We start from the raw sequence: 229,803 nt of genomic DNA, 5'->3' as shown, positions 1-229,803 counted from the left end.
GTTTATTTGTCAAATGCGTTATAACGGCGCAGCAGGCCTCTTTGTCAGAGCCATCAGAAGCTCCCATTTCCATAAAGGCATCGCTAATTCAGTTTCACCGCTGCTTATTGGTTTTGTGATTTGTTTTTCTTTTCTTTGTCATTTCTCAGTGGGGAACCTTTCTTCACAGCTGTGAATATTGCCGGAATGACTGACTGGGGAAATGCAGGTACCGCATGCTATTCCTGATTATAATGGCGTCTGTGCATCCTTTCGGTTTGTTTTAGAGTGGCGCTGAAATAGAGATTTATGTTTAAAAAATGAAATAAAGGAGATTCTCAGTTAGACTCGCCGCTGTTAGGGTCCTATTGGGGACAGGGAGAGACACGCCGGTGGCGCCAGGCTTTAAGTGGGTAGAATTGGCACAGCAGCGCCGGTAATGGCGTGTGCGTGCGGCATGAAAGGCTCTTTGAAATTCCGAAGAGCCGCGTACCTCATTACCTAATTATTTTATCCAAAGTTGCTCCCAAATGCATTCGAGTAAAAACACGAACATGCAAATCAGGTAGAAATTAGATGCACAAAAAATACAATGAGATCAGGTTGATAATTCATGAAAATATTATGCAAATCATTGTAGTATACAATTTCAGTTCATACATACATAGTTCATACAGTAACACCATAGTGTGCAATTACAGCAATGCAGACCATTGAAAACACTAATATGAAAGAATCCGTACAATTAACACGTTCTTAATTTGGTTGGTCAATGGAGTGGTTACTTTGATAATAAAATAACCCAAATGCAAGTCGCATTCAAATTCGTGCGACTTCTCCGGCATTAATAGGATTTTATTTATTGTTAAAAATGCATTTGAGTGGGTAAAACTATTTCCCTGCTTCTGTTAATACTGGGTCTGCCCTCAGGGAGAGGAGCAGTGTTCTCTGTCTCTTCTCAAGATAAAGAATTGCAAACTTTCACTTTTGCAGCTGTACTCCTTCGGAATACATTTTCTACACATTTGGAAATAACAGCTTTATTGTTTATGGTTTATTCAGCTCGGGCAGTAGTAAAGCATGTTAGGTTTTGTTTAGTTTCATTTCGAAATTGTAGTCTCTTATCACTTGATCATGCATTCTTTAATCATGCAGTATTTTTGTGGATGGTAATGAGACGCCCCATTAGTCTGATCACACAGGTGAGCACAGTCTCTGCAGCGAACGCGTAAGTAGAAACATGAAAAGCGTGATGAGAATTAAAAGGTGATCTCAGGATCTGTAACTCTGACTTTGGAGGCCTGACAGGTTTGGTGGTTTTTGCTGTTATTCAGCACTTCATTGATCGGTTAAAACATTTGATTACATGGTAAAGTCAGCCCACCTAGTCCTTTGGGCCAAAATCTATTGCGAAAAATAAGGAGAAAATTAAAACCAGCAGTCAGGAACACAGAAACTCTGCTGTTTTCTGCTGCCCATGGATCTTCTGAAGCATACCTTGGCATATGGTGCAGGGGCAGGCCATATTTTTTGACATAATTTCATTTCCAACCTTTTCTGAAAATGAATTATGACAGAAGAAACTACCCATTATGAATGCCCTATAAATACATGGCTCCGTGGATTTGGAAGTTTGTTTTTGTTTTGCTTTGTTTTTTTCATTCTGGATTTGGATCACTAAGCCTGATACAAATAATTTACTTTCCTCTCGTCAAAGCAGTCACACAAATAAGATACCTCAAGAATGAGGGAATCCATGACCCCCCTTGAAAAGATCTGACAATGTGGACATTAATTATAAGAATTTGAAATGTATAAGTGACACTTCCTCAGTAACTTTTTAAATAGAACATCCATGGGGTTGTTAAGTACTGTATAATAAGCAATCAGACTGAATCTGGACTTCTATTTTTATATATAATTAGGAGCAGGAAATGGCTGGCCACACATTGTGTCTCAGGGAGACCACAGCCATTTTTCCACAGCCATTCATTTAAGCTTAGTACTTGCAGATCTTTCTACATTTGTGTGTGTGTGTGTGCGCGCGCACAGTAGTAGCTATGTCCAGTGTTAAATCTACTCTAGCAGATAGCATTTGGTCCCTCTCTGCGTGGGACTAAATGCTATCTGTTAGAGTTAAATTAACATTGTTAGAGTAGAATTAACATTGGGAATTTTACTGTGCGTGTGCGTGTGCATGCGCGTGCACATGTGTGTGTGTGTGTGTGTGTGTGTGTGTGCGCATGTGCGCACGCATGTGTGTGTGTGTGCATGTGCATGCACATGTGTGCACTTTCATGTGTGTGTGAAGTTGTGTGTGTGTGTGTATGTTTGGAGGGGGGTGCTGTGCAGAACTTTGGTCTCTCCAGGCACACACCTGAGGCTGAATGTCAGAATGTGGCATTAAGGCCTTGGGGAGGGGGGGGGGGGGGGGCTGCTGAACTGCAGCCTCAATGCAGGAGGCTGAGTGGGAAGAGCATTCTGATGCATACTGAGCCAGGTTCACATCAACACATCAACAAAGCCACACTCGTTTCCACTTTGAAGTGCCAGAGCTCTCTGTGCCCACCTACACTCTATACTGTGTGCTGAACGAGCAAGTTTGTTGCCAATCTGTTCACATGTGTTCCACCGCATAATCACTTTGTGTGTATGGCAGCACATTGGTGAGATGTGAGCCAAGCCTGTTCTTGCTGGCAAGAAAATACCATGTTAACAAGGACAATTCTAGGCTCATTTTAATCTAATTCTGATTTGAGCAGGAAACTGGCAGGACTTAACAGTGTTTCATTTCAAACTAAAGTTGTTGAGTCATACGTAATCTGGCTTCACAGAAAGCCCTCATACTCAGTTAACAAACTGCTCTCTGGAGCATATTGACTACCACCGAGCAGCTTTCAGGAACAAAAAAACAATATGTGAAAGAAACCCATAACTATTCTTCATTAGTTTTGTGAGGTGAATTAATTCACTGGGTAAGCATCGTTCGTGTGTGGCTTAGGTTGGTTTTGTAAATTCCATCTGCAGTAGAAATGAGTAGTCTCTAGGGTCTGGTATCGAATTCAGGCTATAACTTTGACAACTGCGGCCAGGACCACCGCAAGTTGACAGCCATTGGTTCTAGCATCGCTCAGGCATGGGAGAATTTCAGTCAGCCAAGATAATTGTTTCATTGTGCACCATGCATTGACCCCACTGGTCAAATTAGGTGTCCACAAGTTTGCCTGTTATGCTGCACATGAAGTGTCTTCCTCCAACTCCTGTCTGTGCAAACCTTACCTGCAAATTTATAAGATGTCATAAGAAGCCATTTCTGAATTCACATGCTTCGAATTAGAGCACATGCTTCTCTGTGCTCTCCCAAATCGATAGCAGAGTTGGTGGCAATTAGCACTTATAAATATGATACGGCCTTCCAATTTGCCAAGAAAAATATACCAGTTCACTTGGGAGCATGATTAAGCAAAATATGCACATGTGCAGCGCTGTAGCTATGCAATCAGCATTTGTCATTTCACTTCTATTTTCAGATAAATTGTTGGCTTCGATTTCAATTCAATTCAATTTGCATTATTGGCATGGCAGAGCATACACTATTAAAGAAAAAAAAATAAAGAAAAACACTTTACTTCAAAGACTAGAAACAAATTTACAGTAGCCATACATGTAAACAAGAACGTTTCCCTGACTGGAGACTGAAAAATAATAATGGAAAAAAGATAAATAAAATACATAACAGAAAATCAATAGTAATGACTAAAATAATGATAATGATGCTGAGGATAATGACAAATAAAGTCATATAATACATAATTAAGTCAATGTAAATAAACAAATAAGTAAGAAGTTTATACAATTTTTGGTGGTCCATGTGATGCATGTCAGTCACTGTCCCTAAGATTGTGGCAGGGGTCTCTGTTTAGGGTGGTTTGTGCACTGAGCCTCAGGACCAGCTGTGTGAGAAGATTCTTTCCTTTGCTCAGCTCTATTAAACTATTTTTAACGTTTCTAAGCACGTTTCGGTGAGTTCATTGAACAACAAAACCAATTTTCCTAACAGTAGTTATCAACTTGCAATTGAATCCAATTCGTAGCTTTGTTTCATGTTGGGCCTGGCAGCCTGCTACATGCAGACATCTCTCTTCCTGTAGAGCAACGCTAAATCATATCTCTTTGTATACAGTTATGATCCCAAATCCATCAGTTTGTGTCTGTGTCCCGGTGACTACCCCATCTCTCTTTTCATTTAAATGGAAATAATCCATGCATCCTTGTGAGTGACGCCTGCTTGTCAATAACAAGGGAGATGGCTAACATAAGAGGCGGAATGTGAATGCATGGGTCTTAAATCTTGATCTGATAGAACCTGATCTTGATTGTTAATGAACAGTGGGAGATCTGTGCTTGCCAGAGAAAGTGTCCGGCTTCACCTGTATCTAAGCCTTGCACCAGGTTGTGCTGCACCGTAAGTGGGAGATCCGTGTCAGGGTACTGACTGAAGTGGTAGTTGCAGTGCAGTACTCTGCCAGCCAGGCCACTTCATGATTCAGGAAACCAATGCAGGGAGTCGCTGAGCGTACTTCAGTGGTTCGGGGGGCCCGTGAGGTGCAGGGGGGGGTGGATTGCATTGTTTAGGTTTAATGCAAATTGTAGCGTAGAGTATTCTGTTACAATGATATGTTGTTCAGCAATGTTTACTATTCCTGCTGAGCGCAGTACCACACTTTGAAATTTCGCCCATTACCAGGGTGGTGAAGAACGGGTGCATTTTTGAATACAAAATGAATCTTTACCCAGGGAAGTTCAATAGTTACTCACCTGAGAAAAAGCATCGTGTGCTTAGCATAAAGCTCTGTGTGCTCCATCTCGCCTTATTTTTTTTTTCAGTTAGTCACAATCGAATTTACCCAGGTAAGGATCCCTTTCAAATTCACATATGGTTGTCCTGCCTGTTGAGCACCAATTTACACGCCTTTACAATATCTGGCGCTATTTTTATATGTTTTTTGTACTCTTGAAATATTTTTGTTCTTCTATCACGAGAACAGATGGTAGGTGGTCTGTGGTTGTTTTCTTTTCCCGCTCTTCCTAACGTCAGCTCTTCTCTGTCATCTTTTCTTCTTGTTTCATCTGGTCCTCCTCTGACTCCCTCGCCATCAGCTCGCAGCGGTCTCGTGTAATGGAGGTTGCTCTCAATTATTGTGAGTCATGGCGAGTCCACCTAATGTCGGTTCCTTTTGTTTGATCTCCCCCTGAAGTGAACGGTCACGATCCCTCTGCCCTTTCAAAGTTACGGTCTCGCATTAAGGAAATCGGCGGGGTTACGTTGCCTCCCGCACCGTAGCCGGGTTTTACCCCTCCTAGAATATGTCGACGCTAATGGTTGGTCCAGCGGGTTCCTTGAAGTTCTCCTTCAAGTTAATCAATTCCAGGCCATCTGTTTCTACTCAGCTCCTTCTCATTATCAAATACCCTTCTCTCTGGCCCTCTGTCTAATTAACCTTGCTCCCCCCACACTCTCGCACAAAGAGAACAGACTGCTTTCATGTGAAGAAGGGAGAGAGGAGTGGAGAAGAGAAGAGGAGAGAGGGAAAAAGGAGAGGGACAAGACATTGGAGGAGGCAAGGAGGTGTGATTTGTCTCTACGTCCTGGGACAGACAAGTCACTAAGCTTTAACCCTGCTCATGTCCGCAACACCCTGACATTGGCAATGACATTATTAATTTATAAGGCAAGTGTGAAAGGTACTTAACAATTAGATAAAGAGGGGACATTTGTGCAGTAAGTTTTTACACGGCCATGCTGAGTATCCACGGCACCTTCAGTTTGCGAGGAATACTAATTGCTGGGAGCTGAATTCATCAAATGGAAAATAGAACAATCGCAGATGGAGGTGTTCTTTATAAAGAGAGAGGGAGAGGAAAAATGGAAATAGCAAAAAATCTATTTCCAGCAGAAATCAATTTTGTGTTTTTGCCCACTTTTTTTTCCTAATTAATTAACTTGAAGAAGCATTGTGGAAGATCAATCCGGGAGGAATTTGTTCATCAACATCTGCCTAGGAATCAGTAAGAAAATCTAGAATATTTTTCCTGTTGAAAGCATATGCAGATGTGAGGTTTTGTATCATAAATTCACAGCGAAAGGAGATACTGCACTGTAGGACAATGAGGTACAGAGCAGAACTAAATGTATCCATTTTCTGCGGGGAGGGGGCATTGCAACTAGATTTCTTTTGAGCAGGTGGGGGGGGGGGGGGGTGGGGGTGGGCTGCTGCTACTGCTGAGATGGAAGTCGTAATAACTTAATTATGCATTACTGCATGTGTAGAAGGTCGTTCTTCAGTCAAACGCAATGCCCGGGCAGTTCCCGTGAATAGAATGCTCTGAGCGAGTCTAAGATTATATGAAGCAGACGTGAACCCTCTGCCCCCCATTCTGGATTCAGAAGCCCATGAAAAAGCCTTTTCTTTTTTTAAATGGGTATCTAAATTCCTCGCGAATTTGATTTCTGGGACAGATGGAAGGAGTTGGGGGGTTGTCGAGGCTGTCGAATGCGGGCGGGAATGTCATTAGGGTTTAAAATATATTTCTCCCTGTGTATAAATCGCAAGGATTGTCCTACAGTGCAGTATCTCCTTTCTCATTACTGGTGTTGGTGCGTGGGCGATTTGACCAGAGGGCTGTGTGATTCGGACGGGGGCGAGGGCGGAGCTTCGTGTAATCCCCCCACCCCCCCCCCCCCCCCCCCCCCCCCCCCCCCCTTCCCCACTCCCCCATCACCAGCCCGGCTCCCCCCAGCCCACACGCACGACAGAACGAAACCCTCCGACACAAACACCAGCCTGGCGACTCTGTCCGTGACTGCGGGTGTCCGGAGCCCCCCGGAGGCGGAGCGGAGAAGGACGCGCGAGCGCTGCAGCCGCCCGTGAAATGCGGGCTGGCGTCCGTGTTTACCCGCGCCAGGGCCTCTGTCCCCGGCCTTCAGGAACGTCGCTGCGAGAAACGGCTTGAGCATGAGCGCGGGGGACGGAGCCAGGGCGAAGTCGTGAGGAGAGAGATTAACGGCAGAGAAGGAGTGCCAGGCCAGAGGAGAGAGGGAACAATTTCAGAGGGTAGAGCATATGAAACAAGAAGCCAGAGGAGGGCCAGAACAGTCAAATACAGCCTTATATTCATTGTCCTTATAATGGTTGCTTTTCGTTCTGTTTAGTTGATTTTTATCTTTGAAACCAGAAGTAAGCAATAGCCGAAACAATTGAGAAATTTACCTGATGGTCGGCTGGATGAAACCTAAAAAGCTTACGGGTTCTCCGCCATTGACAAAGGAAACACGTACGTTCAGGACGAGAACAAAAAAGGAAAAGAAGTCTGAATTTGAAATAGAAATTCGATACGTCCACCCGTCTAATTATTTCAAAATCTCTCCACGCCAGCAGGTGTCTGACGGCATCGTTTAGCCACGCTCGCGTCCCTCCCCGAGGCGGGCTCCGATTCGCCGAAGCAGAGAGCGGAGAGAACCGTCGTAATGCACGCCCTGTCGGCACGCGTTCGGCGTCCGCGGCCCCCCAGTTTAAGACGCGTCGTCACCGTAATTGCGTTCCCGCGCGTTAATTGTCAAACCTGTAATGGAGAACGCGAGCTGTCAGGAAATGCATCAACCGCAATAACAATCGCGACGAAGGCGAGATCAAAAAAAAAAAACAAATAATATCTGGACGAAGAGGGAATCAGGCGTGATTGATGATCGTTAGCCCCGGCCGCGGCCTCGTCGGCAGGGATTGCTTCCGTGCGCCGGCTGCCAGAGAGCGCGCGTGGCGTCGGCCGATTCGTGTCTGCGTGTCTGCGTGTGCGTCTTTACATGGGCTGGCATTTGGGGAAATTACGGGAGCTAACGGAGTATAATGATAATCCATATATGAAGAAAACACCGTCTGAATGGCTTAACCCAATTTGTCGGCGGGCTTTCTTGCGATCACAGGAGATTACCTGTAATGACGTTACTTTGATGAATGACATCAAAATAATGAAATAGCACTTTTGTGTGGGCTTTTAATCCATTTATATTCATGTGTTTCTTATTTGTCGATGCAACTCAAGAATTCAATGAGGTTCTGAAATCATATGTCATTATCTGCACACTGCAGGAAATTACTGTTGTTTGATAAATTAGACAAAGTACATTCAAGCAAAACTGATTATGGTTCTCTTTGTGCAGGCCGGGAACAGTGAGAATTATTAAAAACTGCCTTGCTATGGGCTGTGATTGTTTCTCCCTGGGGGTTTGGGGGTGACTATTGTTAGAGGAATAAGATGGGCTTTTTATATGTATTAAATTTCCAACCTTTGTACACGATATGGGTGTGATTTAAAATAGCCAGTCCAAGTTTCTAGACTAGTCCGTTTTTATTTCATTTTTTTGGAGTATGCAACCTTCTAGGCCTCACCTTTCTGCCTGTGTGTACGTGTATGCTTTTAAGCCCCCTTAAATTCATTGGTTTTGTTATCATAAAAAAATAGCGGATGTAGGAGAACCAGCTTATTTCCTAGCTGATCTATTGCATCCCCATTTTTCTTTGCTAAAGATGTGATAACCCCAGGGTTTCTCCCACCTCGTGGAAAAATGAGTAGATGGAGTGTTAGCGAACCAGTAGGAGGTATTCTTCCCTCTGGACTAATTGAAACCAATTGTTGACCCAGAGCCCTGTTGAGGTACTGCACCGTAGAAGGTGTAGTCCTTTGGGTGAGAAATTAAACCAAGATACTGACTCACTGTGGTCATTATAGGTCCCTTGGCATGTTTTAATTTTGTAAATACCCAGTGCCCTGGTCAAATTTAAGAAAAACTATCTCGCTACACTGCCCACCTAATTGTCTACCATACAGCCTATTGGCTACACGATCCCTTGCATTATCTCTCCAATTTGTTTGTCAATTTTGTACAAATGAGAACTTGGGCTCTCATCTGACTGATTTGATTAAATGAGGATATATATGTTCTGAGCCTGGGATGGCTGTGTGACTCATAGCCTCAAACTCATAGCCAGCGTGACTCATTTACTGCTAACAAAGCGTGCGTCCTTAGCCCCGTTGCTGACTTTGGCCATTTTCTCCTCGCCCCCTCATCGCTGTCACAGAAGCCCTCCCCGCCCAATCCCTCTCATCTCCGTCCATTTCTGTGACCCCTGACGTTCACCGCTGCACCTCCCTGCCTCGCGACGGCTCGGTGACAGACAGGTCCGGCCTCTTCCTGAAGCTCAGAGCCTCGTAGCCTACCAGCAGCCAAGGCTTCCATGACATGCTATAACAGTGTGGCCGCCCTTGCCTTTGGACAACAAAATCAGGGATCGTAGAAAGTTTTCTTTTCAGGGAGAGGATAAGGATGCATGCTGTGTTTGCAGTTAATGGCTAATGACTGCTTAAAGGAAATGAGTCACACAGTGAGCCAAAGCTCAGACCAGATGTATAGTCGTTTGTTACTCCAGTAGTGCTGGCAGAGGCAATAGAGGGGGGGGAAAAAAAGTAGCTTCCCCCCACCCCTGCCAAACATGGTTGTCGTGTCCATCCAAAGGTCCCTTGCTGAATCATTTTAAGGCATCAAAGGCAGAGATGCTGTAATAAGCCGCAGTAGAACTGTAGTTTGCATTTGATGAAGGGCCTGAGCTGCTTCTGTTTGATCCTGAACTTCATTTTGGGAGTGGTCTTGAAGCTTTGGCACCAGGAACTGACCGGCGAGCCACAGGTGATTTTACTCCAATCAGACGATGGTCGAGGCGGAGTTTTAAGATAGGACATTGAGGGGAAATTATTACTGCAGTGGTGTGTTGGGAAGAGGGGGCATGGAGCGGGGCTACTGGCCAGGGGAACCTTATCTGATTGGCAGATTTCCTTCATTATCTGAGCTGGCCTCTCCCAGGACAAAATCTCATTGTTTCTCCCATCTTTATCATCCTGACAGATGGATTTCACCTCTTTCCCCTTACTCACTAACGTACACATACAGACACGCACACAAACATACACACATGTTCACACGCACACACAAACACACACACACAACTGCACACACAGACACATATATGCACACGCAAATGCACACACGCAAATGCACACACAGACACATACTATACACACACACACACACACACATGTGCGCGCACACACAACTACACACACAGAGACATACATGCACACACAAACGTGCACACGCACACACACACATGCACACAAATGAACACACAAACAGGCACACACACGCACACACACAGCAGACAACTACCCACACAACAAGCACAAATGCACATGCACACACGCGCACGCAAATACACACGCCTTCGATGCTGTGGCGGCACCAGGCGGCCGCGGAAACGTACCCGGCGTCTCAAGCTCCGCCGCCTCTTCGGCATCGGCTGCAGATATTTCGGCGGCTCACAGCCACGCCGGTGTCCGGGCGCCAAGAGCGTCGTCGGCTCCCAGCTCCTTCACTTCCTTTGCTTGCGGTTCGCGCTCGGAACGAAAAAGCCCCGCTTTATTCGATAGAAAATGTGAGAAGGAAGCAGAAACGCGCCATTAGCGAAGGGTAGAAAAAATGCTCCAGCTGTGGCGTAGGGCCTCTGGACCGAGCCTGGGCCTGACAGGTAGGTGCTGTACGGCGGCTGGTTTAACCCAACCTTCAGTGCAATCTTCTGCTCCGGCACCAGCAGACATTGCACAGGCATTACGCTTTCAATTAACGCGCAGACGGTACCAACGAGGCACAGAGCGGCCCCAGAGCATGCAATGTTTCTGCTTCGCTTTGTTACTGAATAACGAGGCCAGAGCTTCTGTTGACTTATGACACCGAAGATTAAAATTTTATAAACTCGTGTCATAAATAAATAATTCACCGATTTAAGAAACTTCTCTTTGCCTTGATGTTGACCAAAAAAAAAAACTCTCAAAGCAGATGATGCTCAGAATGTATACCAAGGTTTCTTTAATTAACCATTAATTGTTGCATTATTAAAGTCTTATTAACATTTATTGCAGTGTCTGTCCTGAAGTAAAGAGACTGTTCACCCTTTGAAAATTAGTTCAGGTCCCGAAAAAGCAGTCAAATACAGAATTGCTGTATTTATATCAGAGATCCTTGATGAACATTCACGATTTATAATTCAAGGGGTATTTAGTGCCAATGTTAGAATAGGTACACTGAAAAAAATGCTCATTGGATAAACCTAGAATTTTACTACACTTATTTGTTTTAAGTTTTTTTCTATTGAGAAAGACGAAAAATATATATATATATAGGTTTTTGGTTAAAAATGCTTTTAGTTTAAAAAGAAAATTTTTCAATAGAATTAATTAATGCTCACTACATGTACCCAGTTTAATGATATTTCATTAATATTTAGAGCCTGCACTACAACGTGTTACCAGAGTGAGGCACTGTAAAGTATTCACTGCCCACCTGCACTTAAATATATAATTACACCTGCTGAGGTCTCAGACAGTAGCCCCTAGTTAAGGCCCTTATTTTCAATAAAACAAAACAAACGAGCACAACACTAATATTGCTAAGCACGGCATAAAATGGACGGCGGGATTCCGTTCATGAGAATCAAATGGAGAAATCACAGAAGCATGGCCTGCAAGTCACTTTATGCAACCTCCACAGAGCCTCGCATCTTAGTTCTCGAGTGCAACTGCTGTAAATCCCGGACAAATTAGCCCCACGGAGGAGCCATTATTGTATGCAACAAAGCAAAGCATTATATAAAAGCACGGCAAGGCAATAACATAAAGGCCCTCTCTCACAAAAGAGCTGGGAAAGATGTTCTGCCTCCTACACTCCTCTCTCCCTCCAACCGCGCATTGACTCTCGCTTGTCCGGCCCACAATAGGAAAATTGAAATTTATAGATGCTATCAATTAATCACGTTGGCTCTAATTACAATCCAATTAACCTCTCTTTCAGAGGAGCGCTCCGCGGGGCGCCGGGATCCGGCGTCCCTCCAGGTCCCGCACCTTCCCTCCCGCTCGGTATCGACGGAGAGAGGCCCCCCGGAACCTGGCCCTGACGGGCTCTACGGAGGACGACGGGGACGCGTCGCCGCGGGTGCCCTTCAGGCGAGCGAGCGAGCAAACGTAAAGGGCGCGGCGGGAGAGAGGTGCTCGAGAAGCGATGCGGGCATTACATTATCCACCAATGCACAACCTCATCAGGCTTCCCCCCTCCACCCACCCCCACCCGCCTCCCTGCCCGTATAAGAAACGGTCCGTCACCAGAGGAAGGTTTCGCCTCCAGGTGACAGACCTCACCCCACCCCACCCAGACCCGCTCCCTGCCCCACCCCCTTGTCAGACCGACGCACACAGATGCATATATGCGGACTCCGGGGAGTCGAAGCGCCCGCAGGTTTGCAGAGCTAAGTCGCGGGGGCCGTTTAATGCAGTGTAGCTGCGGCTTTACGGCCCCCACGCAGGGGCCAGAAGAGCCTTTCAATTAGCAGGTGAGCCGCTGCCCCTGCGGTCGATCAATACGCCGTCTCTGGCAAGCTTCCAGGTCCCACAACGGTAGGGATGAGGGATTTCGAGCGGTCTACTGTTGTGAAAGGGGTGTCGGTGGGGGGGCTGACCTCCCCTGCTGTCTGTTAGGCCCCTCTCTCTCACGGAGAGTTACAGCTTCCCCGAGCCGTCTGCTGTAATCGAGACAAATCAGCCTGAGAGGTCCCGAAAGAACAAAATATTTCTGTTGGAAACTGTCATCTTAAAATGATGGGTGAATATCCGACACAGACCAATTAAGCTCAAGTGTGGGAAGTGATAGGATGTCTCCCTTCAGCTAGCTCCTCCACAATTGGTGTTGAATGTATTAGTGCATATGGCAAAGACAATCACAGACAACTGCACAGCATGCCTCGGACAGTCCCAGTTACCTTTAATTTAGCCATTCTCTTTTCAATCTCTCTCTTTCCTTTCCCCCCTTTCTCTCTCTCTCTCTGTCTCTCTCTCTTTCTCTCTCTTGCTCTCTCTCGCTGTCAAGGTGCAAAGATATAATACTTGACCCACACCGGTATCAAGGGTGACGCAATCCTGGAGTGCCACGGCAACAGTGAGCGATGACATCACAAAAGAAGCTAGGTGCATTGCGATTTTTTTTTTCGGGGTTCATTTCTGGCTCACTCCATCATTCCCAGGGGTCCAGAGCTACCGGAGGGCGAGGCAAGGCACACTGGATTCGGGCAGGGGGGGGGCAATGAAGCGTCCTGAAGAGCAGCTGTTCAGGGGCACATGGAGACGGCAATGTGGACGGCTTTGAAGGAGCTCTGGACGCGGGCTGTGGAGGGGGGTGGGGGGGTGGGGTGGGGGATGCGTCATGCTCCCAGACAGCCTGGCTGTTCCGTCCACAGATCTCCGTTCAAAGGCACCATCAAAGCGCTGGCCTGAAATGTCAGCTCTGCAGGCAGGGGAGCTCTTCCTGAATGTCACTCCGGCTCAGGTCACTGCGTTCTGAGCCAGTCGCCCAGGAGAGAGCGAGACAGAGAGAGAGAGAGAGAGAGAGAGCGGTGGAGAGAAAGAGGTTAGATTATAAAACTCCCTTTATTGGGAAGGGGTTTCATTGTACAAACACAGAAATTACAGAACTTCAAAAAAAAAACAACCTACAACAAAAGACCACCCCATGCAACTACCATAGGCAGAAAGAGAGGCATAGAGAGAGAAAGAGAGAGAGAGGCAGACAGCCAGAGAGGGAATAATGGAGAAAAAGCAATAGAGAAAGAAAGGGAGGGAGAAAGACTGAGGAGAGACTGAAGAAAGGAGAAAGGTAACCGAGACTGTCTGCGGCATGCTGTGGTTTTGCCCGAGATTGTCTTTGCCATATACGCACACATACATTCAACACCAGTTGCGGAGGAGCTAGTCAGATTATGGGGGTGTCAGTGAGGGGGGAGGAGGGGGGTAATTGAATTTGTGAGCATTATCAGGAGGGAAACAGACAACCCATATCCCTCAGCCACAGTCACCGGGAGGACAAATAAGAGTTAGGAGCTCAAGGGAAATTTAGCAAAGAAAGAGTGGGGGGGGGGGGGGGGGGGGGGAGGGAAGAGCAGCAGAAGAAGGAGGAGTCTGAGGGATGGTGGAGAATAAATCAGGCCTGGCTCTTTATCAGGAAACGAGCAGGCTAGCACAGCCCTCTTCATGTTTCCACTGAAGCACCGCAGAGAGGAAGCGGATGAATGAGGCCCACAGCCGCCAATCACCTGTGGGGTCAGAGCCACCGCGTGTCAAAGCAGACGGCCCAGAGACAGCGAGAGAAGAGCATGCTGGGAGAGAGAGAAAGACTGAGAAACCTGTAGCTATGAAAAACTGATACAAATAAACAGTGTGTGTGTGTGTGTGTGTGAGAGAGAGAAAGAGAGAGAGAGAGACAGAGGAACATATGACTATGAAAAACTGATACAGGCAGACAGATAAACAGTGTGTGAGAAAGAGAGGGAGCGGAACCTGTGGCTATGAAACAGACAGATGAAGAGAGAGGGAGGGGGAAGAAGGGGGGAGGAGAGAGGAGTGGAACAGAGAAAGTGTATTACATTAGCAGCAAATTGTGTTACAGCTTGCCATAAGCAGAGGGACAACCAGTGACCACCAAATTCAATAAAAAGATATACATACTCATGTAAAAATGAGTGCATTTTTCAGTACACTGTATGACTAGATCTGTGATTATGTTAAATTGTGTATGCCATTTTTCTGAGCTTTGGCAACATGTGATGCATCTTGTTATACCAATAATTACCAATAAAGTATTTTGGATTATATGAAATTTGAGATTGAACTGTATACATAAGGAAACAAAACACAAATAAAACATTTTATGAAAAAAGCAATGCAAAATGCAATATGAGATAGGAATGTGAAAAAAATAGTGAAATGGAATTATATGGAGAGCATCAGAGAGAGAGAGAGTGAGAGACAGTAAGACAGAGAGCCCTTTGATGTTCCTTCATTGAACATACAAAAGCCTTCACTATTATATAACAAATACTTTATAATTTACCATCGTAACTCCCCTCAGTCCCACCCCCTTCCTTCAAACCCAAAAATAAATGAATAAATAAATAGAACACACAGCCCACAGCCCACACAACCCACACAAACGCCTCTCCCAATACATCACCTCCTGTTAAGTGTTGCTGCATCGTTCTTCATTTTTTAACACGTCTCTGCCCTAAGTGCACAGAGACATTCCCCCCTAAGACCATGCTGCACGGGCATCTTTGGTCCTGTATCCCTGATGCTTATTCCTGTGTGTTGTCCAAACAGCAAATTGTGCCTGCCCTTCCAGACAGTCCTGCAAAGCCATGATGTGCCGCTGTAGAAATCCGTGCATAACCCCCAACGTACACCTCAAAAGAAACAACCACCTCCAGCCATAAACAAAACACTTTCAGCAGACAAAACACAGGGGTCACCCTTCCAGCCACAGTTCGCAAATAGATGCTGCAGTGTTTCAGGGCAATCAGAAAACAAACACCCTTCCTCCGTCTCAAACCAGAATCAATCCCAGACCAGCCATGTGTTTGTTGCCGGCCTCCCATGTAGTATCCTCTGCAGTAAGTCTCCTTTCCTCTTAGGTACTGGGAGCTTTTGGTGTCCCCCACCTGTACCCCAAACACTGGCTTTTATACCCCCATTCCTCCTGCCATTGATGTTCTCTAACATCCTGCAGCACTCCCACGAACAAGTGAAAATCACTCGCATCCTCAGAAATGATAAAAATGTCCTCACTTCTGTGTCGTACTGAAGATGTATTTCGTATCATCTGTACCAAGGTGTGCAGTATTAGTCAGGACCTCAGGTGAAATAGAAACACAGCACACAACCTAAAAACAGGGCTATAATGTAGTTTTGTATTTCCATGTTCATATTTAATTTTCACTGTCATTTTTATGTCATTTTTGCTGTTGGTTTATGTCGTGAATGCATGTCACAGGAATGTAGATCTACCACCCCAAATGACATAAAAAATGTCAAATTAACATTGACAGTTTTTATTGTGACACAAATATGGTGTGAGATACAGCTAATGACAGATCTATAGCTCTATGAAGGAAGGAAACGAGAAACATAGTAAAATGGCCATCTGCCTGACTGTCTATCAAAGTATCAGGTTTCTAGTGTGCAAGAATTTTGAATGAAAGGTACATGGGTGACAGTGTGACGTAATATTTAGAGATCAGAGCTTGCAGCTCTGGCAGTGTGGATTCGACTCTCAGGTGAGGCTCCGCTGCTGTACCCTTGAGTTAGATACTTAACCTGCATTTCTTCAGTAAATATCCACCTGTATAACTTGATTTAATGTAATCCGTGTAAGTCACTCTGGACAAGAGCTTCTGTAAAAATGGCTAAAACGTAAATGCAAAATTGATTGAAAAAAGACCCAAAATGGCAACTTTTCGTTTCTGTTTTGACGGTGTAACATCATGGATAGAGACTGATACAGAGGGTAGTCGTGGAGCCGCCGGAGGTCATCAAAAATATGATGTTGGTACGCGGCTCGGCTGCGTCTCTCAGATTAGACTTTCTGATTGATGCGGGCGGCGTGGAGACGTGGTCGTGTAGGTCAGGGGACTCTGGAGAATGCGGCTATTAAGTTTGGGGGGGGAGGGGCTGAAACGATGACACCGCGACCGTGATGAGGGTACAAGTAATGACTTTAGATCGTCTCAGACGAGATGAGAGGTAATCCAAAATAAACAAATGAAATTTGCATCGACCGCTTTTTCCCTGTCAGGGCTCCGCGCGAAACCCGGATAACTTCCGCGGTTTCCCAGAGGAAAAGGATAAACGAGCGAGGAAACAAATACAAATTACTAAAACATTGACGAAAGAGAGAGGACGGGCGTGATGAACTGGAATTGTGCGGATGATGTGAAATAGCTGAGGCTCGGCACCTCGGGAATTTTAATCACGACTTTCCCTTCCTTGAACCGTCTTTTGTTCTTATCCGCTTTGCGAGGCTGTCACTTTTGCAGAAGACGTATCATTGGAGCCATTGTTGAAAGTGCCACTTAGCAAAAATGGAATTATACAGTGTACAGATGGATCCATATATCAGCGCGAATGTGGCCGCGGGAAGCAAAAGGAAAACTCAGAGCGATAATTAAGACTTAGGGGGTAAATGACAAGCCCTTTTCATCTGCGGAATATGGCGCGTTTTCCTGGCACACTCCGAAATGAAGGAGGACAGAGAGCCTCCGTGTTTCAAAACATTACCCTCCCAGCTGTTGTGTTTATGGGCCGGGCCTCATGTGGTTTCGCCCAGGTCATTAGGCCTTGTGCTGCTCGGTTTCAGTCTGCGGCTGTTAACAAGCTGTACGTCTCTTTCTGCAGCCCTCTCCTTCAAGAGGAAGGCGGAAATGACCCTGTGCATTTTTTTTTTGGTTTCCGTAGATTCTACAGCCCCCCGTTTTAGCCCAGTGCTTGGGCCTGCTCTGAGGACACAAACATGAGCTGCCTTGTGAAGAAATTATGAATGAAAAAGGTCAACTCTTAAATCAATCGCCTCTTTCGGCGCAAGGAGTTGGACGTGCTGCCCTTAATTGTAATGGGGCTATTAGATTAGCAGTCTAGGCTGAACTTTCTATAGCCTTTTAATTTGTGACATCACTAATACATGATTAGAATGTTGTTAACTGAACGTTCTAATGCTGATGTAACAATCACTACTGGTAATGGAAATGGAGTTCTAGAATACAGGCTTTTGGACCCATACAGAAATACAGGCTTTTGGACCCATTCCAAAAAAAAAACCCACGCTTATAATCAGGGATCGTGATCTTTTTTGCAAGAGGAGGGGGCGTTCGCTGAATATGGGCATGGACGGACGCCGTGTCTTTTTTGGCTGAGACCCTTAAAGCTCAGTTAAACTGCCGACCTTTTCTGTCAGCGCTGTCTGCAGACGGCGAGGACGGGAGGCTGGAGCTGCAAGTTAAGAGAGCAGAGCTCAATAAAGCGCGTCTGATTAAACAACTCCCTTTAATTGCCCCTTTTGTGCCGGAATCAAACGGTCACAGTGATTACCGAGCTGGGGAGAAGGCGTGCCGCGGTATCCGAGGGGCCTGGTCTCTACCTTAGCCCCCTCCTTTCCTCCCAAGTCACCGGGTCGCTGTTTCTCAATCAGGTGAAATGAGCAGTTTCCTGTGCATTTTTTTAGCTCCTGTGCACACTACATGCGGTTGCTTGTGTTGAGCGTACAGATGTTTGCATTTGTATTTGTCTGTGTGCATGTATAGGGCTGTATGTGCATTGAAATATTAATTTGTGTGTGTGCTATTCTTGTTTAAGTGTGTGTAGCATGTGTGCATGGGTATTTGTTTTCGTATGTGTAGAGTATGCCTATGTGTCAATGTGTATAGAGAGTGTGGGTCTGTGCGTATGTGTGTAAATAATAAGCCTGTGTGTACACATGCTTGTGTACTTGTGTTTTTGTGAGTTGGTGGAAAACAGAGACAGCTGATGAATTATACCAGAGCTCCCCACAGTGGATCATTGGTGTGGTGCCACTGACTGGATCTCTGGATCTCCTGGATCAAGAGATCCCCACAGATCATAATCTTACTGCAGCAACTCTGTTCTCACAACAAAATGATTCAGTTCTGTATGTATCATTTATTTCTGCCTCACAGCTGAAGCATAGGGTTTTACATTTGGTTGGAAAACCAAGTAGTGGGCAGACTTCCTTATGGAGAATTAAACAAATACCCAGTTCCAGATTTCAGAAACCGGGACACTGTGCTGTAGGAGTCATTACCTTTTGACAGAGACATTAAATTTAAGTCCTCCCTGCTGCACCCATTAAAGGTACCGTGGGACTTATTATATATAGTAGGAGGCTGTCCAGTCTCCTGAAAAAAAACCTTGTAAGTTAGCTTTTTTTCACTGATTTAATAAACCTCTCCCTTTTCATTACAGCTGCGCCATGGTGAGTCATTCTTATGCAAAATGGCTGCAGAGAAACACCCTGGTGGGCAGTACACATTGATGGTGGTTAAGGTGAGTTACCTGAATTTGAGATACAGAGATGAGATGCTACATAAATACAGCTCATTATCCATGATGTTACTCTACTCTGAGAACAAGAGAGGATAATGGGAAAAAGTCTTATTGGGTGGGAAGAGTTATGTGCTCGTGAACACACAAATGCACAGGCACACACACACACTCGTGCTCACTCACGCACACAGACACACACACACACACAAACACGCACACACATACAGCAGAGACAGATTATTGAAGTCAAAATGGTGGAGGGACAGGTTTCTTTGAAGGGGCACAATAAGGTATAAACTATATAAATGAGACATTAGAAACCGTTAATATGTCATACATGCAAATACATATTTCAAATACCTGTATCTGGAATGTACTGCTATCCCTTACCATGCTACAACAGAAATGAATTAGATAGTTGGATTAGCAACAGAGGATTTAATACATACTGCATACTGCTGTTTTCCTATGGTAACTTGATTTTGTGATGTAAGTGACGGGCACTAACTTCAGTTTGAATATTTAAGGGGTTGAAATGCCTAGACCCAGAAAACTGCAACCCTGTAGGCGGTTCTGGAGGCATGCCCCAGAGACTACAGATTACTGATCAGTTCAGCTGGGTATTTGTCACAAAATGTATTGGCTGAAGTCAAGGCCAAGTTGTTGAAAATCATGCAAAACTGAAAAAAGTGGAAGAAAACTTTTTCTAACGTTCATTTATTAACGTTAATTGAGCATCCACAGCAGTGGGAAACAACAGAAAAAACCTCTGATAGCAACAACTGACAAGAACAATCTTGATCCCAGCACATTCTAGAATCTGTATACAATATTGCACTTTCTCCCAGCATTTGGCAACATGCTACTGTTAAAATGCCTAGGCCTATACAACAACAAAAAAACACCATTGGCTGCAGTAAGGTTGACAGTTACCATCCAAAACTGCCGAAAAATCACAGAGAACCCTAAAATGGAGGAAAGTCACAGAATCTGTGGCACCTGCAACTTCTGTGACAAATACCCAGGCTTATTGATCAGTAAATCCCAATCACATCATGAAATACCCCCAATAATATCTAATCACCGTGCTATATTATTGGGGGGGGCTATTTGGCCTATTTTGTAATATTGGGGAGTGCCAGGCTTGTTTCATAAAAATATACAACGAAATGTTAGCATGAGAAAGAGAAAGGTTCATAGCTTTGGGTCTTGTCACTCAGGCATTCATAGAGAAAGATGCCTTCCTCAGTCTCTGAAGCCCAAGTACAGTTTTTACCAATCAAAATAAATCAAACACGTTGGACAGATTGTATAAAATTGTGCAAAATCTTTATTTTATTTATTTATTTATTTTACTTTAACCTTCAGGATTACATTTGAATCCCGTTCATTCAAGCACAAGACTGACAGGAAAAAAGACAAGAAACCACTGTTTAACAGATACATAATTAATCGTAAAGTACAGTATTACCATTGGGAAAGCAGTGGACACTGATGGTCCAAGTGAACTATTGGGACAGGAAGGAAGTATATCAGGAAAGCAGAGATATGTTTGGGTGTCAGTGTTTCTCTTGATTCCCTGTTGTCTAAGCAATACACTGTTTTCTTGCCTTACCATCCACCAAACATTCTTCAAGGTATCCAAAACCTCTTTCATACTCTTTTTAATGCCTCTCTGAAGTTGTACCGGCCACCACAAGCAAGCTCACAAAATGGCTGCCAAGTGATGTCATTTAGTCATTCATAAGACAAGTCTCTTTGAGTGTGGAAAACTCTGCAATAGTGCAATGGAAAGTATAAAACACGCAAACATAAATACAAACCATCAATCACATTAGAGCATAACTAACTAGGTAAATTATACATGACGGTCATTCCCCAAGGTAAACAGAACTGATTTGAATTAAAGCACTTCAGAAACCTCCAGAGTTCTGTTAGGAATGAGTTTTCAATCAGAGATGCCGATAAATAGCCCCATGGTCCCTCATTTAAGGAAATACCGGCTGGATAACTATAATATACAGGTGCCTGTGGAGGAACTCGGTGTTGATTGGATAGGAATCCTTCAAACTACTTTAATGCTAATTGGTTGGGAATCCAGCAAACAGCTTCTAGTTTATCCATTTTTTTTTCATTCCTCCACAGAGGAAGAAAAGCTGTTGAGACTGGTGCCCAGTTTGACAGAGTATGTAAATTTTGCCGAAACCATCCAGAAAGATCCTTGGGGTATAAATGAAGAAACAATGGAAGTATACACGTTTTTACTGTGACATTCTGTATCTCCTATATGAGCCATTAAGAACAGGCCCCGCTCTGAAAATAACCTCGCTTTGTTCTTGTGCAGTCAGAATAAGTTTCGTCTTCGTGTCACGTGTGAGGAGCTGCTTTAAGGGACGTGATTATGCTATATGCAGAGCGAGCCCGCTCCAATTCTGTATTCAAGGAGCTCCGTGTTTATTCAAGCAGGAAAGGGAAATCAGCTTTAATTTAGGGAAAATAACTGCAAAGCGGTGCTTAGGACACGGCTGATCGCGCCTGAGATCTGCGCTCACGTTAAATGACTCGAAGGAATATGAAACGAACCAAAGGTCGCCAAAACACTCCCTCATAAAAAAGTAATGAAATGACAAACAAAGGCTTGTTCACCCCATTATCCTCAGGCCAGCAACGGCAGGCTCGTACAAGCATTCTGGATCATTCTGAATTATTTTCCAATATAGTGAATTTCAGACATCCGCCGTTTGAAATGACGAAGACAGTTTTACCGGCCACTGCCTGTAAAATGAAAGGTTGAGTAAAATGGCACAGTGGCTTGGGGGGGGGGGTGGGGGGGGGATGAGAGAGCACTGGGCAGAGTCTCGGAGGCAGGGGGTTGGCGAGTCGATAGGTCAGGTCAGGTGAACAGGACAGCAGACCAGTGTACAGACTGGATCGAGCTTAATGTTCTTATCTGTTCTTCCTTCTCAATGGGAGACCAACGTGAGTAGGCCACGGGATTTCAAATATCCTATTTAAAAGTCTCATTAGAGTCTCCCTAAACAGACAGCTTCAACGGGAGATATTTCTGCCTGTCAACCTCATTTCATCTGAAGGGAAGTCCATTATCAATCATTCACCCGGGGCCTTTTCGAAAGGCAGATGGTAAAACGTCTATTAGGGGCTGTCAAAGACGGAATGAGAAATAGAAGGGGCGAAATAAAAGAGAAGGAGAGTGAAAGGAAACAGACAGAAAGCTCCACTCGCTCTCCCCTCAAGCCAGCGAAAATCGAGCCGTTTCGTCCGCGCTATGGCTCGAACGGCCCAGCGGGCTCAGGCCACGCGCGTGCTCCCGGTGCCCCCTGGTGGACAAACGAGCGTCGTCTCCTCCGAATCCTCTCAGCTGGAGTAAATCTGGGTCCCAATGACGCGCATGATCTCCTTCTGGATCTTGGGCTCTTGGGTGTTGATGTTGGCGTCTCCCACCTGGCCGTCCTCATACCTGAACGGAAGACAAACGGACAAGCAGACGGATCAGGGGGAACGCATGCAGCTTTCTTCCAGGAAGATTTTTAGAGTGGTGTCTGGAAGCAGGAAACCAGCGGCGACGCTGTACTCACACAAAGAAGAACCGCGTGCAGACGTGGTCAGACACAGGGCACACCCAAATGTTCCCGTGCTTCTGCAGGTCCTTAGATGTTATTACTGTGGGAAAGTATAAGTGATTACACCACTCATGGCAGCCTCACATTGTTTTTTTTTGTTGTTTTTTTGGGGGGGAGGGGGGCCGAGAGCAGCATGTTCCCACCTTTTGTATTTTTTTTGCTTTATTCAGACAGGTAAAAAAACAGGGAGAGTGACAAGCAGAGAAAGGATCATAGCTCGGAAGGCACTGTGGCAGTGGATCACTATCCACACAGAGGACTTGTATAACGCTCAAGAGTTGGCCACCCTATGGATTGCTTCACGTATCTTGACGAGAATTGATCAGGATGCACTGTGTTCATTTTTCTATTTTTGTTAACTGATCTACAACATTAGACTTTTAGTTCAGATCGTTTACCTTCACACAGAGCGATGCAGTTTAAATTCCGGCTCTGAAGAAACCTGGACTGTATTGGACGGCTCTGGGAAAAGACCAAGTTGCACAGAAAGACAGATTTTAACAGAAGCTCATAAACATACTGGTACCCAGCACAGTGCACTATGGCCAAATCTGGTTTCGCAGCATTTTGTCAGAAAAAAACAGCACAATAGGTTATTTATTTATCCATTCTACCATATAAAATACCCTGGGTTACTGCGATACAAATTGTTCCCGTCCTCAAATAAATAGCACATGGATAAGGAAAGTCTGAAAATCAATGCTATATCAGTTATATTGTTGAGTGGTGCAGGAGTATGCTACAATGTGCAGTACCTGTGGAATGGTGTTCATGCGGTTATAACGCTGGACCAGCTCGTCTTTGGTTGGCATGCGATGTTGTCCCTTCCCCATCCCTAGACACACAGCACACGTTGCCATAGTGACCAGGTGAAACAAAAGCAAGGTTAATCTGTCTCCGCGGACCGGCAGTGTCACACACTGTCCACCATAACACAAACCTTCATGGACGCACAGGATCTTCCTCACAGTGCCTGTGCAGTAATACACACCATGCTTTGCGTTAGACTGCTGCTTTGCTACACACCAGTACTTACACACCAACATTGCACACACTACACACCAGCACTTACACATCTACATTGCACACAGTACACCCGTGCGGTTACACAGCACCATCGTACACACTGCACACCTGCACTTACACACCACCATTATACATACTACACGGCCACACTGATACACACTGTCTACACACTGTCATGTCAGCTGTCACCACGCTGCGTGCCTGCTGTGTGGCAGACCAGCACTGGCACACAGGTTCACAGACTATACTGCACAAGCGCCTGCTGCAGTGCCCCCCCCCCCCCCCCCCACTTCCCCCGATGCCTGACTCCAGCTCCGCTCCCCATATAAACCTCAGCAGCGGCAGCCAAGGTGCCTGGCATGCCTGGCATGCACCGCTGGGCAGGCTTTGATGCCCTCTGGCAGCGGGCCAGAGAACCCCAATGAAAGAGTCACAGACCAGTGACCAGCACCAAGAGCCAGACACAAATATGAGAAAAGACACACAGCCGACAGCATCGCACTCTCCCTCTTCAGCTGTCCGAGCTGAGCACACACACATACACACACGCACACACACTCACAGTCGGGCGTGCACACACACACACACATTCGCCCCAGCACACAAACACAGACACACACACACACACGCATGCACACACACACACACACACACATTCGCCCACACACACACATGCACACACACACATTCACCCCAGCACACAAACACAGACACACACACACACACACATACACACACATTCGCCCATACACACACACATGCACACACACACACGCATGCACACACACACACACACACACACACATACACACACGTACACACACATTCGCCCACACACACACACATGCACACACACACTTTCAGCAGCACTAAGCAGGGACAGTTACCCACGCCCGTGGCGGTGGCGTCGGCTGAGCGCATGAGCAGTGAGGGCTAGAGACCGCAAAGGGTTAACAGAGGGCGATCGGGCCGTGTCCCTACCTGAATATCCAAAGGAAATGCTGGAGATGGGGCTCAGATAGATGCCCTTCCCGTACGCTGCCCCGTGTAGCTTGCGTTCCAAAAGAGCAGGGGGGGAGGGGAGAATCACTCAGAGTGAAAGGAGACAGACTCAGACGTACACAGAGGAAGAGGCGGAGCCTGCGCGCATCAAGTATCGCCTTCCGGAACTGCAATTAGCCGTTCGTCAAAAACTACAGTGGCTCTACTAGGACACATTTCCATCTGACTCTGCCTTTGGCGCCATCAGCAGTCATATCATTGAGTCGGTTATGATGCCAGGGAACACCTTGCAATGATTATGATTTTCTGTAACAAGCATCGGACAGGCGAGTGTCTGAGGGTAATTGAATCCCGGGAAACCGATGAGCCATAAAACCAGGGGAGATGGATGAAGGGAAAGCCTGGAGAGGACAGGAAATGACCACACACAAGGATGAAGACCAAACAGAGAGCCTGTTTAAGGGGATCTTCTTGCAATAGGAACATCTTATTGTCTAAAACCGGAACCTTAAATCTAGCAAGGCACTATGGACAAGCAAAGACACTCACGGTGAACGGGGGGAGAAGTTTTAAGGAATGGGTGGAGGGTAGAAGATGGAGAGAAGATGTAGGTTAAGGTGAAAGGTAAGGTGCCATGGCCTATATTTGATCTATAGAACCATGGGGTGGAAAGGAGGGGAGGTGACCATTTTCAGATGAAAGTTGAAAGCCAAAAACAGAGAAATGAGAGTACCCGATGGTGTGAAATGCTGGTGTAGGGTGACAGGCAGGACAAGAAAACAAAGCTCTGAAATGTTTGTGTCCTAGAGCCTGACTCCAGAAGAAATGGTGCCAGAAGAAGGACCTGCCGGGGGGGGACAAATTAATAGCTTTGAAGAGTAGGTTTCTTGGATTTTTTTTTTCAGAATTCTAAGTCAGTGGTCTAGAACTCCATTGCTTTCAGTTACCAGTAGTTATTGTTACATCAGCATTAGAATGTTCAGTTAAGAACATTCTAATTGCATATTTGTGATCTTACACTTTAAAGGGTTAACAGCTTTGCCTATGAGAACAATGCAAGTTGGGGGTGTGACTTCAGTACAGTGGCGTGGGATTTAGCTCCAGTGTATTCACACGGTTATTTATCTTGGATTTAATCCAAACACTGTTGATTATGACAAGGGTAAATTAATGCTCTGCAACCCAAGGACAAAAACCGTCTCTTCTTTCATTCTCATTAACAGGATACTAAGGTTCCACTGCAATTTACACCGCATTATAGAACTTCTATAATGAAACACTGAATTTCACAATCACACAACTCTAATCAATTGTTGAGATGATCAGATCAATTACAGTGCCTTTCAAAATTATTTACACCCTTGATAAGAATGAGCAGAGAAGGCTGTATAAAAAAAAGGGATGAGCTATTTTGTATGCTCAAAAAAGGAAAGTTATATTCTTTGAAAGAAAGAAATTACTTAAAAAAAAGAACACCATGCCTGGTGAGATATGATGGTGGATCTTTGATGTTATGGGGCTGACATCTACTGAACCTAGGGGCTCTTGTTCAAGTCAATGGAATCATGAACTTCAGCAAGTAAGAAGACATTTTGGCCAAAAACCTTGGTCCAGGGAGCTCAAACTTGGCCACAAATCTTTCAGCAAGACAGTGATCCAATTATCTCAATGTTTATACAAAAATGGTGCAAATATTAGTTTTCCCAAGAAAATATCACTACATAAAATGTAGTTATGTTTGCAATTATAGAGACAGGGTAGCGAGAAGACCAAACTTTGTCAAGAGTATTGACATGAGTATTAGGGTGTGTACACGTGTCCACTCCACATAGACAAACAAAGGAAGACTCATGATTCATTGTACGAAAGAATATAAAATTAAGAAAGAGAACACAAGTACACGTATGCTAGTTTGTTTACAGACTAGTCTGGTCAGTAGTCTTCTTTTGGGAATACTGCTACCATTTGTCCAATAATAACCCCCTTGTCACTGAAAACCTAGGAACCGGGATGCTGGCAAAAGCTGAGGCCCTATTCGCTATGAGATCCTCTAAAGTCGAGACCAGAGGACGAAGCAGAAGAGGCCCTACAAACCGAGGGATTCGGGGCGCACGGTGTGTTTGCAGCTCTTAGTGGTCCACCTTTGCCGTCGGCGAGACCGACAGGTAACCCCGGCAACCCAGTGAACACCGCGGCCTCCGTCCTCCGCGGACAGGGAGAGCCGCGGCGTCCACTGCCGTCAGTGCGGGAAGGGCCAGCGCCAGACACAAGCTGGGCGGTTACCGGTGTGTCTGTCCGATTCAAAAACAAAAAAGGAAAAATAACAAACGACCCGAGGAGGAACGTGGCATCCGTTGCTGTCAAAATGGATCAGCTGGACAGCAGGCCTGAGGTAGGAAGACAGGCTCTGTCCAAGAGTGCATGCGTCTCATTTGTGCTAACTGCGAGTGCTACATACCTGCAGTTTGGTATAAGAGGCATTGACTAGTCCATTTCTCAGAATGGAGTGCCAGTTCTCTATGTGGGACCCACTAGAGCAGTGTGGAGAGAGAGAAAGAGAATAAGGAGAGCTGTGAACACAGAACAAACAGTTCCTTAACACGCGGCATCATGTGTGACCGAGACTTCGTCTGAGGCCTACAGCTGCTGTTGTACACAGGAAGGGCACAAATGTTATCTGTTTGTTTTCACAGGCCTGGATTCAATCAACGTTTTCTCATAACTGTAACTCACAATTAAATGTAATCGTCGGTTTGATTGTTTGTTTTTTTCTTCACAGACACAGTTTGGCGAGTTTAGCAACGGCCAACATTAACTCACCAAACTGTGTTTGTGTTAGTCAAATTTAAGGACAGAAGCAAATTTAGTCTAGCTCTTATTCTCATCCTTGCACAAGCAAACAACTCTATCAGCTACAAAACAGGACAAGAGCAAAGCAACCGCAAATAACCAAGGCCGCTGTTGATTTCTGGGAAATCTGGCCTTTTGTGGGAATGACCCAGCACCCTCTTTGATCAGGAATGTAACTGCCGTTTATCTGGCCAACCTGGGAGGCCCTGTGTCGGACGACGGCTGAGGCTGCTGGGTACAAAGCAACCGACCACAAGCGAACGCTGCCCAGAGTCACCTGGTTCTGCTATCTCCCAGGCTATTTAGAGAAAATAAGCAGTGGATTATATAAAAAGCCAGCCCGCTGGGACTCAAGTATACCCATCTTTTTTTTCCACTCTCTATTATTCTTAAAATAAAGAGCTGAGGTCAAAATGACTGTTTCGTTGTTATTTTTAACAGGGTCAGTATTCATAAGAATAGACACGGAGTGTAAAATAAATTCTCTGGGGAGACCATGCCAGTCTCCCTCGCTCGGAGGCAACATTTAAGCTCCTGATTAGTTCCCGGCCAATGGACGCAGACAAAAGCTGCAGCGCGCCGCCCCTGCGTTCCCGCCCTCGCGACCCCGACGACCCCCGGGCAACGGATGGAGAGCCTCAGCGTTCGGCGACGTCTGATGGCCACCCCCATTTCGCTGCGCTACCATAGCAGTGGGTGGGGCTGCATGGTGGGGGTGGGGGGGGGGGACTCACTGGAAGGCGAAGGTGCTGCCGTAGAGCTTCTTGGCGGTGCGGAAGCGGGCTTCCTTGGCTGGGGGGCTGCTGAGCAGGAGGAACTGGTGGGACGTGTGCATGAACTTCAGTTGCTGTGGAAACGGGAGGGTGGAGAGAGAGAGAGAAAGAGAAGGCAAAAGAGAGAGAGAATGAAGAGAAACCCAGTGAGACACTGAACAAAATTAAAGGGGGTGTGGGGGGGCTGCCCAGACAGAGAGGGCGACCTACAGGACCAGTGCAAACGGAAGCAGAACATTCGGGGGCGTCCGCCGAAAACCCGCGGGCCTCTGGCCTTCCTCTCTGGCCGGGGTCACAATTACTCAGCTGAACCCGCTGGCAGGACGGCAAAATTTACTCAACCAACGTTCCAGGTGTCAGCCGGAGGCTAGTTCATCTCCAACACCCTCAGATGAGATGATCGTGACAGCACTGCAGAAATCGGTCTTAACAAGCGTCTATCTTGCAATGAGACTTGAAGACTTTTTATTTTTCTCCTGGGTGCAAAATATTGGCTTGTTTTAAGTTACTTATTCTTGACAAGTGAAACTGGCAAATCTTAAAATGAGTATAACTGTCGCACCTTATAGGCACCTCATCTTTTTGTCTTATTTAGAAAAAGTAATAGAAATAAAATTTTAAGTCTAAACATAAGACTAAAATTCTTGTTGAGATCATTTTTCGAGACTCTCCTGAGTCAGACTCCATTTATGTAGCAGTAGACACGACCACGAGGGGCCTGACCTACCCTGCTCAGCGGAAGCTTGACAATGTGAGACCTGTTGCTGGAAATGATCCTGGAAGAGAGAGAGGAGAGTGAGAAGAGTCCTTCAGAGAGACACAGCCGTGTAGAAGAGCAGGCTCGGCTGAGGCACAGTCCTTTCCTCACCACTGCAGCAGGGGGTGTGCCAGAGGATCCAGCTTGTCCATCTGTTTCTTTATCTCCAAATATGACCCCTGTCAAAAATGCACACATATATTACTCACTGATTTGTCACCACGGCAAAAAAACTAAATAATTGTACAACCTCAAGAGCCAGTCAGAGGAATGATCATCATCTTTGAAGCTCTATTCATCTTAATTTTGTGTACATTCGGTATATATTATTTTCCGATATGCCTGGTTCATTGTGAGATGGGAGCTGTATTTACTGATGTACAGTGGAGTATGTGCATCCTCCTTATGTTTCTTACCTGTGTCATCTCCCGGATGGACATGACACTGTCCAAAGCTTTCTGAAGCCTCTCATAGTTCTTCTTCTGCAGCCAAAGAAGAGTGGAAGAGTTGCATGCCTCTTACTGTTAAAGGGCTTTGTGATATTTTCCTTACAGTCAATCAAATTATGAACTGATCTCAGAACACATTTGAAATTTATCTGACTTAAACATTAGAGTTGTAGTATACTTCAAAATGTTGCAGTTTAAAAAATACAATGCTGGTATAGCAAAAGGAAGGCAATGAACTCCACACCTTGGGGTTGAAGGCCAGGGTCTTGGGGTCGTTGGGGTCGACCACAGAAGGGTAGGGTTCAAAGATGATGCTTTTGCGGGGGGATTCCAGAGCTGCCCTGCACATGGCAACCAGCAGATCCACCACCTGAGAACCATCAGTAAGCAAACACATGCTCAACACAAACAGTACACTGTATATATGAAAGAAACTTGGGTGAAAGATAATAAAGTATATTATTATGCAGTGCCACTAGGCATCACAGAATGCTTGGGCCGGAATGAAGACACTTGCACTCACAGTAGCCTACACAGCCTGTCTGCTATTGCGGTGTGATCTTCAGGAAGAAATTACTTAAGGATAACTGCTTAAACTAGACTCAAGCTACAGTAAGCTACATCTAGGCCTCTTGAATCCAAAAACACTTAAGTCTGGATTGATATAACTCCCTTATCATGCCTTCAAAGGCTAAATGCTTTGATTGAATCTAGTTGTGTGTGTGTGTGTGTGTGAGAGAGAGAGAGAGAGAGAGAGAGAGAGAGATCATCACCTCTGCTCCAGTGGCCACTTCCTCGGCTGCTCCTGACATCACTCCCAGCGTGTAAAAGGAAAACACACACAGCTCCCTGGTACACACTGCCGGCTGCAAACACATGGACAGAGGGAGACACACACAGTTACACACATACATACGTACAAACACACACACACACACACACACAATACACGTACACACAAACACAAGTGGTGAAACAAGTAGTGTTTACTATCCATTTCAGGAGTGCTTCATTTTGGGTGACAATCATCCAGGTAATTAAAGTGCATTAAATTTCCTTTTTAATCCTGTTTAAAATTCCCAATAGTGGTCGTCATTCCTGCAACTTCAGTTATTAAGCCTACTGACATCCTCTCTTGCCTGGGTGATACAGTTGTCAATTATTCATAACCCTGCAGTGCTATTGGCCACAGTTGGCTCTGGAAAGGTCTGTATTCCATACCAAACCACGGGGCATAAAAATATTCATATTTCATGTATATGCAGGGCACTAACGGCTTTCAGCTCGCATCTTCTTCAGATTTCATTTTCCTCTGCTCATATTTTGTCTACGGTTTTGTACCAAATAAAAAAGGAGGCGAGATTACCATAACTTTAGGGTCTAATGTATTCAAAACCTAGCGCTCCGTGAAAGATAACACCATCGCTGAGCGCAATCGCGCTTTGATGACACGCATTCATTTCAGCTTCGCGTCTTTGCAGTCAGTGCCTCTGTATCGCGTTTCGCGCGGCGCTTTGTACCTTGAGCATGGAGCCGTTCTGAAAGACGTGCTGCTCGTCGCACACCACGCAGTATTCGTTCAGCGTGGGGATCCGCTGCTCCGAGTATTTCATTATCTGTCGGGAAGAAAAGTGACCTTTTTCCTCGCAGTCTCTCCACTTTCCCTCGGGGGAGGGGGTCCGAGCTTTGGCTTACAATGGCTGCGTTCCAGGAGGTAAAGCTTTCTGAATTCACCTTTTTCCAGATTCCTCCCCTGCTCTCATTTAAAATGGATGAAATGTGATCAGTTATGGCAAGGGATGAATTTCAAATGTTTCTTTTGTTCATGTTGTCCCCTTATGCCAGAATTGTTTATTTGTTTTATTGACCTTGTCTGCAGAACAGATTTTCCACAGGGATAGTAATGATTGAGTTGACTTGACTTGACCTTGAATGGGGAACTTTACATGAAATACAATTATAATTTTTTGTCCACCATGAACCCAACTATATATGTTTAAACACGTGATCCACTATACATTAGCTAGACAACTGTAACTGGTTCCTTTTACTGGCTGGCCAGATTTAGGTATGGAACTCAAATATTCCTTGGATAGAACTGTTAAAATTAACATTTTAATATTATATAATTTTAATTATTATTGCAATACAGTGCCCTTCTTGCACCACCTTGTGGATATAATATATATAACAGGAAGCCCTTTTTATTCTGCGCAATTGATTACTGAAGAATTTTGGTGGTTCCCGTTTACTTTCAGTTCTATTTTTTTTCACTTATGGATAAAATTAATATGATTTTGGTTCCCATTTACCAATCATTTCGTCCTTTAACTATGAGAAACGACGCAGGATTAATTAATTATGTGTGTTATCAACACAATCTGGTAAAAATAAATATATTCAGGCTTCAAAACTCTTACATACAACTTCAACAAGTAAAGACATCCATAGTAAATCCAAAGATCTTGAGAAAAATAGTCAGTGCTTGTGTCGGAGCTGGCATCAATAATTTTCTACCCCTATTCATTTCCCCCTTAGTCTGACAAGGTGATGGAATCGGAATTCCTTATTTGGGTGCAAAATTTACTTCACATTTCCATGGTCTATTATTCTGAACATTTCATGGCAATGCAATAATTCTGAAAATTCTGCAATAGGTAATATAAGTATAGTATTATATTATCAAATATAGTTACTTTTTGGAACACAATGTTGTAATACCACAAAAAATTGTACTTTTACAGTGTATTCAGTAACAATAAATATACAAGATAAATGTGCAAGACACTCTACTAAGCCATGTATGGAAATTTGATTATAATACTATCAATTATTTACAGCTCCACCATACTGTGCTTTGCCTGTAAAGACAAAGCCTATGCCACCAGGACACAAACAGTAAAAGCGCAGTCATTTGGGCATTAGGTAGGTGGATAAATTACACCGCGGAGCATGCTTGACTAACCGGGAGCTTACCTGCACTAAGAAGCCATACTCCAAGGTAGGAATATTCTTGCAGTGGCCTCCCGCCTGGGATGAAAAAAACAATTCAATCAGCTGCTTCGTGGTAATCTGCGCCGGAGGCCTGGCCGCAGGGACAGCCACAGTCTGATGGGTCAAGTGAAGACAAAGCATTATGGGAAAAGGGTGCCAGCAATGTAGCCCAGGAGGGAAGGGAAGGTTGCGGGAGATACGAGTACTGAATTGAGAAGGAGCGGCAGGCAGGCGTCTTATTGCATTTATGTTCGGTTTTGTAGATTTAATATACAATATACACAATATGTGTTTTATCAAAATTAAAAACCACTCTTGGAAACTGTAATATCCTGATGTCAGCTTTAATAATAATTATACTGCAAAAACACATGCAGAGTACAGATAGTATTTCTGAGAATAAAACTAGCCTGCAGTCTTTGCTGCCCATAAATGTGGGATGGAGAACAAAACGCTAATTCTAGTTTTTGCTCATATTTTGGGGGAGGAGCGGAGGTGGGATGGAACAGGGCAGGGCAGGGCTTACCTGGCTGTTGGGGGGGTAGCTGAAGAGCTCCCCCTTGGGGTTCTTCACGGTACAGGAGATGGAGCGGTTCATGAGCCGGGTGACCCGCAGCTCCGGCACGGCCAGCTTCCCCTTCAGACCCGGGTCCTGGATCAGGGGGAAACTGGGCGATCTGGACGAGGGCCAGAGACAGGAGACATGCATGGTCCGTATTTTAGTTTTAGGCTTTCAAACCCTTAGAAGAGTAGGTTTTTTTTTTTGGAATGTTTTCAAAAACTATATGTCAGTGTTTCTACAACTCCATTGTTTTCAACTACCAGTAGCAATTGTTACATCAGCATTAGAATGTTTGGTAAATAACATTCTAATCACATGGTTAACCCTTTAAGGTGTAATAAGTGATTAGAATGAAGCAGAAATAAGCAATTAGAATGTTCTTAACTGAACATTTTAATGCTGATGTAACAATGACCACTGATAATTAAAAGCAATGGAGTCTTAGAACAATGATTTAGAATTTTGAAAGAAAAAATAACATTCCATAAAACCTAGTCTTCAAAGGGTTAAACCATATTTTTCCAGTAGATACCACTATATCCAGGCCCATTTACTACCAGGAAAATGGGCAACAACAATTAATTATCACAGCATCAATTCTGTGACATAATACAACATGTATTGTATAAGAATTCTAGAACTGATGATGCAATGAGTACTCATTGTAGTAGCACAACAATAGGAACTACATCTTTAGAAAGTGCTTCAGATTATGACTGTTACATTGAAACCACCATCTCTACTGCTGTAGTAATGGCTAATACTGTGTACTACATTATTATACAATGCATCTAATTGTAACAGTAGTTCTGTCATATAATAAGAACAACAGATCTAGAATCTCTATTTCTTAGTAATATCTGGAAAAGATTACAGAATGTTGTAATTATATACATGTACAGTATATGATAACAGCCATTGTAGTTGTAAAGTGTGCAGTTGAGGTAATACTTTGGTATGGGGGAGAAGATGCTGAGTCCAGCACGAAACTTCTTGATGGTGCCCCCAGCCTTGAACCAGCTGTGCCTCTTCTCCTGCTGCGCCTTCAGGAACTCATTGCTCAGGTGTTTCCACTGCTGTGATGTGAACATGCTGAGGATTCTGGGAGAATGAGGCAGGATGAGACAGAGTGTTTTACAAATGTCCAAAATCCTTACCCACAGAAGTAATGAATCTGTACAATTCTTAAGGGATACATATATTCCCTAAACATATTAAATAATCTAATGTGTTATCTTCATTACAGTTTGGGTTTGCATTTTCAAAAGCAAGGAAGTGGTCAAAACAATACAAAATGAAATTATTAGCTATTCAATATACAGAAAAAACACAGTGAATACAAAAAAGAATATACAAAAATAGTTATTATCTACTCCTGCAAATTACCAGTAATTAAACTCACAATTACCATTTACAATGTATTGTATATCTAACTGAAACTTCCACTTCAGCTAGTAGCCACCACATGCTAAAATTAATTGAAAAGTTTAGCTGGATGGAGCAAATGCGCACCAAGTGTTGATGATTCAGAAAGTCATTATGGTATCCATGCTTCACTTGGCTATTAACAGTGGCATGGTGCTCAGACCTGTGTGTGGAGGGTCATTATAGGGGCTCACTTTTTGAGCTGGAGTCCCAGGCTGAAGCCCTCCTTATTGGACGGCTGGAACACTTCCACCGACGGCTCTGCAGACAAAGCAGAAGCAGACGTCAGCTGTTGACTTCGAAGCCGCGTGACTCTGAAGTGGTGAAGGAGCAGAGTTATGGCAGAGTTATGGTTTTACTGAGGGAGAACAGAAAGGCCGTTTGGCGCTCACCAGGTCCATCCAGGTACTGGGAGAGGGAGAAGCGGAGGCGAAGCACGATGGGCTCGGTGCGGATCACCTTCCAGGCGGTCGCAACCTCCTCCTGAGGGGAAGCAGATACACACAGAAGCATTTGGGATTTTACCACTAATAAGGAAAATGATGTGGATGATACAGTAGAGAGAGGTAAGGCAACTCACGTCCAAGAAACTGATGTTGATTTGCAGGTCGATGTCCACATCGTCAATCGTCCCATACTCCCTGTCAAGCAAGAATTGGAGAGAGATATGAATCAACAAAAGTCTTTTGGCATTTCACAATTTCAACTTACTGTATGTAATCAGGGTTACAAAAAATGTGTTTATTGTACAAGGTGCCATTTTAACTTCCTCTGAACTTTGATCATTTCATTGCCTGTGCTCTGGTGGAGTCATAAAGATCAGAAGGCTATAAACACAGCTAGAAATAAAGTTGTCCACGGCCTGGAGATAGGACAGTCTCACAACCCTCACCCAACACTCATTCAAACCCCCAGGGGTTAAGAAGACCACTCCTGTTTCAAACGACAAGTACCTGGACTGACCAATACCCACATTAAAAGAAAGCATCATATGTACAGTATGTGCATGTAAATAACTGGGAACGATATGATAAATGTGGTGGATTGTGAATAATATCAACCGAAATGCAGGAGATGGTGACACATAGACAGGCATGCTGAGCTGTTATTAGATGGTATAGGGAGGTTGTGATCCCAAGTATGCATGGAGGGGAAAGTAAAATGTATTTATAGATAGATATGTATTGCCTACATAAGTGTTTGGGTTATAGAAAGCCCACCACCTTGGGCCTCCATGGCAAAGTATCTAAGAAAATGACAGGTAAAATCGTAAGATTATGTCCAACGTACAAAGTATCTTATCACAGTCACTAGATTGTGATGGTTCCCCTGTGTCTACAGTATACTTCCTGGAAGAGACTAGGAGCGTGGGTCTCTTGGTGGTGGGGATTCCTGTTGAGACATTATTTGGGCATACAGAGTGAAGTGTGTAATGTGGAAGGCTTGCTCGGGATTGCATTTAAGTCTAATAAAACATTTGGGGAGAATCTGCCTAACAGTTCTCCAGGTACCATAGTCATCATTTGGGAGAATCTGCCTAACAGTTCTCCTGGTACCATAGTCATCATTTGGGAGAATCTGCCTAACAGTTCTCCAGGTACCATAGTCATCATTTGGGAGAATCTGCCTAACAGTTCACCAGGTACCATAGTCATCATTTGGGAGAATCTGCCTAACAGTTCTCCAGGTACCATAGTCATCATTTGGGAGAATCTGCCTAACAGTTCTCCAGGTACCATAGTCATCATTTGGGAGAATCTGCCTAACAGTTCTCCAGGTACCATAGTCATCATTTGGGAGAATCTGCCTTCTCCAGGTACCACATTCATGTCCACACAGAATAATTTGGTTATGTACTTTGCTGGTAAACATGTTCATGTTTATTATTAGCCAGCATGCTATCTTGTGTACAGCTATTGGTACTGAACGTGTTCATATTTGTTTTCACTTAATTTTATTAATAAACCATCATGCTTCCACCATATCTGCATCTTCCTTTCCAGTTCTGAAACATCACAAGTACCCAGGATACAGTTATAAACCCCACAAGAGCTGGTGGGTATGTTCTTAGGTGTGACGGTGTTTCAGGCGCTGTGGTATGTATGCTTGAATTTCAGATTCACACCTCACTCAGAGCTAGCTACAAGTTGCAAGAGACCTCTGAGGTTTAACGCTAGATTCCAAGTTAGAAGGGACCTCTGAGTATTGAGTAACAAATCTCAGACCTCTAAGTTTCTAGCAGTAGAATCCAAGCCATTCATAAGGGACCTCTGAGTAATGAGTAACAAGCTTCAGACTTCCAAGTTTCTAGGAATAGAATCCAAGTTATTTATACTCTGAAAACTAAGTCATCCCCATGCCTAGGCCATCTGTACCCGTAACAAGTTTTAGACCTCTGAGTTTCTCATAAGTTTAGTCCCCCATTTTCTGAGACTAAGAGGGGGTGCTGGTGCCAGGCATGGATTCTGAGATGTAAGTATACTGCCAAGAACCAAAGCATATACATCAGGTTATGTCTGGACATATCATGTTTCTATAGCAACTTTCCCCACACTTATTAACAAAATGTCCAAAACATTTCAGTTACAGATTCTGAAATGAAATGGAATCAGATAAACGTGTGTTTTCCTCCCTGCCACCAAATCTAACTTCGCACAATTGCTACAGTAATTAAAGATGACAGCCATTTACACAAAACAACCAAAAACTGAGTGGCGGAGTGGAGTTTGGGCTCATGTCTTTTGGACGCGTGTACTGTACCTGACAGAGACCGCGCTGTCAGTGTAGATGTCCTTCACTGCCTCGATGTCGGCGTCCAACTGGGGGTGTCTGTATAGGTCAGCTGCACAGCTTCCCTACAACCGTTCAACAATGTTCATCTCTCAAGCTAACGTGCTACTGCCAAAAATTCACAATGGGAGATATGCCCTAACAGAGCAATATCAAATCAAATGTCTTACTTATATATTGTAGGAGAGCATTGACTATTATTAATAAAGAAAAATGAACCTTATCAAGCACAGATTTTTAGAATTTTTGCCGGTGTCACAGAGTTAGCATTAGCTATTATTCATTAAGCGCTTATGTAGCAATCCGTGATGATCTAAGTGTGGTGTGTTAATGAAGTCAATGTTTAATAAATCTAGAGTGGGTGTAGAAGGGCAGTGGCATCTGTGAATTCTGTTATTGTGTGTGAGAGAGTGAGGCGAATATTGTGAGAGTGGTCTGATTATGTTGTTGGACTACGTGAGAGAGTGGAGTGAATATTGTGGGCCTGATTTCCTAAGACCGTAGAACGTGCAAAACTAATAACACACCAATGATTGGTGCAAAACAGATACCGTGACGACTCACTGGTCATGATACTTAGTAAATCATATGAGCAGGATGGTTACTGTAACTACGCATTGCTAGGGAATACACCTCTTTTCTTCAGGAACTCAGACTGAAAGTTTTTGAAAATAATTGAGCTTCCAATTGTTTCAATGAGCATAAATCTAATGAGAGTTGAGGTGTAACTACTGGCAGGATATTCAGCTGCACTAGGGCTCCTAGCTGCTAAGGGGCCGCCTAATGCCAGCCATTCCCTTTATCGCACACTACTGCTGAGTCAAACTACTAAAACCCCATCTTTACATTACATTGCATTGCAGGCATTCAGCAGACGCTCTTATCCAGAGCGACTTACACAACTTTTTACATAGCATTTTACATTGTATCCATTTATACAGCTGGATATATACTGAAGCAATGCAGGTTAAGTACCTTGCTCAAGGGTACAACGGCAGTGTCCTTACCCGGGAATCGAACCTGCGACCTTTCGGTTACAAGCCCAGTTCCTTACCCACTGTGCTACACCCGTCCTCTTATTATAGAACTGTAAAGACAGTCACTGGTATGTTTGTGCTGGTTTTCTATGGTTTATGAAATGAACATGAGAACATCATGTCTAGTGCCAGTGCACATAGGCAGCAAATGGCACACTGACAGGACCAGCCAGTCACACTGACTCTGTCCATAGCTGTAAGCCCTCAATTAGCAATCATGTGTTGGATCCCTGGGCACACAGCGAAGTCCCCGTAGAAATGGGTTTGTCGAGAACGTTATGGAAGAACTTGGCTGGCCTGCACAGAGCCTCATCCAACTCTTAATAATTTGAAAAGCCAACTGTGGGCCAGGCCTTGTCGCCCAATCAGCACCCGTCCTCACTAATGCTCTTCCGGCTGAATGGAAGCAAATCTCGACAGCAATGCTCAAACAGCTAGCATAAAGCCTTCCCAAAAGAGTGAAGGTTTTTATAGCAGCAAAGGGTGGGCCAAATCCATATTAATGCCAAATTTTGGATGAGATTTTGGATGTCAGGTGTCCACATATCTTTGGCCATGCGGTGTACCATTTAGGCCTGTGTGATGATGGCGGAGGGTGTGTGTCTGAGGGTGATGGGCCGGGGGTGGGGCCTCCAGCTATAATTTTGCACCAGGGCCCATGAAAATTTTGTTATGCCACTGGTTGAGAAGTCCTTGATCTAAAGCTCTCCTTCACTCTCTTCCTTCACAGAGTTCTCCATAGCTGAGAAAAACTGATTCAGCATCCTCACCTGAATCCCGTACAGGAATTCCTCCGAGTCATTGTCTCCATCAGATTCATCCTCTGCCCAGAACTGGCCCTTTATGTCCTGCAGACACATGGATTTTAAAAGGTCCTGTTTCTTCTGAATCAGTTCAACTCAACACAGTTCAGTGATGCACTATTGGTAGGACTATCACCATCAGGACTGTCAAAGCAATGCAAGCCGTGACCAATTTGAATTTATAAGATTGTTTTAAATATAAAATAACTATGCTATATTATCAAAAATTCAAACATGTATCAGTGAATATAATCATTATAACATTTAAGAGAAGACAGAAATTTAATCATTTGAAAGACATGATCCAAATGTTTGTCACCCAGAATGGTGCACTTCGTTCTGTAATAGATAGAAAACACTACTTGTTTCACCAACAAATTCAGCTCAGTTTTCTCTGTCTCTCTCTCTCTCTTGTTCTCTCAATAATCAATCCACCTGAGAATGGATAGCATAAGCGTCCAGGCTGGTTTCTATGATACATCTGGGGCAGAGACTAACTGAAACCCTTAATGCGCCCACGCCTGGTTTTTAAATAGATATAAAAGGAATCATACATCAAGTAAATCCAGAAATAGTCTGATCGACCAGTGCATGCATTTGCCAAAAACAGATTGCGCAGAGATGTCAGATTACACTTTGGATTGTGTCCCTTAGGGAATAGACACATTGCTTTATTTTTTCTTTATACTGTTATAACTTCATGCAGACACTAGCAATGACAGATTTGGCCATCCTAAAATAATTTCAATCTAGCAGTGTCAGTCAATGTTTTTTTGGAAAAAAGAATGTGAGTCTGAATTTCAACTATAATGACGCATTGGGCAATCGTATCCAAATTCAAACCCTCACTCAAAAACTGTGTGAAATGAACAGTCCAAGATATGTATATTGCTCAATTGTTAGATTGAGAATTGTATTTTATTTTATTTTTATTTCATGAGCTGTGAGCCACTATATTTTTACAGATTCTGAATGCCAGATCATTTGTGTACCTTCAAGTAGTTATTGTAAAGCAAGCAGACAATGAACAGGAGACATTGGCAACATGCCTAGTCTACATGTTTATATATACAGTATATTGTATAGTTTCCCCTCAAATCACATTATAAGCTCGTCATGGAATATTTGTCAACACTAAATTTACATGAATGGAACAATGAATACAGCAGCAGACCACATGATCGAACAGACCTACCATTGCCATCTGCAATTCATATGTGTTTCTCTGACAGAGGCCAGTGTCTCCCACCCATTCCAGCTGTGGTAGTGTGAAGGCAGGGCTAGGAACTAGGAAGCTGAATCCACGGGGGGCCTCCTTTCTCTCTTTTTTTTCCCCCTGCTGCTGTCTCCGTGGCAACCCCTGGTTCCTTGCATTCATGGAAGAAAAAAGGGAAAAAAATTTTTTTTTTTAAAGGTACAATTCACACTTCACATCACATTTCCCGGGGACAGCTGGATCAAATGAGGACAGTGAAGAATGTATTGTAATGGATGTACAACATTTCCATCTCTGATCTCATAGCTGTAGTCTTTTTTCCACCCTTTTTATGATCATCTGCACTCTATCCTGGGTATCCTAGCAACAACCAATTCTGTCTTCCGTCGCCATTTCATTAATCATTGTGGAATGTGTGTGGGAGAGATTCTGTGGGCTTTTTTAAACATGGAGGGTTATTTATTTATTTATTTATTTATTGTTTTCTAGAAATGCTTCTTTATCGTTATTTTGTTTATGCCATATCCAGAAAAATTCTCAGTGATTCTTAAATATCTGAATGAACATTGTCGTCTCACCTTCTACTTTGTATACATGCAAGTCTATAAAAAGAGTATGGCTGCGCAAATGCTTGTACAATTTGTTTTGTATGCCTGCACATAAATCATTGTTGAACCCTTTGTGGCATCATGTTTAAAAAGTAACAAATGAAATGTTGTTTATTTTTTTTCACTTCGGGGTCAAACAAGGTAATGTGAAATGCTCCGCTGGCGTTTTCATGCAGTGTGACACGATGCGATTCGCTTTTCCGCGAGGCAGACGGCCTAATCTCGCCATTTCGGCGCGTGTGTGTACCGACTGGGTGAGGGCAAATCGCGGAGGCTTTGTTTACACGGCACAGGCCTCAATCAGAGCTTCTCGAACGTCTGACATGCTTCTGAGCATCACACATCTGCAGCTCGATTCTGTTGTCTTTATTGCCCTGATTATATCAGCCTTCGAACAGCAGGATTGCTGCCACTTCTCTGACTGCTACCGGAACACAGCACAGATCTGCTCCAGGACATATCTCCTGTTGTCACGTCCGCTATTTAATTCATGCTTCAGCTGCAGCGCATTGTGAAACAGACATTCACATATTGATAGACAAGCATATCAGACATGTCCAAAGTAAACAATTTGTGAGGGAGAATAATAAATTAGACAATGTTTCTAGAATTTTTGTTGGTATTTCAGGATGTAATTTGGATTTGAAATGTAAAGAGGGCTTCTGTGATGTTTGTGAATGTCTGCATGTTTGCTGATGAAAAGGTCTCATAAATTCTTGGCCTTGTGCAAATCGTTTTCTGGGCACGGAATAATGGTGTGGGAAAAAAATCATTTGGAACAAAAATGAAATGCAGATACAGAATTTTTGTTTTCAAAATATCAGCGCTCCTTTAATGACTTGGGGGTCCTGTGTGGCAGTTCCAAAGCTCAAAAGGTCATGCATAGCTAGAGGATATTTTAAAATCAGTGTACAGATCCCTGTTTCGGACAAATAGTGAGATGGCACTAACATTAAAATAACATTCTCTGAAGATGACGATGAAAATTAAGGTAAAGATGAAAAGAATATAGAAGATGATGAAAAAGACAATGATGATGATGTTAATGGTGGTGATAGGGACTCATCATATGAAGAGGCTATTTCTGTATTAGAGCTATTGAGGAGTATCCAAATTCAAACCATAAATTAAGAAGCATAATAGCACTACTGCGCACAGTTGTATGTAGTAGGTGCACATGAAAAAAATTCACACACTTTATAGCACTGTTTGTGTGTCAAAAGCTGAAGAGCTACAGTGTTTATGACAGTGCTAAAATGACTGTATAAATTACAGGTGAATCAAAACAAGACACATTTCTTATCTTTCATAAGATACAAAGGAGAGGCTCCATAGCAGGGTATGTTTCATCTAGTGCTGTCTAACACAGTGTGTCTGGGTTTGATATGACTCAATAGAAAGATTCTTACCCTAACTCACCCATGCCCCTCCACCCCTCTCTCTCTCTCTCTGTCTGAGGTTTGTTCTCTGCATGCTTCTTATTTTCACCCAACATTTGTCAAATTGTTGTCTTTTGTTACTATTATATCAATTATTTTAACAATTTGTTTCACAATAATAAAAAAACATTCAAATTCCCGTCAGCATATTTACTCTTCCTGTTACTTTCCATCCATCATTTTAACCCCCACCTGCCCTCCAGCTTGTCCCCCTCTCTCTGCTTCCATCCTTCCTCAATGTCTTTATCCTGCCCTGGGCGCTGCCCCCCCCCCCCCCCTCACACCGACCCCCCACATCCAGCAGTCCGACAGACCCAAAGAGACCCCATCAATATAATGCGCATGAAGGTGCAATTAGAATAATTCCAGCCCCTGCGCCTCCCCTGCCACGCTTACCTTCTCAGAAGACAGAAAGGAGGTCACTGGCTTTTCCGCTTCAAGGGTGCACCTGGATGCGTATTCCTCTCCTTTCTCCTCCTACACTCATAAAAAAACAACGAATGGCTGAATTAAAAAAAACAGCTGAGGGCCGCAGCAGCCTCTCTCTCTCTCTCTCTCTCTGTTCCTGCGTCTCCCTCGCCCGGCTCTCCCTTCGTGTGCACCGCTCTGTGGAAATGCGCCGCGCCGCCGAGGCTAGGCTGTGTGTTTATCTGTTGCGGACCTCCCTTCCTTCTGCTGTCTTATTTTGCCTGACAACACAGAGCGGGCCCGAGCATGCTCAGTGGGAGCCGAGCGGCCGGTCACGTGACTCACAGCTGACTGGGCCAACGCTAGACGGGGAGGGGAGGGGAGGGAAGAGAGATGGAGAGAGAAAGGCAGATAGGGAGAGAGGTACAGAAATGAAGACGAGATCAGTGGAAAGACAAAGAGCTTCAGTTCTATTAAATGTCTCCGGAGCTGAGCTTTGTGGGCATGTGTGTACTTGTGACTTTTTTGGGGGGACAAGGAAAGGAACAGAGACAGGGAGATGGGAGGAGAGGGGGGATCAGGCCCGCCCCAGCCTATTAGCGTCACTGTGCTTTGGGCCTAATACAGTCAGACGATCCTTCAGCACAAAACAAACATGACTTAACACTTCAGTGCCACATTTTTTTCAGAAGCCCCGCCCCTCCACATACCCAATAATACACTTCACCTGCCAATCAAACAAATCCTTGGTAAGAGCAGTTGTAGAAGTGATAATGCCGCTGTATGAGGTGAACCTTCTATTTTGGGAGACGTGGCTGTCCGTCAATGGCAGCACTGTGGCCTTAATCAGTGTTTACCCTGGATAGGAGTGACCTGCCATTGGCCAGGCAGATTAGCAGCTCCCCATTCAGTCCCTGCTATGCGGCACGTCCCTGTACCATACGGATGTGTGTTTGTGTGGTGTGTGCGTGCGTGCGTGCGTGCGTGCGTGTGTGTGTGAGAGTGTGTGTTTCTGTGCGTGTGTGTAGGTGTGCGTGTGCGTGTTTTTATGTGTGGATGCACTTGAGTGTTTGTGCATATATGTGTAGATGTGCATGCACAAGCATATTTGTGACTATGTGTTTGTGCTCCCATTTTTTCAGCCTCAGGTGTTGTTTGTAATGTCAGCTTCATATAATAAACCTGCACAGCTCAAGGACCAGCTCTGTTTCTAGTTTCCGGTAAAAACTTAAATAGAAACAGTATAGTATACTTTAAAATAATCACTAAATGCTTATGATCTTTTACATGTCGTGGTCATTATTTTTTGGATTAGAAAAAGGAATACAGATTATAGCTATTAATAGAATGTGTGTATAGTTCTTGGTAAAACAGAATGTCATCCAAACAACCAAATATAGCAAGTCATATAATTGTAACTATATAGAACACTGTCAATAGGATAGAATTTGCTCAGTTTTAGAACTAACATTAATCAACTGCCAAAAAGTACAGTTGAAAGTCATATGTGAATCTCTTGGGAATACTGAACTCTGAAATATTCCAAACTTTGAAAGTGAAGGCAAAATTAACCAATTTTAATTTTAATTTTAATAACTTATTGGAATGGTTCCTTATATTCATCAACCTTGGTTTCTCAACAGACTCACTTTGTAGCTATTAATATTTTTAGAAGTTAATAACCAATAATAAAAAGCCATAATTGGTACCTCATTAGAACATTTTTTTTCCAACACTACCTTTCTGAAAGATACATCATAAAAAATGTATTGCATGTAGTTAACAACTGTTAGCAAAAATATGCTACCCTCCTACATTCTCAAAAAAAAAGAAAAAAAGAAAGAATGTACATATAGATTAGAGAGAACCTAAAAGCTATGGACCAGGAATAAGTACAAAATAGAATGAAACAGACAGGAATGTGAGTTCAAAGCAAGGTACAAGTGATTACAACTGTATCATAAAAGGCATGGCATCAGTGAGGGAACATGAAAAGGGTAGCTTCTGTCCACTCAGCTCGACTTAGAACTGGCTAAGTCATGAAGAATATAACCTGTGTGTGTCTATTAGGCTCCAGGACTAAAAGGTATTAACCTAGAAAAGTACTAGATGTACTTACATGCAGATGATGAGGCAAACTGCCCGGTCAAAGCAAGCTAGGGATGGATCTTGCCATGCCATAATAGCATAAAAGACCAGGCATCGGGGAAGGGGATATAGAAAAGTGAACAGCAGCCTCCAGCTCAATTGAAACTGCTCTTCACGCTGTCAATCAATCAGCATCTTTCAATGTATGGAGAAATGCATACAAACATGTGTTTTGTGTGTTTTATATTTTTAAAAAATACTGGCCCTGATATGGTCTAATTCGAGCCACAGCTGTGCTGATTTGCATGGGTCTCAGGGGACTGCCTCGGAGGAGCTCTGAGCAGGGATATTGGATTTCACCTGGAATCCATACGTCATCATTGAGCGAAGTGAGATTTAATGCTTTGTGACAGGAGGGGGAAGGCCTTCATAATTACATTACATTACATTATAGGCATTTAGCAGACGCTCTTATCCAGAGTGACTTACACAACTTTTACTTAGCACTTTACATTGTATCCATTTATACAGCTGGATATATACTGAAGCAATGCAGGTTAAGTACCTTGCACAAGGGTACAACGGCAGTGTCCTTACCCGGGATTCGAACCTACGACCTTTCGGTTACAAGCGCAGTTCCTTACCCACTGCGCCACACTCCGTCCTGTAATGAGGCGACACAGGGGCAGATTTCATCTTGCCACCTGCGCAGGTGTCTGGCAGCCTCTGGGATATTCGGCTGAGCGGCCAGAGCGGGCATGGCAGGAAACATCGGCTAACGGATAGCATGGGCAGTGGGAACAGCAGCAACGTTAGGTACGTTGGGAAGGGGTGAGGGGTGAAGCGGGGGTGTGTGGGGCACATTGGCTGTAAACTACAGCAGGGATACTCAAATCTGGCCACCAAGACCAGTACTACTGCTGGCTTTCTTTCCTACCCATAGTTCACTGATTGATTAGAGCCACCGTTTGGCCAGAGATTCAGCTTACCTGGTGTCCCAGGTTTAAATCAATCCTGATTGGAGAGGAAGAATGAAAAACAGAATTACCACTGGCCACAAGGGCCAGATTTCAGTGTAACTTCCATACAGGAAGTAGGGAGAACCACATGGACACAATTCCAGAAGCTGGCATGAAGACTGTGCCTGCCTCTGAACCAACAGCATCTGGGACAAGCTCTTCTGGGACACACTCTGTTGTGCCATCGTGGCTTAGAATAGATTTTCCGTTAGGTCAGAATTACTGCGTATGTATAAGTATGCATATGGGCTGGAAAGCAAAGTGAATAAAATCTGAGAGCAACATTGCCTCCGTGCAGATTATCGAAAGAGGTATGAATAAGTGAGCAGGAATATATTGGCAATTTTTTCATTAGACAAAAATTATATGAAGCATTGAATTATACTGTACACTGCACATATTATAATTACTAATTATTAATACATAAATAATTATTACTGTGCCCTCAAAGTAGCAATAAATTAGGGGCTATTAACTTATAGTAAAATATGAACCTAATCCAAAAATTAAATTAGACTTGATTACACATGGAATTGAAAGTACTCCATCCATTATCTATATCTGCTTATTCTGGGCAGGATCGCGGGGGGTGCTGGAGCCTATCCCAGAAGGCATTGGGCGGGAGGCAGGAATACACCTTGGACAGGCCGCCAATCTATCGCAGGGCGCACACACCACTCACACACTCATGCCTATGGGCAATTTAGGGTCTCCAATCGGCCTACCTGCATGTCTTTGGACTGTGGGAGGAAACCGGAGTACCTGGAGAAAAGCACTGTACTCACAAAATTTACAAAGTAACCAAATTGTCACCCAGAAAAGTTCAATAAGAATTTAAGTCCTATGCATTGTGGTGATACAGAAAAGTACAGTAAGTAATGTTATTTTATCATTTAAATTGTCACTATAACAAAGTGGAGACTGGCAAAACATATACTCTATGAGGTCCAATTATAGTGGTATGCAATGGTTTGGCCACCTCTGGTTAAATTGCATGTTTAGTTGAATCTGATGAGAAGTTAACACAACCTATGCAGGATAAAAACTTAAACATAACATATTTATGCTAATTTTATTGCACAATTACAATTTAGTTGCTGCATTTAACAGTTTGGGGGGGGAAAACAGTAAATTATCTCATTTCTGTCCTGAGCATGGCTGACCTTCAGGAATGACAGTGCTGACAAACCTAAATTATTATATCTGAACTGTGGGTTATTTTTCACGCTTATCTAATATGTAAATATAGAGCTGATACCAGTATTATAAGTACAACCGAGTCGGCTTCCTGCAACAGAGTTCAGCTTAAATGGTTCTTTGTAAGCGTCCATTTATGTGACTATGCAATTAATGATCTGTATTCAGTAAACATCTATTCGTTATTCATTCATCGCGGTTTGCCACCATTATGAGTGGCGAGCAATACCTTGCTGTCAAGTACTGTGGACACTAGAGGGCGATACTGACTCTCAAATGGTTATTTCGATGCTGCCGGTAACTTCAATATTTTGAAGAATGAACTGAAATTTTCATAATAAGAGACAATTTTATTAAACTACCTTATTGATCTAACAACACAAAGTAAATCATTATTTATAATGTACGTGCCAAAGTACTTTGTCATAGTGTAAACAGATTGCTCCTGAGAGGTTCTTTTATCCAATGAGGGATAACCTCCAGATACAACCGTTCACTCTATAATTAGAAAAGCACAGTTTAAATATGATATATAACTAATATAATCAAAAAAAACAATATGGTGGGTGATTCAATACGTAAACAGATTACAAAAATTGCCTGAAATCTACATCTTTATCTAAACCTGGATACTGCATATGGTTAAAGTTATTAACTGAGTATGTTTCTCTTCATGAAAGTCTGTTGGGTCCTCTAATCGGCACCTTAACAGCCTCCAGTTTACATTACTTGTAATAAAGTAATTGGTTAATAGAGGCAATGTTCTCTTGCATTAATCCATTGAAGGGACTTTTACATTCTGCAATAAACAAGAGTGTTTGCATTTCCCCTCTAAAATAGTTAAGAGGGCACATCGTTAAGAGGACTCCAACACAAAGACAAAGCATGATCCACTCTGTTCCTATCTCACTATCCCACTATGTGGGATTTTTAAAGGTGGGGTCACTGAGGCGTAGTGATTCCATTTTTGTCATTTTGCCATAGTATGCACCATTTAGCCTAAAATATTCATCATGACATGGTTCTTTTCCAGAAGCGCACATTTATGATGCAGCATATCATTGTATTATAAAACATCCCTTATTGGCTCTTACAGCATTAAAATAAACCAGATAGAGAAAGTCTTGAAGCCCAACTATTAGTGTAACATTCTGGTGATCTCAGACAGAACAGCAAATGAAAGTACAGTACACATTATTTCTCTTTACAATCCCCAATACGACCTAATTGTTATGGTGGTGAGTGGACACCTGGATGGGAACTACTGAACTAAAACCAGCGAATCATGTGAGATCTCTGTGGTAAAGGCCTTTCAATGTGCCATTTGAAAATTCCATTTGGTGAAGTATCACATATTAGAATTGTGAGGGTTTTGATGCATTGATGAGATTCAAGTGTAATGTTTAAAAATTAAAGTAAGCGTTGGAAACTGCAAGGTCTGTGTAGCTTGAAAGAGAGGTATTTGGATTAATAAATACCTTATATTTGGGCTGACATTGATTGACATGAATGGAATTGCATTATATTTGTTCTTTTGCTCTCATTATGCTATGTTATTGCTCTTGTTTGTTATGTTTGTAGTGTCTTGTAAGCTCTTGTGGGCTGGGCACCTCCTTGGTGCATGACACTTTGAAAAAATAAAAACCAACCAACCAACCAACCTTATAGATGTGTCTGCATTTTGGGACCTGAATCATCTGATTTACATTCTATAAATAACCTTTGTGATAAATAAACTGGGCTTCTTTGTTCAGAAATAGGAGTCGAACATTTCAATTCATAATACTATAGTCCTACTATCATTAGAGAAGATTAAAAAAAAAAAAAAAAAAACAGATTAATAATTAAACATCCTACAGGTGTGACTGGTTACACCGAGCAATGGAAAGCCCAGCATCTCCTGTCTGAATGGATAATATATCGGCTATGGATCTGGTTGACTTAAATAGGGAATTACCTAGGTTAAAACGGTCTAAAATGTACGGTTAATGTGAACATGAGAAATGAGAATTAATTTAAAAGTTCGGACACATTTTGTAGTTTAAAACGTACAATATTCTAATTTATTTGTACAAGCGTAAGTTGCCGCATTTTCATTCTGTCCAAACCAACTGTTGGCCGGAGACCACGACGGATTGTACGTGCTTCTTGCCGCGTGGCTGTTTTTTCTTCTTCTTCATACTGCGCAGACCCAGTCCAATATTGGACTGACTGACGCAACAAATAGAACAATATGAAGTCTGTATTATTACGATTAGTCAATGCGCACGGGCACTTGATTAAAATGACAAGCTCTATTTTAGTGGCGATTCATTGTCACAAACCAGGAGAGCGAAATATGGCGCAATGGTGTCCACAAGTGACTTGCAGTTGATGATTAGTGTCGGACGCAGAAAAAAACAGTGAAAAGATCGTTTTAATTGTAACTCTTTTCTGTAGCTACTACTTGTGAATAACGGCTAACGTCTGTCAACCCCGTGCAAATTGGTGGAAAATACCTCTGAAGCGTTTTGAAAACGACTTAGCGATACTATTGTGTGACCAAAAAGGAAAGATTGTTCTCCTTACAGAAATTGACCATCAATCAGTATTGGCCTCGATAGCTAGCTAAAGGAAGCCAGTTATAGCCAGTATAGAACAACACTTCCTCAGTGTATTACAACCAACGTTACAATCATTGTAACTTCTGCAAACTAGGATATACTGTAACTGTACTTGACGCCGCATCTCCCCGTCACATGCACGACCCATGCTTCCTTATTGAAGCTTTGCAATTGGTCAGTGAGGTTTCCGTAGCGCAACTTTCCTCTGCAGTGTAACCTTCCTTTATAGACCAGACATTTGCCATTTACAATGGTGAACGGGGTGGAAACATCGAATTGCACGTAAACTATACGAGTACAGAAATATATATGATTCAGACCAATTGAGCAACCGACCAATAGCCGTTACAATCGACCGAGGTTTATTTAATGCTCTACTTCCTGGGTTCTCGGAAGGATATCTAATATTCCTACTTTGAAAGTAGTGCCGGTAAGCTAAGAGATCACCTTGAGCGGGTGGATGTGCTAGCAGCGCATCAGTCCTTGCCGTCTTGCATCGAGATAAGGTGAGTCAAGAGCGAGTGGGTAGCTACTCAATGAAGGAAGGAGGAAACTGCACAAACATACGTTCTCACTGGCCTGAACTCTTTGATAGTTAGCTGTCTATTAGCCAAGTAAAAGTATTGTATTTGTTTCTCTGTCTCCTCGGAGAAAGGGGTGTGCCAGTTTATTCAGCTTCTCACACTGGCCTTGAAGCACGTTTAGGAATTTAGTTGCTAGTTATTAGGTTACAGGCGTCGTCACTCTTTACTGTTTTATTGCAAAATTAGCTCGTTAGCCATCCGATGCTGTAACCTGGCTACTTATGACTGTAGCTTACCAGGCCCGGTGAACACTGACACATTACACTATTAGGTAGCTAGCTAGCTACTATGACGGGAAATGCAGCACATTTTATGTTTTAGCTCTCTAATTAATTAGTCTGTGTAAGTCTGTGTGATTTTAATGTTTTAATGTTAATCGCTACTGCGATGAAGATACGGATTACTTTAGTTTGCTACCTGGCAAGATATATTATAGCTAATGATGTACATGAGATTAAGATGGGAAATTTTCAGCTATGGTTTGTTACGTAGCTGCGTTAGGAAACATTCGACGTGCCCTTCCGTTCAGGCGACTGAGTATCAGAGTAACTAACGTTATAGATTTATAGCTAAATAACCAGCATTGGCGAAACATTGCGTGAAAAGAGAGGACATTATGGGCTCCATTCGATTGTTGTCCAGAGAACTGCTTTTCTGACCATTTTTGGAAGGCGTGGCTGCTAGCCAAATGCCGCATTCCACTGGCCGGTTGTTATCCGTGGTCGCCCGGTTTGAGAAAATGTGACGCAGAGATGGAAACGTGACCACTGGCGCATCAGCCACGCTGGAGAGCATCTCACTTACACGTGCTTAGTACCATAAAACACTTGATGATTTTATACACACTAAGCTAGCGTAAATGTCATCTACTATGGTAATTGATGCTATGTCTAGAAGCTCGGCTGCTTGCAGTTGTTTCAGTGTACATTTGTGTGTACTTCCACAGACTTGTATAATTCCAGAATACCTCATCATCCAATGTGATGTTAATTTAGCTTGCAGAATTGCCTCTGTGGCCATATTGTATGTGGACAGTAAACATTGGTCTTGTCTGGCTGCGCAGGGGGAGAAGACGTAATAGCCTGGGATGTTATGTAACATTAAAGATGGGAATTCTGGGAGGAGGACACCAGAGTAGTTCTCTCAATGACCTTAAGAAGATGTACGCAGTTCTGTGACAAATCATGGGCTTTTTTTTTTTTTTTTTTTTTTGAACATCCGAATACAGTGTAGGCTGTTTCTACTTGACCTTGTCTGCTTCTGTGGGGGGAAAAAATGTATAGCTTCCTTTGGAAAGAAAAGAGGATGGGGGTACTGCATCGCCTCCCGTACCGGGCTTGTGTGCAGCCTCTGCATGCTGCCTGTGAGCTTGCTCGTTGTTCAGCCCTCGCCTGCCTGTCATTGGCTGAGGCCCCGCTCATCACTGGATCTCCTGACTCGGGGCCTCCTCCCTGTACCACAGGAACAGTGGAAGCTTTTGATGTGCTAATGAGCGCCATGGCGGCTGCCAGAGAGCTAACTCCAATGGAGACTGTAGTCCTTTTATTGCCCCGATGCGTATGGCTCAGTTAATACAGTGCGGCAGTGGAGAGGGAGGAAAGAGTGCAGGCTTGAAAAGGGAGATTGGAATTTGGTGATTGTTTTGATAGTAACTTAATTGCTGCAGTTCTGTTGTCAAAATGAATTCTTCACTACTGAGAAATAATTTGGGGTTGCAGGGGGGGTAGAATTCAGTACTTGGGCATGGGAAATGACATCACTGTGGGGGAGAAAAGAACAGTGATTTACGGTTTCAGTGTTCAACCAGTGTCTGGTGTGGGGGGAAAATGACACCTGTTGTGAGATTTCCCTGCTGAGCTGCATGCGGACCGTTAATCACGCCCACACCTGCAGTTAAGTAAAGTGCTGGTCTTGCCACTGATTCGTCTGGCGCGCACTGAAGCCGAGTGGGCGGAAGCCCGATCCCGTCCGGTTTAGCGGACGGGGGAAGCCGGGCAGCGTCGAGCGATGCCCGCGGAAACCTTGGCGCGTCGTCTCCATGGCGTAGGTGACTGGAGGCACGCACACAACCCCCCCCCCCCCCCCCCCCCCCCACCGTTTTCTGTAACCGTAGAGTGGAAATTTGGGGTTTCCTTTGAAATCTGAGTGATGAAATAACCGCACAGGAAGAGCTAGGCAACTCTCGAAACGTGTCTGAGGAACTGGTATGACTCGGACCATGGAAAGAGCGAGTCTTCAGACAGGGGTGCAGCAGAGACTCACGGTTACTAAACCATGCCTAAATGAGACCGGGCATTCAGGGAGGGGGTGCTCAGGGGGGGGGCTCCCCCCTCCTCTGTGAGTCAGGAGGCAGCTCTTACTCACTGCGAGTCAGAGCGACAGACGGACACTCGGATGGATGCACACAGGATCCCGTTGTGCGTGACTGGCATTTCCAACCCCCCCCGCTCCCCCCCCATTTGAGTGAACCCCAGCTGCAGACATCAGGGGCTTGCTAGGTGTGTTACACAACGTGCAGTCTGCATGAGTCACTCTCCTCCTCTGCAGCAGTCATGCTGTGCAGTGCACTGCAGTACAGGCTGTACCAAGGGCCGCCTGAAGTAATATTGATGATGCTTTTGAGCTTTGTGACTTATCGGAACGGGCTCACTCCATTTATAAGGTTTATATATATTTATGGGGACAGTGTAGTGTAATATTATGTACCCTAAAGGCTGCCGGTTCCATTGCTAGGTAGGACACTGTTCTTGTACCCTTGGGCAAGGTACTTAACCGGTATTGCTTCAGTAAATATCCAGCTGTATAAATGGATGCTGTGTGTTGAAAAAAGCAGGATTTGTGTGCACGTTGCTCTGGAAAAGAGCAGCTGCTAAATGGCAGTAATGTAATGAAGAAGCACATTCTGTTTCTGGTGCGTGAGGGTAATGTGAATGTAAAGCACAGCGTGTTCTGCTCCACACTGTCCCTGCTGGTCTGAAGCCTGTTGGAGACCCCTGCACAGCGGGTGACGTTGAGCGAGCGCAGCCATGAGCAGGCCGGTCGGTACACGCGCGCGCGCGCACAGCGAAGGGAAGGGAAGAGGATTAGGGGCTTGAGCCGCAGGAGCCGCTGTGCCGCGGCGGGTCACTGTACCGCGAGCCTCGTCCAGAGAAGGCTGCGGCTCCTCGGCCCCCCCGCACCAGGAGAGACGGCCACGCGAGCACGCGCTGGGGCTGCCGGGGAGGTGTCTGGCGGTAAAGCGGCTGCGCGTCCGCTGGCGAAGCTGGAAGGCCCCGCGGTATGTAAACCCGACTGGTCTGAATTGAGCGAGAGAGAGAGAGAGAGAGGGGGGCCGCGTGGGCTCGGCGTCCGGCCGGGTTTCGGCCTCAAACGTAACCCCCCGGGGTTGGGTTACCCCCCCCGAGCGCCGCCGCCGCCGAGAGGAATTGGGTAGGGTTGACGGGCCCGGCAACGAGCACCGACTCGGAGGGGAGGGGCGTATTCTGGTCGGGACAAAGCGTGTTCGCGCCCCTCGTTCTGCGGTCAGCCGGCGGAATGGCCGTGCGAGGGGCGTGGCCCGCGGGCGGCGCAGGTTAAAATCGAACCGCGGATCGTGACCGCAAAGCCCCTTAGCCCCCCGACCTTCAGAGAGCCCTGCAGTGGCTCAGCCCATAAGCCCTCAAGGCCACACTGCGTTTGAGTTCCTGCACAGGTGAGCTTCTGTGCTGCTCAGTGCGTCTACGCAGAGCTCTGCAGTGCTCCTAATTTAGCAGAATTTGCTCCTGAAAATCGATGTGCGCTAACTGGAAAAACACAATCTAGGAGCACACTAATTGGGATGCATTAGTGTGCTCCTGGAATTTTCAGCTTGGGAGCACATGTGCTCCATGGAAAATAATTTTAGGGTTGAGCCCTGCTATGCTGATGTACTCAGTATGTCAACATTCATAATTTAATAAAAATTATTATTACATTTCTCTTCTTTTTTTTTTTTTTAATCCAGTGCTTTCTATATTATTTTCATGGAAGATTCATTTACTTCCATGCATCCCATGAAAATAAAAATGAAATGACAAAAAATCGTATTTTCTTCTGACCATGTGTCTAAATATGAAGTTTTGAACATGGACAGATTGCTAGGAAGTGCTATGGTGTGTAGGTCTTTGTACGTATGCACTTGCGCTTACAGTACATTTACATGTAACCAATCATTTACAAATGCTTTGAATTGCGGTACAAGTTGGCTTTACATTCCCATATTTGGTTGTTAAAAATCTGAAAAACAGGCTACAGCGCTCTTGTGCTGTTTTCTAAGGCTTAGAGAAGCAATGGGAAAAGTCACGTGGGGCGCAGGCTTCATGCACAGGGCGCAGTCTGTATACGCGATATGAATTATCGTTCATGGTTTCTTCTGCGTCGGAGGCGGTGGGTTTGTTAATAGAGGGAATGGAAAGTCCAGTTTAAGATGGAGGACAGTGTGTCGCGTCTCTGGTGTTTCCCTGTGGCCCGGCGTGAACAGAAGGGTGCGCCCTGTGCGAGTACGGACTCGATGCATCGTGAAAAATTCCGCTGCTCTTCGACAGAAACTCTCTGGCCCTCAACGTTAACGTCAAAGGCTGCTCCACCTTACCCGGGAGTGTTTGGGCACACGCTGCACTTTTTTTTTTAGCTGATTAATATGCAGTTACTGTAAGGTTATAAAGAAACAAACCTGAAATAGTTGAAATCTAATATTATTCTATTTGTTGAATTGAAATATATTTTTGGTGCAGTGCACCGCGTGGTCTGTGGTGGGTCGGTGTGAATGAATCGGCTATTTTCGCCGGTGCCGCGGTTGGCGGGCGGGACCCTGAGAGCCTGCGGCGCAGGGGGTTAGCGCAGAGCCCCGTGCGGCTGGGGCCGTGAGCTCTAGCCTGAGCCGCCTCCCGCTTGCTCTCGGCGGCGGGATGTGAGCCCCCTCACGTACCACAGCGGGCCGGCCCTTTGTGATGTCACTATGCCCCTCCCTCTCCCTCTCCCCCTCCTTCTCTCTGCTGCTGCCTGAGCCGTGAGCAGCATCCTCAGCAGTAAGCCTGGCAAGGCGCGAACCTTCTCTGCATGCAGCGGGCATCGTTTGCTCCGCGGAGACGCTCTGCTTTTTTCCAGTTTGCCGAGAACAAACCGTTAAGAGGGCCATGGTGAGTGGAGGGTGTGCCACCGCCCGCCCGTGATTCGTACGGGGGTGAGAGGTAACTGTGGCACCGTATTCAGCCGAGGTCTGTTCCCCGTGCCTTCTGGAGCTCAGGTTTACACCGTTAGCTGTGTGCGCAGGGCAGGGCTAGGATGGGTCTTATCTCTCCCTGTGAAGCACTTGTGGCTCCCCCCCCCCCCCCCCCCCCCCCCCCTTCCGGTCAGGGTGCAGGACAGCCAATGGGCATTCACACTGGTTTTCATGTAGGCCAGCACAGGTGGTGATTGAAAGTGAGTCAGAGGGAAAGGAGAGGGGGGAGGGGGGGAGGGGGGAGGGGTGCTGTACAGCGCAGTCATCACCCGGCCTGTCCGTGCTGTAAGCCACACCCCCTGCTGTGGCCGTGTTCTGTGCAGGGGATTAGCCCTTCCTACTTTACAGCGTTTAGCAGGAATTGATTAAGAAGCCTGGACCTGTGCCACCCAGGACGTTCACCTTGCCATTGGGTTTATATACTATGTTCTGTCACAGGCTACAACATTAAATGTATAAGCCAAAAGAATATCGTTGCTAATACCTAACCAAGATGTAGCTATATGTAGAAATGCCACAGCATAAGTGGTTAAACAGATTGTGCATGGACACACAAATGCACACATAACCAACAGGTGGAGGAAAAGGCTGTCCAGGTATCAATAAGTTGTAGTGTAGCAGAAGCTAGGGCAGCGGGCCGATCGGTGGACCGCAGGGGGGGGAAGCTGGAAGATGGCCGAGGTCCCGGAGCTCTCCGGTTCCCGGTCGGAAGCCCGATCGGGTTCGCGGGCGCGGGGGCGCCTCCGTTAATAATTCAGGCGGGGCGGGAAACCGAAGCCCCCCCCCGGCGGGACGGGAGCCGAGTTCACCGTGACCTCCCGCGCCCGAGACCCCCCCCCCCCTCCTCCTCTCCCCGGGCCGCCCGCCGGTTACGTAACTCCCAGAATCCCCGGGGCTCGGCGGCCGCGGCTGAGGAGCGAGGTCACCTTTCTCTTGCGGCGTCACGCCCCCTGTCTCTCGAGGCAGATTTTTTAAGCCCACAGGTTATGGGCGTGGCTGCTAGTCTGCTCCTGAATGCTTTAGAGCGGGTGAGCGAGGAGGGCTGTTGTCTGCTCCTGGATTTCATGCCGGCTTCCGCCTTCATTTAATTCGCCCGGCCGTTTAGTAACTGATATCCTGGCTCCGTTTCTTGATAAGTTCATGAATGACGGGTGAAGACTGTTCCTGTATTCCAGCATGAGACGTCTTACTGTGGTCTAGGCTATGAATAAACCAGCACATGTGTATTCAGATAATTAGCCCAGTGTAACTGGTCATAATGACAGCCTGCCCACACTCTGTCCCTGCCGGAATGCAGTCGCCCACCTCTGCTGTGGAAGTTTTGTTTTGAAGCGCGCCCCTGTTAAAGAAACATGGATTTATATAACGGCCTGAATGCGTGGGATCAGTCGTGCGATGGCGCTTTTGGTCCTGAGGCATCACTGTAGCGTTCGGACTTTGTCGTTTTTTTTGTTCCTGCGCCTCTGAGCCTCTGTGCTGCTCGGTGTTTCTGTGCAGAGCTCTGCAGTGCTCCCAGTTTAGGAGCGTTCGCCCCAGAAAATCGATGTGCGCCAACTGGAAAAACACATCTAGGAGCACATCTATTTGGGATTAGCATTAGCGTGCTCCTAGATTTTTCAGCTTAGGAGCACATTAGAAAATAGCCTAGTTTTAGCGTCCAGCCCTGCTACGCTGATATTTTAAGTATGTGGTCAGTATGCTAATGTTCGTACCCTTTTTATTTCCATTGGAAATATTGGAAGGTTCATGGAAGAGTAACGAGCTTTCAAGCGTCCCTCGTGTGAGGGGAGCTGTAGCATCGGGGCTCCAGCGCGGGGGCGAGCGGGCGTATAGCAGGAGCGCAGCCGCCGTTTCGGACCGCGAGGATTCCGCCGTCCGGAGAGACGATCGCGCCCACTGACCACCCGCGCGCCGAGGCGGAGCGAAGAGGCGACGGGAGCGCACCGCAGTGCATCGTGGGAGAGACGCCGGGGGAGCCTGGCTTCAGAGAATGCGGGCAGGCAGATGGCGGGTTGGCTCTGAATGGAGCCCCGGGCCTTTAGGGTGCTCGGCTGGAGTTTGCCTCTTCAGAGCGATTCCTCAAAAATGAGGAAGTGTGCGCCTTTTTCTTTTTTCAAGACCGAGTGGTTTGTGTCGCGTATCGTAAATCTGTAACGATGTCGGGAGACCATAGGCTCAGATCTGGGGAAATTGACTCGGTAAAGAAATCGTTTTTTTTTTTTTCTTTTTCTTTTCTGTCGTCGTTTGGCACGTGAACGGCAAAACCGTGGCCTGGTAGCTTGCCAGGGAGCCGTTGCATGAGCCGACACGCCCTAGGCGGAAGAATCCAGAATTCAGTTCAAACAAAATCACTCTCCTTTACTTGTTGTAAAGGGCAGACTCCTTCCAGAAGTAATACTCTTCTTTCACTTAACCCCCAAATCGACTCAATGCACTTTGCGATACGCTCTTCCCAAAACCCAAGTTGTCTGGTCCGAGCACTCTTAATTTGGACGCGTATCTGGGACTCGCCGTGTTGTTCTGCCAGCGAAGTCCTGTGACAAACGGCCGCGCTAAGTAGCGGTAACTCTTCGGAAAGGGGAAGTGTCCGGCGTTGGCTAACGTCCGGATGACCGTTGCGCAGTCTTCCCTCTGAACGAACCGTGCCTGAGCACAGCTGCAGAAAGGGCAGGCCCGGCCATCGCAGGCCTTTTACCGCCCGCCTCTGGTCACGTGACGCCTTTTTTATTTACGTTCTTCCCCCGGAGGACGTCCGCCGCGCTTTGCAAAGATCCTCTAGGCTGCCTCCCTTTCCCATCTCGCCACCGTTTTTATTTTTGGATTTCCCATGGCTTCTTGCTTAGGGTGGGGAAGATCTAGTTAGGCTTATTTGCTAAGCCTACTTTTTATCGCGGCAGTTTACAGGAAGGTCGCGATGTGAAGGGGTTTCCAGAGGGAGGGGCCGTGAACGGGATTGGTCGGTCCGCTTCTCTATTGGTGCGCCTTCCTGTGCAAAGCCTCTGTGCCCTTCCTCTTTAAGAAGGCACGCCCCGTGAAAGGAATTCCACTCCAGGAGTCTGAAGGGGGGCGGGGGGCTGGTGATTCTGTGTTCCAGTTGTCGGGCGGGGGGGGGGGGGTTAGGAGGGTGGAGGAGGAAGCTTGAGAGTGCACCGTGTGAACAGCGTATTACTCGTCCAAGCCTGACCCCTCACTGGAAATGACAGAAACGGTTTTACATTGTAAAAAAGCGCCCGGGCTAGCAGCTGTCGCGCGGTATAGGCTAGCCCCTGTGATTGACAGCTGAATCCCGACCCCTGTGAGATCTTGGGCTCCTGCTGTGCCGTGGTGCTGGACCCACCTGCTGGGTTGTTGCCAGGTTCCCTGTGCCTCTCACTTGAATAGCTCCTCGTTTGCTCGAGAGCCTAGTAAAAGTCGGGTAGCTCTGCGGGGCTGAACTCGCAGAGCGGTAATGGCTAACTAGCGCTCGTAGATGGTGGAGATCAGTCGTGCGCGTTGACCTCTGCTTGATGGGAGTATAGCATTACATTACATTACAGGCATTTGGCAGACGCTCTTATCCAGAGCGACGTACAACAAAGTGTATAACCATAACCAGGAACAAGTATGACGAAACCCCTAGAGAGAAGTACCGGTCCAAGTGCAGGGAACAACCACATAGTTCAACTTGGACCCTGAAGGTTAAACTGATTAACACTAACAACGAGAACGGCAACAACGCAGTCTATGGAAAAAATACAAGTAGTGGTTAAGACAGTTAACGCACCTAAGTCACCTACGAATAGCAGTTAGGATGACGTCAGTCATGCTGGTCAGTAGTCTGCAGTGAGCCTTTTGTCAGAGCTACCGCTTTGTTTGGATTTGCTCCAGTTGAAAACGATAAATAAATAAAACGTAACCGAAGTAGGAAGGGGGGAGAGGGACAGAGAAGCCGAGTCATTGTGCCCATTGTTGCTGTTCTTCTCACCCCCCCACTCCCCCTCCCCCTCCCTCTCCCTCTCCCTCCGAGCAGGACTACTTCAGCCAGCAACGCTCCCATCATGCCGCACATGAAGCCTCAAGACATGGGCTCCGCCTTCATCCAGACGCAGCAGCTCAACGCCGCCATGGCCGACACCTTCCTGGAGCACCTGTGCCTGCTGGACATCGACTCGGAGCCCACCACCGCCCGCAACACGGGCATCATCTGCACCATCGGTCAGTGCCCCTCACCCACCCGCACCGCAGAGCAAGTCAAGTCTGGGTATATTAGCGGTGGGATAAGTGGCCACTCTTCTCCCCTGGTGGAGATCGAGGGTGCTTACCTTTTCCCAGCTCTCTGTCGCTGACGCTATCGTTACAGTACATTTATTTGTCCAAGGCGACGTACAAAAGTGCACATCAAGGTCATTGGAACAACTACAAAACACAGGTTCGATAAGGTACAATACTCATTTTGTACTGTTATTTATAGCCAAGAACCAGGGGGTGGGGTAGTAACGCGTTACAAGTAACGCAAATGAGTAAATGAGTTCGTTTTTTGAGGAACGGGCACTTCTCACGTTATTTTCTGTCGGCTGTACTCATAACTCTTACTCGAGTATTCTTTTGAATTGTGAATTACAGCTGCTATTTTATTACATATGCGGTGCGATTTTGTGCAGTGTCCTGTGCCCTAAAGCATGTGGGATAAGCATGAAATGTGGCTTGGAATTGAATGCAGACTCAGGGCATTCCCATGCCACACACCACATGCTTTAGGGCACAGGACACTGCACAAGAGCCTGAAAATCGTGTCCGCGGTGTGAAAATGTACCAAACTAGACTTGTAACTAAACTTAGTACTCGACTAGTTTTTTGACTGGATACTTTTTTTTTTTACTCTTAAGTAGTTTTCTTAAAGGGTAACTTTTACTTATACTTGAGTAAATTTTTGTATGAGTAACTTTACTCTTACTCAAGTACAGTTTTTCAGTACTCTACCCACCCATGCCAAGAACACAGTCCAGTTCACACAGTGAACGTTATTCTGACCTAACCTATGCTAAGTTAAACTCACGCTTATTGCAGCTCGGGGAATCCTCACTCTCACCATCTGTGCTTTAGTGGTGGGGGGAAGGTGCGGTGACCTGTTATGAAATGAAACCCGACTCCCTCACTTAAGTAAGAGCCTGTGGACACCGAGGTCCTCTGGGACCAAAGGCCTAGACTGGTGATGCTAATAGACTGCTCAGTTGACCAGCATGTTTAAACAGACACGATATTAAAAATTAATATCACCCTCCTACCCTCCCTGCCCCCCAAGAGGTTTGTCTCTCGTCAGGACGTCCTTGTAAATGAGAACTTGTTCTTGATTGGCTTGCCTGGTTAAATAAATGTTAAATAAAAAGTAGAATGCAGAACTGTTAGGTTAGGTCATGCCTTAGGTCATGAACAGAACTTCATGTACAGTAGTGTTTTTGCGCCATGCGCCAACCTCCTTTCTGTGCCGCTCTGGACGATCTCGGTGGCCCGTGTCGAACCCGGGCCCCGGGCGGTCCCTGAGGCGGGCCTGACGCTCTTTCCCCGCCCCCCCCCCGCCCCACGCAGGACCCGCCTCCCGGTCCGTGGACATGCTGAAGGAGATGATCAAATCCGGGATGAACATCGCCCGCCTCAACTTCTCCCACGGAAATCACGAGGTAGGACTGAGCACGTGCAAAACGCAACCTTGCCCTGGCCAAGTAAGGAATTACCAGTGTCATCCAAAAATGTTCCTCTTTTCGCTCATCTGTCCACAATGTCCACGGCTTTTAATATCAACTCTACGGAGCGCAACAGGTTGTTTCCCCCCATCGTGAGCGTGGTGATGATTGTGTGACGCATTATGCACCGTCTTGTGTGACGATCCAATCTAAGCGATACCCAACTCTACACAGGTTCATCTCCTGATTCTTTTTTTACACTGGGACCGCCTTGCCATGAAAGGAAGTTCTGTCTTACGGGGCGTCCGTAAAGGATAAATATTTGCAGGGCGAGTGTAGCGTTTTACATACTGTTTTACATACCGTTTTGCCCAGATCAAAGGTAAGCAATGCTCCTTTTCCAGCGTGGAGATGAAACCTAATCTCCCAATTGGATTTAGGTTCTTTAAATACTTCTCCTGTGTGCCCTCTAGCTCTCAATTTATCCGGCAGGAAATGCTCTCTCACTCAAGGGTGACTGCCAATTTTCCTCTCCCTCTCCTCCTCCCTCCTTTTTCACCTGCTGGCGTTGGTCTTAACTGGCTCCACCATCTGACTTTGTATGGCCCTGCCCTGTTGCGTTTATAATGGGTGAAATGGTGGCCCCACCATCAGAAGGTCAAATCCAGGTCACGGACAGGGGTGACCTTATCAGAATAAAAGCGCACGTATCCCTTTTCCACGTGTGTGACACGCCTGGGCGCACCTGACTCATTTTGCATTGTGCTTGTCCAGCTGCCCACGCCAGAACCGGCTTCAAGCAGTAAAGTAATTACTATGGAGTGTGACACAGCTCTTTTCTGTGTGCGTAAGGAAACCACATTTAGAGGCAGTCTACATTCCCCATGTTGCTTAAGTTGGTCTCCAGTGATTAGTTATCAGATTGAGAACAGCACTCGGTAGTGCAAGAGAGAACGATAGCGGTTGGTTTGAGGCCCTCTATTGAAAAGAAGATTTTGAGAAGTATGACCAGGAAACACATGGCAATGTGCAAAAGCTCTTGAATGAGTAATGTGGCCAACAATGAAGCCAGGACAATGCGTGCCCTTGGCACACGGTAGGCCTCGTCTGCTCTACCCTTCTCATTTGCACATGACTGCACGGTGGATCGTGTCTTGGTAATGTAGACACGGAGGGCTGAACCCATTTGTTTTGTGAAACAGCGGGTTCCGCTGTTGCACCGCATTGAATTGTTCTGCTAAGCGGTAGAGATTGAGTACGAGGTCAGGTTGTGTGCCGTGTGAACAAGGCGTAGTGTGGTCCAGCAGGGTTCCAAAGGATAGGACGGTGGCCGGAACAACTGCACTGTGTGTTAAGATGTGGTAACGTTACGGCTGTGCTGTATCGCTGTAGCGCTGTTGCCAGTTTCATTCACACCACTCCAAAGTCAGAGAATAATAACACAATAAGCAGAATAGGGGAAAGCCTTACCTTGTGCGCGCTTGTAAAAAAAAAAAAAAAAGTTTGGTTTTGCGATATCTGGTCGGCGAAGGGGTGGGGTGGAAATGGTAATTAAATAAGCAAGGTGGTGTCCTTGAACAATAATAGCCGGAAATGTGGGGGGGGGGAAAAGCCTGGTTGCCTGTTAGGTTTCCAAACAGGTACTCGGATTTGGAAAAACAAGCAGAAAGTTGTGTATTATAAACAGGCTCGGCAACTCTGCAGAGCTTGTGTGAGTCTGTAGCCCGCATCCCCTTGTCACACAAGCACAGCGAACAGAGACTGGACGGGTGGAGTGAGTGGAGATTGCTAGTGTAAGATGGTGTCGTTTTCTTGGACGGGTTAAAAAAAAAAAAAAAAAAATAGGAAATGGTAAAAAAAAATTGCATCTCCAGATGTATCTGGGCGCTGCCCAAGTAAAGCTCATGTGTGGGGAAACTGGGGATTCTGCTGGGGCATTGAGGGGGCGGGCCTAGCATGAAGGGAGATATGCCAGTTGGGTCACGGCAGGTGGAACCACAATACAACCTGCAACATGGGCACACTGTCCTAAACTCTCTATTTTGATGCTGACACATTGAAAAAGACTGGTGTGCAAACAGTGTTTTGAGTTAAGTTTCAAGAAGCACTATCTCCCAAATTGTTGCTACCTCTGAATGCACGCTTTGTGTCATAAGCTCAGGTACGCGTGCGATCTGAATAGACTGGAGCCAAAACCTCAATGTTTTTTTTTTTTTTTTCTCCACTGTGTTTCTATTTGACATTTAATGCTTTTCATAATTTTAGGGACACGCAGAATGGCTAGTGCGCAATTATGACTGCGGTGACTCCAGCCGTAAGATATGCCTTCTGTTAACATTAAGACACTTCCTGGCATACCTGCTGATCAAACACAACTTCATGACTCCACCTGGACTTTAGCCCCCCCTGCAACAGGACTTCCTTTAAGGCCCAAGTGTGCTAGTACAGTGTTGCATCATTAGCAAACAGCAGGTTATCCTGTGGCTTTTGAAAGGACCTTTTTCGGCACTGTTCATCTTGAAGCTCGTGTCCTTATTGAGCCTTTCTTCTGCAGACTTGTCATGACTCTCCAAGGTTGTGTGCAGTGAAGACGTATGTTCTCTCCTCCGCAGTACCACGCTCAGACCATCAAGAACATACGGGAGGCCACCGAGAGCTTCGAGCCGGGCAGCATCCAGTACAGGCCCGTGGCCATCGCCCTGGACACCAAGGGCCCAGAGATCAGGACCGGGCTCATCAAAGGGGTGAGTGACATCGCCCGCACCTCTCAAAATGGATTCCGTTCAGCCACACTTCACTGGTTCAGCGGTATCTCGGTAGTGTAAGCTTGTTGCCGTAGCAACTACCTTCAGCTACCTCCAGCCTCTTTGGTGAAGATTGCTTTGTAGAGCTGTGAAGACCAAATTGTGGGCATCCTGTGCCATTTCTTGTGTACCTACAACACCGGTTCCCTGGAGATCTACCATCCTGCAGGTTTTCACTCCGATGTTCACAAAGCAAACCTTGCCTAGAGATCTTGCTAGAGAGCTGCTAATTACAGAGTCAGGTGTGAAAGTAGGGTTGAAATGAAAACCTGCAGGATGGCAGATCTCCAGGAACAGGGTTGGGAGCCACTTACCTACAACAAAGTGAGCTTTTTAAAAAAATATCATTTTTATTGTGTTCATTATTTTATTGAAGTTTACTCCATGTGAACCCCCCCTCCCTCCCCCTTCTCGCAGAGCGGCACCGCTGAAGTGGAGCTGGTGAAGGGAAACATGATCAAGCTCACCCTGGACGACTCCTTCATGGAGAACTGCGACGACGAGACCCTCTGGCTGGACTACAAGAACATCGTCAACGTCGTGCAGGTCGGAAGCAAGATCTACATCGACGACGGACTGATGTCCCTGCAGGTCAAAGAGATCGGTGAGTGCAAGTGCGGCTACTCCAAAAGTCAAATCTCCCCCCACCCCTCCTACACCTGCTGTGCCTTTCCGTTATGGATGAAGCTAGAGGTTCCCAACGAGAAGACGAGAACGTCACAGAATCTCGCGTTTCTTGATAGCAACTCTTGAAATAAAAGCCTATTTTATTTTTTTAAATGGAGGGATCCACTCCCTCCCGGTTACCCACGAGCCCGCCCGTCGGATTTAACCCTTTCCTTACCCGCCGCGCGCGCGCCCGCAGGCCCCGACTACCTGAACTGCGAGATCGAGAACGGCGGCACCCTGGGCAGCAAGAAGGGCGTGAACCTGCCGGGCGCGGCCGTGGACCTGCCCGCCGTGTCCGAGAAGGACGTCCAGGACCTGCAGTTCGGCCTGGACCAGGGCGTGGACATGGTGTTCGCCTCCTTCATCCGCAAGGCCGCCGACGTGCAGGCCGTCCGCAAGGTGCTGGGCCAGAGGGGCAAGGACATCAAGATCATCAGCAAGCTGGAGAACCACGAGGGCGTGCGCAGGTACGCAGTCCTCCCAGTTCTGCCTCACACCGTCGCTATTACCGCACCACCAAGGGCCAGTTAGTCACGATAAGGGTGTTAACAAGGTCTTCCTCTTTTATGAGCCAGTGAGGATCGTCCAATGAATTTCAGTCCCCGAGTAGAGGCACTTTTTAGATTATTTAAAGGGATCATTTGAAGTTACTTGAAGTGCGTTTGCTTTCTTTTGACCACAAATCCCAGAATGCACCTATACCAGCAATTCTGGAGGCTGCGGGTGGTCAGAAATTTCTGTAAGTCTTAACATATCCTTCAGCTGTCTGGACCAAACAAAAGAACACACTAAAACCTTATCAAAAACTCAAAGTGAACTATCCTTTAATTTTTTTAAATATACATTTTTCAGAACCTTCACATTCACGGCAAATGACTGACAGGTGTCAGGGAGTACAGAAGTAAAGCAAAGTAGAAAGTGTTCACGCAGGAAATGAACGGAAACTGCAGCGTTCAAGGTGGCCGAGGTTGTTTTGTAAACGGGCCATGCGGTCTGACCCCCCCCCCCCCCCCCTGTAGGTTCGATGAGATCATGGACGCCAGCGATGGCATCATGGTGGCCCGCGGGGACCTGGGCATTGAGATCCCCACAGAGAAAGTGTTCCTCGCACAGAAGATGATGATTGGCCGCTGCAACAGGGCTGGCAAGCCAATCACCTGTGCCACACAGGTGAGAATGAGACGGACCGCCTCATTTTAACTCTTTAGGCTACCTTTACCATCAAGCCTTGGCTGATTTAAAAAAAATATATATATATATATATATATTATTTTCCCCCCACCACAATGGTCGTACTTGGACGAACAATCAATACATTGTATTATATTTGTGTGAACTGCAATGACCCTAAAAATAAAATAAGTGTAGTTGAAATTCTTGTGTTTTATTACAGGCAACACAATGTGGTACAAAACATTGTACTTATGTTTCTGTTGCACCAAGGTCTTGGCACAAGAAACCAATAAAAACAACACTCAAAACGTTTAATATTTATATAATATCGAGCTGGCCAAAATTGGAAAACAAACTGCCAGGAATCATTGTCAACAGTCAATAATCATTGCATTCAGGGAGAGCCAAAATAACAGTAACGTAATAGAAAAATGCTGTCCGTCAAGGTTACTGAGTCCAAACAAAGAATGGAAGGAGGTGCTTTCTGTCGTGTGCAGTAGAATACATTGACCTCTGAATGGGGTGTGTTAGGAAATGTCTGTTTTATTACTGTTTGGTTAAGAGGAGTGCTGGGGGTTAAGTAATGATCTTACAAAATAAGAATTTTTAAAAGTCATGAATTGCATTTATTTAGCAGCAAAGCTCTTTTCGGTGAAGAGGGAAACTCGACCGAAGTGTGACCATACATTACATTACATTACAGGCATTTAGCAGACGCTCTTATCCAGAGTGACTTACACAACTTTTTTACACAGCATTTTACATTGTATCCATTTATACAGCTGGATATATATACTGAAGCAATTTCAGTTAAGTACCTTCGGTTAAGTACCTCCCCTACCGGGGAATCGAACCTGCGACCTTTCGGTTACAAGCCCAGTTCCTTACCCACTGTGCTACACTCCGTCCACTTGACCATACGGTGAACGCTCACCGAACGTCGGCACCTTGTATCCACTCCGGTAAAATTTTTCCGTCTCTGATCCCGGCAGATGCTGGAGAGCATGATCAAGAAGCCCCGCCCCACGCGCGCCGAGGGCAGCGACGTGGCCAACGCCGTGCTGGACGGCGCCGACTGCATCATGCTGAGCGGGGAGACCGCCAAGGGAGACTACCCCCTGGAGGCCGTGCGGACCCAGCACATGGTGAGGGCGCCCCCTAGCGGCCGAACGCTCAGCGTTTAGCTTTGGCCGAGCGCGCTGGCTCCCGAAAGCCGCGGTCGGCAGCCGCCCGGGTCCGCGCGACTTGAACGCGGCCTGGACTGCTGCCAATCACGGCAGCGACGCCAGCTTTTATCGCTAACGCGTCTGGCATTGTGTTCCGTATGCATGTTCGGTGTTGAACGTCAGGGCCAGCTGTAGCTATGGATACGAGGACAGATCCCGTTTATGGTTTAGTCTGAGCACTGTGTATGTGTGGGCTGCAGAGTAATAACAGAGCCAGGTCTCTTGAACTTGTCCTGCAGACGCTTTCCCCATCGCGAGCCCCTTCGCTTGCCCCCGGAGCCGTACGGTTAGCTCCCTGTCCTCCGCTCTGCCCGCGCGCGGGTTTCCAGAGCGACCCTGGGAGGCCCAGAGGCCCTCGTGCGCGCACGGTGAACACGCCGTCCGCACGCTCCGCACACTAACGGCGGACTAACCGGCCTCCCCCCCGCCAGCCTCACGCGCACTTACAAAACAGCCCCGCTTAGAGCGTAGCGCCCTCACCGTGTCCATTTAACACCGAGGGAACCGCTAACCTAGCTAGCATTGTCACATGCTAACGACCTAACCGTCACTCCCGCAGCTCCTGAGCTCCATGTGTCGGTGAATGGGGCGCTCTGTCGCTAACTCCAAATGAGCTCGTGTGCTGTGATTTTGGGCGGCTGCAGTTCTTTTGCTTTTGTCACAGTGGCTTTCCTTGTGGTCTAAAAAGGCAGCGCCTTGTTTTCTAAATTGATCTCCACCCCTTGTCCATTTCCCTTCAGTTTGAGTAGGCGTTCCCTCCTGTTAACCACTGACGAATCACGTGTGAGACAGCCCTAAGGTGGTAGTCTCAAACGCTCCCATTTGCTCATGAGAGAACAGTCCTCTCACAAAATGTTTTCCGAGTTGCTTTTGCATTACAGGCATTTGGCAGACGCTCTAATCCAGAGCGACGTACACCAAAAAGTGTATAACCATAACCAGGAACAAGTACGACGAAAACCCTGCTTGAGATATGGATAGATTTTTATATCTAGCCAAAGTCAAAAGATTTTTGTGTGAACAAATATAATATGGACCAAGCTGCAGTGAATTTTGATTGAATTCCCTTTTTGTAATTGATTGTAATGAATCATGCTATTGGTTTAGCATTACGTTTACCCCCTTTGACGTACTGTCCTCTGATTGGTGCACGCACTTGTCTATCCATATCTTTAGCAGTACTGCAGAAATACTGCGAAGGGTGCATGCAGATTGAAAGTCAAAGAGCTTGTTACACATGCCATTTTAATTGGAATACTTGAATAAGTCGATCTCTTGGCGGGGGAAAAAAAAGGTATTTAAATGTCAGTGTTTAACAGGTAGCCCCTCTCCTCAGGAAATGGGTGATGTGGAAAGCAAACTTAAGCAGGGATGGTGACCACTGCCCTAATGATACAGCGTACCCTGTTTCTGAATTAAGTTCACCAGAAAGAGTAGCGATGTCTTCCACCCCCCCACCCCCCCCCCCACCCTCTAGGAAGTAGATTTCATTGCGTGTATGATTGCGTATTGTTGGGACATCCATAATAGAAATTAACATATTGCCTCTGTATGTTTTTTGTCCCACTAACTGCGCTGGTACTAAAATCCTGCTTTACCTACTTCCTGCTCCCCCCCCTACCCCCCCTTTTTTTCTTGCCATCTGTTCTGTCTCTTTCTCTGTGCCCTCTGTCTGTCTGTCTGTCCGTCCGTCTGTGTGTCTGCCCGCTGCCGCGCCCGCGCCCCAGATTGCTCGCGAGGCCGAGGCGGCCATGTACCACCGGCAGGTGTTCGAGGACCTGCGCCGCAACACGCCGCACTCGACCGACCCGGCCGAGGCCATCGCCGTCGGAGCGGTCGAGGCCTCCTTTAAGATCTTAGCGTCGGCGTTCATTGTGCTCACTGGGTCCGGCAGGTAGGCGGAGAGCAGGGGGGGGGGGGGGGGGGGGGTTCGGGGAACGGACGCCGTTTCCGGAAGGTTCCGTCTGTTCCGCAGCGAAAGTCATGGAGCAGGGACAGGGAAGGATTGGCACTTGGGGTACACCATGGCAAATGTTTAAAGATGCTATTTACCCCCCCCCCCCCCCAACATTAATAAATACGTTTTCAATTGGCCCAAGCTAAAAGGGGTTGTTTCAAATTTGACAAGCCTTAAATGAGCTTGCGGGGTGTGGGGTGGTGGGGGGTGAGGTGGGGGGGGAATGGGCAAGGTCAGTTAAACATTTGCCATCCCTTGGTGGCGGTGTGAGTGGTTTGGGTGCGGTGACTGAGTGTAACCCTGCGCCGCCCCCTCCCCCCCCCCCCCCCTCCCCCTCCGGGCACGCCGGGGCGCGCTCAGATCGCCCGGGAGGCGGAAGCGGCCACCTTCCACAGGCAGCTGTTCGAGGAGCTCCGCCGCTCGACGCAGCTGACGCGCGACCCCTCCGAGGCGGCCGCCATCGGCGCGGTGGAGGCCGCCTTTAAGTGCTGCGCCAGCGCCATCATCGTGATCACCAAGACCGGCAGGTAAGGGGGGTCGGGAGTGAGAGAGCGGGAACCCTGCTGGTCCGGCACTGGCCTCGTTCTTCAAGACCAGCTGGTAAACTGCAACGTGCTTACCAAGACTGGCAGGTAGGGGGTGCCGCGGTAGCGGGTGGTGAAACTTGCCGAGGCGAGGAGGTGAGCGAGCGGGAAACCCAGGCGCTGGCCTCGTGCTCGTCAAGACCGGCTGGCGAACCGCAAAGTGCTTACCGCGACTGGCAGGTAGGGGGCGCTGTGAATTTGGTCCTACCAAGTTCAGCGCTCGCATCGGAACGAGGCGGCGGTGTACTTGAAGAGAAGGCGAACTTGGCTGAGGTTGAACGAACACGGCGACACACGCAAGTGTGTGAGCTCCTTACGGCTTCCAGCTGTTTGTTTAAAGAGACTCGACATCTGGAGGGTGGACGGGTTCAGATTCAGAACACGATAAAACACGGCAATGACGTTGTTTGCATTACATTGCATTTATTTATCAGACGCTTTTATCTAAAGCGACGTACAAAAGTGCATATCATGTGACCATACTAAAAGCAGAACAACAGCTTGGTGTGATCAAGGAACAGAAACTTTGACAGCTGGAAGACCATTTTGAAATCGCTTTGATTTATTTAGCAGTGCGACGAAAGAGGAGACAAGATCGTACGTTCCTCCACTCGATCGGACGAGGAGGAGGAGGAACGGAAAGTCGCAGCCACCCGTACGATATTTTAGACCAATCGCAGCGGCCGAAATCAATGCGGAGTGTGGTTTTCTCCACAAGCGCGTCGTTTTACATCGGTTAGTTAAGTTCTCAGCCTAAGTTCGTTTTCACTGCGAGTACACCTCCGCTTTAAGGGCAGGACTCAGGAGCTTAACGGGAGCAGCTGCACAGAGACCTACAGGTGAGATTTGGCGCAAAAAGCCCTTGTGTTCTCTGGATTCCCTGTACGTATGTGTGTGCGTGTGTGTAGGTTTGTGCGTGGGAGCGAGAAATTTATTTTTTTTAAATGTGGACGTGCGGACATTGGTGTTCATTGTATGCATTTGGTCTGTGGTGCGAGTCCATTCAAAACATTTGTCTGTTTTTGTGCTGGATTGTGCAAGAAGAAACTCTTTAAATCACGAAACATTCCTGGGGCCTTGTTTATTAAACATTTATGGTAACGATTCCAAATTCGTGCTCGTGGACAAAATTTACGATTTTTGGTATGGAAGAAATGCGGAGTTCACAGAAGGTGCGTGCAACCCACACGCACCCCCTTCTATACCGAGAAACCACACAGCTTTGATATGTCCATTCACAGGGCATTGTGAATTCTGTGCTCTAGACCACAGAACTGGAATTTTCCATACAGTATAGAGAGAACTTTGATTACGATATCTAAGGCGTATGTTAAACTAAATATTTTATCTTGGCAGAGGTGTCACAGCTAAACAGTTATTGAAAATTTTTATATGGACCTCACATTCTCCTCCAGTTGTGTAAACACAGTATTTTGCGCAGTTGGTACAAAACAGCTGAAAGTTGAAAAGTTGGCTTGACTATAAAGTTATGATTAAATGTTTAATGGAACATTTCACACAGACATTTCGCCCGAGTGTCTCTGTCATTTAATTGGCTGTGGAACCGGTCGTACAGCTGCACACACGCTGCAGTCATTGTCTGTTGGACTCTGTAGCTCGCTACGAAAATCCAGTTAGAACCAACCCATACATTATATTCATGGCGTGACTGTTGAGGAAACTGAAATTGGGCATCAGCAGTAGAAATGAAACACTGACCACCTCTTGGTCTTTCGGCCTTAACCAGACCTGGGTTTGTACGGAGTGTAGCACAGTGGGTAAGGAACTGGGCTTGTAACCGAAAGGTCGCAGGTTCGATTCCCGGGTAGGACACTGCCGTTGTACCCTTGAGTAAGGTACTTAACCGAAATTGCTTCAGTATATATCCAGCTGTATAAATGGATACAATGTAAAATGCTATGTAAAAAAGTTGTGTAAGTCGCTCTGGATAAGAGCGTCTGCTAAATGCCTGTAATGTAATACGTATTTGTTTTGGAGTCAAGTACATTTCTACGCTTTACTGATCTTGTCTGGTGTATTGGAACCAATGGAATACCCTCAAAAAGTGCAAACCCCGCCTTCTGGTCATATTGGCAGGCGCAATTACACCAGGCAAGATCAATAGATCAGAAAAGCATGTGAGTCCAAAACAAGTACGTATTTGACCCAGGTCTGGCCTTAACGTCACTGATGGCGACGACTGCCGAGCTTTCTTTGCACACTTTGTGCGGACATGTCTGTGTGCGCACCCTCACTAGTGTCACGAGATCAGGATTCTCTTTTGAAACGTGTAATCCTTTTAATATTGCCAAACAATACTAACACGGTGGTAGTAACTGTGGTATTTAACATGGGTTTGGTGAGAGGAGATGAATGACATGCATTTAGATTTGAGTACACGTCTGAGTGTTTTAGATGTGAGTGTTCTGTGTTGATAGTGTACAGTAGGTGTGTGGCTTATGTAGCCTGTACCGTAGATACTCAGTTTAATCGCTCACTGTCCCGGGTGGATATGGGAGTCCAGGCTTATCGCGGGATTAGCGGTCAGCGTGCGCGCCCCCGTGACGAGCTTTCGTTGTCCGTCGCCAGGTCCGCCCACCTGATCTCCAGGTACCGGCCCCGCGCGCCCATCATCGCCGTGACCCGTAACGGGCAGACGGCCCGGCAGTGCCACCTGTACCGCGGCATCTTCCCCGTGCAGTACACCAAGCCCGCCCACGACGTGTGGGCCGAGGACGTGGACCTCCGCGTCAACTTCGCCATGGAGATGGGTGAGGCCCCGACGCGTCCGCCTCGCTGCGTCCAGTTTGAATGTGTTAATGTGCCAGAGGGAATGTTGTTTATTAGAATGTAAATCTGCAGTTGACGGGCAAATCCCCCTGTAGTGGGCTGTGTAAGAACTGTAAGGATGTAAGTAACTCTCGACTGAATAAAGGTGGCTTAATATTTTAGAATTCGTTTTTTTATTGGTTCTTTCTGTGTAGTTTACTGAAAGCACAGCCCTTACCTTTGAGGTTGCAGTGACAGGCTCTGGCCATGTGTGGCGATAGTGTGTACTTCCCCCCCCTAAAAGCACAGCCCTTACCTGTGAGGTTGCAGTGACAGGCTCTGGCCATGTGTGGTGCTGTTGTGCACTTTCCCCTCCTAAAAGCACAGTCTTTACCTGTGAGGTTGCAGTGACAGGCTCTGGCCATGTGTGGTGCTGGTGTGCACTCCCCCCCCTAAAAGCACAGTCTTTACCTGTGAGGTTGCAGTGACAGGCTCTGGCCATGTGTGGTGCTGGTGTGCACTTTCCCCCCCTTATAGCACAGTCTATGCCTGTGAGGTTGCAGTGACAGGCTCTGGCCATGTGTGGTGCTGGTGTGCACTTTCCCCCCCTAAAAGCAGTCTTTACCTGTGAGGTTGCAGTGACAGGCTCTGGCCATGTGTGGTGCTGGTGTGCACTTCCCCCCCCCTAAAAGCACAGTCTTTACCTGTGAGGTTGCAGTGACAGGCTCTGGCCATGTGTGGCGCTGTTGTGCACTTTCCTCCCCCCTAACCGACACCCCGTCTGCTTTTCCAGGCAAGGCGCGAGGGTTCTTCAAGGAGGGCGATGTGGTCATCGTTCTGACGGGCTGGCGCCCGGGCTCCGGATACACCAACACCATGCGCGTGGTCCCCGTCGTCTGAGCCACGCCTCCTGAGGACCACGCCCGCGCTGGCCCCTCTCCTCTCTCCTCCCACCCTCCTCGCCCCCCCAACGCAGTCTCTTACTGCTAGGTCACTCACTCACACGTCTGTATAGTTTAGACAATCTAGGCAAAGGAAACGCAAACCCCCCTGGCCTCTTCCAAAGAGCACCAGGAGGGGCGCGGCTTAACTAACCAAACATGATTTTCCGTTGGTCCCCCAAGTTCGTCTCATCTAGGTGTGTTCTTCCAGCTCCCTCCCACCAGCTCCAGGGCACTTCTACACATTGCTGGAAGCTGTATTTATTTAGAGGAGAACCTCCGTACCGCTAAACGAAACAGAAAGCGCTTCGGTCCAGACGTTCGTCTGTAACGGCTCCCGCTCTCGTTCGACGAAGGCGGCAGACCTTCCTAGAGTTGCTCCTGTACCTTCTACTTTTGTAGAAAAGCCACTTACAAAAAATTGGCTCTTCTACCCATAACATGAACAAATTGTGGCTTCTTAAAGGAGAGCTCCTCTTATTGGCTGTTGCCCTTCGGTCATTTTTGATTCTTTTGGCTTTTTCATTTTTTTGTTAAACGGAGCGTTGTGTGCTGTCAGTTTCTGTCTCTGTGTTGTGTTCAGTATAACCGCTTTTGCTGTACTGCGCTGTACTTTACGTGTTGCGTTCCCTAACTGCTGTAGACACTGTGTTACACTCATGTTACTCTGCGTTATACTTGACTTCAGCGAATGATGAATACGGTGGGCATTCGACATGTTATTTTCTAAGCGAGTGATTTAAAAAAAAATATGTATATTAATGTTGGATACCCATGCTAAGTTACTAAGTCCGTGTGTGCGTTGTAAGAAGAAAGCATTTGAAAGCCCTTAGATTTATTAAAAGTGTTTTTTGTTGTTGTTTTTTTTTTCTTTGGTCAAAGACCTACATTGGCACTAAAGAACCACTGCTTTGTTGCGAGCCGCTCGACGGTTCGGTCGAGTTGAAAATGGAAGCGGGCGATCCATTTGATGTGTCGATCCGTGACGCACTTTGCGAAGCCCAGCACTTTGAATGGTTTTATTATTTTTTTTTAGAAAGGGGTTGGAGGGGGTGGGATGACCACCGCCCCCCTCCTCAGTCCCACAGGAAGCAGGGTAGAGCCCCTCCCCTCTCCTCTCCTCTCACATTCCTTCCCTCCCTTCTTCTCCTCGCAAACCCGCCGATTCTCTCTCTCTCTCTCTCTCTCTCTCTCGTCCCCCTCGTCTGCTGGTGACCTAGATCAGTGTCTGTGTGTCCCTTCCGTCACCAACGTCGCTTCTCTGATTGTGATGCTAGATTTGAGAAATCTAACGATATGCTAAAGGGTAATACGATGTTATAAATCTGGTGTACCGAGTTGTCCCGCACGGCTGGAATTTCCATCAATAAAAGAGATGAGCACCTGACCCTGCGCGAGTGTTTATTTCACAGCGACATAGCTCAGGAGGTAAGACCGACTGTCTGGCAGTCGGAGGGTTGCCGGTTCAAACCCCGCCCTGGGCGTGTCGAAGTGTCCTTGAGCAAGACACTTAACCCCTAACTGCTCTGGCGAATGAGAGGCGTCAATTGTAAAGCGCTTTGGATAAAAGCGCTATATAAATGCAGTCCGTTTACCATTTACCATTTACAGCGCACAGCACGCTGCGGCACTCCCTGGACCACCGTACACGTTACAAGCCTCTAATGAAACAGTCTTCTGTGCAACTTTTCAGTACACCTTTTTACTGCCTCTGGGAAATGTTCTGCCCGTGATCAGCACTCGTGATAAGCCACTCTCTGATAAGCCAGAGTGCTTGCATGCTGCGGCTGTTGTAAAGGTTTGCCTGCAGTTGCAATAAAGACAACATTACTGTGTTGTCCAGACGTGGATAAAATAAGTTTTTTTGAAATATTTTGAAAAACTTGAATTTAAAAATTATTTTTTAGATAATTTAGAGAATTAAGTGTTTTTTTTAAGTGTCTAATGTGCATGAATTCAAAATACTTTAAATAAGTCAATGTTACAAATGAAAATCTATTTTCAATTCAACACCCCAATAATGGATGGGTTTTTTTTTTCAAAATTAATTGGCACTTAGGAAATTCTAGTCTTTAAATAAAATGTTTTGCAAGTTTCTTACACTGTATATCTTTAAGCTTTTGTGTGGTGTACTCATTTAAGAAAGTTAAATATGGAGCCTTTAATTATTGTTACAATATTATCACTGTATGCTATCCTACCACAAACTACCATTTGAAACAATTTGGATAACAGGATGTATATAAAGGCAACTGGCCACGCAGCCCAAATTTTTAACCTTTTTTTAAATAATCAGCCAAACTTTACAAAATGAGGATGACACATCCTACTCACTGATTCCACCATATTAGCCAATGCACAAAGATTGGTGAACTAGCATGTAGTTGGCATCAATCAAAAAAAATAAATAAAAACCCTACATGAATTGTCTCTACAAGCAGCAGAAATTTCATTTAAATCTCAATCATTTTTTTTAAGATGGGACAGGGATTATTATCTGTACCATAAGCAACATAGTCACCAAATCATTTAAATGTCAAATCACAGATTGCTCTTTTTAAATAAAACCTGTCTTCCATGGGTAGGGGGATGATTACGTGACCATATGTAGTCTTTTTTGGGAATCTTCGTGACACGAGTGTCAATGCTCCTATTCATTTGATAAGCACATTTAATGATGTCATCTGGATGATGGGACCGCTTTATTGGTCAGTGTGAATGGGAGGAGGGGTCAGTGTGTGAGGTAGCGGAACCCAGGGTCACTGGATGTCCTGGCTGTACAGCACCCCCACCTGCCTCCTGGCTTCATCCATAATCTCCATCAGCAGGGCCGAGTCCGACAGCGACATCCGAGAGCTCTCCTTCAGCCCTGCACAGTGCCCACAGGTGGTGCTTTTATTAGCCGTTTGACTCAATAAGAATGGTTTAACATGGCTGTAATTATGATTCTTTGTTCTTTTTTTGGGGACCGAGTCAGTTTACATCTTCCCAATAATTTGTAAGCTGAAAGAGTAAAGTGTTTGTGGCACCACCTAGTGGTTTGATTGGAAAATAAAAACTAGACTTGCGCACAATGTAACTGAAACGGATATCCGTCAATGTGCTGGTAAGCATCACCAGTATGTGCTCAGAATATAAATCTGCGAGACCTGCAGTGTTTAAGACTGCTTTGTATCAATGAGTTTATACTCACTAGCTCTTTTTTGTTTGGCTTTGATTGGCAAGAGCACTGACTAAGAACAAGACAGCCACGGTTGGAAGAACAGCAACCTAAATTTATATAACCGATTTCACAGAATTTCCCCCATTTGTAAACCGTTCCAAGCATACGGGCTTGGAACCCATGACCAAACTAAATGAAAAAGGGCATCATTAATCTTTTGAAGAGTAGGTAGGTTTTTTGGAATGTTTTTTTTTTTTTTTTTTTTCAAAATTCAAGTCAGTGTTCTACAATTCCATTGCTTTCAGTTACCAGTAGCGATTGTTGCATCTGCATTAGAATGTTTATTGAAGGACATTCTAGTTGCACATTTGAGATGTGAGCCAATCAGAAACCGCCCGTACCTTTCAGGAGGCACTGGCGCACCTCCTCGGCCTCGTAGCGCAACCCGGTGCTGTTCACAAAGTTGAGCGGCAAGGAAGGCTGGGGCAGTGGGTACTCCTCCTCCTTCCCGTTCACCACCAGGGCGGTGGGGCACCACATGTTAGCTGGGATCTGGGAGAGACGGGGAGGGTTACTGGATAGCGGTTGAGAGGCAGACTGCAGCCTGTCCACTTACTGGTGGGGAACCAGGAACAAAGCTGCACAGTTTATTCACAGGGCCCCACAGTATTTCCCCAGCTTGGCAGTGATATGTGGATACATACGGTACAGTTTGTCTTATGCCCGTTTCAACAGAACCGGTTCAACTGCACCAGTGACTCTCTACCTATGGCCCAATTTGCATAATTGTCTATTGTTCGGTCAATTAAAAAAAGAAATGTGACTGCGCAGTGCCGTACATCGTCATTTTTTGCCCTTTTTGTTTCTGCATTGACAGGAAAATTAATGGGCGTTATTAGTTTAGAAATTAGGCTGCCTGCTTTGACAAATTGGCACATTGAGAACCAATGTAAAATGTGCCATGTACTGTCCAATCAGTGTTGCCACTGTGGTGTTGACTGGGCAGATGCGTACGACCCATCAGCAACACAACGAAGGACGTGTTTGAGCATCATTCCTTATTTTGATTGAGCATTCTGCCTCGTGTAGACATCATCATTCCAGCACTTATTGTGCTTTGTATTATTGTCCTAATGTTGTAGCTTGTACTGCCCCCTAGTTTGACTTAGCATAGGTTAGGGCTGAATAATATTCACTGTGTGAACTGGACTTTGTGTTCTTGGCTATGAATAACTACAAAATGAGCATTGTACCTTATCGAAACCCGTGTTTTGTAGTTGTTCCAATGACCTTGATATGCACTTGTACGTCGCTTTGGATAAAAGCGTCTGCTAAATAAACGTAATGTAATATAATCACAAGGCACAACTTTCCAGCATCAGCAGATTCAGGTGAGCTGTACTGCGCGAGAGGTGGATAAACCCAATAGGTCGAATGGCGTGCAGTCTGTTTCGCGCTGACCCACCTTGATGCTCCCCTTCGTTCCAACGATGACGGCTTCATTGGGGAGCTGGGCCGCGACAGAGCAAATGCACACGGCTATCCTGTTCCGCGAGAACATCAAAGTAACCACCATGGCCTCATCCACACCTAGCACAAACAAAAAGCACCGTAATAGAACGTCATTCACTCTACAGCCTCTAGATGGCGCTTCAACACAGAAGCAGATTGTGGTTCGAGTGCGAAGTTCCTCCAGCCAGTCTTCTTCTGTGTCTCATACTAGGATAACTCGTACTATAAATTCATGAAGGCACTATGTTTGCATGTCTTTGAACCCTCTTCATAACGATTTTGTATAAGGGCAGTCAACTGAAGTTCAGCTGAAAGCTGCAGCAGATCTCTATCTGCAGACTCGCTGAACTACAAATTAACTAGAGCAATGGTTAAAAAGATAAACCACTCAAAATGCAAAGAAAAACAGAGAAAGCAGAAAATTGGGGAGGGGGGAATCTAAATTGATTTTGGGAAACAGAAATAAAAATGACTTCATAGAGGCCCTAAAGATGTTAGCATAGCGGTTTACCCTGTCCTCCACCCCACATCGCTCAATCCTCATCCGGACAGTCGGCTCTACCTGAGTCCAGACAGAATCCAGAGGCCTGGATGGTCTCAGGCCTCTCCCCGTCGAACACCATCAGCGCAAACTGCACGCAGTAGACCCCGATGTTCATCAGCGCCCCCCCTCCCAGCTCCTTCTCCACCGACCGGGGCACGTGCATTGAGGGTACCCCGAACTCAGCCCGCGCCACCTTCACCTCCCCCAGCTCCCCCTGGGACAGGATTCGGCTGATCTCCCGAGAGGCGGGGAAGAAGCGCGTCCACATGGCCTGCGGTGCGAGAGGGGAGCGGGGTGTGTTCATTCGAGGCCCCGCACTGCCCCCGTTCACACACAGTTAAACTGTTAAACAATTGCAGCCATTTTGTTGAACTGATGACTGCACTTAAAGATTAGAAAACAGTTTCATTTGCATTTACTGCTATTTGTTGGTAGCAGTACATAGCTATAGTTTGCACAGAATATAGGAGTAGTTTGTTAATGTCTTGCTGTTGAACAATAGTGGTCTTACTGCGCTTTTTGTATTTGCTATTTATTTAATATCTGAATGCTGGAAAATGTATTAAAGTAGTATTAGTAGTAGTAGTAATCATAATCTTTATAACTGTTGTATGCGTGAAATTTGGGATCCTTTGTCATGCATGCTTTGAATTGTTACTGCTATTTCTCCTACCTCCATCAGGAAAACGTTGTTTTTCCTGGCAGAAGTGATGAGTTTCTGCACTTCCCCAGAGTTCATGGAAAACGGCTTCTCGCATAACAGGTTCTTTCCGGCGTTCATGTACAGCAGGCACGCAGGGAGATGGCATGGATGAATGGTGCCAACGTATACCACATCTGTCCAGAGAAAGGAGGAGGGACGGGGACCACAGAAAGTACATGATTATGACAGCAGTACATAAATATATACACCTACAATGGTGCTGTTCTTAGAAACACACACTGTTGTGCATGCCTAGGATGTACGTGTGAAACACAACTTCACTTATACAAGTGTACAACACAAAGTGTCTAGCAGCTCTTCTGTGTTGAGCTATCCTCACCCACAAAGAGAAGGTTACAGAAGTATATCGTAAGGCTAAACAGGCATATCCAATCTAATTACAGAAAAAGCCAGAATCAGACTATTTCCGGTGAAGCACTCTCCTATGCATGCATACATTTTTCACCTGTCAAGTGACTTCACCATAACTGATAAATAGGGGGAAACTAAAGCAGCAATGCCGGCAGAGATCTGGTCTTAAAATGGAATAGGGTACCCACCAATCTCTGGGTCATTGGCCAGCTCCTCATAGTTCCCATAGGCTTTGGGAATGTTATGCTTCTTGGCAAATTCCTGCGCACGCTCTAAGCCACGGCCGGCCACAGCTACTACCTGAGAGAATAAAGAAGCATTCAGTAAATGTTTAATTTTATTGTCCTGCAGCTTCACCACAGAATTGGCGAAAGTTCGGATGTGATAAAGACGGTACATCTGTCACCACGAAAAATACTCTGTGTATTACGGTCAGTCGAATTTCCGCACTTAACGTTGCAGGCTTAGTGAATCGCGTCATATTGGAATGTAGGCTTTTACAGCATAAATTGTTCTGTAACATTACTAATGTCATTATGGTAAGTAAGAATACGCAAGAAATTGTAGACTGCGTCAATGCAGCGCTATAAATGAACCCTATAGGTTAGCTAACATTAGCAACTCCGTTTACTATAGCGCGCAAGCTTGCACGAAAAGCATGATTATCCTGTACAAAAGTTAGCTCGTTTAACGCTGTTAGTAGTTTTTCGTAAAGAGCGCAGCTATTTTTTCTCTTCTTGAAGTAGGCTAATTTATTAGCATCTAACACAGAACATTTAAAGAAAAAGATTCACAACTGTACAGCTTAATGTTACTTGGTTCCATGTTATGTATGTTCAGTGCACGTGATGAGTTTCATTAACGTGTAGATAACCCTCAATGACAAAAGTATGAAACATCTCAATCGCAAAGCATTACAAAACCTTCAAGTGACAGCTGGAGACTTAAGTTTATTTCGCCAAATATGATTTAAGATTCCAGAAAATAGGCTGTAATTATAAATCTAATCAGTATCTCGCTTGAGACGTTAACTATATCGAGTTCGAGAATTCCAGATGCCACTTGAAGGAGAAAATGTTAACCCACAAAGTAAACCAGTTAGCCAATGTTAATGTTACCTGGTGGTCTCCCGGGGGCAGAGTCTTCAAAGCCACGGTGAAGTCATGGCTGATCTTTCCTGTGCTAGATATTCCCCACTTTGTTGTCATGTTAGTGGGCTACTGATTACGCTGACAGCAGGCAAGTGAGGCGCACCGGGCAAACCACGTCTGTCAAAGAGAAATTTTTCTTCTCGGTGCCGATAGGTGGAGTTAGATCGCACTTCCTTCTTTTGACATCCGTTTAATTTGGCAGATCATTTTATTCATGTATTCATTCCAACCATCCAACCATTATCTATACCTGTTTATTCCTGGTCAGGGTCACTGTCAGGGTCACGCGGAGTATTTGAGCCTATCCCTAGCGTGCATTTGGCGAGGCAGGAAAGGAATACACCTTGGACAGGTCGCCAATCTATCGCAGGACATGTATTTATGCCATTAGGTTAATTTATTCATAACTAACTATAATGCGGTCGGAGTATTTGGACAGTGAAACATTTTTGTTGTTTTGGCTCTGTAGGGCAGCACGTTGGATTTGAAAATGAAGTTAAAGTGCAGACTGTCAGCTCTAATTTGAGGGTATTCATCCATATCAGGTGGCCCGTGTTGGAATGACAGCCCCTTTTTAGGCTTTACAATCATTTTTAACCTCATATTCATCGTTTTATTTAGACTACAATGTTCTACAGAGCCAAAACAACAAAAAATGATGTCACTGCCCAAATAATTTACTGTACAGTATGTATGGCATATTGTATAAATGTAGCCAAGTCTACATATAGATATGCATTGTAAAATGTACAGTGAAATTTGAATTGAACTGGACCACAGCATTCGGATATGGCAATTATGGTTGGCACCTAGTGAAGCGGCACCGGTGGCAAACTCGGAGTCGATTACTTGAGAGACTAGCTATAACAGTAAAATTTCCTTTGATAATTCAACTTTAACTGATGACATTTGGTACTACATTCCAGAGTCAATGAATGGATGAGTGAATGAATGATCTTTTGGGTCTAATTAAGTAATTAATCATTTTATTTTGAAGTAAGGTTGCTTACCGATATCAAAGCGCTAGCGTAAAACAATTTTGGAAGTGGGAATTGCGTGATTTAACGTTATTTTACACAGAAATTTTCAGCCAACTTGTCGGTGTAATTGAGCGTTTTACAACTGCAATGCTGCTGACGAGCAATGTTTATCAGGCTGTTTATCTGAACGCTGGAAAATGTATTAAAAGATACATTTTTATTAGTAGTTGTAGTAATCATAATCTTTATAATAGTTGTATGCGTGAAGTTTGGAATCCTTTGTCATGCATGCTTTGAATTTTTACTGCTATTTCTCCTACCTCCATCAGGAAAACATTGTTTTTCCTGGCAGAAGCGATGAGTTCCCCAGAGTTCGTGGAAAACGGCTTCTCGCATAACAGGTTCTTTCTGGCGTTCATGTACAGCAGGCACGCAGGGAAATGGCATGGATGAACGTATACCACATCTGTCTAGAGAAAGGAGGAGGGACGGGGACCAGAGAGAGTACATGATAATGACAGCAGTACATAAATATATACACATACAATGGTGCTGTTCTTAGAAACACACACAGTTGTGCATGCATTACATTACAGGCATTTAGCAGACGCTCTTATCCAGAGCGACTTACACAACTTTTTTTTACACTGTATCCATTTACTGTATCCATATATACTAAAGCAATTTCCCTTGCTCAAGGGAACAACGGCAGTGTCCTACCCGGGAATCGAATCTGCAACCTTTCGGTTACAAGCCCAGTTCCTTACCCACTGTGCTACACTCCGTCCGCATGCCTAGGATGTACGTGTGAAACACAACTTCACTTATACAAGTGTACAACACAATGTGTCTAGCAACTCTTCTGTGTTGAGCTATCCTCACCCACAAAGAGAAGGTTACAGAAGTATATCGTAAGGCTAAACAGGCATATCCAATCTAATTACAGAAAAAGCCAGAATCAGACTATTTCCGGTGAAGCACTCTCCTATGCATGCATACATTTTTCACCTGTCAAGTGACTTCACCTTAACTGATAAAGAGGTGGAAACTAAAGCAGCAATGCCGGCAGAGATCTGGTCTTAAAATGGAATAGGGTACCCACCAATCGCTGGGTCATTGGCCAGCTCCTCATAGTTCCCATAGGCTTTGGGAATGTTATGCTTCTTGGCAAATTCCTGCGCACGCTCTAAGCCGCGGGCGGCCACAGCTACTACCTGAGAGAATAAAGAAGCATTCAGTAAATGTTTAATTTTATTGTCCTGCAGCCTCACCACAGAATCGGCGAAATTTCGGATGTGATAAAGACGGTACATCGGTCACCCCGAAAAATACTCTGTGTATTACGGTCAGTCGAATTTCCGCACTTAACGTTGCAGGCTTAGTGAATCGAGTCATATTGGACGCGACATTTGGTACTACATTCCAGAGTCAATGAATGGATGAGTGAATTAATGATCTTTTGGGTCTAATTAAGTAATTAATCATTTTCTTTTGAAGTAAGGTTGCTTACCAATATCAAAGCGCTAGCGTAAAACAATTTGGGAAGTGGGCATTGCGTGATTTAACGTTATTTTACACAGAAATGTTCAGCCAACTTGTCGGTGTAATTGAGCGTTTTACAATTGCAATGCTGCTGACGAGCAATGTTTATCAGGCTGTTTATCTGAACGCTGGAAAATGTATTAAAAGATACATTTTTATTAGTAGTTGTAGTAATCATAATCTTTATAATAGTTGTATGCGTGAAGTTTGGAATCCTTTGTCATGCATGCTTTGAATTTTTACTGCTATTTCTCCTACCTCCATCAGGAAAACATTGTTTTTCCTGGCAGAAGCGATGAGTTCCCCAGAGTTCGTGGAAAACGGCTTCTCGCATAACAGGTTCTTTCTGGCGTTCATGTACAGCAGGCACGCAGGGAAATGGCATGGATGAACGTATACCACATCTGTCTAGAGAAAGGAGGAGGGACGGGGACCAGAGAGAGTACATGATAATGACAGCAGTACATAAATATATACACATACAATGGTGCTGTTCTTAGAAACACACACAGTTGTGCATGCATTACATTACAGGCATTTAGCAGACGCTCTTATCCAGAGCGACTTACACAACTTTTTTTTACACTGTATCCATTTACTGTATCCATATATACTAAAGCAATTTCCCTTGCTCAAGGGAACAACGGCAGTGTCCTACCCGGGAATCGAATCTGCAACCTTTCGGTTACAAGCCCAGTTCCTTACCCACTGTGCTACACTCCGTCCGCATGCCTAGGATGTACGTGTGAAACACAACTTCACTTATACAAGTGTACAACACAATGTGTCTAGCAACTCTTCTGTGTTGAGCTATCCTCACCCACAAAGAGAAGGTTACAGAAGTATATCGTAAGGCTAAACAGGCATATCCAATCTAATTACAGAAAAAGCCAGAATCAGACTATTTCCGGTGAAGCACTCTCCTATGCATGCATACATTTTTCACCTGTCAAGTGACTTCACCTTAACTGATAAAGAGGTGGAAACTAAAGCAGCAATGCCGGCAGAGATCTGGTCTTAAAATGGAATAGGGTACCCACCAATCGCTGGGTCATTGGCCAGCTCCTCATAGTTCCCATAGGCTTTGGGAATGTTATGCTTCTTGGCAAATTCCTGCGCACGCTCTAAGCCGCGGGCGGCCACAGCTACTACCTGAGAGAATAAAGAAGCATTCAGTAAATGTTTAATTTTATTGTCCTGCAGCCTCACCACAGAATCGGCGAAATTTCGGATGTGATAAAGACGGTACATCGGTCACCCCGAAAAATACTCTGTGTATTACGGTCAGTCGAATTTCCGCACTTAACGTTGCAGGCTTAGTGAATCGAGTCATATTGGACGCGACATTTGGTACTACATTCCAGAGTCAATGAATGGATGAGTGAATTAATGATCTTTTGGGTCTAATTAAGTAATTAATCATTTTCTTTTGAAGTAAGGTTGCTTACCAATATCAAAGCGCTAGCGTAAAACAATTTGGGAAGTGGGCATTGCGTGATTTAACGTTATTTTACACAGAAATGTTCAGCCAACTTGTCGGTGTAATTGAGCGTTTTACAATTGCAATGCTGCTGACGAGCCATGTTTATCAGGCTGTGTTGTTGTGTGATGAATGTGGCATCATTTTCACTTGGCTTTCAGTCATTTGTTGTATTCAGTGTTTAAAGGAAATGGGCATTATTGTAAGTGCCTTGGAGGAACAAAACCAAAAATGTCCGTGTAATTGAAAGCTTTTGTCCTGGTCTTTTACAACTGTTTACAAGTGCTTCTTGTGCACCAGAGATGCTCATAATCAAAGAACATGGTAAATGGACTGCATTTATCTAGCACTTCTATCCAAAGTGCTTTACAATTGATGCCTCTCATTTGCCAGAGCAGTTATGGGTTAGGTGTCTTGCTCAAGGACACTTCGACATGCCCAGGGCGGGGTTTTTGAACCGGCAACCCTCTTCTGCCTCCTGAGCTATGTCGCCCAGACATAGTGTTTGAGTGTTTGCACCTTTCTGAGAAAACTTTTAGATTTTTAGTGGATGTCAGTGTAGACATAATTTTTTGACTGGACTGTATACTGTGTTTACATTGTAGGTTTTATAGCTGTATTATCTCTTTGCTCCCTTTTCACCTAAGTTGATGTGAGGTGAGCGTTCTGGGGCAAAATGGCTGCCCTGCATCACCCAGGTGGATGCTACACATTGGTGGTGGTTCAGGTGAGTTCCCCCCCTTCACTGTGTAGCACTTTGAGCATCTTGAAAAGTGCTATAAAAATGCAATTTATTATTATTATTATTATTATTATAAATGGCTGGAGCTAAGCAGATGGGAGACCTCCAGGGAAAACTAAGTTGTTGCTGGAAGTGCCCCTCATCACTATGCAGCACTTTCAGTGTGAGAAAAGCACTACATTAATTAAATGATTTATTATTATTATAAATTACATTAAGTGGTAAAATTTACATGATTTAATGACATTGACTGCAATTTTACTGTAAACTGCTGGGAACTGAGTTGTGTCAAAATACAGGTTATTACTGTAATTTAGAAACAGCTGATTACTGTAATTCTACATACAGCTATTTCGCATTAATCCATAGTCTCGTTTACGGTGAAATCACAGTATATAGTTGCCATTTAATTGCAATTTACTATGAATATGTAACAGTAAATTAGAATGACCTTACATTAACACCTCATCCAATCAGCTCTCACTGGAATCACCTGGCTAGATTATACAGTTAGACGGCACATAAAACAAGAGCCTTGTTTCCAGCAGCTCCTGCCAATTCAGCTGCATTATTCTACGCTTCTTTGACACAACTGCAGAGCTCATCACAGAAAATGTTTTCATTGTCTGTGCGGAACAGACAGCCATGCTGGCACCTACGCCGCAGTTTGAGTTTGATTGTGTGTGTCGGGGCACACGCCTGTTTGTTTAACTCCCTTTACCCAATTATGTATTTCACAAAATCATAGAAGCCTTTATGGGATACAATTAAGCCTCTCAGCTGCACACTTCATGATCATGACTCTTTATTGAGCTTTCAGGGCTGAGCCTTCAGTTTCAGATTTAACAGCGGATGACGTTTGCTGAATTGTGCTTTACAGAGCAGTCAGGGGCTTCCTGGGTGAGGCAGTGGAGTTCGGCTGTGTCGCTGTCCCAAGTCAGGACCTCTCTTTACGGCACAGGAGCCACTGAGGCGTGGAGAGGGGGTCACTCGCCATCTTGGGGGAACACCACCCCGACCTGATGCCTGGCTTCGTCCATGATCTCAGTCAAGAGGGATGACTCCTCCAGTGACATCTGAGAGCTCTCTTTAAGCCCTAGGGAAGAGATCCGAATGTAGTGTTAGGCCCTTCTGTCTGCGATCTCAAAAATGACTTTGTTTATCAAGTCATTCAATTTTGGCAGCACCATGACAGGCCATTTTTAATAGGAAGTTTGCTTTTAAGAAAGCTTAAAAACAGTGAAATGTTGTCATTAAATGCTTATCAGCATATATCCCTTCAAATAACTGCATTTTCTAAAGAGCAATTCGTTTTCTTTAAAAAATATCGAAAAAGCAACAGTATACCGTAAGTCATCGTGATGGCAGCACCATGACAGGCCATTTTTAATAGGAAGTTTGCTTTTAAGAAAGCTTAAAAACAGTGAAATGTTGTCATTAAATGCTTATCAGCATATATCCCTTCAAATAACTGCATTTTCTAAAGAGCAATTCGTTTTCTTTAAAAAATATCGAAAAAGCAACAGTATACCGTAAGTCATCGTGATGGCATGCTTACTTTGATAAAAACTTCAACCTAGGCCCTGCGCTCTGCTTTTGAAATGTTCTGCCGGGCTACTACACCTTTGAGAAGGCACTGCCTCACTTCCTCTGCCTCGTAGCGCAGTCCAGTGCTGTTGGTGTAATGCAGGGGCATAGACGGTTCCGGAAGCGGGTACTGTGACTCCTGCCCATTCACCACCAGGCGGGTTGGGCACCACATGGGAAAGGGGACCTACAACAGCCATCAGACCAGCATTAGGCCTGCTGGCCGTGCAGTCTTAAGTGATGGACACAGATCAAACTGAGAAACACCATCAACAAATGACTGAAAGAAAATGGAATAGATGTTTCTTTCCCAATGGAATACAAATGCATGATGGTTATAAAAGCATCACAGTAAATACTGATGTTAGTTTATGTAAACATTGTGTCTTAACTTTCTGTTCTCTGAGAAGTATTTTTGGTTACATCTTATCTTTGAAAGAATATAGTTCTTATTTAATTTTAAGCGATTAAAACATTATGGGCCAGTTTCACAGACAGATTAAGTCTAATCCTAGACTAAATTCAATTTTGAAAAGAGACTCTATACAAAACTCAGTTTAGTCCAGAACTAGCCTTACTCTGTGTCTGTGAAACTGGTCCTATATCACCTTACCGTAATCGTTCCTTTGGTGCCACAGATGGTTGCGTCATTGGGCATGGCTACAGCGATGGAAAAGCCACAGATGGCCATTCTGTTCCGGGAAAATTTTAAAACAACCACCATGGATTCGTCGACTCCTGCAAAACCGGAAAACAAGTTAAAAAAAGGTGGAAACAGATAACAAAGAAATGATGATTAGATGTGTGTTAACCTTCTGAACCTCAAAATGCTAAATCTATATTGTTGTTTTAGGAAGACTGGATCTGCAACACATTTAGTTGTGACATCTTTTTCAAGGTTAATCTCTGACTCTTGTATTTACCATCAGCGTGTAACAGCATTTCGAAAGGGTGCATCTTTTATGAATGTGGTTGTCGACAATTAGCCGACACTAAATTAGGATTGTAACTACGGTATGTAGAATGTAATCCCATTTGGGCGATCTGTCCGTTCTGTGAGTCAGTACCTGTTTCCAAACGGACGCCGGTGGCGTGTACGGACTCCGGCCTCTCGCCCCTGTACACCATCAGCACAAACTGCAGGCAGTAGACCCCAATGTCCAGCAGGGCCCCCCCTCCCAGCTCCTTCTCCACCGATCGGGGTATGTGGAGCTGGGGAGAGCCGAAGTAGGCCTTCACCATCTTCACCTCGCCCACCGTGTCCTCGGCCAGCAAGCGGCACACCTCAACGTGAACGGGAAAGCACCGCGACCAAATGCCCTGCAGGAGGAGATACCGTCTGTCAGACAAGGCTGTCTGCCCTGCAGCAGCAAGAACATAATTAGCGGCCTGTCTCTGTGCCTGGAACCAAAGCAAATAACTCTGCTGTACGAAAACAGGTTTCCCTTATTCAAATATGTATAAGTGGGTCAGGGAAGTCCATGCATGTAAAATGTATCATCCAATTGCAAGTTAAATGAGAGAAACCACTACACTGGAATTTAAATTGCTCATGATTCTAAAATGCAGAATTCCTTTGGCTTTACACAGCCTTGCAGGATCTACCTCCTCTGTGACTCGCATATGTACTGCATATTCAAACCCCAGCCACATTTTCTATGACGCTTATTTGATATAAGTGACACCATATCTGAAGAGTGGAGGGTCCAAGGTATTCAAAACACCCCCATATCATTGAGACAACATGTCCAGGGGAGGCAGCAGCGCATTATATGTCATGATATCAGAAAGCAATTGGGATTTAATTGAATGAAATCCGCCCTATGTACTGCATGCTTATACCCCAGCCATGATATTCTGTGTGTGATGTTTTCACCTTTACAAACAAGTATTAATACTGTCCTATTCTCCTTGCCATTCTAGTGAAATATCCAGCCACATTTATATATATATATATATATTTTTTTTTTAGTTGCATAGTTGATGTTACAAGGTAGCACAGAATGTTGAAGTAACGCATTTTCCTTACCATTCAGTTAAACTTATGTACTGATGTAATGTTGTATTGGATATTGCAATAATAATTAAAAGTAATGGGTGTATTTTATCTATTATTCTCCATTTAAAATTTTGGATTGTCATTGTTAAAAATGTAGGGGAAAAAATAGAAAAAAGGAAGACGGGTTTGTTTGTAATTAATATTAGTGTTGTGATTAGTTTTACAATGTCAGTGTTTAAAATCGAAGTTGTTTTAATGTTGTACAAATAGAAAACGAGTAGTTCGTATTTTAGGACAATTGCAGTCCGGTTTTTCCTTAATTAATTTCATTTTGCTGAACGTAACAGTGGTTTTATCGTCGGACTTTTATTTTAAAGTTTTCAGACCCGCGCGAAAGTCCTTACTGTCGCTAGCTTCACACTGCTCAGTGTACCTCCATCAGGAAAACGTTGTTCTCTCTGGCGCTGGCGATGAGTTGCTTCACCTCCCGGGAGTTCATGGCGAAGGGCTTCTCGCACAGCACGTTTCTCCCGGCGCGGAGGAAGAGCAGGCCGACCCGCAGGTGCTGCGTGTGCAGAACGCCCAGGTAGACCACGTCTGCGGGAACACGGGAGGCTCGGTTTCAGACAAACGGACCGACGGTCGACCTCGCTTCGTTAACCGGCTCCGGTCTCGCGGACCGTTCGCCGCGGGCCGCTCGCCCAACCCACCCACCCACCCACCTACCTACCTACCTACCTACCTACCTACCTATCTCCGGGTCCTTTGCTAGCTCCTCGTAGCTCCCGTACGCTTTAGGGATGTTGTGCTTTTTGGCGAATTCCTCCGCGTTCTGTAGAATGCGGGCAGCCACAGCCACAATCTGGAAGAGGAGGAAGTGATAGGGAGAGCTAGAAAGAAAACCAGAAATTTGGGGAACTTCAGTTGATACTTCTGTCTTAAGGAACTTCGGATTCAGAACAGGAATTCTGTCTTAACTGTACATCTTGTGGCGATAAGCATTACTTATCGTGTCACCTGTGGCAGCAGTGGGATTCCATACCTTATGATTTCCAGCCGGAAGCGTCTTCAGAGCCACGGTGAAGTCGTGGCAGATCTTCCCGGCGCCGCATATTCCCCACCTGGTTGCCATGTTGACCTCGCTTTTAGTTAGCCGGTGACGGGAATGGCATAAGGGTGATGTCCAGAAAGACGGAAGCAGGCGTTGTTTGCTCCTGTGCTGTGGGAAGTCCTGACTTCTAAAATGGTGCTGTCAGAAGAAGCACTATGCCTGGTGCAGTCGTCCAACGGAACAGTAGCACCCAAGCGGCCAAAGCCAGACTTCGTTTTTGAAGCTCATTTCCTGGTCTTGTTCTTCCTGGTTGCTCACTAGCGCCACTACGGTTGGCTCCAGTATAGGTGTTTTCATATCCGGTTTCCATGTAAGTCTACGGTACAAATGCGGTCAAAATACAAAGTCAATTATTTTTTCTCATGAGAACAAATAGTCACAATATGTGTAATTTATTCGTATTATGACTGTCCATGGGTCGATTTCATGATTTATTGTGTCATTTGGGCACTGTTATAATATTTGTTGTGGAACAATGAGGTACAGTTTGCGTAACTTCCTGATTACTGCTGAGGACTAAGCTACAGTAGGGGCTACAGTCTATGGTCACTGGGTGGGAGGTGGCGCCTCTTGGCCTTGACATTGCGGCTCCGACAAAAGGTCCACCTGTGCGAAGTCAGAAAATGCAGGCATCCCATTTCGTAGTGATTTCATTATGGCGTGTGCTATTTACAGCTGCACTAGACGACCATAAAATAATCCTCCTCTGAAGTTTTCCTTTAGCCTACTTAACCAAATAATTAGTTGGTAGAAAGCATAATCAGCTTGCTATATTTGGTAGTCCAGTAGCCTATGCTAAAACAGTTCGCAACTTCGGCTACCAAGCCATTTGACTAGCTAGCTAACATGCTTCACGCATGTGACAAAGCTACTATAATCGCGATTTTAGGATAAACACTGCAAAATTTTCAGTTTCACGAAGCGAATTAAGAGTCTTAGGTTTATTTGCTGGATAACATACAACACACCATGAAATCACACACACATAATTTAACGAAATTAACCATCTTTGTAAGATTGGCATTTAGAAGGGAACATGTTTTTAGCATTTAAGAGACCGACAAGAGCATTTAAGACAGTGGTTCTCAGAATCGGTCCTGGGGGCTCCTTGCTTATATTGGCTTTTCTCCATTGGTTTTGATGATCTAGGCTACAAGAAAAAAAATAGCCTAATAATAATTAGAAATTCAATGTACATTATTTTTGTCTTCATGCAAGAGGTGGAAATCTGGCTGTACAGAGTGCGTTGTCATATTTACACGCCTGCAAATCAGTTATTAAAATACTTGGTAGATTTGTTAATCACCGCTGACAGTGTTAATTTTTATTCGGTAAAAAGTGACTTGCGAACGATCGGTCAGGTAGCGTCACCCAGCAAGTGAACACCACAAACGGCGATGGAGCAGTTACTGGCTCATTAACTGACTGTGGCGAAAACCTTTGACGATAACTTGCTCGGTTAACAGCAGGTCTACCAGACAGTTATATGAAAATTAGCCTAGTCAAATCACCAGTAGCTACACATCTCTGATTGATTGACCATCAGTGTAGTCGATGTTCTTCCCCTGTGGTTCATATTGCTAATGCGTGAGCTAACCACGGATAGTCTACCTAGCTCATTGGCAAGCTGATATGCTAGCTAAGCATTTATTCGTTTATTCGAATACCAAGCTATTCGTTTTGCTGAGAAACATAAATTGAAGATAACTGAACATAATTGTATTATTAATGTCATATAACGTGATTACATGACACAGTAGCCTACAGTCACAGATGGAAATTAAACTCCGTAAACATTTGATAATATATTTTAAAGCATAACGGCAGACATTCAGCTAGCCTCAAGTTCGTTCTGCAATCGTTCGTTCAGGTTGATGGGTTCCGCACTAGACTGTCAATCACATTGTAAAAATCACAGAACCGCTTAACTCTATGGTTTTGGCTCCAAATTGACAACATGCCCGCGCCCGCCATTGAGCTTCAAAACGTGTTTTAGAGACCCACGGAGAGTCAGTGGGTGACGTCACAGTAGCTTTGTCCATATTTTTTACAGTCTCTGGTAGCACCCCTACGGAGCAGGTTGTTCATTTATATGCAACAGAGCTTTTCCCCCTCCCTCTTAATTCGCCACCTCACCACCTGGGGGTAATCCGCAGTATGTGTTTGCGTGTGGCAGGACTGCTGCTACAAGCTGTTCAGACTGGGGAGAAGCAGTCCGTACCGGCTGTCTGAAACAATTTGTTCCAAAACAGTCCCCTAGATTGTCTACCAACATTAATGCAGAACAGGAAAAAGCCTTTATTGTATAGAACTTAAAGGTTTACCTGCACTCCACACATTCACCAGACCAGAAAGATCAGTGCTCTAGGTCAACCTGCTGCAGCACATTGATTTATCCAGCAAATCATCTATGTTCAGGGAAATTATTAAAATCCAACTTGTCTGAGGGAATGTTTATCAGTAGATTAGCTGAGTACTCTGTCCTGCTCCACTTTTGTATTAACTTCACACAATTTAAAAATGTGAAAAATACTGTTTTGTGGTAATACTGTATGTTATTTCCCTCACCTGCAAAATCAAACAGTTTCTGGCGCATTTGTGTTGAAGTTGTTCTGCAAATGAAGAGTACCTTGTCTGTGCGTGTGTGTGTGTGCTTGCATTTGTGCATTTGTGCATGTGTGCGTGTGTGTGGACAATTGTTTTTATTGACAAATGTATAAATCCATACTTAATATAATATACAAATTAAACATACCTAGCAAACCAGGGCTGTTTTCAGTCTGCAGCATATGAGAATCATTGTTAATGATGTTAATGAAGAACACTTGTAATGAATTGTAAAGAACTATACATTGGGCACAGTGCACGAATGGACAGTGGAAGAGTGGACCCTTCAGTTAGCCAAGATTGTAGATCTGGCCTCATATAATAACAAAGGACACATTGCTAACAAATTCTGAGGGGTGGATTGAGGATTGTAGTAATATGATGTTACCAAAATCATATAATCGTAAAAATGTTCATATACATTTCTGACTTCAGAGGGAAGACCCATAGCCCCAATGCAGTCAGCATCTGAGGGCAATGGAGTAAAGTCAGAGGGAAATGTGTTTGTTATCATTGTAGGTCAATGTTAAAGTGTAAAAGGAAGTGAGCGTCAGGTCAGCTGATGTAAACACTGAAACAGATGAGAGGTGACGCAAGCTCTGGGTGGCTTGTTTCACTTCCCATTTTCAATAGCTCATGGATACTCAAATCCAGCCCTTTCTTTTCTACTAGTTAATTAACTGAACAATTAGTGCTACTGCTTAGGTAAAAGGGGGGTAAAACCAGAAGGTTTCAGGACTGTGATTTGAGTAACAGTGCTTTAACATAATATTTCAGTGTTGTTCCTGTAGTAGCCTCTAGATGGCAGTATGAATTTACTGTGGTTTAGGAATAGATCAAAACTCAGATGGCTTGATCTGACATCTCCATCATGTTAGATTTCCTTTGAATTATGTATGTGGCCAAGGTAGTCGCAGGTGTAACCCCAAAGAAGGCCGCAGGAATTATACATTAATGAAGACTAAGGAGAAACACTGGAGATTGACTCCCAGTGTTCCCAAACATAATGAGGCCGAACATTATTCCACTATTCTATGGGGAAAAAAACCAAAACAAGTAAAAGTCTTTTGCTTTTACAGTCTTATGTGAATAATTAATTTTATGCATTCTTCATATTGACGATGATGTAGTTGCTCTGAGTCTTTATTTTAGATAATACGATTAATCAAAAGCAATAAAAAAATTATTATTATTATTTTTATTATTATTATTATTATTATTCTGTATTTCTAGTCTTATTCCCTGTCTCTCCAAAATGCTTGAACATGCTCTTTTCAATCAAATGTATCATTTTCTTTCTCAGAACCTTCTGCACTCTCATCAGTCTGGCTTCAGAGTTGACCAATCGACAGAGACTGCCCGCCTTGCAGTCAGTGAGGATTTCCATGCTACAAATGCAGCTTTTCTGTCCTCCTTCCTTTTTATCCTTCTTGACCTCTCTGAGGCATTTGACTTCTGAGACTACCATGGAGATTTGTAGCACAGATCTCAGCTAGTTTGCTTCCTACCCAACTGTCATTCCTTCTAGGTTGGGATGCAGTTTTGAGACCTCAAGAACTGTTGGCAGGTGTCCCCCAGAGCTCAGTCCTTGGTCCTCTCCACTTTTATCTTTATACAAAGTCTCTTGGCTCTGTAATCCCCTCCCATAGCCTGTCCTATCACTCCTGCACTGATGTTACCAAACTATTTCTCTCCTCCCCCCTTTTGATACATTGGTCTCCGCATGCATCTCAGTTTTTCTACTTTCCAGCCTTGTCCTCCCCCTTGCTGGACCAATCCCTTACCCTAGATGGCACTACAGTGTCACCCTCTTCAGAGTGGTGCTCAACAACAAACTGTCACTCTCTGGGAACTTCACTGCCGTTTTCGGGCATGTGAATTCTTCCTGTGCAACATGCAGAGAATCTGCCCCTTCCTCACCTACCTACCCAACCCAGCTCTTAATCCAGGCACTAATCATGTCCCGCCTCGACTACTGCAACACTGTCCTTACTGGCCTTCCTGCCTGCACAATCAGACATCTGCAACTCATCATTAGCTGCTGCTAATCTGATCTACAGCCTCCACAGGCTAAGCCATATCACTCCCCTTCTCTTCCCCTCCAGTGGCTACCGATATGTGCTCACATCAAATTCAATACCTTGGTGTTAACCTATCAGGCAGCTAAAGGGACAGGTCTGTTATATCTTCAAAAGATCATCAGACCCTACACACCTACAAGAGTCCTCTATTCTCCTACTTCTGAGCGTCTGGCACCTCCTGCCTGTGTACCTGTAAGTCCAGGTCACGTCCCCTGTCCATTCTGGCCCCTCAGTGGTAGAATGAGCTTCCCACTGCAGTCAGAACAGCAGAAACCCTGCCCATTTTTCTAAAGCAGACTAAAGACTCACCTCTTCAGATTGCACCATGGTATCCCTGACCCTCTAGATAACCTTTCTTTTTCTATTTCTTTCTTTGGATTTCCCCCTGAATAATGTTATAGTTTTAGCTGTGTAAGATTAAGGTTATCTGGCTGGTGATACTTTCTTTAGTGGTTACAATACAATTTTTTGTTTGTTAGGTTAACACTACACCTATTGATTATTAATGGGACTCTGTGCCACCTTGGTGATATTGTTATAAGATGAAGAAGAGGAAGAAAAAGAAGAAGAAGCCGAAGGCTAGAGTATACTCAATGTATCCCCCTTAGCCAAAAGCAACAAATAAAAAGTGTAATTTTCCCTTAAATGCGTTGCATGCTATTCTGTCTGTGTCAATATGAGCTTCAATTTATGTTCAGACACTCATCCGCCTTCTTCCTCCCCTCAGAATGGCGGATGAAATTGATTCCTGCCCCCTGAGAGTCTCATATAACAACATACTGTTAGACTAAATCATCATCATTGTAAAACAGAAATTCTAGCTGATCAGTGGCTCTCTGCTGGCAGACCCCTCTCCTTTTGTGCCTCCCTTCCACATGCGCTCTGGAAGCTGTGTGCTGTTGTCATAACGACAAGGTACCAGCTGGGCAATTTGTATGCAAATGGCATTGGGGCTTGGCCTAGTCTTTCCGCTGCTACCACGGGACCTGGTTACCATGGGAATGCCCATCACTCCCTGGGCTGAGTTTCTATATTTTGTCCATTTCTTTTATTTCTCGAGTGTAGCGTACGGCCAGGTAGCCCGCGCCACTCCAATGCCTGCAGTCAAGGCAAGTCTGATTGTGATCGTTGTTTCTGGAGGAATGGATCGCACTCCGCACGCGAGAAGCGCACAGCATGCAGTGCTGTCTTTAAGACCTGATCGGGCCTACCGCAGAAGGCAGACGAAGCCTTTGGGCTCTAAAGGTCTCTGCTGCGACTAATGTCCCGTTTCGTCATGGAGAGGTGGGTGTCTGCTCCTGAGAACGCTTTGAGCAGATTGAGTTCCATTAGATTTTTTTTTTTCCCCTTCTACGTGGGACCAAGGTGACTCAGAGGACAGCCTCCTGTAACTTTCTGTGAAGCCAGGAGACCAGATGACAAGCAGTTCAGGGAGGGCACTGATACAATGGATGGGCATCGATTTGTGTTTTTTGCTGGTAAAATTGCATTCTGGGACAGGACGTAGAAAAACGCTGGCTGCTAGAGGAGAAAGCACGATGTGGGGAACTCTTCATACAGATACTGTGACCTCTGAATTCCCACAGCCAATGAAACAGCTGGAAAATTCTTGCCGTTTCTACCTGTAATGTCCTAGGTTGGCCCCATAGTGGTGTGGGTGGGTTGATAAAATTTTGTTGACCAAGCACCGATTAATTGCCTTACAAGTCAATCAAGTAGTAGGTTGAATTAGACAGGATTAGATTTTGAACAAGCCCTTGTTGGTCCCAATTTACTAAGGAAATAGTCGCAGCCCAAATCATGCGCTATATTGCAGCTCTTGCCGTCGCTGGTACTGACACATTAATGACCAGTTTACCAAGACTCATTCTATTTGCGTAATCAAATAAATCAATCTCATTCCCAATTTTGCGGTAGCTAGACATAAGTTCTGTCAGAAACAATCTGCATGTTTACACGTTCAGATTTCAAGGTGCTAAGAAATGGGCAACAGGTAGAAAATCCCAGCAAAATGAGCATGTCCTGGCGGAGGAAGGCATAGACACAGATGAGCTGCATTGACAACCCAACCCTACTGAAAGTATACGCATTACACAATTGGTTAAATTCAGAGCTGCGTTTGTACACTAACTTCTGACTGTTGAATTCATTAGAAGTCTTGCGTCCTTTCAATAAAACAAATATTTCACATTGTACCTGAAAATAAATGAGAATAAATTTGTAGAAACGTGTGTAAAAGATACTTTAAATTCTGTCTTCTTTCCAGAGTGTTCTGCATCAGCAAATGCATCCGTTCATCTCCCCCCATGCAGCCCACAAGGGGAACTGGCCTGGCTACAGAGGATATAGCCTATAAGCTCACACACAGGATGCCGATACACTTCTCTGGCATCCTGTGTGTGAGCTACAGGCTGTATCAGCGCAGACACATTACCACCTGCTTTCAGGAATTCTCGCACGAAGAGGGGAGTCGCAATTAATGCATTCCTTTATAAATTAGACAGAATACTTAATTGGGGTAATTTACATAATCTCCACCCTGTTGTCACACGTTTAAGGAAAGTTGCAGAGTTGAACCGTATGCAATGATTTAGCCACTAGCTGATGTCGATTTTGTGAGAGAAAAAAAACAGGCGAGCGAGTAGATTACAAGGTGCTTTGTGTATTTTTAATGCATATTATGTGTGTATCACAAATACTTCCTCACATAATTTATAAGATTTGATACTTTTGCCTTCACATATGCCCTTAGAAAAGTGGCATGAACTGCTGTATGACTCTGCTGTGTATTGCCACAATATTATAAGGCTTTATTTAAGAGTTATGAGAAACAGGGAAAAATAGCCTTTTAAAGTGCAAGGGGAAATACTTTCTTTCATGCATCACAGCTTCCTGTGTCTGGGTCCATTCAGGTCCATGCAGCATATCACCGAGCACCACCAACATTTTTTATTGCAAACTGTCATTTTCTTACTTGCCTATCAGCATATATTGTAGTCAGCTAACAATATGCCAGGATTGTGTATTTTTATTATCTATGATCATCATTTACCTGCCATTTAGAAGGTGTCCAGCACTGTGGCTAGCCGGAACACCTTTTACGATCTCTGCCTCTACTGTATTTATCCAGAACAACATTTTCCAGAACAATCTCCTCTGCTCTGAAATTTCTTCATTTATACGTTTATAGTTCAGATACTCATATAGATATCTTGTAAAAATGCATTTCTGTTTATTAGATTGGCACATACGACAAGACTTACAAAGCTTCCGTTTTACATACTACCTATTTACACAGGACTGCAATCGTGATCAAACAAAAAAGGTACCTTGCTCAGGTAAGACAGTCCACTGAGGAACTGAACCCAAAATGTACTGGTTGGAAGCCACCACTCAGATGTTCCACATTTGGAAACCGGTGCGTAAACGTACGTGGGGGCGCGTGTTTCCCCTGAGCGATCGATTCGTGAGAAGTCGAAGAGACTTTCTTTTTCCAAGGACATGGGGGAGAAGGGTGGCATTCAAGCACCGAAGGCTCTCCTTCATCTGGCTGTCAAGGTCAGTGGAGGAGGAGGAGTATCAGGACGGGGAGGAGAGGTGCCGTGAGTGGCGGCACCGGCGGGTGGGAGGAGGGAGGAGTGCCTTTGATGAATGTGGGGGAGAGGAAACCACGACAGAGAGCAATGCGTCGTTCACCATCGGCAACACAACACGCTGCCATTTTGTCGCAGTTGTTTTTTTTTTTTGTTTTTTTTTTTGCTACGGTAGGGAGAAAGTCATTCACTAATCACATAGAGCTGGAGAGGAGGGGGAATTTTTCAGGGAATTCTGGGTCTGTGAATTGAGAAAACGCCCTTCGAGAATCCTTGCAGAATTCATCCTATTGGCATCCGCAGCATGCACACAGAGAGAAAGCCAGAGCTGGGTCTAGCTGGGCGAGGAGACGGCCGTGGCCAGAGAGAATGGAAATACTTCAATCATGAACTCCAATTTTCCTCCCTCTGCCTCTTGTGCAGAGACCCCATAGTGTACAGGGTTCTGAATTAATGCACACTGGCCAGTGCTCCATATAGAAACATATACGAGGGAGAGCTTGACCTTCACCGATGTTTTGACCGCTATGGCCAACCCCCTTGGGGCATGCACACATTTATGACGGCCCAGTACTCTAGCGTAGGCATCATTCAAGGCCTAGTCAGGGACTTGGATGACAGAGAGAACCCTGACGGACTCTAAGCAAGCGCACCACCATTAAGAGACGCGCGGGTTGTCGGACGCACACGAGTCGTGATTTTCCGGTGCAAATTGCCGACTGAGCCGCTCGCCGCCGCGGACGGCGCTCGCCCCGAATCACGAAGCGACGGCGAAGATGGACCGATTAGCGCCAGCGGGCGGGCGCGGAGAACGGAAAAGCCGCCTGCTCTTTGTTCCGCCGCGGCCGTAACCAGGCGACGCCCCGGCCCCCTCCGCGTCTGACGGCGTCGGGAACATCAGAAGGGGCTTCGTTCGGGAACCGCGGAGAAGCCGATTAGGGCTGCACCGTGCCGAGCGTGTCACAATAAAGGCGCGAAAAGAGGGCCGGGCTTTTCTCACGGGCCGACCGTGTCGCTACCGGCGACGGAGGCGCTCGTGTCCGGAGGCCGGGTCGCCTGGTTGCGCAACGGGGCCGGGCGATACGGCGCCGTCGCCCCGACGCGGACGAGCCGCTCGATAGGAGGGCGTGTGTCAAGTGCAGCGAGGAGATAGCCCGTCTTCTGAGCGTGGGACGCGTCTTTGTGGTCCGAACAATGGCGCGTGTCATCCAACGCGCGGCAAACTGATTAGTCACGAACCGACGTGTTGCCTCGAGAGCACTGGCAGCACCTCACAGGAGCCTCCTCTTCACAGAGGCAAGCCATTAAGCATCCTGCACACTTGGACGCACTCCACTCTTTAAATGCCCGATGTAGGCCATGATGTTTTTATCTGTCGTCCCGTGGCGAGTGTGGCTCACACAGGAGACGGTCGGAGAGAGAGAGAGAAACATGATGGAGATGTGTGTGTCTCCCCTTGATGTGCTTCCGCCACCAGCCCCCGCCCCCACCCCCTCCTCTATTACCGCTACTGCTATCACCTAAAAGGGGTTCCTACACATTTACGTACATTCAAATGTATAATGCACCACTCCATGTTGGCTATGTACAACCAGCACAAAGACAGACCTGGAAGAAACCTACTTGCTATTTGTTTCGCCAGTTGGTTGTTCAGTATCAAGGTATCTTGTTGAATGTTAAGCCAGATCATTTTTGTCACATTACATTACATTACAGGAATTTAGCAGACGCTCTTATCCAGAGCGACGTACAACAAGTGTCACGATTAAGTACTTAAAACACATTTCTTTGATTGATTTTTTTTTTATCACACAGTGTAATGTAGAAAATTTTTGAGAGTATCAGAAAATACATGAAATTATGTGCTATGAGCAGCAGGTGGAGTTAACACATGCACACACACACACACACACACACACACACTGAAACAGACACCTAAATTATTAGTACTGTCATTCAGAGTATAAAATGGTCAGTAAGAGGAATGGGAGAGATTGACAGCAGTGAGGACACAGAATAAGGCTGTTAATGGAGTGACCGATCTCAGAAACCATATTGAAAAAACCCAGCAAAACCAGTTGTTTCATGTGCCATGCTAACATAGCACCAAGGCTAATATAAACTGGGTTGTGATTTTTTTATTGCATTCCCTGTTTTCTTTTTTTTATGCAGGAATTATTTAAATCAAGTGGATGATACTCTCAATGCAGTCTGGGTAATTCAATGACAGTCATTCCATACTCTGATTGTTCACAGTCAGTTAGTCATGCTAGCTTACAAAACTGCCATCATCCCCAAAAAGAGCGGGCTCAGCCAAAAGAGATAGCATGCATAATATTGCTAAATAGAAATAATAAAAGTCAATCAGCGAAATGACATGAAAGTATGCTCATTTGTGGAACAAATGTGTTAGTGTTTTCACAGCATTTAATTTAAACATTTATTTGTGTTAATCTCTTTTTTTTTTGTTACATCAACCTGACTCAAAAATATGTGAGGGTTTAATCCAGGAATTAACAGGAGCATGTAGTGAATGCATACCCATCCCTTTCTATAGATATCACTGCGATCAGTGGGAAATTTCTTGCTTAGACCTGCATGACTTGAAAAAATGGGCTCCAGGTTAATCTGTTCTTTGAATAAGTAATCTAACAAAATTACAGCAACAGGGTGGGCCAAAAAAATAAAAAATAGATCAACCACACGCGGGTCGCTCGAGAGCAATGAGGGCAAAGAACGGCATTCTTCTCCCAGAAAATGAAACAAAGAAGGATGTGTACGTAATAATCTGAACTCCTGTCCGGTGGGCTCGCTACAGTCATGAAATATTTAGAGTTTAACCGTCTCTCTTTAATCCCAGAGGCTGTGCCAGGATTAAAATAAAGAGCACTGGATGTTCGAAGGCCGCCACTGCCAGCCCCTCCCTTCCTCAGTTTCTCTCCTCTTCCTCCTCCTGTTCTCTGTTTCCGCCATCTCTCTTTCATTTGTGCCCTATTTGCATTTGTCCTCCCTTTCCCAAGCCCACTCTATTGCTGTTCGACAGCTTCTCTCTTCTGTCGATCTCCCCAGTCCCACATTTCATTCTGCTACTGTACCCTTATCACCTCCTCTTGCACTAAATCACATTCTCTTCCTCATATCTGTCTCCCCTCCCCCCTTTTACCCCCAAACCCTGTGAATATTGTAAATGTATTGTGGCTCCAACCTCCTACTTTGGTAGGAAGCACACCAGGGCCTGGCACCTCACCAGATATAACTCAGATGTCAACAACAAAGGCTTTTGGTGTACATTATCCCACCATTAGATGTGGCAAATGATTTTTTAGAATGACTCATTCTTTTACAGCCTGAAAGGAAAGGCGACAAGAAACGATGACAGTTCCAGCCAATGCGCGGATGGCATCGGGGGGTCAAAGCTCGATTGTCAAAATCCATTTACAGCTCAGCTCTGTTTCCATCAGCTCCTTGTCTTTCCTTCGTATCTCCCGCTCGACACTTCTCTGTTCGAGCCCCTTCTCCCCACCACCGCTGCTTTCGTCTTCTGCCCCCCTCCCTCCTGCTTTCTGTTTCTCATTCGCACTCTGTGGTCTTTGCCCTTCTCTTCCCCTAGTGTCTGCTAAAGAGGAGGGTTATCTTTTTCTTCCCCCCCCCCCCAGAGCATGTGGAAGTTGATGGCTTTTCTTTCTTCTATTCCCAGACTTAGATTTACGGAGCTATTTTTGACTCGTCTTTATTGTCAGCAACAGCTACTGGAAGGGGGGAAAAAAGGATTTGTAGGGAAATCTAATGCAGCTCGCTACTGTAGCTAGACCCTCGCTCAGTTTCATTGTAGCATGCACTCATTCAGAACAATCCATCCCACACAGGACTTAGACATTTAGTTCACTATAATGGCACGTATTGATCAAAACAAGAAGCGTGCGCAAATGCACAAGCACTGTTTTATATTTCTTTTTTTTTACTTTTAGCTAAATATATCCTGATTGTCCCTATAACTGTAAAAAATGTCTGTGAACTTTCATGGCCAACTTTGATGTGCACCGCATGATTATTGGTTCAAATGCATTTTTTAGTTTGAACTGCTGAAGAGCACTGCTCATAGCTCCCCTGTTTCAGCAATGACTTTATACTTTATATACAATGGGGTCACACTTTTGTGTTAAGTTTAGGCCTAAGATAAGGCCTAAATCAGTGTACTCCTTTCTTAACAAATGACTGCTCTGAAGCCTGTGGAATTTGTGTAAAAATCTTTAATTACAGAATTCAGTTGTGGAACATTTCTTTATATATATATATATATATATATATATAGAAAATATGTACAAGCGAGAGCTCTGTATATGTATAATTACATTTTCATAACATATACTTACAGATCATTTGATTCTGCCTCTTCTTGAAACTGCATCCCGCCCAGTTCCAGTTTCCTAATTATTTATCAGGATAAAATGGCAGGAAGTTACTGTTAGTGGAAACAAAATGACATATCTTTTAAGCAGTGCCATAAAGATTTGTCAGAGTTTTTAAGTAGACAATGTTAAATGTGTTTATCTATGCCAATCTTTGTCAGCATAACAGGATTAACATAATGGTTACATTTGTAATTGAGGCAGTGTGATTCATGTTCATCTTTAGTGGATGAATAATCATGCAGTGCTCGTCTGAACCTCTGAAACCTTTAGTGCCATAATTATCTTGCAATAAAATTTAAATAAGTCTCAGTGAAGTTTGGTGCGTTTATAGTAAATCTAAATATAAATTTGGTTTAAGTAACTATAAAGACACTTCAATGCCATTTTATGCGTTTACAATGGAATAATTTAACTGATCATGAGTTCTCTATTGTTTCGGGAGAGATATTAAAACTTGGATGTTAAAATCTCAAGAAAACAGAGTTGTAGTTGGAGTCGTACTGCTCTGTAATAATTGTACTGCATCTCAATTTTTGTAGCAAATATATTTATCCGAACATTTGGTAATTAGTGTATATGTAGTAACTAATGAAAAGGGCTATTAAATATTGGTCTGTTTGACATTCCACAATCATTTTAAGATTCACTAGATTTCTGAGACTTACAGTTCTAACAAAGCACAAACAGCACTGTATTTTCATAGTTCCTTAAACACTGGAATCCTCAAGTGAAGGTTCCATGGCAGTTATCACAAAGTGTAGGGATATTCCCTGAAGTCTGGGCTACATTCTGAATTTAGCTCTTTCTCAATAGCCATCAAATTATCCTACATTTTTATTTTTATTTATTTTTTATTAATAAATGATTCCTTCCCCTCCAAATTGAATATACCACTGAGCATTATGGAACAAAAATGCAATACATCACCCAAGTGGGTGATATCCAGTGGTGTTATAAACAGACAACTCATTCCCTGCTTTAAAAGTGCTATAAAACTGTGAAGTACCAACTCATTCAAGTATTTTAGCTTTGGATAGAATATGTGACCCTTGTTTTGCAAGTTTTACATAAAAGCTCTGGGCAGTAACCGTGATCAGTCAGAAAATAATTATGGGAAAAGGAAATGTGCAAATATGGGCACATGCAAACAATGACAATGTACTAATTAATTATATGATATTTACTTTGAAAGGAAATTGATGTATAGCAAACTAAAAGATTATATATAGATTATATATAGTATATCCCACATAACATTCAAACCCTCAGCTGGGATGGCCTGTCATGGCTGTAGTCTCATAAGTTATTCATAAACCAGAGATAAGGGAAAGCATGAACTTTAAAAAAAATCCTCTTATTTATTTATGACTTCTGTACAGTCAATCTCGTGGATCCTTACTTTGCAAGACTGAAGTTTCAGTATTGTACAATGGAAAAATAACAGTCTTTTTTCAACAATTTTTTTTTATTCTTCTGCAGGTCAATGACTTTTTTTTCTACAAAATAATGAGGCTCTTAAATATGTTATTTCAGTTATTTGAATGTGTATTTAAAAAAAAAAAACTATTTCACTGTGCAATAAAAAACAGGAAAACAGAAATTGGTTTGAAAAATTTGAGAAATTTTTGAAACAAGAAAAAAGAAAAGAAAAAAAGAGATCGCATTTTCCCCCCACCCTGCTGACAATTATACTTCCTTTGGTGTTTCTCAGTTGGGTTTACCAATCGGATACTTTCTCCTTCAGTCATATGCAACCCTTGCTGGCTATGTGCAGCTCTTTGTCTTCATCGGAGCAAGCTATTTGCTTAGATCATCTTTTCAATGCAGTTCACCCAAATAGCCTGTTTGCTGAATTTTCAAGTTTTGGATCGCAGCAAAATAGCCTCACTGGAAATAGATGGACATGGTCGAAACCTTTCTGTTGGCACCTGCTCTGGCTTCCTTCATGTTGGGGATTTTGAGGATATGACTGGACATATCAAAGACAAATTCCTCCAACTTTGTGAACATGACTTGAAAGTTTTGTTGGGGTACTGTCGAAAACCTCCACGTTACCAAAAGTATCCATGTCTGATACAAGTTCTTTTTCGTTTTGGGAAGCTCCTATCTCTTATAACAGCTAACACAGGAATATTGTTAGCTACCTGTGGCTAAACTTGAATGAAATAAGAAATGAAATGATGGTAATCAATATACAGTAAACAAGAATAGTAACTTACCTTCTTTGTCACAATAAATGTATGGCTTGGTTTAAAATGAAGAATTCAGGAGGAATTAGTGCAAAGAATAATGCAGCAAGTTGTCCCAACCAAAGGATGAATTTGTCAGCTTCTCCCTAGTCACTGGAAATCATAAAACACTGTGGACCTTAAAAAGAAAGGGAAAAAAAGGCATCATCTTAAAGTTTTGATGTTCCAATGTCAATGAATGGAAAGAATCCACATAAATTTAAAAAATATTATACTTACAATGAAATGTGTTTGTGATGAAAACTGATTTAAGATGAAATGTGCATTTTCTCGGAAATCATGAAAAAAGCAAACTTTGGACTTTGGAAGTTAAGTTTTTAAAAATTTAGCCATCTTTATTCATAATATGTTTCTATTGAAACAAATGGGAAATAATCTAAATACCATATAAATAAAATATTTACAAGAAAATGTGTCAAAAGTTGATAAAAATGATTAAAAATGTTTTTCACTGGGAATCATGAAAATAACCCAACCCCTTACAAATATGCAACACTATTGGTCATATAATAATAATAATAATAATAATAATAATAATAATACCATGTCTTTCCACTTGGAACAACCCCCTAACAATGAGAAACTTTGAATGTCTCTTCTCTTCTCCCTTTATTCACAAGCAGAGTTATGCTTGCTGTGCCAGGCATGACCAAGATTTGCCGCCAGCATATCAGACTGAAATCCCTCACAGTCTGACGTGCCGCATCTCCTCTTTTCTGAACTCGTCTCCTGCTCCCGGTTATTATTCCTGCTCAATTAAACGGCTCCGGACCTGCTCGCTGGCAGGCGTCCAAAGTTATTACGCACTCTTCTCCCATTTTTCCCTCAAAAGACTTGAGGGAGCCGTTCATGTGCGACTGTCATTTTACAGAAAGAGTTCTTGGACCCCTTTAAGTCCAAATAGCACCCTGGTCACTCTTAGCCAACCCTTTCTATGACTGATGCCCTTTACACCATACTGAGAATATGCTTCTTGATCTGCCAGCAGCCTTGGACAAAGTAGGCCAATAGGTCTTCCTATCTACACTCATCAAGCTGGGGATCTCATGACCTGGCCTGCCAGATTGCAGTTGCTAAGATACAGCGGCTTCACGTAGCTGTGCTCCCGCTGTTTTCATTCGGCACTGAAAATGTCTGACTCTCTGTAAGTGGTCCTGCTTTTCATGTCTGCAAAATAAATAAACAATGAATAATAACGGCTCTCCTGAGACTATATTCAGCACTGATCACTCAATTTTTCCGGATTCAACGGTGAAGCACTTAGTCTCGCAAAGTCAATGGCAATCTTCTTCACAGGAGCCAAAAGCAACAGCTTAAGATAGCACACGCTCACTCTCACATACACACACACACACACACACACACACACACACACACACACAGAAAATATCGAACAAGAAATGGCTGTTCATCGTATTTTTATTTCATATCTCTTAATATAATCCTGTGCGTGTGCTTATAAACAACCCAGTTTATTCTCGTCTTCCTTCTCTCCAATACAGTGTTTTCCATAAATATTATAGTAGGAAAAGTTCACGACGCTCCTACGGGCAGCCATCAGTGTGATTAACACATTCCCTTATTGCTATATCCCAGAGTTCGGATTTTGACACAGAAAAAAATATATATTGATATCCATTGATCAATAGCAAAGCGGTCAAAAATACTGATCTCCTTCATTACTGAGTCTCTTCAGTAACAGGTAGGACAGTTTTCTGTTACAAAGCAGAAAATAAGTACCTAGAAATAGACATTGTCCATACTCTCCAAGTCCAGTAAATGCTCTGTGTCATTGAAGAGATTATAACTGCTAACAGTTACATTTCTTTAAAAAAAAAATCTGAATATCAATAATGATAAAAGGTAGAAACATATAATTTGGTAAGCTTTGCTTGTCACAACTGAAATGGTGCTGGAATCACTCAAGCTTCTAAAATAAATACAAAAAACAATCAATTCTTTGGGAATATATAATCATGTAGCATAAATCAATAAATATTAACAGCTGAAACAAGCAAATAAACAACAGAATATACACTGTATGCTTTGCAGTGGTTGAAAAAAGCAAGGAGCTCAGATTGCAGTTTTTGAGGCTCACACTGAAGTACAGTAATCACACCTGGGCCAGTACAGTGGGATTAAGGGCAATAATCATGAAGGCTTTCTTTTTTTGGAGACTTCCTATCCAAGTACAGCTCCTGCAACAAACTGTTCTGCCTGTGCAGTTGTTCAAAGAGCACCACGGTCTGTTCTTTCAAAAGAAAATTCACTGTTTACAAACAAGTATTGTATTACTTGTAACTCTCACAGGAGCTTGAAAATGAACGGGTAAATTAACCTCATGGAACGTGTACAAAAGGATACAGCAAGAACACAGCCAACGTAGGCCTATATACCCAGGCCGATTTCATTCTTACGTTTGCACAGTAGTAACCCGAGCTGACTTCAAAGTCATGACCCATCTTTTACTTTTGCTCAGAAATGGGAGAACTTGTAACTGCAATGCCAATTGTGACTGATTTAAATTGTATAGGTATTGAATCTCTAAACAAGAACCTTTCTGGTCACGGGTGTACAAATGTACATAGGGAAATGTTCATTCCTACGCTGTAAAGAAGAGGCTAGATGCAGTTCAGTTCAGATTTTAAAAAACTGTGCCAACAAGTAAGTAATGCGAGCTTGTGGGCATGATTGACATAAACAAATGAGATGCTGGACTACCTCACATGTCACTTTTGAGGGCGGGAGGGGCGAGAAACCGAAGATTTAACCGAAGAATGCGGACCGGATCCCTTAATCACCACTCCTGATTGCACTGCTGCTGGCTCGTCTCCCCTCACACCTAACCAGAATCAAAGGATTCGGGGCAAGCGGGCGGGATAAACAGACAATAAATAAATAAACACAGAACAGAAAGGATTAGGTCCTGATACCAGGAAAATCCCGAATGGAATCGAGCGTGCCGCGCGACACAATTTGCTACGACCGAGCTACTAGGCGAGGATTCGCCAGTCGGAGCGGTTCCAGGTTTCCCCCACGCTACATTTACCGCGATGCAGAGCGCCGCCGGAAAAAAAGACAATTACCCGGCATCGCCCACCGACGCAGGCCTTTGCTCGCAGCGTCCGCCAGCATGAAAAGGCTGTTCTCTCCGCAGGCAGCGTGCAGCAGGGCACCGAATTTATCCGGATGTAGCTAGAGCGACTTAATAAAGAGGCGCCTGCCAAAACAATCCAAATCGGAGGCTTCGTCGGCGCTAACTCTCAAACCGCGTTGGCTTTCTTTCCTGTTTACTCGAGACTCGCTCGCGAGCTGCATGACAGCTCGAGACTGAATCAACTGATGCATTTTACACTCCCCACTGTGAAATGCTTCAGCTCTGGTTTGTGTCAGCGCACCGCCTTTCTGTCCAAGGTCTAAACTCACAACACCTTTCATTTTTATAAATAGCGCATCCGCAGCCTCCTTCACGGATATCTCATGTCGTAGCTTTCTCTTCTAGACCCGCATCCGCATTCACTTGTGTTCCATGGGAAAGTGGGAATGTGTTCCCCAAGCCCCTCCTGCCAAACTGAATTGAGGCCTGACCTCAAAAAAAAAAACAAGACCAGGTTAAAACCTAGTATATGGCTGGACCTAACACACGTGATCCGGCCGACCGATGGTGTAACTTCATCACTCAGTCACTCAGTCACAGACATTCGGGGTTTGTAGGGCTGGCCCCGCTGCTGCGGTCCAGCCAAAAAAAAAAAAAAAGTTCCACAACTGGTCAAAAAACAGTGATATGACACGGGCAGCTCGCCTTCATTGTCCCAGGAACAAGAATCTCCCCCAACTGAGTATACCCAATTGGGAAATCTGTCTGCCTTCACCCTGTGGCTGTCTGTCAAACCGCATCATTCTTTCAATATATCAGTGTCTCGCTGCATCTATCTCTCACTCTCCATGGCTCCCTCTCAGCCTTCCTCTGAAGCGAATCCTTCAGAAGCCATTTGGCAAACGTCGCTCTCTCCCTCCCTCTGAAATCGCAAACTTATCAACGGTCAAATCAGGCGACTTTTAATTTTTGGACATTTGTTTATTTTTCGCATCAGTGCCGTTTATCTGTCGCCGCGGTTTAATGGGAAGCCCTGACAATCTGCTCAGTCAACTGTCATTCCTTCCTGTCTGTCTGTCGGAAAAGACAGAGTTTTTTATGAAATTCGGGATGCCAATCCGAGCAGGTGCCAGGTGGCAGACAGACACTGACAGGGCATGAATATTTCAGAGGTTTTAGACAGCAACATGCTCCAGTTTAGGACAACTTGTTAAATAACAACTGAATGGGGGGGAAATGAAACAGAAACGATACCCTGGGTAACAGCCCGGCCCACCATCAAGCAGATTGGACCGGATTGGATTTCTTTAGGCCCTGGCTGTGCGTTCAACAGCAAACGTTCCCACGGACTCCCACGGCCTGGGCATCTGTGCTAATTCAATAACTTACATGACTGACCGTTGGACTGTATACATGACTGGTCACAGGCTTGCAGCAATGTACAACACTTCAGGTAGGTTGGTAGTGTTTTAATTAAGCTCAGAAAAACTGCAATTAAAACAACACCGTAAATTTACAGCACACTGCTGTTAATACAATAAGGAAAATCACTGAATTGGAAAGTGCACTGGGAGCCCTGTCTTTTGGAATAAAGGCATAATTTTGTTGTTTCCTCCTTTTTTTTGTCACAGCACCATATTTTCAGGAAAGGACACACCTCGGGACCGCTACCCTTATTGCTACCGAACCTCGAAGGCAAGAGTCCACAGTCCATCGCCTACAGTTCTGTCTTTACTCCTGCTCACTGAAATCTGTACACCAATTATGCACACAGAAGTGACATGTGACTAAAGGACTTTGTCCATCTTCACACAGCTTGGATACGAGGACGCAGGGACTGCCTGGAAGGGCCTGCAGCTGTTTGTTTATGAGTCACTGTGTACGAGTTCCAACTGACCAAACCGGCCAAGCAGATCTTGGCTCTGCAGAGGTCAAAGTTCTGGCTAAAAGCGGGCTTCTGATTCGTTCTGGCTTGTAAGGTTGCTTTTTCAGAATGGCTGGGGGTGAAACTGATGTGGGAAGTTCTGCCAGGCAGGTGAGATTATCCTACGGATGATATACAGTGACATGGGAAGGGAGGGCTCTATGTTCCCTTCGGCTTATTCATTATATTGATTGACGGCTCAATCGGCAAATTGAAGTAATTCATCGTGGATCAGGTAGACCACGGAATTCCCTCGGGCGTCTAAACAGTTATTCCAAAGACACGTTCATCTGTCCCCCCACTTAATTGCCTTTTCGGACTCTTCTCCATATCAGAGCTTTAAGTTCACTTAAGGTATGTCCTTTCACAATGGTGCTGCGCAAACTTTGATTGTGAAAACGGTTCTCGGCCTAATATGAATGTCAATTAAAAATGATAAGTGTATAAATTCATAATCTTTCACTCAAAATTGGTTTTCAATGGGACGGAGAATGTCTTTGTTGATGTCTAATAGCAGCTACATTCAGCAATGCACAAAATGTATTTATGGAGTGTGGCACCTGTCGAGAGTTTGTAAAGTGGTTGGCTACATGTGACCTTTAAACTATGCCAAATATATATTCTTATTGCAGATAAAATGCATTCTGCTTTCTTCATGTTGCAGAAATCACGTATAGCTTTACGTTGTCACCACTGGTATCCTTTACTCTTTAATTTCAACTGGCATATTTTAAGGTGTTGGTGGGTGGGTTATCAGAGTATACAAGGCTACACAAGAACTTTGATGGAAGTCCTACGTTTCGTGAAAAGGCAAATCTCTGCTTGGAGAGTCGGGGAAGGCCTTGGCTTACAAAAGTAAGCCTGTTCTCATGAAGCCGAAGCCCATACACACACACGCACGCACGCACACACACACACACACACACACACACACCAAGATAGCAGGGCTCTATCCTTTTTACCCTTAAAAGCGACTACATGATTTTGGAAGACGGTGTGAATTTGTAAGGATGCTGCCGGACACAGAGCAGCTGACCCGCTACAGGAACGGCTTCTTCTCTTCACCAACAACACGGAGGGACTGCAGGCCCCTCTGAACACATCTGGTATTACTACAATACTGCTGTAAAAAACAAGTAGGACAAGAGCCGGATTTTCTACTCCCAGAGAAATCCTTTTTGGTTTCCTTCTAATCCTCGAGTTGTTTATCCACCCTGGAAGATTTCGCAAAGTCAGTAATATCTATAAATAAAATTTAAATGAAATACATAAATGCAAGGATCAACTATAGGAGATCCAAAATGTGAAAAAAAAACAGATCATAACTCATATTTAATAATGTGATAAATGTCACTGGAGGGAAAAAAATGATGTTTTATATGCAGGTTTTAGTGCATAGGTCCCTGCAAGAAGTACTATTTTTTTTTTCTATGAACTATCTGATGAAGCCCCTGTTGGTTCATTTGGCATAGATAACAATGAATAAAATCAGGGGCCTCACCTGATGGACATCATCTCACACCCTCCTATCACTGGATACAAAATATTCATAAATATCAGGCTACATATATATTTACGGACAAAAAGGAGGAGGACAAAGCAAAAATAAAGAGTGTAAACTAGAGCTCTACGTCACCTGGTTAAGCTTTTTGTTCTCTTTCAAATCACAGTTATAGTGAGAGAATTAAAATAACTAAATTTAAACACAGTGAAGTCTAGGAATAAGGTGGGGGGGGGGGGGCATCACATGAAAGGTTGTTTCTTTCAGTCCAGGGTACAGGAGGGTGTGATCGAACCTCACAAATTGGAGGGAAGCTTGGAGCGAACAGACTCCAGTTCGGACGAGTAGGCCGGAGAGCCTCTACGGGGAGGGAGGGCGGGGGACGCCCCCGGGGAACAAGTCTGAGGTATGGACCCGGAGGACATTTTCCTGGGAAGAGTCACGTGTCCCGGGACCGAGCTGTAGGGCTTGCTCGAGAACGTCGGGGAGGAGAACGGGGAGGGGGAGGAGAACGGGGAGAAGCAGGGGATGGACTCCCGCGAGGCCGAGCGACCGGCGGCCTGGGCCACCTCCTGGGGCAGGGAGGGGTGGGAGGTGGAGATGAGTTTCAGGTCCTGGGAGAAGCAGCAGCCCAGGGGCGACTCGGCCCCGGGCCTGGCCCGGCCGGACGGCGGAGCCGCACACGAGCTCTGCGGCGTCAGCAGGGAGCTGAGGGACCCGCCGGCGCTCGGCGGCTCGCTGTAGCGGAACGTCCTCCCCGCCGCCGGGCTCTGGACGGTGGGGCTGGGGGCCAGCGGGGTGCGGCAGGGGGACGCGCTGCCCGAGCCGTACTGGGCCAGCGAGGCCAGGGCCGACCGCTCCTGGGGGGGCTGGGGGAGGAAGCCCGACTGGAGGCCGGAGAGGCCGTGCTGAAGCAGGGAGGACGGGGAGCCCGCGCCCGCCTGGCTCTTCCCGGAGGACGGGGAGCCCGAGGAGGGCGTGCAGAAGAGGTTCAAGCCGCTGGAAGTCCTGCCCCCGCCCGCAAACTGCTGCAGGGACCCGGCCTGCGGAGGCGCGGGCAGGGGAGGCTGCAGCTGACCCAGCGCGGGGCTGGCCGAGCTGGAGGCCGGGGGACTGCCGGGGGAGCCGGCTCCTCCCGCGGCTCCTCCGGCCGCCTCCTGCTGGAAGAGCCGCGCGAAAGGCGGGGTGCCGCAGGAGAAGGACTGCCGCTCGGGAAACTGCCGGTGGAGCTGGGCGGCGGCGCCGGACGTCGGGGAGTCGGACGCCAGGAGCCGGCCGAAGGGAGGCGTGGAGGCGGCGCTGGGACCCGGCAGCCCGCTGCCGCCGGAGGCCTGCGGGCTCAGAGTCGAGGTCATGTGATGCGCTCGGAAAGAGGCCAGCAGGGGCGTGTCCGTGCCGGGGTGAGGCTTGGAAGGTGTGCCGAAGGGGGAGTCCCCAGCCGAGCTGGGCCCGGTGGAGGCCGGCACCACCGAGTGGAGCCTCTTAAGGCAGCCGGAAGGCTCCTTGAGAGAGCCCAGCATGGACAGCGGGGGGCGGAAGAGGGTGGCGGGGAGGTGGGGGTGGTGGGTCAGGGCTATGGCGACGGATGTGGTGGCGGCTGCGGCTTGGAGGGGGGCCTGGATGAGGGGTGCCCAGATGACGGGCGTGGGCGAGGGGGGGGCGGGGGGCTGGGCGGTCTGGAGCAGGTGGGCGCAGTGGGCCATGTCCCGGTCGTGCTGGACGATCTGCTGGATGATCTCGTTCTCCTGGTAGTTGAAGACTCCGGAGCTGAGGTCGTGCTGGACCTTGTGCTGCAAGATGGAGTTCTTCTTGCCTGAAAGACCACGCAGTTGAGATAACACAAACAAATGGTTACAAACAGATGAGTTCTGGTACAGCAAATAAGTCAGGGGGCTGCTTTCATACGTGAAATCAAAAGCTATGGACATAATCTCCCATGGGAACCATATTGCTCAAAGCTTGCAAATTTAACTCACACCTAGTGCGTAACAGGTGCTACATTAATACACTTTCTAATATGACCAACCAATGCTGTAGTTTTACTATAGAACAGTGAGTTAACATCCAAATTGGACAGGACATTAGTCTAGATTAAATCAAATCTTTTCTAAATAACAGTTTGGTCAGTTAAGCAATTACCAAAATTAGCTTGGCAAACAGACTAACTAAACAAAGAGCAACACTTGCAATTAAGTCAAAGTAAGGGAGTTGGAGTTGATGACATCACACAAGGCCTGGACTCCTCGCTACAGCTGGTGCAGGAATGCAAGCCCCACAATGAGAGTAAGACACAGACCCATTTTATATAGTGCTGGCTAAAATGTACCTGGGAGATCTGGGAGAAGTTCAGAAGAGCATGAGTCAATTGCTGTGAGATGTACTACAGTAGAGATGAGAGAGAAGGGGATCTCCAAACAAACACTTAACAAAAAAAAAGGGTATTCCCAAAAAATGATATGCACTATGAAGTACATAGGGGTACTTCTCAGATGGAGGGAGTGTAGCTGTTGACCTGTCGATACCAGAGGATCAAATACGTGGGAGTGGTGAACCAGTCAAGGGCTCAACCACAGAGACGCAACAGAATAGAATTCCCCACGTCAAAAATGAGCTGGGAGTTTTCATGAACCAAATCGAGACCTCGCAAGCTACTCAGGGATCGTATATACAGTGAGCTCCATAATGCCTGGGACAAAGACACATGTTCTCTTGATTTGGCAATGTACTCCACAGTTTTAGATTTGTAATCAAATAATTCAAACGTGGATAAAGTGCACATTCTCAGCTTTTATTTAAGGGTATTTTTATACACCTTGGTTTCACCTCATAGAAATTACATCACTCTATACATAGCCCCCACATTTCAGGGCACCATAATGTTTGGGACATATTATTGTTATGTAAATGAAGCCATGCATAGTACTTTGTCACATATTCTTTGCATGCAACTGGTTGAAGTCTGTGACCTATAGACATCACCAGGTGTTGATTAATTTCTTCTGGTGATGCTCTGCCAGACCTGTACTGAGTCATCTTCAGCTCCTGCTTATTTTGGGGGCTAGTTGCCCTAAGTTTTCCTTTCAGCATATGAAACACATGTTCAATTGGATTCAGATCGGGTAAATGACTTTGCCAGTAAAATATTTTCCCGTTTTTGGCTATGAGAAACTCCTTTGTTGCTTTAGCAGTATGTTGGGATCACTGCCCAGAGGTAGGATGAAGCACCGTCCAATGAGTTTGGAGGTAACACCCACACCATGTTTCAAAAGTGAGAGGGCGAAGGTGCTTTGTATCTTGCACAGTTCTTTTTGGACTCCATACAATGCTTTTGCCATCACTCTGATACAAGTGAATCTTGGTCTCACCTGTCCACACGTCCTTTTCCTAAAACTCTGCAGGCTCTTTTAGGAACTACTTAGCAAACAGTTACCTATTTTTGGGGCTAACTAGAGATTTGCACCTTGCATTGTAGCCTGTTTATGAAGTCTTCCACAAATAGTAGTCACTGACACATCTACGCCTGCTTCCTTAGGTGCGTTTCTGTCGAAGAAGTGTTTGGGGGTCTTCCTTCATTATGGTGAAAATTCTTCGGTCATAAACTGTAGAGCTCTTCCTTGGCCTACCAGGCCCTTCGAGCTCACCAGTTACTGAGCTCGCCAGTGCTCTCTTTGTTCTTAACGATGTTCCAAACATTTGATTTTAGCAAGCCTAAGGTCTGCCCTATGTCTCTGATTGTTTTTTTTTCTTATTTCTCAGCCTCATACATGGTTTCCATGACTTTCAATAGCACAACTCAGGTCCTTATGTTGACAAATACCAATAACAGACGCCAAAGGCAATCAAAAGCCTAGAATCAAGACTAGATACCGAAAGCTCTCTTATACCTGCACTAAGGAAACAATTGAACACACCTGATCCATCAGAAACACACATGAAGACATTTGCCCCAAACATTATGGTGCCCTGAAATGGGGGTGGGGCTATATATAAAAAGTGCTGCAGTTTTGACATGGTGAAACCAAAATGTATAAAATGAAAAGCTGAGAACTTGTGAATGGTATGCTTACAAATCTAAGATTGTACTGAGTGCTGAGCCAAATCAAGAAAAAAATATGTATTTGTCCCAAACATTATGGAGCCCACTGTAACTCACGGTTTTATCAGCAGTTTTTTTATCCCCTGCTTTATTTTAATCCTCAACCACTGATGGAAACAGAGAGCGGTAAAAACATTACCACATGACGGTAAATAGAATTAGCGAGGCAAAGATCACTGTCACAATCCCAGATATCAGAACAGACAATCACAGAGCGCTTTGGGCAGTCAGACAACCTGCGCTGCCCCCACCAGTTAATTCCGTGAGAGCAGATCGGATTGCTCAGGGGCCATTAAGAATATAATTAATTAGTGGAGCACCGCGCTTTGTGAACGAGTTCATTACAGAGGGGGCTTTTGGAAAGGTGAGCACCGCTTATTTACCAGTTCAAAGTGAGCATGCCCTGTGAAGCCGGGGGGGATGCACTCAGGCAAACGGCAATCCTCGCTGCCAACAGAGAAGGCCGCGATTAAGAGGCGGCCATTTTGGCTCGAAAGTAAACCGGCGGCGTCTTTATTCTGGGCTGCCGAAACACGAGCTACGTCCAAAAATATCCACCCCGCCACTTCGTCGTGACAAAGGCATGCAAATGGATTCCGAGGTCTTGGACCCATCTGACAGCTGGGAAAGGAGGCGGCGAAACTGAACGAGAGCGACCCAACGGCGAGGTGCCGAACCTGTCCGTCAGACGGCCTGAGCGTGCTCACAGAGGAGGGGGGGGGGGGCGTTTCTTCACTGATATTTAGGAGCCATCTTGAGTCATTTCTCATTAACTTTGGTCACGGCTTAGCTGTGAGAGCACGTGGGCGGGTAGGCGCATGGGGGTCCTGCCGTCCCGCAGGTTTCCGAGCAACCTTCCAGGAAGGGACGCGCTTACACCTGCCGCCGCAAGGTGAACCGACTCCTCATCCAAAATGGCGACTTTAATTTAACAATCGGGAAGCGAGGCATAACAAAAAAACCCAACAGGGCCTCCGGCCCTCCAGGACCGTAGATGTTCTCCTCTGGCACATCGAATCACACTCATATGCGACAGCAGCGGGAAGACAGAGTGTTCTCCGGGTGTTTATACACAAGCAGAAAAGTGGAGAGAGTCAACAAGAGCAGGAGGCTGAGCTCCACACAAGCTGTGGCAAGCGCTCCCTCTCTGATACCTACATTTATTTCGCCGCTGTTTACATCTTTTTTGGATTACCCAATATTTATGACTCAATTAAACAGTTTTTTTTGTTTAGACTTTGAATGTGAAAGCCAGTCATTGTACACTGTCTATCTCCACTCTGGCTGTCAGTACCTCTGATGTTGCTATGAATTGAAGGTGAATAATGTGGAAACAACACATGCATTTTAATGCTTGTATTGTATATATTTTTTTTGTGTGTTGCCCACACATTACATATGCATCAGTGAGTCACAGCAGCAGAGAGGCATCTACGCATGAACCTTCCGGTCTTCTCTCGGAATAAATTAGAGCTCCAATGGCTCCTGGGTAAAACCCCAAATCTCCGCCCACTGGCAGAACCCACAGCAGCAGATGTACCGAGGCCAGCGTGGGTGGGGCAGAGGGATCCGTGCTAATGCAGCACATCTGCTTACCGGCCTCACTACGCAGCTGGACACAGTAGCCTTCCGAAATGCAAAACACTCGCCAGCGAGAGCGTGGTGGTATCCCGGTAACGGAGCAGTTTATTTATAGACTTTCTGCTCGAGCACTCAATTTACACTTTTTCTCACAGGTAGAAATATTTCATTGTGTAATCAGTGTGTTCAGATTGCGCTCAGTGTGTGTTCAGTACACGTTCAGTTTATACTCAGTGTGAACTAGGTATTCCGTTCTGTTTCCTGGTCATAAAAGTTTAGTGTCTCTTAACCTTTAATCATCATAACAAGGCGTCTAATACACTTGTCAACAGTCGGCACTGGTGGAAGGTTCATACAGAGAAAAATATCCCATGGTTTAATACTCCCAAAGTGACTTTAGTAGATGTAACATAAAAACAATGCTATGACCAGATAGATCTTTGCTAGGTACTTGAAAACCCACAGAAGATAGAAAAAATTATTATTATTATGTGATGAGAATGTTCTTAACTGAACATTCTAAGGCTGATGTAACGATCTCTACATGAAACTGAAACCAATGGTTCTAGAACACTGATGTAGGACATGGAAAAACATTCCAAAAAAACCTACTCTTCAAAGGGTTTAACCTGACAAAGACCGACCTGGTCACAAGGTTGCTATGTGGTACTGATAATAAATTCCCCTTTTAAGGTCCACAGCATCTGGGATATTTTGACCTCGATTCCCACCGGTAGGCCGACTGCGCGCTCCGACCACTGTGCACTCTCACCTATGCGGTCCAAGCGGTCCAGCGCCACCGTCTCGAACGCCCTCCTCATCATGGGGAACTCCTCCAGGACCTCGTTGAAGTTGTCCACGGAGAGCGAGTACAGGCGGCAGTACGTGTCGGCCCGCACGCTGGCCGTCCTCCGGCCCCGCGTCAGCAAACAGATCTCTGCGACGGGGGACACAGAAGACACGGGGGGGGAATCAGAGCGGGCCGGACGGCACCCGGTCCAAACGGGGGGGAAAGCCAGATTGAATTCGGGAGGTGAGCATCGCCGTGCGACACGCAGGTGATAAATCAGAGAGCAATCCGCCAGGGATAAATCACCCGGCAACGTTCCGTGAAGGCGTCGTGCGAAACCACGGATCCCTGAAGATTTATGCGACGCATTTGCACCCACACAACACGCACACGCAGAGACATGCCACTCAGTCACAAACTTTTCAAACTCAATCAAAGGTTTATTGCCCTGGACACTTTATATTTTAAATATAATTATACTGTACAAAAATCACTCCCATCCCTAAATTGTAGGAATTTAGTTCATTGTAAGTAAAGCTTCCAAAAGTTCTAAGTTCTAAATGTTTAGGTCAATAGCAATTTATTAACAGAGTACAAATAGACTTTTTTACAGCATGTAGGCTAACATATCCGGTTAGGCAAGTCAATTAAAATGCAGTGCCGTTCAGATACCAGCTTAATACCCCTTTCCCAGAACAAAATGTACCAATAAGGTTGCAGGTAACAAAATGATCATGCTTTGTACGCATGTCTTCTCCCTTCTGATAGGCTTTCATAATCTTTGACACCCTCTTTTGTACTTCCACATCTCTGGCAGGTCTATCCCAAATCAACATTCATGCGTCCTGAGGCTGATTAACCAAGTATTCATTGCCATGTTTGTGCGTGTTTGTCTGCCGCCAGGCGGTTTGGGTAGGCCATTAACCACCCGCCTTAGATCATGTCACATTTTCAGCAAGTGTTCACACTCCAGTTCAAGTCAACATCCAGACATACGGAGGCAGATTAAATCAACCAACATTCCTTACAACATATATAAAAAGAAAAAATGGGGTACTAACCCCTTCCTTTGCTATATACAGTACATACAATCACGTGTACAGATGCAGTATATATCTATATATACATATGGATTTTTGGCATGAAAAATCTGTATTTTCTGAAATCCACAGTGGAAGCACTTAATGCAATTCTCCAGCCTTAAAGGTCCGCCAGACCTCTCCCCTCCTGGCAGATCACAGGAATAATGCTTCATCTGTAGCGCCGCGGCGGTGGCTCCACGTTGGCTGCGGCTACAGCTCCACGATAGCGGGCCTATCTGTGCTAGCGTACTGTGCCCCAGGTGCGCCTGGGACACGTGCTAACGGTGCGCTGGGACTGCCGCGCTCCACCGTCCGCCCGACCGCGAGCACCGCTCAGAGGAGGAGAGAGCGATTCTCCCGCGCTCCATTACAGCCGGGGATTGCTTTCATTTGGAGGGACTGCATAAGACTGAACATCCCTTTTATCGATTTTCATTCGAGAATAGAATATGCTTTTCCATTTCAGGTGCCCCGTAAGGACCTCGGAGTACAACGTCCTTTTAATAATTTTCATTCGAAAGTAGTGTTCTTTTTGATCCATTAGAACTAGAGAGTCCATTTTATTTGCACTGATGGAACTGAATTTCTTTTTCTTTTCTTTTTTTTCTGCTCAGTTGGAATAGGAGCGTCCTTCTCTCGCCCTCGTTTATTTGTATTTCTCGTTCTGTGATGGCCGGGCTGTCCGTTTCAATGTAATTTGTCTGCGGAGCTGTAGGCGCCATTAGCGTGACTCGCTACCTCCCCCTACGCCGGAGGGTGCATCTCCGCAGGCCGTCGGCCGGTAATCCCTGCAGGGGACGGCCCTGTTGTGTGGGGGACGAATCCCCGCGCCGTCCAGCTCTCCGGCTGAAGTGAGCGCCGCGGATCTGCGCCGCTGAGCCCCGCTGAGCCCTTATCCGGCCTTATCTCGATGTCTTTAGAGGGGGGATGTGAAGAGAGCTGAACGCAGAGAGAGAGAGAGCCCGACGCCGACCGGCAAAGCGGCAAACTGGGTGCCGGGCGCCGAACGCCGAGAGCTTAGCGCCACGCGGGAGGGGTCGGTTTCTGGCTTATGTTCCGGGTCGATTAAGATCGCCGTCTCAGATGCTGCCTAGTACCCAGGGCGAACCGTGTTCGCCCTTCTCCCCCAAGAACGCAAATAGTGACAGAACCTGCATGTAATTTCCCGCTTCGCCATCCACTTTGCTTCTTTCCGGTCAGATTAGGGACACTAAACACTTTAAATGATTGACCTTGTGAATGAAAAATCCATGATCATATACAGTATACACAATTTATTTTATTTTTTTACAGTTTTCAACTAATTTCCCCATACCTGCTTATAGCTTCAAAAATGTTGAATGCACATGCGTGATTTTGGTATCAAATAAAATAACATTGGAACATACAATACGTGTAATCTCCCATATGCTAATCATTTGTCACAAAATTCTATTGCTGAATTAAAAATAGTATTATCTACTTAACTCTCATCTAAGAAATACTGCATAAGTGCATATGCATTTATAGGATTAGGCGCAATTCATAAGAAAAACATTTGTTGATTAAGAAAGGATTTCATATTTTGGTATATAAAATGTATTGTAACCCTAGCAACTCTAGCTGCAGTTTATTAGCTGAGAAATTTTAACCCAACTGAGCCGTTTTTCCATTTAGAAAACAGGACTGATTTCCACTGCATAGCAAAACAAGCACGGAACCGTACAGACCCATGGCGCAACTCACTTCCGCAGACACATTTTAGCTGGCACCACCTGCGCATGCGCCCTACTAAGCGAAGCACCACCTGCGCATGTGTCTGACTAAACGTCCATGAGTGAGTGAGTGACCACAATTTGCCACGCATAGCCCACGGCGGCAGTCCTGCCTGCGCGCCGTGGAAAATAAGTTGCCTGGTACCTGAGTTTGTTTTAAAGCTTTGCATCCTTTCCTGATGTTGTTATCTGATTTGGAAGAGCATTGTGTGTGGAGATGGGGGGTAGCTGTGGGGGTAGCACTCTTCTGTCAGTGTCTATCTCTGTCCCAGGTGGAGTCCTCCAGCCTTCTCAGTGTACACATGCTAACCTTTTACCCAGCGGCGCAGGTTAGTCTAATTCCTCATGACATTACGTGAGCTGTCAGGAGGAATATGAGAGGTCTGTGTGTGTGTGCGTGTGTGTGTGTGCGCGTGCATGCATTCATGCGTGCATGCATGCATGCGTATGTGTGTCCATGTGTATGTATTCCGGGGGGCTTGTGTCCTAAATTTTTATTTGACTCGAAGCCCACAACATAATTGTATGTTTTCTTGGCTTGTCTGCGTTGACTCCAGTCCAAAAGTTACAAAACGCCACAATTTTACTGTTGTTTGACGTGAGGAGAGAAAAGCAATTTCTCTTCTTTCTGTGGAAGAAGAGGGGAAGCTCTGATGGAATGGGGCTAATGTAAAAAATCTGAGAGCAGTACTTGTTCCTTCTGGGAATTTTGTTTGAAATAACACCTGAGTAAGGGCGGGGGGTGGTCAGAGGCTCTGGAGAGCCAGGTTACACGGAGCCCAGACAGGGTGCAGACAGCTCTCAGTTCAGCTGTGTGGGATCACAGCACCGTGTTGAGCGCGTACTGACCTCGAACAGAGCCGAGGTGTAAGAAAATGACAAAGATTGACGAATCCTTGCCTTTTGATGCTGGTGTGATACAGGCATGTCCGCCAAAGTATGGAAAAAAACAACTATGGTCACACTGCACTTACATTAAATGTGCCACTGCACCAAACTGAACCTCATTACCAATCACAGCATGTGACTTGCTTTTCTCAAGCTACATATTCCCCCCAACATATGAGCAGTTACTGTTAAATGGCAGCACGTGCTCACATTCTCACATGTGCTTCTATGTTGAATAATGAATCCTCTGTGTGTATGGGGAGGGGGGGGGGTATAGATAGGGTATGGAAATATGGGGGACCTCTGGGTGAGAGATACAGGCTATGCTCAATTTGGCTCCGCGTGTGCTTCCTGTGATGCTCACCTGAGATTTCACTTCCTCATTTGCGGGATCGTAGAGAGAGAGCCTGACTGCCTGGCATGAAATCTGTTCAGTTCCCCAAGCATGTGACAGTTATGTAAATTAAATGAACGGCTAAGACATGTTTGACAGAGGACACATGATGCCCCTGCCCCCATCCCCCATGTGGCACCATATCTCTAAAATAACTCTTGGCTACTGAAGGGGTCAAAAACAACAAAACCGCCCTCATTCAAAGAGTTGGGAAGCAACTACGCAACTCCAAAGGCCTAAAAGCACAGTAATCCTGTTCCAAAGTCCAGGCATTCACAGTGGTGTTTTAGGGTGATAACATTAAAATTTGGGTCCAAATCATATTTTAAAAGGCGCAATAAATAATGTCTATTCCCGTCCGCTGGCACTAGCCACGTTTGGGGGTGCGTGGCCCCGTTGCGTGAAATGTTGATTAATGTTGGCATCGTCTGAGATGGATTGCTTGCCATCTTTCCATTATTTCCCACGAGCTCGCCCAATGAGAGGGCAGAAAGGTCGTTCGGAGCAGAGGAGCCGTAATTAAACTCAGACAGTTGGGTCATGTGCTGTTAAATTGCCTCCCTGCAGTTTTTTTTCATCGCTTAAACGGCGCGTTTTAAAAGATAGGGCGTTTATTTATGGAAAAGTTGTGTTTGGGAAACGCACACTATGGCAGCTCTCTCATGTACTTTTGCAGCTTTGCAATGCAACTTTTGCAGCTGGACACAGCTACCGTGGATTTTTATATTCTGAACATGTTAAAGCACGGCATGCAAGGCCTCAAATAAGGTCTCTTTGAACATTGACTAGTCACAGGCTCTACTTTGAACATATACTGGTCACTGGATGGACTGGTATGTCAACTTAAAGAACAAACAAAAATAAATAAAACAAGGAAAGTCATTAACTGAATCTGGTCTACACCCTTTCCACCCACCATGCTAACAATTCATTGTATGGCATAAAGACAGCCTCGGTTCTCAGCAAATGGGCGATTGCACTAGACTTTCCAGTCATTCAAAAATCTGAAGAGAAATATAATTTGTCTTTGCCATTAAATGCAAAATGTAGCTTTAGCCAGACCCTAAAGGAACTAGGGTTTTTTGAAAGCTGTCATTATGAATATTAAAAGATTTTCATGTATGCCTGTGACCTTATTGTTGGGTTTACATGATGAGACTGAAGCTGAAGTTGGTCCCCTTACCCCCGAAGTAGGAGCCGTCGGACAGCTTGGTCTCCTTGTTGCCTTTGGTCAGCACGCTCACCACTCCATGCTGGATGAAGTACATCTTCTTGCCGATGGTGCCCTCTCTGATGATATAGTCACCAGGCTGGAAGACCTCGAACCGCAGCTTCGTCAACATGGAGGTCACAAAATTAGGGTCCGCATTAGCAAACAGGGGCATCGAAGCCACCAGCTTCCGACAGTTGAAGTTGATGATTTCCTGTGGACAGAAAAATGAAGGTTAGTTTACAAGACGCATAGAGTTGTGAGTTCTTGACTACAGATGTCATTACATCAGGAGAATCCTGAAATTTTGTTCTAGCACAGCATGAAAACACCTGATTCATCTAATCAAATGATCAGTCTTAAACAAAGAACTTCATTTTTTTTAAATGGTGGGAGCTTTCCAGTCATGCCCATCCTCCAATCATTTTGGACACATCTGGAACAGATGAAATGAAATTGGAGTGTGGGTAAATCCGCTCAAGTTGCTTGATTATTTTCATAACTAGAAGGCTGTTCTTGGTCATACTACTCTAAGGAGAGAGGACCGCTTCGTCAAGGGGTCAATTGCCGTAGCGATAAGTAAAAATGTGGACGGATGATCCCCACCTCCCTCAGCGGCTCGTTCAGCTCCCCCAGGATGCTCTCCTCGTCGAACATCTTGCCCTGGTAGCGGTGCTCGTAGTAGTCGTGGATCCTCTGCCTCATGTCCGCTGGAAGCTTGTGGAAGGACATGTACTGCTCCACTTGTTTGTACTGCAGGACAGAAAAGGAAACAGGCACGGTACATTTGAGTTCACACTCCGATCGAGTGGGAGAAAAACACATTGCTGTCACTGTAGACTTAAAATTCAGAACACGAGAGAAACGAATCATGCTGAGAAACACATACTATCACCGTTCACTCAATACTGCGATGTTGTGAGAGACAAAGACATGTTACCACAGACTCAGGTCCCTGATCAAATAAGAAAAAACCACACTGTCATCGTAGACTCAACATTCTGAGCACAAAACAAAAACATGCACTTACTGTAACCTTTGGACAACATGAAAGTCTGAGGGTCAGCCATTTTAAACATATTATTCTATTAAATATTTTGGTAACTTACAAATATACTCTTAGATTTTTAAAGTTGCCCATTAAAGCCAGACTACGTAAAGTGGTTCACAGATACACAACAGGCCAGTGATTAAAAGTAGTTACATCACTGACATTTTACTTGCGTGTAAGTAAAAGTACTCCTTTGGAAAATTACATTAAAAATAATTTAAGTTGCTTTTTACAAAATAACCTACTAACCAGTTTGAGGGTTGAAAAGTGTCATGCAGAAGGTTTAAAGTTAGTGAGGGATGGATCTTAATGGACATCTTACTTTACAAATGTGGACTTGAAGTGACAAAAAAACAATCCAGACATAAGCCTGACATTTCCCGCTCAAGGGCAGGAACCCATACATGTAAAGATTACAGAGAGAAGTCATATCAATGACTCGCCTATCAAAAGAAGAGCACTTCCAGCTGGTGGGGGGAGGGGGCGGGAGGCTCCGGGAGAGCAACAGCAACTCCCGGCTTATCAACAGGCCTCCCTGATATTCGAGTCAAGGTACATGTTATTTAGGACTGACACACTTTCACTTGTCAGGAAAGACTGGGGCCTCATTAATCACTGGCTCTAGCACCGGTGTTAAGAGCACTCGGGACTGCACTCTGACAAATGATAGTAGCTTTAACTCATCATTATCATTTAACATGCGTGTCTAATTGCATCTCGGAATCAATCTGAAGCCGAACGTTAAAAAGTCGCCGAGCGTCTGAAAGCCGAGCCCAGGGGAAGTACATACCGACCAAGCGGCTTTCAGGAGGCAGGTTCACAAATGACTGGCGCGTCGTCGAACCCCTCCATTTCCCAAAGTCACACTCTGTAGTGTGTCAGAGAAAAAAACCCCCCAAAAAACTAGGAACTTTTTAACAAGCAAAAAGAGATTTGAAGAGGAAATATGAATTATTTTGGACGCAAAGCATATGTAATTAAAGGGGCCACTACACAAAAAAAAGTAAAGAGAGAGAAAAAGAAGACAAAACGAGACTGAAATGCAGACGAAATGAAAGGCACAAATAAGACTGGGGATTGGTCAGCTCCCGGAGGATCAGCCCCTTTCCAGAGCGACGTAGAGCCCCTTGTTGAGGAAAAGCAGCTCCCCAGATCACAGGGTCTATCTGCTCGGCACGGGTCACTTAGCGCTGCTGCTGACGCATACAGATGTCAGACAGGGGTGCTGGGGGGAGGGGGGGGATCAGGTAATCGAATTATGTTCTAACCCCATCTCAGAGAATAACAACCCTCCCCCCTCGCTCTATCTCTCTCTCTCTCTCTCTTGCCCTCCCATCCAATTTTCTCTCTCTTTTTTCTTGCCAGGACAAGCTTCTGAGGAAGGTGCCATGTGTCTGCGGCAGCAATGCATTGTGGGTCTAATATGCTGTATCCCTCCCCCTCCCCAAACACACTCCTGCTCAGTCTGTCTCCGCTACTTGCCGCACACAGAAGACACCTGTTGCATGCTAATAATCAAGTACCGTCAGCCGCGACCTTTCACCTACTTACCATCCGCGGCTTCTGGCGCGCTACCTGTTTGATCATCAAAGCCGTCCATTTTGAAGTCAGGACTGAGGCGTGCAAACACGCCAAGATGCAGCGAGGACATCAGAGGGGTTTAGCGCTACGCTCTACAAGACGGGGCGGAATGGCGCTCGGAGATACCGGAGATTGAACCCCAATGGACCCATGGGAAAAATTTGAAATATGAAATGTGAAAAAAAAAAAAGAATTCGCTCAAATGCTTCATCTTGACTGAAAAGCTAAGACAACACTGCGCAGGAGTTCACTTAGAAACTGCCCTAGAACATCACTAAAATGATATACATTCATTTCTTCATTGCACATCTAAAATACTGTAGAGGAAAATAATCCTAACAATGGGGGATGCAGTACAAAATTCCAGGGAGCAAAAACTTCAAGCTGCAAAATAAATTAAAACTGAAGAAAGAAAAGAAAATACTGAGGCATTCAGCCCCCAGGCAACTGTGGGAAATGATAAACCCTCACTTTGGGCTATGATTTGGAATCTATTTCTTATCAAGCAGTCCATTTCAAACCTCCCTTTGCATTGATTTATACATTTGGGGAGCTGATAATGAGCCAAAATGACTTCTCGGAGCACGTTCTCTTTTCTCCCTTGTCTGGGTGCGTCTGCATCGCAGGGTTTAGCCATGGTAGCATTTGACGCTTTTACGAAAAAAAAAAGATGGTTTAAAAACAAACATGTTCATTCAAATAAGTCAACGAAGCTTAACGTGTGAATGTATATGCACACAGCCCGTCTGGGACTGCTGTGTTTATTGTAGCGACACTATTCTTGGAGCAACTGACTTGGATTTGCATTATTTCACATCAATTTTTCTGGTGATTGATTTTTGCACCGCGTCTAACCTCTAGCACAGACAATCATTGCTATATTCATCTGTTCCTCCTCGATTTGTGATGTACTTTGAATTTGATTCTGAGCAACTCAGCCTTGAAGGGTGTATCAGTCAAGTGAACAAACAGCTTTTATAATATTGCTCATTCTGTTCTGCGAATTAGCATGAAAGGTACTTCTAAAAGGCATTTCAGTCCTATGTGCAGCCTTGATCCCAGGGTAACTGGTGTCTGAACATGGGTTTGAACATGGGTGAATTCACTCTTTTATGGACACATTGTGTGACCCCCCACCCCCCCCCCCCCCCCCCCCCCCCCCTCATCAAATCAAAACTGTGAGCCTGGCTGTGACAGTTAATGCAACACAACTTCAGAAAGCTTGATATTCTCTCACTCGCTCTCCCTCGCTCACCCACACACACACACACACACACACACACACATACGCACACACAAACACTAGATGATGTAAATTCCTCAGCAAATAACAAATGAATAATTTATTTCCCAACAGAGATGTCAGCCACTTAATTACAATTTCTAAGCATTTACTTTTTCCTCTCTTTCTCTCAGTATTCTCTCCATCCTCATCAAACAAGTCAGAGAGGGGTTACGGTATGTAGTACAGTACTGATTACAGACTGAATCACTGATGTTGTGAACAATGCCAAACAACCACGCACACATTCAGCAGTGCTTTCTGGGCCAGGAATATCACGTGTGTATTCTTATGGAATGAAGAGCAATGCACATATGGTGCAAGCTCATTTTTGGGTTATGTCTATTTTTCTCAGTAGAAAAAAAAAATCACACATCAGTGAATTTAATTTTCTTGGAGGTGGTGAAAAAAACTTAACAAATAAGATCAGAGAGTTCCTAGCCCATGGTGGTGAAGATTACTGTTTTGATTGGTTAATCTGTTAATGGAGTCGGGAACAATTCAATTAATCAACAAATACTATCTATTGACCACTAATTGGGCTCGGAAATATGAAAACCATCAAGAAAAATGAGTTAATATAATCTTATTATCGAACTCATTATTTCTTTAATCTGACTGTAGGTACATCTGTTGCCATCCTGTATCTATATGAAGATCATGTTAGGATGTGGCTTATGACACAGGAAAAGTGTTTCACACACACCTACAAAACAAGCAAAACAAAACAAACCTCTTACCGAGCAAATATAGCTGTTTAAAATGGGTTTCCATAAGAAACGTGTGCCATACCATGAGACCCAGTATATATGTATGTATGTATGTATGTACGTATGCATGAATGCATGTATGCATGTATGTATGAATGCATGTATGCATGTATGTATGTATTTGGATGGCAGGTATGCTGCCCACTATGCCCAATACCTATACAGCACAGAGTTTGGCACTTCTCAGGGATTTCTACAGAAATGACTGGGCGGCAGCGTAGTACAATGAGTAAGGAACTGGTCTTGTAACCTAAAGGTTGCAGGGTAGCACAACGCTGTTGTACCCTTGAGCAAGGTACCTAACATGCAATGCTTCACTATACATCCAGCTGTATAAATGGATGCAAATGTAAATGCTATGTAAAAAGCTGTGCGCGTTGCTCTGGATAAGAGCATCTGCTAAATGCCTGTAATATAATGTAATGAAAGAATAACATGACCACAGATTCTCATCCCTTAAGAACTTTAACTTAGGTACCTTCTGACCTCATGTGAATACACAGAATTCAGATACGATCACACATCCACGCAATAGAGCACCAGACTTATTTTCTGTTTTTACCCTTCTTTTTCCTGGCAATCTTGTCAGCTGAAATGCTCCAGTCCCACAATCAATAATTCTCCCCATTTGACATTTAGCTACATCTTCTGCCAATAACAACATCAGATGAAAGCTGAGTGATCAAACTAGCCAATTGGGGGACACTCTGATACACAGGAGAAATGGACATATAAGGAAGTGCCCATGTGATGCTATTTCAGCCAATTGAACATGTTTCTAAAAATGTGGTGGTTGCCATCTGTTTTGTGTGGTTGCTAACTTGCTTGCTACGCAGCAAATTTCTGAGATTCAAAAATCTGAAGTTAGACAAAAAAAAGTGTGAACAAATGTTTGGAGTTTATTTTCTGACCTGTACTCGGACTTGTGTTCAGTGTTCATCCCTTGCGGTGTATTATATCTGAAGAAAAGCATGTTTTCAATTTACAAAAATGCCAAGTTACTCACACATACAAGGCACTGTCTATAAGTCATTAAGTCTTGAAAAATTGAGGCCTGCCACTGAAAGTACTAATACCAAAATTAGGCCAAGTTACAAGAAGCAATATTGGCTAATAATCAATATCTTAGCTAACACAAATTCCAAAGTAATGCTGCTACCCAATGTTTCCTAAATTATTAACCTGGCCCTGTGTTTTTTCATCTTAGCACCTGAACACATTGTGGTCATTCAAACTTTTAAGTATCACATTTATAATTAATAGTTGCATGGAATGTTTTAAACAGCTGATGAACACTTACATACCAGAAAGGATATATGTTCATCTTGAAGCATCGAAATTGCATTATGCATTACGATTCGGTCCAGTATGTACCAGATATATGAGAACCGCTACTGGGTCACAGAACTCAACCATATTCATGACATAGACAGCTACATGTCTTCAAGGTAGGCCATAAAACCACTGACTGCTATTGCAGGCTTTGGCCAGCCAGGGGCGTGTTCTGCAAGGCTGCAGCTGAATACTATTGGAGTCCTTTCGCAATGACGTTTCACGTAGCAATAATCATACAATAAGCATACAGGCATGATAAATGATGATTTGAAACAATTTGATCATCCATCTAGTAAATAGTAAGTAAATAGGTAAGTGTTTATAACTTTATTTCCCTATACAATATTGATATTCAAATTATATCAGAATGTTCAATATATACAAATGTTTAAGAAAATTCACAAAGGGGGAACCATATGGATTTCATGACGGCAGATTTTCTTAAATTCGCAACAATCAAATAGACCGGTGTGTTCTAGTGTTAACTACGTTTTAACTAGGCTACTGTAGCTACCTTGCAAATGTCACATTTTTAAATGAATGTTAGCTAGCCTACAGATCATCTACTAACACACAAACAATTAGTTTACCGTGCATACAGTAACCCATTAAAAACACTTACTGTAATCCACTTAAAAATACGATAAAATACTTTCATTTATTTGTAAATATGAATGAATCCATGTCCATGTGCTGCTTTGAGCTAGAATGTATGTGTGTTTGCAAATACTTTTGCATGCATTTGTATGCATGTCTCTCACTAGATTTAATTATCTTATGGTTCATAAATGAATATTCATTATTATTATCAATTGCTCATAACAAACACAATACGAAAATTTATGATATTTTTTTAAAAACCTATTCAGTGTACAAAAATGCTAACTTAGCCATGCATACATCGTCTTTTAGTCATTAAATAAAACATGCTAAATCTAGGCCTACTGTTAAAAGTATTGATATCAAAATGAGGCCAAGTTAAAACAAACCATATTTACTATCTTAGTTTATATACTATCTTATATTTACACACAAATTTAACACGCTTTATTCCTAAGCAATGCTACCCAATGTTTCCTAAATTAGATCTTTCCATCTGAATACTATGCTAATGTATCACAGGTTTGGCTCCCAGGATAAATCCATTCTTGATTAATGTTCTACATTCGAGACTGCTGCGAGAAATTAGCATTCATGAAAAATGTGTTTGGTGGCCACATCAGGCATGGGAAACATCAGACATGGGAGACTAATACAAAACTATGAATCTACAAACTGTGACTCATGAGTGAACAAGAATCAGGCAATTCATGAAAACCAAATATGATTGTTAACTGTGCTTACAAACGTTTCCAAGAAACTCACATTGATTTTTCATAGGAACTTTAATTAAGAACAAAAATAAGAAGAATTTAAGAAAGGTTCTGTGAATAAGGCCCATTGTATATTTGCCTGCAGTTGGGCATAGCCACAGAACAAGATCTAGCCAGTATGCTAACCTGGAATACAGACCAACACAAGTGTGCTAAATGTAAAATGAATTAACTTTTCTTTCAAAATACACTTTTGCCGGACATAATGGGCAAAATGTCTGATACCAAGGATACTCCATACACAAAAAGACACTAGTCACTTCAATCAATACAGCTTAACTGAGCCCAATCAAGTGATTTTTTGGAACCTTACTGGGTATGACCAGGAGACTACTAAAACAGCCATGGCCTTGGATAAACAAGAGGCTAATGGAATATGTTGGGCAAAGCGTACATATCGATGTTCTGTAGTACGACCAATACACATGTACAACTTAAGAAAAATTGGAAGATCATTTAAAGGAAATCAGAAATAAGGAAAGACCAAGAGCAATACAAAATGTTTTAGCCGTTATTGCGTGATAACTGAGAGAGACTGCTTCGGACAGGCCAGCAGGGCTATTAGTGTGCTAACAGAATCAGCCACACTGGCATGCGCTTTAGCACGGAATAACAGGCGCTAACAGCCTTCAGATTAACGACAAAATCCAAGCCAAAGCTAATGAGAAAAGCTCAAACACAGCTAGAGGCAGCTCAAGTTGTCCGCAATAATGGCCTTGTCCCAACAGATAGTGCTTGGCCTTTCAGCTTCCTTTCCTGTCTAACAGTAGCTTCAGTTTGATTTTAATGCCAGAGAATTTTCTAATAAATGTAAAGCAAAGGGCAAGAAAATGATTTCATTCACAAAAAAAGTACGACTGGGAGAAGCAGAACAAAGAAACTCCTGGAACAGCGGCTTCGGGGCTGCCGTTAATCACTCCTGGAGGACCTGCGCTTAATTGCTAAGTGTTAATTAGAGATTTAGTGCAGGGGGACTGCAGAGCACCAGTGCCATTTGCTGCTAATACGGTTTGGAGGGCTGGCTTGCCACAGCCTGCTGTTTATGATTGAGCCCTCTCCAGGGTTCCCTGTTTTTCATTAAGAGGCAATGCCTACATTCAAATAGCAACTAAGCACAAAAGCGTAGAAAAGAAACTTAAAATTTCAGGAAATAGTCATCACGGGAACAACAGCAGACCGCTGAAGAACATTCACTTAGAATAGCAGACGAAAATTATTTTAAATCCGTGCCTCCTGTCATATTGCAAAAGGCTTCATCCATGCCAGGCAGTCAAGGGGCAGGCTATCGCTGCTGGGCTGCCAAGCTGCAATGCAGATTTGTGCAATTATAAAAAGTCAGCATAGGGGGCAAGTGCTTAGCAGCAGGGTATGGAAAATGTGGCAGTCCTGTTCATCTGTTAGAGTGAAGGCTGCAAAATTTGAGAGTTGCTGACATTTGCCATGACGAGCGGAGCACATTTGTCCCTACAGCAGGGCTTCGGGGGGACAGGCTATTTGGGCAGGACCCACGTTCCCGTTGGGACCTCGCCTTTAGCGTACTTGGCATTGGCGAAACCCACAAAGCCCTCAATTCTGACAGCAACTTTCAAGGGGTTTGTTTAGCAAATGGCTGGGAGTGAACTCAGAGGATGGAGACCTATTGTAAACAGCAATGGCAGCTCAGTAAGTTGTTGGACACACTGACTGCTTAACAAAATAGCTTTTCTGTTTTTCCGGGGGTGATGATTCGGCGGTCTGGGTTTTGCAACGACGCTTACGATGCGACACGAAAATCCAACCCTTTTCTTACTCAGCTGACCGTTTGGTTTACAGGAAATAGCATGATGCTGTTACTCTTCAGTATTGTGCAAAATCATGACGAAAAAAAAAAAGAATAATAACAGCAAAGATTATAGATTTGAGGGCACAGATGACAGATTCAAGCTGACCGCTCTCTTCGGGCGGTAATTGTTATTTCAAACAGGAGGCCACCGGGACGATGGAAGACATCAGTGGGTAACTGACTGAACGGGGAGCTTTCAGCAGCGCGGAAACCTTAGAGTTCCCCGTCAGAATTCACGCTTCACTTCGTAAGTTTGGGGCAGGTGCAATATTACTGTCACACCAAACCCCGTCCACGCTGTGCAGGCAGGCAGGCAGGCAGGCAGGCACGTGGAGTGCTGGTGGTTATGGGAAGAGGGAGGAGGAGGGGCGGGGGGGGGGGGGGAGGATCCTCCAATCTTGGAGATGCAATTTTCTCTGTGTGACATGGGTCACAACAAGCCCGAAAAGAGATGGCAGATTCCGCAGGGAAATGGAGAGGTGTCTGCCAGCCTCACACCTCCGCGCCGGCTAGCCGTACTTCGTGTCCAAGAAGGGAGGCAAGCTCAGACGCACCTGAAAGCCCTTCTCTGAGAGCACGGGGAACTTGTGCAAGCTGCAGCCGTTGCCTAGTGACCGCAGGCCTTTTAAAGTAAAAAAAAAAACACTTCCAGAAACAAACTGGAAATCATCAAAAGACAAACAAGCTAATTTCAGTTTAAACGAAAACCATGAATAATTAATTAGGTCATTAGGTCATTCATTTGATTTTCATATTTTCTTTTTCCATTTTGTAGTACTTATTTGCTTTGAATTTTTCTACCTTACCTAAAGAGAATTATTTTAAAAACCCACAGTGAAATTAAGTTTAATCAACAAATGACATTGCATTACAAATATCATGTGAAGTCATAATTAAATCTACTGTAAAGCATTTAGAATATGATTGCTTGACTTTCTACTCGGTGCCACTGTTAACACCATTACTGTCTCCATTTAAGAGCTAATTTAAACCAGCTTGTTTGATTCTTTGGGACCGAGAATTTATCTCAGAGGTTCACTGTGGCAGAATTCTTCTTTCAGTTTATACCAAGGCTTTCTGACAACCAGTTTTCCTATTGTCTTTGATTTTTCTTTTTTTTTCTGATTGGGCATATAACCCTTTTTAAACGGGGTTTCTTTCTCCATTCGAACTAGGAGGAATTCAAATAATAAAAATAATTGTCACTTAAATACTGTCATTTCATCTCACTTGTGAATCTTCAATCTAGTCTAACACAACACGCTCCCGCCTTCACTCCAGCTGAAGCTCAGTCCCCGCTAATGAACACCAAATCCCAAGTCTCATTAAAAGAAACGTGTGGGAGTGAGCACAGGATGAACGAGGTCCAGGTTTGTCACAGTTGGACTCCGTCTTCCGAGACCAAGATGCAGTCAGTTTCAAAGATAAGACAAAAAAGCTCAGCGGCAAAATAAAAGCCGAACAACATATTAGAGGTGTCCTGCTGAAACCCCCTCTCTCTTCCTTTCTGAGGGATATCTCTGAACAGTGATGCTAAACTACAAAAGAGGAGGGAACATAATCTTCTTCACATCTCAGCAGCTCCTGGATTCAATCAATAATTCCGCTAAACTCTGACCCAGAATTAAAAGTTTTCATTACACAGTTTGGCAAGGTCAGAAAAATGAACTCACCAAACAGTGAAGAAAGGGAAATTTGACTTATATAACAAATTTTGAACAGAACTTGACTGAATTGAGGCAAAACATTAATTTCTTTCTAGTTCCAGTGTCTGGCCATGTTTGCATGTTCTCTTTGTGCACCTTCGGGACCGAGAGAGAGACAGACATGTTCCTTCACCCACAGGAGCCACTGGACAACTGGACCAAGGTCGCTAGAAAATCAGCAGGAGATTTGAGCCGCTGCGGATCATCGCATTAACCTGCGATTGGAAAGCACGGAGAGGATTCTAAGGATGGCAACACTTTCCCGATGTGTGTCAAGAAACTCCGGCACGGAGCAAACTGCTGCTGGCAACGCAGAGGTCAGAGGCAGCAGGAATTCTTGTATGGTAAAGGTCAACCTCCGTTCAAAAGTGGAGCGCAGACAATGCTTGTCAGAGGAGAAGCAGGATTCGGGGCTAATTTGCAGCAAAGCAGAGGGCACGAGCGCTGCGAACGTGCCTAATTCCCCCGCCTGCGCATACAGAGACATGAAAAAAAAAAAACCCGCACTCCTCAAATATTAATAGCAATTTACAGCGTCGCCTCTGCTACGGTCTGGCAGACGAAACATTAGCATTTTGATTAGCGGCGCCGGGCCGCGGGCGGAGAGCGTTCGGCTGAGAGGCGCGCCGGAGGTCCGGGGGGCCGTGGCCCTCTCCGCGCCGCGACCCGGAGAGAGGATGAACAGCTGGTGCCCCGACTTCACCACCCCGCATCTCCGAAAAGTGGGGCGCCGGGCGCCACCGCGGCCCCCCGTTCCCCTCCTTTTTAGAGCGGCGGCGCGGCGGCAACGGCATCCGTCTCGCGCTCGTTCGCCGGCCTGTTTTTTAAATTTATTTCTTCCTTCGCAGCCGCCGCCACCGAGGCGCAGGTTCGCCGGCTGATTCCTGAGCTCTCGTTTACCCTTGGCCGGTTTTTGAAGGACGATGAAGGCGGTTCACCCCGCGGTGGGTCTTTGGAGTCGGGCAGGGGGTCGAAGGTAAGAGCGTACGCCAAAACCCTGCTCCTGAGCAGCTCTCTCTCTCTCTCTCTCTCTCTCTCTATCTCTCTCTATCTCTCTCTCTTTCTCTCGAAGGGTCGGGTGCCAGGCCCTCGCACGGACGTCTCCGATGCGCCAGGAGCTCTATCCACCGAAGGGCTCCAAGCAGCACGGCTCATTAACGCCAGCACCGGGCCCACCGGGTGCGCCGGGGCACCGGGGAGAGGAGCGGGGGCCTGCTTGGGCAGCGGCCAGGGCCTCCACACAGCGGGGGGGGGGGGGGGAAGAAATGTCCACACGCTGCACAAGTGAAATTTAGAAAAGGTGAAATGGGGTAGCTAGACACTCCCATGTGTCCGTAACCAAATCCAAAAACTCCTGCCAAGGCATCGCGCATCGCACGTTGTGCTGAACAAACACACGCGTTGCCTAGGCCTGCTCGGGGACTTTGTCGGTCTAGGTGACTAGCATATTGATCGCCTCCTCTGTTAAAGTAATCTGCGCCGCCATTAAAATGATCTATCTGTTTGACAGACAACCGCTGTCCAGGGGGAACATAGATCACAAAGACAGGAAGTGCAATGACCGGCGAGCGGAAGAAAGAGATGTTCCCGAACGATCCTCCGCAAAGAGGCCAGCGACCTGTCACGGCATCTGAGCGGACCGCGGTTAGTGCCCTCCGGGGCTCAAAAGGTCGCTCGTTTAAAAGCCATGTTAGACGACGCTTCCCGTCATCAGACCCGGCGACGCGCGCCGGTTAGCGCTGCGGCGAAAGATAAAAGGAGGGTAATCCCGCCCCGCGCCCGCTAATCCTACCACGTGACCCACGCGGTAATGTAAACATCGCTCTTTGAAATGAACCTTCTCGTATTTTTTTTTTTTTCCCCTGACTGCACCGTCGAGACAACGTCGCCCGGTGTTTGTTAACACGGTCTACATTACATTACATTACAGGCATTTAGCAGACGCTCTTATCCAGAGCGACTTACACAACTTTTTTACATATCATTTTACATTGTATCCATTTATACAGCTGGATATATATACTGAAGCAATTTCGGTTAAGTACCTTGCTCAAGGGTACAACAGCAGTGTCCTACCCGGGAATCGAACCTGCGACCTTTCGGTTACAAGTCCACTTCCTTACCCACTGTGCTACACTCCGTCCTACTCTACTCGCGCTTCTTCGAAATGCAAATGAAGAAAAAAACCCTTTTGAAAAAGGGGACCGCTCGACAATACGGGGCGCTACACTGTAGTGAGTAGCATCAGAATGGCTGGAGAATAATATGGTTTAGAGTAAATGATATTCACACTGTGCGAGCGATCTCCTTAGAGCTTCCTGCTATATAATGTTACAGCGCGTTCGCTAAATGAAGTGTGACTTTTGTAGGGCAGTTGAGGGGCCTATCAAGTTCTTGGCATAAAGTGCATAGTTACAATGCCACATTTGAAAATGTTGCACCCTTACTTGTGCTCCAGAAAAAACTAAAATTATGTTTTTATTTAAATAGTGTCCCCTAAGGATCCCATAGATGCATGAGATGTGCAAATCCCATGCAGTCATCTGTCCAAATAAAAGTGAATATTTTACATGCATTCAATATCACCAGAGTCACCAGATAGCATCGAAGATGCTTAACTCTGATGCATACATACATAAAATATCACTTTGTCATTGGAGCGTAAGTGATTGGGTGTGCGCTTTCAATCTGGGTTCACCACCTGAATCCAGCCTATAGCAGTGCTGACTGCGGTCAGCAGCCCAGAAGCAGGGGGGGAGTATATTTGGCCATAGCTCCAGGGAGGGAGTGCTCCATTTCACTCCTCCTATCGATTAAGTGCCTGTGGTCTGGCTGCACCCAGCTGCCCAAGGAGTGCAGTCCAACACGAGAAATGCAGCCGGTGGACTACAGAGGTAAACGATGCGGCGGCTAGCTGCACATGCTTCAGCGGGAGCGTGCACCTGTTCTGCTCCCACCAAAATTTAAAAGGGATGCCATAGCAACGAGGCGGGCTTACAACTGTTCTTCAAAAGAAAAAAAAATAGAGATAAAAACATGTGAGAACTCCGGCTCTTTCCACGCAGCATGTCTCGCCGTGTCCCCACTTTGCCCCCACTCCACTCCACTCCACTCCACTCCACCCCACTCACCTTCTCCTGGTACTGGCGACGGGAGGAGTCGAGGGACTGTATGAGCGCGGTGGCGTGCCCGACGAACATGGCGTAGCAGGTGGCGCCCACGATCATGCTGAGGATGGTCAGCCACACGTCGGTCATGCCCACGGGGGGATACATTCCGTAGCCGATGCACAGCATGTGGCTCATGGCTTTGAACAGGGCGTAGGAGTACTGCTGACCCCACGTGTCATTCTGGAGGAGAGAGGGAGAGATACGGAGAGACGTACAGTGACAATGCCCTGCTTCAGCAGTCTGAAAGGCAGCGGATGGGTCTAAAAATGCCAGGGCCTATGGTCCGACAGTAAAAATGGCAGTGCATCAGGAAAACAATTTATCCTTAAAGCAGCTCTTTTTAAGGAAGGTACACAGCTCAGATTATGTAAATGTACATTTTTCTACCATTTGCTAATTGATGATCATAATCCTTATTTCCCTCCACATGTGAAACATACAAAAGGTTTATGGAAAAATTAAATAAAGGTTGGTTGGTGGTAAGCCTTTTTCAGAACATACACAAAAATGTAGGTCATCTCATTACAAAATATGTGACATTTCTGTAATTTGTGTACTTGTGGATAAATTGATTCCCTTTTGGATTCCTGCTGTAGCCCAAGCTAAATCAATATCAGCGTTGTCCTGAGATGACATATTCAAATGCCTCACTGCATTTCATTTTCAAAAGAGTAAAATGTGAAAGACATAACTAAAAACTACTTCTAATACCATGCTTATAGCTTATAAACTGACAAGAGAAAACATGCACAATGTCACCGAAACAGGACTTCGTTGTTGTGTACAAAGGCAAAGAATGATAATATAGTTGCTGATAATGGAACAGGAACCAGTCCAGATTAAAAAAGGTGGACTGTTTCTGTCATGGCTTCTCTGACTTAAAAATGTGAGCATGTCATGTATAAACACACAGATCGCTGAATTGGTGTTCAACACCAAGACAGTCCACTGCCATTTTAATTAATCATTTGGGTCTTCACAGGTGTAATCTGAATCTGATGTGATTGTTTTTGTTATTTTGAGTATTCACAGGTCACAGATTAATCCTCTTTAATGCTTCATCTCAAATCCCCATAATGAATCGGATCTCTGAAGATCAGATTTCTGGCTGTGGTAATTTGTAACATGCTGAGTTCATTGCAGTGCATTGATGGAGTCAGGGTCATATAATTCCAGGACGTGATCTCTTAGGTTACGTAAATTTTATGTATAGGTTATCTAAAGCAAACTTGTGCTTGTTTTTGATCGTTAAAATTAATTCTGAATTGTTCGGAAACTATTCACACATTCAGATCAAATTATGCTGGTGCCCAACTGGTTGGTGTACAAGCAAAAATACGAAGGAACACTGTATTTCTCCTTGCCTCATGAATGACAGATAAGCCTTTGCTTGTCCTGATAGCACTGCAAATGTTGTTGCCTGGATAACTGCATTTTACCCCCTACTGTACAGTATCTCATGAGGTCATGAAGCTTCAGAGCACACAACAACCTATACAACAGACCACATACAAAACAATAAATTAAGTAAACCAAAACAACAGAGGAATAAACTTAAAGGGTAAATATGATCAGACACACAGGACAGAAATACCCAATGTTGCTCAGGACAAGTTAACAGAGAAACGAAATGGAAGGTGCATTCGGAGACTACAGAATTTGGAAGGGTCATTGGGAGAGGAAGGAACACTCACCACCATCTTGTTTTTTGACACCCAGCAGTCGGCAGGAAAGTCTTGCAGCATGGGCACCAGGAACTGCAGGCAGCCGTCCCAGTGGCACAGCAGCAGCATCATGCCGATGAGGTTGACGATGCGCACCATCGCGCTGGCCAGGTCATAGGTCATGTGGAAGATCTGCGACAGCCGAGGAAAACAAAACGACGGTCGGCACAAGTGAAACTTTTTGACGTGTTTTTTTTTTCCCCAGCATGTGTTCCGACTTCCCGCACCCAAAATAACAGGCTTTCATACCTCTGCTCCAACCCATGCCTACCTTGTTTTGCTCCTGTCCCCAATATTACACTTACTGTATGTTCCACAAATTCTCGAATTAAATTTTTTTTTTCAAATATTTTTTTGGGCTTTTTTCAGCTTTATTAGACAGGATAGTGTAGAGAGACAGGAAGAACTAGGAGGAGAGAGAGGGAGAGACATGCGACGAAGGTCGGCAGTCGGACTCGCACCGCCGACGTCGCGGCTCGCAGTCAGCATGTGGAAAGCGCTCTATGGGCTACGCCACTGGAGGCCCCCTAATTCTCTCATTTTTTGATGTTAAGTGTCGCCAAGTGATGGAGCAGTTTCTTAACCACCATTTAAAGCCATGTTGGGCTTCATTTAGCAAGACCTTTAGCATGCGCAAATCCTTTTAGCATGCGCAAAACTAATAACACAATTGGCGATTGGCGCAAAACAAATACCATGACCAATCGCCGATAACGTTATTGCTTTTGCGTTTGCTAAAAGGTTTTGTGGATGCTAAAGGTCCGAGTAAATCAGGCCCATTGTTTGCAAACTGACAAATGGAGTCATGATGTAATAACTACAGCCTACTGCATAAGCCAGTGCACTTTTCACCGGTGTGTCTAATGGTTTTCTGAAGATGACCACAGGGGTGGCAGCGTGGGAATACCACACTGCCAAAAAAAGAAGAAGAAACAGCAGTGAATGACTCTAATGAACCACTTAGAAAAATGAATGATATTACAAGATGGTAAGGACAACCACTTTCCTGCAAAGTGCTGGCGCACTTGGGATGTTTGCTAATCCGGAGATAAATATGCTCTTGGGAAGCTCCTGGACGGCGGCTTGGCTTTTAATGGCCTCTGCAATTTAAAGCCACTTAATCCCATTGAGGGTTACGGTGCGCACTGTTAACTACGCTGCTCCTTATTAAAAGGCACTCAGCGCTATTTAAAACATGACGCTTAAGAGCTTACAGCTGAGAGAGAGATGCTCGCTTTAGCCTTTTACGCTGGGCTCAGCAAAGGCCCTGGCCTCAGAAAAGGACAGTAACCCTGCACAAATTTTTCCATTGGCATATTGTCCATCAGGTCCAGTATGGTTACATGCAAAATACTCCCGTTGCATAATGATTTTATACACCAGCATGACTGGTTGAGTCCTTTATTATGGACGATGGCTTTTATATGCATGGCACATTTTTTAAGACTCCTTGGTACATCAGGAGCCTGCAAGACTGTTGCAGATCTGGTTAGGAGCAACTCCCCCCCAAACCGGGACCGAGATATCATGAAAGTGCCAGCAGATAGAAACTCCACATTCTACTCAGATTAGGAGAAAAACCTTAACTCAGACTGAGTAGTGGTCAAATTTCCCATCCTCCTCTTCCTGGGTCCTTGTTCAAGGCATTTTGGGGCAGGTGGGTTTGCATAATCTAAGGAGAGTCACTCACTCCACAGCATCCTTCCAACATCATCTACCAAACATACAGCCCCCCAAAAAAGTGCTCACCACAGCAACCTTCTACACACAGCCCGCTTCTACACTTCTACACACAGATATCTATCTATATACAGACAACACCCCAGCTAAGAATACACCTATAAATATGACATGGCATTTCAGTTTTGAAATAAAAAGTGCTCTGTTATAGCTTTTAAATTATTCCGCAGCATATGAATGAATCATGAAAAACTCCATAAGAGGTCAAATTACTTGCATTTCCAGGACTGCTTTGCCTACAAACAGGAGGGCCATGACGAGTATCCTCCTGTACATTCTCAGAAGAACCCTCCAGTCACTCACAATGCATTTCAAACAGAAGGAATAAAATAACCAGTTTTAATGCCTGCAGCGTTTCAGTTAAGGCTAAATTAAGTGTGCCACTCCAAGCCACATCATAATGAGCTTTGTATTAAATAACGTAAATCAACAAGCTACTGTTCAGAATAAGAGGAAAATGCTTGCATGCACACAGTAATTAAGTAATTGTTTACCTACTTCCAAGTTTATGGAACACCATGATTTGTAATAATAATAATAATAATAATAATAATTTTTTCAAAAGAGTTTTTAAAAATTAATTATCTCATGATGTCAAAGCACTTTCTAGTGAAGTGGGGAAACTCACCTGAACCAATCCTGGAGGATCCCCAGCTTAACAATACACGTTTGATTAGGCAAATACTTCCTGAACATTAACACTATAGTCCTGCTTTATAGGATTTCTCACCACACCAAATCAAGATTTTACTACTGTTCTGAAACAGGCCCACGGATGCTCATGTAGTAAATGCAGTTTTACGAGAAATCTCCCAATTGACTCCAATAGAACCTTTCAAGGCTATTCCCCAATATCTCCTTCAAACCCCTCCATCCCCCATGTAACATTAATTCCTTCTCACATTTACACTGAAACTTAAGCCTGCATTACATTTTCAAAAAAGCCCAATATTTGGTGAGGAAGGCCAACTATGGCAACCCTGGATAGTACGACTGAGTCCATCCCTGAAATTCCAAACGATGCAAGTACAACTGAAAATGTCACCCAAATACAAAGATAACATATATTAGCAATGCGACATATTAAACAGTGCTGTATTATTCCATGCAGGGGTTCAAGGGGGGACACCTCATTTCAGTTCCTGCTTTGTTTTAATGTGCATTAGCGATCCGAAACAGAAATAGGCTGTCTCATTATCAAAAGACACTCTGACAAACTTGTTAAAAACTCGTCCTGCTATGTGGTCGAAATTTAAATAATTATATTGGAGCGGACGCCCGCAGCTTAATTAAATACATTTGATTGGAACATTAACATTGTTGAAATATTTTCCAAAACGCAATGAAACAATTACGTCAAGCCTCTTGCCGGGAAGAGTTCGCCGTGTATGCGAAAACACGCATGCATCAGGGGGCAGCGCATTAGGCGTGATGGCTAGGTCTTATTCATTTAACTCACAGCCGCACGCAGTTAGCCCAAACTGCATTGTTATCCACACAAATGACAAAGGCTGACTGATGAGGTCAATGAGATTGTCCTCGGAGTCGCCTTAAGGATGAAGCTGTTAAACATGCTGAGCTCATCACTGCAGTCACTGCAGCAGACCAAGACTGCCGGGCATTCCACCTACGGCTTTCACATTCAAAACAACTGAAACAACGAAGTTTCTCTGCAGCTGAATCGTCATTCATAAATCTGGCTATGCCATGATGTGTGGTGTCACTGGTAAGATTCTTAAATTGTTTTCATTTCAAGCATCAATGAATGTGTATTATTTTTTCATGAGTATCGCAATCGCATACCCATCACCATAAATACCTAAGTAGCCTACATAAGGTGATGAGCATTTTAGCATTTTCAGTGTCAACTGACTGTGTTGAATGTGCGGACGGTGGGTACACAGGCAGCCTTATAATGCATGGTAAACACTAAATTCACAAAGAGATGCACCTCTCTGTGAAAAAAGGAAAAGCATACAAAAGCATACAATTTAACCAGGCCAAGCACGTTACATATTATAATTTATGTGCATTGCAATACATACATAAATCATTATGCAATCTAATAAAGATTGGAGGGGGGGAAAAGTAAGAATCTAAAAAATAAAAAAACATTCCTTAAGGAGACACAAGCAGTCATTTCAGAAACAAGTTCTAAGAACAGATTAAGTTTTTTTTGTCAAAAAGAAACTCTCATGTGACGGAACAGATTTTACTCTGAGGCATAGTATGGCAAGAGAAGACACAAGGAACCTCACCAAAAACTAAACCAGAATTACCATATGCTAGAAGAAAGTTGCACACCAAATTTCCAGGAATTAAATTTAACGTCAATTAATAAACACCTAGGTTAATGGTTACAGCCTCTCGATACCACTATAGAACCTAGAAAAGCTATAACCTCTGTTCTAATGAAACCAAACTATATATATATATATATATATACTGTATATGTGAGTGTGTGTGTGTGCTGGATTGTGCATTTTCATGTAATACTCTTTGGGAAAACCTGCCGTGGGTATGAATGTCACAAAGGTATATTCTCAGCCTAGTCTTGTCTGTGATATTGGCAAGCTTTATTGTGCTTTCAAAAATACCCTATTAAACGTTTTCTTCCTCATTGTCTCTGAAAGAGCAGTTCTTGGCCTGTGTATTCAGCCACAAAACACAGACTGGTTAATTGATCTATATTTTGAATGTATATAATTCTGAAGATGCCTGTGCAGAGCTGTCTTATCAACAAGCTCCAGGATTTCACCTACACATCATGTTTCTCCTCCAGCCCAGCATTCACCCAGCTGGGACATGAAGGCCGTAAATCGCAACAATCCCAAGTGTCGATATTAAATAAAGATGGCCTCGTGGGCTCAGCTCAATAGAGAAACACAGGAGGTTTTCCTCCATAGCTCCTGACTCAAGAGATCGAAATCCGATGGGTAATTGTCTGCCATAACAAAACAATTCCTAATCAGATGCTCTTCCTCAAGTATTGAAATATTATTTACATGTTCCCAGATATAAATAATCACCAGTGTAAAGGAGTGATTTAATATGGCTGTGGGGGGGTGGCTGCTCAAAGAAAAAATGCTTTAAAACTGTGTGCCTACCTTCAATGCTTTGTGGGAAGGGGTAGGCGGTGTACATATCTGGAGGATTAGCAATTAGCGCATTCACTCGAACTAATTATAATTCTATTCTATTCCATTCTATTCTGCTAATTCTATTCAAGGCGCTCTTTTGTCTGTGTGAATGAGACAAGCTGAATGAGGAGGATATCCTCAACCGGAGTCTTATTCCTTTCTCACAATAAAACATGACAATGAGTGAAACCCGGCTGTCGTGTCGCTGGATACTGGAGACGGCCAGGCAGCCAAACCGAAATGACGGATCCGCGCAGACCACTTAAAATGCCATTATCTTCGCCCAAGCTATCCCTGTCCCGGGCTCCGGAATGCCATCTGCGCTACTTTAGACGAACGTTGTCTGTCATAAAGTATGTTGGACTATCTCGAACGGCCAGGATAAGGCATATGAGAAGTCTGGCAACATTAACGAGGCGTTCTGTCAGGTGCACGGACGTGCCTCGATAGGACGGAAGCCAGAACTCGGCCGTATCAGCCGCAGGCCTCAGCGAGAGTCTGAAGAAACGTGTGGGTTAATGGCGGAGGGGACGGATTCCAGCCGAGGCGAACGACTCCTCGCTCGGCGGGAAGCGGGGTCGCGTTTCGCCGCGGGGGCGCGGTCTGAAGGATCCGCTGCACAGCGCCACACTTTCACACTCCCGTATCGCGCGCGCGGAAAGGCAGCGGGCTTCAACAAGGGCTCCGGGGGGCGGTGGGGGCTGGGGACGCTTAATGCTGACTGACAGGAGGTGTCTAGTGGGTGCGGAGGTGCGATTCTGCAACCGGGCCCATTAGAAGGGAGCCGTAATGGCGGCCGCCGGAGCGCAACCAAAGATTGGACAAAGTGACATGCGGTTTCCACACCAAGAGGTTGACACAAGAAATGACACTTTCCTTTTAGATTTCATGGCACTGCGTGCTCTCTTCCAGGGTGCACTTTCCCTAGAAGTCATCAGGGGATGAACCCAGAAACATCGCTCTTCCGACCAAGCATCGAGACTGACTGCAATTCGAGTGAAATTTACAGAGCCTCATCTGTGTCCCTGTTAGCCAAGGTGCTTAAATGTGAGGCCCTCTTTTCCATAAGTTGTCTTACAGTTTGAAAAGAAAAAGTCTTTAATACCAAATGTGAATGCCACAAATCAAAGTAAAAAAAACAAGACCAGGTCAAGACCTAGTATATGGCTGGACCGAACCGGCCGACCAATGGTGTAACTTCATCAGTCAGTCACTCAGTCACAGACATGCGCAGTGTAACGTCATCACTCACTCAGTCACTCAGTCACAGACATTCGCGTTTATAGGGCTGGCCCCGCTGTTGCGGTCCAGTCAAAAAAAGAAGCTCATCTTCAGGGATTTTAGCGTCGACTGTTCTGTGAGGCAATCTCTATGATCTTACAATCATGAGGCAAAGGTTCTGCAACGCCGGCCTTTGGTTCTGCCTTTCTAAGCAGCGGCGCTATCTGCCCACAGGAAATAAAAGGGAGAGACAACCAGCGACATGCAAATCGGTCCTCCGCTATGATTCGGCAGTCTGTACCTGTCAGTAAATCCTTCATTCTAGCAGGGTTTTTTTTTTTTAGAACAAACACGACTAATAACACTTTAAGTCATTTCAAACTGAGGTAGTTTTAGAAGTTTTCTTATTTTTTAAAACACAAAGGGCTCTATTTACCGGTTAGCGCATGGCATGTTGTGAGCCATCGCACTGCACGCTAAAATGGTATTTTCGTCATATGTTTTGATACGCCGGAGCCGTTGGGTAATTTCTTTACTCGCCATGCGCCCAAGTGGGAGGAGAGTCGCTGCTGGGGGTGTGTCAGTCAATCCAGGGAAGCGGGTAGCAATTTTCCGATTTGTGCCCTCGCCACCCGCCTGCCCAGAACAGGTGTACGAAATAAAGCACAGCCCATCGCAGGGCGGATGACAAATTTCGGGGGTTTCCAATGCAATGCACATTATTACAGGCTATTCAAAAGCCCATCAAGAGTTTTCATGGATCATATGCTGTCCAATTTGACTTTGATATAAATCCCAGAAGCAGGAAAAAATGCATGCTTTGTATTTATTGTTCATTGTCTTTTTTATTTTTTAAAATAATTTTCATTACTGTATTTATTTCAATTTTCAATTGTTTATGGCTCTAAAACTGCATCATGGTCCATAGGGTACTGTCTTTTGTTATTTTTATTACACCTGTGTGTAAGGAGAAGAATGACAATAAACGCAACTTGAACGATCTTTTCATTTTACTATGTTAGTAGTTAAAATGATAGCTACAGTACTGGCACAAATTGTGGATAGACTGTATTTATAAACAGCTTGATGATTAATGTAATATAAGAATATATCTTTTTGGCATAATAAATGTAATGTGTAATAAGTATAATATCAACATGTACATTCTACAAAAATGTATAAACAATTCACATAATAGTAATCATTAAAAATCCCTACAGTATAAGTTCATACCAATATAACTGAGCAGTCCAATCTATCTTGCTGGTGGATATATTATAATCAGCTTGAAAATGTATTGCTTTGTCCAGTATTATTCTACATAAAATTAAAATATTTGTGTGAAGAAAAAAACTATTTTTTGGAATGTGTGCTTTATTTCAAATTACTGATGGTCACAGAATATCATTACCACAAATATATTTTGTATTGGGTAGCACCAGCAGAATTGTTCCCATTTTTACTTTTTACTGAAATACTTAGAAGTAATGTGATCAAAAGCTGTGAAATATCTTTACAAAGAGTGTACATTTGTCTGCTACAATAAGAAACATTAAGTTTGAAGTGATCACAAATGGTTTGTGTACAGTTAAACACACGTTAACGTGTGTGAGGTGGAAACGTTTTTACCTCTTCTATATTATTTTGTGTGTTCTATTTAAATACCACATGTAGATCAGACAACAATGCCATATGGGGATAGACATGCTGTTTCATTGCTTAATATCTATGAGTAAGTAATTCAAGTCAAACCTATATTGATTTGGAAACAGGAGTTAAATGATCCACTAAGTGTATTCAAAACAAGACGAAACTACACTCATCCAATACAGCTCAGTTCAGTTAAGCCATGCGATTGTCATGAATTAATGATGGACTCGTGCGTTATAATTTCTCTTTCTTTCACTTGAGCAACACTGAGTCATTTTACTGCTGTGAGCGGGATCGCTGGCATTGCATGTCCTTCCCTGGTTTTATTGTGTTAAACAAAATTTCCAGATACTGTTGTCATTATGTCTTGGTTATAGCATAATTAACCCATAATAAACATTTAGGCAATGTTCTAATTTTGACAGAAGAAAATTCACATATTTATGAGATTCGTTATGACTCAATTTTTGAAAAACTAGAAATACCGCCTTGCGGTTGTATGCCTCCGCCAACCAGTAGCCAATTTGGATATAAAATGTCATCACTTCATAATTTTATCCTATTAGACATTTGTGTGAAACTTTGTCATAATTAGTGTATGAATTATTGAGTTATGGCCAAAAACGTGTTTTGTGAGGTCACAGTGACCTTGACCTTTGACCTCTGACCACCAAAATCTAATCAGTTCATCCTTGAGTCCAAGTAGACGTTTGTGCCAAATTTGAAGAAATTCCCTCAAGGCAAAAATGTGTTTTGTATGCCCTCAATGCAAAAACATGTTTTGTGAGGTCACAGTGACCTTGACCTTTGACCTTTAACCACCAAAATCTAATCAGTTTATCCTAGAGTCCAAATGGACATTTCTTCAAATGTGCCAAATTTGAAGAAATTCCCTCAAGGCATTCCTGAGATATCGCGTTCACGAGAATCGGGCCGGACGGATGGACGGAAGGATGGACGGACGGACGGACAACCTGAAAACATAATGCCTCCGGCCATGGCTGTGCCATCGCGGAGGCATAAAAAGTGACAGCCCAACTCTGCACCTCTCACAAAAGAACATCTTGGAGAAACATCCAATTAGTACATCATCATCCTCATCTTCCACTGCAGCCATAGACCACTGAAATTGGCAGTACACCCTGCTCAGTTCGCATAGCTCTTAAAGGTAATTAAAACAGGTCATTTGATTGTTAACAAATCCAGCTGCTCCAAACACACTGATAATATATACAATATAGCCCAGGCCTGTTTCCAGGCAGGCAAAAGACTTTGTACAGTGTGTTCCTCGCCTCTGGTCCAGGAAGTACCAACATTCACTAGCCACACCCAGTGTACCCACGTACCACACTACTGACTGCAACCCTGTGCCGCCTGACATTGATTCTGGATAATAGAGCCCTAAATGGAGATTGATTTGTCTTTCATTTGAACTGCAGTCTCCAAAATGCTTCGGAATCGAGTCCCCTTCAGAATTTGCTCAGAGGAGATCAATCCAGTGCTTTCGCATGAATGTAATCAAGTTGACTATTCAATTTTTTTCAATGGTCTCACAAGTTATGTACCTGTACCACCAAGATGGGATCAAGGGTTTCCTCTACTCACAGGGCATCGGTGACTGAACTAGCATTAATAAATAATAACAATAATGGAGTAGACTACCAATACATTTAAGTTTGTATGTACAGTATATACAGTGTGTGTATATATACATATATACACTGTATATATACACACACATCTATATATATATATATATATATATATATATACACTGTATATATACACACACATCTATATATATATATGTATATATATATACTGTATATATACACACATCTCTCTCTCTCTCTCTCTCTCTCTATATATATATATATATATATATATATATATACATACACACATACACACAAACCTAAATTAAATTAAGTTATAAAAGAAATCTTGATTTCAGGTCATTATACAGTGATATTGAAGATAGCTATGAATGCCTAGCTGTTGGGATGGAATCTTAGACAAAGTTCACTTCAGATACACTGCAAGTGATACAAGTCTCATCACAAAGGTATGACTTTGCCTAGCCTTCCTCACTGTTCAGAATCAGTGAGGAGGTGAGGTGTTGGCCATGTCCTCTTAAGAGATGTGAATCTAACTTTTTCAACAGCAAATACAAAGCGTGTGTACTAGTAGCAATTCATTTGATCATAAAATTTCACATTTTTAAATGTATATTATGTATATGAATATGGTCATTTTTAAAGAACAAAAAAATGTATTTCTGCAATATTAAAAGCAAAAAATAATTAGCTCTGAACCCTTCAATTTAAATGTACTAATTTTAGTGAAAACCATACACATGACAAATTGGCAATGCTTCCTTGTGTCTTGTCTGGCAGAACAAATATCATATAACTTGCACACAATTACAAAAGAAATGTGCAAGTAAATATTGCATGAAAACATACATTGTTATTGTAACTGCATTACAGGAATAAGCACTGTGATCTCAAACCTCTTTAATGAAATTTTAATTTAAGCTAAATCCTACAGGCAAAGAGATCTGAAATATCTGTGTCAATAAAACAGCTGTATGAAGTGAAGGCCTGCTCGTGTTTTACCGTCTTCCCCGCCAGTGAGTCACTTTAAATAGACTTCAAATACGTTGGCGCGCTTACGTAATGTGAACTAAGCTGTGTGAGGAAGCCCACAACCTGACTCACGCTCATCTGTCAGAGGGATAGGACCAATCTACCATTAAAACTGTCAGGAATGAGTTCACAGTAGAATTAATTTAATTTCTGTCACGTTTATTTCCCAGGAGTCAACCGTTTGTGGGCTTTGTGCTCAGGCAGGTGACAAGACGCCTCCAGCAGAGAGCTCATTTCTCTGTCACCATATGAATCCACCTGGTAATCTGGGGGACCCTCTGATGTGCTAACGTGTAGCAGGATGTTTCTTACTAAATTATGCACCCACTGGGCTGTCATTCATGACTTTGCCATTCTTACTGTAATTCTGGGACACAGTTCATGGATTCACTGGAGGGGAGGAAAGGGTAGTGGGGAGCATTGGAAACTTTCAACTTAACTGCAATAACTTATTATACTTATTTGAAATTAAATACTTAATTTTACTTTTTTTTCCTGTTGAGATGCTGTCAAGATGGCAATTTCACCTTGCCTAATTGGTCCACGATTCAGTGTTTACTTTTTTGAGTACGATTACCTCCTATTTTCTAGTTTTCCTACTACATGTGGGCAAAGGTCAACTGCAAGGTCATTAAGCCCCTCTCCTCCTCCTGATTTCGTAAGCATACAGTAAGAGCCGTAATGAACTGTGCCGCCTACCTCCTCCCATTGGTGGAGTGGTAATGAACTGTGCCGCCCACCTCCTCCCATTGGTGGAGTCGTAACGAACTGTGCCGCCTACCTCCTCCCATTGGTGGAGTGGTAATGAACTGTGCCGCCTACCTCCTCCCATTGGTGGAGTGGTAATGAACTGTGCCACCTACCTCCTCCCATTGGTGGAGTGGTAATGAACTGTGCCGCCCACCTCCTCCCATTGGTGGAGTCGTAACGAACTGTGCCGCCTACCTCCTCCCATTGGTGGAGTGGTAATGAACTGTGCCACCTACCTCCTCCCATTGGTGGATGTAGCGGATGAGCCGGGAGAGGCGGAGCAGGCGCAGGAGGCTGAGGATCTTGGTGAAGCGGACGATCCGGAGGGCGCGGGCCGTCTTGTAGAAGTCCGAGTCGATGCGCGTCTCCACGATGAGGAAGATGTAGTCGACGGGGATGGAGGAGATGAAGTCCACCACGAACCAGCTCCGCAGGTACTTGATCTTGATCTGCTGGGGGTCCAGGATGATCTCGGTGTTGTCCTCCTTCACGATGCCCGTGCGGAAGTTCAGCACCAGGTCCACGAGGAAGAAGGTGTCCGACACCACGTTGAAGACGATCCAGGGCGGCGTGTGCTCGTCCTTGAAGAAGGTGATGCCCACGGGGATGATGATCAAGTTGCCCACCATCAGCAGCAGCATGGTCAGGTCCCAATAGAACCTGCACACAGGCATCATGGGAGCGCCACGGTGAGGAGGAAGGGGAAGAGGCAAAAGAAGGTTGAGGAGGGAGGAAATTTAGTATACAAAATAAAAATAAAATAAACGATTTAAAGTCACCGCTCTCTATCAATACTAGATTAATACTGATAATGTACAAATGTGACTGGAAAACAATTTTAGATTTAGTATACAAAATAGAAATAAAATCAAGTGTTCAAAGTCACTGCTCTCTATCAGTACTAGATTAATACTGATAATGTACAAATGTGACTGCTAATACTACAGCAGCATTGGTTACAATGTTCTCATTACATAGCCTGTAAAATGTGTTGTGACTTGTAACATATAACTGATACTAAGCATCATTAGTGAACGTTTTCCAAAACTACTGCACTGTCCAATAGAAAGCAAAACTTTGGCCATATGTTTGCAGTCAAGACACAAAACTCTAGAGGTACTCTGCAGATCTGGCTAATTAAGTCATGTCCAACTCAATTTTGGTAATTTTGTGATGGTTGGTTAAAGGGGAATAAATTGTGGTGGAGGTTTGGCTTGATTATAGCCTATTATATCAGCCATTTTAATTCTCTTTAATACCACTGAGACAAGGTCATTCAGAACTGGTATTTTCGTCATGTGTGATTTACTTGTCCGGGAAATGCAAAGTTGCCACATGCCCATTTATATTTATTTAACAAATGCATATCTTAAACAGTCTGACAGTCTATCTCTCTGTCTCTCAACATCCATCAGTCAAGTGTGATCGCTTGACTGTGCGATTTGTTCAATGTTTGTGTGCGCACATTGGTAAAATATCAGGAAGCACAAGTGTCAGAATTAGAAGGTGGGTTTAAACATCCCTTAATGTGCTTTTATGTGTAAATTAAGATTTTTTTTATTCTACTCAATTTATATGCATGTGCATGTATATGTTTAGGTATGCATGTATGTATGTGTATGCATGTAAGTACATGTATACATGTAAGAATGTATGCATATTTGTGTATGATGTTGTGTTGTGTACACACAGTGGTTATTACTATCCAAGACAAATTTCCCCAAGGGGAGAAATAAATTCATCAATCAAGCAATCAGTCAATCAATCAGCTATTCACAGTGTCTGATGTGCTGGGTTATAAACACTGCTCCTACTGCTTTGTAACGAAGCACAGACTAATTCTGTTGCATGAAGGGTGACCTATCCTTGGGGCATCAGATTGTATGAGGAGGGGGTTCCCGCATTTTCAACCTGCCCTCTGAGCCCAGATGCATTATTCAAGTTCAGCTCCTCCATGAAAATCCATCACACAGCAGAACCAATCTAGAGCTGAGCCAAAATAAATGAAAAGGCTCTAGTTATCCTGTTTATGTTTGCAATGAGGGCAGCAAAGATATGAAAAATCTAGTGCCAGTGAAAACTTTTTTCTTTTTTTTTTTAATAAAGAGTGGACGCATTGGGTTCCACACAACTATTGTGAATAGCAGTGAAACTACATACATTTATGGATGGATTATTTTCAAATTACACACCATGCACACAGTCCAGGCAGAGAGTAATTGGAATTCTTCAAAGTGAAATGGTATCCGCAACTTCAAAAGAAGGTTCTGTCAGGCAGGGTTATACACAATGTGATCTTCGTGTCAGTGAGTTTGTTCTTCCTATGCTTTTTAAACCCAGGATAACAAGGGAAATTCCAAAGAAAATCATGTATATCACTAATGATGCTTGCTTTCTTGTGTTTGTCCCAGGCCATTGCTAATGCTAACATCTGTAGGGTGCCGAAATCCTTCCCACGCAAAGAAACAAAATTGGATAATGATGAGCGAAACCCTGTGAAAAACCATTCCAAAACAAAGTGAGTCAGCCTACCTGTTTCTTAAAGCAATGACAATGGCACTTATTTGTTGAGTTTCTGGCAGTTCTTCTTGCTGTGTGGGTTCCCTTTGTTTTTGTGTACATAAACTGGGTCAAACCTCAGAAGGTAAAAAACCAAAAGAAAAATAATAATAAATCTATCTGGCAGGGGAAGGGGAAGGGAAAGAAGAGTAGTATTTGTTTGTTTTTGTCTTTTTCCTTGTGGAGTTTGATGAAAGAAAAGGTTAGAGACACTGCTGTCAGAATTCCCCTGGGAGGGACCAAGAGACAGACGACAAACGCACCTGTCTGAGGCCCACTTATTCCGTGGATTCAGAGGCACAAACGGCACAGCAGATATATTCAAAGCAATATATGCAGAGCAATGTGTCTGTAGCGCGTAAACAGCAGTCAAACGCCCCAGCACTCAAGACTCCTGATATGCAATGAGTTCATGCATGTGCACACGCTCGCCTCTCTCATTCTTCGCATAGCCTCTTAATGGAAGTCAGTTCATCTCGACAGCACAGATCCATTTTCGGTATTTTATTATGCATTGGGTGCCTGACATGGAGGAAAAAAAACACACTTCTATAAATACACAGGAAGCGTAGATGAACCATGGAAGCACATCTGAAGGAGCAGAATCCCAGATTCCCCCATGATTAGCACCCCCCCCCCCCTACTGAGTTAGTATACCCCAAGCAAATGCACTTCAGAGTATTCAGAAAATACCATCTGATTTTTTTTAGAGGGGGAGGGGGTTTGTATTAAAAAGCATGACATCACTTCTGTTCTCTTATCTCAGCACGTTTCCAACCCTGCGCGAAATGAAACGGGGGGGGGGGGGGAACCCACCACCCCCCACATCACCTGCCCCGCCCTCCCCCCCACCAGCAGCGGTAGCGACTGCCCACTGAAAACGGGAGTCCTTGACATTTTCCTTCCCGCACACCCAAGGACAGAGCAGGAGCCCGGTCTCGTGTGCGGCGGCCGGGGATGTCAGAAGCACGCTTTCACCCTCAAAGTGCCTTCGGCTACAAGATAAGCCTCTCAGGCTCGCGGCGCTGCACCTTAAGTAAGCCGTCCTACGGGTACCACTACCAGACTTATCCTTATAATTGCCAGCCCTACAAAGGAGCAGACCTATGCAGAGGGAAACCCTTCTCTCTGAGCTCCATGTCTGGTTGTTGTCATGTATTTATGGTATACAGTGGAATGTCACTCACCCATTTGTTTCTTTTTTTTTTATAACAGTGATGAGTGAAGACACTAGGTCAGGTATATTACCTTAAAGGAGAGGCCCAGCTGCAGCATGTTGCTACTCCAGGCTGTCTAACTGACTGAATGAGGACAGCACTGTACACCGGAAAGAAAGAAAAACACCAGAGCATGACACCAGGGCTTACTGAATAAATTAAACAGTTATTTCTGAATGTGAAAAGAAATTCCCTTCTTGCATCATTTTGATCCAGTTTTTCTGTTGTCTTTGCTGTGGTTTGTTTTTATTTGGATGGGGTGGGGGTGGGTTTGGGATTGGAACGGAGCGCTTTTCGGAAGTGCTGTTCTGCCCACGGGCTCCGGAAACTGTCTCGCACGACGTCGAAGGCAAGAGACACGGGTGCCCGCTCGAATAAATCGTCAGACTGCCTCGGCCCGTCACGGAGGCGTCGCTTCCGCACGGTGGGGGACACCGAGCAGTTAGACGGGATCTGTGCTGAGTTCCATCAGAGCTGACAGCCCGGAGCCAGACCAAACTACTGTAGGTGGGAGGGCAGGGGGGAGGGGGTTGGGGGTCGGGGAAAACGCAGCCTCATAAGCTTCAGGCAGAACTCTGAAAGCCAATCTCCAAAGCACATCAAACGACCCTCAGGAAATATACAGGCCTCAACCTGAAGGGGAGCGGGTAAGCCAGTCACCAGCTAACAGGAAGTAACTATAATTACTGCCTCTGAGCGCAATACATATCTAGCCAATAAGGGTCAGTCCCCATGGTGTATGGGGGGATTGCACCTGCCAGCCAGTAACTGGGGAAGCGGATTGAGAAGGGTTAAGCCCGTTTTTGTTGATATCCACTCAACTGCGCAGACTTTGCCGAGCTTGACCGGCGGGAACGCCGGGAGCGTTTCGCCCGCCGCTGTCCGCGGATGCTCTCGGCCCGGCTATATTTAGGCGAGGCCCGGCTGCCGTTTTATCGCACCCAAACACCGTCGCCAGAGAAGATTTTATGGCGGAGGGAAAAGTAAATCTCTTTAACCTCGGGAGGAAGAGGAAAGAGATGGATTTGCAGAACACGGACGCAGACGTGGGTTTACAGAAACAAAATCGATGGGAGAAAGTAACTGTTCTCGATGTTGCAAATAAATGAAAAAGGCTCCCTTAATGAGATTACAACCAGGAAATTGTTGTTTCGTATTCCATCTACCTATAAAACTCTGCCGAGGCGCGTTCTTGCCAAGAGACGCTCTAGTGATCAACGAGCCAGGGTAAGCTCCAATGATTACTCAGGTAGAAGGCATCTTTGCCCATGCACACCACATCTACGAGCCCGGGGATTATGAGCGAAGTCCATCTGCCCTTTGCCCTCAGGCAGATGCTTCCGTTACTGAAGCCAGCATCTGCCACAAAGATACCATCCAATACCATCTTCTTAACATCGCCACTGGTCTACAGAACGGCTCTAAGACGCAACATGAAGAAAGCCCACTCTAATGCTTTCCTTCATTCATGCTGACCAAGCAACCCCAAAAAGAACTAAATCTTTTTTTTAGCAGACAGGCATCCCAAGGAGACTCATTTGTGTAAAAAAAAAAAAGAAGAAAAAGTCAAGAGACAACTCCAGGCTGGGCCACCAGGAAGTCAGGGACAGCTAGGCGTCACAGCTTGTTAGGAGCAGTGGATTTCTGATGCTCCTAACATCCCTGTCTGCACAGACTCGAGAGGGACTTCTGCATTAGCAACACTGGTGTCTGTGAACAAAATGAGCACAGCGATAAGAATCCACCCCAATACCCCGCCCCCCCCCCCCCCCCACAAACCTGCCCCCTGTGACAGCAAATGCCTTGGTAGCCATTCTCTACTCTTCAAACGGCTGCCAGCTAGGCGGGTGGCTGTGCATATCATAGGTGCAGTTTGCCCTTACAGTGACAGGAAGAAAAAAGGAGAGAGAAAAATCTGTGGAAGTAATAGCAAGGGGAGAGTCTCTTCTATCTGGGACAGTACATTGCGTTATTTACGTGCTTAGCAGATGTTCAAATCCAGGGCGTCGTACAGAGCTTACGTGTCATCCATTTACACAGCTGGGATATTTGCCAGAGCAAATCAGGTTAAGTACCATGCATGAGCGTAAATGAGCTACAGTGCAGACTGTAGGTACTTGAACAGCGACTTGATTTGGCTCTGCGCTGCAACACATTTGATTTGAAATGAAACAATGAATATGAGGTTAAAGTGAAGACTATCGGTTTTGATTTGAGGCTATTTACATCCATATCGGGTGATCAATGTAGGAATTACAGCCCTTTTCATACACAGTTCCCCCATTTCAGGATACCAAAACTAATTGGACAAATTAATGCTGTCATATTTAGTACTTGGTTGTAAATCATTTGCATTTGACGACTGCCTGAAGTCTGCAACCCATAGACATCACCAGATGCTGGTTATTTTCCCTGGTGATGCTCTGCCAGGCCTGTTATACAGCCAGCTTCAGTTTCTGTTTGTTTGAGGGGCTTTTTTCCTTCAGTCTTCAGCAAGTGAAATTTCAGTCAAGAACATCACACTTTTTGGCCCTGAAAAACTCCTTGGTTCCTTTAGCAATAATTTTGGGTTCACTGTCCTGTTGCTAGGCAATGTGCCATCCAATGAGTTTTGAGTCATGTGGTTGGATCTGAGCAGACAAAATGGTTCTGTACACTTCCAAACTCATCCTGGTGCCGTCAGCTGTCACACCATCAATAAAGACAAATGAACCAGTTCCAGAGGCAACCATATATGTCCAAGCCATAACACTACCTCCAACATGTTTCACAGATGAGGTGGTATTCTTTTATCATGAGCAGTTCCCTTCTTTCCCCATACTTTCCTTTTTACATCACTTTGGTACATGTTAACAATAGTCTAATCTGTCCAGAAGAATTTGTTCCATAATTCTAGTTTTTGAAATGTACTTTTTAGCAAACTAACCTGGCTGTTCTGTTCTTTAGGTTTACCAGTGGTTTGCATCTTGAGGTGAACCCACTGAGGTTATGCTGGTGTAGTCTGCTCTTTATGCTAGTCTTTGACTCATCTATGCCAATAGCCTGTAGAGTGCTCCTGATCTGTTCAACAATTGAAAAGGGGTTTTTCTTCACAACTGAGAGCATTCTTTGGTCATTCACAACAGAGGTCTTCTGTGGTCTCCCAAGTCGTTTGATATTGTTGAGCTCACCCGTGTGCTCTCGCTTCTTAACAATGTACCAACATTTGATTTTGACACAGCCAATGTTTTGGCTATGTCTCATAACGGCCTGCTGTACTGTCTTTGACGCTTCTTTGGTCCTCATGTTGACAGACAACAGCAACAGACTCCAAATGCAAATGCCACATCTAGAATCAACACTCAACCTTTTGTTAACTTTATGTGCATGAACTAATGATGCAACAACACACAGCTGGCCAAGAAACAGCCGAGCAGCCAATTCTCCAATTATGTCTGGTCTTCTAAAATGACAGTATTATGTATAAAACGGGCTGAAAATTCCTACACAATTCACCTGATGGATATAAATACCCTCAAATTAAATCTGACAGTTTGCACTTTAACCTAATATTTAATATCACTGTTCCATTTTGAGCACAGAGCCAAAACAACAAATATTGTTTCACTGTCCAAATACTTATAGACTGTACTGCATTTCCTACCCTGGGATTCAGACTGCACTACAAATTCATTGGTCAGGGATACAGTTCTCAAGCCTCTCCTTTGCACTACCAAACCTTACACGTGAAGTGAGGGGAGGGGAGTCTACGCTAGAGGAACTGTGCTTCCATGTAACCATGGAAACAGACAGGAGGAGGAGAGGAATCCGTGAGAAAGAACAAGGGGCAACCAAAAGAATGAGGTGGAAAGAAGAACATTTGAGAAAGAAACTTTGAAGAACCCATGTCACTGGCACCCATTGACAGGCCCTCAGAGGTGTACACACTTCCCATCCCTCCCAGCCTACAGACTAAAGTAACAATGGTCACCTCAACAGTTACCCTACAAGTTGGGACTAATCCCATTTACATTAGTGAATTTCCTGAATTGACTTAACTGAAATGGAGATAATTTGAACCCTAACCACAAGCCTCTAAGCATTTTGATTTCTGTTTATAGAAACAACAGCATGCAGAGGAAACCATGAAGTTAAGCCTTCCACAAGCAGACAAGGACCACCAACCGCACACATCCATTACAAAAGGGAACTCCATTTATGGATAGCTGTGCTGTGGCTCTTATCAGTATTTGTGTTCTCTTTTTCACTCGTCTACCATATTTGTTTTAGTATGGCCAATGCCCAGTTGTAATTATGCTTTCCTTTGTTATTGCAAATCCTGCATCGCCTTATCTCACAGGAATGCGTGTTGTTTCTAGAAGTCCACTATCTGCCAGCTGTTGAGTGTAGCAGCAAATGCTAAGCATTACCCTCCACATGCGTCACAGTGTCCCTACAGGGAGAGAGCAGCTGTTCCAAAAAAGTAGATGAGCGACTGCATTAGTGGTCTCTGTCAAACTGCCCGTGATCACCTCACAACCAGCCCCTCCCACGACCCTCCCTTTCCACTTCCAACCATGTCTCTCACCATTATCTCCTCTAACCAGGTGATGTAATCAGTAAATGGACTTGCCTGAATGAGAGGCTATCTGAGCTTCCCAGGGATTATGATATGAGAGAGAGACAGACAGAGAGACAGAGGGAGCGAGAGAGAGATAGAGCGAGAGAGAGGGAGAGAGACACAAACACACACACACACACACACACACACACACAGAAACAGGACACAAAGAAACAAAGACAGACAAAGGAGCCAGAATAACAAAAGTATTTAATCAGCCCCTCTTTCTCAAATCGTGACTCTTATTTCCGTTAGCACATTTTAGCATCCCCCCCAAAAAAAACTGAGCAAGAGAGTAAAAATGTATCCCAAGTTGATGCTGCTTAAGCAAGCAATTTATAGAAACCCCTTTTTAAGACTAAAATTAAATACAAATGCGGGACTGAATATTGAGTTTATCTGGTTTCACTTGACTGCAAAACAAGCCTTAAATGACTCTTAAACCTAATCGGATGGGATTTATTTTGTTTATTTGTTGTTTCTATGCTTTCTTGAATGTGTGTGTTTAACTGCGGTTCTATGTATTGGGTTTCGGTAAAGTTCCCATTACATTACATTACAGGCATTTAGCAGACGCTCTTATCCAGAGTGACTTACACAACTTTTACATAGCATTTTACATTGTATCCATTTATACAGCTGGATATATACTGAAGCAATTTCGGTTATGTCACGGTTGAGGAGGGTGGGACGCAATTGCGGACCGAGGGGATCTAAAAGTTAACCCTGAGGGATAACCACCAAATCGCTGAGCGATAGAAAGGGAAGGGGAAAAACCAAATAATAAAGAGCGAAGTAATCGCTCTCTCCACTCACTGAAACTTCTGTCAGCGGGCTCAGAAAACTAAAAGAAATAAAACACCGCCGCAGCGTAGCTGCCCAAAAAGAAAACCCCCACTAGAAAAACAGAGTGGGGTCACTTACAAAAGAAAAAGGATATTCGCAGCCCGGCGGGTAGAAAACAAAAAGAAACCTAAAGAGACGAGGGCAAAATGTCCTCCACAGCGCAGAGAGATAACCAACTCGAGAAGAAACTAAACGGTGATCAAATCAGGCAGATAGGATCAATACGGTAACTTCTGCCGATTCTCACACCCCTACACACTAAGAGTCTGACAAACAATGAGTCTGCGCTGAACCCCAGAAATCAGGGGCTACATATAGGCCTCCTACACCTGACCCTCATCAGGGACAATTAGCTCAGACAAATACCTGTGAGGTGCTATCACCTCACCATAGTACTCATACACCTGCCCCTCGTCAGGGTCAATTAACCCGCCGAAATCAGAGAGAGAGGTGCCACCACCTCACAGGTTAAGTACCTTGCTCAAGGGTACAATGGAAGTGTCCTACCCAGGAATCGAACCTGCGACCTTTCGGTTACAAGCCCAGTTCCTTACCCACTGTGCTACACGTCCTTCCCCTCCCCATCTCCCTAACAAAATAGCACTACTCACTCACTGGCAAGCCCTAAGGGTAGACTAGAAAAAAAAAATCAAATGTGACAGAACTTACCTAAATGACAAATGATGGGGGGTGAGGTAGGAGAATAGCCCTTTCATTGACACTGAATAATGTGCTAAAAAAATAGGGCTTCCCCACGGGGTGGAACAAAACCAATCTATTCCTGATGACGGCATGCATCTTATCTGACCGCTTGTCTGAGGCTCCCAGTCAGATGCCCAACATGCATTCGGAGCGGGCCAAACACATTGATTGGGGCGCAAAACACTTCCTGTGAGTCATGCCAGCCACGCACCATTTTGTTCTTTCTTTTTCCTGTATGTGTGCTGGATTCAAACCCTCTGTATCTGGTAAGGTCAGGGCACGGCGACCTCTCGGTTCCCTCACGCTTTAAAGCACCGGAATGGCCGCCGATGCAAGAGGAAGGTGACATTTGCCTCACAAATCTACCCAACGGTTTGCCCTAATGTATTTTAATAAGCTTGTTTCTCTACTGTCAGCCAGCAAGAATAATGTGACCGGTCAGCTCGACTGGTGAAAGGCACAGAATAGGGGACGGCTTAAGCTCTGAGCAGAATTTATTTTACATGCCTCTCCACAAAGCAAAACGAGGTCCTGGTGCAACCATGAATAAAATGAATTTAATATGGGAGAGAACGGGCAAAACAGTGTGGCGCAATGCAAATGGTGGCTGATCCTTAACCCGTGTCGGAATCCCCTTGTGTGGCCGGGGTTCGAATATTCCTAGCAGTGCACTGTGATGCTGTATCTATCTGCAATCATCTCTGATTTCACCTTGCCTGAATAAAGTGGGGGGGGAAAAACGCACACAAGGAGAGTGTGCTGTCTACTCCAAAAATAAAGAGAATATAGCTTCATCCTGCTCACATCAAAGAATGTATCAAACATCTCTTCAGGTCGGCGGCTAAAACAAGGGGAAAGGGGCAGAGGAGGCAGGCGGGGGTGGTTCTCTGACAGAACGGGCGTCCAGGGTTTATGAGCGAGGGCATCGCCTGCCAATCTCAGTCGCGGGATCAGCTCTAGCTGCTGCGGGGGACGGTTGACGAGAGAACTGGGAGCAGTACGGAAAGGATCCAAAATAACCGTGCGCAAGTGGATGCAGCCATGGTCATTTCTGCTGCACCTGCTCACTGGGGGCAATTAACTTATGCAATTGCTTCTACCCCCTCCAAAAAAGACATTTCAGAGTATGAGTGTGGTCTTGGTCAATATGTAGGACCTGGGGCTGGATACTTTTTGCACATCACTTTTGCTTCAGGTAGTCTAAATGTGATAGACAGCACTGCAAAAGAATGTGTGAAATATGTGTATCTGTGAAATATGCTGGAAACTGTGGAATAATGTAATTACATTTTTCACCTTTACCTTTCAAAAACGGTGATACATACACATGGCATTTACTGGTAGGACCACTGAGCCAATACGCAGTAATAAGAAGCTGAAAAAAGAGACATTAGCTGGACCTATAAAAACTGAAATGAAAGATTAATGAAGAAGGTGGACACAATACAGTCACAACCTATTACTACTAAAATGGAATATATATATATATCAAAGACAGACCTGATATGAACTGAGAAGGACTGACTTGTAAGAGCCAGGAAATCGATAAGGTGGCTTTCTCCTCTCGCTAAGATGTAAATGTCATATAAATCAATATAATCACCAGACCTGCAAACCTGCTGTTCTACATGCTGCTAGCACATTAGAATGCAGCAGCTCTTTCATGTTATTTATTCATTCATTCATCCATTCATTAATTTATTTCTTTACTGAAACGCGCAAGGTGAAAAATGCTATCGCAGACAAATGGGAAAATGCACGTCCACACTTTAAGCCTGCGTAGCACCCAGTGTTTGTACGCTCTCACTCCTGCGCGAGTGCGACAAGGTCAGGTGGTACATTTCAATCACTCCGTCTCATTTACTGCCTGCCTGCCCCCCACCCACCTCCCTACCCATCCTCCCTCCATTAAATAAATTGTGTAGTAATAATCTCCTCAGATGTGTGCTCCTAATATTCCAGGACGAGCATGTCGGCCTATTTTGATTACCCCACTTTCAAGACCATCCAGCACATTCGGTAATCCCTTGCTTTACCTTTGCTAAATTAAAAAAAATGGACTCATTTATCAACAAGAAAAAAAAAAACACCACAGAATAGTCACAACAGTACATGTTCCCCCAGACCAACAGCCAGCCTGGTGGAACACAAGCTGCGGTAAGGCTTTGGTTAACGTACGGTCAGAGGCAGGGCAACGCAGAACACTATTGGTAGAAATGTGGGGAGGGGTTGCAGGGGGAGGGACTTAATTCAATTTTCTATAAATCTCCCAATGGCAAGTCAGGGGTTCCAGGAGAGCTGAGACAAATCAATTCAGTGTGTAACCAAGAGAGACAACTGTACAATAAGCAATATGCTGAACAATATTTCACAAAGTATTGGTTGGGAGGTATAGTCCAGAGGTTGAGTAAAAGCATTCTCAACTTCTGACTTCATCTCCCATTAGCACTATTTAAAGACATACATCAACTTCACTTTATTGATGTCCTTCATGGAATAGACTAGTCAGACAGACCCAAATCATTAGTTGGACTGCAGAATGTTTAAACATCGGTAGAACATGCCTATATTTCACCTCATACAGCAACAGGGGGAAAGCTGCAGTGTACCTGTCAGTGTGTCTCTCTCAGTAAGTTAGGGTTTGACCACATACTAGAGAAAAATTAACAGATATTCTTAAAACTAGACTTTATTCCCAATGGATTAAGCACTATATATTCTCCTTCATAATTTACCATTTCCAGACCTCCTGTGGGCATTGAGGGTCCCAAATAATGTGCAGTATTGACATAGTACTGACTGGCACGAACAATCTTTTCAAAACATCAACTGATAATAACAGGACAAAGACGTCAGTCAGTATTTTTGTTTTGACCTTGTGAAGAACATAACACAATCCAAAATGAATCTGGTCTACCTTTTTAATATGGCTGATTAACTGTTCCTGAGCATCAACTGCCAGGATTTTCTATATGCCAATTCCTCTATAACAGCATTCACATAAATTTGTCAAATATGACTTGTGAGTGGATTTTAAAAACCCAGCTACCACATTTACGGTACTAACCAGTTCTGTGTCAAATCTTTACACAGTAGCACTGAATAATTAAAATGACAATAAAAGTGTTTCATAGCAAGAATACAACAAAGAACAATACTGTAAAAAAGTGAAACCAGCCCAATTATTTTTTCGTAAAGTTAAAGCTCATCAGTGTTCTTGTTCAGGTAAGTCATTAATTTAGTAAGATGAAAGATGTTTGTTAGTTTATCATGGCGTATGGGATTTGTTACTTGCACCTACAACTCCGTTCAGTATGAATGGGCTGGATTGACTTCATTACATTGACATCATCTACAAGGCCATTACAGAAAACACTACTTACCCATGCCCCCTTTTTCTCTAGAATCTTAAGAAATAGTTTACACTATAAAGGAACATCTCCCTAACAAACTGTTACCCCTACATTTAAATGTACCTGCTTGTCATCTAAGTTAGGTAAAACTGGAATAACTAATAACTGCTCATAACTTGCTTAAAATAACTTTTATTTTCAAAGGCAAAGTTCTCTAACACACATGGTAGTCTAATGTTTATTGTGCTTTAAAGTCAGTGTTTTAACTGTATTGCCATTTTAAATACTGTCTTGTATTTTCATGTGCATAATCTTGATTTGTTAGCCACACCCCCCTTAAAACTGTCCATCACCAAATCTGTTGAGCAAATCACACATTATCCATGAACTGTCAAAGGGGTCTCCCTTCAAAACAGGCTAGTCTTGGTTTAGTAAATGTGTTAAAGGGAGCTGCTATCCTAAGCTTTTTATAGTTATGTTTCCTTGGATATGAACCCCTTTGATTCAAGATGAAATATGGAAAGAGATTCTGTTCTTGTGCTGGGTGCTGGCACTACTCATTGAATGTAAATATTTATTTGCTTTGTCAGGCCAAACTCTGTATCACACAAGGAGCTTTGAAGGAAAGACACAAAGAGACTGACACTGGCGAGGAAATATGGGATGCAACCTTACTTCAGCTGAAGCAGATCAAAATTGTCAATAAACTACTCCAAGGTAAATATTCATGGTTAGACACTCTCCATTCAAGGGGAAAATCTGACTGCTTTACATATGAAACAGGGCACAGCGCAACTCCTTGCCCATGGAAATTAGCACACAGAAACCCCATAAAAGCAGGCCGATTTGCTTCGGTCTGAGATGGATGAATTCAGCCTATGCAAAATTTCCTGTGAAAAGCCTTAGTAATCTCATCTACATGGACCAGAAATCTATTAAGAAAACAAACAGGATGTTGAATACTGCACAAGGGTGCAACCTGAGAAAGGTCCAAATGATGCATTTAGACATTCCTTTCACCCATATTTACTTTTTATATGGACCATTGACTTCCTCTTTACACTGAAACTATCCACATATATTTTTCACAAACTCTACATTTGGAGGTGAATTCCCAACTAGAAGCAAGTTAAACAGCATTGTGTATTCTTTCATAACCTGTGTGAGACCTACATGTTGGAATTTGTCATATTTCATATGTGTATTCAAACATAGTCTATTTAGGAGCATTTGATACGACTTAGCCATTGGCCATCCTTCTGCAACGGGAAAGCCATGCCTAACGCATATCAGAATTTTACAGCTTGTTAAATACAGTTATGCCTGCTAGACTATGTTTTTAATTACAACTGTCAATATAATAAATCCCATCAAGAGCAGATGAAGCAAGCTGAACTAACAGGCGTTAGTTATATGCAACCAGGAGGAAATATCTGCCTTTACCAAGAAACCCAATGCCACCGTTCTTCCAGTTCCACGGAATATCCTCACGTTTTTCACTCCTCTACAAACTGCCCCACATTCTACGTTCTCCACAAATATATAGAAGATAGAGAGGAAAGAACGTAACGGGCTTGGGAATGGGAAGACTGGTGGGGGCAAGGTTTAACTAGTGTTGTACAGCTGAGTTTAGCCGGTTGAGGGTAATAGGACAGACTGGGTCCAGGGTGGAGATGCTTGGTGAGAAAGCGCAAGATCAAAGGAAGCAAGTCCAGGCCAGGCTGCTTGAACAGATTGACAGACACCATAGGACAGGCCGGCTTCCCCTTGTAATTGCGTCCCCAGCTTGGTCTTGTTACAGACACAGGGAGAAGGCTTAATGAAGCCTTTCCCAAAAAGCGTTGAGTTCAAGTGTCTTTCACCGCCTTCCCCCGCTGTGATGCGGCACAATTAACAGAAAAATCGACAAGCATAGCTTCCTTGTTTGGAGGATAAATTCACACAGTTTTAAAAATGTCTTTTTCACTGCTGCGTAGTTCTGCTGTGCCGGCTTCCCTCCTTACATCTGCCATATTCCCTGCCCGGACTGCTTCATACATAGCTGCTTAAATCTATCGCTTCCGTTTAGCCAGCTGGTGACAACAGAGCCTACCGGCGAACGCATGCATGTTCATAAATGCAGTGAAAAGGCTATGCAGCTTTAGGTCTGGAAACGAGCCGACAGATTGGATTACGATGCCACTTTAATCCCCTTTCCCTCTGATGACGCGTCCCTCCCCCTTCTTAAGAGTATATGAGACATTTGACAGGGGACAGCACTGCGAATTCCCGGCCTTCAGCACAGCGTGATTCGCGGTGACACGCTGATCTGCTCCCTCAATGATAAACGATGAACATAATGCCGCTCGTGCGGTAAAGCCAGAGCCCTAATTCGCCATGAAGCCCTTTGAAAATCCTGCCCATTAAGAGAGTGTCCCCTCTCCATCTAATTTATACTCCAGCCTCCTCTCGCTCGTTTTTACTTATGATTTCGATTAAAATCCCTGCCCTTGGGAAAATGTCAGTTTGCGCTGCGCGTTTAAAACAATAATGTGAACGTTTCTACAAAGGAGCGGTTATTAAGGACAAGCACAGCCTGGCCATCATAACAGCTTGAACCGATATACTGTACACAGCGCAGCCCATAAGTATTTGAATTTTTTTGTTTGTTTTGGCTCTGGCTAAAGGGAAGACTTTAATTTGAGGGCATTTACATCCATATTGGGTGATCCGCATAGGAATTACAGCCCTCTTCATGCAAAGTTTCCCCATTTTATGAGACCAAAAGTAACCGCACAAATGAACATAATCTTTAATAAAGTTATCATATTTAGAATGTGATTGCAAATTCTTTGCATTTAATGACTGCCTGAAGTGTGCGACCCATAGACATCAACAGATGCTGGGTATCTACCCTGATGATGCTCTGCCAGGCTTGTATTGCAGCCATCCTCAGTTACAGTATTTGGGGGGCTTTCTAGCGGCAGTCTAGTCTTCATCAAGTGAAATGCACGTTTAGTTGGATTCAGGATATTGACTTGGCCAAGTCAAGAACATTCCACATTTTGGCACTGAACAACTCGGTTGATTGGTTGCTTTAGCAGTATATTTGGGTTCATTGTCTTGCTGCAAGATGAAGAGCCGATGAGTTTTGAGGCATTTTGCAGGATCTGAGCAGGCAAGATGTTTCTGTACACTTCAGAATTAACTCTGCTGCTGTCATCAGCAGTCACATCATCAATTAAGTCAAGTGAGCCAGTTCCAGTGAAAGCCACGCATGCCCTAGCCATAAGTCTAGGTGCAACATGTTTCATTGATGAGGTGGCATGCTTTGGACCATGAGCAGTTCCTTTCTTTTTCCACACTTTCCTTTTTGTAGCACTTTGGTACAGGTTAATAATAGCCTCATCTGTCCATAAGACTTTGTTCCAGAACTCAACAGTTTTTAGTGTACTTTCTAGAAAACTCTAACCTGGTTATTCTGTTCTTAAGGCTAAACAGTGGTTTGCATCGGTGAACCATCTGAGCTTATGTTGGTGTAGTCATCTCTTGACCACATCTATGTTTACATCCTGTAGAGTGCTACTGATCTGTTTGACAGTTGAAAAGGGGCTTTTCTTCACAATAGAAAGTATTCATTGGTCATTCACTGCAGTGGTCGTCCAGGGTCTACCAGGTTATCTGCTATTGCTGAGTTCACATTGTACCAAATAGTTGATTTTGATGCACCCAATGTTTTGGCTAAGTCATTGTATTTAAATATTTCAACCTCACGATGGTCTGCTTTACTGGCATTAACACTTATTTGGTCCCCATGACAACAGCAATAGACCCCAAATCCCATACCTAGATTCAACTCTGGACCTTTTGTTAGCTTTCTTGTGCATGATCTAATGATGTAAAGACACACAGCTGGCCAAAAAACTGCTGAGCAACCGATTGTCTGGTCCCCTAAAATGGCGGGACTGTGCATAAAAAGGGCTGTAATTCCTACACAGATCTCCCAATATGGATGTAGATACCTTCAAATTAAAGTTGATAGTCTGCACTGTGACCTCATATTCAGGTTAAAGTGGGGTGCTACCACTGTCAAAAGACCAGTGAGACAACCTTGGACCTTTTCTTTTGGTGATGACACCAGTCTGGAAACAGTAGCAAGTCATACTCTATTTTTTCCGCTATTGTTTAACACCTCAAACGTTTTCTTCCTCCTTCGCAGTAATTTCAGTCTATTGTGAATATTTTGCGGAGGCACCATATTACTATATTTTTCTTTCTATTCATATTACAAAGAGAATCTTGACACTACCAGCATGCTCCTCCGCATCCTTATTTGAAAGAACAAAGGGAGAACCAAAATAAAAAGGGGTCTGGAGAAATATGGATAGCCTGAAACAAATATAAATGAACAGAAATCATTTATAAATTATGGTTAGAAATGTACGTGCTTTGCTACATGTACTGCAACTACGGCTACATGCTTTACTACAATGTATTGCTGCTACTACTACTACAAACAATAGTAATATGATATTTTATTTATTCAGCACATTTCCAAAACCCAAGGTGACTGTGTAGAACTACCCTTGTGTGGCGTTACGCTTGATTAGGCCAGACTGAAAACAGTGAGGCACATGCACATGGGAGTACAGCAATATAGTGTTTCATCAACACTGTTTTGTCTGAACACAATTGTGTTTACTGTGCAGGAGTACGGCAGGACACCCAACATATTTCCTTAGCACTGACAAACAAATAAATCAGAGGTGGAGATGCTTAGCACTGAAGATTCCACGGAGACAGAGGCGAGGATTGAGTGGGAGGGCATTTTCATTGCTAAAGCAGGAAGCGTGTCACTTCTAATCGAGAAGAGGGGGGCTCAACAACTTCTAAAGACTGTAGCACTGCAGCGAGGTCTTTAGCCGCTAGAAAATTAAAAAATAATACATATATGGTACGCCCACCGCCACACACAAATCGTTTATTTCCTGTGCCACAATGAATATGTCTACGACAGTTTGTCACATCCATTCTTCACCACAGTCAATGGGAACAGAACAGAGGTGACTGATTACAGTACATCTGCTCCGGTCCTCGGAAAACTAGACCAGTCAAAATGATGCGCTATTAGAAATTAATCTATGAAAATATAGTGCAATAGAATTTAAAATATGAATTGCCTAAGTAACGTGAGTTACTGACGACATTCATTAATCGTAATTAAATGGCAAATACGTTGACATCCCAAATACAAAGCCACTACACATTCTAGATTTATAAGCAATAAGGAAAAGCTATGAATGCAGAGAAGCATATTTCCAGATAATTATATTTATTGAGATAAAACTCTCTTGTTCACTGAGGACTGAGATATATCATGCCCTCCACTGTTAATAGAACAAACAAAATAATTTATTTGGGCAAAAATAATTTTGTGTACGCTTGCACTCATTACAGCCAAATTTTCTGGTGGCATTAAATTAAACTGCTAATGAATGCAAACCATATCTCCTACTTAAAAATACACATTTAACCTACAGTATGTGCAGCAATATGAAATATGCATGACAAAAAAAACCGTTTGTTTCACAAAATTATGATTGCTTTTCATGGATGTTACAATGCTTTGCAGACCACATACTGAAGAAGCTCAAAGAGTAAACAAAAAACCTGTAATATCTTCTGTTTGGAGTTCAGCTGGACAGATAAGGAAAGGAAAAGACACAAGGAAGGAAGGGAAAAAAAAGATTTTGAACAAGAATTTCTAAAAGCCTGCATTATCCTGTACCGTGTAGGCGGCCAAGTGTCAGCGTGAAGATTCCTGCGAGATCAGGAGACTGAGAGATAAACAAGTAAATAAATCAGTCTGTTCTCCTCTGAGAGGAACCCCAACTGAATCTATTCTTTTTTTCCCCAATATGCCCAGGGCTAATTAAAACACTGCCAACAGTATAAAGTCAAATTTGGGCACTCCCATCAAGTTATCACCGGCAAACTCTGCTTGCGATAACCGGCTTCTTTATCATCCTTATCATCAAATGGAAATCATATCCGAACTTAATAGGCTGCTCTTATGATTGAGGCTATAAAAATGTGCGGAGAGAAATTCAACAGCCTTAGGATTTCCAATTTACTGTAGAGAAAGATTAAAGGGCAGAGATTATAGCATGGAGTCCAAGTTAAGATATCACTTAGGACTGCAGGGTATATGAACATTTTCCAAAATCCCACAAGAGTGGCTTTATGATGCAAATTTTTAAAAATATTACGAAGGTAACGTGGATGCCATTCAGAAGCATTGAATAGAGCTATGATTGACATTTAAAATACAACAGTAATTACTATTTCAAAACGGAATAAGATTAAACAAATGGATTTTACAATGAAGCATTCAAAGTTATTTCAATAGACTTCTGTGGCAAGTAATAATTACACATTGGTGACAGCACAGGGATATAAGATCAAATGTCAGAGCTGCACTTTTAAAAATGTTCCTATAGATTATATCAAAGCTCTGTAACTCCAGAATAAGACATAAAAACTGGGAAATGGCTTTAATTGTGACTGTATTAAGAAAATATTCCAGTTGTTGTCACAGACAATGTTGGATATACTGCAAAGAAGGGGGTTACTTGCTAATAATTAAAACTGACACGAGTGAAAACAGGAGCAAGCCCGAGCATTTCTAGTATTCGTGAAGTGGGACTAATGTAATCAGTGCACCAGCAGAACACACCATAGCATGGGGTGATAAACTGCACTTGTTTTCTGCAGAATTTTGAATCCATTTTATTCACCAAATTGCTTTGGTAGAGAGCACAGTTTTTATGTGTCATGCCATTGACCTGAACTACCTCACACTTACAGTGTGTTCAACTGAACCAGGTTAACCCCCACTGCCCAGGGCAAGCTGAGAGTACACACTTTTCCCATATTGGCTCAAAGCCTAAATGTGGTCATTCGCATTCTTGCAGTCAGGAATGGACAATAATGGCATTATGTAATATGGAGCGCTCACCAGTTAATGACTTTGTGACACATGCAAAGCATGCTTTTTTGAGCATTTTTGCCCGTATTTGCTTGCAGCTTAATTAAAAGTTAGGAATTTTGGCCCCAAAATGCAAGTCATATTTTGTATTTTGGTTTAACAGAGTAATGCATGCTGGAACATGGATAATTTTTTAGTATGACACAATTCCACCAGTGACCACAAGGTGGAGATTTATTTCTGAGATGGAACTCATATATGCACTATTTGCTATCTTAATTGAAACGTTTAATCGGTATTTAAGATTTACGAATTTGAATGTAAATACATTGTGTGGTTTCAAAATATAAATCCCTTAAATTGCTGGTAGCTCAGTATCCGAAACGTATTCTCTTAACCTTGCAGATCCCGCAGGCAGTGAGACAGCAGAATTAATGATCATGTCAAAGTTACACACAGTGCTGTGTCATCTGAAAGATAGCATAAAGGCTTTAAACATTTTTCTTTGTCTGGAGTCAACTGCATGTATTCAATGTCATTCTCAAGGGCGTGGTTTAATTAAAATCGTTGCGGTTTGTCTGCAAAAGCAACAATCGAATTGGACTTTAGGTGCTATCTCTCATAGCCATTGACTGGATGTTAAAATTCTGGTGAGCCACACTGTCGAACGTGTAAATTGAGGCTACAAAGCATTATGAAGATTAAACATGTTTAACTCATTCTTTCCGTGTGGTTATCCTTGTACTGTTTACCATGACTTGCTGGTGTTAGTTCGAATACTTTCAAGTATAATATTTCATTAATCTCTAGCCAAAGCAACAAAAACAAAAGAAATGTCCGAAATTATTTCACTGTCGACTACTGTAAAATACTGAAACTAGGTTCATATTTTGTGATAAAGAAAATAATAATAATGTTTTGATTTTGCATTTGTGAACTACTTAATTTAAAATAATGTCTGGACGAAAATACTAAATACATGTTCATTTTTAAAGCTAGAATTAATCTTATACAGACAGAAAACGTGACCACAGCTATACGAAAGCTGAATTGACTTAATGCGCAACTTAATTAGTCTACAAATAATATATTTTAACCTCCCCTTCATTGACATCATACCACGGAAGTTTAAGATGATATTCCGAAAAGCTGCGTGTCCACTTATTGAATCTGACTTACCAGAAGTAGAACATTTATTTTCATGTTGTGTTTACATCTTATTTCATGTTAGTAGTTAAACGTTCTCTTCCATGTCTAATTTCAACATAATTCCCTCTGAAAACCTAATCAGCAAGCACTTATAATTTAAAATTCTATGCAATACAGATAACCCGTAAATACTGTCTGTGCGCAATTTTGCCACAGTATACATACCTGAATTCCAACAGCAATTTAATTTATTTTTACGAATGAAGAACTCACATTAGCAGAGATTTAAAAAATAAAATTAAAAAATTAAAAAAAACACCATATCTTTGAGCGAATGCCAAATGGGTGACTAGTTACCTGAAATCACTGTAGGGATGAATTATCCAAAATCCGGCGGATTTAACCCGCTCTTGTTCCCTTTCTACCGCCTTTTCACTTCCAAACATCCGTAAGGAGAACTTGTTGACCCCCGGTTGGAGCATTGCTCCGAACTGCCTATGAATGAAGCCAGCCTGGTACAATCTCTCGTCGTCCGGCATAATTTGATCGATGCCATCCAACTTTATGAAGCTTGATTGTTCATCCGGAGATGCCTGCTGTGCACCTCCGCCTTGCGCTCCCAGTTCCGAACCACAATCTAGAGCTCCCGGTGGGCTCTCGCCGCTGGGGGTTACATCCCCTTCGGTGATGAGGCGCCTCTCTTCCGCAGAGTCAGAGTCGTGGACATGTCGTCCAGTGATGGACGAGAGACTGTCTCCAAACCTCCTACAGTCCCCATTCGAGCTGGTCTTTATGGGTCTCCCGATGTCCGTTTCCATAATCACGTCTCCGCTTTTGGTCTCCCCGATGCCTTTGCAGCTTCCTGCGGAGGACGGCGAAGGTAACGGCTTCATCCTGATACTCTTCCTCCTGGTGTCCTTGTCGCCGTCTTCTCCTTCGCCAATGATCGAGGCTTTGTGCCCTATGTGTTGTGGCAAACTGTAGAGCCTTTTACGCATGGACGAATGTAACCTGTCCATTGCGATATTAAAATCTTCCAGTTAGGGGAAAAAAATAATAATTGAAAAAATCTAAAACCGGATTGTTACTGTTGTTATTGCCACGAATGACACAGCTCTCTACCGGTGACTGTAAGCGCACTGTCTGGAGCTAATCAAAGACACCGCAAGCCTTATACTAGTGCACATGACATGGGTGGATGTGGTGCATTTGAAAGAAACGGATCATCTCAAATATTACCTGACGCTTGTAATAAGCTTCCACGCGCAGCTCTGACAGTACACCCCGCTGCAGCCCCACACTCCTGTTGAAAGGCACTGGAATGCTCAACATCCAATGAGCGCAAAATAAATAAAAAACACATGAAGCTACCTCCACATGCCAGGTAAGGGACGTGACGGGCGATGGGGCATACTGGGAGGTCATTAAAAACGAGGCATCTCCTCTTTCTTCTGATCCGTATTTGTTGTCAGTTACAAACAATGCAATGTAATCATGCAAACAGCACCAGCATCCAAGAAGCGCTGACATCACGGGTCCATCGTCCCAACCTTTCTGGCATTGTGCATATTCATGAAGCTGATCTATTGGGTTGCCATAGGAGCGAGAACTGCAAATAAGCTCAGCCCACCTAAAACTCCAGTCTGGGCTTTTAAAGGGCTAACGCTCAAAGGGCAGTCCCATCCTTTCTTTATGTTGCTGAATAAATAATATTATCCAGTGTCTGCACTGGAACAAATACACAAGAACACGTAAGCAAGCAGCTGCCATCACCAGTAGTAAAGTCCCCCGATTCAAAGTTGAAGTTATTGCTGCCAGAGGTGCAAATGCGCGGGTTTTTCATAGCGCACATCTGGACATTATAGTTTGCTACGGGCAACCGACTGAAAACATTTTTTTAAAAGCATACCCAGAAGATATCAATTTAAAGTGCATCAAGACTGACCTCTATACACCCTTATGCTACATATAAAATTAAATACTTAAACACATTTGATACACGAAACACAACATTATCATTCAACTCTTGCACCTATTGCATTTAACTTTACATTACTGGTTTATGTAGCCTATTTACTTGTTCTAAATACGTTAAATAGAAACGTTAGGCCTATATTGTAGGCTAAAACATAACTTACCACTGTCACATTAGGCTATAATACCATTAACAATTATGGATGGAATCCAATTCAACGCTCTTTCATAGTTGCTTTACATGCAACATTTACAAATGTAATAATTAATTTCTCAAGCAATAATAATGCATCAACAGAGGTCAGATAACAAATAGGCTACATCATAAGTCATTTTCGTTCCGCTCTATGAATTCGGATTCATTGCTTTATAAAAATCTTTTATAAATTTGAGTAAGCACGTGCATAAAAGGACAGCACTCAAGGTTTTTCAGTTAAAGCCAAGCAAACGTTTCAGTTATATAGGCTACCTTCATTGTAAGGCGCACATTTTGATACAGGCTTCCACAGTTAGTGGTCTACGTAAGTAACATAAGTTTATGTAGCTACGCGTTGCACAAAGCTTTTAGGCTTCATCAGTAGGCAAACCTGTTCCTGGAGTGCCACCACCAGTATTAGGTCACCCAGTGTTCAGACAGCATCGATTTCTGCTACACGTCGCAAGGTTTCTGAGTTTTACGTTGTTTTCTCGTCAAATATGCCTGTTTGTATAAGCTATGATTCTGCACGTCAGCCAAGTGGTTGTGCAAACATTGAGCGTTAATCACGTGTAAGTTATAGTTATAAATGCATCGAAAGCTGTCAAAACAGTCTTTCGACTCAGCACCAGTCATGCCAAGAAAACCCAGCTTCTTATGTGGTATCCAGCAACTATACGCATAATTTATCATAATAAATGGGGATAGAACTATGACGCAGTCCTACCGTATGTAGAATAATTAGCCTATGCAAGTTTGCTCCATAAACAAGCACACGCGCGCTTACAGAAAGAACCGATGGATCATTGTTCCTTTCACTTGGCCTACATTTTGTCAAGCTCATAAAACGTAGATCAGCCACGTCCAAACTTTTATACAGTCTATGGTCGAAACCATCAACGCTAGAGATCCTTCCTCCAATTCGAAACCGACTACTAACATCAAAGATACTTCCCCTGTATTTGCTAACACACCAAAGTTACTTCATCTCAATTATTTTTGACCATACTACTAATTTTACGCCAGTCAGCATGTTACGTGCGGATAATATGCAGTTTCGAACCTTTTTAATAGTCACTTGAATTTCGAACACAACCACTCTCTCCACCACAGAAGTTCTGTTGTCTCAACTTTTCCCTTATGTGTCAGTGCATTCTGGGATACTGTCACACAAACGTGGAATGTATGAAAAATGGCGGCGAAAATTGATTCAAAGGGGAAACAAAACGATGAGGTTTTCAACACCAACAAATCGTGCTGGCGACTGAAACGATATGGACGGTTTTTACCCCCGACTTCCAAATGCGACAGGACCTCCTCCTGGAAGGTTTCTCATTTTAAACCACGTTAAAACATCAAGCCCACTCACTGTCTGCAGAGCTGGTTATTTAACGCTAGCATAATTTGTCGAAGTGTTGGTAACCAGCAGTTAAATGACAAGCTGGTAAATATTTATGGTATGAAGAATATAGGCAGGTCAGTGGTAAAAAAGCATCCAGTGCGTTGGTAAAGAAGGTATAACTTTACATATTGTTTGACTAGGATAGGTGACTATTTGTGGCTGTATTATACTGGCGAGTAGCTAGCTAATGCCTGTCAGGGGCCAATGGAGTTGGGTCTGTAGGTAGATTCAGTGCCAAAATATATATTAGCATTACCTAGCTACCGAACTACACCAGGTGCTTAAAGCCTTTGGATATTAGCCTAACTCCCACGCTTTAGGCACTAGACAGGGTTCTGAGAATGCCTTTGGTCTCCAGTCGGGCCCACCGACTAACCCTCATGACAGGTTACACCGTTGACAGACTGGCCTTACATATACTTACTTTTAAAATTTTGTGTGTAAGTCTACAGTCTGATTCTGACAATGATCAGTTTGGTAAAAATGTTTTCTAGGTCTTTGAGCCCAGTGACACTGCAGGGCATCTGGCGTTAACCATTGTGCAGTCAGGACACCTGCTTGTTTCCCAAGACCAGGAACTTTTGGTAAGGGAAGGTTCTGCATTTCCACCCTAAAGATGTTACTCTACAAAACACACTTCCTCCCCTCCACCTCACTGTCGGTTTTTAGTCTACAGAGTGAAAAATTACATGCGCTGAAATATGTTGAAATAAAAGATATTATCAAGATATTAGTGCACTTTCACTATATGAGCAAATGTAACAATTGTAGCTGCTTTCATATTTTGTGAGTTAAAGAAAGGAAAAGGGTACAATATGACAAAAAGATTAACTGGCATTCATGCGGGTGGCTCAGTGGTCACTTTTTTAAGTCCACCTGCTTGATAACGCTAATAGCTTGCTGCTCCTCCAAACAGCGAATCATGTGGTTGCAACTCAATATATCCATGCAGACATGGTGAAGAGGTTTATTTGTTGTTCAGCCAAACATTATTATGGGCAAGGTGTGTGAACTAAGCGACTTTGACCATGGTGTGATTGTTGGTGCCAGATGTGGTGATTCCCGGATTTGCCAGGATTTGCATGCACCCGTCTCACAGAGAATGTAAATTTGGGCTTTCCTAGAGGGTAAAGGGAGTCCTACCTGATACTACATAGGTTACTGTATGACACTAGTTTTCATATCAAGGATTTTTCATAAATTTGATAGTGGAAATTAAAATGAAATTTATAAGCACAGTTGTCAGCCGAGGAATGATGCCACAGGGCTTTTCTACTTCTAATCTGGGGATTATTATTATCAATGTTTATTTAGCAAGCTTTTTTGCTGAAGATAACTTAAATGGCAGTCATGGGTTCTGGTGTGATACACATGTTTTTTAACAGGAGCAAGGATAGGTGTTTAAATATCTTCAGTTTTTAATATGTTTTTGTGTACATGCATGAATGCATGTGCATGTGTAAGATAGCTTTTTTAAAAATTAAGGGTTATAAAGGTCATTAAAAAATCTGAGTTTTATGCTGTGTGCTGTTGTCTAGCAGTAAGAGGGAAACTGGAGCAAGACTGCTCTGACATGCCAGTAATGCTACAGTTAACCTGAATGTTTATTAATGGTCCACATTTGGTCATGTCAGTTCCTGTATTACAAACTTGTGGGGTTTCATTCAAATATAGTACATATAAACCCAGTTTGCTCTTGTACAGTATGGAGGATATCTCAATTCTAGCTGAATTGTACATTTTCCCCTTAAACGCCACAGCTAAGCTCCATTTTCTCCTGCTCCTCAAAATAATGATGATAATGGTATTTTTGTCTGATCCTTCTGTGTGTTTTTAGTCTGAATGCAGAGGAGCACTTGAGTGAGGATAATTTGAATCCAGGAAATAAATTACTGTTTACCTCTGTCGATAGATTAGGAAGAAGCCCTTGTGGGCCAATATGTGAGCAACTGCATTGAAAGTTATGTATAGCTATGTGTCATATCAGTGAATTTAAGACTTCAGTCAAGACTATTAGCGATTTGCTATGTCTAATTAATACACAGCAGGGAGGTATTGTTCTTTACCTACTACATGTTTATTTATTATATAAAATGTTACTGGTGAATGTAAATTGCTGTTATTATTTAGGCAGGTATTGGTAGTTCACATTCATCTTGTAATATTTTCAGTTTTGGAATTGACTTCTGATATTTTTCCGTTTTTGCCTGTCATTGTAAATTCAGAGAAACCAGCAATCCCAAACTGTTCTTTTGTGCATAATTATGAATGCCCTCTGCTCTGTTCTTGCACACCAGGGCTATTCAGCTGGTAGCCTACGGACCACACACATAGTGTTGTGTGCTCATTGGAAAAAGTACCATTCAGATCCATCAAAAATCACGGCTCTTTCAAGGTCTTCATCTGCACAGCGTCAGCAGCGTACCCCGACCTGTGTTTGAATAATAAGCAATAGCTGCAAATATTTTAAGTCGGCATTTACTTTACTGAGGCTAACTACAATACATCTTATTTTTACATTGTTTAATAAATAGAACATGGAAAATATTTGGCTCGCATGCACCATTTTAAGAAATACTCTGTCCCCCAGGAAGTAGCGCAAAGAGGTAGCTTCCCAGCTAACGCGAAACGTTCTCACAGTGTTGCTGCCATGTCATAGTAATGTTATAACGTTGTCAGAACATTCCAGTAACATTATGAGAACATGTTGTGTTAGCTGGGTTAGGCATCAGAGAGCAGAAGAGTCACCTTCAGCACCAAGCTTCGTGTCTTTTCCAAGAGCCAGCCAGAGAGACGACAACCATAGCAACCATGCGCCATTTTTATTTATTTTTTATCTCCACCAGTGACAAACTGCCAAGCTAAGCCAGAGGTGCCAGCTAAGGCCACATATTTATTTAGGTCAAAGCGTAAAGTCCTTTGGGAAGAGAGGTTAGTGCCCACGGATAGATTGGTGTGCTTAATCTTAATGCTACTGCATGTTTTTCAGAAGCTTATGAGGAAAGGAAAGAGCTCCTTCTGGGAATTTAATTAACAAAATTTTTAAATTGCAGTAGCTCAGAAAAAAACATTGAGGTCCACCATAATAGTGAGGAGCCTATGCGACAGGAATACCAGCCGACATTAACAGTTATATTTGCTGTGACTGTCCAGAAGCTTCCCTGAACATTGTCACATTTATGATGTGTATTGTAAATTTTTTTATTTTGTTTAGTTTCTTTAGTGGCTACCAGTTAGTCCATGGTGGGCTGTGTTTGCCCCATAGACTAGAAAATATATGGACTAAGTCACTGTGACATCACCCACTGACTCTCCATTGGCTTGGTGAAACTCGTTTTAAGTGCTCCGGAAGATAAATTTGTGGGCGCCGCCATGTTGTACAAGTTGGAGCCAGAGACTGCACAGTAGGCAAGTGGACCCATATATGGGCATGAAGTCCAGTTGTCCACTAAGCATGTGAGATACAGTGACTCGGCAGAGACACAAACTGTCCCTGATTCGTCCACAAAATATTACAATCTTGTCCAAATAACACAATAACTTAACAATTAGGCACATGGTGAGACATTAGATGAAGAAAACAAACCTATTATGACTACATTTTCTTGTGGGGAAAAAACTGACTTCGTATTTTGAATGTATTGTTACCGTTGACGTACATTGAAACGGGTGGTTGAAACACTTATACTGGAGCCAGTTGCACTGGCACTAGTGAGCAACATCTCTCGACGAGATCTGGCTGTGAGCTTGAAAAACCACGCCTGGATTTGGCCGCTTGGTTTTCCCCCATTTCACTAGTTTAATTGCACAGGGGGGTATTTCCTGAAGTAGGGTTACTGAGTTAGCTGGAAAACTGCATTGAGTAAAAACCGGAACCCTCCCAAATCTGGAACATCCCCCTGCTCTAAGGTGTCATGTGATCTATGCTGTGACACGGAGAAGAGTAGAGGATGGATTACGCAGGCTTCTGCGCGCACGTGCTAAATCAGACCTGTGCCCCAGGTAAATGATGGTCAGATTTTATAAATTTAAAAAAAAAAAGAGAGAGAGAGACAGAGAGAATAATCGGATCGGCTCAGAACATCTCAGTAGAGAGAGAAAATGATAATCTGCTTTGAATCTTAAAATTCTTTTATAACACATGATGTTTATGTAACAGCCGATGTGAAGAAGGGTTTGTTAAATTTAGGCCGAGTAAATTCAAGTCTTCTTGAAGTTGGAAAACCTGAGTCCTGTGTGAAAGGTGCTTTTAAAAAAACTTTTAATATAGCCACGATATATCTATCTATCTATATATATATATATATATATATGTATGTAGCCTATACTTTGGTTTACTTTTTTTTTGGTTAATGGCATTATTTCACTCAAAGTGAAATGCCCATAAAAGCAATATGTTTACCAAACAGCATCAGTGGGGAGAACTAATTGATCAGTGAGGTCTAGTAGACCGGAGAAGACCGGAGAAAGGAACAGGCAATATCAGCTGAGCTAAATGTGCTACAGAAACCTAAACACACAGCTACAGAGTGCAACGGTATCACTGCCATTGGAAAGCGGAACAGTTTGGGTAATTTCTAAAAGATTAGATGATGGTTCCACACGCCTTATTTCTTAAAGGCTTCTGTTTTCATCTTGTCTCTACTAAATGCTGAAGCTGGGTGGTAGAGTGTGCTGGGAGCATGGGAGCACTGGATATCCAGGCGTGGAATACAGGTGGGGAATTAATATTAATGAAACGAGAGTTACTATTAGGAGTGTTTCATTCAAATTGGGCGCATGTATAATGTGATAATCTGCATTAATTCACTACTGCCGTTATGCATACTGTAGGAGCAGAAAAAACCACAGGCCGTGAGCAGATTGTTTGATAAAAACAGGGAATGTTTGTTGCAGAACTATTTTATCCTATCTCCATAGAAAGAAAATAGGCAGCCTTATTTAGTCCTGTAATACTTCAGAAAAGTGTGGTAAAATAGCCCCTTCAATTAAGTTTCATAAGTTTAAAAGTTAAATGCTTTTATAAGAACTATTCCTTTTTCACACTTAGTGTTGACATTCCGATTTGTCATTATTGAATATTATTATCATTGAGAGTTGATTGCAGCACCAGATTTAAATTAAAAGCCATCAAAAAAGTACTCATTATTTACTATTAATATAATGCAATTGACATGATACAATTTCCTATAACAACTAGACAAGTATTTAACCCATAGGCTGCTTGCGCACAATCAATGTCAAAAGCTCAATACGGCATGAGACCAGTAAATTCCTATGTAGGGAGCGTTGTTCCTGTAGGGCGAGGGCGCACTTAATCAGTAACCACATTTTCATATACTCCTCAGATCTGGAAATTCATTTTGTCCTCTGTAGGGGACATGAGTCTGATATTAATCTGTAGAACCATATGTTCTACTATGCTGAAATATCGACTACAAGGGGCATTCAATAAAAATGATATATTTTCATTGAAACATGTTTTTGTCACTCAAGACACTTGTATTATGTCAAAAACGAAATTTAATACATAAACATTTTTTCTGTCTGGTAGTCATGTGTAGTCAGCATCTTACTTGGCGTTGAACGTAGAGTTTGATGCTTGTCATGCTTGTAGAATAGACTTTTTGGAATGTTTTTCAAATTTACAAGTCGGTGTTCCAGAACTCCATTGCTTTCAGTTACCAGTAGTGATTGTTACATCAGCATTAGAATGTTCAGTTAAAAACATTCTAATCACATTTGTGATCTTACAACTTAAATGGTTAAATATGTTTTTTTGTTTTTCCCGAGTACCAGGTTTCACTTAAATGCATACTAATGGTAGATCAACTCTGAGTCTTGTAGCCCCGTCTGCATGCTGTTACATTGACAGTGATGCGCCATGGTCCGATACAGCCAGTTGGCCTGATGGCATTTTTTCCTGTTCCACAGTACGTGTATTTTCAGTAGATATCAGCCTTCCAAGCACAGGGGTCGCATACAGTAGTTGGTGAGCTGAGCATCAGAGCTCTCCTCTTCTGTGACAGAGAGGAGTTCCTTGTGCAGTAGAGCCCTCTGCTGGCAGGTTTGTGTTACTACAGTAAACCAGGGAGTGCTCATTAGTAGCTCGGATGGAAGAGGGGAAGAGTGGGGGGGGCTTGGCCATGCCTTTGTTGCTGGTATTTCAGTTGATAGAAATATCATGGCTATTCTTAACTACTCTCATTAGCTGCAAAAGCTCTGAATGTACCTTGTGACTGCCTGTAATTTAGTTTCCAATTTTGTTCCAGGAAGGCTTCTCCCTGATCGGCGCTCCGAGCTTCCTGAAAGTGCAGCGGAAGTCCGACATCCTGCTGTTCCGCATGATGGCCAAGGTGAGCGTGCGCGTGGTAATCCGGGCCAGTGGGAATTTTGATTTAAAAGTATGAAAAATAAATAATTATTCAGTGTTGGTGTTGTTACGGAACGGGGAAAATACAGTGGGTTTATTCAAAGGGAATTAATTAAAAAAATTGGTGGTTAATGTTAATGTAAAATGATTTTATACCGGTGTCTAGAGACATAAGCTGCTAGGCAAACAACATGGAATCTTCCCTTTTGCAGAATTCAAAAATGGCTGTGAGTGCACGCAGAAAGTTAATTGCAGCCAGAGCATACTATTATCTATCTAAATGAGCCACCTCTGGTGAGTGTTTATTAAATTACAGTCATTTAGCAGATACTCTTATCCAGGGCAAATAAGCATGTAGGGCAATAACAGTTCATTCTCCTTATTTATGCGAGCAGTAATGCCTGACCTGGCTAACAGGATTAGCATACCAGCGAGTATATATATGCAACATCACTAATGCACTGAAAAACTAATGAAGGTTAATTATGGTACCACATTCTGTGTGCGTGCACATATGTATACACTCAGTGGCGACATTATTAGGTAGGCCTGTCAAGTATTAGGTAGGATTCCCTTTTGCCTCCACCAAACTGCTAATCTTGTGACTGCAACTCGATGTATAAAGCAGACGTGGTGAAGAGGTTTGGTTGTTTTTTCGACCGAACATCAGAATGGTCAAGATGCGCGATCAAAGCAACTTTGACCGTGGTATGGTTGTTGGTGCCAGACGCAGTGGGTCCAGCATCTCAGAAGCAGCTGCCCTCCTAGGATTTTCCCACACTACAGTGGAGGAGTAAACCATAGAATGCAGGGTTTTTCCTGGCTCAAAATCGGCCTTAGGTGGCGACTGTGTGACAGCGACTGCGGTCTGTCTGGCTTTACTGCCACCGTCACCTCGACGTATTGTCTCCCCATATTTAGCTACATTTATGTAAAGTTCTTGTCTTCAAAAGGCCGCCACCATGTATTGAGATGTAGGCTATGCAAAACGAAACGTGACAAAAATAAAAAATGTAATATTTTTTGAAGGTTATTATAATTGATAGAATTGAGGAGAAAATATAGCCTACTGTATAGTAAAGGATTTGCACATTGTAAGGGGGTCATTCTACAGGAATAGGGCTATTTGACATTGTAATATATCTTGAAGAGCATTTAATTTTTGTCATTCAAAACTTAGGGTACAATAATAATTTACCTATTAACTTAATGAATCCACACAAATGCCAGCTTACTGTATTTAAATTTTTTTTAATGAATTCATAATATTTTATATATATATATAATATATTTTTTGTCACTGGCGTTACTTGTACCGTACACAACATTAAAGGCTTTTCAGAATTTTATTTCTCACTTCAGTTTGGATAGATACAGAAAAACAGTGTAGATTTAGATTAATAGTAGAATTCACTTAATTGCATAATGGATTGGGCATTTGCATAGAATTACCAAATCCCAAACCATTTTCCATTGATTCCGTTCCAAGTGATTGCACATTTGCATAAACCATTAGTGTATATTTCGGATGTTTTCACGGAATTATGTTCAATTACATAGCATAGTGGTCTATAAATATGCGTTAAAAGTCGGCAGATGTGGCATAAATAAACCGAGAACACGAAACCGCAAAAATGTACGAAGGTAGGCAGTTTCTGTTTAAAATCACATCGAGTGAGGACGACCGAGAGGCACTCTGTTTCATTATTTTATGCAATTGAACAGATTCTACTGTAGTTAATTTAGCGTGTCTAAGGTCGCACCTAAACCTGAAAGCAGTAAAAACTTAAAATGCTGTATCATTCACCACGTAATTATACCAATACATTCACGGACCATTTCTGATCGTTTTACAGGTTATTTATTTATTTTGCTCCTATAAGCCGCTTGATAAAACACTTAGGCGGACAAGCTAAGACATTTAAATGAAGGAAACCCCTGGAATTCTGCAATAAACAAAAAGAGATGCAGAGAGCAGTAGTTCTGTCTGAGAGATGTCAGAGAATGGCCAGACTGTTTCAAGCTAACAGAAAGGCCACAAATGGTCCAAAACAACTCTTACAACATTGAGGCGCAGACGAGCATCTCTGAACGCAAAACACGTTGAACCTTGAAGCGGATGGGCTGCAGCAGCAGAAGACATCATCAACACCAGCGTTTTTGGAGGGGCTCCTGTAAGCTACTTGCTGACTTTTTTGCTCCATGACAGACCTTTCCAAGCACTTTATGATCTGTTATGCAAAGGCAGACGTCTGTAAACCTTCAGTAGCTGGACACTCCGTTTTTTAGAGACAGGTGATTATGCATGAGGTTGTCCATCCCAATGAGATCTTAGAAAGTGAGAGCGGGAAGAACTGTTTGAGCACAGCGTAGACCAGGGCTGCCCAGCCCTGTTCCTGGAGATTTACCATCCTGTAGGCTTACGCTAACAAAGCACACCTCATTCAACAGCTGGAGATCTCATTGTGCTGCTAATGAGCAGAATCAGGTGTACCGAACTAGGGTTGAAATAAAGTCCTACAGGACAGTAGGTCTCCAGGAACAGGGTTTGGCAGCCCTGGCATAGACATTCAGTACCATGTGCTTGGCATCTTTTGGGCCCTCTGCTTCGTCAACCTTAATGTGTTTCCGTGGGCACAGATCTCATCAACGGACACATGAAATTGGATTTTTGAGGCTGTTGAATACATTAGCCTCATTGGACCCTGGTTCAGACTTTCATTTGAGTTTCCATAATCGGTTATTAACTTAATACCATTCCACCGGCCTCGAGTGTTCCCGTCCTATAACTGTCCATCTAATTTCTGTTTTTGGTTCTTATTAAGTGCCCTAATCATTCTTTTCAGGTCTGTTTGAGCTTGAAACTATCCTTATCACAACTAAGGACAGCAGTTATCTTTCTGTTGACAGCTGTTATTAATATTTACTTACCTGTGGTTTGTTGTGAGGAAAACATTTGACAGTCGTACATAGTTTAACATTTTCTGTACTGATATAATCAGTGACACAACTTGAGTTAATGTATATCATCCATGGCAGTAGAACAGACTAACCATACAGGTCTTTGCCGATGCAGGTTGAAGGTAAACAATTTCCTAAGGATTCTGTCATTTAACACAGGCACATGTTTTGTTGCGTGTTGCAGGTTGCTTTAGAGAATTTAGGCATCACTCACTCACGAGTGAGGCAGTGTGGTCAACAACAGTAATTTGGTGTTAGGGCTTCAAGTGTCCCCGTGAGGTGGCCGGGATGTCATCGTTGTTTGCTCACGTGTAGCCAGTTTCAACCACCATACTTTCCCGTTTCCCAAGGAGCAGACATTTCCTGTAACTGAGCTTAGAAAATTCGTGTCGCGCATTAGATTGTTCGTCACTCATATTACTCCACTTCAGCCCTCTCTGTGTGGCCACTTCCCAGGGACCACCCCAGAGCCAGTCTGTAATCTAGAACCATATGTCCTGGTTTGGCGGGCCGCAGGTAGTGAAACGTTTCTTCAGACTGTGTAGACGATCCGGGTTTGTCCCTTTCACGCTCTGCCAAATAGAGCTCCGGAAGGTCACTGCGATGATTAAAATATAACTGCACTGGGTCATCACGATCCGAACGGCTTCTTGCGGATTATTATTATTATCGAATTTATTCATTACCGTTAGCGCTGCGTGTATGCTTGCACGCACTCATAAATGCGTTGCAGGATCAGTGAGCTGTTTCGTGCTGTTGGCCCGTGCTGGGCTGTTCTCACCTGCCTGCTAATGGGCATATTGTTTTTGTTTTTTTATTATTAAAATCATTTATTCAATCATGACATTTCCAGCGTGTTCCCATTTAAAGTCCGCTTTGACTTACGCTACCGAGTAGCATGCTTTGCTCCAAACACCGATATAAATCTTGAATGAAAGAAACGAGAATATCGCATTTGTAATTGGTGTCCTTGAATTCTTGTCATAATTAGCATTTTTCAGAAAAGAAACAACACCTGATTGAACAGCTTGAGTCATTTGTTATGAAGCCAGCTTTATTTACTATCTAGATTACACATTGATGTGGGCAATGGCATTGTGAATGTTTGGCAGCAGCGGTTTGCCGAGACAAGAGTTTAATTGGTAATTAAATGCCCTGGATTAAGTAGTTCTGAGCCATGACTCGAATTCTAAGCAGTCTCTTGGCATGAATATTGGCTGTGAACGGGGGTATTCCTCGACATTCTACCCTGACTAGCCTGGCTTTTCACCTGTGAAATGTTTATAAGTTACATAAGGCTTTGTACCAAGATCGTATCTTACAGATCAGGTACGCACTACTACACATCAAAATGGAAATGGATCTGTGTTCAGCTCAGACATTAAGCAGGGCCAGACTTTCAAAATGGAATCTCCAAGATAAACATGAAAAGCAGCACAAACCTATAGAATGAGATATGGAACAGCATAACCTTGCTCTGAAATGCATTTGATTACTATTGATCTTCACATAGCTGACAAGTGCCTGAGTGTTCATGCGTAATATATCATGTTATATAAGAGAAGCAAGATGGTCATTTTAGACCTAATCTCAATGGTGAGCTGTATTGTAAATCAGCCTGCCCAGCTGCTAATTGCATAAAGCCAGCAAACGAAACATATTAAGACAGCTACATTTATTTAGCTGGCCAACTGAACATGTGTGATGTTACTGGGGCGACATAGCTCAGGAGGTAAGACCGATTGTCTGGCAGTCGGAGGGTTGCCAGTTCAAACTCCGCCCTGGGCGTGTCGAAGTGTCCTTGAGCAAGACACCTAATCCTTAACTGCTCTGGCGAATGAGAGGCATCAGTTGTAAAGCGCTTTGGATAAAAGCGCTAGATAAAGGCAGTCCATTTACAGCATATCCTAGAGCAGTCATGCATATGTCTGGCCATGGAGGCTAGTAGTACTGCTGGAGTTAATTGATCGATTAATGCTAATGATTGGGTAGAGATGCAACTTACCTGGTGTCCAACAATTAAATAAGTCCTGATTCTAGGGGAAGATTGAAAACCAGCAGTGCCACTACTGCCCTCGAGGGTCATATTTGAGTATCCCTGCCCTTGAAAAAGAAGTTACAGTTTGTGAGATTGGTTTCCACTAAAAATTTTGTAATCCGATTGGTTCCAGCCAGCGTTTAATCATTTGCTGACATGCAACCAGAGAATTTTCCAGTTAGAATCTCTGCCTTTAACTGGACATCACCAATACAAGGTAGTGATTCTGCAGAAGTAATTTACCCTTGGTTTGTTACTAAAGCATTTTCCCAGAATTTGGGTGTGCTTGGGTGGATCTCAATGTTAACCAGCTCCTGCTTCAATTGAGACAATGATCCAAAACACAAAAGTTCACACCTGATAAAAATTTATGTTTTGAAGTGGCCTTGTCAATGTCCTGACTTGAGCCCAATAGATATGCTGTGGCAGGCCCTGAAACAAGCAGTTCATGCCGGAAAACCTACCCATTTGTCTGAATTAAAGCAGTTCTGCAAAGAAGAGTGGGCTAAAATTCTTCCTCAACAATGTGATAGACAGATATCAAATTATAGGAAGCGTTTGCTTGCAGTTATTGCTACTAAAGTTGGTGCAACCAGTTAAGTTTAAGGGGGAAATTACTTTTCCATGTGTGATATGAGTGTTTTATAACTTTTGTCATTAAATAAATGAAATAATACATTTTTTAATGTGTTTTGAGTATATTCTGTTTCCCTTTGTCTAATATTTTATTTTGTCTAAAGATCTGAAACCATTACAGTGTGACAAATATGCAGTAATAGGGGAAATCAGGAAGGGGGCAAATACTTTTTCATGCCACTGTATACTGAAGCAATGTAGGTTAAGTGCCTTGGTCAAGGGTATAAGAGCAGGTCATTACCTTGGAATCAAGCCTCCAACCTCAGGGATACAAGCCTGGCTCTCTACAACATTATAACTAACCCAGTTCTCTAACGGAGTAGGTCCCTAACCATTTTAAAAATGATTGACTGACCTGCGTGTGTGTGTGTGTGTGTGTAGGGGGAGAGCCGCATGTTCAGGCTGCAGTTCGAGGGCTCCAGCAGGGAGGAGGCGCTGGAGGAGTGCGCCAGCGCGGCGCGGAGGCTCCAGGAGTACCTGCCCGTCGGCGCGCCGCAGACGAACCCGCCTCCCAGCGCCCAGGAGCACGGGGTAGGACAGGGCTTCTGGAACAGACCGCAGGAACAATGGGGAACGTCTTAGCGGACCACCTGGGCATTCAAATGAAATGATTTAAAAATCAAATAGTGCTACACGAGAGACTCCCAGTTGGCCAGCGGGTTAATTAAACCAAAGCCGCATTAGCGATGTGCAGCTAGCTGGCTTGCTGCCGCGTCCATATTGCTAGGTTTTGTTTAAATTTGGAACACCCGTTCCGACTGTTGACCGAAAAACCGTTTGTGCTTATTATGCATTTAAAATATGGTCGTTCTAAGTCCTTCATGGAGCACAGTCTGCGAGCCGTTGCCTTACGTTCATGCAAATCACCCGAAATACAGTATTTGCATACTAAGAACCCAGATCCTGTTTGCAAATCGTTTATGCAAAGAGGGGATAAGGAAACTTAAAGGAGACAAGCTACAGAATATTTCCGGCTGTAGCATTCAAACTTCAGACTTATTAATGTTCCTTCTTTAAACAGAATTAGGATGTATATAGTTTTGTTACTAATGTGCTGCAAGTATGCAATTATGTACTGTCCTCATAAAGCAAAGCCAGAGTATGTTTTATTTATTTATTTCTATTTTTAATGGCAGCACCGAGAAAACAAAACTATGAATCAACTGGCTATCTAGCCCCCCGTTTAACAAGTGGGAATAACTGATATTTACATTTAGTTGGTAACTGGTCTTTGCTGCACCCTACTGGCAAACTCTTTAAATTACACTTTAAAATATTACTAAAGTTACATAAAACATTCTGGATAACGGCTCTGCTTCATAAAGTTTGAAGAATCGGTGTGCACTTAGCTGCTGCCTGTTAGAAAACATGCAATGAATACCAAAGAAAACACTGCATGTAAATTAGTGGAGGGTACACATATGTGACCTTCCTGATATCATGGATTCTACCATTTGGACTAGCAGAACCAGAGGATATGATGTAATGAAAAATTACCATAACGAGTGTGTCGTTTATGTTTATGGCTTTCGTAGGGTAATCATCTGATGGTGTTTCTGTTGAGTGTCCTGTTGAAGGCCATTGTGATTAATTCAGAAAGTTGCAGATCATAGACAGGCTGCACCAAACTCAGCAAACCATTTCTTCATGGACCTTGCTTTGTGCACGGGGGCGCTGTCATGCCGAAACGGGAAAGGGCCTTCCCCAAACTGCTGCCACAACATTAGAAGCGCACAGTTCTCTATAATGCCTTTGTAACCTGTAGGATTGAGGTTTCCCTTCACTGGAACTAAGGGGCCTTGCTCAAACAATGAAAAACAGCCCCAGACCATTATTCCTCTTCCCCTGAGGAAAAACATGGCAAAGCATTCTTATCCCCACTACCTTGTGTTAGGCTGCTCCACACTAGATGGTGCTGTTTGCTTGCTAGATACGCCCTTGTGTTTTTATTTTGAAAGTGTTTGCTTGAGTATGTGCCTTTGATTACTAAGATATGTGTTAGAATTAGACATAATATATCATTTTATTTTCTATTCTATTTTTACTTTTTTCATACAATATTTTTGTATTTGAAAGCATCAAGATACAGTATACTTACTTATACTTGCAGTATACTGAGAAACCAAGTTATATATTTCTATTCTCCTGAAGCAAATTTGTTCTATTCATGTTTTTTGAATACTTTGGAACTTTTTTATATTATGACTGAATATTTGCTTATTTTCTTGCAGAAGTATTTGAACACATGTTACATATTGCTTATATTATTTACCTTCGTTCGTTTATTATTAGGAAGAAGACCTGGGAATATTGACACATTTAATTTCAGTGGACTCAGAGTGGGTGCGAAGTAGCAGGCAAATTAGCACTGATTAAGCATTACACATTGGTGTAACTTAATTATTGAATTTCCCTTTTTATTAATGCACAGATCTAAATATGAATAAGGCTTGCTTTAATCAGTCAATCAATACTGAATCTGTAAGCTCAGATGATTACATCGGAGGCTTGTTCAGTTATGCACCTGCTACACAGCATTACAGCCATATATTTTAACCTACCGTTCTCATATAGTCACCCACATTCATTATGCAGCAGCTGTGGAGGTGGTTCTCGGTGAATGAGCTGAAATTGCAAGGGAATTTGTACTGCTTGTGTACTGCAAATTGCTGTTGCTGTTGCAGTTGTACTGTATACAATCAGAGAAGCCATACACACACTTGTCTCTAAGATACATCCCTACACTTAGTGATTTGTAAAGGTTTTCTGTCCCAAGTAACGTAATCCTTGTTTGCCCTGCCATTTAGACATCCATGGAGGAGACATCTGATGACGTACCTGGAGTCAAACAAGACTCAGTATCTGTGAGAGAGCTTGTGCAGGTTCAGTAGCAGTCTTATTGTACTCTGGGGAAGGGATGTGAAGCATTACAGATTTTATAGTTTTGCGTACATGGCGATGGAAAATAAGTCAGTCATTATATTCTGATCAGCTTCAACAAAGAACCCTAAGAAAACAGGCGGACGAGAAGACGATTTCAACCTTGAACGATGTGTCTTGGAGTCAAATGTGTTTTGGATGAAATCACAATATTTAACAAATGTGCGCTACAGAACCTGTTAAGCAGTGCTTCAGCTATTAGGTAATATTTATTTAGTTACATACGTTTAATTTGTTTACACAGCACCGAAAACAGTATGACCACAGCCATCAGGTTCAAAAATAACCCATGGACCTGTTAACACTTGGATTTGATACAGTTACAGCGCAACCTTTTCCAAGCTATGCGATAAAACGTAGAGAGAATATTAGCTATTGCACCACACACATTTGTGATACATGTTCATTCTGGGAACATTTGATCATTTGTTAGTCTTCCTGGTTTGGCCCGTACCCCCTCCCCCCACCGCCTCCTGTTCTTACTCCGTTCCTCCTCAGTCTTTCCTGGGGCAGCCTGGCTCCTCCCTGCCTCTGGCGTACTGCCACTCTGCCCTACCGAGCCAGGAGCTGGGGCCCTTCCTCCGACTCTGCCTCCTGGACCACAGCTTCCCAGCACTGGTGGAGGAGGTGGAGAATGAGCTGAAGAAACTGGCCCAGGACTAGGACAGCGAGCCAATCAGGCGCCCAAGCTGGATGAAATGGAACTGGCAGGTGGTACGGGAGGCTGTCCTCTGGTTTTGTTGCCGTGGCTAATTTAGAGATATTCAAGGTTTGGTAACACACCTGCCTTGGTCTAAACTTAGTCCTTGATTTTGGCTCACAATCAGAGACTTTTTCTTTGCTTTTTTTTGCTGACACAGTTTGGCAATTTCACTGATCACCAAAATTAATTTTTTAAAATTGTGTTGGAAAATACTCTTTAAAATGACGTTTGCTGTTTGTTGTTTTTATCCATCTTTATAATATTTCTGAAAAGAAACGAGACACATTGGTACTTTGGAGTGGTTTATTCTTAAAAATGATTGGTTTCACATGTTCTTTGTGGCCTTTTACTCCCTCCTGCTGTCCACCCTAATGTAGGTCAATTTCCATTGCAACACACTTATACATGGTATTTATAGAGAAGTCATGCAGCTACAGAAGTGTATTATAGTACACCAGTTTTGTAAAGTGATCCCACAACATTAAAGCTTTATTATTGAGAAAATCAAACTGCTCTCGCCTTGAAATTTGAATAGGCCTATATGAGTAAATATTGCATAGGATATTAGCCATGCTTTATAATATTTTCAATGCAATAAAAATAAAAAATGTAGAGAATGTGCGTTATAAAATAAAGTTTATACAGACTTGCTATAATAATTAACACTTATTTGTAATATGTACAAGACATCTAATTGCACCATTTAATTGCTGTTTTCAGTACTTGATATATAGTACATTTTCTTCATTCATTTCTCCTTGATTAAATACTTTGGACACCGTGAAGCCCTTACTTTATAACTAACCGGTAATATTCCTTATTCAATTCCACTGTATCAAATCATATGCAATGGAATGATAGAATGTACAAAAAAGTATTCTACCAGAATAAAGCAGTGTTTTTTTCCTTTTGGAAGTTTTTGATTAAAAACAACAACAACAAAAACAAGCATAATCCATTTTCTGCAAAGCTGCTTAACAATTCAACAAAAAGTTGTTTCTTAATATCATGCAATTCATAATAAAACAAAAGGTTAAAATAGTCTTTGCCAATGAAAATGATAAATAAAAAAATGACAACGAAAAAGCAACACGAAGAGCACACAGAAAAAATGTGTACACTTTCTTAACAGACTGAAGCGATATCCGTCCCAGCGTTCTGACGTTAAGACTGAACAAGGCATGCTTAAAATGGCCACCACACCCTCGGCCTTCAGTGGAGAGGTGTTAAGGGTCATACTCCAAAATTGACATGCTTCGTTGAAAATTGCCAGGAGCTCCGTCCTAGGTTCCTGCACACGGGCAAGATACTCATTTAGACATCTGGAAAGGAAGAAGAAACTGAGGAGGGACGTTACCCCCAGGACAACAACGCCGACTCCCTGTTTCCCGCCGGCAGTCGGATGGAGACCTGTCGTGATGGCTTTTACCTCAACGTTAACTGCATCGTAAAGGTGAATGGGCGGTTCAGTAGTACGCTGTGTGTTGATTAGTCGGCAGTTGTTATTAATGGGATTACCATATGAATAAATTACTGCTGTCAAGAGGAGCATTGTCGGCATGTAGGCAGTCCGGGAGAAAGTACTCACTCGGTGGTCAGTCTGCTTAGTTTGTGTTCCTCTGGCGCAGGTTTTTGTCTTTGTGGTTGTTTGTGGAATTTGTTTTCCTGATGGAGCGAAGACCATGAGAAAAGTTACTTCCGGGTGCATTTAACCAGAGTAGCGCAAATCATTATTTTCTTTTTTTTAAAATGACGATTCATTTCTGGGTGTTCCATGCCTTCTGCTTGGCTCAAGCAGGCAAAAATCAGGTTGTCTTGCCTTTACAAAATCTATGTACCAAGTATGGTAATATTCTTGTTTCTGTATTAATGTATTAATCTGTATTAATCTTAACTCACACAAATGTAACTACAATAGACCACCCTATTCCAAATGACTATCCACCAGATAGATTTTTTTTTCCCTTAAATTTGAGGTTGAACGCGCCTCACTCAAATAAAAGGGTGAAAAATTGTTAGCCAGATTTCAATTTGAGAGTATTTAAATTATTTCAAAATTAGCATCTGTCTGCTTGGTAGCTATGTGACTGAATCAAATTTGTTTATGCCTAGATTCACTGAGCGTCTTCTTTAAATAGTAAAGGTCAGGTGTTTGTCCTTCCTATCATGTGACAACGGATGCTATAAAACTATGGAGGTCCTCGTGATGTGTGGTTTGTGTTGTTCCTGCAGTAACCCATTTTAATAGAACAATAAGTTACAAAATACAGGTGTGTACTAGCATTCCTGACTGTCACAAGTAACTACTGGCTGGCCATCAGCAAGCACGATTTAGCGTGCTATAATCTAATAATATAGACAGTCACAAGGGAGCCAAGTGCTCCAGATCTGCAAAGTGCCAGAGAAGGGAATATTATACACAGAGAAGGATGCTGATTTTTCTGGTTCTTACATTGGTCCCGCTGTTTCGTCATCTTGGGCAGGCAAGGAGTAGGAAGGAGAAAAAAAAAACAAAAACAAAGTTAGTCGACTTGACACAGTTTTTCAAAGGCACCCCGCATCTACAATCATAAAAAACCTTTTCTGCTTTTTAGTGGAAGTGTTATTTTTGTTAGATGGTGTTAGTTTTAAAAAATATCTCTATTAAGTTCATATTATTTAATAAAAAATATGATAAATGGCTGTTACATGATAACCACAGCATACTGTAAAATGGCCTTTGTGAAGTACTGCAACTGATGTGGACTTTTTTATTTTCAGAGGCAATAGCTTAATTTCTGCAACTCAAGGCTGGTGCAGTTCATGTTGTCCCCAAGTTCCAGTGGTTCAGTCATTTTAGAGTAGAAAAATGGACCAGACAAACAATAAAAAATAAAAATAAAATCAACGGTTATAGTGTGGAATGCTGCTGACACCAGCTTTCAGCCTAATCAGAGCTTTGCCAAACTTATGGATTGTCTCTCCAGATGTACAGATAAAATAAGATTCTACTGCACATCATTTTCAGTGCTTCTTCTGACCAATGAATTCACATCACGTTTGAATTCACATTGTGCACTAGACATTTTGAGAGCAGTAATGTTCCACGGACTGTTAATATATTTGACGTGAATTCAAATGATAAATGCAAGGCCCTATTTGTATTTAAGAATTCTTTTTACACTGATCACATTCTTCGCTGCATTAGGCTAAACAGTCGGCCTTTTTAAGTGCGTCCATGAGCAATGATTTTTATGATAATGCAGACTAATATAAAACCACCTAAAGCGGTGAGCACAGCTTTGCTGTGCTGTGGTTCAGTTAACACGTGAGATAATTCGCATCATCGCGCATCTAGACAACATGTAGCAATGAGGTAAAGCCGCAGCACAGAGATTAGATTGTAGCCCTACTGTGCAGTGCGTATGCCATGGCAAAAGAATACGTAAATAAGAGAAAACGTGGTTACAAAGTGTTATCCGTGCTACTTGCTGAAGGCCTGAGGGCAGGAGGATTCCACAGGATTCACATGGAATGGAAGCGCACCTACACAGCGTTTAGGCAGCGTGGTCACGTGACAGGGGGAACGGGCACGGGCGGGTCACTGAAACCTGCGCCTCCACCACCCGTTCCCCATCCCCCACTGCCGCCGGAGCGCTAAGTGACTGGGTTGACCGGACCAAGGCACAAAGACATTAAAACTACGATCTAAATCATAAGGACGAACACCGATAAGAACAATTGTGTGGGATTTCCCCCCGATAAAATGACAGAACAACCATAAATAAACGAAACTATAACCTCTCGAAAACCAGTGAGGGGTTATTGCTTGATGCCAAGCCGCATTATGGGTGAATGTGAACATATTTAGAGATCCAACTGGCGAGGGGCATTGTTTCCATCTTAAAAACAATGCACATCACAAAATAAAAGGCGGTGATGAGGTTTTGGGGTTGACCAATTCTAAACCGACAATGTCTTCTCGAATGCAAAAGACGAAATCCCAAGGTTCCGTGAAAATAAAACCTTGGAGCGGAAATTTGATTTAGTCTCTGATTCTGTTCATAAAGTCATGGAAATAATCTGCCGTAATCTACACGTCCCCGCTCGCTCCTTCAGAACCCCTCCAAAAACTTTGTCAAACAGAACACAACGTGTAAACATGACAGGCAACAGAAAACGGCAAAAAAAAATAAAATAAAAACACGAACACGATGGTTGGAAATAAAACACATGGGGAAGGGATAATTCATTTGAAATGCGTTGGCTTATGTCCGAAACCAGCCATGGGTGTGGATGGATACGGCCTGTAGCTCAGCGCACATTGAAATGCATGATGGAACAAAAAAATAAATTAATTGCGATTAAAAAAATTAATGAATGTCAAAATCATGGTCTTGATGGATCGTAGTAGAGTCTGATAGAAGCTGATAGATAAGGCAATCTCTAAGGCATGCAGAATCTCTCACTTACCACCCATGTTTAGGTTATGGTGCCATTTGGAAAAGGGAGGGGAAAAAGAAGTCATAACAACCCATTGAGTCAAAAGAAAATATTGTCCCAAATATCCCTGCTCCTTCCTTTGTTCAGCTCTGAAATATTTCAGGAGAACCCCATTCCATTCATCCACCCCCAAGCACTGTTAAAAAGAATGTGAAAAAACAAACAAACAAAAACAGCCCCGGGCCTGTATAAAGTGCTCATTAGATTTGTGCTGAATCATGAAGGATGCGTGTGAATGTGGGAGCTCTTGATTGGTCATGGCTCCTGCTCGTATCCTTCACAGGACTCCTTTTATGGCCATTAAAACAGGACCTTTGTGGTTCATTTCTCCAAGTACCACAGTAGAGGAGCATATGCATTCTGGCACACACAGTACATATACATTTTTTCATGACACAGTTTTTAATAATGTGGTCAGCAGCAACCTACATACATAGAAGCAAAGAGCAGTTGTGCAGAAAGAATCTTCCCTCCATACATATGAATAATGTAGTATTTGTCAGGGCAACATTGCACTGGCTGATGGTTTGTTTATCAACCTGATACACTTGAGCAAACCGATTAACTTTTGTGGTGTCCGCTTCCAATTCAGAAGGGGTTTATGTAAAATTTCACACAACCAAATAAATGGGTCCATAATCTTTTAGTATTTCGCATTCATAATTTGCTCCATGGTTACCAGCTACATATCCTTTAGAATGCTGCTATAAATACACCTTGGAGTACTACAAAATAAAGCAACGCCAAGACCTATGTAGTGAAATTTCTGTTTTATCGAAAAGAATGCAGCATCACATGACTTTAACAAGCCACGCACATTACAATTAAAGAAACCTTGACAAATATTACAAATTACTTTTTAAAACAAATTTAAGAGTATTTTCATGCCTATATCAAATCCTTACGATTTTCTTGTATGCAAGTCACGTATCATTGCATTTAGTACTGCATTGGTAAAGGTATAGGGCTTTCCGGAATTCAGCAAACTTTTTTTATGTCCACAGTGCTCATTTCCATTGGCCACATCACGCAAAATTGAGAATCTTAAATCACTTCCATTCTCGCTAAATAGAAACGTAGCTACAGATCAGGTACTTTGGACCAGCTGTGGTCAATCAACCACTGTTCATGTCAACATGTTTTGTGGCATAGAATGGTATAAATATGGGGGAAATGTTAAGGTGAAAATGTGTTTGAAGACTCATTGCACTTGCAAATACAATTCCAATACTTACCTAAGAGAGAGAGGGAAAGAGGTAGAGGAAGGTGCACTGCAATTAGTTTTGAATTAAAATGATGAAGAACATGCAGCATTGGTGAAGGATCTGTTTGCTTTTCTAATGTTTGGCACCACATATACAAAGGAAAGTGGTCCAAACAGAAGCCTGTTTTGATCATCCACCCTGTTATGTTGTCTTTCTAATAATTTAAGTGGTCTTTGGCAGTTAGTTCATGCATGGTTAAGTAAACCTTAAAATTCCTAATGTTGGAGATGTAAGAACTGCACTTTCTGGCACTTCACTTACAATTTCTTTTTTTTTCCTCCAGTGTTTGCCCACACCACTGATGGGAGGGAAGCACCATTGGTTTTGCCAAAGATGTACAGCAGTAGTTGGCGCTAAAGGACTATAATCAATGCAGTGCGTTCTGCCCTTGAGAAGCAGTATCATTTCCACCCTTACATTAGTTTGATTTGCTTCCATCAAACGTCCCTACTCCAGCCAACCACTTAGCTAACTGCATTAACCATCAGCCAGTTCAGCATTCAATTTCATTTTGGTTCATTCACTTCAGAAAATTAATTGAAATTCAATCTATTATTAATTTTAATTTTTTTTCATTCCACGTCTCAAGTCCAAATTCATTTTCCAAATGAACAGAGAGCCCCTTTTATTGTTAATGTTCAGAAGCTCACAGTAAGGGGTGCCATGCCTGTCTGCCAGTTATTTTCTTAAAGTGATATTCACTCTGGTTTTTGGCATCCATTTTCCCCCTCTTCATCTCTGTGGCTTTCTTACTGTACGGTAGGCTTCGTAAATGTTAATAAACGGAGACCTGATGCGGTTCCTCCCGGTTCACTCATGCCGGGTTGCAAAGGTCACACGGGCATGTGTTTGGGTTTATTGGTCGTAGCGGCGTGTGCAGTGACCCCCCTCGTGCCGGGCAACCCCCCCCCCCCCACCCCACCCCCAGGACCAATTGAGCGGATTGGGAAAACGTCGGTCGACAGCAACTAATAACCGAAGGCTGGCCTTCTCCGCCTACACAGAGTAATCACGTTTCTTATGGTGTAAATCAGAAAGGCTGTGGCTTCAGCAGTGTAAACCTGTCTGGCACATAAATATGGTTTGAGGCACTGAAGCGCAGAAGAACTACAGTTTCCAGAATCCCTCCCTTGACCCTACTCAGCACAAAGTGCTGACTGAGCCATGTGAAGGGTGCCCTACAGTGCAAAGGGCAATAGAACCTAATGAGAGGTGGAGGCAGAAACGCATTAGGTTCAGACCGCTTCCCTCCTCTCTCTAATTCTGGGGGCTAATATCAGTGTGTGTTCAGGCCTTTGTTCTACCCTTGCACCAAAATGGCTCATTCAACAAATTAAGGTCACAAAGACCACAATTAGTGGATTAGTTGAGCTGCACATTTCAGCGCAGGACTGGTACATAATCCTGCCAATCCTGCGGCATCGAGCCAATTGGACAAGATCAGACGCCCCTGCAGTCTGAGCGATAGAGGAACTTAATTTCCGAGAGACTGGAAAGCAATCTGGCAAGAGGCCGGGACCGCAGTGCTGCTGGGGGGAGGGGGGGGGTGGTGTGAGGGGGGTGAGCGGCGGCTTACCGTCGGGCACATCGTCCGGACGCTTGCGCTTCTCGTACACCACGATGATGACCACCAGGATGAGGACCTCGAACACCACGCCCAGGAAGGGCCAGAGGGGGGCCAGGCGGCTGCGCACCCGCAGGATGGTGGGGATGGACGCGCTGCCCATCACGTTGGTGGCGTTGCACAGGTACACGCCCGGGTCCTCGCCGATGTCCAGCTTCTCAATGCTCAGCTCCGTATAGTTGTCCTTGTTGCTGACGAAAATCCGCCCGGAGGAGTTGTCAATTTCCTAGAGAGACAGAGAGAGAGAGAGAGAGAGAGAGAGAGAGGGTGGGAGTGAGAAATAGAGAGGGAAATAGAGAGGAAGACAAATGTGTATCTCGAAGAACCAGTGGACCAAATGATCAGCTTTTCACCACAAAGCATTTCACTCTAACATTTATCACCTCTGCAGTATTAATTTAATCTTCACTGTATTTCAAGCTCACAGTTCTACTTACAGTACTATTTTCTACAGTTTCTCATTCTGATTGAATCTCTATGTTTGAAGGAGTGGCCTTCTTCCCATTATCTCCTATAGTGCAGTCTGTTACACAATAACCCACAGATGTACCATAGAGTCACACTCCAGTTTGAGATGGGTAGAGGGCGCTTACCACGGACTTGCCTGCATCCAGCTTGTACCAGGTCCACAAAGGGTGGGGGTATCCCACGGACTTACAGTACAGCAGGGCGCTCTGGCCCTCGTTCTTGTTCTCACTGCGCTTGTGGCCGGTGATATCAGGGGCAGCTGGGAAAAACAGCAAAGCCTCAGTCAGACAGGTGTGAAGTGCTATGATGCTAGTTACCACCTAGACTTTGATGCCCAAACCCAGGGAGCAAAAGCTAACATCTATCTAGAGGGGTGGAAATCTGTGTTGAGATAACATAAATGGACTAGGTTAAGCCCAATATAGCTCACGTTTTACTTTTCACCACAAAAACGCTCAATATGGAAGTTCTAACCCAGTTTGAAACTCCTGAAGTTTTACCATCTCACAGCTGCTGCTGCTGCTGAGGTAAATTGCATGATTCTGAATGGATGCTTTTAGTTCTAAAAGCAGATGCTGTTAACTGCAAAAGCAGATGCTGTTTCCTTCTCATTCAATAAATTCAGATCATTTCTTTCAATGTGATTAAACAGTGATGGTGATATGGCCTTTTTCTGCATTGTTGTGCAATTCTGCAATTACAGTGTACACATAGTGTACACAGGCACGCACATAATGCACAGCAGCACAAACATAGTGCACACAAGCACACACATAGCGCACATATAGCAGACACATAGCACAAACATAGGAGCTGCACAGGCACACACATGCAGTTCTGGGCAGGGGTGTGTTAGCATGTTTCTCCTTTGAATGACAGCAAGCCTGTCCTAGATGTTTGGTCACAAAATACAACGACTATGGTTCTTTTTGATCACCAATGGCATGATTCTTAACCAGTCATATTCAATTTTTACATATAATAACATATACCATGTTAACATGCCATTGGTTATAAAGCACATATTGTACCTGAATGGCCTTTAAATGAAACAAATGTGTTTTTGTGCCACAACGTAAATAACCCTGAGACCAGGTTACAAATCCTGACCAAACAAAAAGCACAACAGTGACACATTATCTAACATGTAGCTGACCTATGACAATGTCATGCTAAAATCCAGCCTTTCTTGCAGTTAAATTATATTATAGATTTATTTTATAGACTTGCAAAATGTACAGCAAAAAAGAGATCCTAGGCAATCCTGGACACCACCACCCTTTTACATATTTTGAATAGAGAAGAACACGATTATACACAGCAATATGATATTTATCGCTACTCATCTCTAATTACAACTGATTAGCAAGTTGTATGGGGGAAAACACAAAGACAAAATGAAAGACTGGAGACACAGATACACAGATCCTCAGAACTGATTATCATGCAGGATTATACAATTCCTGCTATCAGAAAAGGCCGGGCCTGGGTCCAGGGGCTTAGTCCCAAAGCACCGCCCCAATCCACCATCTGTTGCCACTGAGCGGTGAGCAGAGGAGTAGGGGGTGTCATGGACACCACCGCTCAGCATCAGGGCGGCCCCCTCCCCAAAACATAAACACTCGCAGCAGAGCTGTTCTTCCACTTACTTGAAAAAATTTTTAAAACTAAAACTTCTCGGTATGGCACCAAAGCAGTCAAAGTGTGACATAATCCTGTAGAATAGTCAGCAATTATTGAAATCATCTATAATCATCTATAATCCTTTTTTAAAATATAAATTAACCTGCGCGACTCACCAAATGCGATAACAGTAATTCAATTTCCTGGAAAGCCTGCTATTATATTTGCATTTGTAAAAAGCTTTTTTTTCTCCCCCTCCCTGTCAGATGTTGTTTTTGCAAATGTCCATTTTTTTTCACGTTTTTCCCCGTTTTAACCCCTGCTATGTTTCCCTCGTTTTAACCCCTGCTAATCTATTAAATTATGATCACTTTCAGCATAACAGCAGGCAATGGCATAGATATGAATTTAACCTAAATTTCTTTGACCTAAATGCAACCAATAACACAAAGAAGTTCACTGATTGAAATAATACTGTGTCCGATTCAACATTGCCCAATCCAGATAACCTTGACCTACACCCATCTGAACCAGCCACACCAGTTTCTGACCACATTAATTCAGTCTAAATCATAAAAGCCAGAAAGCTAGTTAGACAAACCATAGTGGAAAACAACAATGGTGAGAACACAAAGCTCATGCACAGACTCGCCTTAACAAAGCCTGGGTGTACATTTCAATCAGGCCCTCCAGCATACGGCTTGCACACATACGCATATACAGTAAGCTTGTGTTTCTTAGCAGTGATGGACAGAATCTTTACATCCCAAACACACCAATTTGTACCTTGAATAAACTAAACATGCATTTCCATATTTCATCTTGAGAATGTGTGATGTGTTTGCGTGTGTACACCCAACATACACATAGACATTTTTAAAAAAAATATTTGGCTGTATACTCCACAATTTTAGATTTGTGGCCAAAATGTAAAAAGTGACCTTAAATAAAAGCTGGGAATGTGCACTTTAACCTCTGAATTGTTTGATTACAAAGCTAAAATTGTGCAGTACAGAGCTAAATCAAGTTAAAAAAAAAAAAAAAAAAAAAAATATGCCTTGGTCCCAAACAATATGGAGCTCACTGTATATGCCCCCAAATTAATCTGTGGATGGGTAACTAAAGAAAACTGTTGTATTGTATTTCTCACATGTAATGTATTTCTCACATTTTTTTGCCAGCTGCTGCCTTTGTGAAGCACTCAAAAAATGACAGTTTCTGTCTCCTCAATAAAACAAGTGCCATTTTACCTCTAATCTCTATGGTGGCATTAGCAGGAGGCAACATTTCAAAGGTGAAAACACACGTGTATTCCCCTGCATCGTCTGCCCTTGGTTTAAGGATCCTGCGCAAAAAAAAAAAAAGATTATAAAATCGGTTAGGATGAAGCAAGGACTTTTCAGTGCCTCCTCGCATCTTCTCAGGTCCGGAAATGTGCCAGGAACCATTCATTTGAAGTGCTTTTTGTAATTAATTCATTTCCTGCATCACAAACATTCTGGCCTGGGTTAAGAAATGACACCCTAAACTTAGACTGGCAAATAAACCCTGACAGCAGCTTTATCTTCAGACAGTTTGGCAAGTTAAAGGCATACTTCAGCATAAAAATACATTTTTATTCTATCTTCTATCATCTGACATCATTACATATACATTTTTTGGAAGTGTTTTCCCCCGCAGCACACAGACTGCACTGCACTGTAACCGCATATTGCGTAACTTCCGCTACAGTGCAGTACTGAGCTTTCAGGTAGCGTGTTCCCAATGTGGGTTTAGTCATTTTTCAAATATCTCTGTAAAATGAGAAACAGTATCAGCACTTGCGATACCATGCAAGCTCCAAAAAGGCTTTCCGACTGGAGTTAATACACGGAAACCTTAGGAACATGCCAGAATGTCTTATGCCCAAACGGCGGGGAGGAGTCGTGCCTGTATTCCGTGTTATTGAGCTCCTTGCTCGTCCCGGAAATCATCTCGCCGTTCTTCATCCAGAAGCTTCCCTGGGAGGGGCTTTGCGCACTGGTCAGGTTGCACTGCAGGGTGATGGGCGCGTTGGGGCCGCCCGTGGACAGATCCGTGTCATTGGAGTAGTTGATCCGTGGCTCTGAAACACAGACACACAGTCGTTGCTTGATGGGATGCGGCCATTACGTCACCCCTTCACTTGGCAGCACTTGAGCTGTGTGGAAGGGGAGCATGGGAGCACATTGGTACAAGTGTTACGTGCAAAAACAGATCGAAAATTATAAACAGAAACTCAGTTCTGTTTATATACATCAATAGTTTACATAACATTTCATCTTTATCAGAATGTTTATCAAAAAGGGAAATTCATAAATTACATCAGTATTAGTATCAGTAAGCGCCTCAGTCTTATTAAACAGGCTGTTAAGACACATTACAAACCAAAAATGAGTCCCATTAGAAAACTGGAAAAGTCACCTTGAGATCTGGTACTGTATATGCAAGTTTAATTCTAGACAGTCACTGTCTGGATGGTTGTTTTCCAGAACATTCACCTTGTTACTGCTACCATTGCTGGTGCTTGCCAGCTCTGGAACATCCAAGCACAGGTATTTATAAAGCAAATGTAATATTTGAAATTTGATGAATGGTAAGGCTTTAGAGTCAACCTTTTCTTTACTTTTGCTTATGGTCAGCTGTTTTTTTTATGTTACTTCTTGTTTTATCATGTAAATTAACCACTGATGCTATGAAATAAGGATTCAACGTACTTTGGAGAAAAAATGCCATTTTAGTAATTGCTTTTTTACTCACATCTGCCAGCCTTTCTTTATAGACAGAGGGAACAAAAACCTTTTCGTTTTACCTTTTCATACATATGGCCTCTTTCAACAATGTACCCTAATAACATCAGCTGGGGGTTCTAAGCAAGTGTTATAATGCTGAAATTTTGAAATGGACAGTACTGAAATAAATATAAAACCCTCTGTAAATTCTGATTGTACCAGGTCCACACAGGGTGAGGTTCCTCACCTGTGCAATGTGAATTTGTAAAATGTCAAAGTCACAAATAAGATTATGTTATGCAGCTTCGATATTAAAGGTCTCACAATTCGGCAGATACTGCATCTGCAGCAATGTTTATGAACCGTTCAGCTTTTATTGACCATATTCTCACCAAACTGCTTAAAGAAGCGTTTGGAACTCCCTGGAGTGATATTGTGCGGTTATTCATAGCTCTCTTACGACTGGGACAGACTTTATTTCTGTGGTGTGATACACCACCACTGAAGAAAAAGTAGTCTTGACATTTTCATCCATAAAACAATCACAATCTGTCTTTTCTTGTGCTTGTGAGGGTATTTGGGGGGAAAAATGGTCTACAATTGTAGTCACTTTCCAATGAAAAAAAATAGCCCTTTCAAAAAATGAAGTACTGGATTCGTGAGGCAGTTCAGGTTACAATTCAAAAAAAAGCATTTGATTGAATTAATCATTGCATTTCTATAGCACTTTTTTCAAATGCTCAAAGTGCTTTGCAGTAATGAGTGGGAACTCACCTCACGCACCAACAATGTGTAGCACCCCCCTGGGTGATACACAGCAGCCATTTTGTGCCAGAACGCTCACCACACATTTAGCTAAGGTGGAGAGGGAGAGAACATTTTTCAGCCAATTAAATCAGGGGATGATTAGGTGGAAAGTTTGAGAGAGCCAGGTTGGGAATTTAACCAGGACACCAGGGGAACCCCCTAATGTTTGTGGCAAGTGTCATGGGGTCTTTAATGACCACAGTGAGTCAGGACCTCGGTTTGACGTCTCATCCGTTAGATGGCATCTACAACTGCACAGTGTTCCCCTCACTGCACTGGGGCATTGGGGTTTATTCGACCAGAGGGAAGATTGCCCCCTGCTGGCCCACCAAAACCACTTCCATCAGCAACTTAGTTTTCCCAGGTGGTCTCCCATCCAAGTACTAACCAAGCCCACACTTTCCTAGTTCAGCCATCCGGCAGGAGCAGGGTGCAGGGTGGTATGGCTGCTGAATAATGTTAATAATAATTTGGGCTCTACACAACAATCAAAATAACTTCTCTCAGATCTGAAACATAAACCAAGATGAAGACAAAACTGTTAACTTAGATCGAAAAATGGGATTCAATAAATATTTTAAGAAGGTAGCCTTTGCTATCAATGAACTGTTTTTGTCAATTTAAGATACTGAAAGAATCCATGAATATATGTGCTCTAGACTAGGCTAGCTTAATGCATCTTTAATATTCTCTGGCCTTTCATCATTAGCTACCTGTTGTGTCTATGACATTCAGGCAGTTCCTTTTAGTTATGCATAGTTTTATTTATGATTCTGTCTGCATTAGCTAAATTGAAGTGTTTGTTTTTTCCTCACCCATTTCATGACATGGGTGACCTAGCCTTCTCTATCCTGTCTCTTAATTTCCTTTGCCACACCATAACCAGGACAACACAATCATAACAACCTTTAAAAAGCCTCTTTTTGTTCGTCCCTTTATGTTCAATTTTCAAAAACAACTTAAATGATGCTTAATATGCAGTATTTTTTCCCGCCTCTCGCCCAATGAATGCTGGGATATATGGATGAATGGATACAGTAGTCTGGCTTGGAATACGATGCAAATTTTCTTGGAACGAGACATTACTTTGGCACATGCTCATAACGTGTAGCACCTACAAGGCCTTCCAGAAAAATAATACAGAAGCTGAACAGAAAGCATATTCTCTGATGTTTTCAGACAAAAATAAAATATTTTTGAAATATGAGTAGATAAGGGAACAACAGTGGGTGTGTGAGATAAAATGAGTGACACTAATTTTATAACATCAAAAAGGGCACCCTGTCAGCAATCATGTTTTTAGCTATGCAGTTGCCTTTCTCATCAGTCATTCTTTAGAATGTATTTAAGTGGGATTACATCCACTGAGAAGTCAAAGGAGTAAAAACCACATAAAATAGAAATTTGCTCTGACTAATTTCAAAGCTTTTCCGTGAAATTACTGCTAACTTGGAACTTTCCGTGTTGCAAGCGTACTGCTACCAGGTATGATCAACTGCTGCTTTCTGTAAAACGAGGAACAAAAGAGAAAACATCCTTATGTAAAGTCCATCGCCGATGACACCGGCGCCAGAGTGCCGTTACTAAAGACGTGTGCTGCTGTAGCAAACACAGGAAATTATATCTGCATTCCCCTCAGGCTGAAAGACCACAGATACAGCGGTGTGAGATGGTCTTTCAGCATGACAGCTATATAAAGAAGAAGGAAGAGAGAGCCTTGACAGTAAACGGCTATTATTAAATTCTCATAATGGGTACATTCCCATGGAAGAGCATGTAACATTTTTCATGAATAAAATAGCGAGCTAAAAAATACATATAAATAATTTTAATTCATAAACACACAGCAGCTTTATTTAACGACCCCCCCCCCCCCCCCCCCCCCCCCATAGGACAAGGATCACTTGCTTCCTGTTTCTCTTTTTGCACCATTCTCCCATACTACACATCTACTTTCAGTGCATTTCTGTACTGTGAGCCCATCTCTATCTGTAACCCTCTCTGGCTCACTCCGTCCGAATAAAGTAAAATAGATATATGGGCTGTGCCAACAGAGAGTGGCTTGTGTAAACCATGCCATACATTATCAAGACAGTTATTCCCTTTCTGCCTTGGGATGGGGGCAGTGAGGAGATAGGGACCCAATAAGGTTTGTGTGTGTGTGTGCGCGTGTGTGCGTGTGTGCGTGTACCCAGGCTCAACAGCCTGTGTGAGACTTCAATCAGTATTCATGGCACCTTCTCCTGCAGTGCTGCTTGCCCAATAGCCTTCAGGGCTAGTGATGAACAGCCCTGCTTGCTCTCTGCAGCAGCAGAGCTCCCACTCTCTGCTCGGCCTACCTCACTACAGCAAACACACACACACACACACACACACACACACACACACATACACACGCAGGCACACACACACACACACACACGCGAGCAAGCTCTCCATTCACACATTTGCATCGGCGTCTAAGAGGCCTACAGGTTCGTCTCAGGTTCTCTCATCCGAAGGTCATTTGTAGGACGCCCGCTCGAAGGAGGGGGAAGAAAATAAATGGAATTGCTTTGCACCGTGCATCAACGCTCTCTCTGTCAGAGCGACGAACTGAAACTGCACCACTGCGCATCTCTTCTACCGCCTGCTTCCACTGCGACTTCAGAAATGTGACTCATTCTGCGGTGAATTTGACACAGCACGCCGAACCACGTCGCTGCACATCTTTGCCGGCTGCGCTCGTGCTTTATTTGCCTTTTTATCGATTTTTATTTTTGGCCTCTTTTGCGTCGTTGCTGGTGCCAGCTCCTGCAGATTCCATTGTTTACTGACACACAGCTGAGTGGTTTGTAATCAGTTCATCTGACATGTTTACCAGCTTCTCTAAAAGAAAGCATTAAAGAACATGCGATGTTCTTGCAAGAGTAGTACTCATTCCAGTCAAGAGAACATATATACGCATGTAAGCACTCGTCTTTAAAATATTGATGCTGGCACCATGAAAGAACATTACAGTCCATACAAAACACATGCAGAGGTTTATATAAAGACATTATTAACACACCATGCAGGCATTTTTGAGAAAGATGCTCAGAGGTATAATGTGAGTACATTGTAAAAAGCACCCATGAAAAAAAGAGGGCAGGTCCAAACTCAACAGCATTACACATATAGTGTTACCTAGTTCTTCTAATACAGATCTACTCACAGTCACAAACCAACACAGCTACTACTACAAAACTAAAACAAAATGGGTTTTTTTCCTCCAGAATTCCCCACAACAAACTATACATTCTCATCTGCCTCACGGAATCAGCATGTATAGCCTGTTATATACATGTGATTTTGCTTATTACATGTATATCCATAGAGAATATTTAAATTCAGTAATGACAGAATACATGTTTATGATGAAAAAAATAATGCCTGTAAATTAACTGCTGCAGACACAGTTGTGTTGGAATATAGCCTAAGTGCTGTATGTATTTCAAATCGTAAATGATGCTCTGTCTTTTGACCACCCCGCAGCTACAGAAAATTGACCAATTTGCCATTGACCGCCTATTCAATTATCTCCACTTGACCGTGATGAATGAAAACGATCGGTGGGATGAAGCTTGTGTTCACGTATTACAGCGCCAATGCCCGTGGGCTGGCAGATTATTTCGCATATGTCCGTATTCACAAAAAAAGCTGATGTACAGAGCCAACGCCTGAATGTCATTACAGCGTATGGGACTGTTGGATTCCGCAAGCGGTTCGCACCGTGAAACTAAGTCCCAAGAATTCAATTGATCCGGTCAATAAAAATTCTCTTTGGGCATTTGTATGCAATACTGCTGAGCAGATGAAGACATATATAATGTCATTACTGATTCACAGTTTAACATTTAATTTAAAGAAGGCACAAGGTCCTGACACACACCGGCAAACAAGGCGTGTACAAAATTTGGCTAGAAACTGGTTTAGACTCAGGGTAGCATTCTTTGTTCTAGAAATTTCTCACAAGCTGCAGAGCCATTACCACAGCTAGCAGGTTGCCGTTTATTCGGAGGCACCGGTAGAATCCGGTGCGGTCCCCAAACCGATCCACACTTTGGTGGCGCTTTGGTTATCACCTTGTGTCTTCTCCTCATTTCCCATCAACCCCCTCCCCAGCAGGGTACGCACAAAGAAAACTTTGCGCAAGATTCAAAGCGGCGTGAAGGATTTTCACTTTGCGGATAAGGTGCACAGAGTCAGGATTTGGAGGTAAATCAAAACAGCCCATGGGACGTGAGAAACATAAATGGCAACCAAAATTTCCATTAAATAAATGTACAGAAAAAATGATGGGGAAGAGGAGGGGGGGAAGGGGTGGGGTTAAAATAAAAAACAACAACCACTGGGTTTTCACTGCAGTCATTCATAACGAGAGACTCAAGGACTCAAAGTGGAGTTTTCAGTAAACTGGAAAACGCATACAGTAGGTAATATTACAAAAGGGAAAAAAGCAAAAAAATAAAAAATAAAATAAATAATATATAATATATTGTAATATACAAGAACCACACAATTTAAAAGCACACTTTTAATTGTGTAAAAATAAAACATTTTGAAATTATTCACGCGCGTTTATTTTGTTTTATTTTTTCGAAGGGGGTTGCAACAGTTGCCTTTTGGGCTGGGGGGGGGGTGGGGAAACACGACGCTCTTTTGTGAGTTTTGAGCGGTGGGGGTGGAGGGGTGTTATTTTAATTTTAATTTTTTATTTAGTATTTTTAATAGACCTCAGGGTTGGTGTCACTCACTCTGCAGAACGGAAATGGTGGCCTGGGCTCGGATCCAGGTAAAGGCGGGGTTTTGGCGCCGGTCGTTGCGGCGCGGGTCGTTGCTGGCCCGGCACTCGTAGGTCCCGGCGTCCTCCAGGGCGAGGCGCGCGACGGCCAGCGCGCTCACCGCGTTCTTGCCGGAGGCCGCGCTCACGGAGACGCGCCCCTTGCGCGAGCCGTCCAGCAGCTGCTTGAAGGAGTCGCCGCGTTTGGTCTGGGCGTACCACCACTGGATCTCGGGGGCGGGGCTGCCGCCCGCGTCACAGTACAGCTCGAGGGCGTCCCCCGTGAGCTTTGTCTCTGACATGGGCGACCGCAAAAACCCAGCTGGAGAGGGAGAAGTGCGTCGGGGGGGAAAGGGGGAGCGGCAAAGCAAGGAGGACGGAGGAGGGGTGAGGGTGGAGGGAATGGGAGGTGAAGGAGGGCAGGGTTAAAGAAAAAAAGGGATGGACAGCAAAAAAAAAAAGAGAAATAAAAAATGATTAAAAGCAAATAAAGGGGGGAAAAAAAACACAAATCATATGTGAAAAATGAATTGAATATAAGAATAAAAGAGAAATGACACTGCACATGAATGATGGACAGGTTAATGGCCGCCAGAAACTGCAGGTGCCGTTTCTCACCTCCCTCCCTTCAGATCCATTCAAAAAGTCCTGGTTCTCAATATACATCACCTGCCCACATTACCTATTATACTCACACATAGGCTTAATTATACCGCCAACCAATACGGTATGGTACAGAGACTGACCAACAGCTGTATACAACTACAACGGCACAAAGTCACAGGCCCTAGCTTTCATACCATTCTCAGGGCCTGATTTAGGCTACTAAGACCTCTAGCACATGCAAAACCTTTCAGCACTCACAAAACTAATAACACAGCCAATGATTGGTTCAAACCAAATACCTTGACCAATCATTGGTTGCATTATTGGTTTTACATGTGCTAAAATGTTCTGCATGCACTAAAGGTCTTAGTAAATCAGGCCCTCAGTCCCTACTAAAGTTCATTTGTCCTAGTTTCTCATGTGAACAAAAATGCACCAACTTTGTCTTTTGATTTATTAGTAAGGTTACAGCTGGCCTCAAGTGCTTTGGTCCAAATAGAAGAGAAGATAAAAGAGTTTTGTCTCATTATATCACAGTGCCTACACAGCAGCACATTTGCTACACAGCTAATTTTGTCACACCCATTCTTTTCCACAGTGAAGCTATGAGATGAACAGCTTCCAATATGCAAAGTATTTTACAACGTTAAAGTGAGAAGGAACAGTCAGATGATTTTTTAAGATAACTGATAAACAATGACAGGAGACACCTCATAAATAGGCCTATATTTCACACACATTTCATAAACTTCATATGCTTTGAGAGAACTAGGCTTCCTTTGGAAATCCAATATACATGAATATCTTATTTTGCAATGTGTCAATTTGAAAGAACTTATGTGCATACTAGTGAATCAGTGTTAAAACAGTATCTGTAAAAGTTAGATGTACTGTAATCCCTAGCTAGTTGTGCCTCTCTCTATGCGACATGTCAATGACAAAGTTTTGTTCAACAGGCAGAAATCATGAAAGAGGTAAACAGATTTCCTGTTCTCATTGAAACATTGCTGAATTCAGTTGACTGGCTTTATCAGATTCCAACACCAGGGCAGTTACATATTTGTTGTTTAATTGTAAAAATGGATTCTCAGCAAAGTGAAATCCAAAAAAACAGTCCCCAGGAACATGAAATAAATGGCACATGAGCACAAAAATACAAATAATTGAAGGCTTATCCACCAAAAAGTAGCACGATACATTCTCATGGACTGTAACTGGTTTTAGGGAAAATATAAAATATTTTAAAAATCTGATATGAAAATGCTGAAACTTGTTGAATGAGGACCAAACAACCGTGATCTGGCACAGCGCAAGACTTTAATTGAGGAGAAGTGCAGGCGCGCCTAAATCTACTGCGCCGGTGGCCTACTAACGGATAAATTTAGAAGTGAAAATCAGCTGGGCCCTGTACAGAGCCGCAGACGAGACGTATGGAGGCTGCAGCAACGCATATCTCAGGATGGTGTGGGTGCACACTGGTGGGAGAGCCGTTTCCATGGATGTGCGCTATGGCAACAAAGCCGGTCCCTCTGCGATCCACCACCTGCGAGACCCCGCTAAGCACCACTTAGTACATCACGCCACCATCCCCGCATGCTGAATCCCGTCGTCAGGAAAACGAGGTGAAGCTTGTGACTTTGTGAAAATCAGCTGCAGGCTTTTGAAATGATTTCCTTTGCAATATGCAGTATTAAGCCACCGACCGCCACATTGATGAGTGATAAATTAGCATGATCACAACGAGTACTGTCCTGCTTATTTAAGCATTAAACCAAAAGTCTTTTCCATTTCTCTCTTATCTAGGAACCACTTTCCAGTTTTTATATGTGAGTTTAGACTTAGCTTTAGGTTTCCTTGTATTGAGAGAGTAGCCAGTAGATTAGTAGCCAGGGCTCTATTATTGGGTTACTCAGGATCTAAGCACAGCGGTTCCTGTTTATTTATTCTGGAGTACTATAATTTTAGTCTCATATCTTTACCTCTGCCTATTTCGGGCAACACTGCTCTACCAGATTCAGACTAGAGGTATCCCAACCCCAATTCTATGGGGCTATATGAGATATATGACTGTCTTCATAGACCATGAACATTAGACCTGACAAACATCCATTAGGATCGATAGGTTTTTCGCTGTTTTGTTCTTCAGTATTTCACCAATAAAGCTGTGATATGTTAAGAGAGGTTCTACAGCCTTCGTGAATTATTCAAGATGCTATTTCTCAGCTCACAATCTTACCTAAATGTGATTGATGCATGTATGATTACTAGCTTTCTCAAAGGAGGTAAAGACCATATGTTTTTTTTTTTTCCCCAGAGTTTAGTAGTTTGCATGTTTATGTAGTAGTGTATGTACATTCATCATAAATGTACATTGGACATAGAATCTTTCGACACTAGAACAGATTTCCAGAAACCTAGTATGTAAATGTCAACAGAGTTGATTTCTGACTGGGTTTGTTTCAAAAGGGCAATATCATGTCATTAAGTTGGCCTGGTTTTGTGGACAGAATGTCTGATTCTGATGAAACGTACTCATACACCATCCATTCAACAAAAATCAAGCTTACAGCTTATTTCCTGACAAAACTGCAAACTGACTGAGGGTCTCGTATTTTTATTGCTGCAATGCACAATACAGCTTCTTTCCAGTATGCAAATTAGGCAGATGTCAATGTTTAATGTTGGCTTACATGGACCGGTGACAGACCGGAGATATGGTTAACCTTCAATTCTTCTGCAGTAATCCAGCCTTACAGTTTATGGTCTCAGTAGTCAGTTTTCTGCGTACCCTGTTCTCTACAAATCCCATCAGATTCAATGCTCGGGGCACTGAAATTCCTGTCTGATGGGGCAAATCCATGAGATTTTTAAACTTTGCTTTCCTTTTATCACTAAACCACCGTCTTTTCTATTTTTTCATTTTGTAGTGTCTCTGACTGTGTGTCTCACATGATATAGGCCTAGGTTGCGTGAGTGATTAAACATACGGAACATACATAACTGTAAGGAAGAGAAATCTGCAGGCCAGTCATCCCCATAGTGTGTCTAGACGGAGAGCGTTCCTCAAAGGGAGATTAGAGAAGAGAGGAAGGAACACAGTGTCTTATTGTCCATGTTCCAGCAGCACAGCCAGCGGTGAAGACACTAAAAGTATCGCTGTCAATATTTAATGAGAAATCCTGAAATTCCGCCAGAAATGGTGGAACTAAATCATTTGCTCGGTGGTGTGGCCGACTCATTACTTCCTTTACCAATGAAAATTGCAGGATAAATTGTTTGTATCGCAGTTCCATATCGAAGCAATGTACTATAATTTCACTGTCAGTACATCAGATAATCATCAAGGTAGATGGCTGATGGAACAAGGCTTAAACCTCAAAAACTGCTAGAAGAGACTTGATACAAAAAGTTTCAATTCCTCACATCATACACAGAATGCCTTTCTAATGCCCTATTTAGATGGGACTACCATTTCCTGAGATAGCCTGTACTTTATTGTAACTTTGGAGGCCAATGACATTAATTAACGCCGGTAATTATTCTGGGAAAAAATACACGGGGTGGGTTGTGGCATCCAAGGTCATCAGGCAATAGTTTTCACCAAATGACCAAATATGCTCCTTATTGCATGAATAAATCCTTTATTTAGTACATGGATTCAGTGAGCAGCCCTAACACAATGTGCTACGAACAATAAGCACTAACAAAACAAGTATTTTACTAAAAAAACAAAAAAAAAAAACAAAGCTGAAGTTGGTACAGTTCAATTTGGAATATGGCTATATTTACCCCTGCATAGATCCAATAATGGACTGCTAATTACTTCACACTACTAATAGGAGCGGAAAGTCATGGAATTCAACTCACCGTGTGATATCATTGCTGCACCCCCCCTTACTAGCTCAACATTTCAAGGCTGCATGCAGAGGACTCAAGAGTTTATTTAGAGAATAGGGAAAACAGATCAAGACTACAACTAACCAACTTACTAGTCACAATGGGCAGATTTTGTAGGCAAACCCAGTTAGTTGCCTATAGTCATTCTAGTCTGTTCTGACTTTTACAACAGAAGACCTACAAGACACAGGGGGTTACCAATGCTTTCTATAACTAATTCTCCTGCGTAGAGCATCATCATTAACCATCATCATGCGTCTTGTAAGGAAACTGGGTAAAGTCTCCACCCAAAGGGCAATACCAACTACAGCTCCCATGATCCAGCACTGTACGTCCACTCTCGCCTGTCTCTTGAATAAGACCAGAAAGACTGGATTCATTTATAGTACTTTTGATAGTCACATCAAAGCGACAATCATACTGCAGAGTTTCAGGATAGAAGAACATACAGTCCAGGAATTATACCAAGGTGGTTGAACAGCCTATGAATGAGATGACCGACTGTCCTGAGCATGCTTTAGCTCAAGTACCTCTCTCACACAATTCTTCTGCAAACGAGGGGATCGGTCACCCTTGGAAACCACTCAATTAGCAGGCTCTCACCAAGGGAAATTAATCTTTGATCGGCTTATTAATAGGCTTCCTTCCAACATCAGGCCAGGGGGGTGGGAGGACCCAGGGTGGTGCCGGTAACGGAAATTGGGTACTGGTTCTCGGTGACGGGTTATATCCGGCCCTGCCTCTGATGCACGCTGAGACCGGCAGACAGAAATGGTAGCTCCCCTGGGGGGGGGGGGGCATTCATCATTACGATGCAGCCTGTGAGTCAGCTGACTGGCACCTGCCCCTAAGCCACCCCGCGGTCCCAGCACAGAGACAGCAGCCGGCATGATCCCGCCGGTTCCTTAAACGGCCGTGTCTCAGGGGGCTACGAGCCTGCACTCCTCTAGGTTTGACTGCACGCAACGCTTGCCATAAAACTCGAAGTTTCAACAATGTGGTATTCGGCGCATTGGCAGGAAGCAGGCTGACTCCGCTTAATGCTGGACAATGCTGCACCGTGTTTCATTCGACACTGACAGGCACTACGCCAAACAGTACGTTTGCATTAATAGTAGCCTACATTACGTGAGTATTTTGGACTTCCTGGTCCTATACGTGCAAATCCACATAGGGGTTTAACAGTCGCTTCCAATGACTTGCTGTGGTCGCATGAATCTCTGTATTGCACCTCTCAACATCACACAAAGCACCTATGTTATTTAATTTACTTTAAATCACCCATTACCTATGCACATGTCTAGCTCTATTTCCACAGGCATTTACATAAATCCATTTTAGCAGTACTTTGTGGTGAACAAACCCTGTGTGGAAGAGTTGAGGTGAGTGGAGAGTTCTTGTACACAGTAAAATGTCCAGTGTTAATTCAACACCAACAGTGTTACTTCAACTCTTACCAGACAACATCTGGTCCCACATTCTAGAGTGGGACCAAATGTTATCTGTTAAGAGCTGAATCAACACAGAATTAAAACTGGAAATATTACTGTGTCAGAGTGATACATACTAACATACAACTGTCTTCAGTTCAAATGTGTTAATCTGTTTAAAGTAGTAAAGCAAAATCAACTTCCTGAGCCCACAATGTGGTTTTAATATGCTGCCAGGTCTACAGCACAGCACTACCTGTCAACATGGCTACATTTTATTATGCTTTAATGTGGTTTCGCATTTAATCGATTTACCAGAATATTCTCCCAGTTCTGTCTCAGTGCTGACTAAATCCATGACCAAACTATATTTTTGCATCTGAAATCTGCGTTTGGTGTCCTAGATTTCAGTTTTGGTAGCAATGGCCAAGGTGACACACTTGGTACCCGAGCGCATCACAGGAGTGCTAAACGCTAAGCGTTACAGCTGACAAAGGCAATGCCCAACCTTGAAACAAGGGCATATTCTGTGTCACCTATTCATATAGGCTAGTTTTTCCCTTGCTGGTTTATATTTACATATATGTTCATTTAGGCTACATGTTCGACATAAATCTTCCAGTATTGAGTAGTTTAAAATACGCTGTCGTGTTCGCAGCTAGATCTCATTTTCTCCATATATTTTACAGCATCTTTACTGATATTTTGTATACCTGCATTTGATTATATACCGTCCAAGAGTAACTGAGTGTCTTGTGGCCCAGTGTAATATGGCAGTTTTGTTCAGACCACGTCCATAAGTGAAAGGAGAAAAAACTATCTGTACACATGGCTCCCAGCAAGCTGGCTGTCTTCCTGCCGATGCAGGTTCTCTTTGCAGTGCACATCTAAAATGGGGCAGTGTGACATTCAAGCAGCCCTGTCTCCTCAGGCTCCACCTAGATCTAAGAGGCCACAAACCAAACTAGCATCTTTGCATATTTGATTAGAAAGTACCGCCTGCCGACAAATATAACATCTATCTGCATTGCACAAGGACGCAGCTGATTTTGTCTCTTTAGGTATCTAAAGAAGCCGTTCACATGCACAATTAACACTACAACGTCTGAACACAGATTCACACAAATGCATCTAGGTCAGTCACAAGGAGGAGGAAAGCGATATAAGAAGCAATGCTCTCGATTAAGAGTTAATGGGTTCACTTTAACAAAAGGACATTGATGTCACGATTCCCTGTACTGTCCCATTCTATTAAAAGGATCTGCTCATGTGCAACAAAATGGTCATATGCTGAGTACAGTGCAGCTCCTATGCTTCCAGAATCTTGAGTCCTCACAACCCGTTCCTGCTCATATTGGATTGTTCCAGATACTCATTCATACTGTCAATACAGTATCAAATGCAAGAGTATAGTATGTATGGACCTTGTCTTGTAATATTGATCCTAAACGAATTAGTCTGGTGGTGTCTAACGGAACAAATTAGACAGTACCAAACACATTCGTGTGCATGTGCATTTTTTTTACTGCAAAGCTAAATAAAAAACTACAACCTCCTTAAGATTTTATGCTCTGATTAAAATAAATGCTCACCATTTGACAAGTTCGGACAGCAACACCCTTTCAGAATATTTATTGAACCATAAGAACGCCAAAGCATTTCCGAGATAGACTCCTCATCAGAACGTAAAGACAAAAGAGACGACAACAGTGATGTTATCACGATGTGAAGGGCGTCATTAACACTGAATGGATACATCTGTGCATAAGGCAGGGACACTTCAAGTGACAGTTAACAGACAGGATATTAAACATGCTCTTTTTTTACAGCACAGAAGTCCAGAATAAAGAAAAATTACAACAATACTAGACTAAGAAGAACAGAGACTCTATGGCTGTAATACATACATTAGGAATAAATAAGAGAATCACAATTAATTTAATTTTTAAACCAAGAAGTTTGATTGTTTGAAGGCACAAACCCAATAGGCCTCCCTTTTGGGTAATAACAATTTCTCCACCTCTTTCTGTATGAGAAGAGGAACCATGATTAGCATAGGCATAACGTTTTTCGGTAGCATAGCCTAGGTTACCATCTCTTATAGCCTCTTTGTGTTCCGCTATGTGATCATTTAGAGCAAGGTTTGTTTGACCATCATAAGACATGCCACATGGGCATGTCCACATGTATACAGCTCCTGTGGTGGTGCGATCGATTAAACCTTCCATTTGATTCGTTGTCCTGACCGTGGGGGAGAGAAGGTCTTTATATTTGTTGCGTTGGAGCAGGGAGTACAAAGATCATGTGAAGGGGCAAATAGCCAATAGGAGAATTTGGGCTATGGACTCAATGATGTAGCACGATAGTCCTTCAGGTTAGTAACCCATCCATCCAACCCATCTGTGGTGGATGTACACAGATAGACTGTCGAAGGGTAGGATCACTTTGTAGAATGGACCAGGGTTTGCTTATTATTCTTTTTACTTATATCGTGTGGAAAAGTGCATTTTAGATCTATCATTTTCCGTTTTTTATTTATTTTATTAGGAGAGAGGCTCTACTCTTAGAACGTGCCTCATCCAATGCAGTGGACATAATCTGATTGCTGTAACCTCTATTTTTGAATTTGTTATATAAAGACATACAGTAGCTTTTAATTCAAACTCCTCCTCTGTGCTACAGTTCCTCCTTACTTGCAGGAATTGACCTCTCGAAATATTCCGGATGAGGTGATGCAGGTGTTGGATTTTTGCATTAAGAACCGTGTTACGGTCTGTTGATTTACAGAACAGAGTGGTTAGCATGAATCATGTCGTGCAATAATTCTCCCAAATGAATTGGTTTGGTGGTGTCTAATGGAACAAATTAGACATTAACAAACACAGTGTGTGCATGTGTGTGTGTTTGTGTGTGTGTGTGTGTAAAGTCTATAAAAATCCACTGTACATGCATGATTTTACAGCAAAGTTAAAAAAAAATTTTAAATCAAAACCACGTAAAGATTTTGTGCTGTGATTAAAGTAAATATTCACCACTTGACACTCAATATAAAAAAGAGATCACCTGTGTCCCTCCCACACACGCTCATGGCATAGAGTTTGATTGTATGACAGGGCTACAGGCCACTACCTTGGCTGAGTTACAGATCTGAAGATTGAAGAGGAGAGGCTGATCAGTTATATTCAAGGAGGGTATGGACTGCCTATAGTATAGGATAGTACTGATGAGGTTTTAATCATGACAGGCTGTTCAGGCAGTGGTCCTGTCTTGCTGTCGGGGCACATTAAAACTATATTCACATGCACAATGTTTCCTGTAGTACTGTAAGGCATTACTGTTGTGATGTCAGTGATGATCTCACAGAAGCTCTGTTTGACCTGCTTTAAAATATAAATTCTTTTATTAAAAGTTGTCACAACAACACAAACCTCGGTGTCTCAATGAGGCTATATCACAGCTAAAGAGCTCTGCAGTAAAGGCACACTAGTTGCATTGATTGAGTTTGTCCAAGGAAGCGGCCGTTGTGCCCAACTAACGCAATTTCATTTTTTCATGTTGTAGACAGATTGAAAAGGGATCAGCAGTCAGGAAGGCCCCCTGAGCGTATTTCAGCAATTCCCCATTTTCACCAAAACCACATATCCTGTTATATGCATTAAAATATAAAAAATAATGTTCAGGATCATCATTGGTTCATCTAAATTAATTTGGCACATAAATAAATATGAACCAAGCATTACGGCAAAGCCAAATAATACATGACGTGTGTGAAAGACCTACATGCACCACCTGCCTCTTTGCTCTTACAATTTAGGCCTATGACTAATCTACTTGGAATTTGGATGAAAATGCTGAATCTTGAATGAGCATCACAGTGGACAGCTAGTGTACTGCCATGTAGAGCAGCCAACAGATCCAAGCCTCAAAACATAGCTATTTAGTTCAGCCCAAGTGATGTCAGTCATGATCATTATAATTACCTCTGTATCTGGTAACTGCTTAGCTCGCAGAGGGATCATTGATCCATGCTGCATCAGGCTTGACACATCCTTAGCCCGATGCCACTTGGCCCACATCCTCACTAGAAATAATAGTAGAAGATCCAAGCCAGAGGCCTCTGAATGCAGAAGGCAGGTCACTGCTGTAAATCAGGTTCATTTACAGGATTGGTCAATTCGTTAGACTGACATATGAGCAGAGACATGCAGAAGGTATGTTGCAATATTTCACATTTCATTGCTGTTCAAAATTCAAATGTCATTGTGGGACCCCTGCCCCCATGATGTTACACCTTGCGACAGAACCAATCACCCCAAGTCTTCGACAGGAACTGTTCAATTTCAAGCCTATCTGATAGCATGAGAATGCAACCTAAAATCGTAACCGAAAAGTACCTAGTCTAATTATAAGGTTCTACAATGTTCTGAAATTGCTCTATACGCTAAACTATAACGTTGCCCTGCACAGATGGCCAAGCAGCTGGCTAGCTCTGCACCAGCTTTGAATTCATGACACCTAGCAGACAGGCTAGCTACTGATGCACTCATTTTTTCTTCTTCCTTTATTCCACAAATCGCAAATACAATAAACTGCAAAATGCATAAAATAGGCCAAATCTCTCCCTCTCCAGGAGGCAGGCAGTATTTATTTTATTTAGATAATAACAGGCTATTTCCTTCATAGCAAGTCGTGCCATATTCAGCGGTGATAGAGAACAAACCCTCGAATTTGACCGTGACAACGCGCATCCTCAGCATCAGGTAATGTTCTCGAACCAGCATCATTTAACCAAAACCATTACGAAGCCGCTGTCATGTATAAACATAATAACAATTCTTACCGTTCTGAGCCGAAACGGAGCGTAGTATCGACACGCCGAACAAGACCACCGCTAGCATTATTGAACAGGGCATCATTGCTGGTCTTCGGTCGGTAAAGTGACTACACCGGACGGGTGTGGGAGGAGATGGTTGCGCCCCAATCCGCCCCCTCTCCCCTCTCTACTTCATGTGAGGCCTCCTCTGTGTGACGTTTTTCTGACATCACGCAGTGGGCCAGCTGAGTGGGCCGATCTGGGGCCAAGAGAGAAGGGAGCGAGGGGGCGGGAGGTTTAAATGGGTTCACTCTAGCACACACTTAATCATCAGTGATCACTCAGGGTATTCCGATGTAGCGTTTAAGGATGCGCCAAGCTGCGTTTACAGCATTTTCATGCTGTTTGTATTACAACGGAGGCAAGAGAACGTGAAACATTCGTCGGGTAATGACTTTCATGCCAGGTATGGTTGGAATAAATTAATTTCTAAAATATTGAAATTTCACTGGTGGTAATTTCACTATTTCACTGGGAAAGTAACGTAGCATTTTAGCAAGTCGTTCTGCAGATTATGGTAGGCTATTAGGCATAATGTTTTAGTGGAGAAGCGAAAATAATTGAGATATAGGCTAGGCTACAGACTTTTAAGACCATTATTATTCCGCACATTTTAAAGCAAGGCATGATATAAACATTGTCATTGTGACACTTTTTGATGTGATTTTCAATATAGTTTGTTGTTTTATTTGCTGTGCCATTTAAAATATTTTTTTAAAAGTTAAAACATAATTCTGTTTTGGTGTTATTCATTCTTGCACATCAATTGGTATTCCATGACTGCTCTTTTGGAATGGCAGAAGTCCGATATTCAGGGTTAGTTAATCCTTTTAAATGGGCAGGTTACTATAATTTGTTGTGACATTTTGAAAGACTAACATATTTTCAATTAATCTGTGTTATGTGTTTTAGTGGGATTCAACCAGGTGAATGTGCTCACTTAAAACCACCACTGGTTTCAAATTGTATTTTATTTGTTATTCTACCTTTCAAAGCATACCACGACACATTACAAGCATTCTCCCAGAGCAAATACTTTTTAGTATGTATTTTAGATTCAATTCTCGAAATGAGAAGTGGTACTAGATGTTGTAGTGGCAAGATGTAACATTGTTTCCTGGATTATGTTCAGTAAGAGAATACCATACAGAACTCCCATTACTTAAAGAAGACATAGTTGACAATACTTCTGAACTACACTAGCACCCCTATGTGGTGAAATGTGGAATTCCTCCGTAAATTACAGAGCTGCTGAAATAACTGCAGCGCGTGTGCAGACCCTAGAATGCACATTTCATGAGAAACAGAACAATGAAATTCACATATCACCACTCGGTACGGATGCCTTGCACAGTGCAGCAACATGTCTTGCTTTATAGTTTCCCGCTTCTAATTTAATTCCCCTGTAAATCCATTCAAATTTGTAGACTACAGTGCTGAGTAAAAATATTTATATTCTTCTGCGTAAATATGAACTTATCTGCTTATTTATAACCCATGTCGGTGTAGATAATGGCCTATGTGTGAAATTAGAATTCAACCTGAACCTGTTTGGCTGTGAGGATGCAAGATACAAAATATTTCAGATATCATGACCTTGTGGAGCCATTTTATTGTAAGGTTTTAGGGTAGCTAGCTGTGCAAAGTGCAGGTGCACGAAAGGAACCGATACAGTTACTAATTGCAATGATAATGCAAAAAAAGTTTATTGGTCAAAGGTTACACTGTCCAGAAAAGTTTATCAAAACCAAGTTACACTCAAGAGGTGGGTCTCAAATCAACTCATTCAAAATTTTGGGACAGTTTCACAATTATAACTAGTAGGTATGGAGGGAGATGCCATATCTGTATTTGTTCAACAAAAAAAAAAAATTGTATTTGTATTCTGATAAAACCGGAAGTAGGGGTGGTGTAAACCGGAAGTGCAGGAACAAATAAGGTATTTGCAGGTACATGCAGGCTGCTTTTTTAAAGGACGATGTGTCAAAATGTAGGGTAGGCAATGTCCATACGGCTGCCATGTAATCCGAGCCCTGGTGAGTATTACGTTTAAATTATGTAAGGGTAAAAAAAAAAGTATTATATGCAGTAATAAAATAAAATTATATGTATTGTGTAATCAAGTAAATATCACATTTAGTTGATTGTACTAAGTGCATTATGTACTTTTTCATTTTTGCTCAACATCATAATTTCATGCTGCAATTTCAAAATGTGTTCTTTACTTGGATGTTACAAAATGATTGTGTGGCACAAATGGTAAATATCACTGAGGATTTCTCACTGTTCCCCTTGTGTGAAATACTCATGTGTTAAAGAGAAACAAAATGTATTCTTCTTTATGAATAATATGGCAGCATTCTGCCAAGACTGCCATCCACTTCCACTGAATGTGGAACCATTACTATTCAGTGAAACTATTACTTGCTCCCTTTGTGTGTATATTAATATAATGTTGATTAAATGACACCACATTTCACTCACATTATGTTGTCCATAGGAAGTTTGAAAGTCTTTTTCCTTTTAAAAAAAATAAGAATTTAGATGTCAAGGAGTGATGCATAGCTCCACATAACGGTAAATATGGCTGAATATAGCTCTGAACACCGAAACCCAGACAAAACATAATGTATATGCATTTATACTGATTTATTGTATTTACAGATTATGGCATGAACATCTAATTAATACTTAGTATATACTTGATATAACTGACCTAAAATTTCAGGAATAAAAAAGAAATGAAATAATTAGTTGTAATTAAATAAACAGCTTATGTTGAGGTTTTATTCATTCATCTCACACCCTATATGAAACTGACCGCTTGCAGTGTTGCCAATAGTGGAAATAAGCTTATGCGCACATCCAATTACAGAGCTCACTGGTTTTCCCTCCACTTTAGTCTCTTCCCTCTACAATGTCCGAGGGAGGATACGATTTAAAAGTAACCACGCCTGCCGTTCCATTTCGGCCAGTCAGTTGGTGGAACGTAGGTGCTGCAAACACACCTTCCTTTGTTGTAAACCAATGGGACAAAAAACGTGGTATCCTGCCTGGAGGGCAGGCCCCACTCCAGTTAGCCACGCGTCACCGAACTGCTGCAAATGCGTTCACAAATGGCACTTTCGGTCAGAGCTTTCAGTTCTACACATCTCATTTTGTGTAGTAGTTAGTATGGAAAGGAGAAAACAATGGCTTACCATATTGAAAAATGAACTTAGCGACAGCCCTCTGGTCTCGAATGCGGCTTTTAGCTTCATCCTTATGGGACTGGAGAAGCTCGTGGAGCTGGAGTTTGAGTGCCCCTGCAATCCTAAATGGAATGCTTTGTTTTCATCCGCCTTCTTCGTCATCCCAGCTGTCATGGCTATTACTCTCATGGTCATAATACAAGGATGCCAGAACTACATGCGGATATCCAGCTTGGTTCCTGCGCTCGTGTGGCTGATCCTTCTGTTTCTCGATGGCCAGTACTATACCTGCGCGAAGACGGACTGGAAGGGCAGGTTTGTTATTGTTGATAAAGCTGGCCCGCAGAAATGGTGCGAGCCCACAGGCGACGACAACGTCACACAGAAGCAGGAGCTGATGGAGCACTCTCAGGAATTATTTGTTCTCTCTCAGGTGAGGAACGCTCCAGGTACTGCTGTACCCGCCTGTTTATTGTGTTTTTATTGTCTGCATTTGTTCTCAGGACTTCCTTTGGTGGGCTGGATCGGTCCTGGCCCCAACACAATTCTGTGTACCACAATGTTTTCATTAGAACTGACCAGTTCTTAAAGTTTGAATGAGGTGGTTAATTATCCAAATTTTACATGTTCTGTCCCTGTACTGAATGATCATCACTTCTGAGGTCTCTGAGGCCCTGTGAAAACAATTGCACTGTTGGAGGTGTTTGTTTTCAACTAAGACTTAACAAGAAGGCAGTTTGCGACTTAATTTGGCCTTAAACAATTGAAGGCCAGCTACTCTTGACACTAAATGTTAGATTTGAGGCCCTGTACTTACACCTAGTTCTTTGAAATGCAGTCTGTATTACAAATAATTCTATTAATGACGAATGTACTTTTTGCTATGCATTGGTACAAACACACATGTGACTGCACATTTCTTTCAATGAGGACATGTAGAAGTGACTGACCAGATGTGTCCAGTCCAGACCCAGTATTAAATGGCAGCTGCTGACACATAGTAATGTCTTTACTCAAAGTTACGGACAAATCATACGCATAGGTTTTGGGTGGGGGCAGGGAGACCCCTTGGTGGTCCAGGAGTGTGTCTCCCCAAAGTTGAAATGAAACCTACTCCTGTGAGACAAATGCATTGCAGTTTGATTTAGCAGAGGCCTAAAGTGACTCAAGTTTAACCAAAAATGCATCTGGAGCCTTCAGACTTGATCAGTTAGTAGTCATATGTATTGCTGTCATTACTTATTTTGCATAACTAAATGTGCCATTGGTTTTATTCCCCTAATTGTAGAATTAGTTCTTTAATGACACTATAGCACTTAGCACCAAAGCTGTCATGAAGAAAAATTCACTATGTCTCATATAATGTGAGGTTTATATGAGACATAGCAAGATAATCCACACTGAAAAGATTTCACATCAAACACCACCCAGTGATATCAGTTTTAATCAAAGTTTTTCTGACTCTGCCCAGTAGTGTGTGATGGCAACAGTAAAAACTCTATATAAATAAATATTTTTATGCCCTGCTTAGTTCGGAATGACCACTTTGTGTGTTTGTGCTCTTCACCGCATCTGCTTCTGTCAAATCAGGAAAATGCAGATAGGCATGAACCCTCAAAACATGTGATTTCAAGCACCTGAATATTTTTACTCCGCAATTCACAAGTTAGGCTTGCACAGATGTTGAGTCAAAGAAGGACATTTAATAGCTTGTTCATGCAGATCGTTTGCTTGACCTGCTCACTGAGATCCCGTACTCCCTGAGTGTTGCAACAGCAGTAATATACCACCAGGATGCCAGACTCTGGAGCTCATCCACACCAGAACAGTGCCTTAGCAGGTGGAGTCATACAACTGCCAGTCTGTCCGAATAAACTGGGCACTACTCCTCTGAAACAATGACTGTTCAGCTCAGCTGTTGGACAACCGAGTGAAAAGAAATGCTGGCAGAATGCACCTTGGAGATGTAGGATTGCCAGTCCCTTCCCATATTAATGGAGATGGTCGCAAAGGGATGGGCCTACTTATGTGATTTGGCTGAAACTCAAAAGTTCCATTTTTTGTAGGTTATTAAGGTAAACTGATTTAAACTGATGCCTATGTTTTCTGTTTGCTTTATATTCCAGGTTATAGGCATAGCTCTGCTCATGTTTATTTGTGTGGGACTCATCGTGTACGTGATCCAACAAAGCTGCATGCAAGAAGAAGTAAACCAGGATGCAGACAGTTACGAGATGACGTGAATTGTCTTGCTGCATTTCATCTTTGCCTATTAAGTCATATTTGGAGGTTTTCTTTATCACTGCTGTAATAATGTATGTATTATGTGTAATGTATTATGTATCATCACTGTTTTGTAAATGTGCCTTGTAATTTCTTAAGGGAACCTTTTCTCTTTTTTATGAACAAGTCTGCTCTGACTTTTAATGGACTGATTTAATGGATTTTACTTCAGAATGATTGTAATTTATACAAGTATGTTAAATGATTACATATTTAAAACACCCTTTTACTTTCTAGCAAAGCCAGAGTATACTGTATTGGCTTTGTGAATTTTGTGTCTGAATAATGGATGAAAAAACTTGAAATATATCTCATTATTGTACTAAGGTGCATCTGATTCCCTTGATTGGGGTATTGAAGAGTCACTACCAAATAAAAAGTGCCTGTCTTGAGCTTGTATTTTTGCTTTTTCACAAAAATTATCAACAGCACGAGAGTTGACCTTCTGCTGGTGTTTTCGATCTCAAAGTGAACGAGCAAGAGAACGGGCAGTGAAGTAGTTTCTCTGAGTAAAAATGATCTTGCCATTGTCTGGTCCATAGTGTGTGTTAAGAGGAGTGTTGACACCATCGCAGGGAAGGATGACTCAATGGAGACACACACATATGGTGTTGGGGAGTGTCCAACACACATGAGCAAGCAGTTTGTCACCCCTATCACATTTATTTCCCGTGAACTGCAGTAGTTATTTTCACATCTTCCTCTCCACTCTGATAAATCAGGTCTTATGTTGTTTAAAAAAGAAAAATTCCCTGAACATCTAGCTAGTGTTTATATTGCATATTTGCATGTTAAAATAGCCCAAAAAATATCATCTCTGTAGCAAACAAATTGCTGCCTTAAAACATTATTGCATGAAATATACCTTGACAAGCCCTCCGGAGAGACAGATTTTATTTGTAGTTTGATAACATTGGCACAGCTCATTTACACTACTTGTGGTTACTTCAACTTGAACGTGAGCATGTGGAGGCAGAACATGTGGTTGGAATTTGCCCATTCCTCTGGAAATGCTGTGCTGGATAATTCACACAGTGGAATTATCTATATTTGTGTCAAAAATGTAAGGGGTCAGAGTCCAATTTAGTTAAACCAGTATAATAATATGATTTTTCACATATGAATACAATTTTGGAAAAACAGTTTAGAAAAAAAAAACATTTAGGAAAATGTTCATAAAAAACATTTAGTTCTATTTAGAAAAAAAACAGAAAGCATTTTATCTTCCATTTTTATCAGCAATGAGAATCTGTAATTTTAATTCTGTGTGCCTTATGTTGTCCGCAAACCCTTGTCGCTAGGATGGAAAGTGGTCCATGACTGAAGCATGATAAATCAAATATGGCAAAGAACAGCAGTTTAAATTTGTGCAATGAAGTTTTACAAACAACTCAAGTTTTGTTATTTTGTCTGTAACTATGCTCAGTGAGACGAGGTGAGTTGTTATGTCACGTGTTTTCAGAGCTCGCCTCCTGCATTTCCAGGTCAAAAACTGTGGCTCTTCACTTCTGTAGTATTCAGTCAGTTTCCCTCATTTATTTTCAAAATCACCCTGCGCCCTCTAAAAATCCCATGTGGAAATGTTTTTCAATTTTGAAATGAGGAGAAGACGTGTTTATCCATCAGTATTTTAAGAGCTTCACTGACAGCTGTAGTATGAGCAAGTCACTGGTAGAGGTATTGATGCACCCGTACCCTTGATTCCTTATTCTGTTCTTTGGACACTTAGGGCTGTTACACTGATGTGAAAAGGGAAGTACACCCTCTCTCAGTCTTATAGTTAAAAATATTAGGACATAACCAACTCTCAAAAGTCCTCGATAAATCTAACCTCACAAGACACACAACTAGAACACGAAATGATTACTATTTTTTTATTTTAACCACAAATAAGTAAATAAATATGCAAAACCATAGAATTGAAAGGGCCTTGACTTTCTTTTTCAGCTCATTGTATGTGCATGTGCATCTGCAACTAACATTTTGCAATGTTGCACTCGAGATCAGTCCACAATGTGGAAGTGCTGAGCTACCCCTCCTAATTCTATTGTGGGAGATCAGTATTGTCAGCAAGGTTGCATAAATGTATGGAAACACACTAAGCATATTACAAAGCATTTTATAATTTCAGAATATTTTAAATACTTTATTACCTTATTCTGTAATACCCTTTGTGTATACATTCACTTCCAATTACCACGATTGTTTCAGCAATAACACACAGTTCATTTATACAGTTAAAATATAGGTAACATTTAAGCACATGTTGATATAATTTATATATAATAAAGCTGCTCAGAGTAAAGTACAAATAAGTACGATCTATAAAGATTCTTATCGGTCAAGAATGGTCTTAGCTCCTAAATTATTTAAGGAAGCTTTTGAGGTGTCTTAACTCTGCAGGGAGTCACAAGCAGATGGCAGCGATGCACACACAGAAGCGGAGGCCACACACTTTTCAAACACCCTATTGGAAATTGTTGGTGACACGGAATTGTTGAAAAGGTACCACCATGACTGTTTGGGTATTCTCTTTGTCACAGGTTTTGTAAGAGATGCTATATCTTCTCTGTTTGTCACAGGCCATGTTAGACATGTTATATCTTCTCCTACTGCACGCAATAAGGCTCTCAGCACAACACTCTGGTCCTTGGCTACTGGGAAAACGCTACAATGCAAAAGTGATGACTTGGGCCCATCACAGTCAGCAATTAGTAGAGCCACAGAGGCCACTATCATGGCCCTCACAGCACCAAACATTGTCAGGCAGTTCACAGATTTCCCCACCAACCTCACCCGTCAGAACCAAGCGGCTTTTATGAAGATTGTGGGCTTTCTCGAGGTTGTGGGAATTACTGACAGCACACATATGCGTATCAATAATTATAATCATGGATACCAGTGAGAATGAGGAGATACATGTCAACCGGCACATGTAGCGCAGTATCAATGTGCAAGTGGTGCTTGATCCCCAGCGCAGGATACTGGACCTTCTGCTGGGATTGACGCACAATTCAAGGGTGTTATCCGCGAGCGGTATTGCTGCATTATTGGTGCTGAACTACGTGTCCCCTTGGATGTCATCTGCTGGGTGACTCTGGATACCCTCTGAATTTCTGGCCTCAGAAGTTAATGTGGGGCTGAAGTTACCCCTTGTCACAGCCTTCCATTTCAGTACTTGCTCCAAGAGAAGTACGCTTTCTTGTTGCGGTCAGTTAGGTTCTCGCCTTGTTGAATCCATTATTATCTTAAGATACTGCATGAAATCTTGCATCTATAGTCTATGCAACAGCTTTTAACAATTAGAGGTGACATGGTTAGCAGACATTGAAAATATGAGAGTTTTAAAGTGGGACCAAATCAATTTTGTGACTGGAAAGAAGCAGTACCTCATATTTGTAAATGTCCCTCCCTGTTTAACTGAAATCGAATGCGGGCACACGTGCATTGCTAATTGTCCCGGTTTAAAATTGTACGGGGAGGACAAAATCAATGGTGCGACAAGAAAAAGTAGCAGTTCTTCATTTTTGCAAATGTCTCTTTTCGATATAAACTGAATGCAGGGCATGATTGTGTGGTTAACTGTTCCTGTTTTTGCAATGGGCTGTTCTATGAAGGCAGGCTATTCCATGAAGATGGTTAATTCCATGGCTACAGCAGCACTTGTCTGGGTGACATCATTGTAGTTCCTCTTTACAGCACCTGAATGTGCTGTGAATTAAACTGAAATCAGCATGCAAGATTGCCACTTACTCTTTGATTAAAATGGGTCTCATCATGTCACATCTTTTATTTATCTTATTACAGCAAGTCAAAAAATGTGTTTTGATATTCATCACATGTACAATAGATGGGTAATTTCCCCAATTACAAAAGTAGTTTGTAAATAGTTTTACCATGTATTGACCACCAGATGGAGACATTACAGGATTTTACAATATTTTAGAAGGGCTTCAGTGTTTTTTTTTTTTTTTTTTGGAGCATTTGCATCAACTACAAGATTACTCACAAGTAGAGCCCGACGGATGCCGATCCCGATTTTGGAGAGTCCTAGCCCACCGATTACCGATGTTTTGACCGATATTTTGTCAAAAAGTGCAACATTTTCAAATCAATTAGAAAAAGTTATATTTTATCAAAGTGTCTGTATTTGAGAACATTTAACTTATAAGCAAACAAATAAATAAAAATAAACACACAAATAACTTTTTGATAGATAAAAAAATGTAAAAGATAATATATATATATATATATATATATATATATATAATTTAATATCAACACCATCTTCAAGTGGTGTGAATTCAAAATAACCCCACACGTTGCTTTCACTCCTTTCTTTTCCAGCCATCTATAAAAAAATTCATTTAAAAAAAATCAGTTTTCCAGTTACAAACATGTATTTTTATGAATATTATTATGATTGTTGTTGTTGTTATTAATTTGTTATTATTATTTCTTAGTATCTATTCTCAGTAAATGAATTATATTTTCTTATTTTATTCCCACTACATGATCTCAAAGAGTAAGACTTTATCTAGCGAGCTTCCCTGTCGGCAGTGAAAAAAACTACAATGCGCTCTGACGCGTGACTAGATGACACACACTCACTTGCAATAACGCATTAGCTGTTGACATAGCCTCATTATTTCTTATTATTTATTCTCAG

The 229,803-nt window shown here is 43.4% G+C and overlaps 8 protein-coding genes and 1 long non-coding RNA gene across 21 annotated transcripts; 4 read left to right on the top strand and 5 right to left on the bottom strand.

Annotated features, from left to right (window-relative positions):
* Positions 1-20,324: 20,324 nt before the first annotated feature.
* On the bottom strand, positions 20,325-43,107 carry LOC118227379 (protein mono-ADP-ribosyltransferase PARP6). Of its 6 annotated transcripts, none has more exons than XM_035417768.1 (23): positions 42,786-43,107; positions 40,322-40,493; positions 39,094-39,171; positions 37,257-37,351; positions 35,077-35,137; positions 34,889-34,979; positions 34,691-34,757; positions 34,023-34,172; positions 33,036-33,198; positions 32,492-32,545; positions 31,036-31,131; positions 30,289-30,381; positions 29,760-29,885; positions 29,483-29,548; positions 29,178-29,245; positions 29,037-29,085; positions 28,271-28,383; positions 27,145-27,217; positions 24,666-24,735; positions 23,414-23,493; positions 23,057-23,120; positions 22,614-22,698; positions 20,325-22,495 (listed from the first exon to the last, which is right to left on the bottom strand). In XM_035417768.1, the coding sequence occupies exons 2-23, from the start codon at positions 40,328-40,330 to the stop codon at positions 22,393-22,395; spliced, it is 1,854 nt and encodes a 617-aa protein (XP_035273659.1). In that variant the 5' UTR covers positions 40,331-40,493; positions 42,786-43,107; the 3' UTR covers positions 20,325-22,392. The 6 variants fall into 6 exon arrangements, with proteins under 6 accessions (XP_035273659.1, XP_035273656.1, XP_035273658.1 ...); XM_035417765.1 differs by having other exon boundaries at positions 32,492-32,623; positions 42,786-43,106; XM_035417767.1 differs by having other exon boundaries at positions 32,492-32,623; positions 33,036-33,186; positions 42,786-43,106.
* A 6,946-nt stretch (positions 43,108-50,053) lies between these two features.
* Positions 50,054-74,697, top strand: pkma (pyruvate kinase M1/2a). 2 transcript variants are annotated; one of them, XM_035417772.1, is made up of 11 exons: positions 50,054-50,210; positions 59,537-59,721; positions 61,093-61,184; positions 63,800-63,931; positions 64,409-64,595; positions 64,857-65,127; positions 65,680-65,830; positions 66,826-66,978; positions 69,377-69,543; positions 72,190-72,371; positions 73,163-74,697. In XM_035417772.1, the coding sequence occupies exons 2-11, from the start codon at positions 59,565-59,567 to the stop codon at positions 73,267-73,269; spliced, it is 1,599 nt and encodes a 532-aa protein (XP_035273663.1). In that variant the 5' UTR covers positions 50,054-50,210; positions 59,537-59,564; the 3' UTR covers positions 73,270-74,697. The 2 variants fall into 2 exon arrangements, with proteins under 2 accessions (XP_035273663.1, XP_035273662.1); XM_035417771.1 differs by lacking the exon at positions 69,377-69,543 and adding an exon at positions 68,787-68,953.
* Positions 74,698-75,576: 879 nt separating this feature from the next.
* Positions 75,577-83,063, bottom strand: dhdh.2 (dihydrodiol dehydrogenase, tandem duplicate 2). Of its 3 annotated transcripts, none has more exons than XM_035417780.1 (8): positions 82,838-83,063; positions 82,056-82,201; positions 79,793-79,904; positions 79,203-79,366; positions 78,548-78,800; positions 77,939-78,063; positions 76,875-77,025; positions 75,577-76,179 (listed from the first exon to the last, which is right to left on the bottom strand). In XM_035417780.1, exons 1-8 carry the CDS (start codon positions 83,046-83,048, stop codon positions 76,070-76,072), a joined length of 1,272 nt encoding a protein of 423 aa, XP_035273671.1. In that variant the 5' UTR covers positions 83,049-83,063; the 3' UTR covers positions 75,577-76,069. The 3 variants fall into 3 exon arrangements, with proteins under 3 accessions (XP_035273671.1, XP_035273672.1, XP_035273673.1); XM_035417781.1 differs by having other exon boundaries at positions 82,056-82,205; positions 82,838-82,944; XM_035417782.1 differs by lacking the exons at positions 82,056-82,201; positions 82,838-83,063 and adding an exon at positions 80,723-82,017.
* Positions 83,064-84,423: 1,360 nt separating this feature from the next.
* Positions 84,424-86,786, top strand: LOC118227385. The gene is made up of 3 exons (XR_004765269.1): positions 84,424-84,560; positions 85,405-85,484; positions 86,380-86,786. It is a non-coding gene; the product is annotated as an uncharacterized LOC118227385 (long non-coding RNA).
* On the bottom strand, positions 86,283-90,474 carry LOC118227384 (trans-1,2-dihydrobenzene-1,2-diol dehydrogenase-like). The gene is made up of 7 exons (XM_035417783.1): positions 90,128-90,474; positions 89,836-89,947; positions 89,519-89,682; positions 88,154-88,406; positions 87,700-87,824; positions 87,123-87,273; positions 86,283-86,595 (listed from the first exon to the last, which is right to left on the bottom strand). Exons 1-7 carry the CDS (start codon positions 90,215-90,217, stop codon positions 86,486-86,488), a joined length of 1,005 nt encoding a protein of 334 aa, XP_035273674.1. The 5' UTR covers positions 90,218-90,474; the 3' UTR covers positions 86,283-86,485.
* An 18,410-nt stretch (positions 90,475-108,884) lies between these two features.
* On the bottom strand, positions 108,885-173,347 carry hcn4 (hyperpolarization activated cyclic nucleotide-gated potassium channel 4). The gene is made up of 8 exons (XM_035417764.1): positions 172,169-173,347; positions 150,655-151,078; positions 139,240-139,401; positions 137,507-137,725; positions 124,062-124,208; positions 123,429-123,669; positions 118,110-118,274; positions 108,885-113,473 (listed from the first exon to the last, which is right to left on the bottom strand). The coding sequence occupies exons 1-8, from the start codon at positions 172,828-172,830 to the stop codon at positions 111,957-111,959; spliced, it is 3,537 nt and encodes a 1,178-aa protein (XP_035273655.1). The 5' UTR covers positions 172,831-173,347; the 3' UTR covers positions 108,885-111,956.
* A 1,816-nt stretch (positions 173,348-175,163) lies between these two features.
* On the top strand, positions 175,164-191,814 carry rec114 (REC114 meiotic recombination protein). Of its 2 annotated transcripts, XM_035418353.1 has the most exons (6): positions 175,164-175,308; positions 175,878-175,967; positions 181,656-181,739; positions 187,773-187,922; positions 190,199-190,273; positions 190,830-191,814. In XM_035418353.1, exons 1-6 carry the CDS (start codon positions 175,174-175,176, stop codon positions 190,992-190,994), a joined length of 699 nt encoding a protein of 232 aa, XP_035274244.1. In that variant the 5' UTR covers positions 175,164-175,173; the 3' UTR covers positions 190,995-191,814. The 2 variants fall into 2 exon arrangements, with proteins under 2 accessions (XP_035274244.1, XP_035274245.1); XM_035418354.1 differs by lacking the exons at positions 175,164-175,308; positions 175,878-175,967 and adding an exon at positions 181,498-181,544.
* On the bottom strand, positions 191,324-219,818 carry LOC118227640 (neuroplastin-like). Of its 4 annotated transcripts, none has more exons than XM_035418349.1 (9): positions 219,628-219,818; positions 208,829-209,176; positions 202,426-202,600; positions 201,747-201,841; positions 198,999-199,132; positions 198,358-198,631; positions 193,487-193,508; positions 192,623-192,699; positions 191,324-192,356 (listed from the first exon to the last, which is right to left on the bottom strand). In XM_035418349.1, the coding sequence occupies exons 1-8, from the start codon at positions 219,701-219,703 to the stop codon at positions 192,639-192,641; spliced, it is 1,185 nt and encodes a 394-aa protein (XP_035274240.1). In that variant the 5' UTR covers positions 219,704-219,818; the 3' UTR covers positions 191,324-192,356; positions 192,623-192,638. The 4 variants fall into 4 exon arrangements, with proteins under 4 accessions (XP_035274240.1, XP_035274242.1, XP_035274239.1 ...); XM_035418351.1 differs by having other exon boundaries at positions 193,487-193,496; positions 219,628-219,817; XM_035418348.1 differs by having other exon boundaries at positions 191,324-192,699.
* Positions 219,819-220,124: 306 nt separating this feature from the next.
* On the top strand, positions 220,125-225,526 carry LOC118227641 (calcium homeostasis modulator protein 6-like). The gene is made up of 2 exons (XM_035418352.1): positions 220,125-223,284; positions 224,978-225,526. Exons 1-2 carry the CDS (start codon positions 222,688-222,690, stop codon positions 225,092-225,094), a joined length of 714 nt encoding a protein of 237 aa, XP_035274243.1. The 5' UTR covers positions 220,125-222,687; the 3' UTR covers positions 225,095-225,526.
* Positions 225,527-229,803: the final 4,277 nt, after the last annotated feature.

The sequence above is a fragment of the Anguilla anguilla genome, chromosome 5 (genome assembly GCF_013347855.1).
Source record: "Anguilla anguilla isolate fAngAng1 chromosome 5, fAngAng1.pri, whole genome shotgun sequence".
Taxonomy (NCBI): domain Eukaryota; kingdom Metazoa; phylum Chordata; class Actinopteri; order Anguilliformes; family Anguillidae; genus Anguilla; species Anguilla anguilla.
Note: the sequence above shows the minus strand (reverse complement) of the source record. Positions and strands in the feature narration are given on the sequence as shown.

Excerpts from the sequence above, each read along its gene's own strand:
- LOC118227379 (XM_035417765.1), bottom strand. Across the intron at positions 33,199-34,022 it reads ATCTTCTCCCCCATACCAAA|GCCCTCGTCCAGATCGCCCA; the intron begins GTATTACCTCAA and ends CTCCTGTCTCTG. Across the intron at positions 24,736-27,144 it reads CCTCTTATACCAAACTGCAG|CTACACGGGGCAGCGTACGG; the intron begins GTATGTAGCACT and ends TTGGAACGCAAG.
- pkma (XM_035417772.1), top strand. The coding sequence starts at position 59,565 with ATGCCGCACATGAAGCCTCAAGACATGGGCTCCGCCTTCATCCAGACG. Across the intron at positions 59,722-61,092 it reads GGGCATCATCTGCACCATCG|GACCCGCCTCCCGGTCCGTG; the intron begins GTCAGTGCCCCT and ends CGCCCCACGCAG. Across the intron at positions 65,128-65,679 it reads AACCACGAGGGCGTGCGCAG|GTTCGATGAGATCATGGACG; the intron begins GTACGCAGTCCT and ends CCCCCCCTGTAG.
- dhdh.2 (XM_035417780.1), bottom strand. The coding sequence starts at position 83,048 with ATGTACCGTCTTTATCACATCCGAAATTTCGCCGATTCTGTGGTGAGG. Across the intron at positions 78,801-79,202 it reads ACAACGTTTTCCTGATGGAG|GCCATGTGGACGCGCTTCTT; the intron begins GTAGGAGAAATA and ends CTCGCACCGCAG. Across the intron at positions 77,026-77,938 it reads GAACGAAGGGGAGCATCAAG|ATCCCAGCTAACATGTGGTG; the intron begins GTGGGTCAGCGC and ends CGTCTCTCCCAG.
- LOC118227384 (XM_035417783.1), bottom strand. The coding sequence starts at position 90,217 with ATGGCAACCAGGTGGGGAATATGCGGCGCCGGGAAGATCTGCCACGAC. Across the intron at positions 87,825-88,153 it reads CGGCGTCCGTTTGGAAACAG|GAGTCGACGAATCCATGGTG; the intron begins GTACTGACTCAC and ends CCGGTTTTGCAG. Across the intron at positions 87,274-87,699 it reads GCACCAAAGGAACGATTACG|GTCCCCTTTCCCATGTGGTG; the intron begins GTAAGGTGATAT and ends TGGCTGTTGTAG.
- hcn4 (XM_035417764.1), bottom strand. The coding sequence starts at position 172,830 with ATGGACAGGTTACATTCGTCCATGCGTAAAAGGCTCTACAGTTTGCCA. Across the intron at positions 123,670-124,061 it reads TGAACGAGCCGCTGAGGGAG|GAAATCATCAACTTCAACTG; the intron begins GTGGGGATCATC and ends TTCTGTCCACAG. Across the intron at positions 113,474-118,109 it reads GGACCGCTTGGACCGCATAG|GCAAGAAGAACTCCATCTTG; the intron begins GTGAGAGTGCAC and ends GTGGTCTTTCAG.
- rec114 (XM_035418353.1), top strand. The coding sequence starts at position 175,174 with ATGGCGGCGAAAATTGATTCAAAGGGGAAACAAAACGATGAGGTTTTC. Across the intron at positions 175,309-175,877 it reads ACAGGACCTCCTCCTGGAAG|GTCTTTGAGCCCAGTGACAC; the intron begins GTTTCTCATTTT and ends AATGTTTTCTAG. Across the intron at positions 175,968-181,655 it reads CCCAAGACCAGGAACTTTTG|GAAGGCTTCTCCCTGATCGG; the intron begins GTAAGGGAAGGT and ends ATTTTGTTCCAG.
- LOC118227640 (XM_035418348.1), bottom strand. The coding sequence starts at position 219,703 with ATGATGCCCTGTTCAATAATGCTAGCGGTGGTCTTGTTCGGCGTGTCG. Across the intron at positions 209,177-219,627 it reads CTCCGTTTCGGCTCAGAACG|CTGGGTTTTTGCGGTCGCCC; the intron begins GTAAGAATTGTT and ends CTCCCTCTCCAG. Across the intron at positions 198,632-198,998 it reads TGGATGCAGGCAAGTCCGTG|GAAATTGACAACTCCTCCGG; the intron begins GTAAGCGCCCTC and ends CTGTCTCTCTAG.
- LOC118227641 (XM_035418352.1), top strand. The coding sequence starts at position 222,688 with ATGGGACAAAAAACGTGGTATCCTGCCTGGAGGGCAGGCCCCACTCCA. Across the intron at positions 223,285-224,977 it reads AATTATTTGTTCTCTCTCAG|GTTATAGGCATAGCTCTGCT; the intron begins GTGAGGAACGCT and ends TTTATATTCCAG.